The sequence below is a fragment of the Leucopleurus acutus genome (assembly GCF_964270905.1).
Source record: "Leucopleurus acutus genome assembly, chromosome: 14".
In the NCBI taxonomy this organism is placed as follows: domain Eukaryota; kingdom Metazoa; phylum Chordata; class Mammalia; order Artiodactyla; family Delphinidae; genus Leucopleurus; species Leucopleurus acutus.
Genome location: NC_139156.1, coordinates 45,263,452 through 45,503,565, shown reverse-complemented (window position 1 = coordinate 45,503,565; position 240,114 = coordinate 45,263,452). Strand labels below are relative to the sequence as shown.

General features: G+C 44.0%; 4 protein-coding genes and 1 pseudogene across 12 annotated transcripts; 3 read left to right on the top strand and 2 right to left on the bottom strand.

The window, feature by feature from the left end:
• The first annotated feature begins 8,316 nt into the window (after positions 1-8,316).
• On the top strand, positions 8,317-119,380 carry MARCHF8 (membrane associated ring-CH-type finger 8). 5 transcript variants are annotated; one of them, XM_082854505.1, is made up of 9 exons: positions 8,464-8,961; positions 22,169-22,237; positions 57,261-57,440; positions 95,726-95,776; positions 110,261-110,343; positions 110,575-111,420; positions 112,841-113,021; positions 114,998-115,145; positions 115,561-119,380. In XM_082854505.1, exons 3-9 carry the CDS (start codon positions 57,339-57,341, stop codon positions 115,863-115,865), a joined length of 1,716 nt encoding a protein of 571 aa, XP_082710631.1. In that variant the 5' UTR covers positions 8,464-8,961; positions 22,169-22,237; positions 57,261-57,338; the 3' UTR covers positions 115,866-119,380. The 5 variants fall into 5 exon arrangements, with proteins under 5 accessions (XP_082710630.1, XP_082710631.1, XP_082710629.1 ...); XM_082854504.1 differs by lacking the exons at positions 8,464-8,961; positions 22,169-22,237 and adding an exon at positions 8,317-8,441; XM_082854503.1 differs by lacking the exon at positions 22,169-22,237.
• Positions 119,381-124,690: 5,310 nt separating this feature from the next.
• ALOX5 (arachidonate 5-lipoxygenase) lies at positions 124,691-177,829 on the bottom strand (the record flags this gene model as incomplete). Of its 4 annotated transcripts, none has more annotated exons than XM_082853869.1 (14): positions 124,691-124,870; positions 126,034-126,204; positions 126,515-126,615; positions 126,983-127,104; positions 127,409-127,587; positions 129,261-129,347; positions 130,073-130,276; positions 136,106-136,252; positions 140,030-140,202; positions 142,183-142,289; positions 149,627-149,749; positions 165,612-165,693; positions 170,166-170,364; positions 177,680-177,829. In XM_082853869.1, 14 exons carry the CDS (start codon positions 177,827-177,829, stop codon positions 124,691-124,693), a joined length of 2,025 nt encoding a protein of 674 aa, XP_082709995.1. The 4 variants fall into 4 exon arrangements, with proteins under 4 accessions (XP_082709995.1, XP_082709996.1, XP_082709997.1 ...); XM_082853870.1 differs by having other exon boundaries at positions 127,409-127,500; XM_082853871.1 differs by having other exon boundaries at positions 127,409-127,491.
• Positions 132,160-132,857, top strand: LOC309971426 (zinc finger MYND domain-containing protein 19-like; annotated as a pseudogene). Its single transcript has one exon. The product of its transcript is annotated as a zinc finger MYND domain-containing protein 19-like (transcript).
• Positions 177,830-213,525: 35,696 nt separating the features above from the next.
• Positions 213,526-237,137, bottom strand: RASSF4 (Ras association domain family member 4). The gene is made up of 10 exons (XM_082854078.1): positions 237,049-237,137; positions 234,950-235,025; positions 223,552-223,682; positions 222,062-222,153; positions 221,207-221,364; positions 217,123-217,224; positions 216,800-216,851; positions 216,056-216,177; positions 215,101-215,198; positions 213,526-213,710 (listed from the first exon to the last, which is right to left on the bottom strand). The coding sequence occupies exons 1-10, from the start codon at positions 237,108-237,110 to the stop codon at positions 213,650-213,652; spliced, it is 954 nt and encodes a 317-aa protein (XP_082710204.1). The 5' UTR covers positions 237,111-237,137; the 3' UTR covers positions 213,526-213,649.
• DEPP1 (DEPP autophagy regulator 1) lies at positions 227,478-228,873 on the top strand (the record flags this gene model as incomplete). Its single annotated transcript, XM_082853868.1, has 2 exons — positions 227,478-227,651; positions 228,220-228,873. Exon 2 carries the CDS (start codon positions 228,247-228,249, stop codon positions 228,871-228,873), a length of 627 nt encoding a protein of 208 aa, XP_082709994.1. The 5' UTR covers positions 227,478-227,651; positions 228,220-228,246.
• Positions 237,138-240,114: the final 2,977 nt, after the last annotated feature.

The following is a 240,114-nucleotide window of genomic DNA, read 5'->3' as shown; positions in this document are numbered from 1 at the left end:
TCTGGTAGTTACCGTCATAACAGTAGCCAATATAAACATTATTTTTTGATGCCCCATTATTACAGGTAAGGAATTTAGCATGATAACACATTACTTCAAGACTGTACTTCCCAATTTTTTAGTGCGTTAGTCTGCTCATGCTGCCATAACACAAAATACCACAGACTGGGTGGCTTAAACAGAGAAAACTGTGAGAACAGAAATTAAACAACAGAAATTAATTTTCTCACAGTTCTGGAGGCTTGAAGTCCCAGTTCAAGGGATCCAGCAGGGTGGATTTCTGGTAAGATCTTTCTTCCTGGCTTTCAGAGAGCTGCTCTCTTTCTGTCCTCACATGGTCTTTCCTCAGTGTGCACACACGGAACTTTGATGTCTCTTCTTACAAAGACATTAATACCATGGGATCAGGGCCTCTCTCTAATGACCTCATTTAACCTTAATTACTTCCTTACTCCAAATACAGCCATGCTGGGGGTTAGGGCTTCAACATATGAATTTGGAGGAGACACATATTTAGTCCAAAATGATGTTATTTTTAGTTACAGTAGTTATTTCAAATTCACTCACTCCTCTGCAGTTACCCTAGTCCATGTTACCATAGCTTTCACTTGAGCTATTGCAATAGCTTCCTAACTGGGCTGCTTAAATTAGTTCTATGTCCTTCATAACCCACTGTCTACTCTTAGCTGTAGTGTGCTTGCAGAACCAAAAAATTGAGCACATCGATGCTTGCAGTGTATCAGTGACTTCTTGTGTTCTTAGAATAAAGATCCAAATCCTTGACCCTTCTTACTAATAAGGCTCCTGTGGTCTGGTCCCCATCTACTTCTCCAGCCTCATATTGTACTGTTTATCCATGCTTTCTGGGATTTGCCCACACTAACTTTTACTTTTCCCAGCCTGTTTTCCCTTGCTAACACCCACTCTTTATTCAGATGCCAACTCCATCTTTACTTCCTGAAGGAAGCAAACCTCTGTGTAACTATTGCCCACGTTAAGAAATAAGAAACATTGTCAGTACCCCAGAACTCATTCCTGCCTCCTACCCTTTCCCCATCACTACCACCATCCTTCCATACTGTGATAGTCATTTTCTTGCATTTTTTAATGGTTTTACCATCTAAGCATGTATCCCTGCAAACCTTTACCTAGTGGAATTGTATGGCATGTATTCTTTATCTGACTTTTTTCATTCAGTGTTGATTATGAGACTTATTTGTGTCGCATGTAGTTGTACCTAATTTTTATCGAAGTATTCTTCTATATGACTGTGCCACAATTTATGTTTCCATTTACCGCTGATGCACATTTGGGTTGTTTCTAGCCTTGAGTATTAATACAATGCTGCTATGAACATTTGTGCACATGTCTCCTGGAGCAAATGTATACACATTTCTTTTGAGTCTACACCTAAGAGCATAATTGCTGGATCATGGATGATTATTGTGTTCGTTCAACCTATTAGATGATATCAATGATTTTCCAAAATGGATTTTACCAGCTTATCTCTACTCATAGCACGTTGAGAGTCCTCTGTTTCACATCCTTACCAGTACTTACTATCTCTAGTCATTCCAGTGATTGGTTTTTGTTTACTTCTCACATGTTCCTGCTTGTCTCAGCCAGCCTCCCCACCAGCTCCAAGTTACCTTTCTTTACAGCTTTAGGGGTGAGGGGTGGAGTACGATCCCAGCTTTGGAGGGGAGAGGGTCTCCCTTGAATGATATTGAGCCTTGACTTCTGTCTCCCTGGCCCTGTGAGTCATGGTTTGGCGTATACACTTAGTATAGACAGAATTTCAGTGCTCTGCCTGCCTCTTTGGATGCATGCTTTCACTGAATCACTTTCAGCCCAGTGATTCTCAAGACTCTTGCCAGTTCTTTGATTCTTTAAGAATATATACATTTAAAATTTTTGTCCAGCAGTTTCAGCCGGAGGAGTGGCTCAAATAACCTAGTCAGCTTTATTTCTGGAAACTGAAACTTTTAGTTGAATTTTTTCAATTCATTTTCTTGGATTATTTCCCAGTGTTAATCTCTTTCTTTTGTGTTACTGATCTTTTTCAAATACTTGATGATTTTGTACATGGCTATGAAGAATGTGACTGCTTAGTGTGGGTAGGGGCCAAGGATAAAAGTGGAAGTATTGCTTAATTTACGTGTGCTTGGTGATTGTGCTTGTCAGGTAATCCTCTTTTGGAAACTCCTTCATTCAAATATTTATTGAGTGCCTCCCACGTGCAAGTAATTATAATTAGTTGTTTGGAATATAGGTGAACTTGACAGGTGGAGTTTACATTGCAATACAGCCAGACTTTAAACTAACCATGTCATTATTTAATTATAATTTTGATAAATATTACAAAGGAAAAAATGTGGACATATGCAACAGAAGCATCTGATCTAGTCCAGTACTCTTTAAGTTGAAACCTCTCAAAGAGTAACAAGTGATAATTAGCTAGGAAAAGGGGTTAATGATGAGGGAGAGACCTAGGAGAAAAGAAAAGAAAAAAAAAAACTCATAAAGACTTTTTTCCTAGTTGGCCTTCACCCCTTTATTCAGGAAGGGATGCCCTGATCAGAGACTTTATCCTATATGTAATTGACCAGAACACTATTATAAGGGCAGCTAGGAGATCAAAGTTTTAGCTTTTCCATTATAGCAGTTTCAAGCAAGGAAGAAAGAGACTGGAAATGGAGACTGGGTCAGCTACCTACGGTTTCTGTTACAAAAGAATGATTAGATTCCAAAAGGGATGAGAATTTAAGGTTTTTTGGGGGTAGAAGCAAAATATAAAGGACAAAATCCTAATGAAAAGAATTCAGGGACACTAGATCAGCCCCAAAGCTTATATCCAATCTGCTCAAGAAGAGAATCAAACATTTTATTATATACAAAGAAAAAGAATAAGGTTGAGATTTTAGTCTATATAGTATTTCTTTGTTATAATCACAACCTTAATATATAAACATATTCAGTCTTATTTTTCAAAAACCAATGTTTACCAATAGAAATACTTAAAGTAGACATTTAAAACAAAGACATTAAGGGAAGAAAAGTTCATAAAGGATGGAAGGAGTGCTAATAGACTTAAGTCATAAAAAGAAAAAGTTACAGGTAAGATAAAAAAATAAAGTCCAACACCTTGCTGTAGAGGAAATACCTGAAGTAGAAAGATACAGGCAAATTTTAGTTTACTTTTTAACTTTTAGCTCATTTCTTCTTATTGCTTAATAATATTTAATTCGGGACGTCCCTGGCTGTCCAGTGGTTAAGACTCAGTGCTTGCACTGCAGGGGGGCGCGGGTTTGATCTCTGGTCGGGGAACTAAGATCCCACGTGCTGCGTGGCATGGCCAAAAAAAAAAATTTAATTGTCTGGATATCTTTCATTGCTGTGTCAGCTGAGAGGGTCTAGAAGCAATAACATCCTAGTAGCAAAGAGTACACCTAGCACCCAGATCTTGGTTTCTAATAACCAGTTGTCTAATAAAGGACAATACCATACTTCCTTAGAGAAATGGCTGATTCTAGGACTGGAACAGGAAATATGACTTCTTGTAGTACCAGAAAGAAAGGGAGTGCTGAAAAAAGAAAGCCCACACCAAAAACCTACAATAATGATGGGGTATATCAAAGGGACACAGTAGTCAACTGGAAGAGCTCCCAGTAGCCAAACCTGGAACACTGAGCAATAAAATAAAGTAGTATTGGATTATAATTCGAAGTACAAGTATCCATGAGTCTACACTTACATAAACAGTAAATTTTAAAATGATTGAGAAGAGACATATCTCCCATTCAGAAGAATTCTGTAGATAGTCCTCCCTCAAGAAAGTGGGTATAACTCCCCATTCTGTAACTGTGAACTGTGCTTAGTGACTTCCTTCCAATGCGTACAGTGTGGAAAGGGGGAAAGAGTGACTTTACAATGGAGAAACCTGACAAACACTACATCAGCCAGGTGATCAAGGTCAAACATCAACAATGATGCATCATGTTGATAGAATGAACCCTTGATTAGATGTAGTGAGAATGGCACTTTACCTCTGTGATCTTCCTGTCAAAAACCCACAGCCCCTGGGACTTCCCTGGCAGTCTAGTGGTTAAGACTTCGCCTTCCGATGCAGGGGGCGCGGATTTGATCCCTGGTTGGGGGACTAAGATCCCACATGCCACACACTGTGGCCAAAAATTTAAAAAAAGAAAAAAAACTAAGGAAATTTGAATCAAGCATAGACTTTAATATACCATACTAATATAAAGTATTAACAGGGGAAATTGGGTGTGGGATATATGGGAACTCTTGAAAATTTTATGTAAATCAAACTATTCTAAAAAATAGTTTATTAAAAAAACTTAAAAAAAAATATGTCCAAAAAGAAGTGGACTAGACTAGCTAGTATGTGCCTTAACATCCATTGTGGATATAACAGGACAAGTCAACAGTGAAAAACAAGATGAATTTAACATTTTTGTAGACAATAAAATGGGACAAATAGAGAATATATGTTTTCTCAAGTATTTGATTCCTTTGGGGGCAAGAAAATCCATGTAAAATATAAAAAGTAAACATTTTAAACAGTACATTCATAGAAGTATTCTGTTGTAAAATGCTGTCATTAAAGTGTTTAACAATAATGGAAAACTAAAAAATTCTTCACACATATTTAAAAATCCTAGAAAGTATTATTTTATACAACTTTCATAAATAGTACTTATTAAAATTTGCACAACACAGTCAAAGCTGTAACTTACCAGAAAATAGTGCTATATTCTTTATTCCAGAAATAAGGTAGAAATGTCTATGTTACAAAGAAAGAGAAAAACTATAACTGATCTAAAACTTGGGAAAAGAACTGAGAGAACCAAAGGAAAAGAGAAAATGGAAATCAGGAAAAGAAAAGAAAGTGAATACTGGAAATTTAATAAAATTGCACTTATTCCACAATATTTCAGCCAAATTTATATCAACATTACCTTAAGAAAGAAAAGTAAATTAGTAAAATTAGAAATGAAAAGAGAAGTTTAATTCAGAAGAATCTAAAAAATATTATGGAAAGTTAGCAAAATGAGTAGAGCCCCAGAGATTTTCTTGGAAAAAAATTCATTTAAATACAGTATTCAGTCATTCAATAAGTATTAACTGAGCGTCTACTAGGTGTCAGGCACTATTCTAAATGCTGTGGACATAGTGTTGAACTAAATATCCCTGCTTTCATTATGTGCTTATATTCTAGAGAAGGGAAACAATAAAAATAAATATGCCAGATGGAGTATTGGTGTTAGGATGTATTCGTTTACTAGGGCTGCCATAACAAAGTACCATAGACTGGGTGGCTTAAACAAGTTTATTTTCTAACAGTTCTAGAAAACTAGAAGTCTGAGATCAAGGAGTTGGCAGGTTGCTTTCCTCTGAGGCCTCTCTCCTTGGCTTGCAGAGAGCTGCCTTCTCCCTGTGTCTTCACATGATCTTCCCTCTATGGGTATCTGTGTCCTAATCTCTCCTTATGAGGACACTGGTCATAATGGATTAGGGCCCACCTGAATGACCTTATTTTACCTTAACTACCTTTTTAAAGGGCCTATCTTCAATACAGTCACATTCTGAGGTACTGGGACTTAGGACTTAAACATATAAATTTTAAAGAGACATAATTCAGACTATAACAGATGTTATGCTACAATGTGGTAACACATTAACCCCCAAAGCTCAGTGGTTTAACACGAAGTTTATTCTTCACCCTTGCAAAATTCAGTGAGCCAGGCAACTTTTCAGGGCAACTGCCTGATAAGGTAACTCAGTGATTCAGTCTGTTTCTGTTGTGTGGTTTGCCAGTGCCACGTGTGGTCTGTGAGATTGCTGCATCAGGGGAAGAGAGAGCTGGAGGGTTGCATGGTGGCTCCAATGTGCTCTTGCCTAGAAGTGTAGGAGGCAGGATGGAAGTCAGGAAACAGAAAGGTGTAGCAGTCATCCATGTGGGGAATCGCCGGGCTGGGGCTGGAACTGGGCTGGGATGTTGCACTCTCTTGGATGATTTTCACACACCCCCCCCCCCCAAACCACCAGCAACATCTCTCCCCCTCCTCACTCTCAGCTTATTTTATTAAACTATGAATAACTGGAAAAGAAATTCCACCTGCATCAAACAAGTCTACCAAGCTATCTGTATCTGCCTGCTCGCAATCCTTGTTCACCCATTTCTATTAGCGTATAAATATTTAAACAGAGAACCTTAACGCCCATATCTCTTACCTGCTGTTGTCCCATTCCCCTGCTCCTCTTTACAGCAAAAAGAAATACATCTACTTGCTGTCACCATTTACTATCTCTAAAATCAAGCTTGAAAAAAATAAATTAAAAAAATCAAGCTTGTATCCCCACCACTTTGTCTTCATTGCTCTGTTCTCAAGCTCTCAATGATCTGTAAACTGCCAAATCCAAAGGTCAATTTTCATTTTACTCAACTTCTCAGGACCAATGACACATGCATTTTCTTCTCCCTGAAACATTTTCTTCCTTTCGTCTTTAGGACTCCTCTGTTTTGTTTCTCCTCTTACCTCTGGCTGCTCCTAAATTTCCTTTGCTTATCTTCTAATCTCTGAAGTCTAATCTCCATATGACTAGCCTTTGGATCTCTCTTTTATTCCCCAGCAATTGTGCAATTAATGTCCTAGGTCAGCGACTTTCAGTGATTTTCAAACTGTAGGACAGAACCAGTATTCAGTTAAAAAAATCAGTTGAGTTGGGAGGAGAAGTTTTAAAAAACTGAACAGAATAAAGTGGAAGAGAAAAGGAAGGTAAATTTGCTTCTTGAAACTTTTAAGCTATATATTGATCAATACATGTATTTGGTCAGTATGGAAAATGTATTTTGTATTCTGGGTTGAGGTCAGAAGGTATCAGAGTTAGTGCTCTGTGTGAGCTCATCCAATCCTGTGGCTTTTAATCCACTGACCACTGACCAATCAATTTTTATCTCTGTATGTCCCCCCAGAATTCCAGTGAGTCCTGGCTCACCCTAGCATTGCCTCCAGAGTACTGCCTAACCCACAGATCCTTCTGGATCTACAAAAGTTCTTTGCCACTTCCTACTGAAGGATGGCAGGATTCCACATGCACGGATCAGCCAACTTTCTTTGCTTCCCAGATAAGGAACACCAATGGAGGATACTGTTCCTGACTTCATGGAACATCTGTTGCCAGAGGCAGCAGAAAAGGTCAACCAGGTTGTGGCAACTGGCCTTGTAACCTATTTTCCATAGTACAAGATGAATATTGCCGAAGATCCATCACTATATTTTGTACTCTTTGTAGTGCTGCATTCCAGGTGTGTTATAGAAATGAAGAGGATATTTGACCTTGTCCTATTGACCTGGAGGATATTTTGAGTCCACTGTTTTGACCCTGTCAATGTGCTCATAGATAGCTAAGTATGCAAAGTGATCGGAAATGTATGGTGGAATGTGATTACCCAATAGATCACACCAGGACAACCTAACAACTGGCATATCTGCAGGTATTTGCTCCCAATTCACTCATGAATTTAGTAAGAAATAATACAAATTATTTATTACACAGCTTATAATGAATATTATGGGAGAAATTGTCAGTGGCTGAGACTTTACTTCTACAAAGTTTGACCTAGGAAAACTACACTTGGTAGAAGTAGTCACTACAAACAAAGAGACAGAGCTATAACCAGGAAAGTTTGATGTGGACAAAAGCTTAATGCCAAATCAAATATTTACTTAGATATGTTTGTATTTACATATACAAAGACTAATCATGGAAATGATAATAAAATATAATTTAAAATAAAAATTGGAAGTCCCATAAGCCCTCTTCACAGCCTTTCTATGACGGGGGAGATAGTAGGCTGCGGACCTTCATTCACATTAGGGAGCAAAAGTAAACAAAAGTGTTCATTAAGGCAAATCAAACCATTATTGCTTATTCCTCTGCTCTCCCTTTGTTTTCTAGCTTTGGGTAAAGAAGTATTTTCCATTTTTCTTTTCAAGTTCAACATCATAATGCCGGACCGAATTCCCTCCCCCTTCCAAAACAAGAATGATACGTGCGGTTAGGCTCAGGGGTCACTAAAGGACGAAGCAGTGGTGGGTCTTTCCTCTTCCTCGTCCGGGTTGATCAGGGCGCGCCGGCTGTCGACTCTGCACAGCAGCCCATGAGCTGGGAGAGCAGAAAGACCGCGCCGACGCCGACGCCCGCCCCCAGATCACCGTCGTCGCTGGGCAACGCCTCTGCCCCACCCCGGTCGAGCACGTGACGTGTGCATCACGTGACAGACCAGTCGGCGTCCTCCCGCGGAGGGTTGTAAACAGGCTTAGCTGTGGCCGAGCTGCAGCCCTGCTGCGTCCGCGTCTCCGGCATGCCCGAGGCGGGCGGGGGTTTCCCCGCCGCGAGCTCAGCGCCCACCTGAGGTAACTCCTGCGGCCTCGGGTCCGGCGTACCCGCGCCGCGCGGAGCCGCCGCTGCTGGCCGCCGTCGAGGCCGGCCGAGCCCCCGGCCCTGGCAGGGGGTGTGACTGCCCGTTGTGCGGTCCGCGACAGGTGGGCGGGTCGGGGGCGGCCGTCGAGGCCCGGGCCTCGCACCGCCCTGGGCCGGGGCCCAGGCGCCTATCCGGCCGAAAGGCGGCAGCGACCCCGGGCCGTGGGCTCTTCCGCTCCGGTTTTCGAGGCTGCCCTTGGGCCGGGCTGAGCCGGGGGCCGCAGGAGCCATCGGGCGCTGAGGGCCCGGGGCTGCCAGCGTGGAGTCCCAGTTGAAGTCCTGCCCCCGACGGGCTGTGAGACCTTGGGCAAGTCAGCCCTCCCCTTGGCCTGAGTTTCCACATCTGTAAAATGAAAGGATGGACTAGGTGATTTCTGAGGATCTTACTCTTCCGACGTGTGTGATCTCGAGAGAGGCCTGTATACATTGGAAGCTGCCAGAGGGAAAGCATAGGTAGATATTTCGTCTTTTAATTGCTGAGTTTGACTTTCAGTTTTTCACCTGACACGATTTGGATTCTTGTTCACTAGGGTGAAGTTTTTAATAGAAAACTTAGAGAAAGTCATAATGGTTTATGTTACTTTTTTTTCTCCCCCCCAGGCTTTTAAAAATGCAGCGGAACCTTTTTTCTTAAAACCTTGTTTGGAAGCCGAATTTGTCAAAATCAGAATCTTTATCTGCTATACTGTCTTCCTCCCCCCTCCCCGGCTCCCATACCCCTGAGAGAACTAGGTTTGGGAGAAAAGGAGGTCCTATTTTATGTAGTGAGTGAACATAAACAGAATCTGAGATGATGGTGTGTAGGCAAAAAGATTATCAGGAGGATTTTTTTTTTTTTTAAATTAAGAGAAATACATAGTTTCCTCATTTGTTGTTTTTGGAGACTAGAGTTGGTAAGTTTACTAGAACTCACAGTTTGATATTAAAAGAGGAAAACCATAGCCTTTGACAGCTTGTCTGCTTGGTGCTTCTGTGAGGTGTGTGAAAGTCAGAGGTCGAATGGACCATGAGTGGAACCCAAGGTGACCTAGTGAAATATGTTTTCTCTTTTGAAAGCAAACTGACTTCCTTGATCTTTGGTTTAGGTAAGTCACTTCCCTTCTTGGGGTCACAGTTTCTGCTACAAAGTGAGGAAATTGGATTGATTTGGGCTTCCCTTAGGGTTGCCAGATAAAATACAGGACACCCAGTTAAATTTGAATTTTAGTAAACAGTGAATAAGTTTTTAGTATAAAGCGTAGGGCATGCTTTACTAAAAAGTCATTGTTGGGCTTCCCTGGTGGCGCAGTGGTTTAGAGTCCGCCTGCCGACGCAGGGAACACGGGTTCGTGCCCCGGTCCGGGAAGATCCTACATGTGGCGGAGCGGCTGGGCCCGTGAGCCATGGCCGCTGAGCCTGTGCTCCGCAACGGGAGAGGCCACAACAGCGAGAGGCCTGCGTACTGCAAACAAAACAAAACAAACAAAAAAAAGTCATTGTTTATCCGAAATTTAACTGGGCCGACTGCATTTTTATTTGCTAAATCTGGCAACCCTAGCTCCAACATTTTTGTCTTCTTTAAATTAGTTCCAGGAAGATATTATAGATGCATAGATGGGAGTGAATTCATTAAACCAGTCAAGACCCTTTGTTTGTTATCAGTAGCAGTGTCTAGTTCTTGAAGAACAGCTCTGTTTCACTTTGGTCCCTCCTGCCCCCCCTCCATGTAGCAGTTCTTTTTTGCTATAATCACATAATGTTTAGGTTTATACTCTTGGTGGTAAACAATTTAAATAACTGAAAGAAAAAAAAGTTGCCAAAATTTCTAAAAGTACCAAATTTGAGTCATGAAATGGCATATACTATTTTTTTTCTAGAAAAGATACTTTACAATCCTACTTATTCTTTAGTTATCTGATTGACTCAAGACATTTTCTAAAGCAGTGGACTGTTCTGATGGTAAATAATCCTACAGGAAGATCTTAGGCCTTTTGCTTTGGCCACCTGTGAGTATGGAAATGACCAGTGTATGCACTATAAACATTTAGTTTTAACTATTTATCAGTTTTGTCTTTGCTATATTTTGAAGATTTTCAATGTTGAAATTTTTTTCGGGGAGTGTAATTTTTAATTCTTCATTTTTGAGGATTTTTTTAAAAAATTGGGCCTGATTTAGTTTCTTTGCTCAACTCACTTTGAAATCCCTGAATTTTCTAATTCATGGATTCATTTAACAGTCAACAAAAACAAAAAACCTGAGCACTGCCTTTGAGCCAGGCTGATGTGATCAGTGTTGTAGTTTTTCAGGTGCTTATTCTGATAGAGGAGTTAAATCACATGCAATCAGGGAATAATGTGTTGAGGGTCTTGAAGTGATAGAAGTGCTATGGAAATTGAGAGGAGGATTAGTGCCCATCTGGTCATTAGATTGAATGGCAGAACTTCATGGAGGGGGTGGTATTTAATCCAGGTCATGGGGGTTAAGGTGGGGTTAGGAAGACAGGCTTAAAGACAGGTGGGAAGATGCAGGAAAGGGCAGGGGAAGCCATCTTCTCAGTTCTACAAAGCATACACTTCGTTGGATTGAAAATAGTTGACAATATTGTTTACATGTAGTTTTTGATTCACTGTGAATGCTAGCCTGAATTCTCTAGTCTTGCTGCTCAGTTCCTACGGGAGACCTTTTCTCTGGGCCATTCGGTTTCTCCAGAGAATCATCTGTTCTCCCCCTGTGTATTAATCTTGCTTTTCAAGGTGTATTCCGTAGACTGTTCACGTTGGTATCATCTTGGTGCTTGTTAGAGATGTAGAATCTCAGGCCACATCCCAGGTGTGCCTCGGAACAAGATGATTTATATGCACAAGAAATTTTGAAAGCACTGGACTGTGCTGTGCTATGGCAACAGCACAATAGCAACAACAAAATATTTTTGTCATGAAAAGTCTAACACAAGTTGGATGTAACTCCTCCATCTGTAGCTATGCCATCTGGCTTCCAAGATGGCAGTGGAAGAGCTGGAGGATCTCAATGAATGGTTTTAAAGGCCAGGCCTGGAAGTGGCTAACATTACTCTCACCATATTATATTGGTAAGGAATTAGTCACCTTACCTCTAACATAATTGCAAAGGAGGCTGGAAAATGTATTCTTCTAATTTGCCCAGGAACAGGGACCAGTGTAGTGGATAAGTAGCATTGACTCTGCTTCAGTTGGCCATTCTGGTCCCCAGACTGTTTCATTCTCCCTCCCACATGTAGGGCATGCTAACCCCCTGTACAACCAGCCATGGCCTTCAGTTCAAAGTACAGGCATACCTTGGAGATATTGCGCGTTCAGTTCTAGACCAACGCAATAAAGCAAATATTGAGATAAAGCAAGTCACAACTGATTTTTGGTTTCCCAGTGCACATAAAAGTTATGTTTATGCTATACTGTAATCTGGTAAGTGTGCAGTAACACTATGTCTAAAAAAGACAATGTACGTACCTTAATTTAAAAATACTCTACCGTTAAAATGTGCTTATCATCATCTGAGCCCTCAGTGAGTCCTCATCTTTTTCCTGATGGAGGGTCTTGCCTTGATGTTGATGGCTGCTAACTGATCAGGGTGGAGTGAAGGTTGGGGTGGCTGTTGGAATTTCTTAAAGTAAGCCAGCAGTGAAGTTTGCCATATTGATTGATTCTTCCTTCCATGAGCCATTTCCCTGTAGCATGCAGTGCAGTTTGATAAATTTCATGCACAGTAGAACTTCTTTCAAAGTTGGAGTCAGTCCTGTCAAACCTTGCCACTGCTTCATCAACTAAGTGTATGTAACATTTTAAATCCTTTGTTGTCATTTCAGCAGTCTTCAACAGCATCTTCATCAGGAGTAGATTGCATCTCAAGAAACCACTTTCTTTGCTCATCTGTAAAAGCAACTCATCCACTAAAGTTTTATCAAGAGATTGCAGCAATTCAATCACATCTTCAGGCTCTACTTCTAATTCTTGTTCTTTTGCTGTTTCCACCACATCTGCAGTTACTTCTTCCACTGAAGTCTTGAACCCCTTAAGAACTCATCCATAAGGTTGGAATCAACTTCCAAACTACACTTAATTTTGATATTTGGAACTCTTCCCATGAATCATGAATGTTCTTAGTGATATCTAGAATGATGAGATCCTTTCCAGAAGGTTTTCAGTTTTACCCAGCTGTATCAGAGGAATCACTATCTATGGCAGCTACAGCCTTCTGAGATGTATTTCTTAAATAATAAGACTTAAAAGTCAAAATTACTCCTTGATCCATGAGCTGCAGAATGGATGTGTTAATGGTCATGAAAACACCCATACAATAATCTCATTGTATATCTCACTCAGTGCTCTTGGGTAACCAAGTGCATTTTCAGTGAGCAGTAATATTTTGAAAGGAATCTTTTTTTCTGGGCATTGGGTCTCAACAGTGGGCTTAAAATGTTTAGTGACATGTTGTGAAAAGATATGCTGTCACCCAGGCTTTGTTGGTCCATTTATAGCGTGCAGGCAGAGTAGACTTAGCATAATTCTTAGGGACCCTAGGAATTTCGTAAATGACCATTGGCTTCAACTTAAAGTCACCAGCTGCATTAGTCCCTAATAAGAGAGTGAGCCTGTCCTTTGAAGTTTTGAAACCAGGCATTGACTTCTCTCTAGCTATGAAAGTCCTAGATGATATCTTCTTCCAATATAACACAGTTTCATCTTCATTGAAAGTCTGTTGTTTAGTATAACAACCTCATTAATCATTTTAGCTAGATCGTTTGGGTAACTTGCTGCAGCTTCTGCATCAGCACTTGCTGCTTCCTCTTGCACTTTGATGTTATGGAGACATCTTCTTTCCTTAAACCTCATGAACCAGCCTCTGCTAGATTCAGACTTTTCTTCTACAGCTTCCTGATCTTTCTCAGCCTTTATCAAATTGAAGAGAGTTAGGGCCTTCCTCTGGATTAGGCTTTGGCTTAAGAAAATGTTGTGACTGGTTTGATCTTCTACCTAGACCACTAAAACTTTCTCCATATCAGCAATAAGGATATTTCACTTTCTTATCATTCATGTGTTCACTGGAGGGGCATTTTTAATATTCTTCAAGAACTTTTCCTTTGCGTTCATAACTTGGCTAACTGGTGCAAGAGGCCTAGTTTTCAGCCAGTCTTGGCTTTCAACATGCCTTCCTTCTTAAGCTTAATCATTTCTAGCTTTTGATTTAAAGTGAGAGGACTCTTTGTTTCATTTAAACCATCCCTTCTCTTGAGGATTATTAACTGGACTACTTTCACTATTGTGTGTCTCAGGGAATAGGGAGGCTTGAAGAGAGGGAGAGAGACAGGAACAGCTGGTTTGTAGAGCAGTCAGAACATACACAACTTTTATTGATTAAGTTTGCCATCTCACATGGGCATGGTTCATGGCATCTAAAACAATTAAAATAGTAACATCAGAGATTACACTGATCACAGATCACCATAAAAATACAAGAATAGTGAAAAAGTTTGAACTATTTTAAGAATTACCAAAGTGTGACAGAGAGACACAGAGGACACAGAGTGAGCAAATGCTGTTGGAAAAATGGCGCCGATAGACTTGCTCAATGCAGGGTTGCCACAAACCTTTAATTCGTAAAAAATGCAATATCTGCTAAGTCCCAGTAAAATGAAGAACAATAAAATGAGGTATGCCTGTATGGGATCTTTGAGTGGTGCCAGGCTATCTTATCAGGTCCAGATAAGCCTTTCTTGTTCAAATGAATTAAGAAAACACATTATTTATTACCCTCCTCACCAAAGTATTATAATAAGGGCACAATATGACTAGTAAACAGTAGCATTTGGAAGGTGAAGCATAGACACACAGTATTTACTCTTCTGTAGCAGTTCTTTAATGTTTATGGACAGATATAAAGGAAGGTTCCCTTCCCTGGAAGGGAGGGATGTTTCTTGATTGGACTCTGATTTTGTTCCCTGGGAGAAACACTCACATCCTTTTTTCTCCATGGCTCCAGGGAACATCCTTAGGTTCTTCTTTTTCCATTATTTTGTTTGCTCACACCCTGTGTCCAGAATTGATGCTGGAAGCATGCTGTCCTGGGTATCATGCAGTTTGCCTGTTTGTAGAAGGTTGGACTCCCAGAGGTTGTTTTTAAGTCTTGAACAGACATTCTAAATCTGGGCCTGTTGTTTTTCTGCCAATACATTTCCTACAGAAACTTAGCAGACTCTTAATCCATTTGCTTCCAGTCAATTCAGAGTACCAATAACCAAATAAATTTTTGATTTTTGCTAGAAACAGCCAATAATAATCAGCCTACACTGTAAAGTTTCATTTTCCAGTTTTTCCCCATACAGTTTTAAAGTCATCATGTGTGTGATTTGCCTTCTGAGTTACAGCCATCAACAGGTTTTGTAACCATTTTTCTACTGCATAAGGTGGATCATCATCTTTTCCTTCTCTGATATGAAATTCCTCATTGCGTACAGAGTGGTGACTAAGAAAAATGCAACTTGTTGAGGGTTTTGTTATGATAGCATCCCACTTCTGGTAGCGGTTTCTGTTGGAGAGGTGGCCAAGGAACTAGTTGTTTTATTTGTAGAAGTTTCTATTTTTAGCTAGTATTTTACTACTACTCAAAACCTGAGACCTGAGCTCTTTGGCATCCTATAGGCAAATTAGCTCATTTTGTATATTTATTATTTCACATACTTTTTATTGTGGCTTTCTCCACTTTGCTAAATTAATTAGTATTCCCATATTTTCTGTCTTTAAAAAACAGTTGAAATCTTTTTTGTCTGCTTGGGTGCCGTCTCTCCTCATTTGTGGCCTTGTGATTTATGTCTTTTTTTTTCCTTTTTCTTAAATTTAATTTTTCATTTTGAGATAACTGTAGGTTCATATGCAGTTGTAAGAAATAATGTAGAGGGATCCCATTTAACCTTTATACAGTTTTCTCCAAAGTTAACAGCTTGCAAAATTTTAGTACAATATCACAACTAGGATATTGACATCTTTATAGTTAAGATGCAGAATATGTCTGTCACCACAAGTTTCCCTCATGTTGTTTTTTAAAATAATTAATTAATTAATTTTGGGCTGCGTTGGGTCTTTGTTGCTGCGCGCGGGCTTTCTCTAGTTGCGGCGAGTGGGAGCTACTCTTCGTTGCGGTGCACGGGCTTCTCATTGCAGTGGCTTCTCTTGTTGCGGAGCAAGGGCTCTAGACTTCAGTAGTTGTGGCATGCGGGCTCAGTAGTTGTGGCTCGTGGGCTCCAGAGCGCAGGCTCGGTAGTTGTGGCGCATGGGCTTAGTTGCTCCGCGGCATGTGGGATCTTCCGGGGCCAGGGCTCAAACCCATGTCCCCTGCATTTTGGCAGGTGGATTCTTAACCATTGCGCCACCAGGGAAGTCCCGCTCATGTTGTTCTTTTATAACTACCCCCACTTCTCCCTGTTCCCACTGCCTTCTTAACCCCTGGCAACCACTAATCTGTTCTCCCATTTCTATAATTTTGTCTTTTCAAGGATATTATATAAATGGAATTATACATTATGTGATCTTTTTGGATTGGCTTTTCTCACTGAGCATAATTCTCTGGAGATTCATCATTGTTGTTTCATGTCCAAATAGTTCTTTTTTTATTCCTTTTACATTGCTGAATAGTATTCTATGGTATGAATGTACCATAATTTGTTTAGTCACTTACCTGCCGAAGGACATCTAGTTGAATAAAGCTATTACAAACATTTGTGTGCATGTTTTCCTGTAACCATATTACTTCATTTCTCTGGTTATAAAACTCCTGGAGTTGCTGGGCTGTATGATATTCACATGATATGTTTTAGGAAATTGCCAAAGTGTTTTCCAGAGTACCATTTTACATTCCTACCAATATGGAAAGGATGGTTCAATTTCTCCTTATCCTTGCCCACATTTTGCTGTTGGCACCATTTTTAATTTTAGTCATTCTAGTAGATATGTAGTGATAACTTCATTGTGATTTTAATTTGCATTTCCCTAATGGCTAGTAAGGTTGAACATATTTTCATGTGTTTATTAGCCACTTGTATATTCTCTCAGCAAAAGTCTCTTCATGTCTTTTGCCCATTTACTAATTGGATTTTTGTTGTTGTTGACTTCTAAGAGTTCTTTATATATTTTAGATACTAGTCCTTTGTCAGATATGTGGTTTGCAAATATTTTCTCCCACTCTGTGGCTGATCTTTTTACCCTTCGAAAAACAAAAGTTTTTTATATTTATGAAGTTCAATTTATAAAGTTTTCCAATTGGGAATCAAGGCTTTGGTGTCAAGTTTAAGAACTCTGTCTAACTCTAAATCCTAAAGCTTTTTTTTTTTAATGCTTTTTCTCCCCTAAAAGCTTTTAGGTTATACATTTAAGTTCATGAACTATTTTGAGTTTTGTGTAAGGTGTTGAAGCTTCATTTTGAGGTTCATTCTTTTCCCCTTATTGCTCTGGCACCATTTGTTTAAAAGTTCTCTTTCCTTCACTGAATTGCTTAATTAAAAATCATTTTGGCATATTTGTGTGGGCCTATTCATGGGTTCTCTGTTCTTTTCCACTGAATTATATGTCTGTCTCTCTGCCAGTATCACGCAGTCTTGATAGTAGCTCTATAATAAGTCTTGAAATCAGTAGAGTGATTCTTCCCATTCTCTTCTCTTTCGAGTGTTTTAGGGGCTTCCCTGGTGCCGCAGTGGTTGGGAGTCCGCCTGCCGATGCAGGGGACGCGGGTTCGTGCCCCGGTCCGGGAAGATCCCACATGCCACGGAGCGGCTGGGCCCGTGAGCCATGGCCGCTGAGCCTGCGCGTCTGGAGCCTGTGCTCCGGAACGGGAGAGGCCACGGCAGTGAGAGGCCCGCGTACCACAAAAAAAAAAAAAAAAAAAAAAAAAGTTCTTGTCAAAATCTTTTAAAGACTTTTGTAGACATAGACAAGATTATTTTTAAATGCATATGTGAAGAGAAAAGCTAAAACACTTTTTTTTTTTTTGTGGTACGCGGGCCTCTCGCGTACGTGTCCTTGTTTTCATTGTTTGTATTAGAAGTATGACTAATTTTTGTATGCTTATCTTGTATACTACAACTTTGCTGAATTCACTTATTCTGCGAGTATTTTTTGTAGATTCCTTGGGACTTTCTGTGTCATCTGAAAATAGGTACAGTTTTCTTTCTTTCTAAGCTGCATGCCTTTTGTTTCTTTTCTTGCCTTACTGCATTGGCTAGAACTTCCAGCACTATGTTGTAAATAAGAGTTGCCTTTTTCCCAGTCTTAGGGGCAAAGCAATTGTTTTCTTATCATTAAGTATAATATTAGGTGTAGGGTTTTTTTTTTGTAGGTGCTGTTTTTCAAGTTAAGGATGTTCTTTTTTATTCCTATTTTTCTGAGAGTGTTTTTTCTTAAATCGTGAATGGGTGTTGAATTCTGTCATACGCTTTTTCTTTGTTCATTGGAATCATATGATTTTATTCATTAGTCTCAACATAGTAGATTACATTGATTACTTTCCTTTTTTAAAAAAAAATTATTGGAGTATAGTTGATTTACAATGTTGTGTTACTTTCTGCTGTACAGCAAAGTGAATCACTTATACATATACATATATCCACTCTTTTTTAGATTCTTTGTCCATATAGGTCATTACAGAGTACTGAGTAGAGTTCCCTGTGATATACAGTAGGTCCTTATTAGTTATTTATTTTATATATTATAGTGTGTATATGTCAGTCCCAATCTCCCAATTTATCCCTCCCCCTGATTAATTTTCAAAAATTGAAAAAAATCTTATATCCTTGGAATAAGCCTCACTTGGTCATGGTTTATAATTCCTTTTATATTTGCTGAATTCTGTTTGCTAATATTTTAAGGATTCTTTTTTCCGTTTAGAGAACTTCCTGTAGCCGTTTCACCCTTTGGGGGTACATCTACTGGTACACAGTCTCTTAGTTTACTTTTGTCTCAAATGTCTTGATTTCCCCTTCCTTTTTGAAGCATTCTTTTTTTTGGATATAAGGTTCTGAGTTGACAGTTCTTTTCTTTCAGTCCTTGAAAGGTGTTGTGTCTTTCCTTCTGGCCTCCCTGATTTTTCATGAAATATTTGCTGCCATTTAAATGATGTTTCCCCTGTAGGTAAGGTGTTATTTCTCTCTCACTGCTTTCAAGATATATATGTTTTTCTTTAGTTTTCAGAAGTTTGACTGTTCCATATCTTGCTGAGGATTTCTTTGAGTTTATCGTGTTTGAGGTTTGCTCAGAATCTTGAGTCTGTAAATACATCTTTTGCCAAATTTGGGAATCTTCAGCCATTATTTCAAGTACTTTTTCAGCTCAGCTCTCTCCGATGACATGAATGTTAAATCTTTAGTTATAGACCCACAGGTGCCTGAGGCTCTGTTCATTTTTCTTTTTCAGTTTATTTTTCTCTTTGACATTCAGATTGGGTAGTTTCTATTGGTCTGTCTTCTGGTTCACTGTTTTTTTCTGTCCCCACCATTCTGGTGAGCCCATCTCTTGGTTTTTGTATTTTGGTAATTGTATTTTTCAGTTCTGAAATTTCCTTTTGGCTCTTCTTTATATCTTTGCCGAGACTTTTTTTTTTTTTTTTTTTTTGCGTTACGCGGGCCTCTCACTGTTGTGGCCTCTCCTGTTGCGGAGCACAGGATCCGGACGCGCAGGCTCAGTGGCCATGACTCACGGGCCCAGCCGCTCCGTGGCATGTGGGATCTTCCCGGACCGGGGCACGAATCCGTGTCCCCTGCATCAGCAGGCGGACTCTCAACCACTGCACCACCAGGGAAGCCCCGAGACTTTTTTTTTTTTTTTTTAACCAAGACACAGCAGTGGTGGGGATGAAAGTCCCAGCTACCTACTCAGCCTCCTTTGATAGCGTCCTGATGGGGATGTTGGGATGCTTTGTTACATCTTGGTGAGAGAAGATGTCTAGTCTACCCTTGGTCTTTGCTGGCATGGGTAGGGGTGTGGCCACAGGTTTTTTTTTTCTGTGGTATTTGGCTGGAGTAGGGTGATTGTTGTCTACTTTTTTTTTTTTTTTTTGTCTTTCTAGGCTGACCCTTTCCTACTCCTTTGGTTATTAGAAAGAGCAGGCTTTTCTTGGGGCTTTTCTGTTTTTTTGTTTACACTTCTTGGTGTTTCTGGATTTACCAATTCTTCAGCACCAAGTTTGGATTATATGAGGCAAAAAGAAAACCCAGGAAATTGAACACCATGTCTTTCCTTGAATCCTGAGGTCCCTAGCTGGTATGCCTCCTCCTTTCTGCCTTTCAGAGTCTTGTATTATTTTTACTTATAATGTGCAGAGTTTTTACTTGTCCTTAGTGGAAAAATAGGGAAAAGTACATTAACTTCCCAGAAGTGTAAGCTTCTTCTTTTTAAAAAATCCTTTTATTATCATTTTAATAGAGTCTTGGTGGAAGAGGAACTAAACCTAAGTATTCAGTCCACACCTTTATTACTTCTTAATATTTTATTTCATTTGTATGAATTAGGCAGATTGTATATGTTATTTGCTCAGTGCTTGTATTGTTCATGGCACACAATCACGTGGAAGAGCCTTTGGAAGTAATTGAGAGCATGAAGCTTTGCTTGGCTAAGGTTTCTCAAAAAGCTCCAAGCCATAATCAGTTCCTTCTGTGTTGCTCCCAGAAAGATTAGTTTGCTTCTTGGTGAATTTCTTTAGGGTAGTTGATGTAGAAGATGATACTTTAATACTGTAACCTAATTTTTAAGTTTAAATGACCTTTTATTTTATGCCAGGAGGCTACATACTGTAAATCTTTAAATTTAACTTGATTTGTTAAAAATTAATTTAAATATGTTCTCAGGAAAGATATCTTTATATTAGATTATATCGAAGCATTAAAAATTTAAAGAATCACTGAAAGTCTTAAGTTTGTTAATTCAGTTGTGATAGTGTTAGGAATGTTCTAGTGCTTACCCAGATTGCATAGCAGTTAAGGATATGGCTCTGGAGCCAGCTTCAGTGCTTAATGATGACCTTGGGCCTGGGTTTCTTCATCCATAAAGTGTGGATGATCACAGTTACACTACTTCATAAAGTGATTGTGATGATGTGAGTTGTTTTTAACTTATTAAAACTAAAAATATTTTTCTATTTTATCATAAAACTTTAAAAATGTCAATTCTATTAGTAACAGCATCTAATACAACTTGAGATTAGACTTAAGAAATTAGACTTAAGAGTTAGGAAACCTGAGTTCCACCCCCAGCTTTCCTGAATAGCTGCTTGACTTTTGCCAAGCAGCCTTGCTTCATCCCTTTCTGCCTTATTTTACTCATTTATAAAAGTAGGGTTGAGTTTGAACTGGTTGATCTCTAAGATTCCTTCTCTTTCTTCCATTCATTTTTTGTCTCACTGAATCATAATTGAGCTAGTTATAATACAGTTCATGAGGAGAACACATTTTACAACCAGGAGAAGAAAAAGGATTCGGGTGGGGAGGGCAGGATAATTTTACAGAAACTTTTAAGTGCTGATATATTGAGAATAATTAAGTTTGTTTCACGCAATTGTAATCGAGGGCAAAACTAATGCCTGTGGATGGAAGGGTGGCGCTCTTGGAAAATCATCACTAGATGCTAAAACGTGTGGGTGAATATTCGATGAGGAACAGGATAAGGTGGCTCATCGAAATGGCCACCTTAAGTGCTGGATGCTTCCTAACACTGAAAGGACAAAAGGCAAGGTCAGACTGACAAATGATAGAGTCAGGTCGAGGTTATTTAAATCTCAGCCAGGGATGGTGCTGGATGACTTCTCTAACTTTCTGGCCTCCCATGGGTAGAAATCATGACATGATAAAGTTGTTAAAATAATCAAGAAAAAACATATTGTAATGTGGCACAGAGGTCACTAACTTTAACTGAATTATAATAATGACAATTCATATAATAAATTCCTTTTTATTTGCAGTTTGTTTTTGGTTGAAGTGCAGACTGAGTACTTTTTGTTCTCAGTTTTGAAAAATGTTGCTTCTCTTAACTCTTATGTGGTTTTTGATGATTCATGTGGGGAAAGGAGCACTATTACTTTCTTCTTTTTGAATGACCTTTGATTTTTTTTTAATGTCTCTGTTGGAGTATAATTGCTTTACAATGTTGTGTTAGTTTCTGCTGTATAACACAGTGAATCAGCTATACATATACATGTATCCCCACATCTCTTCCTCCTGCGTCTGCCTCCCACCCTCCCTATCCCACCCCTCTAGGTGGTCACAAAGCACCAAGCTGATCTCCCTGTGCTATGCAGCTGTTTCCCACTAGCTATCTATTTTACATTTGGTAGTGTATATATGTCCATGCCACTCTCTCACTTCGTCCCAGCTTACCCTTCCCCCTCCCTGTGTCCTCAAGTCCATTCTCTATGTCTGCGTCTTTATTCCTGTCCTGCCCCTAGGTTCTTCAGAACCATTTTTATTTTTAGATTCCGTATATATGTGTTAGCATACGGTATTTGAATGCTTGCCACTTTTCTTTTAAGCTAAGCTGGGAACTGTGAGTTTGGGTTCTTAGGTCCTTGAGATATGCAGCTAAATTTGTCATCAACTATGTGGGTGCATTGCCAACTTCTCTGGAGATGTTTACCAGTCTGGGCAATTTTGATAGTATTATCTTCTTACAGTTTCTGCTGTGAGGCAGTCTTTGAAGAAATATATGATATGTGGCAGAGCAAGCCGTTGGGGAGAAAAAGGTATTCTTATTACTTTTACTAAATTATAATGTTCTTGTTCCCAGCTCCTGCGGTAGAATTTTGGTCCAAAGGAACAACTATCTCATCCTGCCTTAGCATCTGGTTGAGGAGGTTGTGTGTGTGTGTGTGTGTGTGTGTGTGTGTGTGTGTGTGTGTGTGTGTGTGTGTGTGTGTGTGTTTATTTCCTAAAATACCTCAGGTCTCCTTTACGCACCCTGTGTCCTGGTCTGCAGCGCTGCTGACATTTGTGTGTGGGTAGTTTGTCATGGGAGCTGTCTGGTGCAGTTTAGAATGTTTAGCAGCTTTCTTGACCTCTTCACACTAGATGCCAGTAGCCTCCCGACAGTTCTGGCAACGAGAAATACCTCTAAGACATTGCCAAAAGGCCCCTGGGGGGCAAAATCACCCTGGTTGAAAACCACTGACTTACGAATGCCTGTCAGCCAGCCCCCTGCTACAGTTGTGGCCATCCTACTCCCATCTGGTTTCTCCATGTTGCCAGCCTTGGTCACAGCCTCTTCCTCCTAATTGTGCTCTGCTCAGGTAATTAGGTGGAAAGTTGCCAAGTGGAAGGTGGAATCAGTGGGGACTAGGGCTGGAGTCAGGTGTGGCCCTGGGTAGTGGCTGAGCACTGCAACATGCAGATGGGTGTGCTTTTTGGTGGCAGCTAATGATTAGACTTAAAAACAAATGTTCTTTGACATGAAACTGAGCTGACAATGACACCGGTGGTCCTAGCGTACAACACTAATCAGGTATGTGATGTCTTCATGTTGTCTGAAGCCTGCCTTGGGAGTCTGGAGTTTCAGAAGAAAGCTCTTTTCTCCTCAATGTTTTTATTTGAAAGAAGCAAAGAAAAGAGAAACTGCATCTTGGTGAACTTCCTTATTCAATTTAGATTTCATTTTTGAGGTGACTTTAGTAGCTAGAGTCAATAATTTTTTTACATGTACGAAATGAGGTGGAGGAATTTGTAAATATGAAGCATCAAGTGTTTAATGAGTGCATCTGGGGATGGTGCCACGACCTCAAGAAATGCTCAGAGTGCTGAGGGAGTGAGACAAGGTAATTGCAAATGATACCACCATGTAAGGAATGGTGGCTCTGTCTTGGGTGGGGGCAGGTGGTGAGGGGTGGGCAAGGAGAGATCTCATAGATAAACTCGAGACTGGAACAGGTGTTCACAGTCCTTGTTTTATTCATTTTCAAACAATCAATTTTCATTATTAGTGCTTTTTTCTAGGCTTTACTGATTGTTTTTTATCTAATCAAGGTCATCCTGAATGCCCGTTTTTATAAGTTTTATTCTCTTAAGATTCATTGCATGACATTTTCCATTTTTAGCAACTCTTAAGGACTGCATGTTGCATTTTATGGTTATATCCCAATTTATTTAACCATTTCCCTGTTGCTTAACATATAGCTTATTTTAAAGAACTTTGCTACTGTAAATATCCTTTGATGAGTAACTTTGGGCATACGTTTGAATCCACAGTTCAGATGATTTCTTTTTTTTTTTTTTTTTCCTTGCGGTACACGGGCCTCTCACTGTTGTGGCCTCTCCCGTTGCGGAGCACAGGCTCCGGATGTGCAGGCTCAGCGGCCATGGCTCACGGGCCCAGCTGCTCCGCGGCACGTGGGATCTTCCCGGACCGGAGCACGAACCCGTGTCCCCTGCATCGGCAGGCGGACTCCCAACCACTGCGCCACCAGGGAAGCCCCAGATGATTTCTTTAGGACAGTGTCATGAACCTGGGTGAAGTGGTATGGATATTTTTAAAGCTCTTGGCTTATATTGCTGAACTGCATTGCTGAAAGTTCCTAATTAACATTCCCACTAGCAGGGTGTTGAGTGGCCATTTTAGGGCATTCTTGCCAATGTTGAGTGTTTTAAAAAAGAAAATAACTGACTTAACAGGTGGAAGACATCTCATTGTTATCTTCCTTTGCCTGTTTAAATTATTAATGAAGTTTATTTTTTGTTGTTACTGTTTTTCTTTTTCCTTTAAAAGTACATTAGCCTCTTTTGCAAATTGGCTGTACATGTTGTTTTCCCATTAATCTTTTGGGGTGTTACTCCTTTTCTTCTGATTCCTTTATAAAATTTATTTATATGTTGAAGGAAGTGACCTTTTCTGTCGTGTTTGGCGAAACACTGTTCCAGTTTTATAATTACGTCTTTTGCTTTATGTATGACTTTTAATTTTGATATGATTTCAAATTTAGAGGAGTGTAAGAGTACAAAGAGTTACCATATATCCTTTACTAAGATTCACCAATTGTTATAAATTTACCCCATTAGCTTTATCACTCTCTCTCTATGCATATATAAATGCATTTTTTTCTGATTCATTTGAGTCTACGTTGTGTATACCCTAAGACCTGGGGCATTCTGCTATATGAGCATAGTAAAATTTAATAATTAATACAGTACTGTTGTCTAACTCACAGTTCATATTGCATTTTCAACAGTTGTCCCTATAATGTCCTTTATTGCTCTTGTGTTTTCTCTGTCCAGTGTCCAATCCAGAATCATGCTGAATTTGGTTGTCAAGTTTATTTAGTCTCTTTTGATTTGGAATAGTTCCTCAACCTGTCTTTGTCATTCTTGATATTAATATTTTTGAAGACTGTAGACCAGTTTTTTGGGGTTTTTTTTCCTAGAATGTCCCTCAATTTGCATTTGTCTGAAGTTTCCGCATGGTTAGAGTCAGGTTATACATTGTAGATGGAATAACACAAAAGTGATTTTTATTGTTCTCAGTGCAAGACAGTTTAGAGCCACCTGACGTTAGTTTGTTCCAGTATTGGTGATAACTTTGGACCCTTGGAGAAGTTGATATTTACCAGATTTCTCTACTGCCAAGATACAGATTTTCCCTTTGAAGTTAATAACTATTAACACTATATAAATATCCTGTTCCTCATCAAATATTCACCCACACGTTTTAGCATCCAGTGATGATTTTCCAACTCCATACTTCCTTCTGTATTTATTAGTTGGTGTTCTGCTGTAAAGAAGAGCTCCACACCTGTTTATTTATTTAATTATTTATTTGAATTATTCGTAGATCTGTTCTTATTTAGTGGCCTATGATTCATTACTCTAATTATTTTGATAATTGTCCCAGACTTAGTCAGTGTGAATCCTTTCAAGCTGGCTTCTGTCTCCTTTTTATATGTCACCATAATTCTTTGAACATTTTTTTGCTTTCTGGTGCAACAAGGTGCTCTGGGCTCATTTTATGTGCCTCAGCCCTCAAATCAGCTTTTCTCCAGGGAGCCTTGTTCCTGTTAGTGGGGAACAAGATCTGGGTGCATGTTGGGTACAACTAGCGTGTCATTACTTCTACTCCCTTTCTGTAGACAGAGCTAAAATATGTTTGTGTGTGTATGTAAGACACACATGCACATATATATCTGCGTTCTTTACTTATATATATTAAAAACTGTGATTTTGTATTGATACTACTAATGTTAATCCAACACCAGGGGGAGACATTCTGGTGTCCCTCCTTATGTTGAATTTCGTCATGTGCTTTTGCATCTTGCTTACACACAGGGTGTAAAGGTATTCTCCTATGTTTATTTCTAGGAGTTTTATAGTTTTGGCTTTTAGGTTAAAATTAAGAGGTACAAACTTTCAATTGCGAAATAAATGACTCACAGGTATGAAATATACAGTGTGGGGAATATAATCAATAATTATATAATATCTTTGTGTGGTGACAGATGACAGCTACACTTATCATGGTGATCATTTTGAAATGCATAGAAATATTGAATCACTATGTTGAGTACCAGGAACCAACATAGGGTTGTAGGTCAATTATACTTCAAAAACAAGCTCATAGAAAAACTCATAGAAAACAAACTCATAGAAAAAGAGATGAGATTTGTTGCTGTTAGAGGCGGGGGCCGGGGGAAATTGGATGAAGATAGTCAGAAGGTACAAACACTCATGTATAAGATAAATAAGTACTAGGGATGTGATGTACAACATGATAAATACAATTAACACTCCTCTGTGTTATATATGAAAGTTGTTAAGAGAGTAAATCCTAAGAGTTCTCATCACACGGGAAAAATATATTTTTCTATTTCTTTAATGTTGTTATCTGTGTGAGATGGTGGATGTTCACTAAACTTATTGTGGTCATCATTTTATGATGTATGTAAGTCAAATCATTATGTTGTACACCTTAAACTTACACAGTGCTGTATGTCAATTATATCGCAATAAGACTGGAAGGAAAAAATAGATGTGTGTACTGAACTAAACTTTTGAAGTTTACTGTCTCATGAAAATTTGCTGCTTTGAAACTGGCTTGGAAAAATAACATATTAAAAATAAAAGTCAGAGCATGGAACTTTTTCTGTTTTGAAGTCAGAAGACCGTTCTTCAAAATAAATGCATCAGAAAATTTAAAAAAAGATCTATGATCCATCTCAAACTATTTTTTGTTCATGATGTCAGATTAGGGGTTAAAGTTTATCTTTTTTTCTACATGGATATCCAGTTGCTTCAGCACTATTTGTTGAAAAGGATTTCCATTCCTTATTGAATTGCTTTGGTGCCTCTTTTGAAAGTCGGTTGACCATGTAAGTGTGAGTCTGTTCCTGGACTCTCTGTTGTGATATGTTTGTCTGTCCTTAGGCCAGGACCATACTTTGATGATTACTGTGGCTTTATAATAAGTCTTGAAGTGTAATTCCTTCAACTTATTTTTTTTGAAAATTGTTTTGGCTGTTTTAGATCCTTCGCATTTTCCTATACATTTTAGAATCAAATGGCCAATTTCTACAAAAACATCTGGTAGGAATATGAATGGAATTCTCATTTGGGCAGAATCAACATCTTTATAGTAGTGAATTTTCCAAATTACAAACAAGTTGTTTGTCTCTGTGCAGTTAGATATTTAATTTCTCTCAGCAGTGTTTTGTAGGTTTCAGTATATGAGACATGCGTGTCTTTCATTAAGATTATTCATAATTAATCTTCTCTTTGACATTAAGATAAATTTTTAAAATTTCACTTTCATTTTGTTGCTATTATGGAGAAATACATTTGGATTTTGTGAAATGACCTTGCATCCTGCAGCCTTGCTAAATTGACTTAGGTTAATCTGGCTAGACCAATTTAGATTTCCTAGAAATTTCTATGTTAGTAATTATGTACTCTGTGAAAAGAAACAGTTTTATACCTTCCTTTCCAATTTTTAGGCCTTATGTTTCTTTTCCTTGCCATATTACACTGGCTAGGACCTTCTCTGTCCAGTTGTTGAATACGAGTGGTAAGAGTGGGCATTCTTGTCTTGCTGCCAATCAAGTGGGGAGGGCCTCAAGATTTCACTATTAAGTATGTTATTTGCTGTAGATTTATATGATTGAGGAAATTTCTCTGTTTCTAGTGTGCTGAGGGTTTTTATTTTTTAGGCTCAGAATGGATGTTGATTTTTGGCAAGTGCTTTTGTTGCATCTGTTATTATGTTACATGACACTGACTTTGAGATGTTAATCCAACTTTATATTCCTGGGATAAACCCCACTTGGTCATGATATATTACTCTTTTTTTAAGTTGCCAATTTTTCCGTTAGTTCGCCAAGGATATTTTCATCTGGGTTCATGAACTGTGTTCATGATTTGTAGTTTTTTGTAATTTTTTTTGATTTTGTTTATAGGTTTATGCAGAGCATCTAAAATGAGCTGGGAATTATTCTCTTCCTTATTGTTTGATAGAATTCACCAGTGAAACCATCAGAGCTTTGAGTTTTCTTTTCCCAGAAGGGTATACTAACCAGTTCAATTTGTTTAATAGATATATGGCTATTCAGGTTTTTTAAATTTCAGCTTGTGTCAGTTGTGGAAAGTTGTGTTTCTCTTTTTCCACTCTCTTTACTTTAGATCTGTGTCTTTATATTCAAAGTGTATCTCTTGTAGGGTATGGTTGGGTCTTGGTTTTTGTGTTTTTTGTTTTTCTTTCTCCCCATTCTGACAAACTCTACTTTTTAATTGGAATATTTAGTCCTTTTATATGTAATATATTGAATACTTACTGATACACAGTTGATTCTCATTATTCATGGATTATATATCTGCAAATTTGCCTACTCACTAAAACTTAATTCTGATCCTAATGTCAGTGCTCACAATGCTCTTAAGGTCATTCACGGACATGCACAGAACAGTGAGATTTTGAGTCATCTAGTATGCAGGCTCCCAACTGAGGTTGAAAAGTCAAACTCTGCCTTCTCGTTTCATTTCTCATACTGTAAACATGTGTCCTTTTTGTGATCTATTCAGTGCCATGTTTTTCACATTTTTTTGCTTTTTTGTGTATTATATCACTGTTTAAAACTACCCCTAAGCGTAGTGCTGAGGTGCTGTCTAGTGTTCCTAAGTAAAGAAGGCTGTAATGTGCCTTACAGAGAAAATAGGCATGTTATTAGATAAACCTCCTTCAGGCAGGAGTTAAAGTGCTGTTGGTCATGAGTTCAGTGTTAATGGATGGACAAAATATATTTGCTAAATAAGGTGTCTTTAAACAGAAACAAACATAAAACAACGTTATGTATTGATGGTTGACTAAAGTGTTGTGACCAGAGGCTCCCAGGAACCTAACCTTGTATTTCCCCTAGGAGCAATGGTTCTGTATTCACTAATTCCATGCTCGTGGCAACTTTATAGAACATAACTGTGCACATTGAGAACTGGCTGTAGTTAGGTTTAGATCCTTCTTTTTTTCTTTATCTGTTACTCTTTTATTCCATTACTCTATTGACTTTTATCGTGTTCCATTTAATAACTTTTTTTAGTGGTTGCATTTGCAATTGCAGCATGCATCCTTAACTTATTTCCAGTCTTTCCTACTCTTAGAGTTAATATTTTACCGATTCTTTTAAAAAAGAAGCACCTTGCAACAATATAATTCTATTCCCATCATGTTTATTGTGCTATTGTTTTCATATATTTTACATAACCCTTCATTGTACCCTAATGTTACACTTCCTGCATTAAACAGCCGGCACCTTCTAAAGAAATTGAGGAGAAAATGATAGTTCTTCTTTTACCCGCATATTTTCCATCTCTGGTACCCTTCATTTCTTTTTGTAGATTCTAGTTTTTATCAGGTGTCATTTGCTGGGAATGAATTTCCTTAGTTTTTGTTTATCTGGACATCTTTATTTTGCTTAATTTTTGGAGAATATTTTTGCTGCATATGGAATTCTTTCAGCATTATAGATGTCATTTCATTGCTTTTTGACTTCTTTTTTCTGACAGAAAGTGGTCATTCATATTGTTGTTACTGTTATTGTTGTCATTGTTATTATTTCTTTCTAGGTGCTTTCAAGATTTCTCTCTTCATTTTTGGTTTTCAGCAGTTTATGATGCTCAGGTGCAGTTCTGTTTATATTGATCCTACTTACGGTTCACTGAGTTTCTTGGATTTATAAGTCAGTGTTTTTCATGAGATTTGGGAGGTTTTTGGCTATTGTACCTTCAAATACTTTTTCTGCTCCAATTTCACTCTCTTCCCCATCTATATCTCCAATTATATATATGTTACACTGCTTGGTATTATCTCACAGGTTTGTGAGAGTGTGTTCATTCTTCTACAATCTTTTTTTTCCTCTGTTTTTCAGCCTGGATAATTTATATTGGTCTGTTTTCCAGTTCTCTTAACTTTTTCATCATCTCCAATCTACTATTAAGATCATCCATTAAGTTTTCATTCTTTTCAGTTCTAGGATTTCTGTTTAGTTCTGTTTCATAATTTTCATTTCTCAGTTGATATTTCCATTCATTAAGACCATGTTTTCTCAACTTTGTCTCACAGTGGGTAACAGATGAAATGGGCCTATTTATTATTATTAGAGCTATTCCTGTTTTCTTTTGATTAATACTTAATATTTTTAATCCTTTCATTTTCAACTTTTTGTGTTATTATTCATTGCCTGTGTCTTAAGCAGTATATAACTGGAGCTGTTTATATTTTATAAAATAATCTTATAATCTGTCTTTTACTTGGCAATTTTAATTAATTTATGTATATTATGATTATTGATGTATTTGCAGTGATGCCTGTTCATTTTCTTTGTATTTTCTGTTTGTACTTTTCTGTGCCCCTTTTTTTCTCTTTTCTGTTTGTTCTCCTTTAAAAAAAAATAAGGTTTTTGCAGTTATTTTTTTCTTATGATGCTTTCCCTCTGTATTAATTTGGGAGTTTTTTCATGGTTTATTCTTGAGATACTACCATAGACTTCTTTTTTAATTATTATTTTTTTAATTTTAGTGAGTTTTTTTATACAGCAGGTTCTTATTAGTTATCTATTTTATACATATTAGTGTATAGATGTCAATCCCAATCTCCCAATTCATCCCACCCCCCCCACCCCACTCCCCACCCCCCACTTTCCCCCCTTGGTGTCCATACATTTGTTCTCTACATCTGTGTCTCTGTTTCTGCCTTGCAAACTGGTTCATCTGTACCATTTTTCTAGATCCCACATATATGAATTAATATACGATATTTGTTTTTCTCTTTCTGACTTTCTTCACTCTGTATGACAGTCTCTAGGTCCATCCACGTCTCTACAAATGATCCAATTTTGTTCCTTTTTATGGCTGAGTAATATTCCGTTGTATATATGTACCACATCTTCTTTATCCATTCATCTGTCGATGGACATTTAGGTTGCTTCCATGACCTGGCTATTGTAAATAGTGCTGCAGTGAATATTGGGGTGCATGTGTCTTTTTGAATTATGGTTTTCTCTGGGTATATGCCCAGTAATGGGATTGCTGTGTCATATACCATAGACTTTTAAGTTAACAAAACTGAAAGTTATCAATATCTTAATTGCCCTCCAAGAAATACAAATACTTAAAAATATTTTAACTCTAGTGACCACTCCTCCCTCACTTAAACATTTTGGTTTTTCAGATTTCAATTTTTTTCTTGTTTAAACCCACGAATTGCAAGCTAATATTATTTTTAGCATGAGAATTGTTTGTTTACATTTATTTACTTCCATGTTTACCAATACTTGTATATCATTTCTTCTGTCATCTCAGAGCTCATTTTTGAGACTTTTTTACTTTTTCTGTGACATAGTTTTTCAGAGTGTCTTTATTGAAAGAATGCTGGCAATAAACTCTCTCTGCTACTTTTTATTCTTTATTTCATCTTCATTCTCAAAGTATAGTTTTGCTGGACATACAATACTAGATGACAGCTACATTTTCTCTGTATTTTGAAGATAATATTCTACTGTCTTCTGGCTTTTGTTGTTATTGGTGAGAATTCTCTAGTCAAATCTGATTGTAATCTGTTCTTTTTCTCTTTGGCTGTTTTGAAATCTTTTCTTTGGCTTTATTTTGCAGTTTACTACAATGCGTCTAGGTGTTCAGTTCTTTTTGTTTATACTAGTTGGTATACATTGTGTTTCTTGAATCTTGGTCCAAATTTTTTGTCCATTTTTGAAAATTCTCAGCTCTTATCTCTTCAAATATTGTTTCTGTTATTGGTTATTTCTGCTGATTGTCACTCTTAGAGATATGTTTCTTCGTGTATATGGTAAATTTTGATCTGAGCTTTGTTTTTTTTTTCAGACTTAATCTGTGAGAGTCCACAGGACCTCAGTTGAAGATGGTTTCCTCATGAGGCCATTTGAATATGAATTCTGCCAGGAAATAGGGTGCACTTTTGTCCTGGATAACATTATCCACTTTTCAGAGTACCAGTACTTAAGTACTCATTACAGGCACATTTTATTCACCTGGCCTTGTGAGGGGAAAGGGGTTCTAGTAATTTCTTGATTGGCTTATCTGTTATCCTCCTGGTTCTAACTTTACCTTCACTCCTCAGTCCTTCTGGAGCTATCCAATGTTGTCAATTCCTGAGCCTTTTGCAGGAGTTCTACAGTGTCATTATCACCCATGCCACTCTCAGTTTTGTGACTAACAGCTGGCTTCCTGTGCTTCCAAATCCTTGAACTTTCATTGTGCTACAGAGTCTTTTTGAGAAGTGTCTTTAACTCTATTTACAACTCCCTTGTTTTATGCAGTGTAGTGTGAATGACAGATACCATGTTCTCCAAGCCACATTGTGTTCTCATGCTCTATGGCTTTCTTTGGATTAAACTCAGGCTGTTGCTTTAGAATGCATCGTGCCCTGCCCCCTGTCCCCCCACCTTTTTGAGAGTTCCCAGACTTTTTTGTAAACTGGCCTTTAGCAGGACTGACCCTGCCCGTAACCCCAGTCATGTGCAAAATCTCTCTTATCTTTCTTTCCTGGAGTGGTCCCAGTGCAGGCTCAGCTGGGAGTCATGCTTAGGAAGAATAATGTTGTATGTAAGTGATTTTCAAAGTAGTGATTTACTCAGGGTTCATCTTTCTAAAATAAAACCACCAAAGTTAATTGAAACTATAGTAACAGGCAGAAAAGTATCAGTGATACTTTCTCTTATTTGTTAAACACGTATACTATGGTTATTCTTACTAGATTTATTGCTAAATCATTATTATTATTATTATTTTGTAGGCCTGAATTGGCATATTTAACTAAAAGTCTGTGGAATGAGGCTTGGCACCGTGCTTTCCTAACTACCTGATCTAAGGCATCTGTTAGATTGGCACTGTGTACTTACCAGCGGTCTTGCCATCATTATTATGGGGTGGCCAGAGGAGTGGTAAGCCCCTAATGACTGCAGCCACAAAAGGAGTGGCTGCACTCCTTTGCAGCCACAAAAGGACTACTGAGGCAGTTGGTGCTGCCTCATTTGACCTCCTTTAGCTGTGGGCCTGCCTCTTCTGGCCCCTCACTCCCATTCAGAGTGACTGTGAAGCCACATTCCAGCCCTGTCCTCTGCACAGAGGCTCATATGGATCTTCTGTTCATAGTCATACTTCTGACCTCTCTCATTTCCTTTAAGGACTTTTTTTTTTAATCTGCTGTTATTGTGCTGGTGATCCATAAAGTTTATTGTGAAAAGAATTATACTTTAAAAGCTGTTGTGGTAGCTAGAGACACATATAGGGTAAAATAGGCAATGGGTAGGAAGTGTTAAGAGTAAGCATCTTTTATTTGCTATTGACTTATTTTTTTCTTCCAGTTTTATTGAGATATGATTGACATACAGCACTGTATAAGTTTAAGGTGTACAGCAAAATGATTGACCTACATACATCGTGAAATGATTACTACAGTAAGTTTGGTGAATTTACTGCATTTTTTGTTTAATGGATATAGAGTTTCAGTTTTGCAAATTGAAAACGCTCTGGAGATCTTTTCCCAACAATGTGAATATATTTAACACTACTGAACTGTACATCTAAAAATGGCTAATTTGATAAATTTTGTTACGTGTTTTTTACTACAATAAAAAAAGTGAGCATCTTTTGTGGGATATACATTTAAAAGGTTAAGGGCAGGGTTTTGGATTTTTTTAACCTTATTTATTTGTACTTGGTTCTATTTTCTCATCCTTTACCACAACTTGAATTAACAGATTAGAGTTATTGGAGGGTTTACTAGAGCAGAGGAGATGTACAGCAAACTGAAATTTATTCATTTAACATTTATTGAGCAGCTCCTATGTAGCAGGCTCTGTGCTTTTAGTTTATAGTTCAGAGAAGTAAGGGGCATGTGCTGCAGAGGAGAGACAAGTGAAAGAGTACAATTATTGCCACTTATGCTGAAAGAATTGTAGAAGGGGAAAGTTATGCATACCATGAACATTTTATCAGTAACTTAAAGCATATAGATATACAGTCATTCATCAAATTTTCAAAACCTAACTATGGAATATTTCAGTTATATACAAAAGTAGAGGAATAATATGATGAGCTACTGTTTGTCCATCCCCCAGCTGGACAGCCTCTTTTGTTTCCTTGTATTCCTTCTCCCACTGCATATTTCAAGCAAATTCTAGTTATCATATAATTTTATCTAAATATTTCAGTACTTTCACTGAAAGGTAAGGGCTGTTTTCTTAGAATTGACCATAGAACTGCTGTCACTCCAAAGTTATTTCATACTATTTTTTTTCAGTTGATTTGTTTGAATCAGGATCTGATCATAGTCCATCCATACATTACATTCAGTTGATGTGTTTTCTTAAAATTATCTTTTAATCTATAGCTTCCCCTTATTTATCTTCTTTGTTCTTGAAATGTGTCTGCTGAATAAATCTTGTCATTTATCTTGTAGAACTGCCCATACTGTGAACTTTGCTGAATGCATCCCAGTGGTGTCATTTAACATGTTCATCCTCCTACCCCACCGTTAGTTTTAGAGATTTAAGTTATTTTTTTCTTTTTTGCAAGTATGTTTCATAGACAGTGGTTTCCAACAGCACATAATGTCTGATTGTTGTTTTTTCTTTGTGATATCAGTGGCCACTTATGATTTGCATTATTTAATTGGGGTTTGCACGATGTTGCTGTTCTAGTTTCATCATTCCCTCTTCATTTATTAGCTTTTAGTTTACTTCCATAGAGAAGTTTCTCTTTATCAACTATTTGGTTACCTGGAGGTACAGTTCATACAGGGAAAACAGGTTAAATGACTGATTCTTTTCCTTTGTTTATAACTCTTGGAAGGACCTTCATATCTCCAAAGATGGCCAAATGATTTTTTTCTTTATTTTTAAAAATATTGTTAGGAACACATGAATTTTACACATTTGATTATTCTTTAATAATCAAAAATTTTTTAAAAATAAATTTATGTATTTATTTATTTTTGGCTGCATTGGGTCTTTGTTGTTGGGTCTTAGTTGCTGCGCGCGGGCTTTCTCCAATTGCGGTGAGCGGGGGCTACTCTTCATTGTGGTGCATGGGTTATTTTTTTTCATTGCGTGGCTTCTCTTGTTGCAGAGCTTGGGCTCTAGGTGCGCAGGCTTCAGAAGTTGTGGCACGCGGGCTCCGTAGTTGTGGCTCACGGGCTCTAGAGCGCAGGCTCAGTAGTTGTGGTGCATGGGCTTAGTTGCTCTGCGGCATGTGGGATCTTCCTGGACCAGGGCTCAAACCTGTGTCCCCTGCATTGGCAGGCAGATTCTCAACCACTGCACCACCAGCGAAGTCCCTCAAGTTGTTTTCTTATGGATGATCAAGTTGTCCCTTCTTTGGCCAGTGAGAGCACCTTCAGGTTGGCTCCTGGGTCCTTTTGATATGAATGTCTTTGATAGCTTCTTGCTTCCTGGTGTGACAAGATGTCCATGCTCATCAGCTTGTATATTTCCAGCTGTAGCTCTGGAATAAGCCCTTTCTTCAATGAGCTGTGGTTCCTTTTAATGGGAAGTTGTATTTAGAGACCGCAGTTTGGATACCACAGGTCAGTTGTTGCTTCTAGGCTTTCAGAGAAAGTACTTCATGAGTTTCATACTGATTTTTCAAACTTAAATTTAGAAATAGAGGATTCTACTGAACTTATTTGATTTCATATTTGCTGAAAATCTTGGTCCATAATAATATTGATACTTATTGATAATAAGTAATGGTACTTATTTATCAGTATTATACTAACAATATGATTACTGAAAACCATTTAAGAATTCAAAAACATTTTCTCCCATCCTTTTTATTCTTAGGATAGTTTCTTCTAGGGATGTACTGTGAAATTGTGTTTTACATTATTTGAAATAATTCCTTTTTGCTTGGTTACACCAGCAGTTCAATAAATATTTAGCTTTGTTTCATTCGCTTTTGAATTTCAGGGATTAAAATTTTTTTTTGATTTTGTTGTTGTTGTTAATAATTATGGAAAACACGTAGATGGTCCCAGAGCCAAGTCTGCAGAACAAGGCAGAATCAAAACGTCTAGCTTCGATCCTTGTCCCCTCCGGTCTATGCCTCTCTCTCCCACACTCCATTTGAAATATATAAGCAAGTGTGTGTGCACGAATGCACACATGTACACATTTGTTTCTGCCTCCCAACACCGTCTTAGATGAATGGCAACACACTGTATATGATTTTCTTTCCTTGCTTTTTACTCCTTCTGCTGTTTCCTGGAGATCACTCACCACAAGTATATAGAGACATTCTTTATGCCTTTTTGCAGCTATATCATATTCCACTGTGTGAATGTGCTGTAGTTTATTCAACCAGTCCCATATTAATAGACATTTTGGTTGTCTTTAATCTCTTGCTATTACAGATAGTACTGTATTTAATACCTGGTACGTCTGTATTTTTTTTAATTTTGCCACCCTATAGGAGGATTTCAATTTTAATATTATATTAATTTGCACACAGGTGGTAGAATGTAAAAATTTTAGGTTTACTGTTTGTTCTGTGATCCTGAAACCTATTCTTTTTAGTTTTCTTCCTCTAGATAGCACTTTCCAGTGACAAAAACTATAGTTAGAAAAACATGTTTCAGTCAGTCATCAAAATAGTAACCCAAGACCTAATTTAAAAGTGATATAAGTGTAAATCAGGAAACAGTTGTTTTTGAAGTTAACTGTCGCTTCTCAGAGATTTTTACCTCATTATAAATCCCTTCTCTTTGAGAAGACACATAACATATCTGAACCAAAGAAATGGACAGGCATCTATTTTCATAGGGATAAGAAAGCCAGCATGACCTGCAGACACTGAAATAGCTCATGTAATGTTTTCTGAGCACCTATAAATACTAGGCCCCTACAGGGAAACAGGAAATTTTAGAAGTGGACTGATGCTATCCATTCCCTTCCTAAAATATATTAGCTAATGCTCAGAACATACAGAATGGTCTCATTTAGTAAGCTACTCTCAGCAATATGTACATGTCTGCTCCCACCAGCTGAGTTATGAGCATATAAAAAATCTGTTTATACCTGCTAAAGTAACCAGATTAGGCCCAAGATGGAGTCGCTCATGCTAAACCCCATGTCAGGAAACCAAAACTTCACTAAATTTCTGCACTTGACTCTCCCAGAAAAGGAAGGCCTAGGGCAACCAATCAGCATTGCCTGCTCAACACAAGTTACCCTACCTGGCTCCAAGGCTTCCCTTTGCTCCACATAAGGAAAGTAACCTGCTTTAACCAATCAGCAAATGCCCAGTATAGCTTCCTTGTTCCTGCTCACTTTGGTTTATAAAAGTCTCTCGCTTAGTTCATCGGAGCTCCTTTCTGCTAGACGGGGTGCTGCCCAATTTGTGAATCATTGAATGAAAGCCTAATAGATCAGTAAATTGTCTGTGGAAATTTTTCTTTTAACATACCCAAACCTGTTTATGTTGGCTGTACTTGTTATTGCAATTGTATAATTTAATTTAACACTATGTAAACTAATCACAAATGAGCGAAAATGTGGCTGCAAAAATAAGAAGTTACTATTTCCATAAAAAATAAGTTGAATACTTTGGAAATTATCCATAAAGGCATATTATTTTCCTTAAAAATTTTTGACAGATTGGTTATAAGTAAAACAATTACAAAAGACCAGGAAAAAACACTCTAAAAGACTATAATTCTGTGCTCAGCTTGCTTCAAAAGTTTCCGAAGTCTCAATCTACTTTAAAGAAATTGAAACTGGAAAATACAGAAGTTACTGTATGGATATAGCTAATACAAGAACAATGAGCTAGAACTCCAATCAGTGGACCCATACTCAAAGAAAAGACTCCAAACTTTGGTCAAAAGACTGGTCTCCTGAATTCCCCACTACTAGCAGAATAATCCATCAGCAGCAGTAATTTTGCATCTGAATGCTTCCTGAATGCAAGTTATTCTACTTAAAATTGAAATCCCCCATAGGGTGGCAAAATTAAAAGAAACAAACAAACATACATACCAGGTATTAGATACAGTACTATCTGTAATAACAAGAGACTAAAGACAACCAAAATGTCTATTAATATGGGACTGGTTGAATAAACTACAGCACATTCACACAGTGGAATATGATATAGCTGCAAAAAGGCATAAAGAATGTCTCTATATACTTGGGGTGAATGATCTCCAGGAAGCAACAGGAAGAGTAAAAAGCAAGGAAAGAAAATCGTATACAATGTGCTGCCCTTCATCTAAGATGGTGTTGGGAGGCAGAAACAAATGTGTACATGTGTGCATTCGTGCACACACACTTGCTTATATATTTTAAATGGAGTGTGGGAGAGAGAGGCATAGACTGGAGGGGGCAAGGATCAAAGCTAGACTTTCTGATTGTGCCTTGTTCTGCAGACTTGGCTCTGGGACCATTTTCCTCTGGGGCCAATGTTGCTTTCTTTCTTTCAACTTATGGGTTGTTATGCATTACCATGCAAATCACAGTAATTGGGGCCGAAAGGTTAGGAAACTGGAAGGATTCAAGGTTTAGTCATAAAGAAACACCAGTTAGGGCTTCCCTGGTGGCACAGTGGTTAAGAATCTGCCTGCCATTGCAGGGGACACAGATTCGATCCCTGGTCCCGGAAGATCCCACATGCTGCGGAGCAGCTAAGCCTGTGCGCCACAACTACTGAGCCTGTGCTCTAGAGCCCGTGAGCCACAACTACTGAGCCCACGAGCCACAACTACTGAGCCCACGTGCCACAACTACTGAAGCCCGTGCGCCTAGAGCCTGTGCTCTGCAACAAGAGAAGCCACCGCAACGAAGAGTAGCCCCCGCTCGCTGCAACTGGAGAAGGCCCGCGCGCAGCATCGAAGACCCATTGCAACCAAAAATAAATAAATTAATTAATTATATATTAAAAAAACTACCAGTTAACATTTTAGAAGTATTTCACCCCTGCTCTATACAAAACATTGTAGGGAATACTAAAGAAATATATTATAATCCAGAACACTATAAGGAATGCTAAAAAATATGTAATGGTCCAGAGAGAATTCAGCCTTTTAAGTAGGCCAAGCTTTATACACTGTAGGGAATAATCTATAACTAGATAGTATTTTGTGTTAGGGTTCTCCAAAGAAACAGAAGCAATAGTATATACATAGGCAGATGGATAGAGAGAGATTTTTATTGATTGATTTTAAGAAGTTGGCTCATGCAATTGTAGAGGCTGCCAAGTCCAAAACCTGCAGGGTAGGCTGGCAGGCTGGGGACCCAGAGAAGAGTTGAATCTGGAGTTTGAGACCACAGGTCTGCTGGCAGACACCCTCTTCTTCCAGGGGAGGTCAAGGTTTTTTTTGTTGTTTGTTTGTTTTGTTAAGGCCTTCAGATGATTAGATGAGGCCTACCCACATTATGGAGGGTAATCTCCTTTACACAAAGTCTGCTGATTTAATTGTTAATCATATCTAAAAATATACCTTCACAGAAACCTCTAGAATAATGTTTGACCAAATATCTGGGTACTGTGGCCTATTCAAGTTGACACATAAAATTAGCCAACACATATACTGAAGGACCGTTTTGTGTATAATTAAATGTCAAACTGTAAAGAGTATTGGGTATGTGTTGTGGGTGGTAAGGTAGGGGTGGGGGAGCTTGTTTTGGTGTTTCTTTGCTCACAGAGGAAATAAGCTTTGAGATGTGCTCTGAAGGCCAGGGAGTTTTTGCCCTGGTGTGCAGAGTGTGAACAGCATCCCAAGAGGGGGTGGATCAGAATGAACAAGGGTAGAGTTGACCGTGGCATGGGCAGGGGTCTTCGGGAAGATTTGTCCTGACTGGACAGATACTTCTTGGATGGTGAGGCAAGCCCCTCTCTGGTTTCTCTACTTTACTGCATTAAGTAGAGAAGATGCTTGCTCCAGCCTGGGATGACAGCTGGCTGGTGCAGGGCTGTCTGTACCACCAGCATTGTGTGCTACGTTATAGAGTGTGATATGATGAGAATTCTTGCAGGAAACATTTCAAATAAAATATAGCTGCCTTAGGTTTTTCTGTTATAAAATATGGTCAGAATTCTTTCTTCTGTCAATTTAATGAATTTGCTTCAAAAGATCTATATGTTTCATATGTTTGTGAAGAAACATGAGATCTTCAAATGATGTGAATTGCTGCCAGTAGTAATTCTAGTCTTTAAGCCTTGAAATATTTTTGGATCCATTATTTCGAAGTAGAAATATAGCCCAGTAACTTTTCCCTCCACATTTCAAATTAAAGAACATAATTGGGACTTCCCTGGTGGCACAGTGGTTGAGAATCCGCCTGCCAGTGCAGGAGACACAAGTTCGAGCCCTGGTCTGGGAAGGTCTCACATGCCACGGAGCGACTAAGCCCGTGTGCCACAACTACTGAGCCTGCGCTCTAGAGCCCGCGAGCCACAACTACTGAGCCTGTGTGCCACAACTACTGAAGCCCACGCACCCAGAGCCTGTGCTCTGCAACAAGAGAAGCCACCGCAGTGAGAAGCCTGCACACCGCAACGAAGAGTAGCCCCTGCTCACTGCGACTAGAGAAAGCCCGTGTGCAGCAATGAAGACCCAATGCAGCCAAAAATAAATAAAAAGATAATAAATAAATGTATTTAAAAAGAGAACATTATTTTTAGTTGTAATAGATGTAAAAACACTTTATAATAAAAAATTCTACTAATAAAAATAATTATTATCAGAGAGAAAAATAGCAAAAACAATTTGTGGTAAATTGGTACATAGTAGCCCCCAGTGAACCACCTCCCCATGCCTCTGCCCCTTTGCAATGTGGGTCTGCTTGTTCCTCCCATCAAATGGTAGAGTCTGTTTCCATACCCTCAGTACTGGGCTTTGCCATGTGGCTTGAACTGGCTAGTGGGGCATCAGCAGACATGATGCAGGCAGAAGCACCATGTGTAGTGGGCCAGCTCTCTTGGTATGCTGCTTCCATTATGTGAAGAAGGCTGTGAGGAAGCCCACGTGGAAAGGAAGGCCCAGCCTTCCTCACCGGGCCCAATCCCCAGCTGACCTGGGTCCAGTGCAGCAGCACGAGTAAGTCGGGTAAGAGCAGCAGAAGAGCTGCCCAGTCAACCCATGGAACTGTGAGAAATAGGAAATTGTTGCTGCTTAAGCAGCAAAGTTTGGGATAGTTTGTTACCCAGCAGTGGCAAACAGAAACATCCTATGACTAATGGCAGGGATTTATCCCTGTAATTCTAATTCTGGCTTCATTACTGAACCCTCAAGGATCCCACAGTCCAGTGAAGGAGGCAAAAATGTAAGCAGGTCACTCCATTACGGTGTGGTGAATGTCCAGGAGGGGAGTCTGGGCTGCTGCAGCCTTGACTTTTCCTCCATCCCCCTTTCCTCATCTGTAAATATCAGATTTTTCTCTGCAAGACAAGCATTAAAGGGCACGTGGAGGAACTGGAGGAAGTAGACTAGTTCTGTACTTCATTGAAGGTATTTTCCATCTCTTAGGTTCGTGAGACTCGCACTTCCCTTTCTCAGAAGTGAAATGCTGAAAGAACCCCAACAAATCTCCTCTTTTCCTTTTGTTAACTACTAGTGTTTTCAGTATTCTTGTATTTGTCCTGAAGAATGCCCGTGGGTATTCCTCCTTAACTTTCTTCAGGTTCAGAATCTTCTGGAAGATTAAGACATCATAGGCCCTTTTCCTTGTAATCATCCCTGGTTCACCTTATTCACACACATAGTGGAGTGGTTCTGCTGAGGTCTCCCTGAGTCACTGGAGAAGTCACAGATGACACACACTGTCTGGAGCTGAGTCCCGCCTGCCCCACGTTATCTTCTTACTCACTCGCTCTCAGCCTTGGCCTGCTCCTCTCTTACTCTGCTCCTTGAGATTCTCAATTGCACACAGCAGCCTTCAGTCTGCAGCACTCTCCTCTCTCCTGGCCAAGCACTTACATTTGACTTAGGACTTCCAGCACCAGGCTCCCTCAGTTTTCCTTAGTGGCCCATTCTTCCACTGGGCAGCATTGTTGGACATACCTGGAGTCCACGCCGTCTCTCTTCTTGGCTCCAGCCTTTGAGGTTGCAGGTTATAAAATTACCTTAAATAATCTACTGGAGTAGTTTAAAGACACAGCTTTAGTTTTATATAGTTATAATAGTTTAAGGTTATGTTATTATATATGTAATTTATAACATATAATAGTTTAAGAATATGGACTATAATTTTAAAATGCAATATTTTTCTGTGGCTTGTGATATAAATTTGCAAGTCAACTCGAAATGATAAAGTTAAATATTTGGTATAAGTTGGACCGAGCTATTTCAGGCACATCTTACTGCCTTGAAATATCTAAAATTATTATTTTTGTCAAATTTTTAGCATGTATGCCCATTTGGTCAAATGTCCCTCCATGTAGACAAAATTGCAGCAGAAAGCATGTTACTATTTAATACTTAAAATGCGGATTTCGTGTTATTGTTTATATCCATGGTGATCATAATAAATCTTTACCATAACAAAGCCAGCAAGCAACACACCAGGATTTATCCTTTTCTTTCCAACAGCTATGTGACAGTGAAATGAAAAAAAACCTACATATTTTAGATTCACCTTGTAAGTCACCACAGGCTACTATATATTTAGTGAAATATGGCTAAGAAACCTTAGGCAAGTTGCTTAACTTCTCTAAGCCATGTGTGAATTGGAGATAAGACAGTTCCTCTACCCTCTGGTACTGCTGTGAGAATCAAATGAGATAATGCATGTAAAACACTTACGATTTTCAGATGCTTTCATCTGTTGTGTTTTTCCTCCAGCATTACTATTCAAAGATGGTATTTCTGTACTTCTCAGTTTGTTTCTCTTGCTTTATCACTTTTAAACTGTTTATACTTTGGATTTCATTTTCTAGTTATCCTCAGCATTGCTTATTTGTTATTTTTTATGTAACATTGATCTTACTCTTTATTACTGCTAGTCATACTCTGAAGTATCCTAGGGGATTTTAAAACTAACAGAATCTTTTTTCTGTTTCTGAGTAAATTTGTTTAGTCTTTGGGATATGTTTGTGTATTTTATGATTTTTTTCTTCACTTTTGGTAATTGCACACACATATTCTGGTAGTTACTGCTTTATTCTGTTGCATTTAAATTTTTAAATTCATTTTGATATTTTTTTAATAAGCTCATTGTTCTTGAAGCTCATAGTGTTAATAGACCAAGTCAAACAAAGCTTTGTCTCAGACTGTTTTTTAGTGGGTGGCATATGGAGACCTTGTGGTGTTACTCTACCATCTTCCCTAAAATTCTCAGAACTCTGAACTTTAATTTTGGTCTTAATTTCAGTAAAGAGTGGGAGTAGGGTAAGTTTGATACTTTAAGGTTTGTGCCTTGATACCTATTGGTCTAGTGAGGGCAAGACATTGGCCAGATGTGAGTTGCTTGTGAGAGAGCTTTCTTCCCTGGTTGAGTGAAGGGAAAAGGCTATGAGGTGATACCGTTAGTGTGATAGCATGTTTTATGCCCTTCTTTGACTCTGTAGATATGTCCTTATTAACTTGCTACTTGTTCGTCATTGGATGTTTTTTTTCTTCATTGGATTTTTGACTCAAAGATTGAAGTTACTTATCTGTAACTTATGAAACTTAAGTTTTCCTCTGTCTTAAAAGAGCTTTTATCAGCAATTCTTAACAACTTATAATTGTGGCCTTTTAGAATTATTCTTAAAAATACTTGGATCGCATTTTGAATTCCATTACAATTTTGGACTTAGTCTGATGTGGTCAATCTGCTGCAGATATTTAAAGATCAGTTGTTTCTTCCCATTTGAGATGAATTGTAAAGGGATGAAAAATACCGAATTTTTGTTTGTGTTGTCTAAATTTCCACTATGCTACTTAATCAGCATTTGAGACAGTGAACAGTATTGGTTATAGTTTGAGTTACAAGTGAAATTCCCAGCTAGTTCTGGCTCCTGTCTGAAAAAGATTGGTTCAGTCAGTATTTACTGAATGGATTTTATGTGATTGCATTGGGCTAGAGAGTGCTGATACAGGGTGAGCAAAATGAGATAGGATCTCTGCCTTTAGGGAGCTTACAGCCTAAACGTCATTAATTAAGAATTAATTTAATTAATGAGAACATCATTAATTAAAGAATTCAATAAGTGTAAAATTCCAATTGTGGTAATTGTTAATGAAGTAGAGGTTCTTCATTGATGCTGTAAAGACCAATAAATGTGGGATTTCCTGAGGATGGTCAGATGTTAATTAGATCATGAGGGGCAGGAAGAGCATTGTAGGTAGGGAACAGCATACATGAAGGCCCTGTGGTAGAAGGAGCTGCAAAGTCTTAGGAGACTGAAAGAAGGCCACTGTTGCTAGACTGTAGTGGGAGAGGGTGGTACAAAATGGGGTTGGACAGATAAATAGGGGTCAAACCACATAGGGCCTCTTAGGCTGTGTAGGGTGAGCATCTTGAGGAATAATTTAGATACAGTATAATTCACTCATTGTAAGTACACCCTCAGTGAGGTTAGTGAATTTAGAGTTGTGCATCCATTTGATTGCCCCCAGAAGTTCCCTCGTGCATGTTTGCAGTTGATGCCTATTCCTGCCCTAACCCACTGATCTGCGTTCTGTCCCTATGAATTTGCCTTTTCAAGAAACATCATGAAAATAGAATCATACAGTTTGTAGTCTTTTGTGTCTGACTCCTTTCACTTTACATAATATTTTTGAAGTTCATCCATGTTGTAACATTTATCATTGGTTTGTTCTTTTTAATTGCTAAGTAGTATTCCATTGTGTGGAGATGCCACATTTTGTCTATATATTGATGGACATTTGGAACGTTTCCAGTTTTTGGCTGTTATGAATAATGCTACTGTGAACATTCATATACAATACATCCACAGAGGACATATGTCTTTATGTCTCTTGAGTCAGTTCCCAGGAGTGGAATTGTTGGGTTGTATGATAAGTTTATGCTTGACTTACTAAGAAACTGCCAAACTGTTTTCCAAGGTTTCTATACCACTTTACATTCTCAAGGGCAGTATATGAGGGCTCCAGTTTCTCTACATCCTATAGTTGATATTGACTGTCTTTTTGATTATAGCTCTTCTAGGGGGGATATAGTATTATCTCATTGTGGTTTTAATTTGCAGATCATTTCATGAGCTTACTAGCTATTCATTTATCCTCTCTGGTGAAATGGCTATTAAAAACTTTTGCCCATCTTTTTTTTTTTTTTTTTTGCGGTTTGCGGGCCTCTCACTGGTGTGGCCTCTCCCGTTGCGGAGCACAGGCTCCGGACGTGCAGGCTCAGCGGCCATGGCTCACGGGCCCAGCCGCTCCACGGCATGTGGGATCTTCCCGGACCGGGGCACGAACCCGCGTCCCCTGTATCGGCAGGCGGACTCTGAACCACTGCGCCACCAGGGAAGCCCTTGCCCATCTTTAAATTGGGTTGTCTTCTTGAGTTGTAGGAGTTCTTTAGGTATTATGGATACAAGTCTTTTATCAGACAGATGATTGTCACATTTTTTTCCCCAGTCCATCTTTTCAGTTTTCTTAATGGTGCCTTTTAAAAGCACAAAAGTCTTAAATTTGATCAAGTCTGATTTATCAGTATTTTCTTTTTGAGTAAAAATGCGCAAAGGTGGTCACTGAAGCCAAAGATGTGGATTAGATAACTCAGGGAACACAGAATGAGAAGAGGAGAGGGTAAACTGGAGCTTTGAGGAATCCTAATATTTACTGTTGTGCGAATGAGTAAATATTTCAAGTCAAATTACATGGGCCCAGAAAATGTCCTTTAGGCTTAACAGCTATGGAGAGTGCTGTTAACCTTACTATACTGAAGCCAGATTGCAATGAGATGAAACGTGCGTGGGAGGTAAAGAAATGTTGAAGGTGAGTGTAGAAGAGCTCGAGGGTATGGAAGAAGAGCTCTGTCTTGCTCTAGAAAAGCAGGATAGATGCGGTTATCCCAGGAGTTGAATGATGAATCAAATGAAGTTTTCTCTGATTCTTTTTCCTCTTTTTCCTCTTTAAAATTTTCGATGAGAGAGGGAATTTCCTTATTCAGCACCTAAATAGTGACCCAGGTATAATGCTACATTTGGAAAATATGTGGTATAGGTATTGCTCCATTTAAGGTCATATGAGTTTCCTGCCTGTTTTCTCTTTATACTTTCTCTCCATTTATTTCTTCTGAATATTTTCAAAATGAAAAAAGTAATAAATGCACATAGCTTTTTGAAAAGTGAAATGGAGGCCCAAACTCTCTCATCTAAAATTCTTAGGTCAGAAATATTTTAGACTTCAGAAATTTTCAGATTTTAGAAAGGTAGTCTATATATAGTATTTATTAGTGAGTACTCTTCTTGGGGTAATACCTGTAAAACACATTCATATTTCTTCATTGAAGCATAATATTTATACTGAGTTGCATAAGTAGAGACTATAAATAGCTTCCTGTCAGTTCAGGTCAGGTTTTGGCCCCCAGAGAGTTTATATAAGATTAGATCTTTTTTTTTTTTTTTTTTTGATACGCGGGCCTCCCACTGCTGTGGCCTCTCCCCTTGCGGAGTGCAGGCTCAGCGGCCCTGGCTCACAGACCTAGCCGCTCCGCAGCATGTGGGATCTTCCTGGACCGGGGCAAGAACCCGTGTCCCCTGCATTGGCAGGCGGACTCCCAACCACTGCACCACCAGGGAAGCCCTAAGATTAGATCTTAATGTTAAATGTAAGTAAAGAAAAGTTAGGGTTTTGTTTTGCTTTGTTTTGGTATTTTTCTGAATTTTAGAACTGTGGGTAGGAGATGGTAGTACCCAAAGTCCTGTAATGAAAACCAGTAGTCCTTTGCTCCACTCCTTCACAGCCCTTGTCCTGTTCCACAGAGGCAGCTATGTATATGCCATATTTGTATCTTCTGATTGTTGCCTCCATGTTTTCAGATAATATGCTTATACTATTTCTTGACTTACAAATATTAGACATTATTTCTTGACTTCCTTTTATACCCCATCTCTCTTCTCTCCATCCTTCAGATTTGGTTATGTCACAAAGTTGTTTCCACGAAGTTGTTTATATCGTTAAAATGTTTACACCATTATCAGTATTGAAATATTGTTCATTTTAGATACAAATGATTACATTTTCTTTCTACTATAGTTTTGTTGTTGTTACTTTATGTTTTTACTTGTATGATCATTATTATACTTATCCTTAATTCTTCTAAGGTGTCCATGATATTATCTGTCACTCCATCTTCCCTGTTGAGACTTCTTATGTTCTGGAGACCTGCCCCTGGAAGTGTTCCATATGTCTGCTCCACTTTGTACCAGTAGTCTTTAGGCCTGCTGTGCAGGTACAATCCTGGAACTTGCACTTTGTGCCTCTCCTAAGTTACAATGACGGTTTTGTGTATTCTGTGTTTTTCTCTTCCTTGATTTAGTCCTTTATTTTGATAGAGTACATCTTCCAAGAATTTCCTTTAGAATGGTGCATGGGAAATTAATTTTCTGGCTGTACATCTAAGAGGATGTTGATTGACTTGTTTAAAAGGATTTTTTTAAACTTTAGAAAGTTACCTTTATCTCCCCTACGTTTTTTTCTTTTTGTATGTATGTGTTTATGTATGTATGTATGTGTTACTATGCTTTTTCATTTGGAGCTCTTCTCCTAAGTTTGAGCAGTAAATGAGAAAGGCCAAGAACAGTTTGTGGAATGGGGGAGCAGAGGTTGGATTGCATTGAACTGAGTTGTGGAAGCAAGAAAGTGAAGAGCATTGTAGATATAATTTAGAAAGTTTGGTTATAGAGGGAAAGAGAATAGGAGCATTGAAAAAATTTTTACTTTTTTTTTAACATCTTTATTGGAGTATAATTGCTTTACATTGTTGTGTTAGTTGCTGCTGTATAACAAAGTGAATCAGCTATATGTATACGTGTATCCGTATATCTCCTCCCTCTTGCGTCTCGCACCCACCCTCCCTATCCCACCCCTCTAGGTGGTCAAAAAGCACCCAGCTGATCTCCCTGTGCTATGTGGCTGCTTCCCACTAGCTATCTATTTTACAATTAGTAGTGTATATATGTCAGTGCTACTCTCTCACTTCGTCCCAGCTTACCCATCCCCCTACCCGTGTCCTCAAGTCCATTCCCTATGTCTGCGTCTTTATTCCTGTCCTGCCCCTAGGTTCTTCAGAGCCATTTTTTGTTTCTAGATTCCATAGCTATGTGTTAGCATACGGTATTTGTTTTTTTCTTTCTGACTTACTTCACTCTGTACGACAGACTCTAGGTCCATCCACCTCACTACAAATAACTCAATTTCGTTTCTTTTTATGGCTGAGTAATATTCCATTGTATACATGTGCCACCTCTTCTTTATCCATTCATCTGTCGTTGGGCATTTAGGTTGGTTCCATGTCCTGGCTATTGTAAATAGTGCTGCAATGAACACTGTGGTACATGACTCTTTTTGAATTATGGTTTTCTCAAGGTATATGCCCAGTGGTGGTATTGCTGGGTCTTATGGTAGTTCTATTTTTATTTTTTAAGGAACCTCTATACTGTTCTCCATAGTGGCTGTATCAATTTACATTCTCACCAACAGTGCAAGAGGGTTCCCTTTTCTCCACACCCTCTCCAGCATTTATTGTTTGTAGATTTTTTGATGGTGGCCATTCTGACTGGTGTGAGGTGATACCTCATTGTCGTTTTGATTTGCATTTCTCTAATGATTAGTGATGTTGAGCATCCTTTCATGTGTTTGTTGGCAATCTGTATATCTCCATTGGAGAAATGTCTATTCAGGTCTTCTGCCCATTTTTGGATTGGGTTGTTTGTTTTTTTGATATTGAGCTGCATGAGATGCTTGTATATTTTGGAGATTAATCCTTTGTCAGTTGCCTCATTTGCAAATAATTTCTGCCATTCTGAGGATTGTAATCAAGACAGTATGGTACTGGCACAAAAACAGAAATATAGATCAATGGAACAGGATAGAAGGCCCAGAGATAAACCCAAGCACATATGATCACCTTATCTTTGATAAAGGAGGCAAGAATATACAGTAAAAACAGCCTCTTCAATAAGTGGTGCTGGGAAAACTGGACAGCTACATGTAAAAGAATGAAATTAGAACACTCCCTAACACCATACACAAAAATAAACTCAAAATGGATTAAAGACCTAAATGTAAGGCCAGACACTATAAAACTCTTAGGGAAAACATAGGCAGGACACTCTATGACATAAATCACAGCAAGATCCTTTTTGACCCACCTCCTAGAGAAATGGAAATAAAAACAAAAATAAGCAAATGGGACCTAATGAAACTTAAAAGCTTTTGCATAGCAGAGGAAACCATAAACAAGATGAAAAGACAACCCTCAGAATGGGAGAAAATATTTGCAAACAAAGCAACTGACAAAGGATTAATCTCCAAAATGTACAAGCAGCTCATGCAGCTCAATATCAAAAAAACAAACAACCCAATCCAAAACTGGGCAGAAGACCTAAATAGACATTTCTCCAGTGGAGATATACAGATTGCCAACAAACACATGAAAGGATGTTCAACATCACTAATCATTAGAGAAATGCAAATCAAAATTTACTTTTGTTTTTAAATATGGGAGAACCATAATGGACATTGAAATTCTGTATCAGTGTGAACTTTTATAATTTTTTATAGCAACTAGTGACATAGACTACTTATGCTATGCATTTTCTTGGAAAACTGTTTCTATTCCTTTGTTGATGTGGAGGAGCCTTTAGAAAGGATGGGATGAAAATATGGGGTAGGAGGGTGGCTGATAGAGTGAGGCCCCTGAATTGTCAGGTGAGGAGGATGGCAAAGAGCCCAGGTACACTCCCAGGGCTGAGGCCGCCTCTTCCTCTGAACTGCATAATACAATTTATTTAATACATGAAAGGGTTGGGGGCAGTGGACAAGTTTATATGATTGGTGATAGGAAATTGAGGGACTTTTATAATAAATATCATGTAAACAGCAAAAGTGCCTGATCTCATGATCAGATCCACAGGGGCTTCCTTCACACAGGAAATCTGTTGTTAAGAGAGAACAGTCTATTCTCCTCTGCTGGAAAGAAGGCTTTTTCACTTTTGGAACAAGAGGTTTCTTTTATAACCATCATTAGAAGAAAAAACCATTTGCTAATAGCCCATGTTTATTATTCTTTTCTGAGTTCTGTGAAGGATGATGGTTCTTGATACAGATATGTTTTTGCCATAGCAACAGGGACAGACATACACTGGAAAAAAGCAGTGTAAACAACAGATAGTCTTCGTAACGCTGGGCAGATGCTCAGATTTATTGACCGTGGTCAAGTACTAACCTCCCCTTATCTGCCATGTTATAACGCTATATTCCTAGCACTGCATGTTCTTATCCTCCATTTCTGTGGATATGTAAAGGCCATCCCATTGCCGTTGCATTTTGTGGGAAGTATGCAAACTGGAAGTAGTGTGACATGGAAATAATTAATAAGGCTTACTATGCATAAAATATGAAATAATGAAGTCTCCAAAATCAGTCACTTTGGAATGAAAGTCAGATGTAATAAAACACCATGAAGAAAGGCAAACTATTCCCCTGATACAGTATGCTGTTTTTTAAGGAAAAGCACTCTGCAAAAATATTAGAGGAATTCCTGAAAAAAATTTAAAAGGAGCATAAAACAAACACTATAGTGGTTGAAAACATCAGCGTCCTGAGAATGCATCCTCCTACTTTATTCCTGTAGGAAAATTAAGCTTGATTTCTGTGAGGTCTTCAGAAATGTATTCCTCACAGAAAATGAGCCCTTTTATGGTTGTACATGTATTCATTGATAACATAAAATTCTGGCTGTTAACCAACCTATGTGGAATGACTTGAGCTTTTAACTTTAACTCTTTAAAAATATATACTTAAACTATAAAAGTATTGTTACTAAAAGTTTAGGAAATAGAGAAATGAAAAGTCATTTGTATTGCCACATCATTAACCTGCTGTTAACATTTTTTATGAATCTCTCTCCTAATATCTAACTATGTATTAAATAATGGCAGCGGTAATATGCTTATTTTGCTTTCTGATTTAAATAGAATGCCTCTAAGAGTTTTGCTCTGTGAGTATAATGTTAAGTTTTGGTTGAGATAGGTTTTTTTTTTTAATATGATAGTTAGGGATTTTCCTTTGCTTTTTCCTAAAAGGTTTTAAAATCCTGTATTGGTGTTAGGTTTTATCATTTGATTATAGCACCTAATGACATAAATGCTTGATTCTGCAGGTTTTTCTTGGAAACCAGATTCTATTCCTGTGTATTCAGGTGTCACAGTATGCTGGTGACTCCCAGTGTGCACTGTGTACATATGTTGGGTTTCCCACCGGCATATCAAGCTCAGTGTGCCCATGGCCAACCCCTCCTGCATCTCGCAGTCCTCTCTGCATTCCGGTCTTGTGAATGCTAGAAACCAGAGGACGGTTTAGATCCCTCACCAGATTATGTCAGTCCTCCTTTTCAAGTGGTCTCTCTTCTCCCTCCAAGTTCACTGTTCTAGGTCTGGCCTTGGGCATTCAGTGCTGTGTATTACAGCTGGTCTCCTCACTTGTACTGCTTTTTTTCTTTCTGTGTCTGCTAGCTGCTGTTCGTAGGCTTCTCATTTCCTATGTGGAATGTTCTTCTGATAAAAACAAGCTTAACTTAAAGTTGTTTATTTAGAGTGCCAGTCAGGATACTGCGATTCAACAGCTCACAATGGGGAGGAGGAGGGCTCTGCTGGAGCCTGGTACCCTGTGTGCAAGGATGCAGGGAGGCATGCAGACCCAGGGTGACCGTCTCTCAGGGGGGGCTGCCACTGGCATCTTGTGTCTTCTCCTGGCTGCCTCTTTGTCGTCTGTATTTGTCCCAAGCATTGTTGGAATGGGCAGAATCCTTTGCTTATCTTGACCATCTGGAAAGCACATATAACAGCTTGATTGTTAAGCTACTGGGATGGTCTTCTGGATAGGGCTTTCCTACCTCTCCCCTTAGGGGGATAGCATTGTCAGCCTTGTATCCCCTCTAGCAGAGTCATGCTGCTAGAGGTCCTAAGTAAATGTCAGAAAGGATTTGAGGTCCCAGTTGTATATATCTTGTGTCAGACTGAGGTAGAGAAGGACAGAAAATAGTACTGGAAAGACAAAGCCAACAAACTGGCCTTTGTGAAGCAGTGAGAGGCATCATTGCAGATGCTTGAAAAAGCAGGCTGGAAAATGTGCTGATGCTAAGAACCCTGATATTTGTGTACATGGACATAATCTTATTTGGCTTCACACTAACCCTATGAACTGAGTAGAGATTATTACCTTTCTGTTTCACAGATGAAGAAACAGAGCCTTTGAAATTCATCAGTTTGCCCAACATCACATAGTTAGTATTTAATAGAGTCATGACTTGAACTTAGGTTTCTGATTGCCAATTTTATATACTTCATGTTACCTTTCTCAAAACTGGAAGAATGATAGGCTACCAGTGGCCAATCTCCATGTCATCAGGTAAATTACATTAGGGATAGCACAAAGGAAAAATAAAAATTTACCTATCTTAATCCATATTAATTATTTTTATATTTTAAAAACAGCTTTATTGAGATATAATTCACATCCATTACAATCCACTCATTAAAGGGTACAATTCTATGGCTTTTAGTATACTTAAGAGTTATGTAGCCATCACCATTATAAATTTTAGAATATATTCATTGCCCTAAAAAGAAACCCTTTTAGCTATCACTGCCCCCCTCCCCCCAATCCCCACCCCAGCCCTTGGCAATCACTAATCAACTTTTTGTCTCTATAGATTTATCTACTCTGGACATTTCACACAAAATCATACAATATGTGGTCCTTCTTTCATTTTCTGTTTTCAGGTTTTATCTATGTTGTAGCATGTACCCGTATTTCATTTCTTTTCAGCAAAGTTTCTGCTGAAAAATCAGTTGATAGTCTTATGAGGGTTCCCTTGTACATAACTAGTTATTTTTCTCTTGCTGCTTTTAAGATTCTCTCTTTAACTTTCGACATTTTAATTATAATCTGTCTTGGTGTGGATCTCTTGGGTTCATCTTGTTTGGGACACTCTTTGCTTTGTGGACCTGAATGTCTGTTTCCTTCCCCAGGTTAGGGAAGTTTTTAGTCATTATTTCCTCAAATATGTTTTCTGTCCCTTTTCTTCTGGGACCCATATAATGTGGATGTTAGAGCATTTGCTGTTGTCCTACAGGTCCCTTAAACTATCCTCATTTTAAAAAAATTCTTTTTTTCTTTTTGCAGTTCTGTTTGGAGATTTCCACTACCGTGTCCTCCAGGTCACTCATCTGTTCTTCTGTATCACTTAGCCTGCTGTTGTTGATTCCCACTAGTGTGTTTTTCAGTTCAGTTGTTGTATTCTTCAGCTCTGTGAGTCCTGTTTGGAACTTTCTTATATTTTCTATCTCTTTGTGGAATTTCTCACTGTCTTCCTCCCTTGTTCTCCCAAGTTCAGTGAGCATTTTATGACCATTACTTTGAACTCTTTATCAAGTAAATTACTTATCTCCATTGCATTAAAGTTTTTTTTCTGGGGTTTTATCTCGTTCCTTCATTTAGAATGTGTTCCTCCATTTCCTCGTTTTGCTTGACTCACTGTGTTTCTGTGTATCATGTGAAGCAGCTCTCTTACCCTGTCTTGAAGGGATGGCCCTATGTGGGAAATGAACCTTATTGTTTAACCTTGCCCTGGTTCTTCGTTGTCTCTTGAACTCTCTTTCCACTTGTTTCAGTCTGTGGGGTCCAGAAACACAGTCCTCCTGTCAGCCTGGGCCTGGCGCTCAGTGGATGTCCCCTGTGCGGGCTGTGAATGCCTGTGGCTTTGGTGGGGTTGTGCGAGTGGAATGGAGGTGTGTGGCTGCTCAAGAGCTGCATCTCTTGGTGCTGTGGCTCGAGCAGGGCTGTTCACACACTGCTTTTAGCAGGTTAGGATGAGAGGGCAAAAATGGTGTCTGCCAGTGCCAGCAAGGTAGGGGGAGCCTGTAAAGATGCCATCTGTCAGCATTCCATCCCTGGAGAGTCCCAGCAGACTTCTGCCCCTTTGGCAGTTGCTGTAAGATTACTAAGTGAATTTCCCTCACGGATGGTCTAAGCTCTTTACAAACTGCTGCTCTTTGTGCGGGGTCCTGGGGCAAGTGGTTCTTTACACATGCTATTTAAGAGCAGAGTCTTCATTCCCTGCCATCCTGAGTTACTCCTGAACATAAGCGCTGTTGGTTTTCAAAGCCAGAAGTTTTGGGGGCTCTTCTCTGTTGCAAGACCCAAAGGTTGTGGTGCCTGGTGTGGGTATAAACCCCTTACTCCTCGGGGAGAAGCTCCGTTTATTTGTTTGTCTATTGCTTGATTTGTTGATTGATTTTATTAAGATTTCTTTCGATTGTGGGTCACCATATTGGGAGTGGGGTTTTTGGTGAGAGCATGCCCTTCCTACCTGTCTCGATGAGGCCCTTGTATCCTTTGTTGTGGAGCAGGTGTTTTGGCAGTTCTCAGGTTCTTTTCAGAAGGATTTGTTCCCTGTGTAGCTGTATATTTGTTGTGTCCGTGGGAGGAGGTGAGTTCAGGATCTTCCTATGCCACCATCTTAAACCCAGTTTTCTTACCATTCCTTTGTAGTAAGTTTTAAAATCAGGAAGTGTGAGTTCTCCAACTTTGTTCATTTTCAAGATTGTTTTGGGTGTTCTGGGTCCATATGAATTTTAGGATCAGCTTCTCCAATTTCTGCAAAGAAGTCAGAAGGTTTTTGATAGGAATTGCTTTATCTGTAGATCAATTAGGGGAGAATTGCCATCTTAACAATAGTAAGGCTTCTGATCCATGAACATGTTATATTCATTTCCATACTCTTAAACAACCAGTTTTGTCAGTCCAGTTCTTCTAGATATGGATGTTCATATTAAGTGTGTTGTATTTTGCAAAGTAGCATTAGTGGAATTGAAGTCCTCCTGACTGGATTGTCAGGCATAGTGCAGAGGTTTAACTATTGCTCTTAATTAAACATGACTTGAATTGATAGAAAACGATACTTGGAAATAATGTGAAGAAACTAGTATGAGTAATACCTGCTTTATGATTTTCATATGAACCTTCACATACAAAGTGGTATGGTTTGTTTTGTAGTTTGGTTTTTTAAATTATCATTTTTATCCTAAATATGTCTGACATAGGAGAGGGATTGCTTCAGGCACTTTCAGGTCTAGTACCTGGAGATAGGGGTGCATATCAGAAGAGTAGCTTACATAGCTGTAATGAGGGAGGTCCTTCAAAACTTTGCGATAAAATTTAAAACCCTCTCACATTTGTGTTTCTATGGCATAAATAGTCTTTTCCAGGCTCGTCATGGTCAAGTACCAATGACGTAATAATGATGATTGTACCAGAAGCACCAAAGGCAGCTATTGGCATGCTATGTGGTGGGGCTCTAGGCATGGTTAGTTTGACTAAGTATTCTAAGAGGCCCCATGGAGTTTGTCATCTCTGACAGAGGACTTTAATGCATTAGTGATGAAAAAGGGCTCACTACTGGCTTGTGATCTCCCAGAGAGTGTAAGACAATGCAGCACTAAGTGAGTGCCTCTTGTCTTACTTAAACACATATATTCAGACCATTTGTTTGGGTACAGTGTTCCATCTTGTGTCAGCCTCATCAAAGGCTTGAAATAGAATAGGTGATATATAATATCTATACATTAATATTTTATTTATTATTGGATATAATGCCTAGATACTAATATTACCTACTCTTGTTTTCCTGTTTTATTACTTATGAATGATCACCCAACTATTATAAAACTAGACTTTTTAAAAACAGGATATTCTTTTAGCTTATTTTCTCCTGTGTGTTGATCCTTTCCGGTTTCTTGTTCCTCCCTGTTGCTTGTTGATCAGAGTCCTGTGGAAGAAATTGGTTTTGTGAGTCCTGTTGCTCTTCAGTTTGGTTAGTAACACTGTCAGAGGTGGGATCAGCCACACAAACACCTATCTTTGGTCCAGAGCACAGTTAGGGGAGAGGTGGAACAAATGGCTGCTCGACAGATGTGTACTTAGGGTTGTCAGGCCCTGTTGTTCACCCTCCTTGTCTACTGCCCCACCTCCAATACATGCTTAATAAATGAAAATCCCCAAATTAGAGCTTCATTCTTCTGGATTAAGGCTTCCATCCTTTGTTAAAATTCAAACAGCATGAACTGTTACCTTGTTAAACATTATGGATAGTTTGGGTAATTTATATTTAATTGGTTTTGTATACAGAGTTTGATAGATTTCAGTGGGGGCAGAGAGATAGAGAACACACAATTCAATTACTAGGTACTTTAGAGGAATGTAGGAGAAAACCAGAAAAAAAGTAAGAGCTGCCTGGAATCATGAATATAGCTTATTCGGACACTATTATTTTACCTAAGGGCAGCCTTTTATGGCCCCAGGAATGTCTGTGATGACCCTCATCTTCCTTGGAATATTCTTAGAGCAGGGTTAGGAAACTCCAGGCCCGTGGGCCAAATCTAGTCTGCCACCTGTTTTTGTAAGTGAAGTTTTATTGGAACATAACCATTCTTATTCGTTTACAAACTCATTGTGCCTACTTTCTTGTTACATTGGCAAAATCGAGTAGTTGTAACAAATATGGCCCACAATGTATAAACTATTCTGGCTCTTTACGGGAAAAGTTTGCCAATAAACTTGAGAGTCTAGACTTTTAGAAGGTTAAGCATGGATCATAGATATCTTAAACTTATTTCAGACTTCTTTAACTTTTAATATTACCATTATGTGGACTCAAGGGCAGTGATCTTAAGGAAGGATCACTACTTATATCAGGATGAATGCTTGTTCAAAAAAAAATGTGTAACTTCAAAAATATTTGTAAAATAAAGGATGACACTGCTATGTTTAAAACCTAAGTAGCCATTGGAAAATTAATATCTGATTATACATGTACCTGTTACACCAGCCTCTTTCAGGTGCTCCCATCTTATTACATGAGAAAAATGTTACAGTTCCCGCCATAGGTATTCATCTTCTATCATTTCTGAAGATGAAGTATTTATGTTAGACATTGTAACTTATTTAATTAAATATGAATATAAATATAAAATGCTAATCTCACTGTTGGAAATTTTTAAAGTGTTTTAGCTCAGTTACGTCTTGTCTTCCTTTCTCTCTCTCAGCTTGAAGTCCATGGCCCAAAATGACTCTACCACTGGAGACTTTCTTCCGTAAAGAGGAAGACCACACAGGAGGCTGGGATGAGCATGCCACTGCATCAGATCTCTGCCATTCCATCCCAGGATGCCACCTCTGCTAGAGTCTACAGAAGTAAAACCAAAGAAAAGGAGAGGGAAGAGCAGGTATTGGGGAAATACCTTTCTTAGTTTCATTATTTTTGTTCTTTTCATTAAATACAGTCTAGAATAAGCTCTGACGATCAAGTTTTCTCTAATAATAAATTTAAAAAGCACATGGTGTGAACAGTTTTGCTCAGAAGAAGTTGTCTTTTTGTAGGTTTCTAGGTTTTCAGATTTTGCAATCAACTTATTCTGCCATGATTATATCATGACTTATTTATCTTCATTGGTTAAATATTTCTGCTAAATCACTGAGAAAAAGTTCTTTGGATTCTCAGAATATGATGCAAAGGATGAATTTATTTGAGCAAAAACATATGCCTGCTGCCATAGTTAACATCAGAGTCTACCTCTGCTCTCATATGGCTTTTGATGGGCCTGACAATTAAATATGCATTAGAATCTAATAAGGTCAGTGGTGGAGGAAGTTCAGGACCACCTAATCCCAGCCCAAGGCACCAGGAATGGCTTCCTTGAAAAAATGACATTTACATGGAGACCCCGAACCTGGAATTAGCTAGGAGAAAGAGTGTTCCTGGGACATGCTGAAAGGCCAGAGGTTAGAGCAAGGTGGATTTGAAGATACTAAAATAGAATAACTGGAATATAAAGGTTGAATGGGTAGTGGAAAGATAGGAGGTTGGAAAAGTTATAGGAGTTACCTTAAGGAGTTTCGATTACTTTTGCAAAAGAATGAATGATCAGATTTGTGTTTTTAAATCTTTCATCCAGCCTGCAATTTGGAGGATGAATTGAATGGGTGGCAGGGAGACCAGTCAGAGAATTATTTAATAGCCTACTTAGGCCAGGTTTGACAAACTTTTTCTGTAAAAGGCCAGATAATGAATATTTTAGACATTGTGGGTCAGACAGTCACATCTCTTCAACTCTGCCATTGTAGCATGAAAATGGCCAAAGACAATATATAAATGAATGGACATGACTGTGTTCCAATAAGACTTTATTTACAAAACAGGAGACAAGTCAGATTTCACCTGTAGGCTGTAGTTTGCTGATATTTGGCCTAGGGAAAAGTTGATGGTGACTTTGTCTAGGATAGGCATAGTGGGGATAGAGATTTACATTATTAATCCAGTGGGCTTGATGATTGAATGTGGGGAGGGACAGGGAGGAATCAGAGATGACCCCTGTCTTCTTGCCTTTACAGTGTGCTTTACAAACGTTTGCTCCTTAGTTCTTAGAGCATTCCTATTTTATAGTTAAACTTAATCTTTGCCCAAGACTCTAAAGAATCCTTGTTAAATCAAGAATTGATGTCTTGTGTGAAGTTGACGCATTATAGGTGATGGGACACCATTCTTTCCATTATTACGTATAGAATAAAGAAAGAATCTATCGTATTTCTTAAAGTACATGGACTATAGAAAATGAAAAGGTGCCAGGTAAATTGAAAAGGTCTCTGTATTCTTAAACTGTATTCTTAGTTTGTGGAGTTTTTTTTCATTGCTTGTATTGTCAGTCTGCACCCTTTCCATTTTCTGAGCTCTTAGAAGTGTGGCCAGCATTGTCCAACTAGGAGTAGTGGTGGGGTAGATGGTTTCAGAATGTCATATTTTCAGTATTTTAATTTTTTTCAACATGCTGGGGACGGGAAAATATCCTTAAATATCTTTCCCATGTTCTATCAATTTTCATTTGTTAGTCTTCATTTAAGTTTCAGTTAAATTAATAGTCTTTTCTTATAATCCTTCTTAGCCCAAATGGATTTTTAAATACCACAAGTAGAACATTTCCTTGGTCTAGGGTGCTTGCCTGTATTAAGTTGAGGCTGTGAGTTCCTTATTCATTGTAGTGTCGAGTTTGGTTATCAGATGGCGGGAATTTCTTGGTATATATATGAGGAAGCTATACATTTGTTTGGAATAGATAAAGGAAGATGTCCAACATTTTAGCAAGGAAGAGAGATCTCTTTTGTCTAAAACTCTGTTACAGATTTGTTGTAGGTGGGTATTCAGCAAATACTTATTGAATGATATGATCTATTTGATGCCATTTTTAAGGTTTAAATAAGTAGCATTAACCAGCTGTTTCATGGAATTGGGATTTTGATTGGTATTGGGAAGGAGAACCATCCTGCCCCACCTTCATAGGGGGAATAGTTTGAACACACAATGGCAAGTGTGACAGTTCTGGGAATCATTGTGCCAAGGTGAGGTGGCAGGTAGTGGAAGAGCCACTGAGACAGGAGCTTGAAGAGCCCCCAGAAGAGCTTTGGCAGCAGCTGGCACAGCCTCTGAAAAATGATTTTGTAGGTTTCTAGAGTCTGAAATGTGGTATCAGGATGGGTTTGGAAGGTAAATTTTTGTCCAGTGAAGGCTTTTTTCCTTTATCCAGTTTCCCAGGTGCAGTGAGTTCAAAACAAAATCCTTTGGTACAATTTCTGATCCTCTTGTGCTTGGGAGAGGAGAGGAGGGAAAGAGAAGCTATGCAAAGGCACCCCTTCCTTCCATCCCATCATCCACTGTTCTCAGAACCTGAAAGCTGGCAACCTGAGACAGTCCATTACATCAATAGCAATTTTATTCCTTCTGAATCTTGTGAGAAGAGAGGAACATCGCAGTTTACACAGAATCAAATAATGTAACTGTTAACGTGGACACAGTTTTACCTATGTTTATCAGATGTGAAATTCTCTCTGTAGCACCCATTGCCCAAGCCCGTATCTACAATTCTAAGAGTTAATGACTTTTACACAGTAGTCAGTACACTTGATGAATAAATGAATGAGTTCAGTTTTAATGATATGGGGACTGCTGTGGAGGTGAGAGGAATGTTTTGCAATCCATAAAAGGATTTCTTCTGCTGTTGCTTATGAACTGGGTAAATGTTTCTTGAATATTTTTTTTTTAGCATTTTATAAGTATTGCTCCATTGCCGTTACACTCTGGTCTGCATTTAGAAACCTGATGTTGTGGTTGTTTGCATTCTTTCAAAAGAAACATATTTTTTATAGCTTTTTGCAGAATACTTTCTTCTTATAGTGTGAGGAGTTATTTGGTTAAGTCTTGCTGTTCTTGATGGCTTTCTTTGGTTCTTGTGGGGGATTTTTGAGCCTTTAAATCTTCTTTCAATTCTGAAACCTTTTCTTCTACCTTTAATCATGAACTCTAAACTCTGATTCTCTCAAGGATTGCTGCTACAGGTTAAATTTCCATATTCTCTTGGCTATTGTGTATTCTCAGATTCATTCCTCTTAGTTCTGTACTGTGGTCCTTTGAAATTGACCTTTTCCAAATTGCCCTATTTTGCTGACTCAGCACTGCTGATTTTTGCTTCTTTTGCTGTCCAAGAAGGTTCTTAATTGATCTGTTGCTATCTGATTGCATTTTGATTAATTTCTTATCTGGATTTATTCTGTTTTGTGGTTTGATACATCTCTTTACGCTTTTTGAGATGTTTTTATTATGTTTTAGTTTGTTTTTAAATAGCTTTATTATGGAATAATTGACATACAGTAAACAATACATATGTAAAGTATACACTTTGATAAGTTGTGAAATATATATATACACATGAAACTATCTCCACAATCAAGATTGTGAACATATCCATCACTCCCAAAAGTTTCCTCATGTCCCTTGTAATCCCTCCCTCCCACCCCTTTCCAACCCTTTCCTCAGGGAATCATTGCTCTGTTTTCTTTCACTATAGATTGGTTTGCATTTTCTAGAGTTTTATAAAGATGGATGTACATATATTATGTACTCTTTTTTGTCTCACTTTTTTCATAGCTTAGTTCTTTTGCAATTCATCCACATTGTGTGTATCAATAGTTTGTTCCTTTTCTTGCTGAGTAGTACCCATTGTATGGACCTACACAATTTGTTTATCCATTCTCGTGTTGATGGACATTTGGATTGTTTACAGTTTTTGGCTGTTACAGACAAGGTTGCTGTGTTCACACAACAACAAGCCTTTGTATGGACATATATTTCCTTTCCCTTGGGTAAATACCTAGGAATGGGACCATATGTTCAGCTTTTTAAGATAGAAACTGCCAAACTGTTTTCCAAAGTGATTCTGTTTTACATTCCTACCAGGAGTATGAGGGTTTCAATTCTTCTAGATCTCCACCAACCCTTGGTATGGGCAGTCTTTTTAATTTTAGCCATCTAATAGGTTATTCTAGTATCTCATTGTGGTTTTAATTTGCATTTCCCTCATGAGTAATGACATTGAGCATCTTTTCATGTGCTTATTTATTGTCTATATGTCTTTTTTCTGTGTTGGACCGTCTGTTCAAATCTTTTGTCCATTTAAAAAAACCACCAATTTGTTTTATTATTGTTGAGTTTTGAGCATTCCCTGTATAGTCTAGACACAAGTCCTTTATCAGATATATGCTTTACAAGTGTTTACTCCAAAGGTTTGGATTGTCTTTTCATGCTTTTGCTGGTGTCTTTTAAAGATGAAAACTTTTTCATTTTGAAGTCAAATTTATCCATTTTTTTCTTGTATGCATTGTACTTTTGGCATTCTGTTAAGAAATCTTGGCCTAACCCAAGGTTACAAATAATATCTTCTATGTTTTTTTCCTAGAAGTTTTATAATCTTAGTTTTACATGAACATCTATGATCTGTTTTGAATTAATTTTTATAGATTGTGTGAAATACATATCCAGCATCATTTTCTGTTATATGAATATCCAGTTGTGCCAGTAACATTTGTTAAATAGATTGTCTTTACTGCATTAGCTTAACTCTGTTGCTCATATAGGTGTGTGCTTATTTTTGGAGTCTGTCTTCTGTTCCATTGATCGACTTGCCCATCTTTACAATTAATACCCCACTGTCATGTACATTCTAGCTTTATAATGAGTCTTGAAAATCAGACTTCGGCAAACTTGTTTTGCCTATTTTAGGTTTTTTGCATGTCCACGTGAATTTAAGAATCAGATTGTCAATTTCTGTACAAAAATGTCTACTGGGATTTTTGTTCAGATTGTTGAATCTGTAGTTCAATTTGGGGGAAAACTGACATTTTAACAATATTGAATCTTGACCCATGAACAAGGTATGTCTCCTCTTTAAGTCTTATTTAATTTCTCTCAGCAGTGTTTTATAGATTTTAGTGTATAGGTCTTTACACACCTTTTGTCTGATTTATCCCTAAGTATTTTTTATTTTTGATGCTGTTGTAAATGATATTGTTTTTAAATTTTAATTTCCTCTTGTTCATTGCTAGTACAGAGAAATAAAATAGATTTTTATGTATTGATCTTGTATCTTGCAATTTTGCCAAAGTCACTAGTAGCTTTTTTGTAGAGTCCATTGAATTTTCTGCATAGGCAGTCACGTCATCTGTAAATGAAGATAGTTTTACGTTGCCTTTTTCTATTTGGATGCCTCCCTCCCTCTTTCTTGCTCTAGTGAAAACCTCCAGTACTATCCTGAATAGAAGTGGTGAGAGCACACATCCTTGTGTTTGTGACCTTAGGGGGAAAGCATTCATTCTTTATACACTAAGTATGATATTAGCTATATGTGTTTTGTAGATACTCTTCAACATGTTGAGGAGGTTCCCTACTGTTTCTAGTTTACTGAGAGTTTTGTTCAGTTTTGATACTGGTAACTTGCGTCTTCACTATTTTTTTTCCTGATCTAGCCAGAGGTTTATCAATTTTATTGATCTTCTCATAGAATTCTTTTGGTTTCATAGATTTTCTCTGTTGTCATTCTGTTTTCTATTTGTTTCATTTCTGCTCTGATATTTCCTTTCCTCTGCTTCCTTTGAGTTTAATTTGTTCCTCTTTTTCTAGCTTTTTAAGGTAGAAGTCAAGGTTATTTATTTATCTTTCTTATTTTCTATCACAGGATTTAGTGATTATAAATTTCCCAAGTTCTGCTTTCATGGCATTCCACAAATTCTGCTGTGTTGAGTTTCATTTTCATTCAGTTCAAAATACTTTCTAATCTCCCTTTTCATTTCTTCTTAGATCCATGGGTTATTTTTAAGTGTGTTATTTAATTTCCAAAATTTCTGGACTTTCCAGAGATCTTGCTTTTATTTATTTCTAATTTAATTCCATTTTGGTCTGAAAACATATTTTGAATAACTTAAATCCTTCTAAATTTACCAAGACTTGTTTCATGGTCCAGAATATGGTCTCTTTTGGTAAATGTTCTGTGTACACTTTAGAAGAATGTGTATCCCACTGTTGTTGGATGGAGTGTTCTATAAATGTCAATCACATCAAGTTGATTGATAATGGTTTTCAAGTCTGCTAAACCCTCACAGTCTAGTTGTTCTGTTACTAGAAAGAGTGGTAATTAAATTGCTGACTATAATTGTGGATTTGTCTATTTCTCCTTGGAATTATACCAGTTTTGCTACATGTAGTTGATGCTCTGTTATTAGGTGCATAAACATTTAGGATTGTTTGGTCTTCTTGATAAGTTAACCCCCTTATTATTAAGAAATAATTATCTTTATCCCTGGTAATGACATTCTTTGCTCTGAATTCTACTTTGATAATAACTCATTATTGACTGGGGGATTTTTTGCAGAAACTAACGCCTGCAGCCAGTGATTTGTTATGTTAACTGATATTGATTCGTCTCCTGTCAATAACCTTGGGGTAACAAAAGATGTATTAATACATCTCTGGTCAATAATGTGATAATACAGGCACTACAGCTTTCTTTTGATTAGTATTAGTATGGTATCACCTTTTCCATCTTTCCACTTCTAACCTATTTGTGTCTTTCTTTAAAGTGCTTTTCATGTAAGCAACATATACGGTTGAGTGATTTTATCCAGTCTGACAATCTCTCTCTTTATCTGGATGTTTAGACCATTTATATCTAATGAGATTACGGATATGGTTAGGTTAAGTCTTCCTGTTTGTTTTCTGTTCATCCTATCTGTTCTTTGTTTTGCTTTTCATCCCTTTTCTGCTCTTTAAAACATTGAGTGTTTTTTAAGATTTTCTTCTTTGTTGGTTTATAAGCTGAAACTTTATTTCAGTGTTTTTAAATTTTATTTTTTTAGGGTTTATATTATATATCTTTAACTTGTCACAGTCTGCCTTCAAGTGATACTTTACTACTTCAAAAATACTATAAGAACCTTACTTTCATTTCTTCCCGCCTACACCCCAGTCTTTATGCTACCGTTGTCATACGTTTTATTATATATATGTTATAAACCCTAGAATATGATGTTATTTTTAAACACTTTTATTTTTAAGGAGATTAAAATAATAAGAAAAATATCTGTTTACACTTACATAATGTAACTACCATTTCTGGTGTTCTTTATATCTTTGAGTAGAGCTGTATTTCCATCTGTCATTTTCCTTCCATGTGAAGGACTTTCTTTAACGTTTCTTCTATTGTGAGTTGGCTGGTAATGACTTCTTTCAGCTTTTTTTTTTTTTCTTCATTTCTTACGTCTGGGGTTTGTTGAGCTTTGTGGGATCCGTGGGTTTACAATTTTCATTGAATTTGAAATATTTTTCAGGTATTTTTTCTGTCCTCTCCCTTATTTGGGGACTCTATTACACACATTAACTGGCTTGAAGTTTTCTGATATTATGTTTTTAATTTTTTTTTTCTTTCTGTGTTTTATTTTGGATAATTCTAATTGCTGTGTTTTTAAGTTCATTAATCTTTTGTTTTTCAGTGTCTGATCTGTCGTTAACTCCACTTAGTGTGTTTTTCATCTCAGACATGGTATAGTTTTAATCTCTACAACTTCAATTTGGATCCTTTCTTATATCTTCCATGTCTCTATTCAACTTTTTGATCATAAGATCCAAATTGAACTTCTAAAAATTTATTTTAAAATAAAACTGACTTAAGATACCAAGTGATGGGTATCTTTGTAGTATTTTTTTTAGTTTAAAAAAAGTTAGCATAGTTGTAGTATCTTGAATATAAAGTCCGTGTTTTTCTTATTCTTCTGTCCCATTACCCCATTATTTGATGTATTTTCTTATCCCTAGGTCTATTTGAAAATGTGCTTCTGTGCACTATGTAGGATTATTAACATGTATTTTTAAAAGTCTAAAAGACAGTTTTGTATCTGGCCATCAAATAGGTGTTTAGAAATACACATTTCATTTGATAGTATTTGTAAATTACTTTCCATCTCAGAAGAGTGTCCATTTTACCCTGTTATTAACAGGGCTCCAGGCCCACTGTAAGCAACGGCATGATTTTTAATTAGTTTAAGGAGAGAGGTTTAATACAGGGAAGTAGATGCCTACAAAGTATTTGAAGGGCTGGAGGAGTAGGCCTTCACTAGGTTTCCAGGAACAGCCAAGTCCCAGCACTCCTGGACTACTCTGTTGAGGTCAGGAGCTGACACATCAGAAAGTTGCTGTTGATACTTCTGGTGAAAAAAAAGTCACTGTCTTTACCATGGTTTGAAAGCTACCACTGCTGCTACAGACTTTGCTGAATTAGGAAGAGGCTGCTAGCTCTAGAACCGCATCATTTGTGCCGTGATCTCAGCAAGCGAAGTGGATGCTCTGTCCTCTGCTTTTCTCCCTATGTCCCAACTCCAAATCAAGGCCTTGAGTGTGAGTACAACCTAATTATGGATTAATTGGATTAGCGCATAATTCCTAATTATGTCTGGAACCCAAACTGCAAGGTTGTCCAGGAAATACATTTTTAAACTTTCTGCCCTATACCCCTTTAAAATGAAATTGGTGTGGAAATTGAAATATTTGGTCCACATCACAGTATCTCTCGAAGAGGATAAAAAACAAAAAGGTAATTCAGTGATTAGCTTACATTTAAACAGTACACTCCGTAGGAAATGAAAGTGGTATTTTCTTTCATGTATTTATAAACAGTTCTGTTTCTGGGCCTATTGGGCTCACCATCTTGCGCCTGAGGTCAACAAGGGATTTTACCGTGTAGCATCAGGATGATGATCATCTGAACACACTTATATTTGCTATGAAAAGATATGAATGTTGGCAGCCAATACTGTACTCATCTTTACCTGACATCTAAAAGATGGCTTCACAATTGTTCAAGTGATAACAGTATTTTGAGGCACACTCACCATACTTTTACCTCTTAATAATAATTCTCTTTTCTCTACTAGATAAATTATTCCCCTTTAAATCATACAAACCTAATATAAGGAACTTGGAGGAAACAATCTGTTTTAACATCTCGGAATCTCCAGCGCCATCTAGCCTAACCCCCATTTTAATGCTTGAACTTCCCTGAGTCATCATGGCTCGCCTGTTCTTGGCCCCTTTAGGGCATCTCTCATGGTATTGACCCACCACTTCCAAAGGCAGTCTGTACTTTTTGGGGTTACCAGAGATTTGAGATCCAGTATAAGAACTAACTCTCTGTAGCTTTCTCTTTTTGACAGCCCTACTTTTTTTCTTCTAGTAACTGGCAGTCTTACATTCTGCGGCATAAAAATCCATTGTTTCATGTATTACAAAGTTCAGTCTCTCAACATTCTGGTTGTTCTCTTTTAGACCATGCCTAGTTTCTTCCTGGAAGTATGCTTAAATGAAGAGATGAATATACATCTTTAAAATATACCTGTCCCAAATTATTGCCTTTGATTGGGCATCACCTTCCATGAGATCATTTGTATGGCTTCTTGAATCATCTGTGTGCTTTACCTGCAAAAGCCCCATGAGATTAATCTCATACCTAGAAATCAGGATTTCTTTTGTCATCTATTTACCTTTTCTTGGTCCCTGGAGTGGTTTTTTCAAACCTGCTTCCAAGTATATTTTCCCTGTCCAGTAATCAAATCTGTCACTGTAACGTGCTGGGAGCTACTCTAGTTTGCTCAAGTACACACAGGAAGTTACAGTGTGCTTGTAGTTTAAGAACCAAATATGAGTAATTCTTTTCTAAATGGTTGTTTTCTACCTTGTAAGGCTTGTTTTCTTTGAGAATGAAGAAATAAGATTAGATGTTTTTCTAATGATAAAAAAAAAAGAGTGTGCTCTTATCAAACATTAAATACAAGTTGGTCAGGTTGAACTGTTACATTTTCTTGTGCACACATAGATTTTAAAGCTTAAATGTAGATAAAATTATATACACCTTTGAGGTCCTGCCATTTTAAATATTCTTAGTCAAAAGCCAGCAGTATTGGTTCTGGCTATTTTATATATTAGCAGCTTACCTTTCCCAGCCAATTCTCACATAAGTCTTGGACTGGTAACGATTTGCTGTTTACTTATTTAGGGTATGAAAATGGAAGGATGTGCATATTGACTGTAGCTGACCTCTGTGATGTTGGTTTGGGGAGAGTTTGCTAGGTAAGAGTCCATATCACGTAAGTCAAACGAGGAGTCTAGTTTGGATATACGGAGTGAAGCGCTGGCAATTGGCTTCAGTGTGTTGTGTATAAATCGAGTGAAAATAGCACATGAATATGTTTGTCTTGGTACCACTGCAGGACTCAGTGATTATGGTTTGTTGCCACTCTTCTCTTACAGCTGTCCTGTGAGTTAAATAACTGGGAGGCAGATAATTTTTCAGATTTCCTGTCAGTAAGCCTGTTGAAAATAAGAGAGCCACCCAAATTGGTTTTTAAATGCAGAGGTTTCAAAAAATAATATAGCCATAGCATCCTACAATAGTTGTTAGTGACTTCTATATTTGACATCATGGAGCTGACTCCTTTATTTCACACAAATGGAGAAACAGGCCCAAAGAGAAATGCCCTGCCCGTGGACACTTGAATTTGTATATTTTTTTCTGTGTTATTCTGTTTCCTCCTTAAAAATTCTTTCACACGAATATAAATATACTCCACACATTTATTCTTTCACTCATTTATACATCAAGCAGGTATTAACACTGTATTACATACTGGAAAGAATCCTGCCCTGAAGGAGCCTGTAATCCAGCAGGGAGACAGGAAAGAGCTGTGTCACAGAATGCAGTGAATGCTCTGATGGCAGCCTCCCCAGTGTATTGTAACGGGAACTTTTTTGATCTATGATGTGACTAGATATTGCTTTTGTTTATCTCATTTTTGCTTGGGACTTAGGTGTGCTTTTTCAGTTTTTGAATCTGAGGACCCAGGCCTTTCTTCACTTTTGAAAATTTTCCACCCATTATTTCCTCACATATTGCCTCTCCCCCATTCTCTTCATTCTCTTTCTGGGAATAAAGGTCACTGTGTCTTCTGCCGTGCGTCCTGTCTGCCTCTGTGCACTGCACTCTGGGTTGATTTCTTCAGTGTTCTGTTTCTATTCAGTAACGCTCTCCTCAGCCAAGTCTAGATCTGCCATTGAGAGAGTTTAATGTCTACATGTTTTTATTTCATACACTTTTTCCACAATTTCCTGTGTTTGCATTATGTTTTTTATTTTTCATTTATCTCTGTGAACATACAATTCAAGTTTCTTTCCCTTAGTTTCCCCAGTGTACTATGAATTGTGTGCTTATGTATAAAAACAATTCTGTTGTAGTAAATATTACCTAAAACTCTAGATGTGAAAATTCTTCATAGTTTGCAGTAAATATGCTCGATACATCACCCTCTAATAAGTGGAGGTGTGCAGTTGTCCACTAATTAATTATTCCCTTCACATATGGCCATTTTTACAGCATCTAAATAGGTGAAGCTACCACTAAGGATTTGTTTAATTTAACATAGCATATACTTATATCATGTTTATTCTGTTCAAGGCACTGTTCTTCTCAGGGCTTTACAAATATTAATTCATTTGATCCTCATATGAGCACTATGAAGTAGGTACTGTCATTGTCACTCTCCTTTTATAGGTGAGGCACAGAAAAATGGGATGAGTTGCCCAAGGTTCCCTCGTTGGCAGTTGGCCGGTGGTGGAATTGGTATTCAGACCAGCCTCCACATCCATGCTCTTAACTCACTTGTTCTTTGCATGCTACTCAGCCAGCCACTATCTTTTCAAGCCACATGTCCCTCTTAATGAACCTCACCCAGCTCCACTCCCTTTGTGTCTACATTCTTGAAGCACTTAATAAGTCTATACTGGGCCGATTTCAGGTGTTCTTCTGTTTGCTTCCTATGTCTAAATCTTGTGTCTTCATTAATTTATTCATTCTTCAAACAAGTGTGTATTAATCACCCATTACATGGTGGGTGCCATGTCACGCATTGAGCATAAATGTGGCATTAACACAGAGACACCCTGTGTGCTGCCTAAATCTCTTCCAAGCCGTGTGCTTCTGTAAGTCCCCATGCCGCAGCTGTAGTCCAGGACCTCACCATTTCTACTGGTGCAGCAGCCGACATACTGGTCTCCGTGCTTCAGCCTGTCTCTTCCTGCTCTGGGCACTGCTGGAGGAGAAGACGACAGTACACAGTTCAGTGTGCTAAGTGCCATAGTCCAGAGAAGTGCCCCTGATTCAGTCTCGTGGTGGCAGGGAAGGTTTTCTGGAAGAAGAGATGTCAAAGGTGAGTCCTTAAGAAGTAAGAGTTAGATGGAGATAGAGGTGAACAGTGTTCAGGGCAGAGAGAAAGGTACAAGGCCAAAACTCCTAGGGAAGAGAAGAACACATGGCATGTTTGAGGTACTGAGAAAAACTCACTATGCTGGTGGAACTTGAAATGTGCCGCTGGCAGCGAGGTGAGTCCGGAGCGGCCACATTGGTGCTGAGGGCGCTGAGATGTCTGTGCAGGTGTAGAGCTGGAGTTACACAGTTGAAGCTGGTTTAGTTAGGTGACTGTGCAGTTTGGTGAGGGGATTTAGAAAGCTATTGGAATAGGCTGGGTGATGATGGTCTGAACTAAGGAGGTGGTGCTGGGGACGAGAGAAGTGAGCAGATTGCAAGCAAGATGAGCAGGAGGTAGGAACAACGACAGTGCTGGTGGCTGAGGGATTGTGGTGGTCGGCTAGGTGAGGTCTGGCCTAGACTAAAGGTTGACATCATTCACTTTGACAGAGGTGAGATGGCAGTTTAGGGGAAAGATGGTGAGTTTGGTGGCAGATGTGCAAGTATGAGGTACTTGTGGGGGGTCCAGCTGCAAATATCCAGAATTCAGTTGTGTTTGAATCTCTGTAGGAAAATCTATTGAAGCTAGAGATAGAAATTTTAGAGTTGGTGACATATACACAGTAAAGGATGCCCTAGGAATAGGTAAAATTTTCAGTTGGAATGAATAGCCTGAGGAGAAGTAAGGGTGTGTGATAGAACACCATGGAAGCAGAGCCACCATGTCGAGTCACTGTCTCACAGACACCCTGCTGATAGGTACCTTTGGTGCTTGCTGTATTTCAGAATATGTTATATCTTTCTTCCATGTCACTTTTGCATAGGCGATAAAATAGCACCCCTTGCATTCAGTTGTCCTTGCACATTTTTTGTGTTTGCTTATGAACTCAATTTACCACATTTCAGAAGCCTGTCTTTTTTAAACATCATGAGACGGGGTCAGGGGTCTGGAGTCGTGGGGAGTGGTGGTGAGAGGAATTGGGAGACTCGGGTTGACACACATACACTATTGATAGTATGTATAAAATAGATAACTAATGAGAACATACTGTATTGCATGGGGAATTCTACTTAGTACACTGTGGTGACCTAAATGGGAAGGAAATCCAAAAAGGAGGGGATATATGTATATATATAGCTGATTCATTTTGTTGTACAGTAGAAACTAACACAACATTGTAAAGCAACTATACTCCAATAAAAATTAATTAAAAATAAATAAACATCAGGAGACTACTTTTATTTATTTTTTAATTAATTTATTTTTTAATATAAATCTGATTGTTTTTAAATTAATTAATTTATTTAATTCTGGCTGTGTTGGGTCTTTGTTTCTGTGCGCGGGCTTTCTCTAGTTGCGGTGAGCAGGGGCCACTCGTCATCGCAGTGCGCGGGCCTCTCACTGTTGTGGCCTCTCTTGTTGCGGAGCACAGGCTCCAGATGCGCAGGCTCAGTAGTTGTGGCTCACGGGCTTTGTTGCTCTGCGGCATGTGGGATCTTCCCAGACCAGGGCTCGAACCCGTGTCCCCTGCATTGGCAGGCAGACTCTCAACCACTGCGCCACCAGGGAAGCCCGAGACTACTTTTAGATTCACAGCATCAGGTTATATGTGAATAACTAGTAGTGGTTGCAGTTACAAGAAAGTCCTAATATCTTTTGCCTCAGGGCTTTGGTTTTTGAATTAGGCTTAGGCTGATTAAGTATAATGCTTGTGTATTACTAGCTGTGTAATTAGCATTTATAAGCAGAGTCACCATCCAAATTGTGAAAGACACGCTCAGGTTATTCATACTGTTCCCTAAGGTTCATCAATATCTGTTCCCTGAGAGCAAAGGATATTTGAAGAGAAATATCAAATTTCTCTTCAAATTAGCTGTGTGAGCCTCTGCTTACCAGCACGGTTCTTGTGGCCACTCAGTGAGTGTCACCATTCTCTTTTCTGGGTCTCAGTGGCCCTCCCATACCAACCCACTGATGGCAGTTGTCATCCTAAATCTAACTCACAGGTAAAGAGACTAGAATCTTTTATCAAGTGAACTTTGAAACTGCCTTTGAAAAAATTATTCCATTAAGTTCAAGGTACTACTGAGAGTTTTTTGAAGAAAATTTGAACTTTGAGCCCCTTACTTTAAAAAATTATTTATTATGAAAAACAGAAAAATTGTGGGGGGACTACTTTAGTTTTAAAGAAACTAAAGAGGCATAACAACCAAATATAATATGTAAACCTTGATGGAACCTGCTAGGAAAAATAGGCAGCTATAAACTGTCTGTTTTGAGACAACTGGGAAATCTGAATATTGTCTATATATTAAATGATAATTATAGAATTATGGCTAATTTTCTTAGATGTGAAAATGACACTGTGGCTATATAGGAGAATGTTCTTGTTCTTAGAACATGCATTCAGAAATATGTAGGGATAACGTGTAATGTCTGCAACTTACTTTCAGGTGGTTCAGCCAGAAAAAGAAAAATAACAAGGAAAAGAAAAAAAAATGTGTGTGTGTGTGTAACAGAGAAAGAGAGGAAGAAAGCAAATGTGGCAAATTTTATAACAGTTGATGCATCTTGTTGAAGGATATAGGGTATTCATTATACTGTTCTTACAAATTTTCTGTAGATTTTTAAATTTTCAAAATAAAAATTTTGGGAAATAAAAGAATATGCCATTTTCTAACATGAGATAAAGCCAGGGTTGCAGTAAACAATGAGATAAAGCCAGGGTTGCAGTAAACAATGATAAATAGTAAACAGTGATAGACAATTAAAAGGCCAGTGGATGAATTATTTAATGAGATGCTTCATAGGTATTCAGCTATTTTAAAATCTGATTCCAAACTTTTTATGATACTTTAGGAGTATGCAGTCATTGGTTGATATTTATGCCCAGTTGTTGAAATAAAGAGTTCTCTTTTTAAATTGTGGTTATTGCTGATCATTGATGTTTCTCATCCATCACATTAGCAGAATATTCAAAATGGAACCTGTGACTAGATTAGGTTTTCTCTGTGTTGTATTTTAGGAGATTTACTTCCTTTGTTTAGGTTTTCACGCTGTCAAATATCTGTACTTTAGGTGTTCTCAGATGTGTGGCTCACTCTGTCTCTTGTTGACCTTTTCTTCTGTGATATATTAAAAGAAGAGTCTTCAAACTGGTGTGTCCAAGGCTGGGAGGCCTGTGCAGACTTCCCAAAGGGCACACAAGCATGGGTGGGCTGAAGGGGATTTGTTTTCAGATCCTCTCTTTCTACATATACTTGAGCCTAAAACTACTCCTATGAGTTTTCCACCTGCATCTCTTCTTCTACTCGGAAGAAGAAAGACATACCCCTTAATTTTACTCTGTAGCATTGTCCTAGGAAATAAAAATCTCAGGCCATCAAAGGGACAATTGGAATTACTGGTTTTGGGAATTCTCCTTTTAATAAATAATCAAATTGCTGTATACCTGCCTGGTTAGTTTATCTTTTCTTGTCTTATACAAACTGTATTTCTGATGCTTCAGAAGTAGGGTATGTTGGCCTATGATTACATGTTATGAACTCAGATACACCATAGATATAGATTGATGAAAGTGACTTCACCTCTTCCATCCCCCAAAATGCCGTTCTGCAGTGAAGAGCTTTTAAGGGAGAAACCTTCGAGAGCAAAGCAAAGTAAGCTTCAAGTGACAAAAATGGCTTTAAAAGAAAATGTAACTTATTTAACAATAAGCTGAGTTTTTAGCTAGCCTCAGTTCTTAGTTGCTAGGATGGGTCACTAGCCATAGAGTAATGCACATTTGGACAGCTGAAGCAGAACTTGTTAGTGAAGCCAGTTGTTTTCAATGTGACTGGAATATTTTCTTGGACTATACAGTTTTTCAAGATATTCCAGGTAAAATATGAGGATAAAATTTTTTTTGATCTCTTTCCAATAAAATGTATGTCATTCAACAAAGCAGGTAATATTGAATCATATTATGAAATATTTTTTCCAGTTACACTTAATCCTCATAAAATACTTTATATTTTCTACCACCTGTTAATAAAAAATGAAATTATATTCTTGCTGCCAGACTGATTTGTTTTTAGCAGTGTAGTAATTACAGTAGGTTTTTAGGAATTTCACCTTGGTATTTGCTCCACATCCTCTCTTGTGTGGTAGAATGGAATTCATAGCCTACATAAGTTTTTAGATCATAACAAAAGTACATGATTGAGTTCCCTTGGAAGCCTGGTGATTGGCCCAGGCCTGAATCTTACTTGGCACCTAATTTAGACCCTAGTCCTTTTCTGAATCTTAAGTCTGACTTTGCTTTGCCCAAACCACACATATCTTCATTCTTACTTTTTATCCTGGCCAGCACTACTTCAGCATTGATGTTTCCAGCATCGAGGGAACTTTATCTGCTATAATTTAGATTAAATATACAGTATACTGTGTCAGGTGTTCAAGGATTGCTTAAATGTTTAAAAATGTTATTATTGTGAAACTGTGTTTTTCCTATATTTAAGTAGGTCCACATAAGGTATTTATAAACTCTCTCTCTGATGTATATGTCCAATAATCCTCTCCATTCTCCATTCTCTTCCTCCATGGATGGGTGTTAGTGGGTGGACATGTAAAAAAGAGAAAGAGAAGCTAGCATCTCTGTCTCTGATGTGGCATTTAAAAAATTCTACCATGTAGTTTTTACCTGCTGGTTGGTTTACCTGTTTATATCCCATAATAGACTATCAATTCCTTACTGGTAGGGATGATATTTTCTTCATCAACAGAACTCCCTTGTAGCTTATAGGATGGTGCTATCCATGTTTGAGTGAAGACATTCTCAATCTTTCGTGAATGATAATTGTAATTTTTATGCAAATATTTTCATTTTAAGTGCAGGTCAAAAAAGTATAAGATGGTAGTTGGAAAAATCTGGTAAATATTTTCTTGCGTAAACTTCCTGCCAGTATAACTGTTAGCGCTTCCACAGCTGTGGAATTCTCAATGCTTCTGTTATAAAACTGGCACAGTCCCCAGGTCTCTGACAAGTTCAGTGGTTTGAAAGCTAAGTCGTTTTAACTAGAAGCATTGTCGTCTAGAGCAGTGATATGATACTGATAGCTTCAAGAATGCTCTTGAATGTGGCATATAAGGAAGAAGAGGGCTCTAGGTAGAAAACTATGCCAGTGTCTGAGGGCATGGTTGGCGGCTGAGCTGGGATCAGCAGGCCAGGCCAGGCCTGGCATTATTAATGAGATAATGTGGAAAGGTTCTCACAGGGTGTTCCCTTAGGCAACCTGTTAGTAGCTGAGGAAGTCCAGTCCTCCTGAAATGCCCAGATAAGCTTATAGTAAAGGTCAGAGCAAACTGGATATCTCATCCAGAGTATAGGGCAACATTTGAGGGAGCAAGTTTCAAGATTCTGGGAAGCAGGAGTTCATCAGGTCAAGGGTCTTCAGAGCAATGGCAGAGAATTCACCCATCCATGAAAGGGTGTTGGCTGCAGGCAGGGTTATTGATACTTTCCTCCTGCAGCTTTAGGGATATGTCATTACAGCTGTCTTAAGAGTTTGAAGGTCTTGGTTGAAATGTCAGTAGTGGGGAAAGTAGACACGTCATCAAGTGCAGACTCTATATTCTGTCTCACTTGGGTCTCTTCTGCATTTCGTGTGGCACTGTGATCATAGAATCAAAAGTACTCTGGGACAGTCCCAACTTTGATGCAGAGTTTTTATGAAAATTGGAAGGACTTAACTTGACAACCATTGCCTTGCCCTATTTCAGAATTCTTAAGAAAGCTTGGCCCTCCATAATCAAGGCTTCCACCTCATACACCCAAAAGGAATCAGAATTCTTTATGAGACACTTGGAATATGTGTGAGTCCATCACTGTTGTATTAAATGCCAGGGAGGCTACTCTTTGGAGAAATACCTTTACCTGTACACATGTAGGTTTTAAGGTCTTCAAGGGTGGTTCTGTCAGTGGGAATTTTAAACTCAGGGCAGAGAGGTACTTGAAAAGAGGATATGAGTCAAGGAAGAGATGACAGTAGTTGAGAGACAGTAAGAACAAACAAAATGATAACTCAAAAATTTTACGTTATAGTTTAAAATATATGAGAAACAGTAGACTGATGCCCAAGGTGATGATTATCTTAAAATTGAAGAATTAGTTTATCACATAGAATTAATATATTACCCGACAACTCCTTGTGCTTCTTTGATTGTTTATCATGGAGAAAATGTTGAAAACCCTTGCCTGTTTTATATATTTAAAATGTGTTCATCCAGGCCTTAGCCTACTATGGAGAACATGGAAAATACAGGAAAATGTGAACGACACTATGTTCCAAAATCTTCCCTTGTAAAGTGTTAGTTTCTTACAACAGTTACAGGCCCTTCTTCCAGAAGTTCTCTTTTTACAGTATACACTCCGTCCTCCGTATCCGTAGATTCCACATCTGCTAATTCAAGCAGCTTCGGATCAAAAATATTCGAGAAAAAAATTCTGGAAGGTTCCCCAAAGCAGAACTTGAATTTGTTGCAACTATTTACATAGCACTTACATTGTAGTGGGTATTATAAGTAATCTAGAGATGATTTAAGGTATATGGGAAGATGTGCGTAGACTATATGCTAACGCATTTTATATAAGGAACTTGAGCATCTGTGGATTTTAGTATCTGTGGGGGTCCTGGAACCACCCCCGCCCCCCATGGATACCGATGACTACATACATATTATCATTCTTGGAGTAGGGAGTACAAGAAGGCTCTAAAACACAGGGTAGAATTGAACATGTGTACGATACATAAGAAGGAGTTTTGATAACCTGGTTAAATGCTAAGGATTCATAATTCTGCTGCCAACTGACTGATACTCTAGGGAAAATTGGTGTCCCTGGTGTGCCTTGTTCATTGTGAGAAACAGTTTGCCCTCCTTTTAATTTGTTCCTAAAGTCCGATATTCCCATAGACACCTCAGGGCAAACAAAGAGGCTTATAGTAATCAAGATACATTTTTTTTGGCCTTTAAAAGGTATTTATCTGTAACAGAGTGATATTTAAGTCAGGGGTGAAAGGATGGATGAGTTAATAAATGAGGTTGGAACAACTCGCTTTCCATGCAGAAAATTAAGATCCCTACTTCACACAAAACACAAAAGCAAGTTTCAAATAGATTAAAGAAAGCTCCAAGTGTAAAAAACCAAATCTTTTAAACTGCTTGAAGAAAATATAGGCAATATCTTTAGAATCTTGGGTCACAGAAGGTTTCTTTCTTTCTTTTTTTTTTTATACAGCAGGTTCTTATTAGTCATCCATTTTATACACAACAGTGTATACATGTCAATCCCAATCTCCCAGTTCATCACACCACCCCCCCCACCCCCCACTGCTTTCCCCCTTGGTGTCCATACGTTTGTTCACTACATCTGTGTCTCTATTTCTGCCCTGCAAACCGGTTCATCTGTACCATTTTTCTAGGTTCCACATATATGTGTTAATATATGATATTTGTTTTTCTCTTTCTGACTTACTTCACTCTGTATGACAGCCTCTAGATTCATCCATGTATCTACAAATGACCCAATTTCATTCCTTTTTATGGCTGAGTAATATTCCATTGCATATATGTACCACATCTTCTTTACCCATTTGTCTGTCGATGGGCATTTAGGTTGCTTCCATGACCTGGCTATTGTAAATAGCGCAGCACTGAACATTGCGGGGCATGTGTCTTTTTGAATTATGGTTTTCTCTGGGTATATGCCCAGTAGTGGGATTGCTGGGTCATATGGTAATTCTATTTTTAGTTTTTTAAGGAACCTCCATACTGTTCTCCATAGTGGCTGTATCAATTTACATTCCCACCAACAGTGCAAGAGGGTTCCCTTTTCTCCAGCATTTGTTGTTTGTAGATTTTCTGATGATGCCCATTCTAACTGGTGTGAGGTGATGCCTCATTGTAGTTTTGATTTGCATTTCTCTAATAATCAGTGATGTTGAGCAACTTTTCATGTGCTTCTTGGCCATCTGTATGTCCTCTTTGGAGGAATGTCTACTTAGGTCTTTGCCCATTTTTTGATTGGGTTGTTTGTTTTTTTGATATTGAGCTGCCTGAGCTGTTTATATATTTTGGAGATTAATCCTTTGTCCGTTGATTCATTTGCAAATATTTTCTTCCATTCTGAGGGTTGTCTTTTCGTCTTGTTTGTAGTTTCCTTTGCTTTGCAAAAGCTTTGAAGTTTCATTAAGTCCCATTTGTTTATTTTTGTTTTTATTTCCATTACTCTAGGAGGTGGATCAAAAAAGATCTTGCTGTGATTTATGTCAAAGAGTGTTCTTCCTGTGTTTTCCTCTAAGAGTTCTATAGTGTCCGGTCTTACATTTAGGTCTCTAATCCATTTTGAGTTTATTTTTGTGTATGGTGTTAGGGAGTGTTCTAATTTCATTCTTTTACATGTAGCTGTCCAGTTTTCCCAGCACCACTTATTGAAGAGCCTGTCTTTTCTCCATTGTGGGCACTTGGCACAGGCTCTGAAATTCTATGTTGACTTTAAAAACACACATGCTAACATAAAAGCATTTAATACTGTAACTAGATAGTCCAAATGCCATCAGTTAGGATGCTTTCAGCTGCAAGTAACAGAACAACCAACCCAACCTGGATTAAACAATGGTAAGCTTTACCAGCTCATATAAAAGGAGGTCTGTGTAAAAGGGCAGGATGGGCTTCAGAGGTGGTTGATCCAGCATATCAGAGGCCTGTTCAAAGACCTGGGTTTTTTCTGTCTGTCTCCTCTACCATTCATGGGGTTTACTTCATCTCAAGGCAGATTTCCACTGAGGTTGTAGATAGTTGGCAGCATTCCTGGCTGTGCATGACCTTGTGCATGGGAGGAAGAGAAGAAGAGAAGCTTGTTGCTCTCTCTACGGGTGAGAAGGTAATTTCCCAGATGCCTCCAGCAGATCTCACCTCATGAGCCAGAAGTGGGCTCTTGCCAGTAGACCTACTCCAGGAAAAAAGGGTGAGGTGAGCATCCTGAGATGCATGGTAACTCTGGGGAGAGAGGAATAATGAAGAGAAGTGGGGCTCTGTTGAGGAGGAAGAAGGGGAGGCAACCAGCAATATTCCCCCTAGTCATTTTGTTTTAATGCTACTCTTTTGATGTCTGTTACGCCATAAGGTTTTTGAGTTAGAACTATTTTTTATGTGGCCATATGAGATGTCTTTCTTTTTTTCTGAGTAGTGTGATTTCTCTTTTAAGATGGCAGAGTGAAGCCAAATTTCAAAATATCCATCCTTTTAGACTTGAAGATATGAACAGCAAATGGATAAAAGTTAGCAGAAATATACCAACAGCAAATTCAAAGAACACAGCTGATGGTCAGTAAGAGAAATGAAAGTTTCCAAGAATTCAGAGGGTTTGGCTCAGAGTCGTTCTTCACCTGTCACTATGCAGAGGCTCTGTGAGAGAAAAGGACAGTGAGCAAATACTGCAAAATCCTTAATGGGTGTGGCAGAAGAGTGGGTGAATAGAGGCAGTGCTGTGCTGCAGGAGCACTGGGAATTCCAGGTGACTGGAAACCCTTCCCTGAATGTTTCTCTCATGTGACAAAGAAAAGCATACTAGAGATCGTTATTTGGGTACGTCCCAGCTGGGAAAGAAGTAGAGAAGAAAGGCAGAATGACAGTAAACCCTGGAGCTGATTATCTTCATCAGTAAACTGGGAGTTAGCAGAACACCTGACAGAAGGCAACCTTGATAAAGGGAGTCTCTGGTGAACAGTAAGTGGAAGAAGCAGCACATAGTGAACCCGGGGTGACAGGGCTACCTTATCTCTTTCATGGGCTAGGTAGGGGTGTGCATTGGATAGTCAGGATTTGAAGGAAACGGAATGATTACAAAGGAACAACCTGGGCTGACTCTTTCTGATGGAAATGAAATATCACAAGGATTGAGGGAATTACAGAATGTTAGGGAGGAGCAGAATATATCCCTGGGAGAAGAGGCTGCTTGTAACCCTAGCCCCTGTTGAGCTGGATCCCTTTTCCTTTTATCACACTCCTGAACCTCCCTTCCCCCAACACACCTGCACAAAGCTGCTAGAATGCAGCACCAGCTGAGGATGTGGCTGGGAGGGGAAAGGTTCCCCTAGACTACACAGTAACACTGACAGAAGTGCTCCACACAATATCCTGAGCCACTGAGAAGGCACGGCCAGGCCTGTGCACTCACAGCAAGGTGGAGAGGAAGGCACAGTGCCTGCAGAAAAAAGATGCAGTCTGTTCTGGAAGAAATAATAATTTCCCTTCAGAACAGAAGAGTCCTGCACGAGCTATTAAGAAACTGAGTTTCATAGAACATTGGCTCAGAAATGATGATAATAATAAAATAATAAAATAACAGAATGAGGCGGAAAGGGGAAAATATGGGGCCAAGGAGACTCATAGAGAACCAATTTGCAGAATAAACAAATCAGAAGCAGCTAAGAACGGAATAGTCATGGCTGAAAAATTACTGACAGAGCACAATCTTGAGATATTCAGTGAATGCAGAAGAAAAAGAAACAAAGATTGAAACAAGTGAAAATGATAGGTGTGGTATTGGACTTCCTGGAGGCGGAGCTGAGCTAGAAGTATGGGCCTTCAGTTTTTTGTTCAAGTTCCTCTTGGAATTAGGTTTTTGGTTGCAGAGAATTGACCACTTTAGATAGCACTCATTTGGAAATGTGTAAGCATTGACAAATGGTGAAAATGAATGTTCATGTTCTTCCTAGAAGAATACCAATGAGATGAAAGATTTATTTATAGCCTGAGATACCAGGAAAATTCCCCTTTGAAGCAATTTGTTTCCTGGCAGTGATACTAAAAGCTCCCTTCCCCCACCACATGATGATTTTCTGTGCTTTGCAGGACCTGGTCTTTTGTTAAATGTAAATACTGACCTGCTGATCTCAGGGCAAGCTGCTTTTCCTATAACCAGAACCCACTTTGTAGGACAGGTTCTATGGAGGAAAAAAATTTTTTTGTTCTGTCAGACATTTATGGTTAATCATTGACATTTTCTACATTAAAAAAAGTCTCTCAAGTAAGTCTGGGTGATAGGTTAGCATGAAAGAAGAGCAAACAAATCCACTAATGTTTACTTTAGTTGACTAGAAAACTGAACTTTCATTCTTTGCATGTCACCAAGTATGGTTTAGAATCTTTACGTTGTAAATTGCTGTGGGGAGTAGATCATAGAGCAGAAATTGGGTTGCTGGAATGAACTTGTCATGAATTATTCATTCACTACCTAGTTCCTAGGAAATCAGCTGGAGGAAGTAGTTAGTCCAGTTTGATCACAGGAGTGGTATGCTAAGGGCTCTAGCAAGCCCTTACAAGTCCAGCAGCAGCCACGATGTGCTTCTGCTGGCTGCTGTAGGGCAGCAGCTGCCGTGCATTGCAGGCGGAACCAAGGAACATGCTGCTGGGGGAGAGCTGCACTGAGGACTCCCTGATGCTTCTTGCCAGAAAATGAAGCTTCAGGTAGGAGAAGTGCCCTGTTAGCGTGGCCGGATTTCTCATGGATCTTAGGGATGCCATTAGGCCTTATGGAACAAATCTGCATAGAACTGGAGTTGCTCAAGGGTGCCTCACTAGTGAGGTTGCCAGCCAGAGAAGCTTAGCAGTTTATTTCCATTTTCAAGGGTGTACTTTGTTTCTAACAAAACCGTTCCTTGAAATTGTGAAAAGTATTCTTGTGCCAAATAAACATTTAAGTCTATAAATTATAGCATATGTTTTAATGATATCTCCTACCCTTGGTGTAAAAAATATCTTTTTTATTGACATAATATTGGTCATATAATTTAAAATCATGGAATTATGACTTTGGAAAATCATGAGAGAGACAACTTAGTTTATAATTTGCATGAGCACAGCTGCAGGCTCCATTGTATTTTCTAGAGGAAAGGCACCTTGGTTCTTTCTGCTGGAGCATTCATTTTGGGAAGATCTTTTAGCTTCTCATCAGATGGGAAATGCATAAAAGATGGAACAGTAACAAAGGGTCTTTGTTCTGTTTGTTGGTATTATTTACTGTGTGTACACGCGCACGCGCACTCTCTCTTTCTCTATCTTTCTCAGTAAGCCAGACATGTAATTTCATTTGGCAGGGACATTCTAATGTTGCCATTTGCATGTCTGTCTTATTTTGTATGGATGCTCTCTCTGTTAACTTTGCTGAGGCTATGAGTTGCTCTTGAGCTGGAGGGACAAAAGTAGTAAAGATGAAAAGAGTCAGCCTCAAGGAATCTGGGCCAAATCGGATATACATATTTCATCATGAAATACCATTTATAGTTTTGAACTCTTAAGTAAACAAACATCCCATGAACACATACACTCTGAGCTCTGAGACAACCAGTGAAGATCAGCAGTCTCCTTCTGCATCATTTTCTTAAGCTCCACAAGAGAAAGGGATCTTTGTTTTGTTCACTCATCATTCCCAAGGGCCTAGAACAGTACTGGGCACATAGTAGGTGGTTAATAAATATGTTCCCTGAATGAGAATGTTCTGTACTAAAGAAAACAGTCTTCCTGCAAAGGTTATAGTATTTACAGTGTTGCAGTTTCTATGAAAACTTTTACAACAAATGTATTCTGAATTGTATTGGTAAACATTTTTCAGGTAACTTCAAGGAATTATGTATTTCTTGGATATATAAAGAGTTTTAAAGCAGCAGAAATTAAAATCCATTCATTTTACTGTTAAGGTTTTTTAACCTTAACAGGTTAAAACATTCATTTTAAATTAAATTCATTTAAATTCATTTTAAATTTTTTAACCTTAACAGGTTAAAACATTCATTTTAAATGAATGTTAAACCTTAACATTCATTTTAAATTAAGGTTTTTAAAAAAATCAACAGTGAATACAAAGACCTTTCATTTTTTGGTGTAACTTTATTTCATGTCCAAAAAATGAAAATTACTTAATGGAAAATGTATTTGGAAAAGACTGTATTCATCAATACCTTACTAGGAATATTATCATTCTAATCATGCTATGTTACATGTAACATTTTAAAAAGCATTTATCATTCTATGTCAGAAGGCTTTTAAAACTGTAAACCCATTCATTCATAACTTCTAGGGTAAGTTTAAGACTGCAGTATGTTTGGAGCTGAGTGGAACTAAGCAGGGCAACATATTCCCCATAGATAATATCACATTTGAGAGCTCAGTGGAACCAAAAGGGGTCATCTCTGTTGACTTCTCTCTCCTCCCCGCTCCCACAAAAGCCCACTTTATAAAGGACAAAACTGAAATCCAGAGAACATAGACGAATGGCCCAAGAACAAATGGTTAGCTGTTACGGTTTTACACTTGACCATCTCAAATTTTTTTAGTTGCTTGTTACTTTATTATTGCCACATTAAAGCTTAAAAAAATGAAGCAGATAATCACACTATTATAAATTTGGACTGTATTATTTTACTGAAGACAACTATTAGTGCATCTTGCATTACTTTAAATAAATTGTATTAGTCTATTTGTTGAAATACAGTTTTATAAATTGTAGACTTTTCACCCTTTTGTGATGTATTTTTTTTTCCTGAGTTAAAATTATAATGGCTAAATGTGCCCTAAATTTTATTTTAAATTTGAACGTTTTTATCAAATGATATTTTGTTCTATTTTTGTTACTCCTTAAAACTATCTGGGTTTTGCTTTTATTTTTCAGATAGATGTAGATTGTTACATAATTTTTCTGAGTTCTTTTTACTGACTATATTCGTCTGCTTGGGTTGCCTTAATAAAACCTTACATGTGTGGAGGCAGAGAGGTATCTCTCTCTTTCCCATCTCAAAGGGATAAGCAAAATGTGGTAAATCCATACAATAGAATGTTACTTAGCTGTGAAAAGGAATGAATTATTGATACATACTGTAGCATCAGCAAACCTTGAAAACATGTTAAGTGAAAGAAACCAGACGCAAATGGCCATATTTTGTCTGACTCCATTTGTATGAAAGACAGAGATAGAAAACAGATGGGTGGTTGCTAGGGGCTTGGAAGAGGGGAATGGGGTTTTGTTTTAGGCTAGTGAAAATGTTCTGGAACTAGAGAGGGATGATGGTTGCTGAACATTTTAAGTATACTAATGTCACTGATTGTGCACTTTAAAATGGTTGAAATGGTAAGTTTTCTGTGTGTTTTACCACAAGAAAAAACAAAAAAGATGAGCTTACAACCAGAAAAGTATTTTTTCAGGAAAAGGTAAAAATCATGATTCTCATGAACATATATTAAGGAATTTATTATACTCATGTGATATGAAAGAACTAGCAGATGTTTAACCAGTTCAAAGGAAAAGTCAGAAGAGCACCAATTTATATAAAGGAAATATTGAGAACTGCAAATGGAGACAAAACTGATTTTTCCATGGGAGGGGGGTGGAAGTCAAAAGTCACTCTCAAATAGGACATCACTTACTTATTAAGTACCTACATTGTACAAAGAATTGCACATAGCTCATAGTTTTCCATTGAAACTCAACATTTTCCCCCTATAGTCTCCCCTCTTTTGCTAAAAAATCTCATAGAAAAATTATTCTTGATCAAAATTAAGATCCTATTGGATTTGGCCTGATTATTTATATAGGGACAACAAGAGTGTTAATTTCCCTTATGGGCCTTCTTAAGTTGCTTTGCTGGAAGTTTTTCTAAGGAATATCAAAGTGGATTTTTTAACGCCTCATTATTTGTGGTCCTAACATTAGGAAGCCAAACCAAGAACTTGCTATCAAATTTCACTTACAGCACCTATAAATTTTCCTAATTTCTTGAGGTCCCCCCAGTACTCTGTTTCCTAGGCCTGCCAGGAAGTGGCTTTCCTTACTTGTCTGTAAGGCTGGGAACCTTGTAAGCCAGTTTTCCCAAGAAGGGCTCTGAAAAATACAACCTGAGTTCCTTAAATGTGCCTGGTCATATCTGATTGAATGAGCACCATCCTTAAATGTGAGCTTAGCTGCAAAATCAGAGTTTCCAATTATGTCCTAGTAAGAAAGAGGACAGATTCTTATTGAACCTACGCAGGTAACTTTATTGCTATGAAGATAAGAATATGCAATAAGAGTTATGAATTCTGGAGGGCTCAGGCAGGGAGAATAAGATATCATTGACAGGAGTTTCATTTCAGTTTATAAAAGCAGAGTCTACTAAATTATTGTGAGTTAAAGGAAAGAGAAAGGGTTTCCTTATATATTTAGGAAATAGTATCAAGAATGTTTAAAAAAAAGCTAACAATATTCCCTCATCAATTCATTTAACCTTGTTCGATTAGTTCTTATTGCACTGAATCTTGGTAAGAGTTCTGGAAATCATGACTTAGTTCACTGGTATGGTCTCAGAGTTGTTTAAATGATGCCATCAGAAGGCTGTACGCAAAAGTACCTGGTATAGTCCTTTTCCATGGGCCTCTGACACAGCCCTCTAGCCTGTAGCTGATTGCAAGAGCTTTCAGGGAAACATCAGACTAAAATAAACAAACAGAAAATATCTGTAGATGGCAGAAGACTTAAAATGGCTGTGCTTACTCTATTAGTGATAATTTTAAAAATGAAATGTCTTATGAGAGTGTTTATTTCAAGAAACATGTAACTGGCAGGGAAATTTGGCTATTTCTTCGGCATGCAAAACAAGATAATTAAGTCAGTCCCCCCCAAATTTTAGACAAAATAATTATAAATGTAATAAACTCTGTATTTAAGGAATGCAATGAACAGTACATCTGATTTATAAAAAATGAATGAGCATAAACTTTACAGAGAAAAAAATCTTCAGATATAATAATCCTTAGACATTAATGTACCATGAATACAACACAAATATATCAGGACTGTCAAGTAAAGAGATTCAGTAAGTCTGAAATAGGTCCTAAACTTTCTGTATATTAATGAAACTCCATAGTAGGTGATGGGAATCCCCAACTGAAAACCATTGGCCAAAAGATGCTAGATTCAAATATTTAAAGTAGTGACCATGTTAACATTTAAAAAAAATAACAGAAATCATGTCTGATAACAGCTACAGAGTACAGAGCAGCACCAGGACTATGATCAATAGAAATGTATCATGACAGTGCAGTACTGACAGATCTCTTCTCATTTCCTAACTCTTCCCATACAGTTCATCAATAGTAACAAATCAAGAAGACCTAGTTAGTCTCACTACCTTTCCTTTTATAGGATGAAAAGATAAACCTTTGTGATTTTTCAGGGCTCCCCTGGGAAATCTCAAAGACAGGTTTAGGAGCAAAAGATATCATGAAATTTTGATTTCATTTTATTTTACATTTAGGATTTGATTTTGTGAAGACAAGAAACCAAAAGTTTTCAGGAGATTTGAACATTTAAAAGAGAAATTGGATCATGGGTACTTGAGAAACAATGATTACTCATTTTAATATTTACTCTAGCTTTTTTTTTTTATAAATTTATTTTTGGCTGCGTTGGGTCTTCGTTGCTGCACATGGGCTTTCTTTTGTTTTTTTTGGTTGCGGCGAGCAAGGGCTACTTTTCCTTGTGGTGCGCAGGCCTTTCATTAAGGTGGCTTCTCTTGTTGCTGAGCACGGACTCTAGGCATGCAGGCTTCAGTAGTTGTGGCTCGCGGGCTCAGTAGGTGTGGCTCTAGAGCACAGGCTCAGTAGTTGTGGCGCATGGGCTTAGTTGCTCCGCGGCATGTGGGATCTTCCTGGACCAGGGCTCGAACCCATGTCCCCTGCATTGGCAGGCATTGGATTCTTAACCACTGAGCCACCAGGGAAGCCCAGTGACTACTCATTTTAAAGTGACAATAAGCATTTGAAAAATAAGCATAGAAGGTAACATTATTGTAAAGAATTTAACTCTTTCATAAGTGAGGAACCTTTGTTTTCTCCTTAAATCAAGGACATAATAAAGTTAACATAAAAAGCACAGAAAATTAGTCTGATAAAACACAGAGTCTGTTACCTAGGGATATTGTAGAGAAGGTAAAGAATAACTCTACTGAGAATAAAGAGGTTAAAGAATAACCTCTTACTGAGAGAAGACCAATTATCAAGAAAATTTGTAATTTTAACGGTTAAAATAAAATTCTAGTTTTGCATCAGCATAATATTTGATACTAAAGGAATTACAAGCTCTTTTATGAAATCTCATTAATTAACCCATCAAGAATGAGCCAGCTTGGGCTAGGGCAAATAAAATTCCCTTTCCTCAAACCTTCTACAACTTTCTTGTTTTGTTCTTCACAAGTTCTTTCTCATTCTGGAATAACCAGCCCTTTTATTTTAGGACAAAACTATTTTTTCCCCTTAATAAACCAAAAACCCATCTCATTACTGAACACATAAAGTTGTACCTCTTGTTCACCATTGCTTCTAGTGGTCTCATTCACATGTGTTAGTTTTGACTTTTAACCAAAACAACTTCTGTTACACAGAGGAAACTAGAGGGTGGATAATTGTGAGCTGTCACACACTATCATTTTAGCAGACTAGCAGGGCTAACATCCAGCGTTAATACAACTTTTTATAGCTACACATATTCTTATACAAGTCTTGTAGAGACAAAAATTGAACACGTTTAACAGATTAACAGATTCAAAGATGCAGTCTCTTTGTAGCACATAGAAATATGAAGAAAAAGTATGTAAATTTAAAATTATGCTTACTAATAAATGTTTCAGTATTCTCACAAATATTCTAGGCATCCAAATATAAGTTCATCAGAATAATGATTGGATTTGGTTAAACACAGATTTACATTTTTCATAATCTTAAACATTAGGTAGAGGTAATGGTAGTTTTTTCAATCAGAAAACTTATAAGTTTTGGGGCTTCCCTGGTGGCGCAGCGGTTAAGAGTCCACCTGCCGATGCAGGGGACACAGGTTCGTGCCCCGGTCCGGGAGGATCCCGCATGCCGCGGAGCGGCTGGGCCCGTGAGCCGTGACCGCTGAGCCTGCGCGTCCGGAGCCTGTGCTCCGTAACGGGAGAGGCCACAACAGTGAGAGGGCCGCGTACCGCAAAAAAAAAAAAAAAAAAAAGAAAACTTATAAGTTAGGGGAAAATACCCAGATAGAATAAAAATCTATGCTTATACTTAACACTGATAAATCAGAAAAGACATAACTATGTTTATTAAACTATAAATATGAAGCCAGTCTCATTTGCCAAAAGTTTGCCTAAATTATGTTAATCTGATTTCTTAAGACATTTCTGAATTGGTTTCTGTAGGGATGTTTTTATAATCTAGCACACTGAAAGTATTAGAATTTCACCTTCCCTACTTTCTAGGAATTTTAGGAATACTCTATTTATACAAGTACTTACCTATTACCTATATAAGTCAGCTTCTGGTTCTAGATTCCCTTAATATCAGAGATTTTATAATCTAATAAGATTTATAATCTAATTTAATACCATTCCTAGGTTGAAAATTATTACATCTTCACACAATGAAAGTTAAAGACCTTTCTGAATGACAGACACATAGACATGCAGACACAAAGCTTATAGCTTCAATTCCAAAATTTCAGCCATGGGTCAAGAGTAAACATAAAATTACAAAATTCATTGGTCTGTATCAAAGAGCTGTTTTCTTTCCTGTGGCTATGAGTTCTTAATTGACTTGAGCTCTGAACAGACAAATAGACAAACAAAAAACTAACAAATCATATTATCTATAGTCCTACCCGTCAACCCATTTATAGAAATACAGAGGCTATAAAGATGATGAGACCATAAAACCAAATTCCATGGAAAATAATTTATCAGAGGTAAACAAATCAAGGCAAATATAGTAGAGAGCCAAAGTTCTCTCCATTCCAAGCAGATCCCAGTTTTCCCTCCCAGGATATTTGAATAGGATAGAATCATGTGGTTTGAATAGGATAGCTCTAAGAGATGGCTCTGACTGTCCTAAAGGAATTAATGTTATCCTGGCCTTCAACCATTCACTGTGGCAAGGAGTAGGGGCAGAATGTTGCTAGGAAACAGAAATTCCCTCCTAGCTCAGACAGTGGCTAGACCAAAAGACTGGCATTAGTTACCAGCCTATGCCATTGATTAGAAACAAATAAATGGATAGCAACTTAACTGTAACAGAATTTGGCACCAGGACCTGGAGAGTTGCAAGTAACAGACCCTAATGTGGAAATTGACCAAATGGATTTAAGTGGTGATAGATAGGCAATCTCTTGTCAACAGTGATTGTTTTAGGCCAGTCAGCACCCACTCCTAGAGCTGTGAGTGGGAACCAATCCTACTGAAGGGCAAGGCTGGGAAAATCAGGGCAAAGGTGTCTAGTTGAAAGCAAATATTAGGACTTTCTAATATTCCCCTTTTGCAGAAAAATAAAATATTAAACTTCAGATTTTCTTGTACTTTTATTTCCCAAATTGAGCAATTTGATTATGATACCATGGGCATGGATTTCTTTTAGTTTATCCTTTTTTGAGTTCATTCACCTTCTTTAATCTGTAGGTGTATGTCTTTCTCCAAACTTGGGAAAATTGTAGCAAATATTTCTCCAAATATTTTTCAGCACTGTAATTCTTCTTTACTTTTTGGATTCTACTGATAGGACTGTTAGACTGTTTTGCTTCACAGATCCCTGAGATCTGTTCATATTTTTTAAAAAATCTTTTTTCCTCTCTGTTGATTAAATTGAATACTTTTTCTATCAAGTTCTTGATTCTTTTATTCTGTCATCTCTCTGCTATTGAGTCCATTTTACTTCAAGAGTGTTGTGATTGCTCATTTGAGTATATTTATAATGGCTGCTTAAAGTCTCCATCAGATCTCAGCACCTCTATCATCTTATTATTAGTGTCATCTTGTTACTGGTGTCCCATCCTTTATTTTTAACCTATTTGTATTTACGTATTTACAGTGTTTTTCTTGTGGGCAGCATGTAGTTATGTCTTGCTTTTTTATTCAGTCTGAAAATCTCTGACTTTTAATTAGGGTGTTTAAACTGTACAATTCACACACACACACAGAAATACATACACATGTATGTGTATATAGCTAAACTTTTATATTATAACTGTACATTCATAAATAGTTGTAAAAAATGATACAGAGAGAAATCATGTATTCTTACCCCACTCCCTCTTTCTTCTCTTTTTCCTCCTATCAAATGCTTTCTAAGAATTCCTTTTTGTTTTATCTATGGTATTAATAACTATATATCTTTGTATAACATTTTCAGTGTTTGCTTATCTTTGGAAGTTTTGATTTGATTGTTTTTTATATCTTAAATCTCTTTAACTTTTTGAACATTTGGAAAACAGTTATAATAGTATTTTGATGTCCTGTTCTGCTGATTCTAACATGTGTACCAGTTTTAATTGACATTAGAGGTCATGTGTGATTCCTTATTTGCATCTCTGGTATAAGTCATTTCTACTGCATACCAAAGTGCAGAGCAAAGCACTTGTATGATTGAGTTGCTGCCTGAACTAGTTACGTTTTTTAATGGAATATAATTTTTACTTGAAAGAATAACAGTCAAACTATAGTTATTTTGACTTGGGTATTTGGCAAACATTTTCTCTAAATTGAATTAATGAGCCAGTCTTTCACTTTAAGGAAAGCAAGCAACAGTTTTTGTTGCCAAATTTGAGGTTTCTAAGCAAAAATTAGAATATCAGAAAACTTGTATCCATCACTGTGAGCTTAGTAGCTTTTCAATAATTAAAGATTCTTCTGATGCAATTGATGGTCCTATTAATGAGTGTGGGGGTTTTTGATATTGCATAATAAAATATGTCAGTCTTGGAGATTTGCATAATTCAGTGAGCCAATAATCTCTAAATGGCCAAGGTGTGATGTTATAAAGTCATGCATGGTTAAGAGATTGTTTCAAAGAAAGATGGGGCAGTTGATTTTAATGGAGTATTAAAAGTTCATTGGGCTTCCCTGGTGGCGCAGTGGTTGAGAGTCTGCCTGCCGATGCAGGGGACACGGGTTCGTGCCCCGATCCGGGAAGATCCCACATGCCGCGGAGTGGCTGGGCCCGTGAGCCATGGCTGCTGAGCCTGCGCGTCCGGAGCCTGTGCTCAGCAACGGGAGAGACCACAACAGTGAGAGGCCCGCATACCACACACACACAAAAAAAAGTTCATTAATATCATTTCAGAATCTAAATGCCAGGTAACTGTTGAGTTTTTGTGTAGTACAAAGAATAGTATCCAAAATTGTTTCATGGTTACTAAAATACATATTCCTTTTCTAACTACGTAACTGTATAAAGCCAAATAGTCTTCATTTACTTCAGTCAAAACAGCATATCAGAGGAGATTGAATGCACAAGCAGATATGAGAATCCAGCTGTCTTCTATTAATTAGACAATAACAAGATTCATAAAAATGTAAAAACATGCTACTCTGCTCACTTTAGTTGTTTGTTTGGAAAAATAGTTTTTCATAGAAATATTATTTATTTTAATTTGGTTTATTGTTAATTCTAAATAAATTAAGAGATTCATATTTTTTAAATTGTCCATTTTAATTTCTAATATGGTAAATATCAATAGATATAACTCACATAAACAAAAGGTTTTTGGAGTCCTCGGTAATTTTTTATGTTGTGAAGGAGTCCTGAGACCAAAGGTACTGCTGTTCCTCCTGGCATGGCATATATATTCCAGGGTGGCTGAGGGCAGGAGGAATGCTGGAGAAAGGAATAGCAGTTTCAGGAAAGGAAAATGTTTTCCCAGAAACCCTCAAGGGTAATACCTTTAGAGAGAACTTTCTTAGATATTTACCCTTCGTTGCAAAAGAGTGTGAGAAAGTGCGAACTTCTGGTTGGGTCTGCTGCTGCTCAGCATAAAGTTGGAGTTCTGTTGGTGGTGATGGATATTGAGTAGACAGTTACCCATGTCTGTTACACATAAGTTGGTGTGTGTGTGTGTGTAATGACTGGTCATGTTCAGAGTTTCAGGGAAACTCCCACATGAAGTTCTTTTGTTTGACTACTTTATACAGAGTCCCCAAAACTTGCTTAGACACCTCACCTCATTGTCTTCTTGTTAATTCTTGGCTTTTTCCAGGGCATGTTTGGTCTCAGTAGGCTCTGCATCTTGGCTCTACCCGCAAGGTACATTTTATTGGAGTCACATATGGACTTGCAAAATCATTTACAGGACTGATTAAATTGTGAAATGTCCCATATTTTTCAACAGAGCTTCTCTTTATCTTTGTGATTTGGTAACTTTTTACATTAACAAAACTTTCCTTTCTCACACCTTAACTCAGTTTTTTCCAATCTATTTATCAATCTGTTCCCTGACTGACTTATTCGTATTAACTCAATTGTGAGCTCACTGCCATATTTTGCACAGAAATTTACCTTTTCAGTAGTCATGATTTGCTTTATAAAAAATGAGTCATAGCCTTTATGGATTATTCTGGCCTGGGATTTAGAATCAGACTTGCATCTTAAAGTGTGGCCTGGGGACCAGCAGCATGGGAGTCACCTGGGAACTTATAAGAAACACAGAATCTCAACCTTCCTCAGACCTAACAATCTGCATTTTAGCAAGTCCGTAAGTAATTCAAGTGCACAAAGTTTCAGAAGGACTGGTCTAAGGGAGACAACAAGTGAGAAGAGGGCATGGAGCTGTTTTCTGAGGAGGCTTCTTGTTTAATGTAGACAAAAAGAGTCCATAAAGAGATGTGGAGATGAGAGCCAGACAGGGAGGGAGGTGTGTGGTATAGCAGTGTGACATCTCCATGCCCTCTGAGGAAGGAGGGTGCAGTGAGGCTCTCATCTCTTCCAGGGTTACAGGATGGTGGGACCCACTGAGCAGTGACGGAACGTATTAGAGACTGTGTGAAGATAATTTGCCAGGGTTTTTATCACTTAGGCATTGAAGCTTAATTTCAGCTTGAACTGGATTGGAACTCTTTTTCTCTTTGTTATGCCTCGTTCCAGTTCTCAACATTGATGTTTGGCAAACTTTCCTTCTTCTCATTGGGAAACTTGACATTCTGACTGTAGGAGAGAATGGTGTCACCCACTCTACTTGATGTAATTTACGTATGTGCTTTTTTTATGTCATTCACCTTTTCCCTAGATGTACATTCCTCATTGAAACACTATTTCAAGGCACTTCTGTGGTAATGTTAACATTGGCACAGGCCTAGGAATTAGATTTATTTTTGTCGGTATTCTGTGACTGATAACAGTTGTTTGTATATGGCAGTTGCATAGTAAATAAGTATGGAATGAATGAGAAACTGACTTGAATGAGTCCTGGGATTTGCTTCCTTTCAGTAAGTCCAAATAAGTATAGCAGTGTTTAAGGAAAAAAAACCCAAAAATATGATCTTTTGAAACTGAATTGTTACTTTCCTACCAAGTAGTGGAGAAGCAATACCAAATATTGACAGCTTTCAGCCTTTAAAACATCTGTATCTTCTGGGGCTGGCTGTTCGATTTTACCAGGTAAAATATTGAATTGTTCTAACAAGGAAGACAGAATAAAGGCTTCACATCATTAAATTTATTTCTCAAGTTCATAAAGTAAAGAGTAACCTTTAGATCTCAGTCTGGATTTATAATGTTACCTAGCTTAACAGCTAGGCTTCTCCCTAACTCAGTACCATTCTTTACGGAATAATGAATGTCAGAAGGTCTAGGATGTGAATTATTGCTGCTCAGAACTTTTCTGTAGATTTCCAGACGGTGTTATGTTATGTTCTTGTAAGGTAGCAGGTAATTTGATAGTGGTTATAATTGGTTTTCTGTACAAATAATCCAAAGCATATGGTATCTTTGTTTTAATTTAGTAGACTAAATTAAAATTTACTAGTAAATCACCAGCAGATGAGCCTTTAAGTTGGATTCACAGCAGTGCCGTATGTTTGTCCCTAGTACGTTCTTGACTCATGAATGAAACTTGAATGATTATAAATTTACCTTTTCTGTGGACAGAGGGACTCATTTCCCAGAGAGGTAGATTTTGGTGATATATTGCCAACACCTTGAACACACTTTATACTTTTTTCTTTTCCTTTATAACTGTCTAATTGACGAACTTAAGAAAGACCAAGAAACATTCTGTGAGACTAAACACTTAATAGCACTGTCTGTACTGTATTACATTTAAGAGACTTGAACTCTTACGCCTGCTCAGATTTATAAAGTAAGGGAGAATTTAATAAAATTATTCCCAAAATTACACAAACACATTGCTATAAAGACAAAGAAGACAACATTGCCAAAACACGTGCTGACTGCAGGCTACTTGGGAGGTCTTGAAACACTTCTTCATCATCATTTTAGTCATATCAAGTGTTCCGGAGCCAAGTGTACAGAAGTCAAGGCAGTCTGTGATTTGGTGGATTGAGAGGAAGGAGAAAGTCAAAATTTTCTTGGTGGCCAGCTTTCTTTAAGGAGAGCCTTGGTGGAATGGAATCAGCTCTTCCTCAAAGGAGCTTTTTAATGAGCCACCAGTTCCTTTGTACTTCCTTCTGATCAAAGAATTTTACCTACATCTCAACCTTCTCTGATCTTCACCATGGTTATTGCATGGCGTGTGAACTGAAAACGAGAATAGATAATTTAAAAAATACACGTTAAGATCATCTCTTCCATTTGTAATAGTTTTTTTATTTAACTCATTTGATTTAGAGCAAGGCTGAGTGGATTCAGGGAAGGTTACTTTATTATTTTTAAAAATCAGATTTACATTTGGAACATTTGCTTTTTTTAGAAGTTTATAGTGTGGAATATTATTGTATTCGTTTGCTAGGGCTACCATAGCGAAGTACCACAGACACAGACTGGGTAGTTTAAACAACAGGAATTTATTTCCTCACAGTTCTAGAGGCTAGAAGTCCAAGAACAAGGTGTCAGCAGGTTTGGTTTTTCCTGTGGACCCTTTTGCTTAATGTGTAGATAGGTGGTATCTTCTCCCTGCATCTTCTGTGTATATCTGTGTCCTAATTTCCTCTTCTTCTAAGGACACCATTCATATTGGATTAGGGCCCAGCTTTAATGGCCTCATTGTAACATAGTTACAATGTTAAAGATTCCCACCTCCAAATGTAGTGGCATTGTGAGTAATGGGAGTTAGGACTTCAACATATAAATTGGGGATGGGAGGTTAACAATTCAGTCTGTAACAATTGTGTATCAGGGAGGTCAATTTAAAAGCAGAAAGAACAGGTAGAATTACAGGAAGAAATGAAGAGAACATAAATGAAGGCATTGACAGTAGAAATGGAGATGGGATTTGAGATTGAGAGACATTAGGGAGGAAGAATTTGTTTTTAAGACTTTGTGACTTGAAGGTGGAGGAGTGTGAGACGGAGGAGGCTAGCAGGACTCTCAGATTTCTCTAACCCAGGAGGACAAACAGGCTTGAGGGAGTAGGTGTGAGCTGTGCAGTATCCCTGCAGAGTACCCAGCACTTTGCAGCCAGACAGCCTGGGTGGGGTCATCTGTCCTGCTTTCCCCTTCCACATCTTATAGCAGCTCCTCATCGCATGGACCACATGGTATACAACTGAACAGGCAGCTTCTTGCTTCTGAACCTACACTTGAATGCTTCTTAAGATACTTACTACTGCCGTCTTATTTTTACAGTTAGTTCCAAATTCCTGTTCTTTTCTTGTTAATAAATTCCTTTAGGGCAAGGACTATTGTTTTATTCATCTTTACCAAATTCTCCAGTATCTCATAGCTGGCCTGGTGCATAATAGTTTGTGCACAGCAAATTCTAGTTGAGGGAATGATTTGTTAGTAGGATTGTTATGTTCAATTACTTGTTTGCCTATTTTAATCAAAGCTTGATACTTAACACCTGTTTGGTTTTTTGCAGCATGAGAAGACTTTGGGACATTCCATGAGTCATTCAAGTAACATTTCTAAGGTAGAGTGCTACTGAAATATGTTATTTTTGTAGCTTGGGGTTTTTATATTCTTATACCTGGCATGTGTTTACACTCTTCTCTTTTAAAGACATAAAGTTATCAGTTCATTACTTTAATCCGCTCTGGGACCATGTGAGGTATATAGCAGTTATATTTTTCTAGTGAGGCAATTCTAGATTTGTGTTGGGGGGAGTGACTGATAGGAGAAAACCCCATTTCTTCCAGTAGAAATTGTTTACTTTCAGGTAAAAGAAATCTCAGAGAGTCGCCAGAGAATCTGTCACCTCAATTAGGAATGCATTTGCCTGATGGTAATAAAAAAACAACTCTACTGACTTAAATAACTATAGATTTCTGTTGTTCTGATGACAAGATGTCTGGAGGTGGATGGTTCAGGGCTGACGCAGTGCTCACAGATGTTGCCGGGGATCTAGGCTCCTTCCGCTTTCTTTGTGCCACCTTCCTTGGCACATTGTCATCCTCATGTTTGATCTCAAGTTGGGAGCTGGACCTCCAGGCACCCTGGCTGTGGTCTGTCAGCTGAGAGTGACCCTTTTCAACAGGAAGGCAAAAGCTTTCCCAGAAGCGCCCCTCAGCTGCCTGACTTGTGCTTACATCTCACTGGCCAGAACTGGTCTTACATCATAAGACCCCCGCCAGCTGGAACGTGGCTAGGAAAAGGAGGGCAGAGGGGTGAATCGGCAGCCAACAGCACCTGATACACCTGTGGGGTAGTCACTTGAGTAGCCTGCCGGGAGCACATCAGATGCTAGGGGTGACCCCGGAGCCAGCAGACGGTGTCTCCCGTGCCGTGAGCTTGCTCCCATGCACTGCTCATCTCTCAGCCTAGACACGGGCTCTAGCCAACCCGTTGTCCATACAGATGTGTCTATGAAGGTTCCTTGCAAAGATGGATTTTCTCTCGCATCATGTCTGTGTCAGATCCTGACAGGAAGATCTGAATAGTGTGGCAAAACCTATTCTGCTGTCTCAGGCCTCTTAATTTCTCTAAAATAAACAGTGACATTATATGCCAGATGTTTTTTATTCATATCACTCTATAGTATACTTTTGAATTAAAAGTAGAATGTAGAAAATCCTTTAAGACATTAATCATCTGTTCTTAGGCATACTTGTGATCTAATTATGTCATTCTGCCACTGAATTTTGCATGAAAAGAAAAGTCCACAGTGCTTAGTGTGCCTAAAGGCCATTTACAGAGTGCTTCTTGGTTCATTGCTGACCTGACCTTCCCCCAGACCAGTGGAGGGTAGCTTCAGCCACCTCATATAAATACCTTTCACCAAATACTCTCTGCTGTTCCAACCTCCTTTTCTTTTCTTTTGCTGTTCCTTCAACCAGGAATGCTGGAGCTATAGAACTGTGTAGTGGTAGATCATTACTGTCTGAGGAAAATGGCCAGTTTTGCCCTACTACTTTTTGAAGGAGCTGTCCAACATATAAGCATAGAGAAAAGTAAGAAGGCATAGATCTAAATGGCCTGTCTGGTTAAATTGAATTAAACATTTTAAAAGCACACAGTAGCACTCATTGCCTTGCTCCAATGGCTAAGAGCAGTTCTGAAGGATGTTATTATCCTGTGCCTCAGATACATGTTTCTTGTTTGTTTATGGTTTTAGTAAGATTTTATTTGAAGGAAAGTTTCCTACTATAGTTAAAAAAGTTTGTAAACTCATGGCTTACAATGTCTAGAGGAGCGTTTGTTGGGCTTGTCACAGGCCTGGAGCATGGGCCTTCTGAGTTGCTCTGTGAGGGTGTTAGAGGGTTAGGTGGACAAGGGTTTCTAGCCATGTGACTTTGAGGAAGGATGCTCCTCTGAACTTTAATTTCTTGATGAGTAAAATTAGGGTAATTATACAACCTTCAGGCTTGCTCTGAGACTTAGGGATAATGTTGGCAAGGAGCCATGGGACAGCTTCCTCATTGCAATGAGTCAGTAAACTGACTCTTGTCAAACTTGGTTGAACCCTGGTGATCTTAGGTTGATTGGGTCAGGATAGTCCTTGATGGTAGCTATTATTATGTCATTACTGATCAAAGACAGAACCATAGGCAGACTTCGTTTCATTGCATTTCACTTTATTGTACTTTTCAAATATTGCGCTTTTTACAAACTGAAGGTTTGTGGCAACCTTGCATTGAGCAAGCCTGTCGGCACCATTTTTCCAACAGCATTTGCTCTCTTCTTGTCACTGTGTCATGTTCTGGTAATTCACTAAATATTTCAAACTTTTTCATTAGTATTATTATATTTGTTATGGTGATCTGTGATCAGTGATCTTTGATGGTACTATACGACTTGCTGAAGCCTCAGATGATGGTCAGCATTTTTTAACAGTATTTTTAAATTAAGGTATGTACTTTCTTTTTTAGTTATAATGTTACTTCAAAGTTAATGGAGTACAGTATAGTGTAAACATAACTTTTATGTGCACTGGGAAACCAGAAAATTTGTGTGACTGGCTTTATTGCGATACTTGCTTTATTGCAATGCTCTGGAACTGAACTCACAATATCTCCGAAGTATGCCTGTATATGCTTTAAGATAAATATCACCTGGGGGTGACAATTAAGAAGTCTAATCAAAACTCTGGCTTTTTTCCTTTTTTCCTTCTTGCACACATTTTTATTGTGTGTTCTCTGTGCCAGGCACTGAGCTCTAGGTGCTAGCATAAAATGATGAGCAAAACAAACAAGGCCGCTGACATGGAGCTTTCTTGTAGGCAGGGTTGGAATTTTCTGAAAAAGAAGTTTTAGCTCCACACTTCCACACTCTTAGAAACAGGGGTACTGTGAAAGCCTCAAAGCTTTCAGAGCAGAAAGAAGATTTGGGTCTATTGCATTTCCACAGCAGGAGTTCCTGCACACTTAACTGGGATCAAAAGAAAACCTCAGGAGTGGGGAGTCTTGTGTGCTCACACCACTAACTTCCCAGTGATCCCCTCAGCATGAAATTTTGTTGTAAAATGTGAGCCTCCTTAAGTATGTTAGGCATGAACCAGTTAAATGGGGCTGCAGAACAGAGGGCAGGACTGCTGTGCAAGATAACTAGTTTTTTGTTTTGTTTTGTTTTGCGGTACGTGGTCCTCTCACTGTTGTGGCCTCTCCCATTGCGGAGCACAGGCTCCGGACGCGCAGGCTCAGCGGCCATGGCTCACGGGGCCCAGCCGCTTCGCGGCATGTGGGATCTTCCCGGACCGGGGCACGAACCCGTGTCCCCTGCAGCGGCAGGCGGACTCTCAACCACTGCGCCACCAGGGAAGCCCAAGATAACTAGTTATTGAGAATGCAGTTCTTCCTTGTATTTATAAAATGGGCCTGTTGTTTGAAGCTACTTTTAGGCCAAGATATGTAAAACTCTTATCTTCAGTGTAGCAAACATACTTAAGCAGATGCTTCATACCCTTGAGATGGAAGATACAAAGAAAGTTCAGACCATGGACATGTTTTATGCTACCTGAGACCTCTGCTGTCTTGCCAAGAGACTTTTCCTGCCAGCTCAGCCTCTAGCTGGATTTCAGGCTAGTTTGTGCTCACATTAGTCAGTCACCTGCAGTCTGCATTATGCTCCTGTTAAAAAACTAGTACAAAATGTTCTTTCGATGTGTTGCCTAAACTCTTATTCTATCACCCACCACTGGTCCTGATTCTGCCCTTTGTGAACTAGAGCTCTGACAGACAAGGGGATTTGGGAGGCTGTGTGGTGCAGAGAGGGGAAGGGCTAGAGGTTGGGTCTCTGCTGTAGGAGTGATGTTCAGCCCCGGCTGACAGGTGGCCTTCACTCCCAGGGTGACTTGGAACACGGGCTGGTGGGGGGAATGCAGCGAGATACTGACACAGCCTTTGGGGGACTTGGGTGATCACGGAGGCTGCTCCTGGAAGGCCTGCCATGTTAGGGTGAGATGACGTGACTCCCTGTCCAGGGGCGTTGTACCACCACTGCCCACCACCTGCAAGCTGTCTCATCACTCGGCATAAAGTATCCTCAGTTGTAACGTATACAAGGAGGCCCAGTGCAGCGTTTAGGAGTATTGCATGAGTTCAGATTTTGTCCAACACTTAACTGTGTGCAAGACATTATGCTTTGAATGCTGAACTAAACAGAGAAGAGAGGAATAAGCAGAGTGCCATAAAATACCTGCAGACAGAATTATTATGAAGGTGAAAGAAAAGGGGCTAAGGTAAAGAATTATGAGGGACCGAAGTTAAAAGGGCTGCTCGGAGAAGGTATGGCTGAGGAGGGGATGCTTAAAGCAGGACATAAAAGGTAAAAAGGAGCTGGCCAGAATGGGATTAAACTGTAGTAGAAAACTGGTTTGTCACCTTCTTGGGAAATCCAGTTCTTTAGGTAAAGATGAAAGGCAGGTATTTGCAGCCTTGGTCACTGGGAGTGATGGCTGTCATGGCCACCCAGTTGCAAGGTACCTGTAAACCCTGGGGCTGTGTTGGTTGGGACCATTCCAGTGAGGACCACTGTACTTTGACCTAAAACCCTTTAGAGGAAGGTTAGAATTCCCTGAGGCGGCTTAAACTCACTCTGTCCGAATAGAATTTTTTAAGATAAAAGGAATTGGCCTAGGCCAGGTTCACTGAGGGGGCTGGGCTTTCTTGAGCCTCTGCTGATACCTCTCAAGGGAGCCTTATGTGCGGGAAAGGGCAGCACACAGACATGGCGTTAGTTTACTGAGAATGCTGAGGGAAGCATTCTTATTCAACCCGGGGAATTGGATTTGGTCCAGGTGACACAATTTCTTGAACAAGTTCATGATTGGCAGCACTTACCACAGGGTGATGGCAGTGGCAGGCTAGACATCCATCATGAAGCCTGGAGCATGGGTGCCCTCCTCCCTGCAGCCAAGCAGGTTCACTAAGCTCCAGCAGTTGCTGAAGACTGGTACCTGGCAGAATATTTTAGAGCTCTGCATAATTTTATTCAGATACCATGAACATTATGTGCCTGCCTCTGGTTAATCAAGTATTCCTGGGTAGAAGTCAGATTGGACATGTTTAACGAGCACTTAAAATTATTGCTGTTCTGTTGTTTGGCAAGCAAATCTCAATGAATTTGAGCATTGACTCTCCTGGAGCTCTTGAATATTTTCTAGTTAATTTTGCCATTAGGTAGGAATGAGATACAGCAGAATGTCACATGTCAGATGTAAATACAGCCTTAGGATGGTGGCTTGCTGGCCACACACCTTGGTGTGATTGTCAAGACCAAGGCCTGCTTCTCTCTGTTTCTGAATACAGAGTTAACCAGTGACAGACTTAGGTTACTCAGACCTATGGGTTAAGTATAAGGCGAATGTGCCTTTCTTAATTTATACTGAAGAAAACAACTATCCCAAAGACAAGATACTTATTTTCATGCAGTAGAAACAAGGAGAATGAATTGGTGGAGTTGAATGGCATCAAGTGGTAACAGCCTGCTTCACGTGTGTCATGAACACCACATAGCTTCACTCTGGGTCCTGATGGAGCTCCATGGTCAGTGTCTTGCTGTTTGGCTCCCCTCTTATAAAGATTGACTGACCGTATTTTCTTTTCTTTTTTTTTAGCCTTCTGACTGGTTACAGTTTAATTTTTGGCTGAAACTCTAGACCAGCAGTTTTCAGTTTGCTTTTGGATCTCCTGGCAGGGAGAGGGAGAAGGTTAAAACCGGTTTCATAATAATACGAAGACATTATTTGCTTTTATTACTGTCATTCTCTCACAGGTGTACAGTGGAATTTCCAGAGACTGAGTGGCATGCAAGATGGCATCTTCTCTCTGACACTAATGGAATGTGTGCTGGTGGTCTTGTGTTTTAAAAATTTCTAATATTTGGTTGATGTAACCCACATAAACATAAGAATGAAGCTCTTTGGGGGCCTCCGTTTTTTTAGCGTGTTAAGGGGTCCTGAGACCAACAAGTTTGAGAACCTCTGTTTTAGACATATTAAAAGAGACACAGTTACTCCAGAGTGTCCTTGTTTTATTTATTCACCAAGTGTTCATTGAACACCTCCTGTGTGCTAGGCACTGTGCAAGGCTGAACAGCAGCAGCTTCTTGGTGAACATATTGTTCCAGTAACATCTTTTTATAAACCTTGACAAGTGCCAGGAAAGAAATGAACAGAGTACAAGGACAATGAATAATAGGGGTGAAAAGCCCTTTTTGAAGAGAAACCTGAGGAACAGCCAGTTGTGCTGGGTGGGGTGTGGCAGCATCCCCAGGAGGAGCAAGAGGTTGTGGAGTGCTCGGTGACCAATGCCGAGTCGCAGAGCAGAGAGGGAGGCTGGGCTTGGGGCGTTGGGGCCAGCAAAGGGGTTTCAAGCAGGTCTCTGATTATTCTTTTAGATTGTGGGTCGGGGAGGGCGTGTGCTTAAAGAGATAACTGATTTCATTTGTCACCTAACACATTTGGCTTTAGAGGAAGAGCCTTAACATTAGGTTTGGGGTCATCTTTCTTGTCTCCTGTGTTCCTTGTCAGTCGCATTCTCCCAGGCCAAAGGTTCGCCCGCCAGGTGAGTAGCCTGGGCAGAAACTTTTCTCATCCCAGTGAGTGGACAGTGGTTGCCTCTGTTGGAATGGGGGCATTTCATCACAGATATACCTGCAAGTTTACTCTGTAGACCATCAAGCAGTAGTAGTCCACCTGGAAGCCTTCTTCGCAGTGGACACATTCCAAGAATGGTGTGTGTCACATTTCTGCATCTCTGACTTTATTTGCTCCTCATAGTAGCCCTGTGGATTATTGACCTGATTTTTAAATGATTAAATTCCTGCTCCAAGTGGTGTGCTCTTGGGAGGTGGTGTGCTTAGTGGAGTGACCCAGGAACACACACAGACTGAGGATTTTGGAGTCAAAAACCAGTGCTTTTGCTACCACCTCAGAATTTTCTCAAAGAATGATTGGAAATAAAAATGCATTTCAGGGCTTCCCTGGTGGCGCAGTGGTTGAGAGTCTGCCTGCCGATGCAGGGGACACGGGTTCGTGCCCTGGTCCGGGAGGATCCCACATGCCGCAGAGCGGCTGGGCCGTGAACCATGGCCGCTGAGCCTGTGCGTCTGGAGCCTGTGCTCTGCAATGGGAGAGGCCACAACAGTGAGAGGCCCGCGTACCACAACAACAAAAAAAAGCGCATTTCGGTTATATTTGAAAAGTTAAATATTTAGGGACTTCCCTGGTGGCGCAGTAGTTAAGAATCCGCCTGCCCATACAGGGGACACGGGTTCGAGCCCTGGTCCGGGAGGATCCCACATGCCACGGAGCAGCTAAGCCCATGCGCCACAACTACTGAGCCTGTGTACCTAGAGCCTGCGCTCCGCAACAAGAGAAGCCACCGCAATGAGAAGCCCATGCACCGCAGCGAAGAGTAGCCCCCGCTCGCCGCAAGTAGAGAAAGCCCACACGCAGCAATGAAGACCCAATGCAACCAAGAAATAAATAAATAACATAAATTTATTTAAAAAAATTTATTTAAAAAAATTAAATATTTAAAAGAAGTCTGTAGCAGTAAAAGGGTCCTTTTGATTACTAAATAACTCAGAAACCCAGCCCTTTCACCATGGTATTTCTGGTGGTTTGGGGGCCTTTATATGGTTACACTTATAGATTCTGGGAATGTGAAGCCATCTTTGCTCAGAAATCATTGTCTTCAATGTAATTTATTGAAAACAAGTTATGTTTGCAATATTCCCAACAGTAGCTTAAAGATCTGCTTTGTAAGATGAGCCATGAGAAAGTCCCTTCAGCTGTTGTCTTCCCTGTAGCAGTGCTATGACATAGGCCCCTCCTTATGCTGGGGGCATATTATTATTCACATAATTCCAACTCTCTCTAAAAGGGCACCGAAGAAAAGAATTCAGTGTTAGTGCTACTTGCTAGACAAAGCTGAGACTCATTTATAATGGAAATCATTTTAGAATTCAGTGGTTTTTATTGTACACTCTCCTGCATGAATTCTGTATTGTACGTATTTTATATTGACTTTTTTAGCGGTCAGTTTCAATTATTTGCTATTGTGAAAGCTTGTTCTTGGCCCAGCCCTTCATCAGGAGTCAACATGTGTGTATCAGAGCAGCCACAGAACTGGCCTCTCCTCTTTAATTGTAGATCATTTTGGAAGTTGAATACAACTGGGTGTTTATTTTTAGAAATCAGATTCTCTCTTAATGAAGCATTTCTTTTCACAGAGGAAATTCTGCACTAAGCAGAAGGTTTGCTGAAACGCAGTCTCAGTCTGTACATTGGAGTGTCTAAACACCAAGTGAGACTCTATTTGGCTTTATTATGTGAAGTCAGGCCTGCTGAGCATCAGTAAGGACCCAATCACTCTCTCTTGGTTTGGGGACAGGAGTGTGGTAGCATTTAGTAACCTCCTGAGCAGAAAGTAAAGGTAAGCAGAATTTCTAAAATGGCCCCCCAAAGATGTCCCACCCTGATGCCCAGAGCCTGTCACTATGATGAGACATTGCTGATGAGATCATTGTATTAATGGAATCACATGAGCTCTTAAAGACAGAGAGCTTTCTCTGGCTGGTGGCAGAGATTGGAAGCAAGAGTGGGCTTGAAGATGGGGAGGGATGGATGGGGAATGCAGGCATCCCCTGGCTGACAACCAACAAATAAACAGGTCCTCAGTCCTAAACCTGCTAGGAACTGCCTTCTGCCAGCAACCTGAATGAACGTGGAAGTGCGTTCTTCCCCAGAGCCTCCACAAAGAAGGGAGACCCTGAGCAGAGGGTCCTATCACGCTGTCTGTCGCATGATACATTTGTGGTTTTGAGCCACTAAGTTTGTGGTAATTCATTAACATGGTAATAAAAATCTAATACAGGTGGCAAATGCCATCTTTATAGAGGAAAAACCTCTCTCTTGATAGCTGTCAGAGCCCTTCACTTTCAAAATCTCTGTGCTGACAATGTAGCATGCTTTCTTTTTTTTTAAGATTTTTTTTTGATGTGGACTATTTTTAAAGTCTTTATTGAATTTGTTACAATATTGCTTCTGTTTTATGTTTTGGGATTTTTTTGGTGGCGAGGCATGTGGAATCTTAGCTCCCTGACCAGGGATCGAACCCTCAACCGCTGCATTGGAGGAGAAGTCTTAACCACTGGACCACCAGGGAAGTCCCTAACATGCTTTCTTGATTTAGCCATCTTCTTTTTCTTTTACTTATTTTGATATTTTTGTTTGTTACGTTTTTTTGGTAGAAATACAGTAGTGCAATGGCTTTCTAATTATGTTGACCATAATCCTTTGTAAGAAATAGTGTTTACATTGAAACTCAGCTCATTGACACACACAACTGAAAGAAAAAATTCCCCCAAAGACTTAATCATCATGTCAGATGCACTTTGACATCTATTTTATTTCATTGTTAAAAATGTAGGTCATGACCCATGAAATCAATTTCTTTACCAGTTTTTCCAGAATTGGAAAATCATTACAGTTGGTTGTGCAGTTTTATTGTACTTCTTAGACATTCAGTCTCATGTTACTTTAAAAATAAATTTGTATTTAGGAAATACCTGTTCACGGTTAAGTGGTATAAGGTTGGAAAGGGTCTTCATGAAAAGTCTGTGTCCCTCCTGCCCGGGGTCCCTGCTCTCCTTCCGTGTTTCACAGGAAACCACTGTTGGGAGCCACTGACAGATAGTCTGCACATGCCAGCATGCATGGTGTGGCTCTCCTCTCTGCCTGCTCCCTCCATATACCCCTTACTGCACATAATGAGCTTTCCCTTCTGCTAATGATTGCCCACGTTCCTTTCTATCATTGTACCAGTATTAACTCAATCAGATACGAGCCCACGGGCAATGAGGTTATGCCAACCCTTTGCTCCCACAAACAGTTTCATACAAACCTCTTCCTGCATATGTGTGAGGATGAATTCCTAAAAGAGTTGCTGGGACAAAGTGCACGTGCATTTGTAATTCTCAGCAAAATTGCCGTCTTAGGAGGGAGGTTTACCAGGTTGCTTTCCCACCAGCGATGTGTAAGCATGCTTGTTACCCCATACTTTTGCCAACATGGGTATTTGATTTTTTTAAACGCCTTGTTGTTGATGATGATGGTATTTCTCATTGGAGCTTTAATTTGTATTTCTTGTTGTGAGAGAGGTCAAGCATCTTCTGATGCTTTAAGAGCCATCTGTATTTCCTTTCCCATTTTTTGATTAAGTCATTGATTTGATAAATCTAATTTGAAGTCCGTTGTAAACACGAGCCCTCTTTGCATCTTGCCCTCCTTCTCTAGTCCTTCCTCAAGTTCCTTCTGGCTTAAAAGCAAACAAGCCCAACCAGACCATTTCTTGTGGCCCCATACGTGTTGATGAAGATCAGATGGGCTGATTCACTCTTGTTAGGGAGCAAAATGTTTTAAATGTAGCTTTGCTGGTAAATGAAAAAGGGCCCAGTGGGGTTTCGCAATAGAGGAGGAGGAGGAAGTGGCTGAGAGGGAGGTTGGAAAGTAACGTAGTGGAGGGAGCAAGGGAAGGAAGTGAAGCAAAAAGCAGGCAGGGAAGGGTAGGGTTATGGAAGGTACAGCTGGTGTCCTGCAGGGAGGAAGTCCCCTCCAGTGTCAAATTGGTAAGTTCCTGCCACAGACTGAGAACTCTGCTTGGTGAGTCTGTTATGGCGGGCCTCCCAATGGCAGTAAGTTCTCTTAAAGGGAAACAGAGGTGGGAGCATGCCAGCTTCTACCAGGGATACATGGAAAGTTTTCTATTCCTTATATGTTTTTGGCAGTCTTGATAAAATCATTTAAAACAGTGGGTTGATAGGAAAGGCAACCATTAAGTGGCTTGAGGACAGCAGAACAAACATGTCATTCCTAAGAAATAAAAGCAACTGGGATTTAGGCCTAGACAGAATCCAGAGGTTTGTTTTGACATAATTGATGACAACATCTTAAAAAGAGGGGATTTTTATGAAAATTTTTTTGTAATGAGATTGCTTTACATTCTTTTTCATGACCGGAGGAAGGTCTCTTATTTGAGAACCAACAAAGAACTTCAGGAACAGAGGGCTTAAGTTTTCTCAACACATATGAATTTTCTCATTATGAACATTTACTCCTTTTGTCAGTAACTGTGGAGTCCTGTGTGGTCTGATCCTCGTGGAGGGGAGAGGGTGTTCTCTGGCTTTGTGCGGGGGGCATAGAGTCTCCTTTTCCCTTGAGCCAGCACAGCCTCCTGAATGTCACCCTGCCCCCTGCTCTCAGGAGGAGCTGGGGAGCTGTTGGCCCGAGCCGCTGAGAGGGGACTGCCAGCCCCTTGACTTGTCTTGACCTCCCTGGTTGGACCCTGGAACTGTGTTTGCAGCTCTTGGCTTCATTTTGTTGTTGCCATTGTTGATCAGGCCAGTCTTTTAAATCCTCCTTGGTAGGTTGACAGATTGTACTCGGCCTGATACCAGCAACAAGTTAAGCTCTTTAAAGTTGCTGTCGCTGTGCTTTGATGATCATTCTGCGCGGGGACTGGTCCTGAACTCTCAGCATGCGCTCCTCTTTAGCTGGTGACAGAAGGAACCTCTCCGGGGACTGTGATGGCCCCATGAATCTTGCTCATTTTCTCGCTCTTACGGAGAAAGAGCCGGGATAAGGCATTTGTTGGTTTATATGTATGTAAAACAACAGTAAGTAGATTTAAAAATTTTCCTTGTAACCTCATGATCTAAGAAGAAGGGAGACTTTTGCTCTGTTATTGGGAGGCCTGTTGAGGCTTGGATATTACCTGCTGAAAGTGTCTCATGATGTTCTTTGTGGGATCAGAGAGGACGAAGTGAGGGCAGGAGCACAGATAGAGGATGCCGAGGCTGTTCCTGTTTCCCAAACAGAGCAGGGGCTTGGGGCTGCCGCCGTCCTGCAGGCCTGCCAGTCTGCTGCAAGTACAGACACGACTGTGTGAGTCCCCGTGACACACCTGAGCCAGGAAACTCATGGGGAAGGGACCACCGATGTCAAGTGTGCGGATGGTCCGGCTGCTTCCTCGATGCAGGTTTTGCTCTGCTCCAAGGCTCTCCCTCCGACCACTGAGCCTTGCCAGCACAGATGTGTGCTAATGTGATCGTTACCCCGGACTTCCCGTTTTCACATGAATTACTTGAGGTTCAGAACGGGAGTGAGAGGCCATTTTGTCTTGGTTTCAGCTTCCCATCTGAGACCTGCCTCCTTTCAAAGACACTGATCCTGGGAGGGCCTCATTCTCCAGATACGACCCTACTTTCCTTTCACAGGGTTTGCCTGCCCTTCAGCATACAGGAAAGTACGCGTGGTTTCAAGAGGCTCCTGTCCTTAGAATGTAACAGGGAGGGAGATAACTAGGTATCGCCCCCGTCTTCTTGGTGAGCAGTGTACTTTTCCCTTGCTCACGTGGGGAGGGCGCTTCCTTCTGTACCTCAGTCCAAGCGACTAAGCTTGACCCAGCAACCTAGAGGACGGAGAGCTGACCTCTTAGCAGTGAGGGACAAGGACGTGAACCTACATTCCTGTCCTCCCTTCCTCCCAGGTCTCCTTGGGGAGGCGTGGTGACGACGCTTACTTTTCTACACCGTGACCAGCTTGTGGCCTTGCCTACAGGTGCTGAACAGAGCTGCTGGTCACCCTCACAAGTTAAAGAAGGGAGCAAGAAGTTCAAGAAGGCTCCCCATCTCCGAGTGGGGCTAGGGCTGAACATCAGAGAGCAGGCTGACCGTCGGAGCTGGGGACATTAGTGTGGCTCTCCTCAGCCTGCCTCCGTGCAGCGACTAACAGTAAAGGCCCTGTGTGCTCACCTCAGGAGAATAGACAGAGGAGCCCGTGGTGGCTGCCTGGAGGAGGGCACAGGAGAAAGCAGAGGTAGCTCGTGCAGTGGGAACATAGCAGCATAATATTGAGACCGCCGCCCCCCCCACACACAATTTGTTTTAGAAAGAATCGTGACCAAGTAGTGCAAGGTTATTGGAGGGATGTCATTTTCGTGGCTCCAAATAAACTTTAGATTCTTAAGAAATTGGACCAGCAATGCTTTTATGGAGAATATATGCAATGTTCACGTGCACATTCAGCTAGAAAGTAAATGTGGATTCTTTGGTGACTCAGAAGATGCGCTCATTGAGTAATGCTGCATAATTTTAGCATATACATGTAGCACGATAGCATGTAGCTTCTTGGATCGAGCTTCTTTAGGTTGAGCTGGGTTTACAGTGATGTATCGTCCCCATGCTGGGCAGCAAGAGTAGCCGTCCAGTGGACATCTCAGTCAGAGTGCCAGTTCTGTCTGGCTCTTCCCAGGCTGGTGTATTCGCTGGAGAGGCGGCAAGGTGGGGAGAGCTGTCCTGGTGGCTGATGCAAGTCCGTGGTCCCACAGCTGGAGTGCCAGGATGAGAGTACATCCTGGGGTTGGCACTGAGCAAGCGTGGAGCCAGGTGGGCTCTCCAGAATCAAGAAGCAGGGCTGAGGGCCACTGGAGTGGGCCTGGGGAGGGCAGGGAGGAGATGTCAGCTTGCTCTTGATGACAGACCCACAGTACTGTCTTCCCGTGGCCCTTGAGTTGTCCCTCAGGATAACTGTCCTAAGCGGGGAAGAACACACAGGGTGCTGTGAGGGCCGTGGAATCTCAGGAGTCAGTCTTGATGAGGCCTGGCAAGGGCCCCACAGAGCCTGGAGTGCGAGGCTGGGGGACCCTCTAGTAGTGGTCATGCATCCTTAGCCCAGCTGTGCTCCCTGATCCTATTTCTCTCCTCCACTTCTCTTCCCATCGTGGTACTTCCTCACCCTCCCAGACTTTTCTCTAATTTTGGCTTGTTCACGACCCCTCAGAGCCCCTGCTCTATCTCATGACCTCTTGCTATACTTTCTTCCACATTTACATGTTCTTGATAATTTTCTCAATACACAATCCCAAGATTAGGACTCGGGAGCATTCTGTGCTCAGCCCCCTCCTGGGCCTGGGGTTGAGCTCTGGGTTGGTGGCCCTGTGCTCACGTAGTCTCCCTTTTGTATAAAGAGCGCTGGCAGGGTAGTGAAGGTTCGTGGACCAACTGCCAGGTGGTGGGGGAGGAGTGGCTCTCACATTCGGCCAGCCTCAACGAGGATGATCCCAGGTACCAGGTTAAAGAATGCTGGGTGGGGGAAGCAGAGCTAGCAGGGAAGGTGCCTCATGTTTCTTTTGCATTTGCGTGTACCTTACGGTGCTTGGTTTCTTGACTTATGTATGGACTAATTAAGTTTAGATGCTTAGAAGATAAATGACCACTGAATATACAGAAGGTTGATGGTGCTGTTCCAGAGTCTCAAATATTTCTTGGCTACACTTTACCTTCATCTGAGAAAAGAAGAGTGCTGCTTGGTTTGTTCTTACCTTGGCTCGTAGGGACCTAATACGTGCTATTCACTGAGCAATGGGCAGCGGCAGACCCATTGCCATTCACAAGGAGGTGGTGTTTGCAGTCCCCTGGCTTTTCCTGAAAACTGACTGGAGGTGTGTTGTTGCAGGCTGGGGGCTCTTCAGTGGCATCCGCTCCAGTGTCCGCCTTCTCTCGCACTTCTGTCACGCCCTCCAATCAGGACATCTGCAGGTAATGCTCTGCTTCACATGCTACGGTGGTTCATGTGCAACTCAGGAATGAGCGTTCATGTCTGCAGGTTCTTGATTCTCCATATGCCTCTGCTCTAAACAATCAACCTGGTTTTATGTGCTGTTTGCTCACCAGGTACCACGCAAGTCTCATTTCTTCACTTTGATGCCTATTTTCTTTTAAAATTGTTTTTACTTTCTGTGCTTTTATTCCACTGTTCTCTGCATGCAGTTCCAGTGCAGTGTTTTCTGAGTGTTGTCACCACAGTCCCGTGCAGTCTGCTGTTGTCTTGAAAGCTCCTCCCTGCCAGAGTTCTCTGACACAAGGGCTCACTGTGACAGTTGTCTGTCAAGACACAGTGCAGGCATCAAAGAGAAATTCCCATGGCTCAGAGTGGGTCCAGGCCTTGAAGCCTGCTAAGAATACCAAAGCCAGAAGAACACTGAAGTTCTCAAAATCCCTGAATGATGTGGGTGAGAAGGTCCCGGATGCTTTGGAAAGTTTTGACTATGCGGAGAGGACTTGCTCTGAAGGGAAACTGATACTCCCTCAAGACCCGTGTCTCAGTATTAACAGGCTCCACCAGAAAGAAAAAAGAACACTGAATCGCAAACCTCTTGGCAGTTCCAAACATTCTTGTGTTTCATCCCTTTCCGCCAATCGTTCAGCGGCCTCAGAGGTGGGAGCCGGCAAGGGGGGCACGCACGTCCTGCTTCTGGACGAGAAGGCAGATGGCGAGGCCGTGTCCAGAAGCCGGCGGCTGCTCCGGTACCTGTTCTCGCTGTCACACGGCTTGAGCACCAGCAGCCTGCACTGGTTCCACGAGCTGGAGAGCTGCACTGCCGTCCCGCACCCTGCCAAGTCCTCCAGCGGGCTGGCTGGGAGCGCGGGCTTCTTCTCCGACGAAACGGGAGATGATGACGTCTTTGAGGACAGCACATCCACAAAACCGAAGAGCAGGGTCCTGCGGGCGCCCCTCTGCTCGGTGGAAAAGGACAGTGACCTGGATGGTCCTTCCCCTCTCTCTGAAAAGGGCCCCCCCATCTCTCCCGTGTCCACGTCAGGGGATGTCTGCAGGTTGGTTTGCCAAGAACCACCATTCTGGCCCTCTCTGCTCCCCACACCTCCATGGCCTCATCTTGCTTTAATATGTGAAGTTTCAGGAAAATGAATAGGCAGTTGTACACAATTATGGATTAATAGTTTTCTCCAGAATAGATTATTGGTATCATTTGAAAAACCAATTTTTATGACATGGGTCCCAAGATAGTTTCATAGATGATAAAAGAGGAAGAAGCTACACATATTAAAGGCCAAGCTGACTCTTCTCAACTAAAAATAAGTAGCTTTTGCATAAGGAAAGCGGAAGAAAAAATAGTATCTGCAGTCTTCCAGCTTGATGGTCTCGATATTAAGCATTGGCTTCCCCTCTCGACCTCGTTATTACCCCTCGCTCCACCTGCGACACGATGTGCATGGGGAAGGGCTGCTCTTTAGCAGCTCCTTCCTTCCTTTTAACTTGGATGCAGCCACCTCTGCCCAGGTCCTAACTCCACTTTTATCTTCCCGGGTGCAGCATCCTTGTCAGGCCTCCAAAAGCTTTCAGAATTCACTTTTGCCGCTACTCTTAGGCCTTCCCCATTCTAACCTTTCCCCAGTGGCCCCTCCTCAGGATCAGCTCTTGTCATTTCTTTTAACAATTGGATCAGAAACCCCTCTCACAGAAACAAACAGCCGAGAGCCTGGCCTGGGCCAGAACCCAGTTCCTTTCAGGCCAGGTGTCCCTACCTGCTCTCCAGCTGCTGGAAAAGACCTTTCTGTTTCTCAAAAGTCTGTTAAGTTCCTTGAGGTTAGTAGCTACGTCCTGTTGCATGCACCCTTAGAAATAATGAATGATTTAAATTTCTCACTTATTGCTATGAGTGATCCTGAAAAAAGAAATGAAATTGCAGCATCTTATAATGGTTTTTCAGGTCCAGGAGAAGCACTGTGATTTCTCTGTTTACTCTCTGAGAGATGACAGAAATATGTAGTTGTGGTGTGTGAAGGTGAGGTCAGTGATTATAGCTAGCAAGCAAAGTTCATCATCTTTTCAAGTCACTGGTTTTGTTTTACACAGAGTGCTGGTTTTGTTTTACACAGAAATTTTACCTCTGATTATTTTAATGTCATGTAAGTTCTGGAAGATGTTTCCTTAAATTCGTCTTTTTAGCGAAGTTCTTAAGTCTTACCCAAAATGACTGCTTTGTCATTTCTTATATCATTTTTTCCTCTCTGTTGCCAAAAGCCACCCAGACTTTCCATGTTGGTGCGGTAAGCTAGAAATTTTTAGTTTGTAGTAATTGTTTTCATTTGTGTTTGTATGTTTTCGTGCTTATAGTCATTTTGTGATGTTTGTTTCGGAACGTTTTCCTTGGGGGGACTGACCTTCCACTGGAGTGTCATCTTCCCTGTTGTGTGGCCCTCCTCGTAATGACTGGCTTTCCTTCTGCCACAGGATCTGTCACTGTGAAGGGGATGACGAGAGCCCTCTGATCACACCCTGCCACTGCACAGGGAGCCTCCACTTCGTGCACCAGACCTGCCTGCAGCAGTGGATCAAGAGCTCCGACACACGCTGCTGTGAGCTGTGCAAGTACGAGTTCATCATGGAGACCAAGCTGAAGCCTCTGAGAAAAGTATGTGCGAGGCCACCCTCGGAAGTACTTTAGCTTCACTGAGATGAGCACCCGGAAGAGTTAGCACCTGGGACTGGGTGGAGCCCAGGGACTGGGACTGGGTGGAGCCACAGTTGGCTTGGGTTCACTCCTTTAAGAAGTTGGGGCTGGTGTGTACATTCATGTTTTTGGTACTGATTTCCAGGTCCCTCCTCTCAGGAAGAAGCTCTTTCTGTCCATTCAGTCATATGATGTTTTCTTTTTCCTTAAAACTAAGACTGCCTGCTTGTCTGTATCGGTCATTTGGCCCTTGACCACAGACTGTTTTGTGGCATCTTAGTCAGCATTAAACTTTGTATGTATTAACTCTTCAGGCTTTGTCTCTAATTAGGTCCATATAGTGGAGATTAGTATCTCTCTCCAGCACAAAGAACAGCATAACATGGTAAATTTATTTCTGTATACCTGTGACAGGTGTTTCCTAGATGGGAAGTGGGGGCAGATGGGAAAAGAAAGGAACCACAGGCATTACATGCAACACAGCTCTCTTCAGGTCCCATGTCCGTGCTTCCTCTGAAAGGAGCCTCATCCGGTGCTCCCCTCCTGTGTAAACACTGGCCGTTCAGTGTGTCTGTGTGCCCAGAATATGGAGAGGCTTTGTTTGGAAGAATAAAAGGTTTGTTCTTATCTCAAAACTCATAAATTGCAAGGGGAATTACAAAATCAGGTAACAGCACCAACATGCCAATTCAATGCTGACTTCTATGGTGATCGCTCGTATCAGATATTCAGAGAAGGAAGTATTCATTGTGGGTCCGAGCTCTGGGGAAGCAGAGTGGTGGTAGCATCATAGAATGTTTGGTGTTGAAGCAGTTCTTGGAATATCAGTAGGATTTAGAGGGGAAGTGAAAGGGCTCTAGAGAGGTCAGATTGTCTCTGGAGAAAAGCAGCCACCGCAAAGGTAGGGTGAGCATTTCAGGGGAGTGTGAAAGGCTTGAACTGAATGTGTCTTGGAAAATCAGGGGGACATTTTAGGAGGGAAGCCAGATGAAGACACTGTGTCACACCATAGCAGAAAGAAATCTGGATGCTAGGGAAGGCAGGCTCAAACTACTTAAAAAATGTTTTGTCCCATAAAAGCCTCATTGTTTTTTGGGTGCCTGCTCTATGCTGACTCTTCAAGTGAGTCTTAAGGCACTTTGACCAATATAGATAGTCCATGAAGGCTCTACTTTCAGTTTATCCTGCATAGAACCACCTGGAAAGGTTGTGAGTAGGGCTGGCAGAGTTTATGCAGTGTTTACACTTGTTCTTTTTCTCTACCTCTATGTGTTTTCTTCTGATTCGGAAACCAGTAAATGAAAAAGAAAATCTGGCTATTTGGAGTAAATTAATGAGCTCCTAGAGGAGATGGGACTGGCACAGACTGCTTGTACCAGGAACTCTTAGCATCGATTTCACAGTGTTGCTGCCAATGTAGCAGAGGACCAAAGAGTGAGCGCCCTCCACCATCACCTTCACGACATAGTGTGACCCATCTGCTAGTGTGTTGTGGTGTCATCAACCCCCTTCTTCCCCTCACTCATGCCAGTCAGCAAGTCACGGAAACTTCAAGTGTGCCACCTGGGTCTTGGGCCAATGTGCTGTTTTCATCAGGACCAAAACCATAAAGTCTTGTATCAAAGCCGCTGAATGCCTGCTTTGCCAGAATAAGCAGCCAGGGGATTTGCTGCTGGTGGTGGGTCATGGCTCATCTTGGTCCCAGCTTCTCTTCATCGCCTAGAAAGTTGGATGTGGACAGAACACCAGTGCCTGGTACCTGGTTGACGCCACATGGTTTAAAGGGAGCGACTCTGAGTGTTTGGGGAAATTCATCTAGCTTGGGAAAGGGGGAGGGAGGAGGGAAGCCAGTCTTAACCATCAACAAAGCTCTCACCCCATCGTAGCGCTTTACGCCCATGAGCCTGAGCCTCACGCTCTGTGCGTTGTCTTTCCAGTGGGAGAAGCTGCAGATGACAGCCAGCGAGCGCAGGAAGATCGTGTGCTCCGTGACGTTCCACATCATTGCCATCACCTGTGTGGTCTGGTCCTTGTACGTGCTCATCGACCGCACTGCTGAGGAGATCAAGCAGGGGCAGGCAACAGGTATGTGCTCAGAACGAAAGGTGCACCCAGGAGATCCTGGATGGCACAGTGGGTCTTAGGATTGGGGTGTTATTCCAGGTTGATTTTCAAGTCAGACCTCAAATGTCTGGACTTCTGGAAGGAGGCATCAATCATGAGGCACTACGCATCCTTTTTGGATGTTTCTTTTGCTGTGGTGGTAGTTTTTAAAACCCAGTCAGGAGAGATCAAATCATGGAGAGAGAGAATCTCCATGAGTGCCCCCTGGAGGAGCAGGATAAAAGGGAGTGGACGTGCTCTTCCACTCCTCCTCCAGCGAAGCAAGATTCGATAAGTTAAGAGTCCATGGTTATGGGAAGTTCAGAAATTGTGTTTTATTTACTTCACATCTTAAATAAGGTCGGCCGATAGGCTAACTGGGTGTTTTCCCTTCCAGGAATCCTAGAGTGGCCCTTTTGGACTAAATTGGTGGTTGTGGCCATCGGCTTTACTGGTGGACTTCTTTTTATGTACGTTCAGTGCAAAGTGTATGTACAATTATGGAAGAGACTCAAGGCTTATAACAGAGTAATCTATGTCCAAAACTGTCCAGAAACAAGCAAAAAGAATATTTTTGAAAAATCTGCACTAACAGAGCCCAACTTTGAAAATAAAGATGGACGTGGAATCTGTCATTCCGACACAAACTCTTCTTGTTGCACAGAACCTGAAGACACTGGAGCAGAGATCGTTCACATCTGATGATGTGGAGGGTGTGTAGTTCTCCTGGACATCTGCGAACAGCTGAAGGAAATTGTTTACTGCCAATTGTGTACATTTTCTTATGTCGTTTAATAGCATAGACCGGGCAGGTGACTATTTTTAATGGCTTCTCTTTTTCTAAACCCTCCTTAGTGACTCCCTTGGAAAATCCTCACGTCAGCTGTGCACGGCTGGGTTCTGCTTCCGCCAGCGTGTCTACAGGAAGGGAAGTTGGAAGAGCCCATAACACCGTGATGGGGCGCTGGCTGGGTTCTGGCCTGTAGTCTTGAGCAGAATGAGAGAATAAGATGCCAAACCTGAGGTTAGAGCAGGAGCTGGTAGCGCCTGGGTCCTGATGCGCCTCTTCCAGTTCGCAGGTCCCCCCACCGACCCTCTGGAGTGGAGTGTTGGGAACATCCAGCCATGAGGAGAGGCTTCCCCCTCACCAAGCAGAGCGCGGGGAGGCCGCCACTGACAGGTCCCGAGCAGACGGGCCGTGGTGCTCTGTGCGTGGTGGTGAGTGATTCACTAAGCAAAGCAAAGCACTTTACAAAAAGAGAATCTGTATTTTGTAATATGTGTGTCCTGTGGGATTGACATTTAAAAGGACGTCTCATTTAGAAACCTTCCCTTCATGACCCTGATTATCTCTTTCACATTATAATAGATCTAAAACCCTTTTTGCCTTATATATGCTAAGAAATGTGACGTCTACTCTGGACACAAGTCCATAAAAGGGACTTGTGACTCTAAAGCAGGACAAACAGGTCTGAGGCTTTTTCATAACACCTTGTGGGAATTAATGGTTGCTAAATGGCAATTCGAGCATAATTTCTGTGGTTTTGAGCCTGTTTTGTGACAAGTCTTCATGTCATAGGGCTGCCCTGAATGTTTCTTTTTTTTTGGTCAGCCCGGAAGAAGGGTTCATGAGGTCTAAATGAAAAGAAGCGAGTAATTAGAACAAAACTGAATATTTAAAAACTACTCCTTTAAAGACAAACCTCTCCAGTTTGTGCTGGCTTCACACTGATGGAGTAGGCATTGCCTCGCCCTGGTCTGGGGCATGCACGCTGCAGGTGCTCCAGGGTGCCTGCCACTCAGCCAGCCCCTGCTCCTGGCACATTCTGTGGACCACTGCCCAGGGCAGAGATGCAGACGGGCTGGCTCTGGGGTGAGGGCCAGGAGTGAGTAGCAAACTGCCCTGGTCCACTGTCCCTGCTCCCAGCCACTCCCCTGCCCATTTGTCGCCTTAACTGGACTGAACAGAGAGGATCCTTTAGGGGCCCCTGGCCCTGCTATCAGTCCATTCTGTCATCAGGGATTATCTCCTGTACCATTTTTCATAAAACAAAACCAAAATTACTACCATCAAATGGCCTTTGTTCTTTTAAAAAGGTCTGCTTAAAATTCTGTTTCTGAAGACCAGTTTCATCATGCCAGGCAAGTAAGAGTCAACTCCAGGAAAACAGGCCAGGGGAGTCTGCAGTGTAAGTTAGGTCTGCCCGGATGCTTACTCTCCAGAAAGCGCCGCAGATGAGCATCTGGGGGGAGATGCCTGGGGGTCCTGCCCTCCATCCTCCGAGCCTTAGTTGCTTCATCCAGCTGTTAAGAGGAGGAAGCAAACAGAAGATGATTCCTTTCCATTTCAGAGTAGAAGCCCCGTGGTTTGTTTTGAAAGCCGGGAGGAGGCGGAAGGATCCTTAAGCTCTGGAGGAGGGCTTTGTCCTGCCGTGGCTGCTCTGGTCTGGCAGCTGCTGTCCAGTTGTAGCCCATCCCTGGAAATAGGGCAGCCGGCCCTCTCTGTCTCCCAGGGCACGTCCAGCCCGTGCCTGTGCTCACTGTGCCCCAAAGTGCAATTACCTACACCCCTTCTCAGCCTGGGGACACGAGGCAGCTACAGACTGTCCACTCAGGAGACTCCCAGGTCAGCCCTGCCTGTGCCCCTTAGGAACTGCCTGGGCAAGGCCCCTTGTCCCTCTAACGGCGGATGAGTGGTCAAGGGAAGACTGGGATAGCTTTTTAAGTGGGAATCTTTCCCTTTCCCCCCGGTGGGACCCCTTATGCTGGACTTGAAAAGCACTGAGACTTTCTGTAGAAAGGAGAGTGTGCTTAGGTGGGGATAGCCCCAGGGCAGCCCACCCAGTGTGCCTGGCGCCCTGTGTGGCAGAGGTGCCTTTATAACCATGACTGTTGTGTTGCTCCCATGCCCAACTAGACTGTCACGGGAAGCCCTGTCACTTCTTTTTAGGAAGGGCCTAAACACCATCTCGTCACCTCCAGCCAAGCTCCTGAAAGCCTCTGCCTGTGGACAGTCAGCCCCATGTCCTTCTTTTCTCCCCTGGGGTGGCACACAGCTACCCCGTTGCCTTTCTCTTTCCTCGCAGGTCCTGTTGAGCACCTCTGCCCCCCTACTGAGTCCCAGGGCTAATCTCTTCCCCGAAGGGACTAAGGGTGAGTGCGAAGCCCTGCCAAGGTTGGGCTGTGCTGCCATCTAGTGGGAGCTGTGGATCTGCCAGGCATTCCTTTAGTGTCAGCTTGCTCTCTAGGTTCTTTTGGGGGCTTAATTATTCCCCATTTCCTGATCATTCTGCACCTGGCTTTAGTGAGAAGATGACACTTGGATGAACTATATAGAAACGTTGAATGCGCTTGCAGGTCTCAGGGTCAGGGGGGCCGATATTTGTAGGCCAGGTGAGGGGGAGAGGGAAGCAGCCTCAGGGGTGTCACCAGCCAGCCATCTCTGATTTGGCCTCTATTTCCCCTCAAATTATAGTTCAGCTGAAGGGCTTTTGTGCTTGGGTTTATTTTGAGATTTTCCTGAAAATTGTGAAAGACCTCTTCCTACCACAGGCCCCTAATGTCACTTCCTTTTTTACTTCCATCCACTCTTTTCAATCTTCTGGGTCCAGTTACAAAACCTGCGGGTGTGCCCTTCCTGGCTACAGACATACGGACCCCAGGCAGTTGGGCCCGTTCAAGAGCCTCAGCTAAGGCCTGCACGGGTCCGAGCTGCCCCCGCTGCCTGGTGGTCGGCTGCCGAGCTGGAGGAGGACTGGGCACGGCAGGGTGTACAGATCCACGACAGTGTGGATTTGGCCTGATGCAGATACACATTTGAGATACTCTCCCTCTTGGATCTGATTTGAAATATGCAGCTTCCATCTCTAGTCCAAGGAAAGACTGAAACATAGGGAAGTAAAAGCATTTGTCTTTGTTTTGGAAGTAATTGTGCAACCCATCACCTGTTCAGATGCAGTGTTTGTAGGAGGTTGATTGCTAATAAAGACCAAATTTACACTGGCATGTGTGGTGTAGTTTCTAAAAGGCACTTCACATTTGAACTTTTTCTTAACTTAGAGAATTTCAAGTTATCTAAATGTCTAGTTTTGTATCCCTTTGTGTATGTTCACTGTTCTTCGGCATTACTGCTTGAATAATTCTCTGTATTGCGGGGGGTGGTTGTACTGTACATGGGAGTATCTAATTGCAGCAATAAAGCTTTTCTTTAAAAAGGAGTTTTTCCATGAAAGTGTTTTCCTGCAAGGAGGCTGGGAACATTGGCAAGCACTCCAGTGGTCTGGACCCCTTTCCGGGTTCCTCTGGCTTGCACCTCAGGAAAGTAGATCATGCAGACTCGCGTGCAGATTTGGTCTGTCCCTGTGAGGGAGGAAGGATCACTGGCAGTGGGTTCTGGAGGATGTGTGGGCGTGGGAGTGAAAGCTGAAGTCGTACTCATAGGTGTGCTTGTCTCAGGCATCCAGGCTCAAACAACTTGGACTCGCCACACTCAAGCTCTCTCAACTTGAGAGAAGCCAGACTCAAGTTCAGGGTGTGTATGGCAGCACGACCATTGGAATGGTACATTGCTTAACTGGCCTTATCTGCTGAAACATATACTGAAGCACAGCCCAGCTGAGTGAGGGAACGGGGCAGGGCCGACAGGGCTGCTGGCGATAGCTTAGCCTGGCTGCATCTCCTGGCTCCTGGCGGGGCTTCCCTGAGTAATGACAGTGCCGTTGATCCTCCAGTCTCGGGACTGCAAACTACTGCCGGGTCTGGGAGTGCCGAGGACGGGCACCTGGCTTCACCTTTGTATACCAGGTGAAAGGAGGGAGGCCAAGGTCGCCCCAGCATACTGCCCTTGGTGAGCCGGGAGAGTCCGTCCACGAGTGCAGGGAGACTGGGGAGCTAAGAAGCAGGAGGGTGCTTTGCCAAGTGTCCTCCTTGCCTGACTTGGGAGAAGAGGTCCCCAGAACTGAGTGGCGCTCTTGAGGCCCCTAGAGGAAGAGGTGCATCTGCTCGGGTGTGGGCTCGCGGGAGGGATGGAGGCCAGCGTGTGCCCCAGCCCTCCCCCGAGAGCTCCCTTGAGCTCAAGCGTCAGTTGGAGGGAGTGGCGAGGAGCATGGAGCTGAAAGAGGAACCTTCTGTAAGAATGCGAAGTGGGGACTGCCCATGAGGAGCCTCTACGCTTTGGGGACCCGATGAGTTTGCGTTTGGCTGAAGAGACGCCCAGTAAGGTCTTGTTGCCGGCACTTGAAACAGTGCCACCCCCAGGCCTCTCTTCCCTTTGACACCAGCCAAAAAATGACGGGTTGGGGCTGCTCATGGCACACCGCTAGGGGCGGTTTGAATCCTCTAGGTCGGGGGGGTGGCCCACCACTGCTCGCAGACCAGCCTCCTGTTTCATAAATGTAGACGTACAGCCTTGCCCTTCATTGACACTGTATTCAGCTTATTTCCTGCTACAATGGCAGATCGTATGGCCTGCAAAGCCTACAATATTTACATGCCCCTTTACAGAAAAAGTTTGCCAACGCTTGGCCCGTGTGATCACCGCCCCCTAGAGTTGTTGCACAGCCCACGTGTTGTGAGCGGCATAGACGACCCTTTCTAGGGCCTGTCTTTTCTCCCAGCCTCAGAAGTGCAACAGAGACCAGGAGTCCCACTGCACGTCGGGTCAGGAAAGAGCTGAGAAGGGTAATTCAGGGGGGAGAGAGAGAGAGGGATGAGCCTGCTGTCCTGAGCTGAGAGTTCCTCTGGGCTGGCAGGCCCAGCCTCTGGGCCATCAGAGAAGCCTCATCGGCCCTGCCTCGCCAGGCTGCCTCCCCCGGAGCTGAAGTGAGAGGAGCGCAGTCCAGGCTCTGCGGGCACGATCTCAGCGTCCCTCTGCATTAGGTAGGCGTCTGGAGGTCCAGGGGTCCAGGGAGCCAAGCTGGGCTCCACTTTGTTCCCCTTGTCCAGCTTCCACCCTTTCACTGGAGACACAGTGCCAGGCGCTCGGCAGAGGGGAGCTGGCCCGCCGTGCTTCCCAGCACTGCTGTGGCACAGTCTGCAGGGGGACCAGGCGGAGATGGGAAAAGGCAACACAGGTTGTTGTGAGAAAGAGTAGTCTTGTTATCCTTATTCTCCTGCTCTTCTGTTGTTAAAACGCCCTGTTATGAAGCAGTGATAAGAGTCGCTGGTAGCACTTGGCAGGGGTGCTTTTTATGGATTCATTGGTTCATACCAACAAAAACTTGGTAACACAAATGTCCCTCCAGATTTTTCTTGCAGAACTTTTCTGTCCCATAAAATCCAGTCACCTGGGAACCCTGGTCCCGGGACTCGTTGGTCAGCCATAGGAGGTGTGTGGTTCCCTGAGGATTGTGTAAGTGCCTGTGTCACACTCCTGGGGGGATGCCCATAGCTTTTATCCGATTTTCAAAGTGGTCTGTGCTTCCCCTCCACAGGAACGTCCCTCACCCAACACTAAGAACAGGTACTCCAGTCTGACCCCCATGTATAGCGGGGAAACTGAGGCCCAGGGAGGGCATTGCTCTGAGTCACGGAGACCCCTCTGACTCAGGGCTCTCCTCCCAACCCACCCTCCAGATCTCAGCCAGTTTCTGGGGTGTCTGGGAAGAAATGCAGCCAATTTCCAATTCCCCCACCCCATCTGATTCCACCCTGTGGAGGCCCAGGCCCAAGAGACAGAGTTGGGCTCTCTGGGCTCATCCCACCATTTATGATGGAGGAAGCGAGGGAGGACGTGAGGCTCCTGGGAGCAGGGCTGCCCGCTGGGTCGAATTAGCATCTGCCTGGCCAACTTCTGCCTGTTGGAGTCCTGCCCCCCAGAGGCCTGCTGGCAAAGGCTTCACTGCTTCAGAAGCACTTGTGAATTCTTAAAATGTTGGAGATGAAAGGTACTCTGGTGCGAGATCAGCCAGAGGCATCACAGCAGATGACGTGCAAGGCCCTGGTAGGCCCAGCTCTCCTCCAGCTGGTGGCCTCTCAAGGGTTCCTTCTCTTCGCTGAGCTTCAGTTTCCTCATCTGCGGACTGGGGCTGACGCTCCCCACCAAGCCCCTTCAAGGCGAGCTTTAGGGGTCAAGGCAGTGCTGATGAGTCCCCACATTTCCCTTTTTGAAGGGTCCACCCAGGAATGTAAATTGGTGCAGCCACTATGGAAAACAGTACGGAATTTCCTCAGAAAACTAAAAACAGAGTTGCCATACGATCCAGTAATCCCACTCCTGGGCATATACCCAGACAAAACTCTAATGTGGGGCTTCCCTGGTGATGCAGTGGATAAGAATCCACCTGCCAATGCAGGGGACACAGGTTTGAGCCCTGGTCCTGGAAGATCCCACATGCCGCGGAGCAACTAAGCCTGTGCGCCACAACTACTGAGCCTGCGCTCTAGAGCCCGCGAACCACACAACTGCTGAAGCCCGCATGCCTAGAGCCCATGCTCTGCAACAAGAGAAGCCACCGCAACGAGAAGCCCGCGCACCGCAACAAAGAATAGCCCCCGCTCGCTGCAACTAGAGAAAACCCACGCACAGCAACGAAGACCCAATGCAGCCAAAAATAAATAAAAACAAGAAACCAAGAAAACGCCCTCTAATGTGAAAAGATACATACATGCATCCCTATGTTCACAGCATAAATGTGGTGTGTGTGTGTGTGTATATAATGCAATATTACTCAGCCATAAAAAAGAATGAAATCTTGCCATTTGCAGCAACATGGTGGGCTTAGAGATTATCACACTAAGTGAAGTAAGTCAGAAAGAGAAAGACAACTACCACATGATGTCACTTTTATGTGGAATCTAAAAAATGACACGAACTTATCTATGAAACAGAAACAGACTCAGAGATGTAGAGAATGGACTTGTGGTTGCCAAGGGTGGGGGGCAGGGGAGGGATGGATTGCGAGTTTGGGATTAGCAGATGCAAACCATTATATATGGAATGGATAAACAGCAAGGTCCTGCTGTAGAGCACAGGGAGCTATACTCAATATCCTATAATAAACCATAATGGAAAAGAATATGAAAAAGAATTTGTGTGGGGATATATATATATATATATATATATATATATATATATATATATATGTAACTGAATCATTTTGCTATACAACAGAAATTCACAGAACATTGTAAATCAACTCTACTTCAATAAACTTAAAAAAAAAGTCCACCCAATGTTCCTTCCCCCAGGCTGTACCAGTGCACATGGAGGTAAGAGGGTACTTCGGGCCCAGGGATCCTAAGGACACACTCACTGCTCCTCACTACTTGGGGTGTCAGGCTGGTGCGGGGAGGATGACCCCTGGGCTAAAATAGAGCCGACCAGATGGCCTAGGGTGGCTGGCCTAGCACATCAGGTGTACACTTTCCTGAAACCCTGTGGATTCCACTGACCCAATTCTGAAGCCAAGGGCTGGGGGCTGGGGCTGGGTATGTGTGTAGGAGGAGACAGTGGATTGTCATCCCCAAGCGCAGGGCTGGCTCTGCTTCTTGGGCCTGAGGAAAGAAAATGCATTTTTTAAAAAGGCATGTTGCTTTCTCTGCCATAGGAGAAAACAGCCCCCAGCCCCCAAGACGATGCCTGGAATCTGTAGGGTAGGTGCCCAGCTGGGAGGAAAGTATGGGAGCAGCACGGTGGTGACTTATGCCAGCCCTAGGCCACCATTAGGGCACAGAAGTAAATACAGCGGGTCCCCTATCCTCCAGGGGCTCTAGTTCCAAGGGTGAGACCACGTGGGAGGATGGAAGAGGTTTGAACAAAGCCCTGGGGGAGAGACGAGCTCTATCTGGGCAACTAGGGTGTCTCCCCAGAGGGGATGAGATCTGGGATGTGTTCTGAAGGAAGAGTAGGAGTTTCTGGGCAAAGAAGAGAGAAAAGCACCTTTTCTCCAGACTGAGGGTTGGGGGGAGGCTTTTGCCTAGACGGGATCATAATGATTATGGCTTTTTGGGGTTGGGGAGGGGATTGAGCTGTTTGGGGTGATTGGAACGTAGCATGTAGAAGGAGACCTGTTTTAAATAAACTTTATTTTTATGAAAACCAGTTCTTAATGCATTCAACAAGAATTTATTTGGGCACCTACTGTATGCAAGAAATTGAACTAAGCCTAAATAGAACAGAAAGTAATCATCCCGTGTCCCCAACAAGAGCAAACATCCATCAGTTATGCTGCTCTGTGGGGCTTTCCTGCTGCAGAAGCGCTGAGCTGGGTGGTGGGCAGGAAACTACACAGTCCTCTGTGTAGGAAAGGTCCCTGCAGTGTTTACACACTTCGATCAAAGTATGGGATTCACTAGAGACTGAGGAACAAACAGGAAAATGCACCGAAGCTTAGCTATATCATGGTCTAACCTGGGGAGCCTTTGGTTTGAAGCCAGGAGCCTGGGGCCTGTGGGCAAATTCCCAGGAATCTGAAGGCCTGCCCTGCAGCCGCCCTGGGAGCCTGCCCTCTTGGGCAGGCTGGAGTCTGGGTGCCGAGCCAAGCCTGGAGCAGCTGGCCGTCCCGGAGTGAGACGGGCTCAGGCGCCACTCAGATGGCCACGCTGTTGGGAATCCGGTCTGGGGACAAGTAGTAATATGGCAGCTTCTTCTTCTTATTGCGCTCAGCAATCACGCTGACAATGGTGTCAAGTTTCTTACGGAATCGGGCCATGGCCTCCTTTACAGGTGTCTCGATAAAATGCTCCTCCGGGTACATGCCTAGGAACAGCTGAGGACCCAGACACAACAGAGACACGTTAATCTGCGATGAGGCGATGTAAACTGACAGGCCTTGTCCCACCCCAGAGACCATCCTTTGGGAGGCAAGGCGTGTGCTCATCCCCCCATCTCCACCTCCTGCCACCTGCTGAGAGCGCCCCGAGAATGCTCCTGGGCTGGGACCTTACGGATCAGTGCCCTGCCGCAGGGTATAAGGCTATAAGGACGTGTAAAGGTGCAGGCGGACGTGGAGGTGGGGGGTAGTCCTGGCCGTGGTGGGCATGTGGCCTGGTCCCAAGCAGCACTCCCCGCCTTCCCGCCTGAACTCGGGGCAGCAGGGCCACAGGGGCCAGGGCAGGCCTTCTCTCCAGCCCAGGACGGCCACAGCCAGGCTCTGTTGGGGGTGGTATGCCCATTTGCACACCCACACAGATGCCTGCAAATTAAAACTAAGCGTACCTTTTAGAAACAAACTATGGGATTGTTAAAATTGGAAAGTTTCATACCCAGGCCTGGTAGAAGTGGTAGAAATAGCCCGTGCTACTGATGGGCTTTTAGATTTAGTTTGTGGAGGGCAATTCAGTCTCAACATTCTTCGACCAAGAAACTCCTCTACAAGGAACGTACTGGTTCTACAGACACACGTGCCAAGACCCATACATGCAGATGTTAGTGAGGGACCACGACATTAGCAAAGGTCCCAAAGCAACTCAGATGCCAACGAATGCCTGCGGGTCTGGGGCTGGTTCAACTGGCCCGTCATTCTGAGCAGCCATGCGCCGACACCGTGGGGCTGTGTCTACCGAGAGCCGGCTTTGGGATTAGCTTCGGTAGGTTGTATGTGCGTGGGAATGTCTCAGAAGATACCCAGGGAACTCTCAGCCCCACCGCTGGGGTGCCGGGGAGAAACCCACATGACGGAGCTTTGTCAATGGCGGGGGTGGGGGGTGCCCTTGTGGGGAGTGTCCCAGTGTCCCCCAGCTCTCCTGCCCCGCCCACGCTGAGCTCCAGCCAGGCTTGGGCCTGAGGGCTTCTTGGGCCCCTCCAGCCTTGCAAGTCAGGATTCCTGGCCAGCAGGGGTCCAGCCTGAGCCCTAAACCACAGAACCCTGGGGTTGAGGAGCGGGTTAAACCTTCTGACTCCCGGAAGGGGCGAGAAGGCCTCCGGTCTCACCTCATTGTCCTGGAACTGGCTCAGCGCCCACACTGCACCCAGATGCCAGCAGGAGCGGCCACGGTCGGGCAGCATGTCCACGATCTGCTCGATGGTGACCACACCCTTGACCTTCGGCGGCGGGGCTCGCATGGTTGGGGGGGCATTGGGGATCCAGGAGTACCAGTCGTACTGTGGGGATGGCCACCGGCTCGCGTGGGCACCTCTGCGGCGCAGCCTCCGCCCACCTTCGTCTCCTACACCTCCTCCCGAGTCCCCTCCTCCCGCTCCAGCAAGGCCAGGGCAGGCCCCTCCCTCGGGCTGGCGCCCAGTGCTTAGCACGGAACCAAACCGTACCAGGAACACCGGACTCCTGGCCCCGGGGCTGCCTGGGCTTCGTCCACCCCCGTCTGTCTGGAAGACGAGGAAGTGGGGCGGTCCGCCCAGGGGCCCTCAGAAGCAGTCAAGGTGGGCTTGGCCACCTCGCCCTGCCCTCGCCCACCTGGCCGAAGTTCACTGCCGCGTGCTGGGCTGAGGCCGTGAAGATCACCACAGTCAGGTACTCGGACAGCTTCTCCTTGGTCTTGATGGACTCAGGGAAGCCTAAGGCAGAGCCACGGGCCGGCTGAGGCCCCGACCCTGGGGAGGGACCCCCGACTGGCAGATACACGCCTCCACCCATACCGCTTCCTGGGTTCCCACACACCAGTGCTGGAGGGCCCGGGCGTGGGCAAGACTCACTGGGAGGGGACAGCCGCTTGGCCCAGTGTTCCTGCTGTTTCTGACCTGGGCTCTCAGGAGACACAGAAAGGCCCTGAGATGTCCCCTTGAGGCATACTGGTGGATAGGGGTCCCCTAGGGGCTCTGGCCCCAGTGCCAGGTGCTAAGGTGGAGGCCACAGGCCAGCACGGCCCAAAGAAAGGGAAGAGCAGAAGAGAGGGCTGGGGGCGGGGCAGGGGGACGTCCCTACCTGAGGCCTTCTTGCCCCGCATGCCGTACATGTAAACATCCTTCACGAAGTCCTGCAGCTCCTGGTCCCCTTCCACCACCTGGTCGCTCTCGTAGTAGATGTCCACCACCTCGGCTGTGAACCTGGCCCGGGAGAAGAGGCCCGGCTAGGAGTGGGTGGTCCAGCCAGGGTCTGCAGAGCTGTATCCCGGGCCCCAGGGCAGAGCCCCCATCGGTGACGCTGTCACTCTTTAACGTCCAGACTCACGTCACATGCTCTTCCACCCCCGCCCCGCCCCGGCATACCCTCGTTCCCCCATCCCTGCCCGGACGATGGAGCCAGGCCCTGGCCCACTTTGCCAGCTGCCCAGCTCCCTGGCCGGGTCCATCAGCGCCCAGTCCCACTCCTCCTGCTGCCCAGAGCAGGTCCCACAGCCACAGCACTCACGCCCTGATGGCCTCCCACACCAGGAGCCCGTCGTCCCGGTAGAAGTAGTAGGGGATGTCTTCTGTGTTGTCCATGCCCCGGGCCTTGATGGCCTCAGGGAAGCACAGGGAGCTGTAGGTCAGGTCCTGCATGGACTTCTGCACCATCTGCACGTGGCCACCGCCCCCTGTGGCGTTGGCCTTGAGCAGGAGGGGAGAGAGTGCCATGAGCCGAGGCTGGTTCCCCGCCTCCAGCCTTCCAGCCCCAAAGCTCAGCATGAGAAACTGTGAAAGGGCAGGAGGATGACCAGGCCTGCTGAGGGCTAACCTAGGTCTCATGAGGTGGGTGGGAGGGATGTGTGACTTGGAGAATGCCAAGGGCAGCCCAGTGAGAGGTTACGGGGAGGAGCCTCTGCCCGATCAAGATGTGAGGGGCTGAAGTGCAGAGACTGGGAGCAGCTACAGGAGGGAGGGGAGAGCTCCCGCCCCGAACAGCGCAGCAGGGACAGCTGGCAGGGTGGAGCCTGGGCTGGAGCAGCCCTCTGGCCAGGCCTGCCCTCGTCCTGAGCACAGGCTGCCCAGAGCCCGAGCACTGCTCTCTGGGACCTGATCTTTGGGCACAAGACGGGGGCAGATACCAGCCCCCAGGACCCTCACAACTCCGTTGAGAGCATCTTGTGTGCCAAGGTGAGGGCTGGATAGACGCACCAGCTGCTGAGATGCAGGCACACACACACGGTGGCTGAGTGCTCAGGGTACAGAATCTTCAAAGGAGGGCTTGGGTGCTGGGGGCCAGACACTGGTCCACTGTAGGCGTTTGACCCAAGCAGGACCAATAGAGTTGCTCCCTGGTACTTTCTATTTGGATGGAAGATGATGTCACTGCGTGGGAACATGAGCTTGGAGCTCACTGTGGTGAGGTCCTGTTCCCTCTCCCACAGGGGGAAGGCTGTCCGAGAACCCTGTCTGAGAGAGTGAGGCCCACACAGTTTAAGGAGTGGAAGAGTTCCATCCAGTGGCTTGTACCCTGGGGACACTATTCAAGTCCCTGGTCCCTGCGTATGAGGCATCCTGGAGGGCAGGGGTTGCTTGGGGGCTCTGGGCCCAGCACCTGGTGCTGAGAGGGAGGCCACAGGCCAGTGTTGCCCAGCAAAACACGGAGCTAGGAGCTGTGGCTCCCGAACCCGAATATGTCCAGGTGTGTGAGACGATACAGTTACTTTACAGCTGCAGCTGGTCTGAGATGGGTTTTGTCATTTTCCACCCAAATGGTGATTCAGCCCTAGTGATCATCTGGCCCGCTCACTAATGGGAGATGAGAAAGCAGGAAAGTTGGAGGTAGGGCTGCCGGGAGGGTCCAGGCTCGGTAAGCCTCCTGGGGGGGTCAGAACAGGGGTGGGGTGCTGCCTGAGATGGTGTGATGGGCAGGGGGGACCTGAGCCCCCGCTGACAGGGCGAGTAGGCTGGGAGCACCGACGGCCTGCAAGGGCAGAGTGTGGGAGGCTGTGCTCAGAATGATGGGCGGCAGAGTGGGAGGAGAGATGCAGGTCCCCAGTGTGTAAGAGGTGGGGAGGCAGGAGGATGGAGAGGGGAGGGAGGAGGTGACGGGGAGACCACGGTGAGGAGGAAGAGCGGGTGGTGCTTGGAAGTGGCTGGGTGGGAGGGGTGGACGTGGGCCAGGGAAGCTGGGAGGCTTCACTGGGAGCACCTGCAGCCTCCCACCCTCCCCAGGCCTCTACCCCAGTGCCTAGGGGGCTGGTCTCCCGAGAGGATATCTGGACCTCAGGTTGGAGTGGAGGCCGCCGAGGTTCTGAGAAGTAGGTGCCTGCCGGGCCGGGCTCTTCGGGGCACTGAGGCGGGCGGGAGGCACCCACCTTGTCAAAGAGGCCGTACTTGCAGATGAGCTGCTCCCGGGCCTTGGTGTTGATGGCGACGGTGAACCGCACGTGTGCCACCAGGAGCTGGGTGGAGGGGCAGGAGGAGACATCAGAGAAGGCCGGTCGGGGGTGCCTGACCAGGTCTGTGCCTCCTCGGGGGTCCTTCGTGGAGGGGCGATGCTACAGGCCTCAGGGAGGGAGTGAAGCTGACATGCTGACCTTCACTGTGGAGCCGCCGCCAGCGGCCTGGGGGATGGGCGCCACTCTAATGCTCTAATGCATAATGGTCGTGATAAAAATGATAACAGTCAACACTTACGCAGAGCATAACTGTGTGCTAGGCACTGTTTGAAGCTCTCGAATCTGTCAACTATTTTAACCCTGACAGTAATCCTAGGAGGCAGGCATACTACCTGAACTGTTCTACAGATGGGGAAACGGAGGCACATAGAGGTAACCTGAGCCTGCAATCACCCCAGCAGTCAGTGCCGGTAGGATTTGGGAACAGAGGAGGGCAGTGACAGTGGGGGCTGCCGCCTGGGATCAGACAGGGTCACACTGAACTCTTCTGCCTCTTCAAAATCTGCCCACCCCACCCAAGGCGAGCCCAAGCTGGAGTCAGGCCCCAGCCCTGTGTCCTCAGGAGCCAGCAGGCTCAGAGCCACTTCCTTCCTTGGAGGTACTTACCCACCTCCCCAGCATCTCTCCAGTCCTGTGGGGATGTCAGTACCCCTCCTCCCTCCCTTCTGTCCCCCACCCCCCATATCTGGATACCCTCTCCCACCAGGTAAGGCAGCAGCTTGCTGTACCTTGAAAATGGGGTGCACAGCAGGCAGCTGGCGGTACAGGGCGATGCCAAAAACCTCAGACACTAGATGTGTGCGCAGAAGGTGGGTGATGGTCTGGTGGATGTGGAAGTCACTGGAACGCACCCAGATTTTGGCCAGAAGCCAGTCAGACTTTGCATCCGAAGGGAGAAAAATGGGGTTCTCATCTCCTGGGACCTGGTTGAGCTGATACATTGGAGAAAATACTGCAGTATTTCGCTCCAGACTGCAGCCGCAGAAGAGCCTGGCCTCTCAGGAAATTCCAGGAGAATCCAAATTTCTTAAACAGTGACTTTTGAATTATGAGAGGATCGTGGAGGAGGGCAGAGGCCTAGAGATCGTATTTCCCATCCCAGCTGCATCACTTACTACCTGTGGGACCCTGGGCAATGTAGCCTTTCTGAGCTCTGGCTTCGCCATCTGTAACAAGGGCGCAGTGTCTACTCACCTCACAGTTATTAGAAGTGAATGAAAGAGCATGAAGGCATCAGCAAGGAGCGAGCACCGCCATGTGTGAAGGCTGTGGTCTTCCACCCGTTCCCCATCTCCGCTCCTCCCTCCTGGTTCCACCTGCTTCTCTGCTGCTGCTTTTTGGTCTCCCAACTTTCCTTTCCTCTGCTCTCCCCTTAAATGCTGCTGTTCCCTAGGCTCTGTCTTGGTGCTCCTGAGTTCCCTTCTGGCCCAAGATTAGCAACTCCAGTTCCTGGGGCTCTAGGGCCAGCATGATGCAGTGTCCCAAGTCACTGTCCCTTGAACCCAGCCCTGCAGCCAGGTGCCTCCTTAGTAGAGGCTGGCTTGTCTTTCCCTTCCCCGTTTCAACTCCACACTGGGGCAGGGGTGATTTTTTTTTCTAAAATGTAAATCATGTCAGGTCAATCCTGTCTTTAAAAACACCCAGTCACCTCTTCGTGCCAGAAAATAAGGTCGCCAAACTCCGTGATCTGGCCCTGACATATCTACATTATCCAGCCCTTCCTGCCCAAGCCCCTGGTCCCTAGCTTTGTCCATGACAACAGCCCTTGGCATTCCTGGGGCTCTCCCCTAGCGCCCGGTGTAGGCTCGGGACCTGACAGCCCAATGTCATGTGAGCCTGCAAGGTAGTTGCTGTCATGACCCATCTTTCTGAGGAGGACACAGAGCCTGGGAGGGGTGGACACATGGGATGAGAATGAATTGTCCAGAACAGAGGAGGAGAGTGGTGGAGCCGTCATAGGAACTGGGGGCTGGGCTGGGTGTTAGACTCTTGCTGGGAGCACTGTGGCGGGAACAGGGTGACCCAGGAGAAGAGCTGCCTGAGATGTGGGGGAGCCAGACCAATTTGGGTCCTCAAGGTCATGCTAAGTATTTTGGAAGGTAATTTCCCTGTCTCTCCCTCAAAAACAGAGATGAGGTCCAATAGAAATATAATGCAAGCCACAGGTGGAATTTAAAATTTTCAGGTAGCCCTGTAACCAAGCAGGACCCTATGGGGGTCTTTCCAGGACAGATCCCCTCCATGTCCTCTGCCTGCCTCTTGTCTATAGAAAAACTTTAGCCTCCTAGGCCTTCCCCGAGTTCCAAAGAATAAATTTAATCAGAGAAGTGAGAAAATGCAGAAATAAAGGAAAACAGTCAAGCAAGATAAAATAATATACTTTAGCCATTAAAACAAAGTCAAGGAACTTTAGTTCCTCCTCAAGGGCTATAGATAATATTCTGAGCCATATACTTTGAGCTGTTTTGCAGATACTGAAACCCCCAGCAGGTGGAAGAAATTAACTGTATGCTGCCCACAAGCACACAGACCCCAGACCAGTTGGAACCAGAAGGCTGATGCTGACTCCCGATTACCTCACCACCAACCAATCAGAAGAATGTCCATGAGCTGATCACACATCCCACAAACCCGCTCTCTCACCCTGTCTTTAAAAACCTTTCCCTGAAAGCCATTGGGAAGTTTGGGACCTTTTGACCACTTGCTGCCTGGACTCCTTGCTTGGGGCCCTGCAATAAATGCTGCATTTTCCTTCACCACAATCTCTGGAAAAGAGCCAGCTGTGCAGCTGCACCAGCCACAGACCTTATCCTGAATGGGAACCTTGTTCCCATCACCAGCGGTGGAGGGCTACTCCTCTGAGGCCTGGATGGAAGTAGACGCGGATGGAAATGGTGCTAAGATACTTGTATACGCCCTTGACAAAAACCGAGCAAGAGGGGCAGGAAGGCTCCTTCCTGAGCTGCTGTGGGAGCGATGGGGAGGTGGGGCTGGGGCATCGCTCCCCGTTTCAGGTGATGCATCTCAATGCTGTCACTGTGGACAGTCGCCTGGACAACCTGCAGCTCGTACCGTGGGGTTGGCGGCCCGAAGTCAGAGACCTCGAGCAAGTGAAGGGAGCAAAGCTTATATTGGCTTGCAATTCAGCAGCTTCCCACGGACCCCATAGCGGAGCAGTTCCCCGTCCTGAATGTGACCCGGTACTATAACACCAACGGGGACGTGGTGCAAGAGGAGGAGACTCCCTGCACCTGCTACGAGCGCCGTTCCCCTCCCTGCGCGATGACCGAGAAGCAGCTCCGGGAGTTCAACGTCAGGGGCCGCTGCCAGCTGGCTCACTACTGTGGCTCCCAGGGCCCGCGGAAGGACTGGTGCGCCCACAAGCAGCACTGTCAGGAGAAGCTGCGTCCCTTCCAGCACGAGCTCGAGCCGGAGCCTCGAGCCGCAGAGCAGCAGTGCAGCGCCCGCGCTCTCGGCTTCCAATCTCCCCGGGACTCGGCGGACGCAGGCTGAGAGCCAGACCCGGAGCTGCTGAACGAGCCGCTCCCGCAGCCGCGCAGCTGCCGGGGTCCCCTCACAGCGCACTGCCGCAGCGCCCCCTAGTGCTCACCTAGAGCAGAGACAGCTGGGAGGCGCCCGCCAGGACCCTTCTCATTATCTCTACGTTAATTGTTTGTAAACTCATGTACAGTTTTTTGAGGCGGAGGACATGGGGGGCGGGGGGGCTGTCGTGGGAAGGCTCCTTAGGGTCCTGCTCAGTAACAGCCACAGTAATAAAAATAAAAACAAACGGGTGAACTTTATGTTAATAATACAATTTTATTCTACCCAATCTCTCTAAAATGTCATTTCAACATGTAAATAATAAAAATTCTATTTTTTTTCTCGTTCTAAGTCTTCGAAATCAGGTGTGTATTTTGCACTTCCAGAGCGCCTTGGTAGGGGCTAACCACATCTCAAGGGCTCTAGAGCCGTGGGTGGCCAGGGGCTCCCACGCTGGACAGACCGGCTTTAGACAGCCCACCCCGGGCCTGCTCACCCAGGACAGAGCAGTGCAAGGAGAGCAGAGTTTGACCTTCACGATATTTTTGGTTGTTTGTGAATGCAGTTAGTTGTCAACCTTTAAATATCAGTACTTTCACATAAAAATCTGGATTAATAGGTTTTCTTGGAAAATTAGGAGGTCTGCGAACTCTGAAACCATGTTTTCATAGAACAACACTCCAGCCCCTTTTAACAGTCCCAGCTCTCAGGCTCCCCACTGCCCCACCTCTCCCCTGGCCCCTCCGCTGCTGCCCCCTCAGTCTCACCCCTCGTACGTACTGTTGTCCTGCCCCACCCCCTGTCACTCCCCTCTTATTGCCCTGCCCCTCCCCTTCCCCACACCCTGCGCCGCCCCTCCCAGTGCTTCGCTATTTTGCACTGACTGCGCGGCCCCACCCACACCTGATTCTGCTGGCAGAGCAGGTAGGATGCCTGCTAGGCTCTGGTGCATGCTCTGTGGCCAAGGAGACCTTCTGCTGCATGCTAGGGGCTATACTTGTACTATTTCATTTATCCCTCACTGTGGCCCTGCAAAGCAGGTATTCCTTGACATTCCCATTTTACATAGGGGGAAACTGAGGCTCAGAGTGGTTTAGCAGCTCTCCCAAGTCACAAACTGGTAAACAGCTGAGCTGGGAAGGGATCCAGTGCTCTGCCTACTCCTTGGCAGCGCCTCTGGCCTTTCTCTCCACTCTCACTGCTTACTTAGTCCAGACCCTCACTTGCTATCATCCGGAACTCTTACGCCAGCCTTGCAGGTCGCTCCGATTTGGGCCTTCCCTCCCACACATTCTTCCCACCGTCCCCACTCCCCTCCAGGCTGGTAGTGATGCTGTGGAACTCCAGAACGCTTGGTGTTTTGTGTTTAAATTTTGGGAGGGGTGGTGATAAGGATGTAGCCTTTTGTTTCTGATTAGGAAAGATTATATACTTACCATAAAAGATTCCAATCATTACAGAAGAGCACAAGAAAGAAAGAAAACATTTCATAATCCAGCCTCTTTGCATATATGCTTATTTGTGCAATTTTCCACACATTGATTAGCGTTATAATCAAGTCTGTTGCTACTTTCTTTTGCTCACCTGTGCCCCAGCCAGTTCCTTCCCAATGTTCCCAACCTGGTGACCTGTGTCCTTCTGCGACTCCCCATGCCCACAAGAGTATCTGGTCACATCTGTGGTGGGCCCTTTCCTTGCATTCAGTTGACATAGAAGAGATCGTATAATCTCTACCCTGTATCTTGCTTTCTGCTGTTAACTCATAGCTGACTCAGGTCAGCTGGGATAGATCTAATTTATTGGTTGTAAAGGTGGCGTAATAGTCCACGGTCTGGACATGAAAGGTCTCTGGAGGACAGGCTGCTTCAGAGGTGCCTGAGAGTGGTGAACAAGGTTCCTAGCTTGGCTTACTTCTCCATCACTTGTCCCTTCACCTTTTGCATCAGTTTCTGAAGCATAGGGCTTCTTTCTGATAACAGGCTGGGAGCTCCTTTGGAGGAGAGGTGCCCCAGAGACTGGGAGACTGGTGAGGCATGAACTTTGGAGCCAGAAGGCCTGGCTCGAGCCTCAGCTCTGCTGCTGACTACCCCTGTGCCTTGGTTTCCTTATCTGCTTAAAATGATCGGTAGCACTAGTGCCTGCCTACTCAGAGGGTTGTAGTGACAGTTACATAAATAAAGGTAGGTCCTGGTCTGAAACCCTGGTGGCCAAATGTTTCAGAATTCATAATTTTTAGGATTTTCGCAGTGTGTCCATTTCATTATGTGACACCTCTCTCCCCCTCTCTGGGTCTGGGGCAACACAATATTTTACACTCAAATATGTTCATATTTCTGCAGTGAAACATATGCATTTCATACTAAGTGAGAGAAAGCCTCTTAAATAGCCTCTCCTGTTGGTTCACAGCAAGCTTTGCTGCCAACGAATTTGCTACACATTTTTGGTAAGTCTAAGAGCTTTAGAATATTTTAGATTTCAGAATCCAAGGTAAGGGGTTGTGTGTAGGCAAACCCTTGCGATAGCCTTGGCGGTTAACATCTGGCAAAACTAGCTGCTATTACGCCCACGGCACCCAATGCCTGGTTCATGGCTGACTCAAAGTACTGTTTGCTGAGTGCTTGTCTGCCTTCCCCTTGGGGGCCCCTGTGCAGCCTCCCCCGTTCATGGACCCACACCTCATCCTGGCCCGGGTGTGGTTTCCTGCTGCCTGCATACCAGCTCCCACAGTGTTGCAGTGGCCTCCTTCTCCATCATCTCTGGTGGAGACAAGAACCCCGGGGCACATGAAGGGAGCATCCTAGGACGGGAACAGTCCCTGAACCCCATGGTCCCCTCTTGGCAGCCTCAGCTTCCAGCTCAGCTCACAGCCTCACTTGCCTGGGCTCTGCTGGCGTTTTGATTTGGGGCTGGTCACGACGCTGGGGTGGGGAGCCCAGTGTGCTATCCCAAGGCAGGTCCTCCTCAGAGCCAGGAAGTTCTCAAGGGTATCTTGGGGAGTGGAGCCCTTTCTGCCCATTGTGGTCAGCCCTCTCCAGGACTGGCAGGAAGCCCTAAGTTCCTGTTTTTCCTGTCTACCTGGAAAAGCCTTCAGCAGGACACTCAAGGCAGAGCTGCCTTCTCCTCCTAGAGCTTTGGTGGTGCCACCCAGGAAATCCTCCCTGAGCCCTGACTGCTGAGGGTAGAGCCGCCCGGGAAGAGAACAGGTCCCCTCAGCCTACCTGGATGGCAATGGGGACAATCTTGTTGGCCAGATTCTTGTACAGCAAGCAGATGGGCGCAGCAAGAAACTGCAGAGTGCAGGGGTCTGTTTTGTTGACATCGATGCCATCCAGCAGCTTGAAGTCCACGATGAAGATGTTCCCCAGCTGTAAGAGGCAAGAGGAAATACATGCAACACAGTTGCAGCCTGAGACGGACCCAGCAACCAGGCGCAGAGGGAGGGAAAGGGGGCTCTGGCTGCCCTGGCAACTCAGTGGAGCTCAGAAATTTATAAAGTTCTTGGTCCTCTAACTCAAAGGCTGACTGACATCAGTTTTCACAGGTTGCGGTGGGCTCAGTAAGGTGAAGGAATGGCAGTGGCTCTTCCGCACTTGCTGTACCCGAAGTCTGCCTGACCCTCGTGAAGGACGTTGAAAGATCACCCGGAAGGACACAGTTTAAGAAGAAGACAGTAGGCAGAGTTTAGATGAAATAGATGAGAGAAGTCAAATGCCAAGAGTGATGCTGCAGGACTCCACTTACAGAGAGTTCAAGCTGGGTAAACTCAGTGTCAGAGTCAGGACCAGGGTCACCCTTGAGAGGAGAGACGGAAAGGGGGCAGGTTCGCAGGTGGGAGGCTCTGAGGGGTGGGGTCTACAAAAGTAGGCGTCCACCGCGTCAGGAGGGGGTCGTCAGGGCCGGGGGAGGTCTTTAGAGGTGGGTCTTCAGGGGTGAGGAGGTCTACAAGGGCGGGGGGGGGGGAGTCTGCAAGGGTTGTGTGTGCTCTGTGTCCTGGTCTGAGGCTGGTGGCACAGCGGGGTAAGGTGCAAAGTCATTGGGCTTGCTGCCACTCCTGATTCGTGCCCTTTTCCGTGGATATCATACTTCAATATAAAACAAATATGCACCTGGGATTTGGGGAAGGTAGAAAGCCGCCCACCCCAGACTACACTTGAGTCCCCTAGAGGGAGCTTAAGCTGAGGGCCGCAAGGGCTCCTTTCGCCAGAGCTGGAAGAGTTCGGGTGCAGGACAAGCGGCGCTTCTTCTAAAGCCTTTTGTGTTTTAAGCTAGCAATGGAGGCAGGGGTTGCGGTCCGGCTGGGGAAGGGGGTCGGGTCTACAGTACGGTGGACACTGGTCAACAGGTGCTCAAGTCAGTTGCACGTCCACGACTCTGCCTACAGAGGGCGCGCGGGGGCCACTGTGCAAGCGCTTGAGGGGACCAAGGCACTAGAGAAGCTCAAAGCCTGGCCATCAATCTGCCTCCTTTTTTCGGACGCAGAGGACCCTGGCAGTTGTCTGACACCAGTGATGAGCTCCGAGCAGTCTGCTCGAGATGCATTCAGGGCAGGAGTGGGACAGGGTCGGGGAAGGAGGGGATGGTGCCCTCGGCCAGCCAGGGCAGATGGAAGTGGGGAGAGGCTGCTTCCAGGATAGCAAGTGATGGCCCCTTGGGACACCTTGGCCAGAAGTTGGAGACACTAGTCCCGGTGGGCACAGGGTTGGCTGGGCTTCTGTGATGGGCTGGACAAATGCCTTTCAGAGCGGATGTGGCCATCAGTGACCACTGTGCAGAAGAAATGGCTGCCGATCAAATCTCGAGCAGACCCAGGTTGTTTAACTTGATGAATGAAAGGCTAAAGGGAGGCCCTGGGAACCCGGGGGCCTGGGATTTGGGTCTGCATATGGGGCATTTCTCTGTTATTCCAGGCCACCTCCTCTCTCTGGGCCTCAGTTTCATCCTTCTAGAAAGTGAGAGCGCCAACCCTATCTCTCAGTTGATATTCTAGGTTCTGTAGAAGATGCTGGTGGTCTTGCTTGTCTGGTATTCCTGTCCTCTCCTTTTGGTCGACATAGTCCATTCTCCTGACCATAGCGATTGGTTCAGGGAATTATCCCAAGCTGGACCCATGACACTTGCTGGAAGTGTTGGGAAGCAGGGACTTTCTTTCTGGGATTGGGTAATGTTTGCTAAAATGGTGGAAGGTAAGTCTGAAGCTGTTGGTGGTCATCTTTACCTCCACAAAAGGACACCTTCCTAAGAAAAAAAATCCAACAGAGGCAGAGAATTGAGAAATGGAGAAATGATGCCAATGGATTATCTGAACCTTGGACCCAGCTATGCCTGAGCTAGTCGCTTTCCTTCTTCTTTTTAAAAAAATCATTTATTTATTTGGTTGCACCAGCTCTTAGTTGCGGCACGTGGGCTCCTTAGTTGTGGCATGCGAACTCTTAGTTGCGACATGCATGTGGGATCTAGTTCCCTAACCAGGGATCGAACCCGGGCCCCCTGCACTGGGAGCATATTGTCTTATCCACTGTGCCACCAGGGAAGTCCCCTTGCTTTGCTTCTTGCTGTTGCCTCAACCAATGCATTTCTTATGATTTTTGTGACTTGAAACTACAAAATCCTAATATAAAGTCTAAGAACTAAAACACTCTTGAAGAGTTGTGACGATGACTCAAAAACAACAGGGGTAGAATTTCTCTATTCATGTTGCAAAAAAATAATTGCATAGGTAAAGATTAAAAGAAAAAAACTTTGGAGTTTTAGTAGGCCACAAACTTAATGTAGATCATAAGATGCTGCCAAAGAGAAGTAGCAGAAATGACTGTGGGAATTAAGAACCATATTGTAGGGGATGGAGCGATGTATGTGTAAGAGATGGGTGGTGTGTGTGTAAGACTCCAGTCAATGGCGGCTATCGGATTATTGCTTCACCACCCAAACCACAGCTGAGCATCAAGACCATAACTCAAAGGAAAGGCGACCATTGTGGTGGCAAAGACTCCTGCGCGGAGGCTGTCCCCCTGCCAGGGTGGCTGGGTGCACAGATGGCTGCTCAGTCCCTTCCAGTTCTAGGATTCTCTGGCTTTTAAGATTCAGTGATTCTCTGATTTGAAGTTTGAAACCAACAGCACTGAATCAGCGTTACTACGTCCAGCAATTAAATCTACAGGGGAGAACTGCTGTGTGTGCCTGTCTACGTTGTCACCTGTCCACATGACCAGGTGGGGCAGGAGCCCTGCCTGGGGACTTCAGCTGGGCAGGTGGCCCTCCAGAGTCAGGTGGGCAGGGTGTGAGGGCTGGGAGGTCTGTCCACAGACGGCACTGACCATCGCTCTCTTTCTGGGGCCCCAAGCAAGACAGGGTGACTGGAAACAGCAGAAGGCCGCCTAGACACCTGGGGCAGGTGGCAGGAGGCCTGGTTATCCTGGCTCTAGTGGGAATGGGCCAACTGATGGGAGACTAAGGCCAGTTCTCAGAGCCTCCAGCTCCTGGCATGGAAGGCGGCTGACACTGAGTCCTACCAGAGGAGGAGCTTTGAACCCCTTTCTGTCTCAAGACTACAATAGTCTTGGAACTGGAGAGGGCAGACCCTGCAGACGAGGGCCAGGAGAGGGGCTGGGGAGAGGGTGAGGACGGAAGCAGAAGACCAACACTTCTAATTAGGAAGTCAAAAGTTCCATCAGTTTTCTCCTTTTTTTTTTTTTTTTTTTTTTTGATGCAAGGCTTGCTTTTTTCTCCAGTTTCTTTACCTTCGCAAGGTGGGTAACAACTGATGGTCCTGTGTGTAAAGCATCTCTCACAATGCCTGGCCCACAACAGGCCCTTAGTTAGAGGGAGCTCTTTTAATCATGATATTGATATTGAAAATATTGATATTATGCTCTAAAACCTGCACATCACGGGGAAATATCCCTCTCAATTCCTCCACCCATGCTGGACAAGACAGTTTTCATAAATGCTCAGGAAAAGGAAGAGGTCACTTCACTGAGGGCAGCCGATCTTGCCATCAGCCAGACAGATGAGCCTGGAGGTAGCAGCCTGGGGGCCAGCGAGCAATGGCCAGCTGGAAGTGGTTTCTGCCCAACAGAGTATGACCTGGCCACCTGAGCTGAGCCTCTGGCCCGGGCCACCATCTCCAGCCAACCAGGTTCTACCTCAACCTCCTGCTCCAAGGTGAGCTGCCGCTCCAGGCTGCACTCCACCATCTCTGTGGTAACCGGGAGATTCTCTGGCAGCTTCACGCAGCGCTGGATCAACACAGGGTTGCAGCCGTTCAGGAACTGGTAGCCAAACATTAAGTCTTCTTGCCAGTGATTCATAACCTGCTCTATGGAGGAGAGAATTGGAGCTCAGCCTGAGTTCTGAGCCGGGCTGAGGTCTTCCTGATGCTAACGGAGGGCCAGAGTCCTTGCCGGGTCCCCTCTCCCAGGCACTCAGTGGACAGCCCACCATGCCCAACTGCTTGAACACTAGGTCAGGCCATGACACCACCCCAATCCTCCCTGAGCTGGCCCTTAGTGGCTCAGAAGGTTCCTGGGGAACCCCTTTCTCAAGCACAAAAACAAAAATAGACAAATGGGATTGCATCAAACTAAAAAGCTTTCTGCACAGCAAAGGAAACAATCAACAGAGTGAAAAGACAACCTACAGAATCGGAGAAAATCTGTGCGAACCATATATCTGATAAAAGTTTAATCTTCAAAATATATAAGGAACTCCTACAACTCAATAGCAAAAACACCAATAACCCGATTAAAAAAGGGACAAAGGATTTTTTGTTTGTTTGTTTTTGCGGTACGCGGGCCTCTCACTGTTGTGGCCTTTCCTGTTGCGGAGCACAGGCTCCGGACGCGCAGGCTCAGCGGCCATGGCTCACGGGTGCAGCTGCTCCGCGGCATGTGGGATCTTCCTGGACCGGGGCACGAACCCATGTCCCCTGCATCGGCAGGCGGACTCTCAACCACTGCACCACCAGGGAAACCCTGGACAAAGGATTTGAACAGACATTTCTCTGAAGACGACATACAGATGGCCAGCAGGTATAGGAAAGAATGCTCAACATCACTAGTCACCAGTGAAATGCAAATGAAAACCACAGCGAGATAGCACCTCACACCTGTCAGGATTCTATTATTAAAAAAAAAAGACAAGTGTTGGTGAGGCCATGGAGAAGTTGGAGCCCTTGTGCACAGTTGGTGGGAATTCAGGATGCACAGCTGCTATGGAAAACAGTGTGGAGTTTCCTCGAAAAGTTAAAAATAGACCTGCCACATGATGCAGCAATCCCACTTCTGGGTATTTATCCCAAAGAATTGAAATCAGGATCTTGAAAAGATAGCTGCACCCTCATGTTCCTTGCAGCACAATTCATAACAGCCAAGATGTGGAAACCACCTAAATGCTCATCTGCAGAGGGATGAATAAGGAGAATGTGGTATATACATACAATGGAATACTATTCAGCCTTAAAAAAGATGGACATTCACAATATGTGACAGCATGGGTGAACCTGGAGGACATGATGCTAAGTGAAATAACCCAGTCACAGAAGGACAAGTACTGCATGGTTCCACTTATATGAAGCATCTGAATTAGTCCAGCTCAACAGAATCAAAGAGCAGCACAGTGTGGTGGTTGCTAGGGAGGGGCTGTGGGGAGTTACTAATCCATGGCGTGACGTTTCAGTTAAGATGAGTATGTTCTAGAGGTCTGTTCTACAACACTGTACCTATAGAAAAAGAAAAGAAAAAAAAAAAAAACCCAGGTCCTTGTGCCCAGGAAGCAGGGGCCCTAGGATGAGGGAGAAGGAGGGGAGCGGGGGGCACCCTGGGGAGGAGTTTGTGAAGGCAGTTTCCCCCCTTGCTTGTCTCCTTAATGTCTCCTAATCTTTCTGTTGCTGTGTGGTCCTTCCTGGGCCATCCCTGGCAGTTATGATGCTACTGTTCTACCAAATACATCCTAGTCCAAAGGAACCCACTGTTGCTTTCACGTAAATGCTTAAAAAACAAGCTAACTCCTGCCTTTTCTCTGTTCAGAAGCATCATAAATGATTGATTGATTTAAAGAAAAAGTGTTGATATTTATGAGACTTTCGATGGTGAAATGAGGTTGAGGGTGCTCAACAATGGACATCCAAGGAGGAGAAACCTCTGGCCATGAGGGTGATCCCCAGTGGAGCGTACTGTGTGGGTGCAGGCAGTGCTGGCCTGGGGCACAGGGAGGCCTCGTGCTGGAGTGGGTGGAGCAGCCCTTTCCCACGCCCAGGCAAGGCTCCCCAGCACCATAAGAGCCCCCAAAGCACACTCACCAGAAATAGTGTTGCTGATCCTGAGGAAGATTTTCTCAAAGTCAGCGAAGTCGCTCCAGGAAGACTGGAACATGTGCATGAAGCGGTTGATGAACAGGTTCTCCATCCTGCAGACCGAGACACGGCGGCGCCTCTGCACGCTCTGGCCTCACCTGCCCCTGCCAAGCCCCTCTGCACCCTGGTCTCATGGGGCCTCTAGGGGACGTGAACCCAGGGCAGCTCCAAGGGGGCAGCTGATTGGCCTTGTGGAAACCAGGACAGAAACTGGCACCCATGCCCATGCTCTTCCTTCTGCGTTTCCCCTAAGAAAGAGACCAGTCGCCTGTCCTCGACAGCAGTCTACAGTGCTCTCTTCCCATTCACACGGGCTCTGGTCTGTGCCTTCATTCATTCATTCATCAAACTTTTTGCTGCCCCAAATTGATGCAAGCTTCCAGGGACAGAGCACCGTTATCTCCTGTGTAGCTGCTCTCCCGAGTCTCCTGGATTTGGGGGGATAAGCCGTTTAGTGGAATTTAACCCTCATTTACTTTCTGCCTAACCTTGGCTCTTTGCCTTGTGCTGAGGAGTCCATATGCAAGGCCAGAGAGGGCAGCTGAGATGGATGCAGGTCAGCACAGAGTGTTAAGGGCCTGGCCGAAGATCCCAGCTCCATCTCTTCCCAGCCATATGGCCTTGGGCAAATCCCTAACCTTCTGTGCCTCAGTTTCCTCATCCATGAAACGGGTACAATAACTGTCCCTGCCTCACAGGGCTGACATGATATATAGAAAGCATTGATTTGTAAAATGAGTTCAACAAATATTAGCGACTAGTACCATGATTATCACTTACTGTTAATATTAACGTCTGCAGCCTTAAACTGTGGTGTTCTGGAGGGGCCAGTGGACAAGTTCACAATCCAGGCTACGGCACAGAACTTTGCCCTCCCCCTCCTGGGGTCCTTCTGCTTAATTCATTCATCCCTTTCTTCCTTCACACTCAGTTCACCTAAGAATCTTTGCGTCTGGCTCCTCTTTACTTCCTCTCCTCTCTGCCCTCCTTAAGTGCTCTCACCCAGGGCACTGTGTGTCACATCCTAGTGGCTGTAACTAAAGAGTCAGCTCTAAACTCCCCTGATCTCGCTGAAGCATCTGACAACCAACCCCTTTTTCCTTGACACTAAAATGCTGACCCCCATGGACTTCATCCCTGCTTCAAACCCCCATGGTCCTGCACTGCCCCCCCCCCAGTAAAGGCTGGGATCCTTGCCCAACTCTCTGCGTTGGCAGCCTCAGCTCCACTTCCCTACACAGGTCCCCACTCTGGTCCTCCTGGATCACGGCGTTCTCACCGCCCTGAAAGCCATCCCCTCCACTCCTCCAATCAGCGTGGTGAACTCCTATGCATCCTTCAAGACCCAGGTTGGGCTTCTCTCTTAGAAAGCTTTTTTCTGATGCTGCCTCCTCAGAGCTTCCTCCCTGCCTCAAGTTTTCCCAGTGCTCTTTTCCAAAGGAATATCTACCACATGCTATCGTGATGAGCTGTCCATAGCTTGGTCTCCACTAGACTGTGAGCTTCTTGGAGCTGGGACCAAGGGACCACTTTTGATTCATCTCAGGCCCCCACCCTCAGGAGCTCAATTTGCATTTGTCAAAGGACAAGCAGCAGGTAGCCTCCTCTGGGCCAGCTCTCCTGGGAATGGAAGAAGCCCAGAAGAGCCAGCAAACAGGCAGTAACAGAGCCTGAGAAGGTAGCTCCCTGGCCAGTCTCCTTCCTTGGGCTCAGGAATGAGGACAAAGTCCTCGCAAGCATCCAGAATGGAGATACTAGATACTAGGTCTACACTGTGCTAGCCCGCACCGCAGAGGCACTGCCTACATGAGTTCATTTAAATCTCATAACAGTTCTAGCAGTTAGGCAGCACCAGCCTCATTTTATAGGAAGGAAATGGGTCAAAAAAACTTAAATAACTCTCCCAAGACGGCGCAGCTAGAGTCAGAAACAATCGCTGCTCTCCAGGCTCTAAATAAGGTGACCTTTTGCTTTTAAAGGGTAATTAGAGATGAGTTGATACTTGTTGCTATACTTTGAATAGATTAATAGGTTTTCTTCCCCCAGGAAAGCAAAGTATAACCTTGCTACCCCGAGTGTGGTTGGTGGGCCAGCAGCATCAGCACCGCCAGGATGGCATTAGAAATGCAGATTCTCAGGCCCCACCTCAGCCTTCCCTAATCAGAAACTCTAGGGGTGGGTCTCTAAGTCCAGATTTTAACAGGCCCTCCAGGGGATTCTGATGCAAGCTATAACTTGAGAACCATTGTTGGAAAGGTTGCAATGTTTTCCAAATTAATTTAACTATAAAGCAAGCCCTTTTTAAAGGAAACATTATGATTTGTGTTAACTTATACCTTTATTTTATGATCCATTTTTAACAAAAAACTGCTACTTTAGCAAATATAAGTAAAAATTTCCAGGTCTAACTTTTAGGTGGGAATTTTATTCCCCCTACATTTTCCCCAACAAATATATTTTCCAATGGGACACATCTCTGATTCTGTAACAGAATTCAGCATAGGTACATAGGGTTGATATACAGACATACAGGGATCGGTTAGAACTAGGAGGAGATGACTTTAACGATTACCAAGGAGATCCAAGGATTTGGGTAGCATTCGGGAAGTTAAAGGGGAGAATCCTATTTTCTGAGTGCTTTGGTGATGTGGAGCCAACTTGTTTCTGAGCTGGGGTGACAGTAGGAGGGTGTGGGGACTTCTTCCCGCAAAACTCCTGGCTTTGGCTTCCAAAGTCAAAAGAACAAGTTCCCTCGGCTTCCCTGCTCCCGTGCCATCATCTCTCCCTCTCTCGCTCTCACCCCAGCCCTCCTCATGGGCAAGGAAGCCCATCTTTTCTCTCTAGCTTCCTGCTCTTCATCGTGGGGCCTGCTCTTTCCTTCTCTATGCCACCAGCTCCTTTCAAAGAGCTACCATTCATGTAATTTTGTCTGACTTCACGCAAGCAGTGGGTGACTGGTCTATGGGGCTGGAGCAGGGGTGGGAAGACTTATTGCCTTCGGACCACACTCTGCTCCCTGTCCCCAAACAAAGCCTCTATCTGGCCCTCGACCCCCTCTCCCCCGTCCCTTGCAGGGCTCCCAACCTTGCTTGGCCTCAATGCTCCCTGAAGCCTCTCTGCTTAGCCCCGGGCCTACCCATCCCACTCTACCCTTGGCCTCACTATCGGAGGCCGGACAGGGCTCTGAACGTCAACATGCCCCCTGACTGCACTCATCTTCCTCTTCACCACTTCTTGTCCAGCTTTCCTTTCTGATGATCACCCCACTCTGCCTATAAGCCAGATGTACAGTGTCAAGGGTGCCTTGGGTTCTCCCCTCGGCCTCTCCCCATTTTGACCTGAATTTCAACTGGATCCCGGGACATCCACACCACATCCCGAAGTCCTCTCTACTCTCCTGTTCCCTGTCTTTGTTTTTTCCCAGTGCTGGGCTCGCTCATCTGACCCTCAAAGGCTGCCAGGTCTAACTTCTGCAATGTGGCTCTGATTTCCCTCACCTCTCCCTGTTTCTCATCCAACACTGCAAATCCAGACCCCAAGGAGAAGGACGCCCCTCCAAGGAGCTGCCCCCCGCACCCCGATCTCATCTGATGAGAAATGTCCGGTGGGTGAGAACCCAAGCACCCTGGTCTGGTCACCTCTCCCGAACTCAGTCACATTTCTGCACTGTTCTCCTCTACTGGGAAGGAAGCTCTCTTTCTCAATTTCCTTTGAAGAGAACATTCCCTTACCAGTCCCGCCAACCTCCTGCAATCAAAGCTCCAGGCTGCAAACGGCGAGTGGTGATTAAACAGATAAGCTGCTCCTCCTTTGACGACAACATGAAATTTCACCACCCACGTGGTTCTGTGAGGAGGCCCAGCCACACCCAGCCTTTACATGTGATGCTCCCTCTGCCAGAGCATCCGAGTCCTGCTTCTCCAGGCTCCCAACCGTCTGGTTAGCTGCAAGGCCAGGCTAGGTGTCCTGCTGTGAAGCCTTCCTGGACCCCATAATGAGATAACACCAAACAGAGGAAGGGTCCCTCTATGAGCCCTTGAGGGCAGAGGTCGATCTGAGGGAACAAGTGCTCAGCAGGTGATGCTGGAGAAGTGGGTCCTGGCTGGCCTGACCTCATTACTGGGAATGAATGAAGACTAATGCTGTCTTTAGGGAGAACCTTCTCTGTGCAGGGTTGACATATGTGGTTCCTTAATATTCTCACAACAGCCTGGAGTGGGAGCTATGGTCTCATTTTTTAGATGAAGACACCAAGTCTTAAAGAAGTTCACCAGCTTCCTTAGGCTCACCTTCCACTGGCCCAGAGCCCTCTCCCATGAGTCCCTCATCTCCCGGGGTGGGGTCCCTCTGACCTGCTTCCCTGAGGCCCAGTCCCCTTGACTCATCCTCCTCAAATGCAGAGGCTGTGTCTCTTCTCTCCTTCTTAGGACCACATGGTCCTTGGTTCACTGTGCCAACAGAGCTGGTGCTCAGCTGACCACCCCAGCTGGGCTGTGCCAGGTGGGGCTGAGGGCCCATCTCAGGATTTCTTTGCTCTGGTCCTGCCAAATAGTTTGCAGCTCAAGGGGCCAAGTAACATGGAAGATGTAGAGAAAGATGGGCTATGGTATTGCTGGAGAGATGGTGGCCTGTGTGGCCCATACTGGGGAGCACAGGGGAGGAAGTCTCCCTCAGACCTGGGGCTTCTAGGAGCTTCTGGGAGAAGGGGCACCTTATTCCAGTCCTGAAAAATGATGAGTTGGACTTGGCCAGGCAAAGAAGGGAAAAAGGGCATTTGAGGCAGAGAAAACAGCGAGGCAAAGACAAGGGGACACGAAGACCCCCAGCTCTGGACACACATGGCTGGGGTGTCCTGTGCATCTGGGGGCAAGAGAGAAGGCTGGGCAGAGACCCCTGTGGTTGGGGTAATCACTGAAGGATTTTAGGTAGGCGAGTCAAAGAATTATATTTGCTTTGTAGAAGGAGCCGCCAACAAACTATACATGTACTTGAGAATGAACTTCCAATTTCTGTGTGGGATGGAGCCTGGGGAAGCAGGTAGAAGAATGTTCCTGAACATTCTGGGGAGACATGGCGGAGCTGAGAAAGGAGGACATGCACACTGAGACCCAGGGGATGGACATGATCCCACATTCACCTGGATGGAGGGTGAGGCCAAGGGAGGCATCAAGGCCAGCAGTTTCAATCCTGGTTGCACAATAGAATCCCCCAAGGAGCTTCTAAAATATACTCATGCCTGTGCTGCAAATGCTGGCATAACAGCCTGGCTGCAGTGAGGTGGCACGGAGTCTTAATATTAAATGCACAGTCAGGACGGAGAACCACTGATCTAGGATGCTGTTGGCTATGATGGGGATACGTGAGAAGGAAAAGGTAAGTGTGTGATTGTGTGTGTGTGTGTGTGTGTGTGTGTGTGTGTGTGTGTGAAGTGAGGGCCTGTGAGGTGGCCACAAAGGCCACACTCAATTCATTTTGAAAGGGTTTACTGAGCACCTATCCTGTGGCAGCTGCTGTGCTGGGATCCTGAGATAAAAGATGACAATGACCTAAGGAACACTGAGCAGACATAAGAAAGGCACAGCCTGGCTTTCACTCCACCATCCCTCCATCCACCATCCACTATCCATCCCTCCACTCACCAACCATCCATCCATCCATCCATCCACTCCCCCACCATTACTAAGCAGAGGTGGCACTACTCCCCAAAGCAGTATCATCTCCTCTGACCTTGCTGCCTCTCTATCATTATCCTTTTCTCTCCAAACTGCCCCTTTTACAAGGGCCTTCTGTCCTTCTTGTATCATCCTGGTCTGGACTCTGCTCTCCTAAAGCCACATGGCTTTGACTCAATAATGCTAACCCCTGGGTAGGAAATGAGACATATGATTGCCCTGATGTTTCCAGGGAGCCAGATGTCGGGTACTGCTGCATTACTAATCTAGTGATTTGGTTTTAATTTTACTCTCCATTTGATCTCAATAGTAGCAGGGAAGAAAATCCCCAGTTTTGAACCCCAATAGACCTGGATTCAAATCCTGGTTTTGCCAATTCCTGCTGAAACGACCTTAGGCAAATTCCTTGGCCTGGACCTGGCAGAGCCTCAGTTTACTTACCTGGAGATGGTTAAAAACAGTACCTATTTCCTGGGGTTGCTGTGAAGGTTAAAACAGACGATTCTATACAGAAAGCACCCACACCTACAGCCTGGCACTTTGTAGAGGCTTATTAAGTGTCAGGCCCTTATTACTTCCTCCCTCCCATGGAGATGCAGCCTCAGGGAGACAAATGCATCCCAGTCTCTGTGATGTGAGGGGATTCCCTGCGGAGTCTGATTGTGAGGCTGTGTGTGTGTGTGTGTGTGTGTGTATGTGTGTGTAGGGTTTTTCTCAAATGCCCCAAAGAGGAAGGCCTGAGTGTGTGGCCTCCCACCCTTTCTTTACAGTTCGACCAAATGAGGCAACTTCTTGAGTGGAGCAGCTACGCAGGTAAGCAAATGCTGCCACAGAAGCTAACTGGGTTAGTGCTTCTCCACCTGTCTGCCTCCTGGTTATGCCAACCCAAGGCCAGCGCCCACCCTGGGAGACTCTCACCCTGGTGGTAGGGGGTGCTGGGCACCGGGAGGTGCTGAATCTCCTCAGGGCCGTCCAAGGCTTGGTCAGGTTGCATGACCACGGATTTAGGGTTTTCCAAATTTGCATGATTGTGAGAATTCCCTGAAGTATCAGAGGACAGATTCAAATGCCCCTCCACTAGCCCTGAGGTAGGGCTGGGGCTCCGTGTTGGTAATGAGCACCCAGGGAGTCTTTGAAAACCGTGTAATAATTCAGCCACCAAGAAGGAGCACAGGACTCGGATCTCTGCCGTTTATTAGCAGGGGCTCCTGGGCAAGGTATTGTACTTCCTTATTCCATGTATTCCTCAACTGCAGAATGGGGATAAGATCTGTGCCTGCCTCGTGGGGTTGTAGTGAAAGACGAACGGGGATGCATGTAAGTGATCAGCACAGGCATGTTGGTCATGATGACTGCAATGCCCTACCAGCTGGGTGACATCCTGGACACTGTTTACCCTTGAACTAGCCCAAGGGGAGATGAGCTGTGGATGGGGATGGGGCACTCCAAGTAAAGACCTCCACTCCGGGCTGAAAACAGCTGTTTGGTGTCTGGAGTCCTACAGTCTGTAAATTTGTTTAGATACAGGTTTCCCTGTGATTTGATTGTGCATTGAGGATCCATGCTATTGCCGAGATATAATCAAACGATTTGGGGAGAGTTGCTCGGCTGAGCTGATCCCCCAGCCCAAGGCCACCACAAGGGGAGGAATGAGGGTTCCATCTCCGGCCCCAGCCGCTGGAGGGCTGCCCAGCATCCTCAAGTTCTTGAACACTTACGCTTTAGAGTAGTTCAGAACAAAGTCTACTCCCTTCTCACTATCGAACTGGATATCTCTGGGTAAATCCTTGTGGCATTTGGCATCGATACTCAAGGGGAAGCCAGGGTTCCACTCCATCCATCTGAGCGTGAAAAGGAAGGAGAAGAAAACTGGGTTAAATGTCTGGCTTTTGGGTTGGGCCCTCAGGCTGAAGGCTGCCTGTGTGGTCTGAGGATGTGCCCATAAGGTCACCATGCTTTAGCTGAGCGTGTCCCTGGCGAGGTACTGGGATGCCTCCCAAGGCTGGTGTCCCCCCACCTTGCTGTGCCCTGAGTCTCAAAGTGGGAAGCCTGAGGTTCCCTAAACCTGAAGCTGGGATTACAGCAGAGGGGTGCTGAATGGTAGGTGCACACCAGTGTGTACAGAGAGCATCAGAAGACCTCATTTATTTGAGGTGACATTCAAGGGCGATGTCTCCCCAGCACAGAGCTGCCATGCTGGCCCCTGGAGCTGGAAGTGGTTAAGGTTGCCCCATCACACTTGACCTAGACATCCAACATCCTACCAGCTTGGTCATCACCCCTGTATTGTGTGTGGTGGTCAAGGGAAAAAAGGGGACAGCGGTCATGCCTTCCCAAAGGGGGCATGAGTCAGCAGGGAGGTTGGGTGAGGACCTCCAGGCACAGACTGATGCCAATAGCAGATTCAGAGATTGTTATAATCAAAACAGCTCCCCGGGACTTCCCTGGTGGCACAGCGGTTAAGAATCCGCCTGCCAATGCAGGGGACATGGGTTCGAGCCCTGGTCCAGGAAGATCCCACATGCCTCAGAGCAACTAAGCCCGTGCACCACAACTACTGAGCCTGCACTCTAGAGTCCATGAGACACAACTACTGAGCCCACGTGTCACAACTACTGAAGCCCGCGTGCCTAGAGTCTGTGCTCCGCAACAAGAGAAGCCACCACAATGGAGAAGCATGAGCACCATAAAGAAGAGTAGCCCCCGCTTGCCGCAATTAGAGAAAGCACGCACGCAGCAAAGAAGACCCAATGCAGCCAAAAATAAATAAATAAAATAGATAAATTAAAAAAAAACAAAAATAACCAGCTCCCCTCAAAGACAGGCCGTGCACTCTACCCCACCAAAATTTTTAGAGCCTGGTGTCCTTAAAATTTATCCTGTAGTATTGGGTATTTAAGTTTGTTTTTTTAAATTTTACTTTTCTTTTTGTTTATTGAAAAACCAAACCAAACCAAACCAAATGAAAAATCTGTTAGTTTCTTTTAGGGTGGGGAGAATGATCTTTTATTTATTTAAATGATCTCACATTTGTTTAAAAACCAAAATTTACATTCTGGGATTTCAGCTTTTCCATTTGTATTCCTTTTTTTTTTTTTTTTTTTTTTTTTTTGCGGTACGCGGGCCTCTCACTGCTGTGGCCTCTCCCGTTGCGGAGCACAGGCTCCGCACGCGCAGAGTCAGCGGCCATGGCTCACAGGCCCAGCCGCTCCGCGGTATGTGGGATCTTCCCAGACCTGGGTACGAACCCATGTCCCCTGCATCGGCAGGCGGACTCTCAACCACCACACCACCAGGGAAGCCTGTATTCCTTTTTAATCTAATCTCTCTTATAAGAGGGAAGTAAAACACTGAGAGTTTAGGTCGTTAAAAAGTCTTAGGACATGGAAGCAACCTGAATGTCCAACAACAGAGGAATGGATAAAGAAGATGTGGTCCATACATACAATGGAATATTACTCAGCCATAAAAAGAACAAAATAGTGCCATTTGCAGCAATATGGATGGACCTAGAGATTGTCACACTGAGTGAATAAGTCAGACACAGAAAGACAAATAACATATGATGGCGCTTATATGTGGAATCTAAAAAAAAGGGTACAAATGAACTTATTTACAAACAGAAGTAGAGTCACGGATATAGAAAACAAACATGGTTACCAGGGGATGGGGGGGAGGGATAAGCTGGGAGATTGGGATCGACATACACACACTATTATATATAAAATATATAACTAATAAGAACCTGCTGTATAGCACAGGGAACTCTACTCAGTACTCTGTACTGGCCTATTTGGGAAAAGAATCTAAAAAAAAAGGAGTGGATATAGGTATACGTATAACTGATTCACTTTGCTGTACACCTGAGACTAACACAACATTGTAAATCAACTATACTCTAATAATTATTTTTTAAAAGTCTTAAGGCCCTTTAATATCATCTTGTACTTTTATTGTCACAAAAATTCCACAATGTTTTTTGAGGTATCCTGTTGGCCCAGTAAGCCTCTCATTAGTATCATTAGAGGTGAACAGGAACTGGATATGATCACTCAAAATGCATTTTGAAAAGCGTTTTCTGTTGTATAGAACCTACATTTCTCGCTGTTAGTTAGTTTACTAACAACGTTCTCTTTTCCTAGACATTAAAAAAACCTTCTATTTTTGTTGTCTGTATTAACACCAATGCTGGATTAACATTAACCAGGGTAAAAATGTGGATGAATGCACAAACGTCAATTAATTTATTGACTTTTTTCCCTTTGTTTTAGAAAATGATTTATGGTATCTCCAATATATGTGTAAAATTGAGGCAGTCATCTGGTAGCCCCACTGGTATTAACTGTCGATTACTTAATTACTGTTGGTCAAATCAATTTAAATATTCCTAACCATCTTTTCCTAGCCACTGGGAAGTAGGGCTCTAATTAATTTGAAGAGCTGAGTAGAGCTGGATTTCTTCAGTATGGAAGCACTGAACCCAATGAGGAGAGATGGGCCAGCAAATACATTCACGTTTTCTTAAGGGTAGAGTTTACTTGGAGCACATTTCAAGACCCCACCTTCCTGCTGACCCCCAGCCTCCAAAGTGCCCCACCTCAGGAGGTCAGGAGACAATGGCCTCTCACTGCATGGAGACAGCACAGTTTGCCAGCTAGTTTACTACTGGCGCCTGAAACCAACACCTATGTTCCTTCCACTGCAGGCACTGTTGCCTGAGAGGCCTGACAGGCTGATCTGCACAGGGGCCAAAGGCCTCATACTCACAGATAAATAGGCAAAGAAAAAAATCATACTCCATTGGAAAGACCAAATTGAACAACCAGGCAGAAGGAAGGAAGGAAGAAGCAGAAAAGACATTTAATTTTAAAAAGAGAGAGAGAGAGAGAATTCTTAAGGAGATGCAATTAGAATCTAAAAAGACTTTCTGCAACCACAAAACATGATTTCGGAATTGAATATTCCATAGAAAAATGGAAAAGAAGAGTAATAGTCACTGTGAGATCTGATTGGTCTCCTGGAAGACAAAATCTGTTCACTCAGTAACTAATTATTGAGTGCCTGTTATGTGTCAAACACTGCTCTGTGACAAATGGAAGGAAATGTAACACAAATACACAAAGAAGTGGAAGTCATGGAAGAAAACATAGGAGACATGAAAACCAGATATAGAAGGTTTGATGTGCAGAGAGAGTTCCAGAGGAGAGACAGGGATACATGGAGAAGTAAAAACCAAAGAAATAGGAGAAAAACTTCCTTAAGCTGAAGGGACCTCAATTTTCTGAGTAAATCCTAGGCAGAAAAAAGAAAGAAAGGAAAAAAAAAGACATTCTTAGGGCTTCCCTGGTGGCGCAGTGGTTGAGAGTCTGTCGATGCAGGGGACACGGGTTCCTGCCCCAGTCCAGGAGGATCCCGCGTGCCGCGGAGCGGCTGGGCCCGTGAGCCATGGCCGATGAGCCTGCGCGTCTGGAGCCTGTGCTCCGCAACGGGAGCGGCCACAACAGTGAGAGGCCCGCGTACCGCCAAAAAAAAAAAAAAAAAAAAGACATTCCTAGATATATACTGATTAAATTGTAAAATGTCAAAGAAGAGAATGATGTGGAGACGGAGCGGGGATTGAGAAAGGGAAAGAGAGAGAGGAGAGATGGTTCCACAAACTCACAAGCTTCTGGGAAAAGGAAAATAACAAAACTATCACTAGGTTTCTCATTTGCCATACTGAAAATGGGGAGATAGTGTAAGGTGTTTACAGACTTTTTTACATAATCATTTAAGCCTCTTATATCAAGTATGGACGCAGACATTATATTACCTGCATATATTACTCACCCTTTCATATATTAATTGAACAAGTTCAGCCAAACAAAAATGACATTAGAATAAACAAAGAAGTTCCTAAATATAGTAAAGAGTGTTTATTAGAAAACAATAGCAAATATATTGAACAAATAAAAATATCAAAGGCATTTTCTCAAAAATCAAGACCCAGAAAGGATGTTCATCCTTGCTACTGTTACTTTGTTTTGGCAATAAGAAAAAATTATCAGTGATGTAATAAGGTAAACTAAGAGACAAAAGTATCATCATTTATGTAATACGATCAAATAACTGGGCAATTAAAAAGACTCACTTAAAAATAGAGACAATATTAGGCTTCCCTGGTGGCGCGGTGGTTTGGAATCCGCCTGCCAATGCAGGGGACATGGGTTCGAGCCCTGGTCTGGGAGGATCCCACATGCCGCGGAGCAGCTGGGCCCATGCACCACAACTACTGAGCCTGCGCTCTAGAACCCGCGTGCCACAACTACTGAAGCCTGTGCGCCTAGAGCCAGTGCTCTGCAACAAGAGAAGCCACCGCAACAAGAAGCCCGCACCGCAATGAGGAGTAGCCCCTGCTCGCCACAACTAGAGAAAGCCCGCGCACAGCAACCAAGACCCAACACAGCCATAAATAAATAAATTTACAGAGCACTGGCTCTAGGCGCACAGGCTTCAGTAGTTGTGGCACGCGGGCTCTAGAGCGCAGGCTCAGTAGTTGTGGTGCATGGGCCCAGCTGCTCCGCGGCATGTGGGATCCTCCCAGACCAGGGCTCAAACCCATGCAAAGTTACAAAGAAAAAGAATATATACATTAAGAAAGTAAAAAGCTAAAACCTGTGACAAAAGCAACTGAAGACAAATGATACACACTATACATATAACAAAGGGATACAATCTTAATATATAAAGAGCTGCTTTAGATTAATAATAAACCCACAGGAAAATAAAGCACATAAATAGGCAATGCAGAGGCTAAAGCCATCAGTGGTCTGGGTATGCAGATTAAGACAGCAGCGGCTCTTACTTAAGGATTCCTGGATTGTTAAAAATTTAAAAGATTGATGTTATCAGGTATTAGTGAACGTATGGGTAATAGTATATTTTTACATACTTTTGGTGGGCTTGAAAATTACTGTAAAGTTTAGGGAAGGGAATTTGGTCATTCTTTTTTTTTCTTTAAACATCTTTATTGGAGTATAATTGCTTTACAATGATGTGTTACTTTCTGCTTTATAACAAAGTGAACCAGCTATACATATACATATATCCCCATATCTCCTCCCTCTTACGTCTCCCTCCCTCTCACCCTCCTATCCCACCCCTCTGGGTGGACACAAAGCACCAAGCTGATCTCCCTGTGCTATGCAGCTGCTTCCCACTAGCTATCTATTTTACATTTGGTAGTGTATATATGTCCATGCCACTCTCTCACTTCGTCCCAGCTTACCCTTCCCCCTCCCCATTTCCTCAACTCCATTCTCTACATCTGCGTCTTTATTCCTGTCCTGCCCCTAGGTTCTTCAGAACCATTTTTTATATTTTTTAGATTCTATATATATGTGTTAGCATACAGTATTTGTTTTTCTCTTTCTGACTTACTTCACTCTGTATGACAGTCTCTAGGTCCATCCACCTCACTACAAATAACTCAATTTCATTTCTTTCTATGGCTGAGTAATATTCATTGTATATATGTGCCACATCTTCTTTATCCATTCATCTGTCGATGGACACTTAGGTTGCTTCCATGTGCTATTGTAAATAGAGCTGCAATGAACACTGTGGTACATGACTCTTTTTGAATTATGGTTTTCTCAGGGTATATGCCTAGTAGTGGGATTGCTGGGTCATATGGTAGTTCTATTTGTAGTTTTTTAAGGAACCTCCATACTGTTCTCCATAGTGGCTGTAGCAATTCACATTGCCACCGGCAGTGCAGGAGGGTTCCCTTTTCTCCACACCCTCTTCAGCATTTATTGTTTGTAGATTTTTTGATGATGGCCATTCTGACTGGTGTGAGGTGATAACTCATTGTAGCTTTGATTTGCATTTCTCTAATGATTAGTGATGTTCAGCATTCTTTCATGTGTTTGTTGGCAATCTGTATATCTTCTTTGGAGAAATGTCTATTTAGGTCTTCTGCCCATTTTTGGATTGGGTTGTTTGTTTTTTTGATATTGAGCTGCATGAGCTGCTTGTATATTTTGCAGATTAATCCTTTGTCAGTTGCTTCATTTGAAAATATTTTCTCCCATTCTGAGGGTTGTCTTTTCGTCTTGCTTATGGTTTCCCTTGCTGTGCAAATGCTTTTAAGTTTCATAGGTCCCATTTGTTTTTGTTTTTATTTCCATTTCTCTGGGAGGTGGGCAAAAAAGGATCTTGCTGTGATTTATGTCATACAGTGTCCTGCCTATGCTTTCCTCTAAGAGTTTTATAGTGTCTGGCCTTACATTTAGGTCTTTAATCCATTTTGAGTTTATTTTTGTGTATAGTGTTAGGGAGTGTTCTAATTTCATTCTTTACATGTAGCTGCCCAGTTTTCCCAGCACCACTTATTGAAGAGGCTGAATTGTATTGTATACAATTGAAGAATTGTATATCCTTGTCTCCTTTATCAAAGATAAGGTGACCATATGTGTGGGTTTAACTCTGGGCTTTCTATCCTGTTCCATTGATCTATATTTCTGTTTTTGTGCCAGCACCATACTGTCTTGATTATTGTAGCTTTGTAATATAGTCTAAAGTCAGGGAGCCTGATTCCTCCAGCTCCATTTTTCTTTCTCAAGATTGCTTTAGCTATTCAGTGTCTTTTGTGTTTCCATACAAATTGTGAAATTTTTTGTTCTAGTTCTGTGAAAAATGCCTTTGGTAGTTTGATGTGATTGCACTGACTCTGTAGATTGCTTTGGGTAGTATAGGCATTTTCACAATGTTGATTCTTCCAATCCAAGAACATTGTATATCTCTCCATTTGTTTGTATCATCTTTAATTTCTTTCATCAGTATCTTATAGTTTTGTGCATACAGGTCTTTTGTCTCCCTAGGTAGGTTTATTCCTACGTATTTTATTCTTTTTGTTGCAATGGTAAATGGGAGTGTTTCCTTAATTTCTCTTTCAGATTTTTCATCATTAGTGTATAGGACTGCAAGAGATTTCAGTGCATTAATTTTGTATCCTGCTACTTTACCAGATTCATTGATTAGCTCCAGTGGTTTTCTGGTAGCATCTTTAGGATCCTCTATGTATAGTATCATGTCATCTGCAAACAGTGACAGTTTTACTTCTTCTTTTCTTATTTGGATTCCTTTTATTTCTTTTTCTTCTCTGATTGCTGTGGCTAAAACTTCCAAAACTCTGTTGAATAACAGTGGTGAGAGTGGGCAACCTTGTCTTGTACCTGATCTTAGTGGAAATGGTTTCAGGTTTTCACCATTGAGAATGATGTTGGCTGTGGGTTTGTCATATATGGCCTTTATTATGTTGAGGTAAGTTCCCTCTATGTCTACTTTCTGGAGTGTTTTTATCATAAATGGGTGTTGAATTTTGTTGAAAGCTTTTTCTGCATCTATTGAGATGATCATATGGTTTTTCTCCTTCAATTTGTTAATATGGTTTATCACATTGATTGATTTGCGTATATTGAAGAATCCTTGCATTCCTGGGATAAACCCCTCCTGATCTTGGTGTGTGATCCTTTTCACGTGCTGTTGGATTCTGTTTTCTAGTATTTTGTTGAGGATTTTTGCATCTATGTTCATCAGGCACTGAAACCAAATCAATATACAAATGGAAAACAAGCTGAATGTCCATCAATAGGAGAATGGTTGAATAAGTTATGGTACCTTCACATAAAGCAAGAAATATGTGGCAGTTTAAGGACAAGGGAAACAATGAGATACTGTTGCACACACATTAGATTGAGAAGGATGCAAATGTCTCAAAGTGCAAAGTGGGTCAGTGATGTAGGGAAACAGCAACCCAGGAACAGCTCTTAGGGTGAAAATTGGCAGAATCCCTTTAGAAAACAGTCGGCAATATTTAGAAAACTTAACACGTGGTCTGCAAACTTTGGTGTCTACTCCTAGGGATGTTCCCTAGAAAAACTCATTCAGGAGAGCACCAAGAGACAAGACATATGTGGAAGCTTATTGTGGTGTGGCTTGCAACAGCCAGAAATTAAAGACCACCCACACGTCCACCAGCAGGGAAGTGGGTGAACACAGTGGTTTACTTACATGGTGGTGCACTACACAGAAGCTAAAATGAATGGATGACACCTATCTGTGTCAACTGGCTGCTCTTTAAAACAGAATGACCACTGGAAAAAAAGCAAGTCACAGAATGATTAGGTTAAATGATGTAGATTAGACGAAAACACATTCTGCTGCATGTGTGTGTGTGTACCACGCAGGTATATGCAGTCATAGTGAGAGAACATGGATGCTGGGTTATGACCTGTGTGGGATTCTCCATGTCCCTGCCTGGCTGATTGAGTGACGAGAGCCAGCTGGACTTGCCAGCTTTTGACATACTGGAGATTATTCTTAGTTGTTACTTCCAAACTCTAATCTGGAAGCCTGTGAGTTCATATGAAAGAGGAACTATAAGAATATGCAGACGGTGCAAAATTCAGTGTTTCCTGAACGGAAGCAGAGGAGGAGGTCTGAAAAGGACAGATGAGTAGAAGGAGGAAGAAACGATGATTAGATCTAAGAAAGGGGCAGACTATCTCACCAGAAAACCTTCTGCCCCATTCCCTAGACCCTGCCAGAGCCCCGTCTCTGTAAAACCAACACACCACTGAATCCACCTCTCCCTGGGGAAGGGGTGTTTCTCAAAGGGTGCTGCATGGAGCAATCGTTCTACACGATGTTAAGAGTCGTATGTCAAATTCTCTTGGGACACACTGGGTTTTTTTAAAAAAAAAAAAAAGAGGGCTTCCCTCGTGGTGCAGTGGTTGAGAGTCCGCCTGCCGATGTAGGGGACACGGGTTTGTGCCCCGGTCCGGGAAGATCCCACATGCCGCGGAGCAGCTAGGCCCGTGAGCCATGGCCGGTGAGCCTGCGCATCCGGAGCCTGTGCTCCGCAACAGGAGAGGCCACAACAGTGAGAGGCCTGTGTACCGCAAAAAAAAAAAAAAAAAAAAAAAATTAACCAGGGTCCATTACCCCAGAACTTCTCAGAATCCTCAATGCTTATCTGCATTGTGAACCTCTAGAAGGGGGATGTGATAAACAGTTTCCCAAACTTTTTTTTACCATGGGACCCTCTTCTGGGGGGAAAGTTTTGGGACCAGTTGCTCCAGTGCACACTTTGGAAAATAATGGGTTAAGACAAAATGGCTGTAAGATTGATTTATCAGTCATTAACTGAATTAGTGTGGAACTGATAAGATTTGCTGTCCACTCTCTTAACAGGACACAAACTAGCCTGATTCTCTGGAAGCTGTTTAACTCGCCACAGTCTAGGACTCCCTCCTTCCACAAGGCCAGAAGCACGTGGAGTGCTCACTGTAGGGGCTTTCCCTGGGTGGTTGAAGTGGGGAGGGAAGCTGTGGAAGGGGCATATGAACGCCAGCCCTTTAGGATGGGAATGGGCGGTGCATAGCTCTTCGACAATGCCTTGTGCACTGCACCAACTACAAAAGTCTCAAAACACATCATATGGTGCCTGAGCTGAGAGGCTTACTCACAAATATTCTACAACAAATTGCAAATTCATAGACCCTTAACATTATGCACTGCATTAGCAGATTATTCTTCCACACCTGGTACTAAAAAAATTTCATAAAAATTTCATTAAAAAATTTTATTTTGGAAAAGAATATATAAATATATGTATGTGTGTGTATATATGCACTCACACACTCACATATGCATAAAAATGCACAAGACATCTGTATAAGCAACATCCAGATCGAGAATCAGAACATTGCTAGTAGCCTCCACACCCACTGCCCACTCAACCTCCCCGATCACCTTGATTTTGTGATAATCGGTTCCGGCTATTGTTTATTGTTCCACTGCTATACAACTTTGCCTGAGCAATATAATTTCAAACCTCATGGACTGGCCAGACATGTGTCTGGTTTCTATTCTTTAGCACTGTGTTAGTGAGGCTTGTTCATGTTGCTGTGGGTACCAACAGTTCACTGCTCTTCCTTGCAGCGTACAGTTATCACAATTTATTTATTTGTTCTACTTCTGATGGACATTGGGTGGTTTCCATTTTTTTGGCTCTCATAAATAATACTGTTGTGACCATCTGTGTACATGTATCCAGGTGCACCTGCACACCTGGATTTAGATCCAGGAGTAGAATTTCTGAGTCAAAGATTATAATGTAGCTTCAGTTTCACCAAATATTGCAAAACTGTGTTCTACAGAGGTTGTTTCAATTTATATCCCTGTCAGCAGTGTATGAGTCTTCCCATCCCTTCATACCTTCTTTAACACTTGGGTATTGTCAAGTTGTTTCAGTTTTGCCCGTGTGTGTGTGTGTGTGTGTGTGTGTGTGTGTGTGTGTGTGTGTGCAGCAGTAGTAGCAGTAGCTCATTGTGATCTTACTTTTGATTCCTCTGATAACAAATGAGGTTGAGCACCTTTTCGTAAACTTGCTGCTTATATTTTGTGCAGTGACTGCAGTGTCCATTCTTCTACTGAATTGACAATGCTCTTCTTGTAGATTTGTAGGGGTTCTTGGTACATGATAAATAATAATTCTTGTCCATCACTCTGTGAACTTTCTCCTCACTCTCTTTGTGGTGTCTTGTAGTGAACAGAAGTTCCTCACTTTGAGATAGGTGAGTTTATTCTTTTCCTCTATGGTTAGTACATTTTGAGTCTTGTTTGAAAAATCTTTTTTCCTTGAGGTCATGAAGAAGAATCTTCTATAGTTTAAAAGTTTTATAGTTTTGCCTTTAACATTTAAGTCTATTCAACCCAACAATGAGTTTTCTGAATTATATGATGTAGAGTCCAATTTCTTCTCCTTTTTCTCTTCCTCCACTTTTCTCTCTCTGTTCTGTATGGATTCCCAATAGTCCCACACTACTCATTGTCAGAGCCTCTGTAATATATCAAGTATCCATGTGTGTATTGCCCTGTTTCTCATTTTCCATTCTGTTTCATGGAAATGTAAGTTTTTGAAGGAATGGGGGATAGAGCTAAAGATAATTTTGAGACTGAGGCCATCAGCGGCCTCAGTGGGGATTTCTCAACCACTGGACAGCAGTGGGTCCATGAAAGGGGGAAAGAATAAGGGGCTAAGAGAAAAGAGATGTCTTTACAAATTAGAAAAGTTAAAAAAATAGAGGATACCACCCAGCTACAGCAAGGATTAGTGAAATAGGTATCTACACACTGATCATGAAAAATGGTTAAAGATTTTTGAAGAGAAATTTGTCTATATATACTAATAACTTCTACTATTTGACTTAGTAATTTCATTTCTGGGTATCTATCCTGAGGAAATACTTAATAATACACACAAAAAGGAAAGATTTTCACATTGTTTATAAGAATAAAAAATTAAAAACCTCCTAAATGTCCAGTCAGGTTGGTGTTTAAGTAAAGTATCGTGCATCCATACAATGAAATATTATATAAAAACTAGAATCATGTTTGTGATGAGATTTTTTAAATATGGGGAAATGATTCTGCTATACTTCTAAGGGAAAAAAAGGAGGCTGTCAAGTCATGTATACAATATAATCCCAAAGAAATAAAAGTGAAAATGGATGGATTAGAGGTATTTTTCCTGCTTCTACATTATTCTGCTTCTACATTATTCCCCTTCTCTTGCTTTACTGGATTGAAAAAAAAAAACAAAACCTGACATATTACATATTCCTTGTAAGAATTTGAACTATAGAGGAATATGTGAAAAGTGTAACAGTCATCACTCTCCAAAAGCACCCCCCAACCCCCGCCCCTGCCCAGTTAACCATGCTGACTGTTCCTTCCCTTGGAAGGAGTCTCAAACTCAAAAATGTCTCCAGGGGCCAAAGTAGGAAATGAAAGAAGCCTTGATATAGATGATAGACTGGTGTTGGACTGGGGAAACCTAGAGAATGAGCCGTGTTTACTCAGAATTCCACAATGACCCATTAAACACATTTATAGGCTGGATACAGTCCACTGACCACCACTTTCCAGATGTGCACTCTTGCTCATGTATTATTTTTAAAAACAGTTATATTGAGATATAATTTACATACAATAAAATTCATCCCTTAAAAGTATCCAATTATGAGGTTTGTAGCATATGTACAGAGTTGAGCAACCATCACTGTAATCTAATTTTGGAATATGTTCACCCCAAAAGAAACTTTGTACCCATTAATGGTCATTCCCCATGTCCCACCCCCAACTTTCAGCTCTAGGTAACTACTAATCTACTAATGTGTGTCCATAGACTTGCCTCTTCTGGACATTTCATATGAATAGAATCATACACCATGTGGCCTTTTGTATATGACCTTTTCATTTATTATAATGTTTTTGAGGTTCATCTATAGTTTAGCATGTATCCATAGTTCAATGCCAAATAATATTCTATTGCATGGATATACAGCATTTTATTTATCCATTCATCAATTAACAGAATTTAGGTTGTTTCTACTTTGGGGGTATTATGGATAGTGTTATTATAAATATTTGTGTATAAGTTTTTTTGTGTGTGTAGATATATGATTTCATTAGTTTTGTGTAAGTACCTAGAGGTAGAAGTGCTAAACTGTTTTCCAAAGTGGCTGCTTCATTTTACATTGCACCAGCAATATATGAGGGCTCGAGTTTTTCCACATGCTTCATAGCACTTCTTATTATCTGTCTTTTTAATTCCAACCATCCTAGTGTGTGTGAAGTGGTATCTCATTGTGCTTTCAATTTTCATTTTCTTGATGACTAATGGTTTTGAGCATCTTTGCATGTGCTTATTGGCCATTTATATATTTGCTCTGGAGAAGTGTTTATTCATTCCTCTTTATGGCCAAAATATATTCCATTATATAGATATACCACTGACATTCATCAGTTCATGAACATTTGGGTTGTATTCACCTTTTGGCTATTATGGATAATGCTATAAATATTCATGCACAGGTATATTTGTGTGAACATAAGTTTTCATTTCTCCTGGGTATATGCTTAGGTATAGAATTGCTGGATCATATGGTTACTCTGTGTTTAATAGATTGAGGAACTACCAGACTGTTTTCCAAAGCAGCTGTTACATTTTACATTCCCACCAGCAGTGTATGAGGGTTCTGACTTCTCCACATCCTCGCGTTGTTATTATTTGACTTTTTGATTCTAGCCATCCTCGTGAGTGTGAAGTGGTATCTCACTGTGGTGCTGATCTGCATTTCCATGATGAATAATGATGTCAAGCATCTTTTCATGTACTTATTGGTCATTTGTATATCTTCCTTGGAAAAATATCAATTCAGGTCCTTGCCGATTTTTAAATTGGATTATTTATCTTTTATCATTAAGTTGTAAGAGTTCTTTATGTACTGGATCCAAGTCCCGTATCAGATACATGATTTGCAAATATTTTTTCCCATTCTGTGGGTTGTTCTTTCACTTTCTTGGTGCTGTCCTTGAAGCATAGAAGTTTTAAAATTTGATGACATCGACTTATCTGTATTTCTTTTGTTGCTTATGCCTTCATGGTCATATATAAAAATCCTTTGCCAAATTCAGGGTCATGAAGATTTATCCATGTTTTCTTCAAAGTTTTATAGTTTTAGCTCTTACATTTACGTGTTTGATCCATTTTAAGTTAATTTACGTATGTGGTGCGAGGTAAGGGTTCAACTTCATTCTTTTGCACGTGGCTATTCCAACACCATTTGTGGAAAAGATTTCTTTCCCCATTGAATGGTCGTGTTGCCTCTGTTGAAAACTAATTGACCATAAGTGTAAGGGCTTATTTCTGGGCTCTCAATTCTATTTCATTGATCTATACGTCTATCCTTATGTGAATACTACATTGTCTTGACTATTGCAGTGGTGTAGTACTTGGGATATTGAGAAGTGTGAATCATCCAACTTTGTTTACTTTTTTTTCAAGATTGTTTTGACTACTCTGGGTTCCTTGCATTTCCATATGAATTTTAGAATCAGCTTGTCAATTTCTGCAAAAAAGTCAGCAGGAATTTTGATAGCGATTGTGTTGAATTTGTCCATTGCTTTGGGGAGTATTGCCATTTAAACAATGTAAGTCCTTTGGTCCATGAACATGAGATGTCTTTCATCTTATTTAGCTCTTCTTTAATTAATTTCAACAGTATTTTGTAGTTTTCATTGTGTAAGTCTTAAACTTCTTTTGTTAAATTTATTCATAAATATTTTATTCCTTTTGATGCTATGTAAATGGAACTGTTTTCTTATTTTCATTTTAAATTATTGATTGCTCACAAATAGAAAACAACTGAATTTTGCGTATTGGTCTTGTATGCTGCAATATTGCTTGTTTTCAGTTCCAATGATTTTTCTGGTGAATTCCTTAGGATTTTCTACACACAAGGCCATGTCCTCTGTGAATAGCAATGGTTTTACTTATTGTTCTCCAATACGGATGTTTTTTCTTCCTTCTTGTCTAATTGCCCTGGCTAGAACCTCCAGTACAATGTTGAGTAGAAGTGGCAAAAGCTGATATACTTATCTTGTTCCTGGATCTTAGGAGGAAGGCATGCAGTCTTTTCCCATTAAGTATGATGTTAACTGTGAACTTTTTGTAGATGCACTTTATCAGGTTGAGGAAGTTCCCTTCAGTTCCTATTTTTTGAGTGTTTTTTAAAATTTTTGTCAAATGCTTTCTTGTGTGTCTATTAAGATGATCATGTATTGTTTTTGACCATGTATTTTTGGTTCTTTCTTCATATGGTATATTACATTAATTGATTTTTGGATGTTAAACCAACCTTGCATACTTGGAATCAATCCCACCTCTTCATATTGTATAATGTCTTTTATGTGCTGCTGGATTTTGTTTGCTGATATTTTGTTGAAAATATTTGTATCTGTATTCATAAAAGATATTGATGTGTAGTTTTCTTATGACGTCTGCTTTAGGTATAATACTGGTCTCATACAATGAGTTGAGACAAGTTCTCTCCTTTTCTATTTTTTGGAAGAGTTTATGCAGGGTTGGTATTAATTTTTTAAATGTTTGCTATAAGTCACCAGTGAAGCCATATGGGCCTGGGCTTTCCTTTGTAGGAAGTTTTAAAATTACTTAGTAGGAAGTTTTAAAATTAATTTAAAGTTAGTATTCACTCTCTTTTCTTGTGATCAGTCTATTCATTTGATTTGTTCTTGAGTCAGCTTTGGCAGTTTCTGTCTAAGGAATTTGTCCTTTTCATCTAAGTTATTTAATTGGTTGGTATACAATTGTTCATGCTATTCCCTTTCATTCGTTTTAATTTCTGTGAGGTTGGTATTGATGTTCCCTCTCTTATTTCTAATTTTAATAAATTGAGTCTTCTCTTTTTTCTTAGTCTGTTAGCTAAAGATTTGTCAATTTTCTTGTAGATTATGTATCACATTTCTAACTGAATTATTATAAGAAGACATAAAACGTGAAGGGTAATTCCTACAATGGGAGTGGGAGAACATCAAGGTGAATTCAAGCCTTCACTGTCCCATTCCTCCTAAATGCCAATGCGGTTGATCCCAAGGTTTTCATAACTCTTTCACCGTCTCTGCCTGGAGTGGTGGTAAGGTGGAACTTGGGTATTGAGGAGCACTGAAGGGATCTGGTCCCTTGGTCATCACATACCAGCAATGATGGGCCATAAACTGTGGGCAGGGTTATACCCCCCGAGATAGAAGACACCATGGCCCCAAGCCATTTGGTCTGATGTCACAACTCACCGATACTCTTTTTGCCGTGTTTCCAGTTCTTTACGTCTGTGCTGCTTGAGAATGTGAATTTGGTCATCACAGGCCAACTTTGCTGTGAGAAAAGGACATGGGTGAGAAGAGCCTAGGGAAGCACATTAACAACATCCAGTTTTCAGGTTTCCCTCAGACACCCTTCCTGAGCCAAGTGCTTTAGGTGTATCGTCTCATTTAAGCCTCGGAACACTCCCTCATTTTATAGCAAAGAAATGGGGGCGTGGGGAGGTTGAAGAGATTTGCCCTTGAACTTTACCCAAGGTCACAACCTAATTAGTGGATTTTCAACACAAGACTCAAATCCCATGCTGTCAGCTAACTCTCTTTATAAAAGACAAATCCAGTTCCTCCTCCTCCTGTCTGCTCACTCAGCAAGCCTGGGGCCTCTGAACCTCGGGGTTCTGAGAATCACATCCAATCACATCTGAGAATCACAATCAAGCCAGGCTTGGTTTTCATCGTGAATTACAGGAAGGCAGACCAATGATTCTCTGGCCGGCAGTGTGCCCATCTCTGGCCTGCCTGTGTATTTCCACCTGGGGGCTCCCAGGACACTGCCTTTGCCAAGAATCATGGGGCCCCTGGTGCAGAGCTGCTCTTCCACTTCAGAGGAAAGGCATTCCGTGATCGTTGGTGGAGCTCTTCAAACCACTTCAGGGCAGTTCATTCCTGCATTTCTCACGCAGAGCAGAAATGGCAGCCACTGCGGGTTTCCATGTCGCCTGAGAGAATAGCAGGGACTCATGGCTCTTGTGTTTCTAAGTCCAGTTGGTTGCTTCCTGGAGAAATGTGTGACTTAAGATTCAATACACAGACGCTGACACTGTCCAGTTTCCTGTGGTGGCTACACAGAGGAATGAGAATGGAGCTTATTCTAAAACAGCCTGTCATGTCCTAGAGTGTGGGCTTTAGAAGAGATGTTCTTGGGTTTGGGTTTGGACTAGGGCTGTGTCACTTACAGCTGTGTGACCTTGAGCAAGCTGCCTTAGCTTCTTCCCATGTAAAATGGAGATAATAACGTTTATTTCTAGGGCCATGGTGGGGATTTAGTGAGAGACTGCAGCAAATCACTCCATACAGTGCTTAGGACCAGTAAGTGCCCAGTAAATGGGAACCATGGTTATCACTGTTGTCCTTATAATTATCATGGACCTGACCGTCCTCTTCCTCCCTCTAAGCCAGACTTCAAAGGTGTCTCATCTTTCATTTCAGCAGTGGGCAGGTGGCTAAGGGCACGGTTGGTCACACTTCTCAGGGCCTTTAGAGCAGGAGAGGTCAGATCGAGATTACCCTTTATACTATTATTTAGGGTAAAATCAGTGAACACAGTCAATGGAACCCCGACTGGCAGGATTCCAGAGCATCTCCTGGAAAGGGGGCCTCTGCAGTGAAGAGCTTCTCCAGCTCTCTGTGGTGAAGAGCCGGCTTTTTAAAACTTCCATTCCATCACAGACTGACATTTTTGTAAATAAGTGGGGAGGCTCTAGGCCATTGAAGCCAAGGTGAGTATTAAATGTAACAACAGCTGTCACTGGCACATTCATCATCTCTTATCCACCCTTAAAGAACCTGCCTATTTCTCAGGCACCTTGCTCTGAGGAGTTGTATCTCTTTAGCTTTACTGTATGAATAAGTCAGAGAACGTGTAAAATTGCAATTCAAATGGCATATAGCATCCTTCTTCTTGGCCCCACTGACTAACAGAACTTCTGGGAACAAGGCAGGTGACAAAGCCTGGACTGACTACAGCAGAGTTCAGGGGGACAGATTCCAAAAGACTGATATGAGTCTTTCACATAGATGCTTGGAATCCCTGGGACCACAGTGACCCACTGATCTTCCTCTTTGGGCCCCAGTGCCAAGCCTGGGACTGGAGCTGCCTCAGGCAGAGGTGCAATGGGCCAGAGAGCTTTGTGAGGCTCAGAACTGTTGGGTGCTGGTCTGCAATGAGGTGAGAACAGAGGTTGAGTGTACAGGTTTACAAACTTAGAGTAACTTGCTAAAATACTTCTGACTGTTGCATCTGATAATAAAAACAGGGCTTGTATTTTGAATGGCTTTGGTTTGTTTTTTATTTCATTTTTCTAGTAGTTAGTTTTTATTGTATTTTACAAAAATGTCAGTCACCACAGAGAGAGCCCTCTGACTTCTATGGTCACCCCAAGTGCAGTGGTGAAATATTAGATTCCAGAGGTTTCTATGTGGTGAGTGATTGAATCGCTTGTGGGCTGGGCCCCCTCACTTCCGGGTTGCCCAAAGGGTTGGTTGTCATGCCATGTGGTGGACCAAAGATGGCCACAAATTCTTTGACATTCCTTCCATTGAGAGGAGGTCTATGCTCCCCTTGAGTCTGGGTGGGCTCTGTGACTGCTTGGACCAATAGAACGTGGTAGAAGTTACACTGGGCCAGTTTCCAGGGCCAGGCTTGAAGAAACTGGCAGCTTCCACTTTCTGTCTCTTGCTTTTGGAAGCCAGCCACCACAAAAAGAAGTGCAACTACCCTGAGACCACAAAGCTGTGAGAAGCCCAGGCTCTACGGGGAAGCCTTAAAAATGAGATGCCACGTGGAGAGGGAGAGACCACGGAGCCCTGAAGCACACGAGAGGAGAACCATCTCAGAAGCGAATCCTCTAGCCCTTCCCCTCTCAGCAGATGCCCCATGGCTCACAGAGGGACCACCCAGCTGAGCCTTTCCCAAATTCCTGACCCCTAAGATCATGAGCAAAATGAAATGGCTGTTTAAAGCCACTAAGACTGCTACACAGCAACTGATAAGTGGAACATACTGGGTGGCTCCCATGTGCCCCTCCAGATCCACCCTTCACCTGTCCTGTCCCTGAAGGTCCCTGATCAATGCATCAATGGGCTTCACATTTGGTTCAGCCACTGGAAACCCTGACCAGAGACTGGAGGGTACGGGACAATGAGGAGAGGACACTTCTTCCCCAGCCTCTCTCTACAGGGTCTCCCCAGGCTGTCTGCATCTCTGCTGAGGACCAGAACTCCTCCCAAGGCAGCTCTGGCTCCAGGACACTTCCCTTTTGGGTTATTCTCACATTCTTTCCCTTCCCCGACCCCACCAGGACTAGGAGTTCTAATGGCCCTGCACGCTGGCCTACACCTTCTAAATATCCCAACTGGACAGTGCCATACGCTTTTTTGTTGGAAAGAGATTCGGGGTCCGTGGGAAGAAGGACTACACATCCGAGACCGTGGGTAGGAGGGGGGCAGGAGGGAGATGTGGAGCTCGTGTTTCTACAGTCCTGGTACATAAGAAGTGCCCTGTCTGCAGCCTTTCCCATGCTGGCCACCGTAAGACAGTGACTTTTGTGATCTTCCCTGCCATGAAGACAGGGGATAAAAATCCTTCCTGCCCCAATCATTTAGTTCAGAAATAATCTTGGAATTTTGTTTCTTTTTTTTTTTTGAATTTTGTTTCTTAAGTTAAATTCCATGTCAGAAGCAATGGGATGTGGCCTGATAGTTTTAAGAACACCAGGTAGAGAAGACCTTTTCCTCCTATGTCTTGGTTTTCTTAGCTAAAATAGAGAGGGTACTAATCATTCTCATCTTACCTACCCTGCCAAAGTTCTGTGAAGAGCAAATGAACTAGTGATAGGAAATCTGTTGTCAGCTAGGAGGTGTTAATCGGTGGCACTGGAAGAAGCAGCTGTCCCCCTCCTCATTATTCTAGTGGATGCACTAGATCATTTCAGGTTTCGAGAGTGAGCACGCTGAAGGGTCATGACTAAGGTAAGGCAGGATTTTGCCAAGGCATGGATTTGACTCACACACGCTAAGAGGCTGGTGTGCAAGGGGGGCGTCATTCAGAGGGAAAGAGGCCTTAGCTGACCCCCGCCATCTGCTCCTCTCTCCTCCTCCTCCAGCCAGGCCAGCTGCGTGTCTCTTACCAAGAATGGCCTCCCGTGGCAGTACCAGATTGGGGTTTGCACATTTGAGGGTCTTGCTTAAGAGGGTATATTTTAGGTTCTCTTCTCTTTCAGCAAAAAGTGGGACTTCATGTTTAATGACTGGTGACCGTCGAACACCAGGCCTGCCCACAGTTCCTCTGAGCTGGCACTCAGGCACTCCTGGTCAACCCTTTCCTTTTCCTGGCCTGCATGGGGTCCCTGGAGCCCAAGCCCTACTGTGACCTCACAGAGAGGAGAGCTGAGAACTCAGCTGAAGAACTGCCCATCCAGGGGCACGTCCCAGGGGTATGTGTTACTAGGGATCCCAGTTACCCTCTGGCAAAAGGGGGTCATAATCTTCCCCTGAAGGACTTTATAGCAGAGAGGGGACATGGCTGGATGGAGCCTGGGGCCTGTCACTTCCCCCTCTGAACCTGGGGCTTGTTAGTACCTGGAGGAAGGTCATACCTCCTACAGGTGCATCGAGGCACGAAGCAGGTGCTCAACCACGGAGAGCATGGTTATTATTCCCATGGATACAGTTCTTCGAGGAAGGAGGGCCTGCAAACTCTCCCATTCCCTGGAAGCCCAGGGAGTGGAAGGGGCCTAAGCCGCTCACCTCGTCCATCTCTCAGGACAATTTCGCTCTCGCCTGAGATCCAGCGGTAGCAGGGGAACTCAATGTAATCCCCGCAGGGCGTCTTCAGCGTGATGTACTTCAGGTACCAGTCGTCATGGAGCCAGTACTTGCGCTTCTCGATTCTGATCAGCTGGATGTCGCCCAGTTCGTCATCAACTACAACATTGTAAGAATCAACCTGAGAAGGAGAAAAGGCAAGTCAGACCATCTGGGAGCTCCTGAGCCTTTGAATCACCCTCAATCCATGTAGCTGAGATGTCTGCCAAATGCCTGCCCTTGGCACGGCTCTGCTGCACCCTGGGTGACAGAGGTGGCCAATTCCCCAGCTCTACCCTTTAGAGACGGAAGTCTAGCGAGCAAGGGATGGCGCTGCTCAGAGAGAGACATTCTGCTGTCTGCGCACAGCCCAGTGCCAGGCCAGGCTCGGTGAGGGCCTCTGCAGCTGCCCCCACTCACAACAAGGGCAGCAAGGCTGCTGGCCCTGCTACCTTACAGGGCTAGATGGACAAACTGGCCCTCGCACACAAGGGCAGCCCTTTACAGCTTGCAAAGGGCTTGCTGACGTTGCTATAGATCCCACAACAACTTTGGGAGGGGTGGGGAGTTATGACCTGTGTCTCAGATGAAGGCAGTGAGGTTCAGTAAGCCCCACTTCTACTACTAATTGGCAGAGCTGGAATTCCAATCCAGGTCTTTCCATATCTCTCTCATTCTCAGTGGGGCAAATAACTGAGTGCAAACGGGGAGGCTCAGATAAAAGTGAAGTCACACAGTTCAAGCTGTCCTGGGGCCTCTGCAGTTCACTGAGCCACAGTGATGCCAAGAGAATCAGATAAGCAGTTTCCACTATATCCAAGGCACAGTGGTGGATTGAGGCTGGCCTTGCTACCTCAGGCCACGTGCAGCACTGCTCCCCAGGCTGCTGCCAGGCTCCTGACCCCAGGAGACGGGCTGGCACAGTGGCAGTGCAGGGCAGCCGTTCCATGGCTGCTGCATGATCTGCGGATGGCAGATGGGAAGGAAGGATGGGGGCTCAAGCTTTGCATCGGGCGTTCCAAAGACCAGTATGTTTGGGGAGCCCCAGACTCGATGCCCTCTGAGGCACTTTCTAAGCCAGATTTCACCCATCTTTGAACTTTTTCCTCGGTGGCAGGCTTAGAGTTCTCAGTGTGATGGTGAAGTAAGTGGAGGGGAAGGGTGTTCATCTCGCACATGACCCCATGCATCCCCATTTCCATCCTTCTCCCTCCAAATGCCACTGGGAGGACTTCTTAAAGGGAGTGGGAAGTTGAACATTTTCAGCAAAGCCCTTGGCTCTGAGCACAGTGAGCAGCTCGCATGTCCTGGCTGCCTCAGATGCCAGATGCTTGTGGTCAGAAAGGGAAGTCTCTTCCTAGTGCCCGGTGGTCTGGGCCTGGGTCCTCAGTTAGAAACACTTTCTGGGGACAGAGGAGCCAGCCTGTGGGCTGGGTCCCTAACAGGTGTGCCAGCACATCTGTCCTGCCCATCCTGCAGGTCAAAGAACCCTCCTGCCCCACAGCGTGGCCCCTGGGATACCAGGGGCCACAGGTGAGGTCACAGAGAGCATTGCCCTCCAGGGCCTGTGGGACCTCAGGCTGAGGGGCCTGTCTGTACCACAGGGCGCCGATCCGTGGGGAGAAGGCGGTAGGCCCCGGATAGAGTTGGGAGAGGAGTCCCAGTGAGGGGCTGGATGACCTAAGGAGCTGGGAGGAGGGAGAGGAAAGGAAGGACACAGCTCTTGTTGGGTGGCTTCCCAGGGGTGGGGAGAGAAGGGAGGCCCCTGAGCTGAGGCATCAGTGGGCCAGGGCAGGAAGGTTTTGATGGAGCAAGGGGCCCAGCGTCCACCTGGAGAAGCAGAGTGGGGACTAGTGGCTTAAGACTGGACGTTTGCAGGGCCCACCCCATTCGAAGTCCCACCTGCCACAAGTATCTGCAGAGATCGTGGCCCTCTTGCGGGGTCAAGACAGAGATTCCCACCGAGGACTGGAGGGAGGGCAGTGAGGGGCAGAAGGCGAGGTGAGCCTGAGTGTCAGGGCAGCTCAGAAAGCCTCAGGGGCCTTGAGTTCACATCCCAGCTCCAAAGTAACTGACCATGGGCCAGGGCAAACTGTTTCACTCTCTGAGGCTATGTTTCTTCATCTATCAAGGGGAGATCACGCTTAGCTTGCAGGACCATTGAGAAATCCAAATGACATGATGCCTGAGTGGGCTCCTTTCTCCAGAGGCACAGGCCACCAGCTGCTGTGTGTATCAGAACCACCTGGTCCTCCCTCCTTGACTCCTGGGGCGTCAGCAAGTCCCACACTGCCTGCGAGCGGCTCTGAGCTAGCATGGGCCCCTGCGCTGAGGTCCATGCTTGACTACATGTGCCACATTGAGTAGTCAGAAGTAGAGACGGGAGGAAGAAATTGAGCCCATGAGCAGAAACAACTTGGCTCAAAACCTGAAGGGAATTCCCGTGAGGATGGAGAAGGGGCCTTGAGGCCGAGTGAGAACCGGAGGCATTTTTGTTGCTGGCAGTGCAGGCCGAGCGAAGGGAAGTCAGCGTGGGTTGAGGCCTGGGCCTGGGCTCGGGTTGGCTGCTCCAAGGGAAGTGGCTTTCCTGTGGCTCTGAGGGGCTACAGGAGGCTGCAGGTGTCTGGGAGGCTGAGGCGAAGGGGGAGAGGATGGCCATCTGAAGTAACAGGCGCCATAAGCATCTGAGGTGGGCAACTCTCATGGCAGGGAGGAGCCTTGGATCACAAAGGGAAGGGAGATGGGGCCCAGGGAGCCTCTCCAGGGCGATTCTCAGAGGGAGGGCCAGATGTCCAACTGAGGGTGGGGACTGATAAGGAAGAGACGGAGTAGCTTCTCTGAGAGAAGGGAGAGCAGGGTCACCCTGGGCACACCTATGGTGCCGTCACAGGAGAATGGGCCCTCCAGGTCACCCTTTCCCAATGACCCACAGGCACCTGGCAGAGGGCCCTGGAGTTTCACCCGGATGAAATCACTGGACAGACCTACAGGGACTCAGTAGGCCATCTGACAGGGTCTTGCAATGGGAGAGGACTGCCAGTCTGGCTTGTCTCTGGCTGGCCGTGGCTTCAGGCCCGGTGCTACAGGAGGTGAACCAGGGCCTGAGTTCAGTCCCACCTAACTCAGGCAGTCTCAGGGACAAAGTCCGGTGACACTGACACTGGCATCCAAGGGCGCCACTGCTGGAGAGTCACAGGGGATAGAGAGGGGCCTCCAGGAAGATCTCAGGGTCCTGTGTGTCAAACAGCAAAGTCAGGTCTTTGGAAGATACAAAGAGCTACAGGGTGTGACAACCTTCCTTCCTCCTCTCCCTGGGCCAGTATGCTCGGTGGATACTGTGTTTGTTGACTAATTTGCCTTGACACGTTAATATCACATGTCCATTCTGAACAGTGTACAGTATCAACAATGGATGGCACGGGGCATAACAGGCCCTCAAAAAATACAGGACATGTGCATGGCCGAGTGGATGGTTATCTCATTGTACAGTTGGAAACTGAGGCTCAGAGAGGTCAGGCAGCTACCATGTTAGTGAGTAACTGGTGGCCCCACGATTAGAACCCACACCTGTGTGATGGCCTAACCTGGGTTCCTCTCACTGTTTCCCATGGCCACATTGTGGGAAAAGCCTTGGCCTGGGAGCCAGGTGACCTGGCTTTGAGCCCTGGTTCAAGCCCTCCATGGAGTATGAAGGGGCAATGTGGGGTGGGGTGGAGGACAAGGAAAAGCTTCCTACAAGGTGGCATTTGAGGCAGCTCTTGGGAGTTGGTAAGATTTCAGAAGTGAGTTGAGTGGAGAAGAAGGGGAATGGGTAGGGCATTCTGAATGTAGAGAAAGGAGGTGGGGAATTCGCATGTGAGAGGAGGAGGCTGGAGCATGGTGTTCTCGGGGCAGAGGTGGTGGGTGCAGTGGTCAGACACTGGAAAGAGACATGGAGCCTAGGAAACGTGATATTCACCAGTCCTTTCTCAGAATGGCCAGTTTGCTGATTTCACCCGTTGCTCTCAATCCTCTATTGGATACACAGCTTTAAGGCTTTTGAATATTTCAGCAAATTGTTAGCTGGCCAGTTTTTTGCTTGATCTTTTTTTTTTAATTAATTAATTTATTTATTTTTGGCTGAGTTGGGTCTTCATTGCTCCGCACGGGCTTTCTCTAGTTGTGGCGAGCAGGGGCTACTCTTCGTTGTGGTGTGCGGGCTTCTTATTGTGGTGGCTTCTCTTGTTGCAGAGCAAGGGCTCTAGGTGCACAGGCTTCAGTAGTTGTGGCATGTGGGCTCAGGAGTTGTAGCGCACGGGCTTAGCTGCTCCGTGGCATGTGGGATCTTCCTGGACCAGGGCTCGAACCCGTGTCCCCTGCATTGGCAGGTGGATTCTTAACCACTGCACCACCAGGGAAATCCTGCTTGATCTTTATATCAGCATTTAAAGAAAGGTTTCATTTGTTTCTGCCCCAGATCCCTGCTAGAGCAAGGACAGAGAAGAGTCATGATGTGGTCCAGCCTGGACTGCCTGTCCTGGAGGGGGCTAGTGAGGGGCTGGTGGGTGGTGGTGGGGGCTGTGGAGTAGAGACAGAGGGAGATGATTAAGGGGTGGACAAGGGAGAGGCTGGGGCAGAGAGAGGGAGAAAAGGGGCAGTGGTTAGGGAGGCTGAGGGAGCAAAGAATGGGGGAGCTGGGGGAATCTAGGAGACAGCAGAAGGGAGAAATTGGAGCAGTAAGCAAGAGAGAAATGAGGGACATGGGGAATTTTGGGGAATAGGGAGCAGAGGAAGGAAGAGAAGGAGGAAGAAGAGGCAGAATGTAGGGAAGAGATGGGACAGAGAGGGAAGGTGGGGGATAGTGAGATTGAGTGTCAGAAGGAAATATTTACTCTTCAGTACTATATTATCATTTCTGAGAAGGCGGTATTCTAGAATACATTCTTCATGAATATATTGTAAGAATATCCACAGAAAATATTTAAGAAGTATAGTTGTAAGACTCGTTCACACGTACTGAGCACATTCAAGGGTGATATACTAAGCATCACCCTATTGCCTTTCGCTTTCCTAAAAGTGCTGCCAGGGAATGAAAAAGGGTCAGGTTAAGATTTCCCAGAAATCTTCGGATCTGTGAAAGTTATCCCATCGGGACTTGAATTACTTTAAATCGACAGAGCCAAAGAAACAAATCAATTTGCTAAATTTGGGCTACGTCTCTGGGCTATGTGGGTCCACCGCCTGGGCTTTCCCAGCAGATGGCGTGACGCTTGACAGGACAATCTCACCTGTGAAGGACCCCAATTCCCAATCCTGTCCTGAATCACTTGGCAGAACTCTGATGAGAATAACCAGGGATTTGTGACTCAATTTATTGAGAAAAAAATCAGTCCCATCCATTATAGGACTGAATTTTGCATGGGAGAATGCGGTATTGACCTGCCAATGAGCTGGAAATGACTGAATTGGTTGCCCAGAAAAAGTCTTTATTGTTGTTACTGTAACTGTTATTATCTATAATGATTGTAACACTTTTCGGGTAAAATGGGTTAGCCTTATCGTCTCTGCAAGTATTTCCTCTAAGATTTCTCCTTCACCTTTACCCAAATGGGATGGATTGTCCTTAAGAGACATTGGCTGGAGATTGAGGAAGTAGATCTGGGCTGTGCAAGACCAAGTGTGGAGTAACTTTGCATAAGCAGAAGCTTTCTCAAAAGATGATTTTTTTCAAAGAGCCTTTTGGAGCCAGCGATTCCCCTGCAGTGCCCCCCTCTTGACCTGCCCCCTCTCACCACCATGGAAATGTGACATGCAAATCTCTCCTGAAATTTGCTGCTGGGACTCTCACTGAAGTGTTTAATCATAATGTCATTTGAATGAATTCTCAGGGTGGGGAAATAATGAACAGAGGGATGCTTTCACCCCTCTTCTAACGACCCTTTTATGGTCACACCCCCGTACCTCCCCTCTGAGAAGCCACACCCGGCTGCTTATGCTGCACACTGATGTGTGTTGTATGTGGAGGAGAACGGCCCCACTGTGGACCACTTATAAAGGCAGAGAAGTCTGTAACCTGTTCTCCTCCCATAAGTGTTGGGGGAATCCATGAAATAATGGAAATAATTATTTCTGACGGTGCTTCAGAATGGCCGAGGGTGTCATTATCCCAAATGGATGACTCATTAGCCCTCCTGCACCACCATCCTCTGGGCCAGTTCCCTGGCTGGGGAAACCAAACAATAGGAAGTAGTTCTTATACTCAACACCTAACTCTTCTAGAAGGGTACTCTAGCCACATTAATATGACGAACTTGGCTAAGTGTCAGATGGGCTTACAGCGAGGTTCTGAGGCTCCTGGGTCAGAATCAAGCTCACTTTGAGTTTGGAATCTGGAAAAGGAGTGGGCTATTATTTGCTTACTTTAGGCTCTGCAGACCTAAAACACGCTTCATGAATATTATCCAAGAAGTATTTGGTTGAACCATATGAAATTGCCAGTTTTGTCAAAAATAGTCAACCATGAGTAATTCCTTATGGTTCAACCAAATAATGAAGAGATAAAAAAGACAGCTTTGTGAAATCTAAGTCCTTTTGGCCCAGTTCAGAAGCTGGGGGTGGCAGAAGGGAACAGATATTTCCTGGGCACCTGTAGTGTGTTGGAGCTGTCACAATAGTCACTTCGTGAGCACTTAAGTAATGAGCACTTAATAAGCCCAGTGGACTGGGCACACCAAACACTTGGCGAGGATCGCCACCTGCTGTGCAGCTCACGGGGAAAGCTACAGGCTGGAATTCACGCCAGGTCAGCATGGGGAGCCCACTTCTGAATGAATCCTCACACAGCGCCTGGCATCACAGACTAGACGTGCAGTCAACACGCTCCCTTTGCTCCCTGAACTCTCAGGCTCCAGGGTCTCTGGTGAGGAGGGGAGAGGGGAAGCCCTCCTCCCTCTTGCTCTTCTGAGCCCTCACACTCAGGGTGGGAGTGTTCCCTGGTGTACACTCTGCTGGGAGCCAGCGACGACCTCCAGGTTTGCAAAAGGCTTCTCCTGGCCTGGGTCTCTCGTTCTTTCCCTCTGCATTCCTCTGGGGACCTCTCCTGAGAATGTGAGCTGCCCGGGTGTGGAGACATAAGCTAGCGCCACTCTGGGCCACCGGCTCGAACTCCTAGACCAGCCTGAAGCCAACCCTTGTACTTTACATTTGGGGAAACTGAGGCCCAGAGAGGGGGCAGAGTGAGCTAGTGGTCAGGCCCGGATGGAACTCAGGCCTCTGGACCCCCAGCCCTGCGCGTTCTCCCCACAGCCGAGGTGCCACCTGTGGAGTCCTAGGAAGTGGGGCACAAGTAATGGTGGTCACAGCGCTTGCCCAGTTAAGTGGCCTCTCAGAGCCCCTCGCCCCCGAACTTGGGTCCCAGCCGCCCCGACGTCCGCACCCTGTCCCGGCCACCCCAGCCCGTCAGGGCCGGGCGTCCTCACCGCGCCGCGCTCAAAGTCGTTGTAGAAGGGCTTGTCCAGCAAGTGCTTCTCGCTGCAGCCCGCGGAGCCCACGAGGCTGAGGTAGATGTAGTCGTCGGTGCCCGCGAACCACTGGCTGCCGGTGGCCACGGTGACGGTGTAGGAGGGCATGGTGGCGCGCAGCGAGGACCGCGGGGCGCGGGCGCAGCGAGCACTGAGAGCCTTCGCGCGCCGGTACGCGGGTCTCCGCCCCCCCCGCCCACCCCGCGCGGTAGCTTCCTGCCTCTGAGCGTCCGGGGCCCCTGCCGCCCCCCTCCGCCTCCTGCCCGCCCTACCCCCGGCCCCGCCCTCCCGGAGCTCTGACCTCGCCGGACCCGCCTCGGACTCGGTAAGCGCGCCCGTTCCTGCACCTCACCTCCTCCACTTGGCCTCTGTTTTGGCAGTCAGGGGACTGGGGCCACCTCAGCTGCTATCCCCTCCTCCCTCGCTCTATTCATTCTCTCACTCAGTTTCTCTTCACCCTTCCCTCCTGCCTCGGCTTCCCTCACTGCCAGGCCCTTGTGAGGCATTAGGGTTGGACTCCAGGGATGCCTGGAAAACCAGACACAGTTCCTGCTCTCACCAAGTCCCCAGGGTTAGGGGGAGGCCGCGCGACTGGGGCACTTAGCCATGCTGTGATTACTGAGAGCAGGGGTGCTCTGGGAGTCTACAGAGGGAAGAGGAGCCCACCTGGGGAGTCAGGAAAGCTTTTGGAGGGGTGACACCTGAGCTGGTACTGTGGAGCGCAGAGACTTCCGTGGGCATTGGCTTCTTCCACAGGCTTGGCTGAACGTCACTCTGTGCCGGGTGCAGGTGGGCACTGAGGTGAGTCAGGTGCCAGCCACACTTAGGCCTGGAGATTGTCAGTGTGTAGTGGGAGGAGGGCAGCCAGAGAGAGGGAGGCCAGGATAAGAAAACCCGAATCTGGACACCTAAGGGGTTGTCTGGAGGAGGTTGATGCGCTCGGAGGCGAGGGGTTGCAGAACTCGGGGGCAGGGAGGCTGGGCGTGTGATGGGAAAGGGGGTAGACTTCTTTGGAGATGTCTTCTGGGAATAGAACCATGGCTGGAAGTCCTAGGGAAGAAGATGTGGACTCCACAGCAAGGATGTTCCATGAGTTAGAGGTGGTACTTGGAAAACCTGCTGCCTGGCAGAGTAATTGGTTGGCTATCATTTACTTTTAATTAATTAATATTTTAATTTATTTAAAAATTTTTTATCGGCTTTCTAACTGATGATGGGCGAGGCTTGGAAGGCATGATAGTAAAAGGCTTTGGACACTAGAAGGAAGCTTCGTGCGGGTGGTAAGCTTTCCAACTGCTGTGACCTGATCTCAGAAGTCTTCTGTATTCCCTTACACGTCCTCTGTACCCAGCTTCAGAACTGGGTCTGACTGTGGTACACATTCAGTAATGAGTTGAACTGAATTTAAAAATAAGTTCATTGCACGTGAGGTGGTGGGTACATGAAGTCACCTGTTCTGCACACTCACTTTTGGGGACGGGCAAAGAGGCAGGCTCAAGGCAGTCTCCCCATTTCTGGGATCCTGGGCTCCATCTGGTGGCAAGTCCCGCTTTCTCCTCTGCCTGACAGGACCACCACTCTGGACAGAGAGAGAGTGAGTACTTGCCATTCTCTACAGGTGGGAGATGAGGGCAGATTTCAGTGGGACTGGCTTTATTTATCAAAGGACAAACACCAGAGGGATTCTCTGGGAATCAAACTGTAGGACATGAAAGACTTGGGCTACAGCTGAGATAGGGTGGATGAAGATAGCACAAAAGTGGGATCCAACCCCTGCCACGCAAAATATATGTTCCAGGAAACCCTGGAGAAGGTGTGAAGGATGGCTATGGAATTGTCCTTCAAATCTAAGAATCATAGGGCTATTGTTTTGCTTAAAAAAGGAAATACAACATATTTTTTGATGAAAGTAATGAACTATCTTTTTTAGAAAATAAAGTTTGATACACAAATAAAACTCATAACAATATGCAGAAAAAACAATTAGTAAACACTTACTAATTACATTAGACATTTTTACATTAAGAGCACATTGTAAGTGCAATTTCCTGTTTTATTTCCATTTTCTTTAATATTATAACATATTTTCCTATATAATTTCACGTTTTAAGTATTTCATTGACTGTGTAATATTTAATTGTATGGATATACCACCATTTCCTTAATTAGTCCACTATTCTTGGGCATTTCGGTTGAGGGCATAAATGATGCCATAGTACATATTTTGTGCTTAAAACATTAAAAATATTTTTCTTAATATAGGGACTTAGAAATGGGCCAAAGCGTACGAACATTTTAAGACCTTTTTAACGTTATTAAGCTACTTCCCCAAGCACTGAGTTAATTTATACTCATGCCATTTACTCTCATGCAGAACACGGAATGTTTGTTTCATAGAAACTTTGCCACCTTGGGATAGTTTCCAAAATATCTCCAACTTGTTCTCACTGCTCTGCCCTGGCTCAGGCTTTCAACACCTCCCGTATGGACTGTAGTGACTGCTTCCTACCTAATCTCTTTACCTCTAGTCTAACTCCCATCCCCCCACCAGTTCCCCAATTCTCTAGCTAGAATTATTTCTCTTTAACATAGGTGGGATCATCTACTGCCTTAAAGTCCATCATTGCATGCTTTTCATTCTTTCTTTCCTCCATTCCTCCCTCCATCCCTCCCCGTCTCCCTTCCTTCCTTCCCTCCTTGTTACAGCTTTATTGAGATGTAATTAGCATGCCATACAATTCACTCATTTAAAGCATACAAGTCAGTGGTGTTTAGCAATATTCAGAGAGCTCTGAGACCATCACCACAATCAATTTCAGAATATTTTCATCATTCCATTAGTAGTCACTTCCCATTGCCCTCGTCATCTTTCCAGTCAGGGTAAACACACCTATTTTCTGCTTTATAGATTTGCCTATTCTGGACATTTCATATGAGTGGAATCATACAATATGTGCCATTTTGTGACGGACTTCTTTCACTTAGTATCATTTTCCCCCCCAGATTCATCCACATTGCAGCAAGTATCAGTACTTTATTCCTTTTTGTTGCTGAATAATAATCAATTTTATGGATACACCACATTGTGCTCATCCATTCATCAGATGATGGAAGTTTGAGTTGGGGCTATAATGAATAATGATGTTATGAATATTCATGTATAAACTTTTGTGTATACATATGTTTTCAGTTCTTTCGGGGAGATAACTAGGAGGAGAATTGCTGGATCATATGGTAACTCTATGTTTTTAGCATTTTGAGGAAATGTCATATTGTTTTCCAAAGTGGCTGTACCATTTTACATTTTTATCAGCAATATATGATTCCATTTTATCCATATCCTCGCCAACACATTATACTCTTTGTGAAGGGGTATCTCATTGTGGTTTTGATTTGCACTTTTCTAATGATGTTGAGTATCTTATCTCATGCTATTGGCCAATAATATATCTTCTTTTGAGAAATGTATATTCAGATCTTTGACCCATTAAAAATTTTAGCTTATTTATCTTTTCATTATTTTTTATTTATTTATTTTTTACATCTTTATTGGAGTATAATTGCTTTACAATGGTACGTTAGTTTCAGCTTCACAACAAAATGTGAAGTTTTCAACTATAATCTCTTCAAATATTTTCTCAGTCCCTTTCTTTTTCTCTTCTTCTTCTGGAACCCCTATAATTCGAATGTTGGTGCGTTTATGTTGTCCCAGAGGTCTCTGAGACTGTCCTCAGTTCTTTTCATTCTTTTTTCTTTATTCTGCTCTGCAGTAGTTATTTCCACTATTTTATCTTCCAGGTCACTTATCCGTTCTTCTGCCTCAGTTATTCTACTATTGATCCCATCTAGAGTATTTTTCATTTCATTTATTGTGTTGTTCATCATTGTTTGTTTCATCTTTAGTTCTTCTAGGTCCTTGTTAAATGTTTCTTGCATTTTGTCTATTCTATTTCCAAGATTTTGGATCATCTTTACTATCATTATTCTGAATTCTTTTTCAGGTAGACTGCCTATTTCCTCCTCATTTGTTAGGTCTGGTGGGTTTTTATCTTGCTCCTTCATCTGCTGTGTGTTTTTCTGTCTTTTCATTTTGCTTATCTTACTGTGTTTGGGGTCTCCTTTTTGCAGGCTGAAGGTTCATAGTTCCTGTTGTTTTTAGTGTCTGTCCCCAGTGGCTAAGGTTGGTTCAGTGGGTTGTGTAGGCTTCCTGGTGGAGGGGACTTGTGCCTGTGTTCTGGTGGATGAGGCTGGATCTTGTCTTTCTGGTGGGCAGGTCCACGTCTGGTGGTGTGTTTTGGGGTGTCTGTAGACTTATTATGATTTTGGGCAGCCTCTCTGCTAATGGGTGGGGTTGTGTTCCTGTCTTGCTAGTTGTTTGGCATAGCACTGTAGCTTGCCGGTCGTTGAGTGAAGCTGGGTGCTGGCGTTGAGATGGAGATCTCTGGGAGATTTTCGCCGTTTGATATTATGTGCAGCTGGGAGGCCTCTTGTGGACCAGTGTCCTGAAGTTGGCTCTCCCACCTCAGAGGCACAGCACTAACTCCTGGCTGCAGCACCAAGAGCCTTTCATCCACACGGCTCCTTAATTTGGGATGATTCGTTGTCTATTCAGGTATTCCACAGATGCAGGGTTCATCAAGTTGATTGTGGAGCTTTAATCCGCTGCTTCTGAGGCTGCGGGGAGAGATTTCCCTTTCTCTTCTTTGTTCTCACAGCTCCCAGGGGCTCAGCTTTGGATTTGGCCCCGCCTGTGCGTGTAGGTCGCCGGAGGGCGTCTGTTCTTTGCTCAGACAGGACGGGGTTAAAGGAGCCGCTGATTCGGAGGCTCTGGCTCACTCAGGCTGCGGGGAGGGAGGGTCACGGAGTGCGGGGCGGGCCTGCGGCGGCAGAGGCCTGCGTGACGTTGCGCCAGCCTGAGGCGCGCCGTGCGTTCTCCCGGGGGGGTTGTCCCTGGGTCCCGGGACCCTGGCAAAGGCGGGCTGCACAGACTCCCCGGAAGGGGGGTGTGGATAGTGACCTGTGCGTGCACACAGGCTTCTTGGTGGCGGCAGCAGCGGCCTTAGCGTCTCATGTCTGTCTCTAGGGTCCGCACTTTTATCCGCGGCTCGCGCCCGTCTCTGGAGCTCCTTTAAGCAGCGTTCTTAATCCCCTCTCCTCGCGCACCAGGAAATAAAGAGTCTCTTGTCTCCTCGGCAGGTTCAGACTTCTCCCCGGACTCCCTCCCGGCTAGCCGCGGTGCACTAACGCCCTGCAGGCTGTGTTCACGCAGCCATCCTCAGTCCTCTCCCGGCGCTCTGACTGAAGCCGGGCTCCCAGCCCCGCCCGCCCCGGCGGGTGAGCAGACAAGCCTCTCGGGCTGGTGAGTGCCGGTCGGCCCTGATCCTCTGCGCTGGAATCTCTCCGCTTTGCCCTCCGCACCCCTGTTGCTGTGCTCTCCTCCACGGCTTCGAAGCTCCCCCACTCCGCCACCCGCAGTCTCCGCCCGCGAAGGGGCTTCCTAGTGTGTGGACACTTTTCCTCCTTCACAGCTCCCTCCCGCTGGTGCAGGACCCGTCCCTATCCTTTTGTCTCTGTTTATTTTTTTCTTTTGCCCTAACCAGGTACGTGGGGGGTTTCTTGCCTTTTGGAAGGTCTGAGGTCTTCTGCCAGCGTTCAGTAGGTGTTCTGTAGGAGTTGTTCCATGTGTAGATGTATTTCTGGTGTATCTGTGGGGAGGAAGGTGATCTCCGCGTCTTACTCTTCCGCCATCTTCCCGGAAGTCCTCCAGAAAGTATTTCTCTTTTCATTATTGAGTTGTATGTCTTCATACTTCCTGATAAGGGGCTGGATATTTTGTTGCTTTGGTGGGTTGGCTTTTCACTTTTTTATGGTTATATTTGAAGCACCAAAGTTTTTAATTTTGAGCAAGCCCAATATATATATATATATATATTTGTTTTTCTTTTGTTGCTTGTGATTTTAGTACCATATCTAAAAGACTGTTGCCTATGCTAAAGTCACAAAATTTTACTCCTATGTTTTCTTCTAAGAAATTTGTCATTTGAGTCTTCATTTAGACCTATGATCCATTCTGCTAATTTTTATGTATGGTGTGATATGGGGATACAAATGCATTCTTTTGCATATGAATATCCAGTTGTCCTGAAACCATTTGTTAAAAAGAAGATTCTTTCTCCATTAAATTGTCTTGGCATCTTGGTAAAAAGTGAATTCACCATAAATATAAGGGTTTATTTCTGGACTTTCAATTTTATTCCATTGACCAATATGTGTATCTTTGGTCAGTGCCACACTGTCTTGATTACTGTAACTTTATAGTAAGTTTTGAATTGGGAAGTGTGAATCTGCCCTTGTTCTTTATTTTTCAAGAATGTTTTGGCTATTTTGTGTTATTGCATTTTCATATAAATTATAGGATCAACTTGTCAATTTCTGCAAAAAATAAAAGCAAGCTGGGATTTTGATAGGGATTGCACTGAAGCTGTAGATCAACTTGGGGAATATTGTTATCTTAACAATATTAAGTCCTCTAAACAAGGAACTGGGATATAATTCAATTTATCTAAATCTTTTCTAATTTATTTTAATAGTTTTGTAGTTTTCATTGCACTTTATTTTGTTAAATTTATTCCTGAATATTTTGTACTTTTATTGAAGAAAGCTATATATATGTATATATGGTTTTTGATCTCTCCAACTTTATTAGGGTATAACTGACAAATAAAAATGGCATATATTTGAGGTGTGCAACATCAGGTTTTGATGTATAAATACATTGTGACATGCTTACTGCAATCAAGCAAGTTAACACATCCATCACTTCACATAGTTACCTTTTTTTTTTTTTGGCTTGGCAAGAACACTTAAGATCTACTCTATTAGCAAATTTCAAGTATACAAAACAGTATTATTAACTATAATCATCATGCTGTACATTAGATATCCAGAACTTGTTCATCTTGCAACTGAAAGTTTGTACCCTTTGACCAACCTGTCCTGATTTTCCCTACCTCCGCCCCTGGTAACCACTGCTCTACCCTATGGCTTTGAGTTTGAGTTTTTAAGATTCCACATAGAAGTGAGATCGTACAGTATTTGCTTTCTGTGTCTGGCTTATTTTACTTAGCGTGATGTCCTCCAGTTTCATCCATGTTGTCACAACTGGCAGGATTTCCTTTTTATGGCTGAAAAGTATTCCTGTGTGTGTGTGTGTGTGTGTGTGTGTGTGTGTGTATACACACACACACACATATACATATGTACACATATATACATCACATATATATCACATTTTCTTCATTCATTCATCAAAACTTAGGTTGTTTCCATATCTTGCTATTGTGAACAATGCTTCAGTGAATATTGGAGTGCATAACTCTTCAAGATCCTGATTTCATTTCCTTTGGATATGCACAGAGGTGGGATTGCTGGATCATATGGTAGTTCTATTTTTAATTTTTTGAGGAACCTCCATACTGTTTTCCATAGTTGCTACACCAATTTACATACCAGCAATATACAAGAGTTCCCTTTACTCCACATCCTGACCGTTGCTTGTTATCTCTTGTCTTTTTGTTAATACTCCTAACAGGTGTGAGGTGGTATCTCACTGTGGTTTTGATTTGCATTTCTCTGGTCATTAATGATGTTGAGCACCTTTTCATGTACCTGTTGGCCATTTGCTAACCTTCTTTGGAAAAATGTCTATTCAGACCTTTGCCTGTTTTCAAATTGAATTTTTTTTTTCTTGCTGTTGAGTTATATGAGTTCCTTTTTCCTTGTATAGTTTGGAGGTTAACCCCTTATCAGATATATGGTTTGCAAATATTTTCTCCCATCCAGTAGGTTGTCATTTCATTTTGTTAATTGTTTCCTTTGCTGTGCAGAAGCTTTTTGGTTTGATGTAGTCCTACTTTATTTTTACCTTTGTTGCCCTGCTCTCTTGGTGTCATCCAGAAATTATTGCCAAGACCAATGTTAGGGAAATTTTCCCCTATGTTTTCTTCTAGGAGTTTTGTGGCTTCAGGTCTTACATTTAAGTATTTTATCCATTTTGAGTTGATTTTGCATATGGTGTAAGATAAGGATCTGATTTCATTTTGTTGCTTGTGGATATCCAGTTTTCCCAATATAATTTATTGAAGACACTATTCTTTCCACATTGTGTATTCTTTGCACCCTTTTCATAGTTTACTTGACCATATATATGTGGGTTTATTTCTGAAATCTCTTTTTGTTCCGTTGGTCTATGTGTCTGTTTTTATGCCAGTACCATACTGTTTTGATTACTATAACTTTGTAATATAATTTGACATCCAAAAGTGTGATGCCTCCATCTTTGCTCTTCTTTCTCAAGATTGCTTTGGCTATTCATGGTACCATATGAATTTTTTTTTTTACACCTTTATTGGAGTATAATTGCTTTACAATGGTGTGTTAGTTTCTGCTTTATAACAAAGTGAATAAGTTATACATATACATATGTTCCCATATCTCTTCCCTCTTGTGTCTCCCTCCCTCCCACCCTCCCCATCCCACCCATCTAGGTGGTCATAAAGCACCAAGCTGATTTCCCTGTGCTATGCGGCTGCTTCCCACTAGCTATCTACCTTACGTTTGGTAGTGTATATATGTCCATGCCTCTCTCTCGCTTTGTCACAGTTTACCCTTCCCCCTCCCCATATCCTCAAGTCCATTCTCTAGTAAGTCGTGTCTTTATTCCTGTTTTACCCCTAGGTTCTTCATGACATTTTTTTTTCTTAAATTCCATATATATGTGTTAGCATACGGTATTTGTCTCTCTCTTTCTGACTTACTTCACTCTGTATGACAGACTCTAGGTCTATCCACCTCATTACAAACAGCTCAATTTCGTTTCTTTTTATGGCTGAGTAATATTCCATTGTATATATGTGCCACATCTTCTTTATCCATTCATCCGATGATGGACACTTAGGTTGTTTCCATCTCCTGGCTATTGTAAATAGAGCTGCAATGAACATTTTGGTACATGACTCTTTTTGAGTCATGGTTTTCTTTTGGAATTATGGTTTTCTCAGTGAATATGCCCAGTAGTGGGATTGCTGGGTCATATGGTATTTCTAGTTTTAGTTTTTTAAGGAACCTCCATACTGTTCTCCATAGTAGCTGTACCAATTCACATTCCCACCAGCAGTGCAAGAGTGTTCCCTTTTCTCCACACCCTCTCCAGCATTTATTGTTTCTAGATTTTTTGATGATGGCCATTCTGACCGGTGTGAGATGATATCTCATTGTAGTTTTGATTTGCATTTCTCTAATGATTAATGATGTTGAGCATTCTTTCATGTGTTTGTTGGCAATCTGTATATCTTCTTTGGAGAAATGTCTATTTAGGTCTTCTGCCCATTTTTGGATTGGGTTGTTCGTTTTTTTGTTATTAAGCTCCATGAGCTGCTTATAAATTTTGGAGATTAATCCTTTATCAGTTGCTTCATTTGCAAATATTTTCTCCCATTCTGAGGGTTGTCTTTTGGTCTTGTTTATGGTTTCCTTTGCTGTGCAAAAGCTTTGAAGTTTCATTAGGTCCCATTTGTTTATTTTTGTTTTTATTTCCATTTCTCTAGGAGGTGGATCAAAAAGGATCTTGCTGTGATTTATGTCATAGAGTGTCCTGCCTATGTTTTCCTCTAAGACTTTGATAGTTTCTGGCCTTACATTTAGGTCTTTAATCCATTTTGAGCTTATTTTTGTGTATGGTGTTAGGGAGTGTTCTAATCTCATACTTTTACATGTAGCTGTCCAGTTTTCCCAGCACCACTTATTGAAGAGGCTGTCCTTTCTCCACTGTATATTCCTGCCTCCTTTATCAAAGATAAGGTGACCCTATGTGCGTGGGTTTATCTCTGGGCTTTCCATCCTGTTCCATTGATCTATATTTCTGTTTTTGTGCCAGTACCATATTGTCTTGATTACTGTAGTTTTGTAGTATAGTCCGAAGTCAGGGAGCCTGATTCCTCCAGCTCCGTTTTTCGTTCTCAAGATTGCTTTGGCTATTCGGGGTCTTTTGTGTTTCCATACAAATTGTGAAATTTTTTGTTCTCGTTCTGTGAAAAATACCAGTTGTAGTTTGATTGGGATTGCATTGAATCTGTAGATTGCTTTGGGTAGTAGAGTCATTTTCACAATGTTGATTCTTCCAATCCAAGAACATGATATATCTCTCCATCTATTTATATCATCTTTAATTTCTTTCATCAGTGTCTTATAATTTTCTGCATACAGGTCTTTTGTCTCCTTAGGTAGGTTTATTCCTAGATATTTTATTCTTGTTTTATTGTTGCAATGGTAAATGGGAGTGTTTTTTTGATTTCACTTTCAGCTTTTTCATCATTAGTGTATAGGAATGCCAGAGATTTCTGTGCATTAATATTGTATCTTGCTACTTTACCAAATTCATTGATTAGCTCTAGTAGTTTTCTCGTAGCATCTTTAGGATTCTCTATGTATAGTATCATGTCATCTGCTTTACTTCTTCTTGGATTCCTTTTATTTCCTTTTCTTCTCTGATTGCTGTGGCTAGGACTTCCAAAACTATGTTGAATAATAGTGGTGAGAATGGACATCCTTGTCTCATTCCTGATCTTAGAGGAAATGCTTTCAGTTTTTCACCATTGAGAATGATGTTTGTTGTGGGTTAGTCGTATATGGCCTTTATCATGTTGAGGTAGGTTCCCTCTGTGCCCACTTTCTGGAGAGTTTTTTTCATAAATTGGTGTTGAATTTTGTCAAAAGCTTTTTCTGCATCTATTGAGATGATCATATGGTTTTTATTCTTCAATTTGTTAATATGGTGTATCCCATTGATTGATTTGCATATATTGAAGAATCCTTGCATCCCTGGGATAAATCCCACTTGATCGTGGTGTATGATCCTTTTAATGTGCTGTTGGATTCTGTTGGCTAGTATTTTGTTGAGGATTATTGTATCTATATTCATCAATGATATTGGTCTGTAATTTTCTTTTTTTGTAGTATCTTTGGTTTTGGTATCAGGGTGATGGTGGCCTCATAGAATGAGTTTGGGAGTGTTCCTTCCTCCGCAATTTTTTGGAAGAGTTTGAGAAGGATGGGTGTTAGCTCTTCTCTAAATGTTTGATAGAATTCACCTGTGAAGCCATCTGGTCCTGGGCTTTTGTTTGTTGGAAGATTTGTAATCACAGTTTCAATTTCATTACTTGTGATTGGTGTTCATATTTTCTGTTTCTTCCTGGTTCAGTCTTGGAAGGTTATACCTTTCTAAGAATTTGTCCATTTCTTCCAGGTTGTCTGTCTTATTGGCATAGAGTTGCTTGTAGTAATCTCTTAGGATGCTTTGTATTTCTGCGGTGTCTTTTGTAACTTCTTTTTCATTTCTAATTTTATTGATTTGAGTCCTCTCTCTCTTTTTCTTGGTGAGTCTGGCTAATGGTTTATCAATTTTGTTTATCTTCTCAAAGAACCAGCTTTTAGTTTTATTAATCTTTGCTATTGTTTTCTTTGTTTCTATTTCATTTATTTCTGCTCTGATCTTTATGATTTCTTTCCTTCCGCTAACTTTGGGTTTTGTTTGTTCTTCTTTCTCTAGTTCCTTTAGGTGTAAGGTCAGATTGTTTACTTGAGATTTTTCTTGTTTCTTGAGGTAGGCTTGTATAGCTATAAACTTCCCTCTTAGAAATCCTTTTGGTGCATCCCATAGGTTTTGGATCATCGTGTTTTCATTGTCATTTTTCTCTAGGTATTTTTTGATTTCCTCTTTGATTTCTTCAGTGATCTCTTGGTTATTTAGTAACGTATTGTTTGGCCTCCATGTGTTTTTGTTTTTTACTTTTTTTTCCCTGTAATTCATTTCTAATCTCATAGCGTTGTGATCAGAAAAGATGCTTGATATGATTACAATTTTCTAAAATTTACTGAGGCTTGATTTGTGACCCAAGATGTGATCTATCCTAGAGAATGTTCCATGCGCACTTGAGAAGAAAGTGTAATCTGCTGTTTTGGGATGGAATGTCCTATAAATATCAATTAAATCTATCTGGTCTATTGTGTGATTTAAAGCTTCTGTTTCCTTATTTATTTTCATTTTGGATGATCTTTCCATTGGTGTAAGTGAGGTGTTAAACTCCCCCACTATTATTGTGTTACTGTTGATTTCCTCTTTTATGGCTGTTAGCAGTTGCCTTATGTATTGAGGTGCTCCTATGTTGGGTGCATATATATTTATAATTGTTACATCTTCTTCTTGGATTGATCCTTTGATCATTATGTAGTGTCCTTCCTTGTCTCTTATAACATTCTTTATTTTAAAGTCTATTTTATCTGATATGAGTATAAGTCCTCCTTCTTTTGATTTCCATTTGCATGGAATATCTTTGTCCATCCCCTCACTTTCAGTCTATATGTGTCCCTAGGTCTGATGTGGGTCTCTTGTAGACAGCATATATGTGGGTCTTGTTTTAGTATCCATTCAGCAAGCCTGTGTCTTTTGGTTGCTGCATTTAATCCATTCACGTTTAAGGTAATTATCAATATGTAGGTTCCTATGACCATTTTCTTAATTGTTTTGGGTTTGTTTTTGTAGGTCCTTTTCTTCTCTTGTGTTTCCCACTTAGAGAAGTTCCTTTAGCATTTGTTGTAGAGCTGGTTTGGTGGTGCTGAATTCTCTTAGCTTTTGCTTGTCTGTAAAGCTTTTGATTTCTCCATCGTATCTGAATGAGATCCTTTCTGGGTAGAGTAATCTGGGTTGTAGGTTCTTCCCTTTCATCACTTTAAGTATATCATGCCACTCCCTTATGGCTTGTAGAGTTTCTGCTGAAAAATCAGCTGTTAACCTTATGGGAGTTCCCTTGTATATTATTTGTCATTTTTCCCTTGCTGCTTTCAATAATTTTTCTTTGTCTTTAATTTTTGCCAATTTGATTACTATGTGTCTTGGCGTGTTTCTCCTTGGGTTTATCCTGTATGGGACTCACTGTGCTTCCTGGACTTGGGTGGCTATTTCCTTTCCCATGTTAGGGAAGTTTTCCACTATAATCTCTTCAAATATTTTCTCTGCTTCTTTCTCTCTCTCTTCTCCTTCTGTGACCCCTATAATGCGAATGTTGTTGCATTTAATGTTGTCCCCCAGGTCTGTTAGGCTGTCTTCATTTCTTTTCATTCCTTTTTCTTTATTCTATTCCACAGCAGTGAATTCCACAATTCTGTCTTCCAGGTCACTTATCCGTTCTTCTTCCTCATTTATTCTGCTATTGATTCCTTCTAGTGTAGTTTTCCTTTCAGTTATTGTATTGTTCATCTCTGTTTGTTTGTTCTTTAATTCTTCTAGGTCTTTGTTAAGCATTTCTTGCATCTTCTTGATCTTTGCCTCCATTCTTTTTCCGAGGTCCTGGATCATCTTCACTATCATTATTCTGAATTCTTTTTCTGGAAGGTTACCTATCTCCACTTCATTTAGTTGTTTTTCTGGGGTTTTATCTTGTTCCTTCATCTGGTACATAGCCCTCTGCCTTTTTATCTTGTCTGTCTTTCTGTGAATGTGGTTTTTGTTCCACAGGCTGCAGGATTGTACTTCTTCTTGCTTCTGCTGTCTTGCCTCTGGTGGATGAGGCTATCTAAGAGGCTTGTGCAAGTTTCCTGATGGGAGGGACTGGTGGTGGGTAGAGCTGACTGTTGCTCTGGTGGGCAGAGCTCAGTAAAACTTTAATCCGCTTGACTGCTGATGGGTGGGGCTGGGTTCCCTCCCTGTTGGTTGTTTGGCCTGAGGCAACCCAACACTGGAGCCTACCTGGGCTCTTTGATGGGGCTAATGGCAGACTCTGGGAGGGCTCACACCACAGAGTACTTCCCAGAACTTCTGCTGCCAGTGTCCTTGTCCCCACGGTGAGCCACAGCCACCCCCCTCCTCTGCAGGAGACCCTCCAACACTAGCAGGTAGGTCTGGTTCAGTCTCCCCTGGGGTCACTGCTCCTTCCCCTGAGTCCTGATGCACACACTACTTTGTGTGTGCCCTCCAAGAGTGGAGTCTCTGTTTCCCCCAGTCCTGTCGAAGTCCTGCAATCAAATCCCACTGGGCTTCAAAGTCTGATTCTCTAGGAATTAATTCCTCCTCCCGTTGCTGGATCCCCTGGTTGGGAAGCCTGACGTGGGGCTCAGAACCTTCACTCCAGTGGGTGGACTTCTGTGGTATAAGTGTTCTCCAGTCTGTGAATCACCCACCCAGCAGTTATGCGATTTGAGTTTACTACGATTGTGCCCCTCCTACCGTCTCATTGTCGCTTCTCCTTTGTGTTTGGATGTGGGGTATCTTTTTTGGTGAGTTCCAGTGTGTTCCTGTAGATGATTGCCCAGTAGCTAGTTGTGATTCTGGTGTTCTCACAAGAGGGGGTGAGAGCACGTCCTTCTACTCCACCATCTTGGTTCCTCTTCTGCCCCCCAGTCACTCATTCTTAAAAGCTCCTCTGCCCCACTCATCATATGGCCAACTCATTATTATCTTTTGGGCCTTAGGATTCTGGTCGCCAATTCTGATGTGTGGGAGGGTTCCCCACACCACCAAACAATTCTCAGACACCAGCTAGATGTGGTACAATTCAACTTGATTCTGACAGTATCAACCTAGAGATCTGAAGAATTTCTTAAAGGTGACCACTGGCCCCAAAGAAATCTTCTACTCCTAGTATCTTACCCCAAGTGTTTCCTCTGGAGCCAATTAGACTTCAAAAATAGTTTCTGATTCTAATGAAAACTGTTGTTTCTGTTTTTCCCTTTTCTTCTCAGTGTCTCTCAAGGTGAAATGTATAGGATCATTCACTTTGTTTTAGCAGCTTTATTGAGGTATAATTGATATATAAAAACTGCACATAGTTAATGCATACAGTTTGATGAGTATGACGTGCAATCACTGCTTTGTTTTGAATGTAGAAATTTCAACTTTAAACCCTGGACTATGCATTTAGAAAAATGCCTGCGATTTCTCACTCTTCCTTTACTTTGTTCTCAAATCAACTGTGATGATTTAGCTCTAAAAGTTACACAGCATTGCAAGAAGGCAATGCTACCCTCCCAGTGTTTCAGAATACAACTGGGTGGACAAATCCTCCATGTTTAACTGGACTAAAAAATTGATTCTCTTTATTATGGCCAATAAAAATGATAGAAGCAAGTTATGAGTGTATAACTGAATCTTTGGGATTGAAGAAAAACATATTGTTTGCTATTGTAGATGGAAGCTGAGAGTACAATTTGATATTGATTTAAAAGGGATGAGTTGTTCATCCCTTTTAACTGGATGGTTCTTCATCCAGTATTCTCATTGTCATTCATCAGAAGCAGAATGATTTGGGGCATGAAATTCAAGAATTTCATGAACCATAGGCTGACTGTGGCATTGGCACATAGGTTGGTAGAAGCCAAATCTAATCTCTTCTAATGGGATTCTGACACACAAAAAAAACATGTTGAAGCCCTCAGTGGTCTCAGAGACTATGCAATGAATAGGGCTTTGAAAACTACCGCTAATGACTCAGTATGATCACTAATAGATTTTCTTTCTTTTTTAAAAAGTATTTATTTATTTTTAGCTGCGTTGGGTCTTAGTTGCGGCACATGGAATCTTTTGTTTCAGCACTCAGGCTCTTTGTTGTGGCGAGCAGGCTTCTCTCTAGTTGTGGCGCATGAGCTTAGTTGCCCCATGGCATGTGGGACCTTAGTTCCCCGACCAGGGATGGAACCCACATCTCCTGCATTGGAAGGCGGATTCTTAACCACTGGACCACCAGAGAGGTCCCTGATCACTAACAGGTTTTCAACATGCCGTGAAGAACATATGTTGTGTTATTCATCTTGGTTTCTTATAATTTTATATTTTCTATATTTTGTAATGGATTAAAAAATAAAATACTTAGACAAGTATCGAGTGTTTAACAGAGCATTACTCATTTGACAAAGCAGAAATATGAGACTTGATTTGTATCCTTAGAAAACTGATAACCCAATTAAGAAGACCCTAGTACCCATGCTGGTGAATATAAAAAGAAAAGGCATGAAGGGGGCTGCATTACACGGTGTGGTATAATGGTGCTGTGGATGCACAGAGATGTGTGTAATGTGGGAAGAGCCCTGAGCTGGGGGGAAGAAGATATGGGTTCATATCCAGGCTCTTCCAGAGCACTCAATCCATTTGAGCTCTAGTTTCTTTCTAAATATAATGAGGACAATGAATCAACCTAGAGATGCAGCCAAGACTGAATGAGAGAACTGAAGACAATGATATCAAGTGCTATGCAGGTTTAAGATGTTGCTATTGGTGAGTGATCACTGAGGATAGGAGCAGCCAAGGAAGCTGAGATGTCACAGCTCCTCACCCCTGCCTGGCTCAGAGTGATGTTTGCAGTGGTTAACTGGAAAGGGTAAGTGGGGGCTAAATAGCATGTGACCACACAGAAAGAGGCCTCTGGGACCGCTGTGGATTTGACTGTAAAAATGACCTAGTGAGAAGAATCAACTGGGCTGGGTAAATGAGAAATCATTCAGTGGCCCCTGATTTAAAGTAGATCCCGTTAATCTCAGGAAGCCTCAGGCTCCTGAGTGACACCATCCCTACTCAGGAAAGGCCAAAAAAGGGAGTCCCTGACAGAGATGGATCATCAACCTTTCCTTAGTCCTAGATTCTCTCCCAGCTCCCAAAGCCCATCTTCTTTCAGACCCAATGTTCTTTTTCTTTTTCCTGCTCTTCAAATTCAATCAGGTCCATTTTTTTCAGATCACTTCTTCTCTTTCCCGTTCAGTTGAGTCCCCTGTCTTGGGCTCTGTTCATCTTATCCATCTGAACTCTATCTAAGCAGCTGGTCCTCTCTCTATAGCCCTTTTGGTCCAGGTAGATCATCCCTCCCTGCTGAGTGTTGCCTTGCTTGGAGTTTGCCTTCTCAGAACAAATGCATTCTTCTCCTTAAACTGACCTGGAAACTGAGATTTTGGGTTTTTTGGTGGGAACTGGCACCAATGTGCCTCCCTTAGTTGAGACACAGAAGCAGCTCTTGCTTTCCCATAATGTTATCTTTTAAAATTAGTCCTCGCGATTTGATGCAGACAAACTCATGACCTTGTGTGCATTCAGCAGGCAGCACTTTTCTATGACTTCACATTATCAATTCTTTGAAGAGCCATAGAGAGGAACTGATAGAACTTTCACTTCTATTTCTCTGCTTTTTGTCTTTGATAATAAGTATCAATTTTTTGTTCTCGTTCTGTGAAAAATGCCACTGGTATTTTGATAGGGATTGCATTGAATCTGTAGATTGCTTTGGGTAGTAGAGTCATTTTCACAATGCTGATTCTTCCAAGTGAAGAACATGGTATATCTCTCCATCTGTTTGTATCATCTTTAATTTCTTTTATCAGTGTCTTGTAGTTTTCTACATACAGGTCTTTTGTCTCCTTAGGTAGGTTTATACCTAGGTATTTTATTCTTTTTGTGGCAGTGGTAAATGGGAGTGTTTCCTTAATTTCTCTTTCAGATTTTTCATCATTAGGGTATAGGAATGCCAGAGATTTCTGTGCATTAATTTTGTATCCTGCTACTTTACCAAATTCATTGATTAGCTCTAGTAGTTTTCTGGTAGCGTCTATAGGATTCTCTATGTGTAGTATCATGTCATCTGCAAACAGTGACAGTTTTACTTCTTCTCTTCCGATTTGGATTCCTTTTATTTCTTTTTCTTCTCTCATTGCTGTAGCTAAAACTTCCAAAACTATGGTGAATAATAGTGGTGAGAATGGACAACCTTGTCTTTTTCCTGATCTTAGAGGAAATGCTTTCAGTTTTTCACCATTGAGAACCATGTTGGCTGTGGGTTTGTCGTATATGGCCTTTATTATGTTGAGGTAGGTTCCTTCTATGCCTACTCTCTGAAGAGTTTTTTATCATAAATAGGTGTTGAATTTTGTCAAAAGCTTTTTCTGCATCTATTGAGATGATCATATGATTTTTGTCCTTCAATTTGTTAATATGGTGTATCCCATTGATTGATTTGCGTATACTGAAGAATCCTTGCATTCCTGGGATAAACCCCACTTGATCATGGTGTACGATCCTTTTAATGTGCTGTTGGATTCTGTTTGCTAGTATTTTGTTGAGGATTTTTGCATCTATGTTCATCAGTGATATTGGCTTGTAATTTTCTTTCTTGTGACACCTTTGGCTGGTTTTGGTATCAGGGTGATGGTGGCTTCGTAGAATGAGTTTGGGAGTGTTCCTCCCTCTGCTCTATTTTGGAAGAGTTTAAGAAGGATAGGTGTTAGCTGTTCTCTAAATGTTTGATAGAATTCGCCTGTGAAGCCATCTGGTCCTGGGCTTTTGTTTCTTGGAAGATTTTTAATCACAGTCTCAATTTCAGTGCTCGTGATTGGTCTGTTTATATTTTCTGTTTCTTCCTGGTTCAGTCTCGGAAGGTTGTGCTTTTCTAAGAATTTGTCCATGTCTTCCAGGTTGTCCATTTTATTGGCATATAGTTGCTTGTAGTAATCTCTCATGATCCTTTATATTTCTGCAGTGTCAGTTGTTACTTCTCCTTTTTCATTTCTAATTCTATTGAGTCTTCTCTCTTTTTTTCTTGATGAGTCTGGCTAATGGTTTATCTATTTTGTTTATCTTCTTAAAGAACCAACTTTTAGTTTTATTGATCTTTGCTATTGTTTCCTTCATTTCTTTTTCATTTATTTCTGATCTGATCTTTATGATTTCTTTCCTTCTGCTAACTTTGGGGTTTTTTTGTTTTTCTTTCTCTAATTACTTTAGGTGTAAGATTAGGTTGTTTATTTGAGATGTTTTGTGTTTCTTGAGGTAGGCTTGTGTTGCTATAAACTTCCCTCTTGGAACTGCTTTTGCTGCATCCCATAGGTTTTGGGTCATCGTGTTTTGTCATTTGTTTCTAGATATTTTTGATTTCCTCTTTGATTTCTTCAGTGATCTCTTGGTTATTAAGTGGTGTATTGTTTAGCCTCCATGTGTTTGTATTTCTTACAGATTTTTTCCTGTAACTGATATCTAGTCTCATAGTGTTGTGGTCAGAAAAGATACTTGATATGATTTCAATTTTCTTAAATTTACCAAGGCTTGAATTGAGACCCAAGACATGATCCTGGAGAACATTCTGTGAGCACTCGAGAAGAAAGTGTATTCTGTTGTTTTTGGATGGAATGTCCTATAAATATCAATTAAGTCCATCTTGTTTAATGTATCATGTAAAGCCTGTGTTCCCTTATTTTTTATTTTTATTTATTTATTTTTTTTGCGGTACGCAGGCCTCTCACTATTGTGGCCTCTCCCGTTGTGGAGCACAGGCTCCGGACCCACAGGCTCAGCGGCCATGGCTCACGGGCCTAGCCGCTCCACGGCATGTGGGATCTTCCCGGACCAGGGCACGAACCTGTGTCCCCTGCATTGGCAGGTGGACTCTCAACCACTGCACCACCAGGGAAGCCCTGTGTTCCCTTATTTATTTTCATTTTGGATGATATGTCCATTGTGAAAGTGGGGTGTTAATATCCGCTACTATGATTGTGTTACTGTCGATTTCCCCTTTTATGGCTGTTAGCATTTGCCTTATGTATTGAGGTGCTCCTATGTTGGGTGCATAAGTATTTATAATTGTTATATCTTCTTCTTGGATTGATCCCTTGATCATTATGTAGCGTCCTTCTTTGTCTCTTGTAATAGTCTTTATTTTAAAGTCTATTTTGTCTTATATGAGAATTGCTACTGCAGCTTTCTTTTGATTTCCATTTGCATGGGATCTTTTTCCATCCCCTCACTTTCAGTCTGTATGTGTCCCTAGGTCTGAAGTGGGTCACTTGTAGACAGCATATATACGGGGCTTATTTTTGTATCCATTCAGCCAGTCTGTCTTTTGGTTGGAGCATTTAATCCATTTACATTTAAGGTAGTTATCGATATGTATGTTTCTGTTACCATTTTCTTAATTGTTTTGTGTTTGTTATTGTGGGTCTTTCCTTCTCTTGTTTTTTCTGTCTAGAGAAGTTCCTTTAGCATTTGTTGTAAAGCTCGTTTGGTGGTGCTGAATTCTCTTAGCTTTTGCTTGTCTGTAAAGGTTTTAATTTCTCTGTCAAATCTGAATGAGTTCCTTGCTGAGTAGAGTAATCTTGATTGTAGGTTTTTCCCATCTACCACTTTACATATGTCCTGTCACTCCCTTCTGGCTTTCAGAGTTCCTGCTGAAAGATCAGCTGTTTACCTTATGGGGATTCCCTTGTATATTATTTGTTGTTTTTCCCTTGCTGTTTTTAATATTTTTTCTTTGTATTTAATTTTTGATAGTTTGATTAATATGTGTCTTGGCACGTTTTTCTTTGGATTTATGCTGTATGGGACTCCCTGCACTTCCTGGACTTGACTAACTATTTCCTTTCCCATATTAGGGAAGTTTTGAACTATAATCTATTCAAATATTTTCTCAGTCCCTTTCTTTTTATTTATTTATTTTTTTAATTAAAAATTTTTTTAATTTTTGGCTGCATTGGGTTTTTGTTGTTGCGAGCGGGTTTTTCTAGCGAGTGGGGGCTACTCTTCATTGCACACGGGCTTCTCATTGCAGTGGCTTCTCTTGTTGTGGAGCATGGGCTCTAGGCACACAGGCTTCAGTAGTTGTGGCACTTGGACTCAGTAGTTGTAGCTCGCGGGCTCTAGCACACAGGCTCAGTAGTTGTGGCGCATGGGCTTAGTTGCTCCGTGGCATGTGGGATCTTCCCAGACCAGGGCTCGAACCCATGTTCCCTGCATTGGCAGGCGAATTCTCAATCACTGTGCCACCAGGTAAGTCCCAGTCCCTTTCTTTTTCTCTTCTTCTTCTGGAACCCCTATAATTCAAATGTTGGTGTGTTTAATGTTGTCCCAGAGGTCTCTGGGACTGTCTTCAATTCTTTTCATTCTTTTTTCTTTATTCTGCTCTGCAGTAGTTACTTCCACTATTTTATCTTCCAGGTCACTTATCCGTTCTTCTGCCTCAATTATTCTGCTATTGATTCCTTCTAGAGACTTTTTAATTTCATTATGTTTTTCATCAGTTTGTTTGCTCTTCAGTTCTTCTAGGTCCCTGTTAAATGTTTCTTATATTTTCTCCATTCTATTTCCAAGATTTTGGATCATCTTTACTATCATTACTTTGAATTCTTTTTCAGGTAGACTGCCTATTTCCTCTTCATTTGTTTGGTCTGGTGGGTTTTTACCTTGCTCCTTCATCTGCTGTGTGTTTCCCTGTCTTCTCATGATCCTTTGGTTCTTAAGGTACAAATAAATCCAGACTTATGGGAATCTATGCAACCAAGGTAGACTCAGCCAGGGAGTCAGGAGAGCTGAAGGCTGTGTATAGAGTCAACACTCATTCTTATTGTCCCTATTCTTCATGTCTCCTCTCTCTCTGAGGTCAAAGAGGATGGGGTTGTTACTTTTGTTTCTGATAGCCATAAAAGTGGATTCATCTCACATGGTCTAGGATGTGGTGACAAGATTTTAAATAGGGGCATTCAAAAGGACATGGACCCTTTGGTCCTGTTTAACCTTGAGTAAATTACTAGAATTCTCTGTTTATAATAGGAAATATCTATTGGGGTCTGAATTGTTTCCTCCCCAAAGTCATATGGGAAAGCCCTAACCCCCAGTGTGACTGTACTGGTAGATAGGGCCTTTAAGGATGGAATTCAGGTTAAATAAGGTCAGAAGGGTGGGGTCCTAATCTAATAGGACTAGACTGGTATCCTTTTAAGAGACACTAGAGAATGAAATCTCTCTCTCTGCTCCTGTGCATGGAGTGAGGAAAGGCCAAGTGAGAAGGCAGATGTCTGGAACGTAGGAAGATATTCCTCACTGGAAACCATCTCTGCTGGAACCTTGAACATGGGTTTCTGGTCTCCAGAACTGTGAGAAAATAAACATCTGCTGTTTAAGCCACTAAGTCAGATATCTTGTTATGGCAGCCCAAGCAGACTAGTATACATCTAACGTATATAAAGCATCTGGCAAAGAGTGGCACAAATATTGAGTTCCTTCTTCAATATCTTCTACACTTCAGACACAGATATTCAATCTCCCGTTATATTTTTCACGCAGATATTCCAAGCATCTCAAGATCAGCACTTCCTAAAGCAAATTAATCGTCTTCTCCCTCACACCTCCTAGTCACTTAGGCTGGAAACCTCCATCATCTTGTTTCCTCTCTTGCTTGCACCTCAAATCTGATGTGTCTCCAGGCCTGTCCACTGCTACCACAGTATCTCTTACTTCTTTCCTCCCTGCACTCCCTACTCCATAGCCCTGCTTTAAACATTTCTTTCAACTTGGACTATTACAAGAGTACCCTTGACTCTCAGGGACACCAAGTGGTCTCTGTGACCCAGGTGTCTACCTTTCAAATCATATAGAGAAGTCTCTCCAAATTACCAACTTCACATCTCTTCCCAAAAACTTCACTGACTTTTGGAGGATATGGAATTGCTTGGTCACAAAACTGATATATAAAAAAAAGTCTGTTTTAAAGTCTGCCAAGTCCTAAAAATGTTCCAGATATGCTTTTAAGGGGGAAAACATAGAGTTTTGGGTGACTTAAAAGTTGAAAATGACATTAGTTTTCTAAAACCATATAGATTCTATGTGTATTTTATACTTCAAAGAACATAATAGAAGAATCTGGTCATCACAAAATAATCATCCAATTTAGAGGATGAGGTAAGTGGCCTTCCCAGGTTCCTTCAGACCATGAGAATTTGATTGCTTAGAGTTTGATGGTATTTTATACATCTGTCCTTTCACTACCTATTTAATTCATTCAACAAATGTGTGTGCTATGTGCAAGGCTGAAGAATGAATTATGCAATGAGCAAGGGCTTCCCAAAGAATAGAGAAGACTGAAGAAGAGGGAGAGGGATGGCAGACAGGGAAAGTGACGTTCTAGGTGGGACTCTAGCTAGGTTGCCACGGAAGCTGACAGCCAACCTAAAAACTTTCCAGAACTAAATTCTTACCTCTTTCTCTAACCTTCTTTCTGTACTTCCTTCTTGGCCTTTCTTCATTAAAACTTTCAATTGAATGACTACTATAAGCCAGGAGTTCACTGTCTAGTGAGATGGTTACAATTCAGTTAAAGGAAGAACATCTAAGGAAGGTTCAAAGCCTACTTTCTGGAGGCCTAACTCTCAGAAATATATACTAGTCAAAGCAGAATAAGCAAAGGTACAGAGCAGTTTGGAGTTGATGTCATTAAGTGTGGGACAGGGAATGAAAGGTGACTTGTGCCCCAAGGCAGGAAGCGAAGCTTTGTAGGTCCAGTGAGCCAAGTGGGTCTCTTCTGGGAGATTTTTCTTCTGGCTGGCTATTATTTCTCATTGGATCATCCATTACCTTCTAACCTGTACTCCAAAAACCTTCATGCATCCCATCTTATTAAACCATTTCACTCTTAATGTTGATATTTAAGGCTCTGCTGGAGGCCCATTCCAGCCTTCTCTCTCACAACTCTTAGATGAAACTGGACTGTCAATAAAGCAGCCACCAGCTGTTCTCTGAGCAGATTCTTCTGTGCTATGCAGCTTCCGCTCCATCATGTACCTCTGCCTCTCACCATACCAGGCTCTCTCCCTCTGCCACCTCCTCCTCCAACACAGACACAGTCACACACAGAGCCTTCAAAATACAATTCAGGTGTGGCAAACTGGTTAAGAAGTGTTGTGAACTTTAAAATCTGTTTCTCTTGGAAAATCAAAAGACCTGGCATATCTGGGCCAGAATCTCTGCATGGCATTAACTGGCTAAAACTGAGTCAGGGTTATCCTTTTAGATGGGCATGTGCACTTCAGTTTACAGCACTCAGCTCTTCTCATTTCATTTACATTAGCTACCTGGCCTCTACAGACTTTTGGGTTTCTATTCCCTAACCTAATGTAAATGTCAACCCTTTCAAGATCCCTTCCTTCTTCCCTGTAACAGATGTAAATTCTCCCAATTTGAATGGCAGTCATACTGTATATTCATGACCTGTATTTTTAGTATTACCTTAAAAAAAAAATTACCTTTTCTACCAGTCTTTTACGCATGGCCAGTATTCAACAGATATTTATTTTCTCGACAGAATGACAGCACTTTACTTCCCTAACATGAGAATAAATACTGTTTGTGGCTACGAATTTCTATTTTGAAGAGGTACTCCCACTACCTGCCAAAAAAAAGCATACAAATACTTACATTTTCCTTAGGAACTTATTAGATGGTTCTTGCCCTTTATAGGTATCCCTTTCTCTCAGGAGTACTGACTAAAGCCAAAATAAAATTGAACTTAAATTAAATTTGTGGGAGTAATACTTTTGCCACTGACAATTTCAGATTTGATTCAATAGCTTCTCTGCCTCTGAAGACATAATAAGTCGATCAGTAAAATCTAAACAATGTCTTTTGTAAAAGATAACTGTGATCACTTCATAAGGTATACCTTGTTTTATTGTGCTTTGCCTTACTGCTTTTTTTTTTTAAAATAAATTGAAGGTTTGTGTCAACCCTGCATCAAACGAGTCTATTGGTGCCATTTTTCCAACAGCACTTGTTCACTTCATTTTTCTGTGTCATATTTTGGCAATTCTTGCAATATTTTAAACATTTTCATTATTGTTTTATTTGTTACATGATCTGTGATCAGTGATCTTTTTTTTTTTTTCGGTACACGGGCCTCTCTCACTGTTGCGGCCTCTCCCGTTGTGGAGCACAGGCTCCGGACATGCAGGCTCAGCGGCCATGGCTCACGGGCCCAGCCGCTCCGCGGCATGTGGGATCTTCCCAGACCGGGGCATGAACCTGTGTTCCCTGCATCGGCAGGCGGACTCTCAACCACTGCGCCACCAGGGAAGCCCTGTGATCAGTGTTCTTTGACGTTACTGCTATGACTCACTGAAGGCTCAGACGATGGTTAGCATTTTTTAGCAATAAAGTATTTTTAATTAAGGTATTACATTGTTTTTTAGACATAATGCTATTGCAGTTAATAGACTACAGTACAGTGTAAACATAACTTCTATATGTACTGGGAAATAGAAAATTCAAGTGACTCACTTCCTCACAATATTTGCTTTATTGTGGTACTCCAAGGCATGCCTGTACTCACAAAACACTTTGTGGATATCCTATTGGATGAAATGCTGTCAACAAAGCCATCTTCTATGACTCTGCACTCAAATACAAGGCCACGAGGGAGGCAAAGTTCAAGTATGAGACAATCAAAGACAGACAAAATAAGTGATTCTTCCAAAGGCTGTGATTTTAGATGTTGCCTACTACATCAAAACAATTTCCCAAGAGAAAAATAAACAGAAGGTAGTAGTATCCAAAATACTCCATTTAAAAAAGTTTTTCATGGATAACTGTCATTATGAGTACAGCAGGAACTGCTATGATTTGAAAGATACAAAAAAAAATCAGAAGAATGTTAGCATTCAATAGAAATTAAAATCTAAGCTGAAGGCTAATCAAAATGTTTGGTACTCGGCATTGTTCTGATGAAAGATAAGAAATTGTTTGGTTTTGTAAATAATTCACATAACTCAGAAAAAGTTAAACTTAGATTTCAAAGGAGCTACAATGCACCAACACTTGACTTTTTAAAAACCTCACTTTGCTACAGGCAAACATTTAAGATAATCAGGGTTATATGAAGCTCTCAAAGGGGAAGGCAGGGAAGCAAGTAAATTGTAGATTTTTAATTTGCAAGTTGAGATGGTTTTGGAAAAATAATTTTGGTTTAATTATTTATTCATAGATCTAAAAGGCTAGTTCAGTTTGCCAGAGCACAAGAGAATGCCAAGAGAAGTCAAAGCCATGGGGATGGACTAACATAAATCCATTCTAATTTCTGGAAAACAAGTGACATGGCGTAACACCATCACAAAGGATAGTATTAGCAGGAATAGGAGACCTGCGGTCTAATTCAGTTCTCTCTTTGGCCTCTAGAGTATCACTTACTAAGAATTTAGTGAAAAACAGGGAAATTCTACTCCTTTAATTAATTATCCATAAGCAGCAGGAAAGAAACAAAGGAAAGCTAAGATAGAGTGATGCACCTTCTTGATTAAAAATTTGTGAACATGAATTCATTTTAATATGTTGAATCTTGAGTCATACTTACAAACCAATGGCTAATACACTATAAAACTTTACAAACATAAAATCTCATCTACTACAGAACTCCAAAACTAATGGAATTAATTTCTTCTCCCTTTTAAGTATTCCTTCCACAGAAATTCCTGAAACTGAGTAGTCATTGGAACTACACTTCTACACGTGTCATCAAAACATGACTGTTTTGTCAAAATGATGCAAGAAGCAATTTCGAATGAGATCAAGCTTGTATTCTCTCAAAACACATTTTCAATTCTTTGTACTCCAAGTTACATAAAAAACAAGGAAGGCTGGACTCAATGTAATTTCTCTCAGTCCAATGTCATTAAACTCCCAATGTCTCCATGCTAGGAAAGGATACAGTATTTAAGTGCACTATTAAAAAATATCTCCAGTTCTAAAAGAAATGCTTTTTATTTTTAAAAGAGGGCTGTTGCAGTGCCCATTACTTAGCGGAGACCAGCCACTGACTTCCTTCCTTTACCAGCTTTCCAAGATGATACTAAGTGAGTTTTTGCCCTAATATTTTTGCCCCGGGTTTTACGAGGCTTCCCTTCTTTGTGCACCTTCATGTGCTGCCTAAGATGAGAGCTCTGGCTGAAGCATTTGCCACATTCACTGCACTGGTAGGGTTTCTCCCCTGTGTGGGTTCTCTGATGTTGAATGAGGTGGGAACTCTGGCTGAAACATCGGCCACATTCATCACACTGATAGGGTTTTTCTCCAGTATGAATTCTCTGGTGCTGAATGAGATTTGAGCTCTGTTTAAACCTTTCTCCACACTCATCACATTTGTAGGGCTTTTCCCCAGTATGGATCCGTCGATGCTGAATGAGATTAGAACTCTGAAAGAAACTTTTTCCACAATCAGCACATTTATGGGATTTCTTTCCAGTATGGATCTTCTGGTGTTGAAAAAGAGTTGAGCTCTGACTGAAACTCTTTTCACATTCGACACATTTATAAGGCTTCTCATCCAAGCTTCTTCTCAGTCTACTCAAGCTTGATTCAAAGCGAACAGTCATTCCCCATCTCTGCCGCTGCCGGCCTGTTTTGCGCTGGTTCTCATAGACTTTTCCTTGGCTCGAGCTCCGAGATATACCTCCCTTAGGTTTTCCTAACCGCATGGTGAAGAGCCAAATGTATTCTTAAGAGTCTACACTCTTCTTCTGAATGAATATTTCACTTCCTAGAGCTACACAGCTCAGAATTTTCTATGTGTAGAAAAAAAAATAAAAAACAAATTATAGATGATTTGTTAATTATTCAACTTTAATATCTCTTCAGCCCATCAAAACTGCATCCATTTTTAAATTAAATATCGTATATTAAGGCATATATATGGAATCTGAAAATATTGGTATAGATGATCTTATTTACAAAGCAGAAAGACACAGACATAGAGAGAGAACAAACATGAATACAAGGGGGAAAGGGGGCGGGTGGGATGAATTGGGAGATTGGGATTGACATATATACACTACTGATACTATGTATAAAATACATAACTAATGAGAAACTACTGTATAGCACAAGGAACTCTACTCAGTGTCTGTGGTGATCTAAATGGGAAGGAAATCCAAAAAAGAGGGGATATATATATATATATTTGCTGTATATGTATATATACATATGTATATATGTATTTGCTGTACAGTAGAAACTAACACAACATTGTAAAGCAACTATACTCCAATAAAAAATTTTTTTAATGTATTCAATATATATAAAAACAAAGACGGGCTTCCCTGGTGGCGCAGTGGTTGAGAGTCCACCTGCCGATGCAGGGGACACGGGTTCGTGCCCCGGTCTGGGAAGATCCCACATGCCACGGAGCGGCTGGGTCCGTAAGCCATGGCCACTGAGCCTGCGCGTCCGGAGCCTGTGCTCCGCAATGGGAGAGGCCACAACAGTGAGAGGCCCGCGTACCGCAAATAAATAAAAATAATAATAAAACCAAAGACAATTCTGGCAAAAAATACTTGCAAAATAATTCTAATAATTCCGGAGTCCAAACATAATAAATATAACCAAATTTACCTTTGGAGTTTTTGTCTATTGGGACAGGACAAAAAAAAAAAAAAAAAAAGAAAGTGATAATATGAAATCTAAATTTTTGTTGGACAATAACAAATGAGATTAAAAAGTGGAGACAATGTAATATCTTAATAGGAATAAAAGAACTCCAAAAGACAATCAAAATTTGGGTAATAGATTATCATTATATTTTAATATTTACTCCCATGTTAAACTTACACTCATGGGTGACTCATTATGGTGTCCAAATCAGAAAGAAATGACAAATCATACTACTTTGTTAACTATTTCTGTTTATCCTTGTTTAGCCGTTCTACTTGCACAGCTTTAGAGAACAACTGAGTTCTAACTTTGTAGCATAAGTTGTTTTGAATGTAAGAACTACTCTATAAGGAGTGGAAAATTTCTGTGAATCTATTCAATAAATACTGGATGAGGAAAATGTCAATGAAGAGATATTTCATAATTATTTCCTCTAGATTCCAATGATCCAAGAAAGAGGGCAATTCTTTGAAAACTTGAAACAAGGAATTTTTTTTGAGAAAGGAAAATTTCAAAAGAACTTTTACTTGATAGTGTAATGAAACAGAATAAAAGGTGGTAGGTAAAACACAAGAAGAGGAGGAAAGTAAGTTTACATGTAAAAATAGGATGGAATTTAAAAAATACCCACATGCTACAAAAATTCAAAATTTCAAATAAATTAATTTCATTTAATTACTTATAAGGTTTCTTAAAATAATGGCCACAACCAAAGAAGCACAAAGTCCAAATGTGGGAAATGTCCAAATGTCCAAAGGTGACAATGTGGGAAAACCTAGGACTGCAAAGGTAATACAATTATTGGAACTAATTTCCACATCTTATTGTCAGCAAGTAGACTTTAAAATGGGAATAATTACCCTGGGTCTCTGCACACAAGCTTACAAAGCAAATAACTGAAAACAAAAATTACATCATTGTTCTTGCCTTTCCATCATCTTATTGTATAATTGAGACTCCAGGCCTGACAGTGCTGAGACTTCGTGTATTTAAGTATATCTGCTGCAATTAAGGTAAGTATAAGAAAAAGCAAACTGCATACAACACAAAACTACAGAGAGAGCACTACTCATTTCTTAACTTTAGTAAATATTTATAGAACATCTATTACAAGGAGGTATGTCAGGTACATGATGTTGGTGTTCAAAAATAGCTATAATGGTAATTATACACTGAAAAACACCCCACGTTTATTTTTCAACACTACAGAAGTCAGTTCTAGTAGGAAACTCAGAGACTATCTAAACCATCTAGAACACTACAGATGAGGAAATCATACCAACAGGCAGCCTGGGTGCCAGTCACTGGGCTATCTAATTCTCAGAGCAGCTTTATGGGATTATCTTCATTTTACTTCCATTTCTAAGGAAAGGCAGGTATACTTTGGCCAGGTTCCCACCCCCTAGTAGCCTGACCCCAGAGCCTGTATTCTTAGTGGCAGAACTGACTGCAGCCCCAACTTCCAACGCCAAGTCCAGCGCTCCGACTGGTGCTCAGCCTCATTTCACAGCAAGTGCGGGTATTAAGGGAAACTTGAGTGAAAGGAGCTGTTGGCTATGCGAATACGCCTCACTGGAATGTGCCTGCTTTCTCGTCCATAAAATGGGAATGACAATAAGGCCACTACATTATCATGGTGTTAGAAGTTTAAATGAATCTGTAAGTCGCTCAGAACAGCCCTGTGCTACCCAAGCGCTTGGTTCAATCTGCTTTATCCTGACACGCGACTGATGGAGGGCGTAAGGAATGCGGCTCACGATCCCGGGCCTGTCCTCCTCTGGCCTCAACTCGCCCGGGCTTCCGTTAAGATCTCCGCTCTCCCGAGGCCTCTGGCTGCCGCTCCTCGCAGGCCTGGCCCGCCCCGCTCCCTCCGCCCCCGGCGCCAGCCACGGCAGAGCCCTCGCGGCAGCCGGGAGTTGAGGACCGAAGCCGCGCCCGGCAGCCCGTTGCCCAGTCGGCACCGCCCCACTGCGGCCAGCTCGCGCTCCTGAGGCCCCGGCCCACTCACCGCGCCAGCCCGCCGCCGCCCTCGCTCGCTCGCCCCGCGCCCTTCGCGCCGCCGGAAGTGCAGGCCGAGCCGTCCGCCTGCGCCGCGCGGTCGCTCTAGGATCCTGGCGGAGTGACCCTCTATGCTCACGGGCCCAGCGGAAAAAAGCAACTTTTCGTTTCTTCCTGTCGTTTTGTTTTTCTCTCCTACCCCTGGAAGGCGTCCTGTGGCCCCCAGGACCACAAGACCTTTGAGATGGAGGAGCCACCCACAGGGCCGACGAGCTGCAGCCTGTGTGTCACGGCTTTTGAAACGCAACACCAGCCTATCCCACCCTGAGACTTCATTCTTTTACAAATATTGTTTAATTATTATATAGAGGTACTTTTGGAGAGCCTAAACTGTTCCCGATATTTTTCATGAGTCAACTTATTTGATTATACCAAAAAGCCCTTACAAAATGGGAACGATCATACTCATTTTACAGGTAAGGAAACCAAGGCTTAGAGTAGAAGTTTGTTCGAGTTCAGACAGTGTATAAGTGGATGGCCAAGGACTGGAATGGCTCCAAAGTCTCGTGATTTCCAACACACCCCCTTTTTTCTCTTTAGTAATGATCTCTCCTGGTTCTCATTTCTTACAGCCAACCTCCTCCTCCGCCAACCTAACCTGTGCTGGGTCACCCCATCTCCTCTCTTCTCTCCCGGCCCTCGTTTGCCTGCAGAACTCCTTCAGTCTAATGGCTTCAGATACCATCTGTAGTCGCTGAAGACTCCCTAACTGGTAACTCCAGTCCAACCTTGGGATGCAAATATTACTGAACTCTAGATTTATATATCCAGTTAATTACTCAATGCCATTTGCACGTGTGATGGACATCCCGAACCTAACATACCCCCAGATATTCACCTAACCTGATAGAAGATCTTTCTGGGAAAACTGGGTCGAGAGGCCAGATCCCTCAATGGCTGGGGTTCCTCTGGGAAACGGCTCGCAGTGGGGTCCAGTGTGTCGCTGAGCCCAGTTGTATTTGAAGGGCTCATTCTAGGAAGAAGAGGCTTCTGGGCTGAGAACAGTCTTGGCAAGACAGCTTCCTTTTACTATGGCTTTGTCCCTTGCACCCCACTCCCTTGCAGACAGACAGAGACACACACCAAAAAGCACTGTCTCAACAGGGAGCACTGCTGCCTTGGGTCTGCATTTGGCAACAATGCAAAAGAAGCCGGTCACATGTGTGGTCCAAGGGCCAAGTGCAGTAAGGAGCAGTCTATCTCCCATGAAGGGTCCCTGAACAAGGGTTCTGTCCACCAAGTCTGAGACTTTGCTTTCTGTTTCCTTTGGGTTCTCTGGGAAAGGAAACTCTGGGAATTCCCATTCCTGAGTTTGCAGAAAACATCTCTGTTAAAAGCCCAGCCAGGAGGGAGCAGAGCCCCACCCGAATGCTGGGAGTCCAAGGGCGGGTCAGCAGCTGGCTTTCTCCCAGACAATCACAGCTCATGGGGGCTAAATACAGCACTTGTACTTGCTGTTTCTACATTTGGAAAGGCTTGAGTCCGACTGCCTTTCCTGCCCGATCATGGCTGAGGGACTGAGGGGCAGGGAGGCTGCTGCCCAGCAGGGCACCTGACAAAAATATCCCACTGCTGCTTTGCAGCTGCAGGGCACCTGTGTCCTGCCCACATGGGCACATTGTGTATTGCCAGCTTCTCCACAGATCACCTGATCCGACAGGATAAGCCTCGTGCTTTGTTTCCCTAGGACTAAGGGGCCAGATGTATCCTGGGTGGACAAACAGCATTATTTTAACAGTGGGAAGGTCTTTAATCCATTTTCTTGTAAACATTCTAAGCAGGTAGCATATGGTTATCACCATGGGAAAAACAAGCTCTTTTTTGGTTCCTTCTGGTAATTTGCTCTGGGCAAATCACCCTGTTTTTCCTGAGTTCAGATCTTCTTTTGCAATCATGTTGATTTTATCCTGTGTTTATGATTTTCCCTGGTTCCGGAGGCCTGACCTGGGAAGACGGTCCTGTTTTAGGAGAGGACACTCATCACAGGAATTCTTCACTTTATCTTTGGATAACATTTACTACCTGCGATACCAGTGAGTTAAGCAACATATGACAAATAATCTATGCTCTGTGGAGAGAGGCACATGGAACTCCCATACAAACCATCAGGAAACCGCAGAGCCAAACAGAGAAAGTCAGGGTGAGCTGAATTAGCAGCTTTTCAAATTGCCTCTGAAAAGCAAGTAGTGTTGATAAAAAGTTTTGTAATGCCCCAGATGATTGCAGAAGTGCACAGGCATACCTTGTTTTACTGTGCTTTGCTTTATAGTGCTTCACAGGTATTGCATTTTGTTTGTTTGTTTTAATTGAAGGTTTGTGGCGACCCTGCATTGAATAAATCCATTGGTGCCATTTTCCCAATAACCTTTGCTCACTTTGCGTCTCTGTGTCACATTTTGGTAATTCTCACTGTGGACAAAAAAAATGCAGCCAGCCATTTCAGTAAACAAGAAATGTTGGTGCTTTCAAGACATCAGCCACTGCAGCTGCTCCAAGGGGTGCACCCTGAGGGCAGCTTAGGATGGAGAGAAACAGGATACTGGCCCTAGATAGTTAAGATGCGTATCTAAGGAATAATTTTAATGAACCCAGACTCTTGCATCTTCCCATACACCAAAAGGCACTAAAATCATTAACTTGAGACTTCTGCTTTTTGTGGTCAGCAGTCATGTTTTGGTGTTCAACTACATGTTTGGCTTTTTTTTTTAAGCAAAAACTCCTGCATATCTTGGTTCCTCCCCTACCTCTTTGGAACAGTTCCTCAGAGCTGTCTGACAGGCTGTCTCATGGGATATAGTTCTCAGTAAGGTCCCCAAATAAAACATAACTCACAAATTTTAGGTTGTGTTTTTTTTTTCAGTTGACATCACAATTTTCAAGCCTTTCATTATTATTATATTTGTTATGGTGATCTGTGGTCAATAATCTTTGATGTTACTATTGCAAAAAGATTACAACTTGGCTCAGATGATTGTTAGCATTTTTTAGCAATAAAGTATTTTAAAATTAAGGTACGTACATTGTGTTTTTAGACATAATGCTATTGTACACTTAATAGACTATAGTAGGGCATAAATGTAACTTTTATATGCACTGGGAAACCAATCTGTGTGACTCACTTTATTGTGATATTTGCTTTATTGCAGTGGCCTGGAACCAACCCTGCAACATCTCTGAGGTATGTCTGTACATTTTCCCCTTTTTGTACAACTTGTTAGTGATTTCTTAGCTATGTTATTCAGAAGTTAGTTTTGATAATTCTATTTCACAAGTGACATGTATCGAGATAGGCCTTAAATGAAGTAATATTGTAACAACTGAAAGAAAACAAAACAAAACAAAAAACCCCAAAAGCAAAACTGGGGATGTTTACAGAGGGTTTCTTCATCTGATGGCTTCCCATGTGCCAAGCCCTGTCTGCTCCAGGGCTGGCAGGCCTCTTCAGGCTAGAATGTCACACACACTCTCTTAGGCAAGTCGGGCTCAGCCTTGGGCCTCCTTCCAGGGACCTTCACCATCTCTCTGCCCTGCTGGTCCCCTGACCATCCAGGGTGTGTGGCCTGCTTCTCCCAGGTCTTGTCTGAGACCCCTGAACACAAGGCACAGCATGGCTCTGTCTTTGTTCCTCTAGGGCTGAGCACAGGTCTGGCACAAGGCGGTCCCTCAATTACTGCTGAACAATGGACAACAGTTGTGCTTGACCTGAGCTTGTAAATACGGTCTGGGAGCTATTTCACTATTTTACTGAGGAGCCCTGTTTCAGTCGTTCCCTACCCTCTCCTAGACCCTGTCACCTTGCCCCGCCCCCAGCCCTGCAAGATTCCCGAGGTCCTCCTGATGCTGGGACTCTGCGATTCGGGGTGACCCTTGTGCTTGTTGTCCAGGCTGTCCACAGACCCCCACCAATGACTCCTCCTCTGGGCCCTGCAGCTGCCTCTGTCCTCAGGCCCCACACCAGCCCCAAGAATGTGCACGGAAAGGAAGGAGTCGTGTCAGTGTCATGAGCCGCGGGCTGTGGCTCAGCTTTGGCTCTTCTGCCAAACTTGGCCACGCGGCCTGTGGGACAGGAGTGTCAGAGGTTAGGGCAGAGGGTCAGGGTGGACACACACAAGCAAAAAATAAACCTTGGACCTAACTCCTTCAGTTCAATATCTCACACCTTTATTGAGTACCCAGGAAACTATGCTGCCAAAGGCAAGCAGAGACAGCAGAAACTACAGCGGACCCTCCCCTGGGCGTCTCTGTGCCTGCCTCTGTGCAGATGGTGCCAGGTCGGGGCAATCCTGTTGCGAAGTTCACCCTGAACGGTGGGTTCCATTGGCACGGCTGCTCCCAGGCTCTGTTCTTTATGGGCGCTGCACAAGGCACCGAGGGACTCTCCCTCATATTGAATTTCTGTATTTGGGAGACTTTATACTTTTTCCCTTTAAATCCGCTATCCGTGGGCCCCAGTGGGAGAATTTGGTCTTCAGTTTGCTCTGTTTTGGACAAACACCTCACATGACCAATGTAAACTGTTACACAATTTTTGCAAATGCCTTCTTGTTCATTCCAGATGTTTTCCATCAGCTGACAAACCCAGATTGTTCTGCATCTGGCCCCAGGGAATTCAAAGCCCTTTCTCCTCAAACAGACATTTTTCCCTTGGTGGCCCTTTGATGGGAAGTATTGAGAGAGGAGGGATGCACACCCAGAGAGGGCAGGAGGCACACAGGTGTCCGAGGAGAGCAGCAACGGGGCAGAGCGCGGCCTTCCCAAGCCACTGCCGGCGGCCCCTGGACAGCTCCTGGACCCGCACGCACCCTGGCAGCATCCTTTACAATGCCACGCGGGTCACCTCCTCAATGTGATCAAATTGACATGTTTCTGGCAGCGAGCTCCTTGTAAGAATCCCTTCAGGTCTTGCTGAGGAAGCTCAGAGTGAGTGTTGCAGAGAGAAGATGGGCTGCTGGTGGTCTTACTCCCAGTCTGACCTCTGCTGCCGGGGCACGGGGCTATGTGAGGCTCATGGAGTGACATCAGAGGCTCGAGGGCCAGGGACGCCATGGTGAAGTGATGGCTGGGAGCATCGCACACCCCATACCCGCTGGCAGCCCTTGCTTTACCCAGCGGAGTTTCTGAGTGGCAGCATGAGACGAGGGCAGATGGGGGTCGAGTGGCTCATGTGTTTGATGAGGATAAGGGCTTGTGGTTCTGGGCTGGGCACTGGGAGAGCAGATGGAGCCCACGCCCTAGAAACAGGGTCATGTCCTGCTCTCCTGAGCAGGAGACGTGTGGAGTGAACAGAACTGGCCATGCTATGCAGCTACATAAGTGGCCCATGTCACAGCTTCAGGGCTGCTCACGGCCCAGGCCAGTCTCACACGCAGACCCCACCCAGCAAGTTCCTGGCTCCTCAGGCTTAGGTCTGGCCACTGTGAGTGCTCACCTTGGAGCCAAGAGCCAGGGACATGGGACTCACGCTACCTAGGCAGGTGGACAGGTAGAAACACGGGTGCTGGATTCCTCAGCCAGTGTGACCAATGTGTGTGACAATCAGGGCCCGGCCACCAGCGCTCAGAGTGCGCTGGCTGCTGGGGGCTTCGGAAGAGGCAGGTGCTGGTGGGCTACTTGGCCTCCACCAGCTGCTCCAGGCGCTGTAGCATCGTCAGACGCAGGGCTTGGAACCTGGAGGGAGACACAGCCAAGAGGACTCACTGACACTGGAGGGGACAGGGAGGGGGCGACCAAGGGAGCACGTAGATGCTGGGCCCGGAGACCCATGGCTCCTGACCGGCTGATTAGTGGCCACTATGTCTCCTCTGCCAGGAGAGGGAAAAGCCAGGCCCACATCCCACAAGGCCACTGGCTTTGAGGAGCAGTCAAACAGGGCTGCAGAGCCTGCCAAGCTTCAAAGCAGAGTGATCTTTCTATTCCAAAGATTCTCCAGTACAAGATATGGGGACATATGTATATGCATAGCTGATTCACTTTGTTATAAAGCAGAAACTAACACACCATTGTAAAGCAATTATACTCCAATAAAGATGTTAAAAAAAAAAAAAAAGATTCTCCAGTACAGACAGGAGTGTGCTGGAGTATACAGGGCGGCAAAGTAGGGATCAGGAAGCCTGCGTTCAAGCCCTGGCTCTGCAGTCACGTGGTGCTGCCTCCTTATCGCAGGCCGCTGTTTCCTCTCTGTACATTGAACAGGCTGACCAGGTGACCCTCAAGTCCTTTCTAGCCACGGTGACACTGCTGACTGCATGTAGACTGTATCCTCTGATCGAGGTCTCTGCTGACTGCCTGAATGGGGCCTGACTGCACACATAGAAGCCTTTCTAAGAATCATTCACCCAGATGCCAGAATCGGAACCAGTCCCCTGACCGCGGGCCCTCACAGCAGCCTCTCTCCTTCCCTTCCTAAGAGGGACTCTGGGACCGAGCTTCCCCTGCAGAGGGAGAGACAGATCATTGGGATGTGCAACCTGGCTGACCTCACACAGCCGGGCCCTGAGGTAGCTTCCCCAGGAGCCAGCAGGTAACACCTGCTCACCTTTCCATTGAACTGGTCCCCTGCACCTGCAAACATCAGCTGGTGCAGGCAGTTCCAATAACTGCTGCTTTGGGACAGGCCTAGGATTCCGGCTAGCGTGAAAGGCCCAGGCGAGGCAGAAGGTGCACAAGCAGGCCCCCTCTCGGTTGTTCCTCCAGAGCAATGTCACCAGCAGAACACACAACCCTGGTCCAGGGCCCGCCCGTGCTCCTGCCTGACTCTCCTGGCATCTTTCAGCAGCGTGTGCCTGTCCTGTGCTGGCGAGATTGCCGAGGCTAGATGAGTGGTCTGGGCTGCATCCCCCTATTCTGGCAGGCTGTCACCCCAGCTTGGTGTCAGTGTTGAGCAAGGGGTCAGAGGGCGGTGCTGGGGAGCCAGGGTTAGCAGGTGTCCCCGAGCTGCGTGAGGACACCTGGCACACCTGGAGGAGAGAGGCCTCCCAGCCGCGGGCCTGGGTGCTCTGCCCTGCAAGACTTGCCCTGACGTTCAGTACCCACGACTGGCTCCTTAAGCGCTGCTTACTTCATGGTCAGTTTGATTATTTCTCTTTCCTCCTCTTCTTTTAATTTTTCAACAAAACTGTCCAGCACCGGCATTTCAAACTTAATGTACTGAGCGACCTAGAAAATCCAAGAACATTTTAATGTGTTTTAAATTAGAAGCCAAAAGTGTGTTTTCTTTTCCTCGTGGCTTCCATAGTGGCCGATTCAGCAGTCTTAAATCCAAGGAAGAGGCTGTCCTGCTTTCCTCCCACGCCCAGCACTGCTCTGTGTGTACCAGGATGGGAGGATGGAGCCCATTCTTACCTCAAAGGCAACTACGATCCCTGGGAGGAAAGATTAAGCTGAATTTTAGGAAAAGCATTCAATAGTGAGTGGAGTCACACTGGGTGTTCTCTGGGGGTGGGGTGGAGACGGTGGGAATGCCATTGTTTTTAACAATGGAATGAAACTACACTAGTCTGAATGGCTCAAGGGATACAGGGTCACTGGGCCTTCTCCTTGGGGTCCACACCCTATAGGCCTTTTCTGTGCAGGGAGTTTGGAAATGTGCCCATTGCCCAGCCAGGATTCAGGCTGCCCTGAGACACAGACCTCCATAGGGTCCCTTCCATAAGCCCTAGTTAGGCCCTAGTTAAGGAGCCCTTGTTGTGGGTCTTTAATGCAATGACAACAAACCACGCTCCAACGAAGGAAAAGATTCTATCTGTCTGAGGGGGAAAGGCCAGGCCATGGTTTTCTAAGACCCAACTTCTTATCTCCCCTGAGCCAGCTGATACATCTGGTGGTGGCTGACAGGAAGAAGAAGGGCTGAAACCAATACTGTACTGGTCCTTCAGAACGGCCATGGGGGCCCTGGAAGCATCGCCCAAGAGGGCTCTGCCCAAGGTCACCTTAAGAGCCCTTGGGGGTCCGCCATGCTGTCCCCCAGCCCCTAACTCAGGAGCAGGCCTCCCCGAGCCTCAGCTCTCACTCACTTCGTGGGGGACTTCCTCGCCCAAGTCAGCTTCCATCAGGAATATCCTGGCAATCTTCTCACAGGGCCCGTGCAGGATTCTGGAAATCAGCGGGTACTCAGAGTCTTTTAATTTTGTCCTCTCTGAAAAAGAAAGCAGTGGACAAAATTCATGGCATCTCTGCGTCTCTTTGTTCCAGGACAGGAACGTAATGGAAGACAGGTGTCCAGGGGGCCTGGCAACACTGCCAGGTGTTGTGTGGTGGACACTGCCCTGATGATGTGTGATCATGTCCTTCAGTGAAGGCCCAGCTCCGAGAGGAACAGTGGCTGAAGGAGCGGGGGATGGGGAAGTGGACTTGGGGAGGCCAGGCCTGCTCAGTTATCAGACCTGTGCTGTGCAGCACTGGACACAGGGCCATGCAGTACAAGTTCTGCAACAGCAGTTCTCAGTGGGCGAGGGGCTTCTGTTCCACCTTGAAGACCCAGATGCACATTCCTCCCCCCTCCCTGCTGAACCTACTGGAGAGAGTGGCTTACCATGTGGTTTTGGTGGGATTCTCAAAGGGATGACAACGTGCCTGGATTTGGGCCTGGGAGGGATGCTCGTGGTGGGGGCACAGCATGTCCCGAGGCCAGGAGGGCACCTGCCCCGTGCCCGCTGCACAAGCCAGCCCAGCCCTCAGAGAAGGAGCACAGCTGGTGAGCTTGCCAACTGGACAGGGACTTTTGTTTTTATGATCAGGAAGCAAAGGCAGACACTTACCCCCAGACTCGTGAACGATGTAGAGTGCAAACTCACTGGGACCATTTTCCACCTGCACAGGTAGTAATAGGAAGTCAGACCACGGCTTTTCCAGACAGGAGAGACAGAAAGGGACCCCTGGTAGTAACCACATCCTCAGTGCCACACACACAAATCCCCAGGGACCCTCCCCTCTCTCTGCTTAAATTCCCAGAGATGCCAGCTCAGCTGAGGAAACCTTGGTCATCCTTCCAGCCAGGAGCCACGGCTTTCTCCAGCCCCCTCCCCCAACAGAACAGCAAACCACCAGCAACTGGGGCAGGGCCGTCTGTGGCCAGACTTACTCGGAACTTGTTCAGCAGCAGGGTGAGGACCTGTAGGGTGGTCATGGTGCTGTTGACTCTCACGTTGGTCATGGACCCATAGGCAGGAGTAAACACGGAGGTCTGTACAGGAAGGGGGAGGCAGTTCAAGGCAAGTCCAGAGGGGACACGGGGCTGACATCACACAGGGTCTGGGCATACTGTCGGCCAGATGGTGCTGAGCAGGCTGGAGCAGTAGGCGAACCTGAGCTTCGGGAACAACTGCGTCTATCCATCCACAAAGATCCACACACAAGCTATGCCCAGATCTGGGCACGCACAGGGAAGCTGTAACAACTCACATCTTACAGAGGCCTCTAAGAAAGATGCCTACAAAGCTATAAGGTCCAGCTCTCTGGATCCCAGGAACCAGGGCCGTAGAAGTAACTCACAAGGGGTTGAGGGAACCAGTCTCTCCTTCACTCTTTCTGTCCATCAAACCACCAAGTGTCTGCTGATCCTAAGGCCGAACATTCTCACATCTGTCCACTCCTCTCCATGCTCCCAGTGGTGCCTGAGGTGAGGCCCTCCGCTTATACTGCATCAGCTTCTCAACTCTCCCCTTCCAGTCTCTGCCCTTTCAATCCATTACCCACACTGTTGGCCAGAGGAACAACCTTTCAAAATTCTGCAACTCAAGGTGTGTTCTGGACCAGCTGTCAGCATACAGTCTCAGGCCCCCCGAGTCCAGACTCCTGGATTAAAATCTGCATTCGAGGGCTTCCCTGGTGGCGCAGTGGTTGAGAGTCCACCTGCCGATGCAGGGGACACGGGTTCGTGCCCCGGTCCGGGAGGATCCCACATGCCGCGGAGCGGCTGTGTCCGTGAGCTATGGCCACTGAGCCTGCGCGTCCGGAGCCTGTGCTCCGCAACGGGAGAGGCCACAACAGTGAGAGGCCCGCGTACCGCAAAAAAAAAAAAATCTGCATTTGAGGAAACTGCCCCGTGATGCTATCTGTAGGGTACACTTTGAGAAGTACTGTCTTACAGCATGTCCCACAGCCTAGACAGTGCCATCCGTGGCTCCTCTCATGTTATTCACATATGATACATGGTTCCCTCCCAAGTACCCTGTGCTCCAGCCACATGGCTTCTGCACAGTTATGGGGGCCCGTGACATTCTCACAGGTATCTTGCCTTTGTTTATGAGACACCATCCATGAAAGTCAACCAGGGCATTGTCTGAGGCTTACTGAGTCCTCAATGATCACTAGCTAGGTAGGAAACCTGCTAAACACTTTATATATAATCTTTGATTTAATTCTCACAACAGCCCTTAGAAGTACCTGTCACTAGTCCCCTTTTCTTAGGAAAGACATGGAAGCTTGGACAGGTTAAGGGGCTTGTCAGCATCACCCATCTAGAAAGGGCAGAGCTGCCCCAAACCCCATGCTTCACCACTGTGGCACAGGGGCCTCCCTGCGCGTCTGACTTCCGTGTGGGTAAGCTCCTCCTTGCTTTCCAAATTCCAATTCACACATTCCTCCCGTATGGCCCTAGCTCTGCTTTTCCCAGTAGGGGCTCGGGGTGTGCGAGGGACTTGTTCAGTGTCCGCAGCTGGTCCCCGAGTACCAGAGCCAGACTCAAACTTGGACCTGCCCTCTGCACAGTGAAATGTAGAATGCCTCTGGGTGATACAGAAAGCCAGCCTAGGTTTTCAGTTTCTAAGAAATATGGAATACAGTAGTCAGGCTATTTCTAGGAGAAGAAAGGTCATGTCAATAAGACATTGTTAGTGTTTCTTCTGCCTCAAGTTTTTTCTCAAGAAGATACCGACCAACTCCACGTAGGAACAAGGGTACCGTGGCTGTTTTCCCATCTCTAACCACAATGGTTTTCCCCTCACAGAACACATGTGAATCTAACAGGCCAGGGCAAAGCAGTGAAAACAAGTACTAAGTTTGACCCAGTCTGGAAATCAAGCCAACATTGCTGTGAATAAGAACACTTTTGGAAAATAATTGAGTGAAGCAATAGGGTACAGTTCTAAGAAATAAAACCTGGAATAACAACCCCAGGAAGTTAATTCTAGGAATTTTTTTGTTTTTAATTGTTGCCTGTGGCTCAAGTACTTTGTTGCCTGATTTCTAGGGACACTGATTCTGAATGCATGTAGCGCAGGGAGAAAAAGAGGGAGCCCCTTACTCATCCAGGAGATGTGAATCAACTGTCCAACATGCCTAAGACACTAGTTCCTGTCCTGGCAGGTACTCAATTTGCCTGGAAGAATGGGTCTACATTTCGGCGCAGGTAAATCTGTGACTGGGGGAAAATCTGCCCTTACTGGGGCCTGAATGGGTAGTGTATTGAGTGTTGGGCTGGCTGGCTAAGAAGCCCTTCTTGGCAGGATGGCTCCAATGGACATGAAAGGCTGTGATGAAAGCCCTCACTGTTCATTTGTTCATTTCAAAGGCTACAGAGTGCTCAGACATCTCCATGTCCCTGTGACATTTCGAATGACTAACGTAAGATTTAATGTGCCCAACACCCCTCTTAGAGATGACTCCTTTAGAGTAGAGGTGAATGTACTGAAGACAAATTCCGCTATTTGGTACCTTGAGTCATGGAGCAAAAAGCTCCTTTTTAGGAATGTAGAACTAGAAAGAGCCTAAACCCGTGCAAATAGTCTTTCTAAATTTTTGAGTAATCCCTTAAAATAGCATATCAATATATATTCAAATACTAGCACATGGTACTTAACACTTTAAGGACAAAACCCCTTTGGAGCAAGATTTAAAGAATACCCAAGTCAGACGGTGGGTTCTTTGGCTAATCTAGACATTCTTAATCTCTGTTTAACTTCAGCCCTGCCTCCCCCTCCCTCTCTCAGGAAACTACTCTCAAATAGTCCTGGGTTTTCCTGGATTTAGTAAAGATAACCTATTGTCCCTCATGAACACTCACTGCAAACCTAGCAGGGAGTGGAGGGAGGTCCTGATGGTGAAGCAGGGTCCTTTCAGCTGCCTTGCTGAATTCTTCATCCCGAAGTGCAGGGCACCCCAAGAGTGGCTTGAATGGCTCCCAGCAGACCTCACCTGGGGGACTGTCCTTCAGATCTGACCCTGAGACCTCCCTTTGCCCAGGCTCCCCTTCCCCTCCCACGAGTCATCACCTATCAAGAAGGCAGCTGCTTAACCTAAAAACCTTGGCTTCCAGTTTCCCAGTGCTGCAGGATGTGGCTCTGTTACCAGGACACTCCCATCTAGGGCCTCACCCACACGGCCACTCGTGCCATTTATAGTAATCAACTTCTCCTTTTACAGTTTGGTTTGTTTACGGAATGATGTCATCTGGGGAAGGAGCTCTTTTTCCTGAGGTCAGTACAATACTTGGACAAAAGGCTAATTGCTGGGAATAAGGAGAAGTGTGGGTTCTCTGGGACACAGACACACGTGCTCCTGGGCACACCTCAACCTAGTTGCCTTCATCTACCAAGTGGAAATGACAGTAGGGGACAGGACGTTCCCATATCAACTGAGCTTGGGTGGAAACCTCATAGAAAATCGCCTGATTAAAAGTGAATTTGGTATCACTTTCCAAATATCCGTGCAACTTTTGTTTTTTTTTTTGCGGTACGTGGGCCTCTCACTGTTGTGGCCTCTCCCGTTGTGGAGCACAGGCTCCGGACGCGCAGGCTCAGTGGCCATGGCTCACGGGCCCAGCCGCTCCGCGGCATGTGGGATCTTCCCGGACCGGGACACGAACCCATGTCCCCTGCATCGGCAGGCGGACTCTCAACCACTGCGCCACCCGGGAAGACCTCCATGCAACTTTTGAGAATGAACTGACAGTGAGTGTGTGATGGAAAAAATACAGGCTTTGGGGCCATGATGTGGAATGATACTTTGATGTGACTTTGGGCGAGACAGTTCTCCTCCTGGGCCCGTTTCTCCATTGGGACAGGGGCATGACCACATCTGCACACAGGGCCATGGTGAAGGTGAATTCTGGCATGACCGCCACGGAGCCCGGCCTACAGAAGGCCCAGTGGTTACACCCGTGCTTGGGGCTGTTCCTTGTGGCCTCAGCTTCAGGGCCCAGGGGAGAGGCCAGGCTGGGACATCACCTTGTGGTTGTAAAAGTGCCCGTTGATAGAGAACCGATGTCGCCGGATCCTCTGGGCCTCACCGGGGGCGCGGCACCTGGGCCGCCTCTGGATCACACAGGCTGCATCGCTCTTGGTCCGCATAAGCTGTGGGGTCTCCTCGTCCTCCTCCACGGGCTCTGTGGTGAGAAGTGGATGAGGGGGGTCAGGCTGGGGTGAGGGCGGTGGTGACAGAACTGCTCCCGTGGTGGTCCCGAGTGTGGAGCGTGGCTCCCTGTAGCACTGGGCTGCAGCAGACAGCGATGTGACCACTGTCCCTGAGTCGGAGGCTGGGGTCCAGCCTGCATGATGCCCACTTTGCAGATGGGAAAGGTGAACCCCAGACAGGATAACCTGTGTCACCATGCCACATGGCCATAAGCCTCTGGGCCTCCGTCTCCAGGGATCCAGAGCAGGCCTTTGACAGCCCCAGCCCTGTCCTCCGGGACAAGCCCTTCACTGAGTGCAAGGGGAGAGCACAGAGAGGACAGACCCACAGGGATGGATCCCGGTGCGTGTGGGGAAGAGGTCCCAGATGCCTGCAAGGCCAGGAGGCAGCCGCACCCTCTGCTGATGTTCTCTCCTTTCTATAAGGGTGCGTGTTGCAGGGACTCAGGCAAACGACATCACCTCTGCAAGCCTCTGATTCCTTTTCCCTCGGTGAGGAGTCGATGAGAAAGCCTCTCTCGGGTTAAGGAGGGATTTAGCAGGGGCTACGGCTGAAGGGCAACAGGCCATTCTTTGCTACTCCACAAAGCTGATATTCAGAGACGGTGGTCATGAGCCAACCCCTCCCTTCCTTCCCACCCCAGATGAGCAGGACAGGGCCCCCCTGACCTGAGCTGTCTCTGGAACTGTCCTCCCTGGGTCCGGCCTGAGCGCCTGGTTCTTGGGCAGTGACTCTGCCATCCTGAAGAGGTAGCTCCTTTCTGAAAAGAGACAATCGTGGTGCTCAGAGGGCTGCAGGCAGAGAAACGTAGCTCAGGTCAAAGGGAAGAGGCTGGCTGCCTTTGTGGACAGGACACAGGCAAGAATCAGGGCAGGCAGAGCTGAGGCCAGGATTTCCTATTAAGTCAACGTAAAAGATTAAAAGAAAGGCAAAGGATCGCCCCAGTGTCTGCTGGAAGGAGAGGGAGTCTGTCCTGAAGACCCGGTGTACTGTGCTGGGCGCTGTTGCATGGACACAGGGACACACACAGTGCCCGGGTGCTGCTGGGGGCTGGGCTGAGGCAGCTGGCATCCGCGGCCACGTGCCGAGGGGGCTCTCTGGGCTGCCCTCAGGCCTGCGGGGGCCGGGCAGCAGCAACCTCGAGGGGGCCAACCTCCAGGCCTCTGAGCAGGGTGGTCTCCAAGCCAGGGTAGCTGGTGGTGGGCTGGGGAAGGAATGGGCGCGATGGGAAGTAGCCACACGGTGAGGAGGAACCTGCAAGGAGCAGACAGAGCATCCAACCCAGTGCTGAGAGGCCTCTGCAGGCCCTTGTCTGAGACTGCTTGTGTGACCACTTTTACCCTCCTTTCTAAGGAGCCCATCCAAACTCTAAGCTCGAAGTCTGTGCGGCTCAAAATTTGCTATGAGTGACCAGGGATACCTGGGGACGCCCCAGGGGTGTCAATGTGTTAAGGGCTCTCAGAGAAGCAACTTTACTTCAGTTTCTGAAGGGGAAAATGTTTTGAATTTCTGACTCTTAGAAGGATTTATTACATGCAGAAGCAAGCAAAACGCAGCAGCAAACTGCCCGTCTATGGGGTGGGGTGGGAAGAGGCAAACGTCCACTAGAACGATAAGGCAGGTAGAAAGCCATTTCATCCTGATCGAAACATTCTTCTGATAGTTAAATAAATCTGATATTAAATTCTGATAAATTTATAAAAATAAATTCTGATACTGGAATAAAAGCAGAGCAGGAGGGGGCTAAAATTGTGTGCGTTTTTAACATAGAACAGGAGATGCTGAGATGCTTAACTTGCAGAGGGTGTTGGAAGCCCCCCACCTAGAGCCCTCTCTCTCTTACGGACAAGGAAAGTTTGAGAAGCACAGCCAGAGGTGAGGGGAGCCTGGAATGTTCTCCAAGAGGGAGGTGATTTGGTTGTCATGGAGAAGGACCACCTGGGGGTGAGGCTGCAGGTTGGCAGGTGAGGTCATGGGCTGAGGACGTCACGGGGTGACAGGGATGAGGTTGGGTTATCCTGCTATGCTCCTGCCCCAAATGGGAATGGGGCTAGGCTGAGAGCAGCTTCCCCCGCCCCCGACACCCCAAACGATACTTTCGGGTTGAACGGGTGTCACGGAGACCACCTGGCCCCGCCCCACCCAGCCTGGCACTCACGGGTGTCCTGGTGCCCAGGAGGCGGGGGAGAGGTGCACGCGCTCTCTGTCATCTTGTATCTGGAGCCGGATGGGCCGCCTCAGTCCCCAGGAGATGTTGAGGAGCCCCTCGATGATCAGAGCCCCTTCTTCCTGTGGGGATCCACACGGGTCAGCCTCTTCCCCCAGAGCAGCAGCGCTCAGGGGTCACTGCCCACCCTCCCCACCCGCCCTCAGGACTCAGCCCCTGCCCACGGGACTCACCGTGCACTCAGGCCTCCCCAGACACGCCCTATCCTCCCTGGCGTCCTGTCCTCCTTTGGGGGAAGGCCCACGAACTTCTGTGCTCCAAGGCACGCGGCCCGGGGCTGAGAGGAAGCCTGAGGCGTGCCCTTCCATCGCCCAGGCGCAGGGTCTGGGACAGGGCGGCTGAGTCAGGTGTCCCACAGGAACGCGGCCGCTGTCTGGCAGGCACGTCCACAGAGCGGCAAGGAAACACGTTCCAGGGAAGCACGGCTGTGCAGACACCAGTGCAACACAGGGCACCTCTCCACCCACTGCTGCACCTGGGCAGGGGACCCACGGTCAGCTGGCCCTACTGGGCATGTGCCGAGGGCACTGGATCCCATGCCCACGAGAGCAGAGGTGGACTAGGACAGTCCCCACACTGTTCCCATAGTGGCCTGAACCCACCCCCAGATTACCGAGCTGCCTTCTTTCCTGAGGGCCAGTCTTGCTTTCCTCACCACCTGGGATATGGACTGTCCCGCGTCCCACCACTGGCACACACACTCGGAATATCTACAACAGCTCCCAGCCCGCGTCCCCGACCAGCCTTCATTTCCCAAGGTCTGCAGATGGCATGGCCACTCCCCTGCCACCAACCCTGAGGTCCTAATCGACAGAGTCCTCCGGAGGCGCCCTCAGCCAGCTCCCACTTGCTCCCCTCAGGTCCTTGATTCTGTTCCTCTGACCTATTTCTGGCTCCTGTATGAGCGCTACCACCTCCAGGCTCCCTATGTCCAGCCTCATCACTCCCACATGTGTGCCTGGCCAGGCTGCTTTGTCTGCACCCTCAGAGCACCTGCCAGAAACCTTCTCAGCTTCACGCTTCCACAGAGTCTAGGTCTTCCCAGCTATGCGCTCCTAATCTGCTTTGATACTGGTCTTTCGGCAATGAACTTAAATCGTCATTCTCCCAAAGCCATCTCAAGCACCATTTTAGATTCACAAATGCCATTTCCTTCTCCTTGCTGACATCAAAAGCCCTGTGAGAAGAGGGATCTTGTGGAAAATGTCATATCCCTGGCAGTGCTTACAGAGGTGTCCTGCAGTGTCGATTTCATGGTTAGTTAGTAATAGTTTAAAACACCCTGCCATACACGGAGAAAATATTTCTCCTCTGTTCAAGTTTATCAAAAATACACATAGCTTTCTGAAATGGCCTTGCACTATTTGCTAAAAAAGAAAACAAACAACAACAAAAAAAAACCAGAGCTATTTTTGATAACCACTGATGCTACACAGGCACAGATACGTAACTAAAGATATGGAACTGTATGTATGTAATATGTAACAGATATGTAACTGTAAAGGAAAGACTAGATTTATCCACTGCAGTTAAAGGTCCCGTGGGGATAGTAAGAAAACCCAAAGTGGGGTTCAGGTCTTTGTTTTCAGACTTAGCTTCACACGCCTCCATCAGATGTTGACAGGTCGCTGGAGAGAGCCTCTGCCCCACCAGGAACTCATCTCGGTGTGTTCATTCATGGACATGTTTATTCATGGACACCAGCCCCATGATGGACTCTGGGTGGAGGAGATGAAGCAGACACAGCCCCAGACCCTTTGATGCTCTGGGGGCACCGCTGGGGCAGGGGCAGCAAGGCTGGACATACTGAGGCCAGACCTCCAAAGTTGCTGTATGAAGGCTCTGGGGACCTTGCCATGAAGAAAGAGGCAGGGGGACTTGCTCTGGGGAAGCGAAGGGCTGAGGCAGAGCTGCTGCCTCTGAGGTCAGGGTTAAGCTATGCTGGGGACCAGCTGGCCTGATGTGACTCAGGCCTGGTGTCCCTGCACAAGCGGCATGGGTGCGCCCAACCTGAGCCCCCTACCACTGCTCTACTGCTCCCCCAGCCTGGCCCCATCAGAATGGAGGGGAGGCCCTGTCAGCCTGCAGCGTTCTCTGATCAAATCAGAGAAGCCCAAAGTAGAGAAGAGGGACCTCCAGGGCAGCCCTCACCAGGCAGGTGGGGAAGTAACAGGACGAGAACACAGGTCCCGGGGCCTGGACTTTCTACAAGTTGGGAAATCAACCTGGGCCCCCTAATTCTATCCCAGTCAACACTTTCCTCCTCAGTTCAGCCTATTGGCTTATTTGCTAATTGCTAATGAATTCAAAGAGAGCCAGAGAAACAGACAAAGGCTCTACAGAAGCGTCCAGATGGAAGAGCCGAGGTGGGACTTGGTATGTTTAACTGAAATCCTGATCACGGGTTGGCCGCATGCCTTGGCCCATGAGAGATACTCTAGCGAGAATGCATGAACTTGGGACTGCCAGTTCCTCCCGCTTGCCTCGGCACCTAGGGGCTGTCCAACAATCAGACTTCCGACCTGAGCTTCTGTCTCAGTGACTTGCTTTCCATCCCCTGCCTGTGGGAACAAGACAGGTACCTTCCAGGTGGGCCCAGGGCTAGGTGATGACGTGAGGTCTGTCTGAGAAGGGCATGGTGCTGGCTCTCTACAAGGGCTTTCCCAGGGTCACCTGCCTCTCCCCCAGCTGCCTCCTGTGCTGACACACTCATCCCTGGACACTAGCAGTGGCCTCCCAACGCTGTCCAGGTGTTCCTCAGTCTCCCTGTTAGCTGCCCTTTAGCCCACGCACAGCGGCAAAGTCAATCCTTCAAAGCAGAAGCCAGACTCTTGCACCCTTGTTCAAATCCTGCAGCGTCTGTCCATCCCCTTCAGAGGGAAACCCAGTGTCCATGCCAAACCCACCGACTTCTCCCCACCTGGGCCAGTCATATGGGCCCCTGGCTGTCCCCTGCCCAGCAGACTCTTGTCACAGTGGCTTTCCACATGCTGCCCCTCCACTGGGAACACACGACCCTCGTTTGTTCGGCTCTCTGTTCCATGTCCCCTCTTAGAGAGGACCCTCCCGACCCCTTGACCACAGCGCAGCTGGCCTTTTCTTTGCAGCTGTAATCAGTACCCAACATCACAGCACCCATCCCCTGAGTACTTAATTCTTTCCCTCACTAACAGCTAAGCTCTAGGACACAATGATTGTTCACTGCTTATGTCCTCTGTACCTAGAACAGTCACTGGTGCACAGGAGTACTAATTAGATACCTGGGGAACAAAGAAACAAACCAGTTATCATTTGAAAGCACCACATCTGGGAAGCAGCAAGACCAGGACCCTGCAGGCTGCCCCTGGTTCCACAAGAAGGTGGGCACATCCCAACTCCCAGCAGGCCCAGGGAGCCTGGCCTTAGCCGCCTCCAGGCTAAGCCCTGCATCGCTGTGTCTGGCAGGGTCCCTCACAGGTGCAGGCCCAAAGCTCTACAAGAGCGAGCACCGGGCCAGAGTGTCCTGGGGTTGCAGGGTACTAGTGTAAGGTGTAGTGGGGAACACTTCTAGGCGGAGGTGGCAGACCCTAGGGTTGCTTGTGGGAGCCCAGTGGAGCCCTCTGCCTCTCCCAGTGGCCACCCCACCCCTGCCCTGCAGAGTAAACATTCCCAGAACGTCCCACAGGCGCAAAGCCTTGCTCCAAGCTGGGCCAGGCCCCGCCCGCCAAGCTGTTTTCCTCTGAGAGCCTTCCTGAGAACTGCTATTTTTGGCCCCTGTGACGGTAACTGATTGCTGGTGGAAAGGTATAAAAGCAGCTGCCAGGCCACGAGGTTCGCCAGACAGCTCAGGGAGGGTTCTGCTCTGGACAGTGGCACATCGTACAGGGGCCGTAGCACATCTTCCTCGTCGTCCCCCTCCCAGCAATCTGACGCCGGACACAGGGCTCCAACTACTGGACCCCGATCCCTCTGCTCTGAGCTTCCTGGGGGCTTTCTGTGGACTTCCTTGCTCATCCAGCTCCCCTGCTACCCCCAGACCTCCTCAGCTACAGGTAAGAGACAGCAACTGCCCTCTGGTTTGAGGTAAAACAAAAAGGCATTGGGTATCTTTGAAGCAGTTCTCAGCCTGGGACACGCACAGCCTCACTGCGGGTTAGAGACCAGGATGCAGCTAACTGCTAACAACAGCTGCGGAGGGCTTTATATTCATAATGGAATTTCCCATGAGGTGTCATTCCATAAGCTTTTCCCAATGCCCCTGAGAGGTGTATTTTTAACCCCATTTTATGGATGAGTAAGTGGAAGCTTGGAGAGGTGACTTTGCCAAAGGACTCCGGGTCAGGAACTGCTAAGTTTGGTTTTAAACCCAGGTTTCCTCTGACTCCAGTCCGTGAGGCTGGGTTCTCTGATTTGTACAGGTTCCTGAACAACAGTAATGATAGAATCTTAAGTAATGTTAGCAGGAAGAGCCCAGGAGTTCGAGCCTGGTCTTGGATCTGCAGACTTTCAACTGCTCTCAGACATGTGATTCACCCAGGCAGCCTCAGGTGGGGAGGGGACGCAGGAAGGCTGTCAGGATGGCACACTAGTCCCTCACCCCAGTCCTCTGTCAACCAACAGGTTGCTGCTTCCTTGTGGCCAGCAGCCATGAGGTCCCGGCTTTTGCTTTCCGTGGCCCACCTGCCCACAATTCGGGAGACCTTGGAGGAGATGCTGCCCGGTGGGCCTGGAGAGGACCCCCCCGCCTCCCCTAGCCTGGATGACTACGTGAAGTCCATCTGTCAGCTGGCGCAGCCCACCTCAGTGCCGGATGAGGCTGCAGCCAGGGTCCGACCCAGTAGACCCCACCGGCCAGCCCGTTCCCGTGAGAAGAGCTGCACCACTGGGTCCCTACAGGACATCACCACCCGCTTCAGTGGCCAGCAGCCCACACTGCCCGGGGCCAGCACTGTGGACCCTCTGGACTGGCTCTTTGGGGAGTCTCAGGAAAATCGGCCAAGTGGGAGGGACATGCCGAGGAGGACTGGATCCTCTGCTGACCCCTGGGCTTCATGCAGACAGACGGACAGTGGCAAGGCCCGGGGGGCCCCCAGAGGGAGGCTGAGTGATGTCAGGGCTCCAGGGCACTCTCTGCTGAGACCGCAGAGGGACTGGCGCCAGTGCTCCCAGGCTTCTGGGCAACCTGGCCAGGATGCAGTTTCCCCAACAAGCCCCCGTCCCAGCAGCGTCCTTAGAACTCTCTATTTGCACCTCCCCGTGATCCATGAACTCTGACCCCTCCCCAATAAAGACTTCTGCAAATCACATACAGGTCTGCATCACCTCTCCACCCTCTCCCTCCCCCCACCCCAGGTGGGCACCGCCCCTGGCAGGTCTCTGGGAGGGAACAGAGCCTCTGCAGAGAGGCTTCCTGCTTTGGCAACTCATAGTGAGACCCCTGCTCCAAATAAGAGCCTATCTCACATGATGTGGCAATCGATACGCATCCCGTCTGCACTGCTCCTAACTGGCTGATCACCTCGGGCAAGTTATTTTAACATCTCTTCCTCGGTTTTCTCACAGGTAAAATGGGGGTAATTAATGGGACCTGCCTCCTAGGTTGTGCTGATGAGTAAATGGGCTAAAACGCGCATACATCCTGGGGCGCGTGTTACAAGCCCACACATGGAGTACCTGTTGTTTACGTGGCTGCCTCACAGGTGGGGAAATGAGTAGGTGGGGGGAGAGGAGAAGCAAAGGCCTCAGCCCTGGTGGTTTCAGAGCCAGGCCCTGGGCACTCTCAAGTCAGCCCCGTGGCTCCCCACACCCCTGCTCCCCGCAAGAGGCCCATGAGCAAACTGGAGGTCTCAGTAAATGCACCTGCTGTGTTTTGGGGGACTTGTCACTGGGCCACCGCGGGTACCTCAGTGGCTCCACCTCACAGGTCCTGTTGTGTCACGGGGAGCGTTTTCCCCACGCTGACGGCCAAGACAGAACCTGCACCAGCTAAGCCTGCAGGGCACCAAACAACTGGACCAGGTGGCCCTGTCCCCGCCCGTCCCCACCCTTACCTGCCTCCACCCAGGGGCCACTTATCCGTGGGGCAAAGTTCAGGGTATTGTCCAGGTGCCCTGCTCTCGGGCAAGTTCAGGGGCCAGGGCCTCACTCCACATGTCCATGGGTCCCCCACAGCCCTGGGTCCCTACATCCTGGCAAATCCCAGTTCCCAGGGGCATCTGGCAAGCAAGGAGGTGAGGGTGAGGGATAGGGGAGGGGGCAGATTGCTTTCCTCAGGGAGACAGGTGAGGCATCAGAGAACTCAGAGAGACAGGCTTAAGACCCATTGTCCTGTTCTCTTGGGCCAAGCCAGAGCTGGCTGCCCTGGTCAGCGTGGGAGGGACAGAGGAGAGGAGGAGGATGCAGCTGGGGCCACGGGCAAGCTCATGGCCAGGTTCGGCTTCCCCCGCCTCCTTGCCCTGTGGGCTAGCAAACTACTTTGCCTTCCATTTCTCTCTCTCCCTCCCTCCCTCCATCCCTCCCTTCCCCCCTTTTTCCTTTCTTTCTTTCTTTCTGACTTTAAAATATTTTAAAAATTGCTTTGGACATTTACAATATTTATCTGTCCTCTTTTTTTTTTTTTTTTTTTTTTTTGCGGTACGCGGGCCTCTCCCTGCTGTGGCCTCTCCCGTTGCGGAGCACAGGCTCCGGACGTGCAGGCTCAGCGGCCATGGCTCACGGGCCCAGCCGCTCCGCGGCACGTGGGATCCTCCCGGACCGGGGCACGAACCCGCATCCCCCGCATCGGCAGGCGGACTCTCAACCACTGCGCCACCAGGGAAGCCCTGACCTCTTTTATGTGTTTTGTGGGGAGGCAAAATGTAAACCGTGAATTTAAAAGAAAAAGTTTCAGACAAGCAGTTTACTTAGTTTCCTGATCTGTAAAATGGGGACGGCAACGCCTGTCCTTCATACCCTACAGTGGTTGGGGAAACGGTACAAATGAACTTGGAGATGGAGTTATAAGCACTGTATACAAATTTTCCAACTGTCACAACCGCTGTGTCTCTGGTTGACTCAAACCTCTGGGTCCCTGACTCTCTCCAGCAAATATGTGTGGGGCAGGCTTTGGCCAGAACGTCCTAAGGAGGTGGTGAGGAGGGCTGACCTGCTGAGCGGGTGCCTGGCTGGTGACTGGACGGGTCAGGCTTACTGCGCCAGCCTCATAGCAAAGCGGTGTGAAACTAGGATGACGCTGGCTAATCCCCCCAAGCTCAGAAATCACACTGCTGCATTTGGGGAGATCAGATAGGGCCAAGGAGATTCCTGGGCTCTGGGGTCCTCTGCTCATACCCCCGACGTAAAAGAAGCTAATGGCACCTTCAGAAGTTGCCAAAAAAAAAAAAAAAAAAAAAAGATGAATAAAGGGCTGGGGGAAGGGGCTTCTGGCAGTGTCCCAAGCTCCTGAGGACAGAACAGCCGAACAGAAAGTCCTCGTGGTGGGGCCCTATGGAGCAGTCTCATTCTCCTCCCACCCACCACTGAGACAGGGAAGGGACACAAATGCCCCTCCCGCCTGGAGAGGCAGACTGGAAAGCACTCAGGAACCCCCAGGGAATACATCCACGGGCCTAGCACTCACCAGGAACCGGTGGTCTGTCTGTCAACCCTGTCATTCCTGCCTTCAGGCCTTGGAAGAAGAGGGATCATTATAAGAGGAAAGGGGACCCCTGGTGGAGGGAAGGTCCTTCCCTTTCTTGCACTCGTGCAGGGGGCCAGGGGCTGACGTCCTACACTGGGTGTAGTGTGCGCTCACGCCACCAGGGGGAGCTTTGAGCCTACTCAGAGCTGAGCGCGGGGCGGGGCGGGAGGCTGGCTTTGGCAGCGGCCACACACCACACACCAGGACACCAGGGCCCTACTGCCTCCAGCTCACACAGTCAGCAGTGATATTTTTGCCCACTGGCATTTCCGGGGTGGTCCATTATTCTGTAGAGGCACCAACCAGCCTGGTTAAAATGCTTTGTTCTCTTCAAAAGGCACAATTGCTCCCAGTTGATCACACTTTTCATTGTAAAACAAGCAAAACGATCCCAAAGGCAAGGTTTACAATGAAGGAAGCTACTGCTCCGGCCTCCTGAGTGGGAATCCTTTGTTCCTAGTTCTGTAGAAGCTGGGGGAAAGTTCACAGGGAAATGCCTGCCCCAGGGTGTGGCCCCTGCCAGTGACACATTTCATCTCTCTGAGTTCTGTGGGCCCCAGATGAGACAGTGGACAAGAAAGTGCCCCAAACTGTAGCAGCCAGGCTGAGGGTGCTCCGGGGCAGGCCCAGAGACAACAAGTTGGGAGGGAGGGTCTCTTGCAGAGCCCCTTGCGGCGCTGGGAGGGCATACCCGAGGCTGAGCTCCCCACGCTTAGCTTGGGGATCGAGCTTGGGGGGCAGGGGTGACGAACCGCTTTCCGAGTCCCTGAGTCCTGGTGAGTCCTACTCAGTCAAGACCTCCACAGACCTCCAGAGCTTAACGCTGGCGATGGCATCGCTGTATTATACACGTCTCTGCTCAGGCCTTGGAGCCACGCCAGAGCCTCTGACTTCCTTCAGGGTCATCTTGGGCCAGAGACTCTAAGAGTCTCAGTTTCTTTGTTTGGAAAATGGTCACTCCTCCCTCACAGTGCCCTTGTACTACAATAAATACAACAGAGGCAAAGCTCCTCTTGTCTGCCCTGCCCTCAGCGTCTGCAGTGCCGGGACAGCCCAGTCTCGGGTGGCCCGGCAGCAAGTTCTAGGAACTATGAGTCTCTGAGGCCCAGAAGGTCCCAGGTCAGCAACCTGAGGAACTGCAGAGCCCCGGACGCTGGGTGGTGGGGGAGTCACCCAGAGATGTCGTGCCCCAGGACCCAGTCACGCATTTCAGCATTAGAACTCCCGACTCCCGACTCCCAAGCCGGTAGCCTGTCTCTATGGTGGCGGTCACCTCCCAAAGACACACGCTGCCTCAGGCAGGCACACCTTGGCTGTTAAAGTTGCAGAAGGTTCCTGAAAGGTACTTTCCGGCTCCAGTGAGATCAGGTCAGACCCTCACACCTTCTTTAGGGTTAGGAATATGAAAATCCCTGCCTGTGGGATGTTAAGTTCCTGCCTTTGGGGCCAGCAGGAGCGCCTCTTCCCCACTGCAGGGTCCTATACTCCTCCATGTGGACTGTCCCATCACACAAACAGGTCTGGGGCTTCCCTGTCCCTCTCCCCACTCAGCTGTTCCAACAGAGGGGATTGTTTTGGGGAATCCCAAGTGCCAAGATCAAGCTCTTAGACTGGCTGTTCTCAGACTTGACCTTCATCAGAATCCCCTGGAGGACTTGTCAAAACACAGCTGGGAGGGTGAAGAGTTTCTGATTCAGCAGGCCTGCGGGAAGCAGGGTGATAAGAATTTGCAGTTCTAACCAGTTCCCCGGTGATGCGGAAGCTGCTGGTGTGGGGACCACATGTTGAGAACCATCATGATCTTAGAGCAATCCCTGGATGGCCCAGAGCTGAGGAACAGGGTCCAGTCAGAAGACCCCACCCCATGCCTTCAGCACAAGAAATGAAGTGGGCCCAACTCCTCACTTAGCAGCACAGATCAAAACTGCCCAGCACACTGGGGCTCAGGACTCATCCCAACTTGCTCCAGGCCTGCATCTGCTGGTTAGTTATCTAATACCTATGCACAGGTACCGCCCCATGCCTAGCGGAGGGGATGCAGGACTAGTAGGGCACTTGGCCCAGGTCTAGGGGCTTATCACTCAAGTAAGAAAAGAGACAGCGAAAGCAGAGATAGCAGGATGCTAGGATGAGAGCCCTGCGGGCAGCAGTAAGGAGCTGGGCCAGGGCGGGCTGCTGAGACAGGCGTCAGAGGCTGCTCTGCAGAGGACTGCGAACACAGAAGCATGCAGAAATTCTGAGGGGTGGGGAACAAGTTGTCAGGGCTGGTCCCAAGGCCCCACGCAGGGTGGGTGGGTCAAGGGGAGGCAGAGTGTGAGGTCTGTGTCATTCCAGGTTGTCACAGGCAGCCTAGCACTGCCTGAGCCAGGAGCTAGCAGCCTCCCTCCCGTCCAGGCTCCTGAACTGTGTGACACTGGCCTGGCCTGGCTGATGGAGGTCACCTCCCTGACACTGACTGGCGATCCCCCTGCTGCCCAGAGCTGCCTGCACCTCGGGGCTCACCCTCTGTTCTAGTAATTACAGACGGGGATGTGTGGTTGTTTGAAGAACTAATGGAAGCGAGATTAGTGAGCAGAGTGGCTTCCGCCTGCATGAAGTCTCTGTGGATTGCCGGGGCTTGAACTGTCCGTTCCCATGTTCAACAACAGAAGGGGAACTCAGAGGCCACTGGCCCTTGCCAGACACTGATGGGCTAGAGAAAATTCCAAGAGTCAACCCGATCTCAACCGTGGAAACCTCCCAAAATAAAGCCTAATCACGATCACGAAAAGACACCCCATTTTGGCTTTTCAAATGCCCCAGTATCCTGACCAGGGCTCCTATGTGAAAGATTTGGAAGTTCTAGATGGTGGGTGGCAAGACCAGGCCTTCACCTGGTCTGCCCGGTGAGCAGCTCCCCGAGCCTGGGCCCTGCTGGCCACTCCCTGGAGTCCAGCTGGTGCCCACGTGCTTGTATTTGGTTTGTTTTGTTTAGGCCACACAGTGCTTCGAGGTTTGGGAATTCCACATGAAATTCCAGATACCTAGCTTCCTTTGAAAAATCAGGAAGGGTCTGGGTGTACCAAGCCCACAGCCCTGCACAGCTGCCCTGGGTTTGATCTGACCCGTGCTCTCCAGTGTCCTCCACTCCCCACGCCCACCCTGCCTCTCAAGTGCGGACCTTCCTGGCCCTGTAAGAATCTTCTGGGGAGCTCTCCTCTATCGCAAGGCTTTCCTCTTGGTTGACAAGCACAGAGAGGCTGCTTTCACTCCTGCATTGCCCCGTGAACTTGGGCAAGCCAGGGCCTTGTGCTGAGTTCCTCATCTATGCTGGGATGAGCAGAGGAAGCACTGGACTGTGCGGTCTCAAAGATTTCAGACTCCAATGTCCCGGCCTTCACGAAGACAAAAGTCCCAGGTGGAAGGAGAAGGCCCACAAGGGGATTTCCATCGGCTCTGCATTCTCACAGGGATGGTCCGACCCTCAGTACCCCTTGCAGGGATCTCAAAGGAGATAACCTGGTCCCCAACTCAGGGGATGGGTGACCTTACAATTTATTATCCAAACTGGACACTCAGAGTGAAGGAAATGGTCTTTAGAATTACCCTTGATTAACAGGTATAAAGCAGCACTATTTTTGGCAAGCCAGGATAAATGGTGACCCTATGAAAAAGAAGAGAAATGGGCCTTACCTCTCTGTGTCTCAGCTGAAAGCTTCTGCCCTCATGGTAGCAGTTGTAGGTTTTCAGCAGGCTTAAGAGCTCTGACCTAAAAAAGGTAAAGACACACATATGCTCTTGGAATGTGGTGGGGCCTTGGATAAGGCATCTGGCTTCGCTGGGCTCAGTTTCCTCATTTGTAAAATGGGCATAATGTACACATTTTGCCAACAACATATAATCCATTGAGAGACCAGACTTTGCCATCAGACACACACCCTTTGGTCTTCTAAGGAGTTTCGCAGATCAGCGCTCCTGGGAAGCCCGGGGTGGGGCTGCGAAGGAAGCAAAACTCACAGAGGGGTCCAGGTCAAAACTCACAGAGGGGCCCACGCCATTGTACTTCTAGGGTGTTTGCACAATTTCACTATTATAGATAAGAGTTCCTGACAATCTCTCTGTACCTTACTTCTGAGTCACCTTCTCAGAATAAGTCACTTGGGCTTGGATAATTGACATTTTAAAGGCTTCCTTTTTCTCCCCATATTTCTTCCTACAAGGGTCTGGGGTGGCTGCTATGAAGGTACCACCAGGGTGCCTCTTCCCCATCCTGACTTCCTGGACGTGTGATCATGGGATGAAGGTGACAGCCCCTGAGAGTAAGATCCTGAAGGCCCTAGGATGGCTACTCTGTCCAAATGCTGTCTCCCCAGGATAAAGGGAAAGCCACAGCTTGTGCCTTGGCCGAGGTGTGGCAGAGAGAAAACGAGGACAGCTCCCTGTACCCAAGCTGGGCTCTGCAGGGCAGTGCAGTCCAATAGACATGCAATGCAAGCTACACACATCATTTTAAATCTTCTAGTAGCTATACTACCAAGGAAAATAAAACAGGGGAAATTAGTTTTAATAACATTTTATCGAATCCAGTGTATCTAAAATATTATCATGTCAACGTGAAGTCTATGTAAAAATTATTAATGAGATTCTGCTCGTTATTTTATTTTGTAAGAAATGTGCGTTAGCTGGAGCATCTTTTATATTCACTACATCTCTCAGGCCACAGGTCCCGTGCTCGGCAGCCACATGTAGCTGGTGGCTCCCCTACTGGACAGAGATGCTCTTGAACCTCTCAGGTAATGCTTTCACCCACACTCGAGCAACCCAGGGCCTGGATGAGAAACACACGCTCTGGTGCTCTGTTGTGCAGCCCCGTGTGATGTGGGGTGATGGTAACTGACAAGAGCACCCATTTACAACTTAATGGCATTAACAATGCAGGATTCAATACTGCATATTCACTGTGTTTATAAGTGTGCAAACACTGAATATCAAATTGTTAGGATACGTACATGCATAACATATCTAAATCGTGTACGGTTGTTATTATGACTTTTTTCAAAATGATATTTAATATTGTTACATTGTTCTTATTATCGGATTTAAATAAGGAAAATGATGGTGTGGGAGTACTGTCTGTTTTCTCAGGGTCTTTAGCAGGAGGACCCCAGCGGGCAGGTCCTCAGCAAAAGCTAGTCCATTTCAAGGAGGCTTGCTTTGTCTTCAGAATGGCAGATAGGAGCTACCCAAATTTAGAAAACACTTGGACTCAGGACTTGAAAAGCAAGATAAAATGAAAAAATACACTTTTCTTTAGTTGAGCAATGAGGCTGGAAAAGTATCCCAAACAGTTTTTTTATGGTGAGACCAGGAGTCTCATCATAAGCAAAATAAAATAAATAAAAGTAAGCTGAGAAAAATATACCTTTTTAATAAAAACTCAAAACTAGTTTTGAGGTTTTTTTTTTTTTCCCTGAACTGTTTAATGCAATAAGATGTTCGTATTGCTCTAGTTTTTATATAAATTAAACGCCATCTCTGCAGGTTCACAGCAGGCACTGTCACGCTTTCCTGCTTTTGTCTGCCCAGGGAGGCGGGGGTCAGACTCATGCCTTGATCCTTGATCTCCAAAGCACCTCAAAAAGAAGTGCTCTCATCACTGTCCCTGGGGCAGGCGCATCACTGTATCTACAAAAAGTGCCCAGAATTCCTCCACCCACAGGCTGCCCATGGCAGGGGAGTGGCCACGGGGGAAAGGCAGGCATGGAGACCCCTCTTTGCTCACAATGGCTTACTTCAGAATGGACTTGCTGTCGCTGATGGGCACGTGAGAACTGGGTGGACAATCTTCCTTCATCTTCTGCTGTTGTCTGCAGACTCGGAAGTTACCTGCTGGTAGACAAAGGAGGGCCCACAGACACCTAAGCTGGGAGGAGTGATGGCCAGTGTGGCGCCGGAGCCTTGGTGCAGAGGCTGCAGCTTCTGCCTCACCTCCCACCTCCCCACCCTCTCACGTGGCCACGCCCCAACCCTTACCTCACTCCCACCCCACCCCCGCCCCCAGGTACAGGGCCAGACCTAGAGGACTTCATGGGACCCCACACCCACACGTGTCAGCCCTGGCAGGGCAAGGTCAGAACCGCCCTATCAGCCCCCTTCCCAAAACCTCTTCATGATTACCAGGAATCAATCAGTCTCCTCAATATTTCAGATTATATGCTTTTTTTCTTGATGGACACCCTGAATGATGTGTTCTACCTTGACTGCTCCCTCAAACCTCTAAGTCACCCCTGGCCTTTCTCCTCCGTTTCCACGGAGCCTGAGGTGGTCCCCCCATCACTGCCTTTGGAGTCAACACACCTGGACCAGCTCTCCTAGTGACGGGCTAATCGGTACCATGTTCACTACATGCTGGAGACTGTTGAGCATATTCTATGAATTATCTTGTTTATTCCTTACAACACCATTATGAAGTAAGTACCATCCTATTCCCATTTCACGGATGAGAAAACAGGGACAGAAGTTAAGTACTTGGCCCAAGATTCCCAGTGAGTAAATGGCAAAGTCACTGAACACAAGCATCTAGACTCCAGATGCCGGTCTCTTAGCCCCTTCTCTATACTGAAATCGGACAGTAACTTAAACCCCCAGACCCTTCATTTTCCCATCTGTACAATGGAGTAAGCTCTATCCTATAGGATTGTTCGTGGACTCACCCATGAAACTGTCTCTATCTCTTCTCATCCACAACCTGGAAACGTCTGTGGAGCTTCCCAAGCCCTCCTGGGTTTCTTTCACAGAGGGGAAATCCGCTAGAGCTTTCTCTACCCTGCTGGCATCCTCCGTATAGATTCTTCTCTCTGTCTCTGCGTTATTCTGGCCGAGCACTCTCTTATAAAGGCCCACTATGTGTCGGGCACTGAGCCCCAGCTTCACACACATGCATACTCTAACCTTGACCCTGCCTCTACCCCCCCTTCTCCCAAGTTGCAGCTAGTAATCTGAGGGGTTTAGTTACCCTGGGAGGTGGCACGGACAGGGCACACAGTGTGTCTTTCACACCATGGAGCTTGCTTGGCTCCTTCACAAAAAACCCCCAACATCTGTTCACACAAACCTGGCTCAGTCGCGTCTTCCTGACCTGTGTGTGTGCCAGTGCTACTGGGGGTGGGCGGGAGGTGGTCAAGGTCAGGTCCAACTGCTGCGTTATCGGTGACCTCAGAGCAGAGCCCGTCGCGGCAGAGGGGCGCTGACTCTGACTAGCCCATCACGCTCTTGCCTGCTGGCTTGATCCACCCACAAACAAGATGTACCAGCCTTCTTGTGGCCACATCAGCCCTGAATGAGCATCTGACTCTGGAGGCAGGGGACACACGGCTGGCGTAGAGAAGGGGAATGGTTTGAGAGAGGTGGGCTTCCCAGTGACATCAGAATCATCCCCTAAATTCCTCCCCTCTGCCTGAGTCTACAGTGAGGCAAACTGTGGCCTGCAGAGAGGGCAGGCCCCCGGCTGTGGCCAGCAGCCAACCCTACCTCTGTAGGGCACAGGGCATTGGCACCGTGGGGGCCTGGAGCTGGGGACTCCCAGCTGCCTTCTTCTTGGCCTATTTCAAAATAGGGTTTCGGTTCCTCAGCACCTCAGATACCCTGTGGAAAAAGTGATCTGCCAGGCTCCCTCTCTGGGTCCTTCCTCAAATGCTTCCAATGCAGAAGCTGGCTTCAGCCCAGGGCAAGGCTGGGTTTCTCCGTCAACACTGTTTCTGTGGGTCCATGACACAACTGTCTTGCTTTAAGCCAGCTCATAATGGGAAGGGCTGGATTTACCCAGAAATAACAAGAGATGGTTTTTTCTCTTGCCTTCCTCTGTAGCCAGCTTCTCTTCCACTCCCCCCACTTCCTGCTCTGAGCTCCACAGTTCCTCTAATGGGTTCTATGCTTTTTCTCCCCTTTGGGCTTTTCCAGACATTCTCTGCTCAGAACCCAGCGTCGTCCTCGTCCTATACCCTAAACCGTCGCTTGCCAGGCAGCCCGTGCCGGAGCAGACCCCTTCTGCAGCAGTAGCAGCAACAGCTCCTCTCTGGCCTAGTTCCTGCTCTCGGCTCTCCCCTGCAGGCCGGCCTCTTGTTTGGACTCTCCCAGGAGAGGAGGAGGGTGGTGTGGTTGGGATGTTGCTTTTCTGCCTCACCACTTGTTTCCAGCACGGAGTGCAAGCCTGGGACGCTGCAGGAGGTCCACAAATGGCTGTTAAATCATTGGACGAATACAGAAAGCCTCATGGGGTCCCCCAAAGTCAACTTTCGAGAGTTGTGCATACACAGCTGGAATAAATCATGCAAAAGTCTCCAGGGGCCGGGGAAGTGACTCAGCTGAGGGACACTGGTCAGGGCACTTGGGGACACATTCCTCTTCCAGAGGGGCAGATCTTCTGGTGTTTCACGAGAAGCCAGACATCTGGATTTTTATGGGCTACATTTTACTGTTTAAAGTTGGGTGACTGTGGTAGAGACAATTACTGCCCCTGGAATGATCACATGATAGCTCCCGTTCCCCGGCCCCCTGCAGCTATGGGGCCATGTGACTAGCTCTGCAAACAGAAGTGTTGTTGTCACTCCCAGGCCACTGCATCTGAGCCAATGCATGACCCTGCGGCTCTCCTGTTCCCTGTCGTGGTGACCCAGAAAGCCACATGTCCCAGTAAGTACAGCTTCCTGATGGTCAGCCTGGGTCCCAGAGTGCTTCTGCGGTTGCCTCTGCCAATCTACAAGGAATATGGACTGGGAAAGAGAAATAAACCTCTGCTGTGTTTCAGGGATTTGTTACTGCAGCATAACCTAGGCTATCCTGACTAATTCGGTAAAGAA

What these genes read in the sequence shown, in the direction of transcription:
- MARCHF8 (XM_082854504.1), top strand. Translation starts at nt 57,339, where the DNA reads ATGAGCATGCCACTGCATCAGATCTCTGCCATTCCATCCCAGGATGCC. An exon ending in AAAAGGAGAGGGAAGAGCAG is followed by an intron (nt 57,441 to 95,725) that starts GTATTGGGGAAA and finishes GGTTTTTTGCAG; the next exon opens with CATGAGAAGACTTTGGGACA. An exon ending in TCCAATCAGGACATCTGCAG is followed by an intron (nt 110,344 to 110,574) that starts GTAATGCTCTGC and finishes CTCTGCATGCAG; the next exon opens with TTCCAGTGCAGTGTTTTCTG.
- RASSF4 (XM_082854078.1), bottom strand. Translation starts at nt 237,110, where the DNA reads ATGAAGGAAGATTGTCCACCCAGTTCTCACGTGCCCATCAGCGACAGC. An exon ending in GGCACTTTTACAACCACAAG is followed by an intron (nt 217,225 to 221,206) that starts GTGATGTCCCAG and finishes CTTCCTGTACAG; the next exon opens with ACCTCCGTGTTTACTCCTGC. An exon ending in GCGAGGAAGTCCCCCACGAA is followed by an intron (nt 215,199 to 216,055) that starts GTGAGTGAGAGC and finishes TGGATTTTCTAG; the next exon opens with GTCGCTCAGTACATTAAGTT.